Here is a 288,358-nt window from a genome sequence, read left to right on the forward strand (position 1 = left end):
ACAGTGGCAAAACTTGGGGCACAGTAACAGCACATGGGGCACAGTGCCAGCACTTGGGGCACAGTGGCAGCACAGTGGCAGCACATGGGGCACAGTGGCAGCACATGGGGCACAGTGACAGCACTTGGGGCACAGTGGCAGCACCTAGGGCACAGTGGCAGCACCTAGGGCACAGTGGCAGCACATGGGGCACAGTGGCAGCACTTGGGGCATAGTGGCAACATTCGGGCACAGTGGGAAAACTTGGGGCACAGTGGCAGCACTTGGGGCACAGTGGCAACATTTGGGGCACAGTGGCAACATTCGGGGCACAGTGGCAACATTTGGGGCACAGTGGCAAAACTTGGGGCACAGTGACAGCACATGGGGCACAGTGCCAGCACTGGGGGCACAGTGGCAACATTCGGGGGATAGTGGAAAACTTGGAGCCCAGTGGCAACATTTGGGGCACAGTGGCAAAACTTGGGGCACAGTGACAGCACATGGGGCACAGTGCCAGCACTTGGGGCACAGTGGCAGCACAGTGGCAGCACATGGGGCACAGTGGCAGCACTTGGGGCACAGTGGCAGCACATGGGGCACAGTGGCAACATTTGGGGTACAGTGGCAGCACATGGGGCACAGTGGCAGCTCATGGGGCACAGTGGCAATATTTGGGGCACAGTGGCAGCATTTGGGGCATAGTGGCAAATCTTGGGGCACAGTGGCAACATTTGGGGCATAGTGGCAAAACTTGGGGCACAGTGGGAGCGTTTGATGGGCTCAGTGGCTACAATTGATGTTTTTTTTCCCCAGAATTTTTCGGTTTGTTTGCGCCCCCCAAAAAAAAAAAATTAAGCACCAGCCACCACTGTACAGTATATATTCGGTTATTTCTGTACAGATCAGATAAGATCGTCCCACATTCCATGTGTCTGTATTTTGTCTGAGAGACGCTCCGGATCTGTCATGTGGTGTCACCGGTCGGAGATCAGGGATCTCTTGTCATCGGCGCTCGGCAGAGGAAGTCCAATCAGCTGGGGTGATAAAAGTGACGATTGATACATTTTAGTTTAAATACAAATTCCTCCGAATTTATCCAAAGGTTCCAATTTGTCACCATCTTTAACCACTTCAATACCCCCGTTCCTGCCCTGGCCAATTTTTTGCTTTGCACTTTGCACTATGACAATTGCGCGGTCGTGCTACACGGCACCCAAACACATTTTTATCATTTTTCCCCCACAAATAGAGATTTCTTTTGGTCGGTATTTGATCACCTGGAAGGGGGGGTGGGGTGAAAGTGACCGGTACTAAAGGGGTTTAAATCGTAATTTTTTGCCTTTCCCATGGTTGGATGAGATGAAACATCTTCCTACCTTTAGGAGATGGGCCCTCAGCGGGACTCCGCAGCGGGTCAGGTGATTCTTTGGTGACAGATTGGAGGATCTATAGTCTGATGCAGACGCAGCGCAGGTCGGGGGATGGTTTCCATTACATTTCTGGTCCCCAGTGTCCCGAATTCTTAATGTAAAGTCAGGAGAGATGGATTGGGGGATCGGAAGGCCACCGATGGACTCAAAGTGAGAACATCGATCACTAGCGGCCCCGCTGCGGCTGCGGCTCTACACCCAGATAATGATCCCCACTCTTCTTCTCTCTTCTCTTTAATTAAAAGTAGCTGTTGACAAGATAACTATGGGGCGCAAAGGATTCTGGGAATATCCGTACGAGCCGAGCTTTGAGCTTTGAAGGGTCAGGTTTAAAGGAAGGGCAGCGCAGCCGTAGCAGGTAGGAGAAGAGCGTGGGAAAACATGAATGGCGAAGGGGGGAGGGGAGGGGATTGAACCTGCAGAGAATATAGAGATTTATAACGGTGTCATTTGGGACATAAGAGACACGGCTCATCCATCCAGCATATCGGATGACGAGGCAATCTGGGAGCCATTCGTTCCTCTTCGGGGGCCCCAACCTTCATGGGGCCCCTCCAACATATATCACCTTAATGTGACTTCCAGGAAACATCTCCAAATCTAATCCCTGGAGTTCCCCTGAGGTCTGTGCAAACCTCCCGGCGCCCGGAGCCCGGCGCTCGTCCGCTATGTATTAATATAAGTGTGGCCCTCTACGAGTCTCAGTGCGATTCGTCCCGCATTAGAATAGTAACCAATTTAAACCAATCCAAAATAATGAAATGCGAAAACGGCTCAGTAGACCCCGCCTATTACAGCCTACCTGCAGAAAACTACAGGAGAGGGCGGAGATAAGACCAGTCACCCTGCACAAGGAGAGAGAGAGAGAGCAAAGCTGTGGGAGGGGCCCAGGAGGCTCCACCCACCACAGAAAACTACAGGAGGGGGCGGAGACAAGATCAGTCACCCTGCACAAGGAGAGAGAGCAAAGCTGTGGGAGGGGCCCAGGAGGCTCCACCCACCACAAAAAACTACAGGAGGGGGCGGAGACGAGATCAGTCACCCTGCACAAGGAGAGAGAGAGCAAAGCTGTAGGAGGGGCCCAGGAGGCTCCACCCACTACAGAAAACTACTAGAGAGGGGGTCGGAGGACAAGATCAGTCCACCTGCACAAGGAGAGAGAGCAAAGCTGTGGGAGGGGCCTAAAAGGCTCCACCCACCACAGAAAACTACAGGAGGGGGCGGAGACAAGACCAGTCCTCCTGCACAAGGAGAGAGAGCAAAGCTGTGGGAGGGGCCCAGGAGGCTCCACCCACTACAGAAAACTACAGGAGGGGCGGAGACGAGACCAGTCACTCTGCACAAGGAGAGAGAGAGAGCAAAGCTGTGGGAGGGGCCCAGAAGGCTCCACCCACTACAGAAAACTACTAGAGAGGGGGTCGGAGGACAAGATCAGTCCACCTGCACAAGGAGAGAGAGCAAAGCTGTGGGAGGGGCCTAAAAGGCTCCACCCAGCACAGAAAACTACAGGAGGGGGCGGAGACAAGATCAGTCACCCTGCACAAGGAGAGAGAGAGCAAAGCTGTGGGAGGAGCCAAGAAAGCTCCACCCACTACAGAAAACTACAGGAGGGGGCAGAGACAAGACCAGTCCCCCTGCACAAGAAGAGAGAAAGAGAGCAAAGCTGTGGGAGGGGCCAATAAGGCCCCACCCATTACAGAAAACTACAGGAGGGGGCGGAGACAAGACCAGTCACCCTGCACAAGAAGAGAGAGAGAGAGAGCAAAGCTGTGGGAGGGGCCCAGGAGGCTCCACCCACTACATAAAACTACAGGAGGGGGCGGAGACGAGACCAGTCCCCCTGCACAAGGAGAGAGAGCAGCGGTGGGCGGTCTTTATTACAGAAAGTCTCACACTGGATGATGTCACAGATCTGGTGCGATAGACGATATTCGCTGCTCCCGGAGTTCCCCTTTATGGGAAAATGTATAAAAAAAAGGTAAAAAATTCCATTTAGTGGAGAATTAGTGGTGTGTGAAGGAAGCCGAGCCTCCCCTCTCGGGGTACAAAGCCAATGTCAGAGGGGCAGAGCGGTGCGGGGGAGGGGTCAAGGTGTTGGTAATTCTGAACGGCGAGTTAGCGCAGAGCCGTTGTCACAGCGGGGGTCACCTGCAGAAAGTAGGGGGGTGCGGGGGAGGGGTAAGGTGTTGGTAATTCTGAACGGCGTGTTAGCGCAGAGCCGTGGTCACAGCGGGGGTCACCTGCAGAAAGTATGGGGGTGCGGGGGAGGGGTCAAGGCGTTGGTAATTCTGAACGGCGTGTTAGCGCAGAGCCGTGGTCACAGCGGGGGTCACCTGCAGAAAGTAGGGGGGTGCTGGGGAGGGGTCAAGGTGTTGGTAATTCTGAACGGCGAGTTAGCGGAGAGCAGTTGTCACAGCGGGGGTCACCTGCAGAAAGTAGGGGGGTGCGGGGGAGGGGTCAAGGTGTTGGTAATTCTGAACGGCGAGTTAGCGGAATAGCCGTGGTCACAGCGGGGGTCACCTGCAGAAAGTAGGGGGGTGCGGGGGAGGGGTCAAGGTGTTGGTAATTCTGAACGGCGAGTTAGCGCAGAGCCGTTGTCACAGCGGGGGTCACCTGCAGAAAGTAGCGGGGTGCGGGGGAGGGGTCAAGGTGTTGGTAATTCTGAACGGCGTGTTAGCGCAGAGCCGTGGTCACAGCGGGGGTCACCTGCAGAAAGTAGGGGGGAGGGGTCAAGGCGTTGGTAATTCTGAACGGCGAGTTAGCGCAGAGCCGTGGTCACAGCGGGGGTCACCTGCAGAAAGTAGGGGGTGCGGGGGAGGGGTCAAGGTGTTGGTAATTCTGAACGGCGTGTTAGCGCAGAGCCGTTGTCACAGCGGGGGTCACCTGCAGAAAGTAGGGGGGTGCGGGGGAGGGGTCAAGGTGTTGGTAATTCTGAACGGCGAGTTAGCGCAGAGCCGTTGTCACAGCGGGGGTCACCTGCAGAAAGTAGGGGGGTGCGGGGGAGGGGTCAAGGTGTTGGTAATTCTGAACGGCGAGTTAGCGCAGAGCCGTTGTCACAGCGGGGGTCACCTGCAGAAAGTAGGGGGGTGCGGGGGAGGGGTCAAGGTGTTGGTAATTCTGAACGGCGAGTTAGCGCAGAGCCGTTGTCACAGCGGGGGTCACCTGCAGAAAGTAGGGCACATGGAGTGTCGCCGAGTTGCGGGAAGCGGGGGATTCGCAGGACGCGCTTCAGTCAATATGACCTGAATTAGGCGCGGTATGTGGGGAGTGGGAATGAAAGAGACTTTAAACCCGATGAGATGCGGCAGAAGTCTGTTTGATGTGTCCGCCATCAATATGTATCACCGCCGCCTCAAAGAGAGGGGGAGGGGGGGACAGGGACAGCGAGGTAGAGGCCCCCCCTCCCCCCAACACAGTCCAATCAATGGCTGAACAGTCAGAGAAATTTCATTTTATTGTTTCGGATTGAAGTTTTCTTTGATCATTTATAAGGAAACAATAGAAAGAAGAAAAACAGAGAAGAAAGAATCGGGAAGTTCTTTTCCATCTTTTCCACCAATGAGTGAAGAGGAGGAAAAATGATACAAAGTTATTGCTGAATTCCAGGTCTGGAGATTGTTACATTGTTGCAGCTTTGATCATTGTAAGTATGTATGTGTGATCCCCATAGAAGATGGGAGTCACTGTATTAGGTACAGCTTCAACACTGCTACTACACTGCTACTACACCATTACTATATCGCTACTACACTAGCACTACACAGCTACTACACCACTACTACCCTGCATCAACACTGCTACTACACTACTACTAAACTGTTACTATACCTCTACTCAACCTCGCCTAATCCTTTCCCTAGCCATAACCCCAATCTTAGCCTAACCATAACCCAAAACCTTGCCTAACCCTTTCCCTAGCCCTAATTCTAGCCTAACCCTAACCCTAAGCATAACCCGAAACCTCGCCTAACCCTAACCCTAGCCATAACCCTAACCCTAGCCATAACCCTAACCCTAGCCATAACCCTAACCCTAGCCATAACCCTAACCCTAGCCTAACCCTAACCCTAGCCATAACTCAAACCTTGCCTAACCCTAACTCTAGCCATAACCTTAATATGTGCTTAACCCTAACCATAACCCAAAACCTTGCCTAACTCTAGCCTTAACCCTAACCCTAGCCTAATCTTAACCCCAACCATAACCCTAACCCTCCCATAACCCTAACACTAGCCAAACCCTAGCCATAACCTTAACCCATGCCTAACCCTAGCCTAACCCCAACCATAACCCAAAACCTCGCCTAATCCTTTCCCTAGCCATAACCCCAATCTTAGCCTAACCATAACCCAAAACCTTGTCTAACCCTTTCCCTAGCCCTAATTCTAGCCTAACCCTAACTCTAGCCTAACCCTAACCATAACCCGAAACCTCGCCTAACCCTAGCCATAACCCTAACCCTAGCCATAACCCTAACCATAACCCTAGCCATAACCCTAACCCTAGCCTAACCCTAGCCATAACCCTAACCATAACCCTAACCCTAGCCATAACCCTAACCCTAGCCATAACCCTAACCCTAGCCATAACCCTAACCCTAGCCATAACCCTAACCCTAGCCTAACCCTAGCCATAACCCTAACCCTAGCCATAACCATAACCCTAGCCTAACCCTAGCCATAACCCTAACCCTAGCCATAACCTTAACCTGCACCTAACCCTGACCCTAACCAAAACCTTGTCTAAACCTAGCCATAACCCTAACCCTAGCCTAACCTTAACCCTAGCGCAACCCTAACCATCACTGTGTCAGGAAAAGGAATTGTGTCGCACCATGTATATTATCATTGGTCAAAGCCAAATTCACAACAAAGTCTCATTCATCCGAAGTCGCTTCAAATCGCACTGTAAAGACGCAATGAAAACAGCATGATTTTGAAGTCGCACAAGTGTGACTGGTGTCTGAGTATAAATAAAAAAAAGTATCTCCAATAGAATTGTATAGGTGAAAGTGAACTAATATGGCTACAAAATGCTACATAGTAAAAGGTCGCAGTATAAATGTATCTCTTTATAGATCCACAGCCAGAGAAAGACCGTCCTCCAGTATCCTCCATTGCTGTCACCTCTTCTCAGTCCATGGAGGCTCCCAGTCTCTCTTAGCCTCTCCCGGCCTCTCCCAGCCTCTATCGGCCTCTCCTAGCATCTCCCAGCCTCTCCAGGCCTCTCCCAGCCTCTGCCAGCCTCTCCCAGCCTCTCCATGCCTCTCCCAGCCTCTCCAGGCCTCTCCCAGCCTCTTCCAGCCTCTCCATGCCTCTCCCAGCCTCTCCTGGCCTCTCCCTCTCCTGGCCTCTCCCAGCCTCTCTTAGCCTCTCCTGACCTCTCCCAGCCTCTCTAGGCCTCTCCCAGCCTCTCATGGCCTCTCCCAGCCTCTCTCTGCCTCTTCCAGCCCCTCCTAGCACCTCCCAGCCTCTGCCAGCCTCTCCCAGCCTCTCCTAGCTTCTCCTGGCCTCTCCCAGCCTCTCTTAGCCTCTCCCGGCCTCTCCCAGCCTCTCATGGCCTCTTCCAGCCTCTCCAGGCCTGTCCAGGCCTCTCCCAGCCTCTCTCGGCCTCTCCCAGCCCCTCCTAGCACCTCCCAGCCTCTCCCAGCCTCTCCAGGCCTCTCCCAGCCTCTCTCGGCCTCTCCCATCCTCTCCTAGCACCTTCCAGCCTCTCCCAGCCTCTCCAGGCCTCTCCCAGCCTCTCACAACCTTTCACAGCCTCTCCCAGCCTCTCTTAGCCTCTCACGGCCTCTCACTGCAGTGTGAAGGAATATTTGGGATTCCAGGCTGAATCCCTGTTATCAGAATGTGACCTCCAACCCACGGGGAGTCACGACCTCAGTCATGAAAATAAGGTGTGCAGACCTCAAGTTTACGGCCTCCGCCCCACACCCATGTCTGACCCCCACGGGGCGATCTTTTCTCCACAACAAAGGACACTACAGGAGCTGCCCGTGACACTAAACCTTCATTAACACGATTCATTTGGTGGCGTTCAAAGCGCGCAATTGTCCTTTCACGTAATTTGAAGTGACAGGCTGTAATGAGTTCATAAAGGCGGCTTAACATCGTCCTCCCCGAGCCCGTCCAATGCGCTTCTGTTTATTTAATGACACAATGCGCAGAGCCACAGAGCGCCGTAACCCGCAGCAACCGCTCGTCCGATTTCATTCATCTATTGAAGAGGAATCCACGTCATTACATGCTATAAAATGGTATTAATCCCGAGAAAGTGTCCCTGCCTGGTGAACCGCGAAAACGAAGGACGGGAAAACATTGAGGTGCATTGAAGAGAACCGGTCACCAACGCTTCTGAATTTCACAACAGACCTGGGATTTTATTTATTTCCAGTGACATTGGCACTGTGTCCCCCCATTCTCCTGTATCTCTGTCCAGTGACATTGCCGCTGTGCCCCTCCATTCTCCTGTATCTCTGTCCAGTGACATTGGCGCTGTGTCCCCCCCATTCTCCTGTATCTCTGTCCAGTGACATTGGCGCTGTGTCCCTCCATTCTCCTGTATCTCTGTCCAGTGACATTGCCGCTGTGCCCCTCCATTCTCCTGTATCTCTGTCCAGTGACATTGGCGCTGTGTCCCCCCCCCCCCCCATTCCCCTGTATCTCGGTCCAGTGACATTGGCGCTGTGTCCCCCCCCCCCCCATTCCCCTGTATCTCGGTCCAGTGACATTGGCACTGTGTCCCCCCCATTCCCCTGTATCTCTCTCCAGTGACATTGGCACTGTGTCCCCCCCCATTCCCCTGTATCTCTCTCCAGCGACATTGGCACTGTGTCCCCCCCCCCCATTCTCCTGTATCTCTCTCCAGTGACATTGGCGCTGTGTCACCCCATTCCCCTGTATCTCTCTCCAGTGACATTGGCACTGTGTCCCCCATTCCCCTGTATCTCTCTTCAGTGACATTGGCACTGTGTCCCCCCCATTCCCCTGTATCTCTCTCCAGTGACATTGGCACTGTGTCCCTCCCATTCTCCTGTATCTCTCTCCAGTGACATTGGCGCTGTGTCCCCCCCATTCCCCTGTATCTCTCTCCAGTGACATTGCCGCTGTGTCCCCCCATTCCCCTGTATCTCTCTCCAGTGACATTGGCACTGTGTCCCCCCTCATTCCCCTGTATCTCTCTCCAGTGACATTGGCACTGTGTCCCCCCTCATTCCCCTGTATCTCTCTCCAGTGACATTGGCGCTGTGTCCCCCCCATTCCCCTGTATCTCTCTCCAGTGACATTGGCACTGTGTCCCCCCTCATTCCCCTGTATCTCTCTCCAGTGACATTGGCGCTGTGTCCCCCCCATTCCCCTGTATCTCTCTCTAGTGACATTGGCGCTGTGTCCCCACCATTCCCCTGTATCTCTCTCCAGTGACATTGGCACTGTGTCCCCCCCATTCCCCTGTATCTCTCTCCAGTGACATTGGCACTGTGTCCCCCCATTCGCCTGTATTTCTGTTCAGTGACATTGGCGCTGTGTCCCCCAATTCCCCTTTATCTCTGTCCAGTGACATTGGCGCTGTGTCCCCCCATTCTCCTGTATTTCTGTCCAGTGACATTGGCGCTGTGTCCCCCCCATTCCCCTGTATCTCTGTCCAGTGACATTGGCGCTGTGTCCCTCCATTCTCCTGTATCTCTGTCCAGTGACATTGCCGCTGTGCCCCTCCATTCTCCTGTATCTCTGTCCAGTGACATTGGCGCTGTGTCCCCCCCCCCCCCCATTCCCCTGTATCTCGGTCCAGTGACATTGGCACTGTGTCCCCCCCATTCCCCTGTATCTCTCTCCAGTGACATTGGCACTGTGTCCCCCCCCATTCCCCTGTATCTCTCTCCAGTGACATTGGCACTGTGTCCCCCCCCCCATTCTCCTGTATCTCTCTCCAGTGACATTGGCGCTGTGTCACCCCATTCCCCTGTATCTCTCTCCAGTGACATTGGCACTGTGTCCCCCATTCCCCTGTATCTCTCTTCAGTGACATTGGCACTGTGTCCCCCCCATTCCCCTGTATCTCTCTCCAGTGACATTGGCACTGTGTCCCTCCCATTCTCCTGTATCTCTCTCCAGTGACATTGGCGCTGTGTCCCCCCCATTCCCCTGTATCTCTCTCCAGTGACATTGCCGCTGTGTCCCCCCATTCCCCTGTATCTCTCTCCAGTGACATTGGCACTGTGTCCCCCCTCATTCCCCTGTATCTCTCTCCAGTGACATTGGCACTGTGTCCCCCCTCATTCCCCTGTATCTCTCTCCAGTGACATTGGCGCTGTGTCCCCCCCATTCCCCTGTATCTCTCTCCAGTGACATTGGCACTGTGTCCCCCCTCATTCCCCTGTATCTCTCTCCAGTGACATTGGCGCTGTGTCCCCCCCATTCCCCTGTATCTCTCTCTAGTGACATTGGCGCTGTGTCCCCCCCATTCCCCTGTATCTCTCTCCAGTAACATTGGCACTGTGTCCCACCATTCCCCTGTATCTCTCTCCAGTGACATTGGCACTGTGTCCCCCCCATTCCCCTGTATCTCTCTCCAGTGACATTGGCACTGTGTCCCCCCATTCGCCTGTATCTCTGTTCAGTGACATTGGCGCTGTGTCCCCCAATTCCCCTTTATCTCTGTCCAGTGACATTGGCGCTGTGTCCCCCCATTCTCCTGTATTTCTGTCCAGTGACATTGGCGCTGTGTCCCCCCCATTCCCCTGTATGTCTGTCCAGTGACATTGGCGCTGTGTCCCCCCATTCTCCTGTATCTCTGTCCAGTGACATTGGCGCTGTGTCCCCCCATTCTCCTGTATCTCTGTCCAGTGACATTGGCGCTGTGTCCCCCCCCCCATTCCCCTTTATCTCTCTCCAGTGACATTGGCGCTGTGTCCCCCCCCCCCCATTCTCCTGTATCTCTGTCCAGTGACATTGTTGCTGTGTCCCCCCATTCTCCTGTATCTCTGTCCAGTGACATTGGCACTGCCCCCCCCCATTCCCCTGTATCTCTCTCCAGTGACATTGGCACTGTGTCCCCCCCCATTCTCCTGTATTTGTGTCCAGTGACATTGGCGCTGTGTCCCCCCATTCCCCTTTATCTCTGTCCAGTGACATTGGCTGCTAAGTCACACGCAGCACCACATTATGGGGCATTATAAAGCACTTGATTGACAGCTTTAGGAAGCATTGCTGTTCCTTATTCTTACAAATCCCATTGTTAGTACTGGGCTCTGCCACCCTGCCCTCAGTCGTTAGAAAGTGAAGGACAGATAGTGGTCACATGACATAAAAAATACTTTCTGCCATTTTTGGGACGATTCTTTTATTACGAAGGTTGAGGCAAGCTGTGTAGTTGGTGGTTTTTAATTGGCAGCCTCTGGGTTTACATTCACTTTAATGACGTATTTTACATGTTTTCACTTTGCTGCCTTTCCCCGCCAGCATAAAAGTTCAACTTATTTTTCTTTTTTTTACAGTGTGTCATAAAAGTGGAGGAAGTATTTCAATTAAACAGTTGCCCAAGGGGACATATGGCATCATTTTAGTGGCCGCCTGCCCCGCCTCTCGTATGACCCCCCCCCCCCCGTCCGGTGCTGTATGCGATCATCTGATTAGATCCTGATTATGGGGTTCTCTATAGAGTGAGGGCAATTCATAAAGGTCAAGGAAATAATTACTACATTGTACCTGACCCCCCCCCCCCCCTTCCACCCCACCCCACCCCCACTCGCTACAATTTCACACGGCAAGTGAAAATGCAAAAAAAAAAAAAGGGGAAAAAAAAAAAAAAAAAAGAGAAAAAAGAAAGGAAAGAAACACTTAAAACAGTTTGATGCTTTTAAAATAGGCTAATGCGTTTCAAGGCTTCCCTCTTCCTCAGAGCCCTAAGAGGGAAACCTTGAAACGCGTTAGCCTACGTGCGTGAAAATCACGCTTGTTTTTGCTACAAAATATGTGAACTGGGCTGCGCCAAATTATATTGTAATTATTGTCTGCCTTTGTTTTCGTAAAGTGCTGCGCAAACTGTTGGCACTAAATAAATCCTGTATAATAATAATAAAAACATTTGTATTTACTGACTTTGTAACTTTCTTACTATGTATCTCATGGATAAGATATAATAAAGATAATATTTAACCACTTGCCGACCGGCGCGCTCGTGACCCTGTCGCATGTCCGTGATCGTGCCCGCGGGACCTGCTGACTCGATGTCCGCCGGTGTCCCGCGATCGGGTCACGATATATTAACATAAAACACGCCCCCATCACATACATTTGAATTGCGCGCCCTTACGTCGCCTAAGTTACACTACGCTGCCGTAACTTACGGCGGGAATTCTTTGAGGATACAAAAAAAATATGTAAGTAACGGCGGAGTAGTGTATCTGAGATACACTACGCCGGATGGAGAGAAGCGCCGCGCTTCGTGGATCTGGCCCAACATGTGCCCGTTCTTCCTAGTGACATGTCACCGATCGTCTGTTCCCTCTCATCTGGAACAGTGATCGGTGAAGTGTCACTCGTAGCCACGCCCCCTAAAAGTTAGAATCACTCCCTAGGACACACTTAACCCATTCAGCGCCCCCTGCAGGTTAACCCCTTTACTGCCAGTGTCATTTTTACAGTAATGAGTGCATTTTTATAGCACCAATCGCTGTAAAATTTACAATAGTCACAAAATGGTGTCAAAAGTGTCCGATGTGTCCGCCATAAAGTCGCATGTCACGATAAAAATCGCTGATCGCCGCCATTCCTAGTAAAAAAAAAATATATTAATAAAAATGCCATAAAACTATTCCCTATTTTGTAGACGCCCATAACTTTTGCGCAACCCAATCAATAAACGCTTATTGCGATTTTTTTTTACCAAAAATATGTAGAAGAATACGTATCGGCCTAAACTGAGGACATTTTATATATATATATATATATATATATATATATATATATATATATATATTTTTTTTTTGGGGGGGATATTTATTATAGCAAAAAATAAAAAATATTGCTTTTCTTAAAAAATTGGCGCTTTATTTTTGTTTATAGTGCAAAAAATTAAAACCTGCAGAGGTGATTAAATACCACCAAAAAAAAGCTCTATTGTGGGAAAAAAAGGACGTAAATTTTGTTTGGGAGCCACGTCGCACGACCGCGCAGATGTCAGTTAAAATGACGCAGTGTCGAATCTCAAAAAGTGGCCTGGTCTTTTATCCAGCCAAATGGTCCGGGGCTTAAGTGGTTAATTAAGATTTATAATGGATAACTTAGTTACAATTTATCTCATAGATAAGATATCAATTCAGATAATATTTAATAAAGATATATAACTTATTAAAAAACGTTTAACATAACTTGGTTATAATGTATCTCATTGATAAGATATAATAAATATAATATTTAAAAGAGATTTTATTTATTAAAGAGTTATAACTTAGAACTTTGCTATTATGTGTGTCATGGATAAGATACTGTATAACAAAGATTTTTATAACTTATTAATAAAGATGCATAACTTATAACTTTGTTACTCTGTATCTCATGGATAGGATATAATAAAGATGATATTTATTAGCGAATTTATAACTTATTAAAGATTTATAACTTATAACTTTGCTATCATGTATCTAATGGATAAGATATAAAAAATATTTATTCATTTATTCATCTTTATTAAAATCTTATCCTTGAGTAACAAAGTTATAAATCTTTATCAATAAGTTATAAATATTTATAACTTATTGATAAAGATTTATAACTTTTTTACTATGTAACTCACGGATAAGATATAATAAAGATGAATAAATGATTAAATATTTATTAGAATTTAGCCATTAGATACATGATAGCAAAGTTAGAAGTTATAAATCTTTAATAAGTTATACATTTGCTAATAAATACCATCCTAATAAAGATGACAACACTCATAGCTAGATTCAGGTAGATGGGCACAACGTTAGGCAGGCGTAGCGTATCGCATATACACTACGCCGCCGTAAGTTAGAGAGGCAAGTGCTGTATTCACAAAGCACTTGCCTCCTAAGTTACGGCGGCGTAGCATAAATGGGCTGGCCTAAGCGCGCCTAATTCAAATGTGGAACGGGGGGCGTGTTTTATGTTAATGACTGGTGACCCAACGTGATTGACGTTTTTAACGAACGGCGCATGCGCCGTCCGTGGACATATCCCAGTGTGCATTGCTCCAAAGTACGCCGCAAGGACGTATTGGTTTCGACCTGAACATAAATTACGTCCAGCCCCATTCACGGACGACTTACGCAAACGACGTAAAATGTTCACATTTCGACGCGGGAATGACGGCCATACTTAACATTGGCTAGGCCACCTATTTGTTTGACTAACTTTACGCCGGAAAAAGCCTTACGTAAACAACGTAAAAAAATGCGCCGGGCGCACGTACATTTCTGAATCAGCGTATCTAGCTCATTTGCATTTTATACGCCGAACTCAGCGGAAGCGCCACCTAGCGGCCAGCGTAAATATGCACCCTAAGATACGACGGCGTAGGAGACTTACGCCGCTCGTATCTTAGCCTAATTTAAGCGGATCTGGTTTCCAGAATACGCTTAAATTTACGACGGCGTAGATTCAGAGTTACGACGGCGTATCTACTGATACGCCGGCGTAACTCTCACTGAATCTGGCCCTCAATCTACTCCTACATTCCTTTTTTCTTTTTCTATAAAAACTCCCCCCCCCCTTTCTTTTTATCACTTCTTTCCACATTCTCCACAACACCCAATTTAAATACTTTTCTAATTAGACAAAAACGAATTTTCTTTTTTTTATATATTTTCTTTTATATTTTATTTATTATACAACTTGATATTTATAAATGTTATTCTCCTATGACTCTTATCCTACAAATATTATCATTGTGTTTCTAGAAATAATACTAATAATTTCATGTTGCATTAAATACCTGATAACTTTCGTATTCTTATATATTTAATAATTATAAATGATGTGTTGTGTATTTATTATCCTTTATTCTTGTAAAATTCAGTAAAAAAAAATTGTACAATAAATACGACGACACAAATGAACTGATTAACAAAATTTATTTGTATTTACTGACTTTGTAACTTTCTTACTATCATGAATATGTCTAAAATATAATATTTGGAAAGCGAAATATCATTTTCAGACTTTTGTACTGGGGCCCCTTACTAGCGCTTAGATAAGACAGACGCAGTGTCCCCCCCGAGAGGGTTGTGCAGCCCCCCTGAGTGTTGGGGATTCCCTATTCACCCCCCCCCCCCCCCCCAGAGAGTAAATCCCGGGGTTTGTATCATTCACAAGAAACTGTTCTAATTCTCAGTTACAAGGCAGCAAACACTCCAGATGACTTCTTTCATTGGCGTCAATACATTTTTTGTTAGTTGGGGGGGGGAGTTGGGTCACCAGGAATATAGTAAAGCCCCCCCAGCTCCGGGTGGAGGATGGGATGACAGCGGCAGGAACCTGTATGAATGGCTGTTAGATAATAGGGCGGGTTACAAAGTTGTGCTCCCACGAGCCCCCGGTAAGAAAGGGCGTTATGATCTCATTGGCTGCGTCTAATCCCCCATGCTGGGGTATAATGGCAATGAGTGGGGATGGCTTTCCAGGCCTGAATAGATGTTTTATACCGAGTGCTTTCCCACAAAACTTATCCCATACAGATGAGAAGCCCCAAAAAAACACCACAACGCAATTAGAGCCGTGTCTGCCGGCAGCGGAGTTACTTAACCCCTTGGCCGCCCACCCGGCGCCTTTGGCAGTGAGCTGGCCTCTTGGAGGCCTTCCATGGACAGACTGAGAGCGTTATTGACGGGCCGGGGCTGGCACCGCCAGTCATTCCGGGTCATTCATAAAGTAGACCAGGCTCCGTGTTTGTGATCGTTGACTGTTTACAACTTGGCCGCCATTCTTGCGTTATCCAGAAAAAATATCGGTCATCCGCAGCGTCATAAATCGGACGCCAACGCGCGCCTTCATGTGTCTCTAAACTTGGTCACATTGGGCCAGATTCACGTACATCGGCGCATTATTCCGCCGGGCGTAGCGTATCTAAGATAGACTACACCACCGTAACTTGCTTTTTTTTTTTCGAATCCTCAAAGAATCCGCGCTGTAAGTTACGGCGGCGTAGTGTATCTTTGGCGGCGTAAGGGCGCGCATTTCAAATCGATGTGATGGGGGCATGTTTTATGTAAATACGTTGTGACCCGACGTAAACAAAGTTTTTTTTGAACGGCGCATTCGCCGTCCGTGGGGGTATCCCAGTGCGCATGCTCGAAATTAAACCGGAACAAGCCAATGCTTACGACGGTGACGTCATTCTACGCAAATCCCTATTCGCGAACGACTTACGCAAACGACGTAAAAAAATTCAAATTTCGACGCGGGAACGACGGCCATACTTAACATTGAGTACGCCACCATATAGCAGCTTTAACTATACGCCGGAAAAAGCCGAACGCAAACGACGTAAAAAAATGCGCCGGCCGGACGTACTTTCGTGGATCGCCGTAACTAGCTAATTTGCATACTCGCCGCGGAATTCGACGGAAACGCCACCTAGCGGCCGGCAGAAAAATGCACCTAAGATCCGACGGCGTACTAAGACGTACGCCTGTCGGATCGAGCCCAGATGCAGTCGTATCTTGTTTTGTAGATACAAAACAAAGATACGACGCGGGAACTTTAAAATTACGCGGCGTATAAATAGATATGCTGTAAATATCAATGGTCCCAAAAATGTGTCAAAAGTATCCGACCTGTCCGCCGCAACGTCACAATACCACAAAAAAACGCAAATCGCCGCCATTACTAGTAAAAAATATTAAAAAAAGCCATATAAATGTCATAAATCTTTCCCATAGTTTGTAGATGCTATAACTTTTGCGCAAACTAATCAATATATACGCTTTTTGCGGGGTTTTTTTTGCAAAAATATGTAGAAGAATACGTATCAGCCTAAACTGAGGGCAATTATTGTGGGATATTTATTATAGCAAAAATTAAAAGATATTGGCCCGGATTCACAAAGCACTTACGCCGACGTATCTCGAGATACGCCGCGTAAGTGTAAATATGCGTCGTCGTATCCATGCGCCGTGCCCACAAACTGAGATATGCCTAAAAATAGTCTTCATCCGACCGACGTAACTTGCCTACGCCGGCGTAGAGTGGGCGCATATTTACGCTGGACACATTTGGCGCTCCCATTGATTTTCTATTCACATATGCAAATGAGGGAGATACGCCAATTCACGAACGTACATGCGCCCGACGCAGTGGGCGTAAAGTCATACGTCCGGCGTAAAGTTATGCCCCATAAAGGAGGTGTAACTCAGCAGCATCCATGCAAAGGGCTGCACCAGGGAACACAAGCCGACGTATTTTACATAGTTTAAGTAGGACGTGAATATGAAGAGGCGTAGGTTACGTTCACGCCGTAGGCAGTGATCCGGCGTATTTTAGGGAGTAGTTCCGATGTGATTCTGAGCATGCGCACTGGGATGCGTCCACGGGACGGCGCATGTGCCATTCATTATACGTATCTGTCTGGCGCTCGGCCCATCCTTTGCATGGGGTCGCGCCTCATTTGCATGGCTCACGCCCACTTCCACATACGCTGGCTTACGCCTAGGAAATCCAGCGCTGTTTTGGCAGCACTGGCTTTGTGAATCCAGTGCTTGCCTCTCTGCGCTGCGTCGGCCTGGCGTAAACGAGATACGCTACGGCAGCATAAATGTGCGCCGCTGTTTGTGAATCCGGCCCATTTTTTTTTTTTTCAAAATTGACGCTCTTTTTTTGTTTATATCGTTTTTTTTACCAAAACTAGGTAGAAGAATACGTATCTTCCTAAACTGAGGAAAAAATGTGTTTATATATATATTTTAGAGGGATATTTATTATAGCAAAAGGTAAAAAATATCGTTTTTTTTTCTTAAATTGTCGCTCTTTTTTTTGTTTATAGCGCAAAAAAAAAAAAAGCAGAGATGATGAAATACCACCAAAAGAAAGCTCTATTTGTGGGGAAAAAAGGATGTTAATTTTGTTTGGGTTTAACGTCGCACGACCGCGCAATTGTCAGTTAAAGCGACCCAGCGCTGAATCTCAAAAAATGGCCCGGTCATTGGGCAGCCAAATCTTCCAGGGCTGAAGTGGATCTTGTGGCATGTCAGCAATTTATTCATGCAGACGTGTAAACACGCCAAAATCCAGTTGACGTTATGAAGTTGCCAGCAGCGTCTTTGGTGGAGCGCCAAAACCCTGAAGTATTTGACATCTGAAAAGTCTCAGAATTCGGGCCGATTGCTGGAATTATCAGAATTTGTTTAAACAGTAAATTCCATGCGTTATTTTTATTTATTACTCTTCTGAATGAAATGAGTGAAAACTCTCAACACTGCTGCGTGCCGGAATGGAGGTTCGCACCGACGCAACGAAGCAGGGCAGGAACCTTTTTCTACGTCGGAGAGACTCAAGTCGCACAAATTATGACAGTTCTATTTCAAAGAATGGGGTGTGACTTCTGATGCTCTAATAATCGCAGCGATTGTCGCAATCAGTGTGACCCGGGCCTCACCCTAATCAGCTCTATTTAACTCCATTTCCCCCTTCTTTCTTCAACTATTTTTTTTTTCCTGCTAGTTTTTATTTCTATTTTATTAACCATTCATATTAATATTTATTTTATTTTTTCATTTGTTTTGTTTGTGTACTTTTGTGTCATATAAAAAAAAAAGTGCAAAATTGTATAACAAAACTTTATTTCATTTGTAAATAAATTTGCAATGCTTTGTACCAGGAGGATATTTTTCTTCTGTTATTTAAACAGGACAATTATAGAATAAAATTGATACTTTTCTTCTGTAACATTATTTTTGTTAAACAAACACCGGTGGTCGAAAAAAAGAAGAAAGTGTGTTTTAATTGTGTTACTTTTTTTCCCTCAAGGATTGCAACAAATATAAATATATATAAAGCGACGCAGTGCCGAATCGCAAAAAGTGGCCCGGTCATTGACCAGCAAAATGGTCGGGGGCTGAAGTGGTTAAACAATGTTACTTTGTATCTCCCTATCCTTTATCTGAACTATGTTTAAAGTGGTTGTAAACGCTGTACTACCACTAACCTACAGGTAAGCCTATAATAAGGCTTAGGCCCCTTTCACATTTGTGCGACTTGACTCAGGGGCGGACTGACAACTCATGGGGCTCCTGGGCAATAGGAGATTATGGGCCCCCCAGGCAATATATTATGGGGCCACACAGTATACACACACACACACACACACACATACCATCAGGGCCGCCATCAGGGGGGTACAGGCAGTACACCTGTAAGGGGCCCGGAGGTCCCCAGGGCCCCGGATGGCAACCCCCCCCCCCTTTTTTTTTGGTGAAAAAAAAAATATTTTTTTTATATATTTTTATTTTATTTCTTATTAAAGGGCCAAGAGGTATATATATATATATATATATATATATATATATATATATATATATATATATATATATATATATATATATATATATATATATATATATATATATTATTATTATTAATAAAGGGCCCAGAGGTCCCCAGGCCCCCGGATGGCAATCCCCTTTATTAATATAAAAAAAAATACTTTTTTTGTATATATTTTTATTTTTTATATATATATTTTTTTTTTATTAAAGGGCTCAGAGGTCCCCAGGGCCCCATGTGGCAACCCCCCTTTTTTAAATTTTTCTGTAAATGTTTATTTTTTATATATTTTTTTAATTTATTTTTTATTAAAGGGCCCAGAGGTTTTTTTTTTCTTTTTTCGTTTTATTAAAGGGCCCAGAGGTCCCAGAAGGCACCCCCCCTTTTTTTGTAATTTTTTTTTATATATTTTTTTTCCATTATATATATATATATATATATATGTTTTATTATTATTAAAGGGCCCAGAGGTCCCCAGGGCCCCGGGTGGTAACCTCTCTTTTAAAAAAAAAAACAAAAAAAAACATTTTTTTTTAAATATATTTTTTCATTCTTTTTCTTTCTTTTTATTAAAGGGCCCAGAGTTTACCAGGGCCCCGGATGTCTACCCCCCTTTTTTTATGTATATTTTTCTTTATTTCTTCCTTTTTCTGTAAAGTACTATAGACGCGGGGCAGCAATAATCTTGGGATTTAAAAAAAAAACACAGATTTTTACACACTGTCCCTGTTTTTACTGAGGCTGGCAACCCTGATGGGGCCCCCTAGTGGCATGGGGCCCTCGGGCAGTGCCTGAATGGTCAGTCCGCCCCTGGTCGTACCCTATCATTTCCAATGAGCACCGTTCATATTTGTGCGACTTCCCTGCACTACTTTGATCCTACTTTGTGAGTTGTGGTCCATAGACCTCAAATTTACACAGGCATTCCCTGAAATCTTGTCAAAATCGTGGCAAAATCGTGCGACTTTCACGTCGCATCACTGTGAAAGGGGCCTTACCTGTAGGTACTGCGAATATTTTAGATTTTCAGAGTGCATGCAGCCATTGGCGTCTACGGCGCATGCGCGGTGAAGGTCCAGCATACAGCGCCGGACCTTCGGAGCCTGTGCCATAAATGTTGAAGATAATGGCCCGGATTCACACACATTGGCGCATATTTATGCCGGCGTAGCGCAGAGAGGCAAGCACCGAATTCACGAAGCACTTGCCTCCCAAACTGCGCTGGGTTTCCTCGGCGTAAGCCGGGGTAGGTGGAAATGGGCGTGAGACATGCTAATGAGGCGTGACCCCATGCAAATGATGGGCCGAGTGCCATACAAGTACTTAAAACGAACGTCGCATGCGCCGTCCCGTGGACGTATCCCAGTGCGTATGCTCAGAATCACGTCGGAACTACTCCCTAAGATACGTCGAATCACTGCCTACGACGTGAACGTAACCTACGCCCAGCCCTATTCACGTACTACGTAAACTACGTAAAAGACGGCTGTGTTCCCTGGTCCATACCTTAGCATGAGTTGCGCCTCCTATATGGGGAATAACTTTACGCCGCACGTACGACTTACGCAAACCGCGTATATTATTGCGCCGGGCGCAAGTACGTTCGTGAATCGACGTATCTCCCTAATTTCCATATTTAAATAGGAAATCAATGGGAGCGCCACTTGCGGCCAGCGTAACTATGCGAACACGATACGCCGGCGTAGGAAAGTTACGTTGGTCGGATGAAGCCTATTATCAGGCGTATCTCAGTTTATGGGCACGGCGCATAGATACGAAGGCGCATATTTACACTTACGCAGCGTATCTCGAGATACGTCGGCGAAAGGGCTTTGTGAATCTGGGCCAATCTCTTTGCATCTATATGGGAGATGGCGGCCTGGCCTGGAGACGCTCGTCCATTCCTTGGGGCGCCATACGTTTGAGGTGTGAGATGATGACCTCCCTCCTCCTCCTCACAGGCTGGGCTGGAAGCCTCCACCATGGTGGAGAATAGAAGGTTCCTGCCAGGACCCGGAGAATATCAGAATGAGCTTCGTTGGCCAAGTATGTGCCGGCATACAAGGAATACGGCCTATAGGGAGAGGCTTTCTGGCTATTTATGAGTGGATTTCAGTGATAGTAGCGCAGCCCCCCCTTGGTGAGATCAGCGGGATGAGTGTAGACACCTCTCTTGCTGGACATAGAAGCCAGCGATGAGCTCAGTGTCTAGTCAGAGAGAGAGAGATACAGAATATGTGACTTCTCCCATTACAAGGAGCCCCAGGAGTATTCATCATTGCTCTCCACTAACTGCCTACCTAATGAATTGAATTAGACTCGGGCAATTAAAGATGACCAGGCCCTTGAGAGTTGCAGCCTGGCGACATGTCCTCAGCTCCTGAGAGCAATCTCTCCTTTCCATACTTGTTGCTGAGGTTTTATAATGAGCCTCACTTCCTAATAACTCACCGGTGAGCTCTAGGCCTGTGCTGGAGCTGACCCTCTTTAATGACCAACAGCGATCGATCGATCGGCAGCTTCTTCAGAGGTTGATTTATTTATTTTTTTACCATGCAATGTGCCTGGAATCTGGAGGCATGCTGGCTGGATTTATGATAAATACAGCCAGCATGCCTCCAGATTCCAAGCATGCTCCTTACATTGGTGATCAGTGAGAAGAATGCTCCTTACATTGGTGATCAGTGAGAAGAATGCTCCTTACATTGGTGATCAGTGAGAAGAATGCTCCTTACATTGGTGATCAGTGAGAAGAATGCTCCTTACATTGGTGATCAGTGGGAAGAATGTCCCTTACATTGGTGATCAGTGAGAAGAATGTGCCTTACATTGGTGATCAGTGGGAAGAATGTTCCTTTACATTGGTGATCAGTGAGAAGAATGTCCCTTACATTGGTGATCAGTGAGAAGAATGTCCTTTACATTGGTGATCAGTGGGAAGAATGTCCCTTACATTGGTGATCAGTGAGAAGAATGTTCCTTACATTGATGATCAGTGAGAAGAATGTTCCTTACATTGGTGATCAGTGAGAAGAATGTCCCTTACATTGGTGATCAGTGGGAAGAATGTTCCTTACATTGGTGATCAGTGAGAAGAATGTTCCTTACATTGATGATCAGTGAGAAGAATGTCCCTTACATTGGTGATCAGTGAGAAGAATGTTCCTTACATTGATGATCAGTGAGAAGAATGTCCCTTACATTGGTGATCAGTGAGAAGAATGTCCCTTACATTGGTGATCAGTGGGAAGAATGTCCCTTACATTGGTGATCAGTGGGAAGAATGTCCCTTACATTGGTGATCAGTGGGAAGAATGTTCCTTACATTGGTGATCAGTGAGAAGAATGTTCCTTACATTGGTGATCAGTGAGAAGAATGTTCCTTACATTGGTGATCAGTGAGAAGAATGTCCCTTACATTGGTGATCAGTGGGAAGAATGTTCCTTACATTGGTGATCAGTGGGAAGAATGTTCCTTACATTGGTGATCAGTGAGAAGAATGTCCCTTACATTGGTGATCAGTGGGAAGAATGCTCCTTACATTGGTGATCAGTGGGAAGAATGTCCCTTACATTGGTGATCAGTGAGAAGAATGTCCCTTACATTGGTGATCAGTGGGAAGAATGTCCCTTACATTGGTGATCAGTGGGAAGAATGTCCCTTACATTGGTGATCAGTGAGAAGAATGTCCCTTACATTGGTGATCAGTGAGAAGAATGTCTCTTACATTGGTGATCAGTGAGAAGAATGTCTCTTACATTGGTGATCAGTGGGAAGAATAATTAATGATGGGATGTGGGGTTCCAGCACCCTGCACCCCTGGACCCCTTTACATTACACAGCACCCTGCACCCCTGGACCCCTTTACATTACACAGCCTCCCACAGTTTGTTACACAGACACCCCCCTAACAGTTTTGGACCCCCTACCTCCCCCTGTTACACTAGGGGGAGACATGACATGCGGCCCACCGGGCATATGCCCGGCATGCCCTATGGCCAGTCCAGGCCTGCTTCCCATTGATGACCAATGTAAGGAACATTCTCCCCTACTTATATAGAATAGAAATGTAACTAAAACATGGTGCTCTGTTACATATATAAGCAGGAACCTCGCTGGGACAGATGTCCAAGGTCTGGGCTTGTCCCCGGAATATTAGGCACTTGACGCCTGCGGGATGATGACAATTTATTAGCCTCAGTCCCGTCCCCTATTCCCCGCGTACATCCTGTAAAAGTCGGAGTGAAAGAAATGATTTATATTGAGGCGAAGGAACAGGTTTGGTCGGAGATAATAGACAGGAGCAGTCGGAAGTAAGAAGATAAATCACGCGGCGATAACTAAGCTCGTTAATGTGATGATGGTATTATATATAATTTAGCGCAGCCCCATATGTACTGTGATAATGAATAGTCCCGGACTTGTCAGGTGAGTGCGTCTCCGCCGCCGCCGTGATTAATGCGCGTGTCAACGACCGCGTTTCCTATTCGCCTTGTGTCAATAAGACACTGAGAGGAACATGTGGACAAGTCTGGGGCTCATCTGCTAATTATTTACCATGTGTTACCCCTCCAGTCAACATTCGAGTCCCCCCCCCCCCCAAATGAGTTCAGGTGGCTCCAAACTGTATTCATCAATATTAGGACTGTCTTCCCTACTGTGGAGGGACTCTGCTGAAGACATTTCTGGAGGAATTCTTTTCAGGATCAGTAAGATGCGACCTTTCCCTCTCTGTGCCAGGGAAGACTTCCCTCCGGATAATAGCGTCACATGGATGACTGCTAAGAGCCCTATTAGAGGCGGGAAGAGGAGGGGGGGGGGCCTTCAGAGTTAATGTCTTCCATTCGTCCCCCCAACCGAGATCTTCTGATGTTAGTTTGGGGAATGGGGGACACCTGGAGGAGATGGATGATCTCTGTCACGGGGAGAGAGAGAAGAACTGAACTGGAAGAATCAAGACGAAAATCAAGAGGCCGACGCCAATGTCATGCAGTACAAAGTATTTGGATGCCATTGTACGACAGTCTGAGTTTATGGGTGCAGAATGGTTGTGTAGTACACAACCGACCAGTGGCGATGCGTCCATAGAGGGCGCAGGAGCGCCCCCCCCTCCAGGGCTGTCTTAATGAGAGGGCACACCTGGGCACTGCAAAATTGGGGGCCCCATGGTGGCACTAAGAGTGATAGATACACAGGGGAGGCAGTCTACCTCCTACCTACTTGATGTCTGTTTACCTGCACTGTCATCGCTGTAGGGGCCCCAGAGCATTTCTGTGCCCAGGGGCCGATGATGCTATTAAGACGGCCCTGCCACCCCCCCTCTCCTGCACCCGTCAATCTCCAATAGATCCATGCATTGCATGAATCTATCTAATGTCGCCGCTGCCGCCCACTATTCAGGTATCCGGCCCCCTGTTGAGCGCCGGCCATCGGAATTACAGCAGTGGGTGTATTTTGGAAGTGCCTGATTAGAGAATGTGGGCTCTATAAGGCGTCCAAATTGTTAAACAGCGGGCTCACTGCAGTGCGTTCCCTGTTTAAACAGTGCTGTGTTAGGGAATCACTGTGCACCGGGTCTGGTTACCAGACAGCTGATTGGCTGAAGCAACAGGCGCTAGGCTGTCCAATCATAGCATCTCTTACGTAAAGAGGATAGGAGAAGACATCGAGGACTCGGAGGGAGCGTGGAGGACGGCGCTGATCCGAGAAAGGTAAGCATCAAATGCAAACTGGCTGCATTTGATGGGGCAAACTGGTGGCGTTTGATGGGGAAAACTGGGGGTATTTGATGGGGCAAACTGGCATCATTTGATGGGGGCAAACTGGTGGCATTTGATGGGGCAAACTGGTGGCATTTGATGGGGCAAACTGGGGGCATTTTATGGGGCAAACTAGCTGCATTTTATGGGGAAACTGGCGACATTTGATGGGGGCAAACTGGGGGCATTTTATGGGGCAAACTAGCAGCATTTTATGGGGAAACTGGCGACATTTGATGGGGCAAACTGGGGGCATTTGAAGGGGAAAACTGGCGGCATTTCATGGGGCAAACTGGGAGCATTTCATGGGGCAAACTGGCGGCATTTGATGGGGAAAACTGGGGGCATTTGATGGGGCAAACTGGGGGCATTTGATGGGGCAAACTGGGGGCATTTTATGGGTGAAAACTGGCGGCATTTGATGGGGAAAACTGGTGGCATTTGATGGGGAAAACTGGGGGTATTTGATGGGGCAAACTGGGGGCATTTGATGGGGGCAAACTGGGGGCATTTTATGGGGGAAAACTGGCGGCATTTGATGGGGCAAACTGGGGGCATTTTATGGGGCAAACTAGCGGCATTTTATGGGGAAACTGGCGACATTTGATGGGGCAAACTGGGGGCATTTTATGGGGCAAACTGGCGGCATTTTATGGGGAAACTGGCGACATTTGATGGGGCAAACTGGGGGCATTTGATGGGGAAAACTGGCGGCATTTCATGGGGCAAACTGGGGGCATTTCATGGGGCAAACTGGCGGCATTTCATGGGGAAAACTGGGGGCATTTAAAGGGGGAAAACTGGGGGCATTTGATGGGGAAACTGGCATCATTTGATGGGGCAAACTGGGGGCATTTGATGGGGCAAACTGGCGGCATTTTATGGTGAAACTGGGGGCATTTGATGGGGCAAACTGGTGGCATTTTATGGGGAAACTGGGGGCATTTGATGGGGCAAACTGGCGGCATTTTATGGGGAAACTGGGGTCATTTGATGGGGAAAACAAGTGGCATTTAATGGGGAAAACTGGCGGCATTTGATAGGGCAAACTGGCATCGTTTGATGGGGCAAACTGGCGGTAGTTAATGGGGCAAACTGGCGGCAATTGATGGGCACAGTGGCTGCGTTTGGTACAGTGGCTGCGTTTGGCACAGTAGCGGCAATTGATGGGCACAGTAGCTACGTTTGATGGGCACAGTGGCGACAATTGATGGGCACAGTGGCTGCTGGATTTTTTTTTTTCAGTTTGTTTGTGCCCCCCCAAGATGAAGATGAAGATCTGACAAGCATGGCTGTTCCCATCCAGGTAATTATAGGAGGCCCTGGCACACAATTTGTCTCAGCGGAGGGTACCCAACATTCTACATTTTTTTAACAGCTCTCTGAGGTCTCCCTTAAAAACACTTTGGGTTAGGATGAAGAATAGGAGGGATGGGTGAATGATAAACAGAATACCTTATGAATTTTTCAAATTGGACCAACATTTTGGGTTTAGAGCTGGATTTAGAGGTTTCCTGGCTTGCTAACGTTTTATTGGTAGGATATGAGCTCCTTTACTGCCTTACAATAGTCCAAGCCCTCTTACTTGCATATCTCTGGGTGGGCCCCTTGTCCTGGTGAGATGGGACAGATGCCCTTTTGGACCATTTGTTTGGAGGTTTCCTGGCTTGCAAGAGTATTATTGGTGGGATATGAGCTTCTTTACTTGAATATTTCTTGAATATTTCTTGAATATTTCTGGTTGGGCCCCCTTGTCCTATTGAGACAAGGGGTAAGTAAAACGGGGGCTCGAGGGGGGGGGGGCGCCATCATCAGATGTTTTTTAACCTTAATGCATAGATTGCATTAAGGTGAAAAAAATGTTGGGCCAGATCCACAGTCAGCGGTGTAATTTTAGGCAGGCGTAGCGTATCGTAGTTGCGCTACGCCGCCCCTACTTAGAGAGGCAAGTGCTGTTTCCACAAAGCACTTGCCTCTAAAGTTACGGCGGCGTAGCGTAAATCTCCCGGCGTAAGGGCGCGGAATTCAAATAATGAACAGGGGGGCGTGTTTTATGTAACGCTTGCCCGACGTCCATACTTAACATTGCGTACGCCTCATAGAGCAGGGGTAACGTTACGCCGAAAAAAGCCTTATGTAAACGACGTAAAAAAATGCGTCGGGCGGACGTACGTTTGTGGATTGGCGTATCTAGCTAATTTGCATATTCCTCGCGGAATTCAATGGAAGTGCCACCTATTGGCCAGCGGAAATATGCACCTTAGATCCGACGATGTACTAAGACGTACGTCAGTCGGATCTAGCCCAGCTTCAGGCGTATCTTGTTTTGTGGATACAAAACAAAGTTACGCCGGAGCATCCTAGAAGTTACGCGGCGTATCAATAGATACGCCGTCGTAACTTCTTTGTGGATCTGGGCCGTTTTCTTTACAACTCCTTTAACTATACAATTGAGATGCATGGTGGGGCAGATTCTGGGCACTTTGCTGCAACGTAATGCAAAGTTACCTTCCCATCCATTTCCCGTAAAGGTGAGCGCGCTGGCCGTAGACTTGGGTACCGGAACAGGAATTATTCCGCATTAAACCGAGCCTGGAAATTTCATTCTTCATCACCTGAACAGAGTTGCGGAGATTGCCTCATCAGAACACGAGACGGCAGACGGGTAGAAAAAAAGTGTAACAGGAATCCTGACCATCCTGGCCGCTCCATCCAACGCTCCATGAATTCAGCTCATTGTTCTGGAGGAACCTAAAGAGTCTTTTCCCTTCCCCTCCAAAACTCGGTGAAACCCCAGCCAGTCAGCTATAGGAAGCAGAAAAAAAAAGGTTACAAGACCCCCCAGGGGACCCGAAATATGTTCATACAACTGCACTGCCAGAGCCAGTAATCCAGGGGAACAAAGATATTTGTGTGTACTTGTGTATATTTAAATACTCTATATGTTTACATACGGCCAACGCCGGCCCGGCTTTTTTCGAAAGATGTGGCACAGGACCAACGTGTTTAAACTTCGGCGGTGATTAGTTGCATCTGATCCCGCCTCAGCAGCCGGTTGGGATTTTGGGAGCTTTTTTTTTTTTTTGCGGTTTAAAGGAACACACAATTAATATATAGAGAACGTGAAAGGCCATATTCTATACGCGAATAGAGCCCCCGTTGAGAAACGCTGCCATTTTTTTCTTTTTATTGCACACGTTATTAGGAATCGTCGCAGCTTTCATCGGTGCGGCCGGAGAAATGGCTGATATTGAAAAGGGGGGGTGGCGCTGATGTGGGCGCGTGTCAAGGATTGAAGTTTTTTTTTTTTTTTTTTTTTTCTGGGTGGTCAAAATTGAGCTCTCAAAGTGCCGTTTTTCCAGCGTTTCTTGGAAAAAGCAGCTCTTGGTGCTTTATCCAAAATACACACGCTTCCTGGACGATTTCCAGGCTAGCCTCTTAAATTCGGGGCACGCCGGCTTGGCTGCTTCGCCAGTTAATTCTGAAACACACGACATGTTTGCAGAGGAAGAATCTCTCACTTCTGGAGGCTAAAAATCTGCTGCCAGCGGCTTATAGGTGTCCTCACATGGGCTCTTTGTGTTATTTCATGCAAACCGCAATCCTGACTTTGATTAGTGTATAGAGTAGAGAACGAAACTTGGTGAAGTCAGAAAGGAAAGAGCTGCTGTATCCCTATGGGTTGGAAATTTGCAAACAGTCACGGGTTTGATCAATGGCTTTCTAGATATATGGAGGATCCTCCTAGAATAGGAAGTTCAGCTGAATTTAGTTCTTTAGCTCCTCTGTAATCATTGGAGTGGTGTGTGATTATTTTTGGCTGTCCTGGGTGACCAGGGCAGCCATCAGAAATTTTGGGGCCCCTTACACAGCTTTAGGACTGTAGGGGGCGGAAAAGAACACAGGGGAGGTGCCAACTTGTAAGGGTCCCGGTCCCTCTGGAAGTCTGGGCCCCTCAGGACTCCCGGGCCCCTTACATCTGTATGGGCTGTACCCCTCTGATGGCGGCCCTGCCTGGGTCTCATTGGCTGCAGGCTCAACTGCTCCCCCCCTCTTTCTAGTCGATTCTAGGATGTAGTGGGTTGGAAGAGGCAGACCCTGGTCCTGAATATTCATGTGGTCTCAGCCAATCCCTGCGGGAGAGGATGCCCAGTAGGTGACTGAGGAGTGCATAAATAATCTGGGGCCTGGAGAAACAGGGTTCTTGTCCAGGAGGAGAAAACCTGCTCAGTGTCTTCCCAACACTAATGGTATAAGGTGAAGAGCCGGAAACTCGTCCTTCTGAAAAAGTCACTTTATTACATCGAGTGGACTGTACAAATTGGCTTACGCGTTTCGGCAATAAGCCTAGGAAGAAAACCCCCACCTGAAGGGCTGCTGCCCTTCTGGACAAAGTAGCTGAAGCCTACAGGAGTTGATTGAGGTCCCAGCTCAGGGAGAGCTACCTCATAACAACAGATTGTCTCTACTGATTCCTAGTTTGACCTAGGCTAGTTCCTGACCAAAGCTTGCCTTTGCTCATTCCAGGTTTGACCTCTAGCTAGTTCCTGACCATGAATTGTCTCTGCTGATTCCTGTTTTGATCTTGGCTAGTTTCTGACCACAGCCTGTCTCTACTGATTGCTAGTTTGTCCTTGGTTAGTTCCTGATCATGGATTGTCTCTGCTGTTCCTTTAGTGTGACCTTGGCTTGCCTCCTGACCACGGCTTGTCTCTGCTGATTCTCAGTTTGACCTCAACTAGTTTTGACCAAGGGTTGTCTCTGACAATACCCAGTATGACCTCAACTAGTTCCTGACCAAGGCTTGTCTCTGACGATACCTGGTATGACCATGGCTAGTTCCTGACCACTGCCTCTCTCTGATGATACCTCGTAAGATGATACCTGACCACCGATTGTCTCTGCTCATTCCCGGGTTTGATCTTGGCTCATTCCTGACCACAAAATGTCTCTTCTGATTCCCGTTTGACCTTGGCTAGTTCCTGACTACAGCTTGTCTCTGCTGATTCCTGGTTTGACCTTGGCTAGTTCCTGGCCACAGCTTGTCTATGCTGATCTTCTGGTGTGACCCTGGCTTGTCTCCTGACCATGACTCTGCCTGCTACCAAGACTGTTGTCTGGCTCCTTAGCTATAGACCACTGCCTGTCAGGATCCCGCTTCCAGCTTACCCTTGTGTCGATCTGCACAAGTCCTCACAGGCAAACCTATCTCCTGAAGAAAGCTGCAATGGACTTGACTGGTGGGACCCATGTCATTCTCTTCCTTCCCACTCTCTGTGCTACACTCTAGGGGTGTCTGGGCATTGTGGGCTATCATTGTCCATTTATAAATGGAGCTTCAGAAATTCCATTCATTGACTGACATAGGAAGAGACCCTATTTCTAAATCAGTTTTGTGAGAGAATGTTTTCTAAACACCATAACAGGCATGGGAGCTACCTGCATGGAAAGGGACAAGATGACATCTGTGGAAAAATGTTATCAGATAATGAGGCTGCTGACATCAATGTTCAGTGTAAACATGATGTGCGCACTTCTAGCATAATATGGGCACTGCCAGTGTTATATGGACACTTTTGGTGGGATTTGAGCACCGCTGATGTGATGTGGGTACCTCCAATCTGATATGGTAACTTCTGCAGTCATATAGGTACCTCTGATGTGGGCACCACTTGTTTGAAATATGGGTACCTCTGGTGTCATATGGACACTTGTAGTTATATGTGCATCTATGGTGTGAAATTAATAGCTACAGTGTGATCTGGCCACCACTGGTATGAATCAAGCAACTTTAGTGTACTATGGGCCAGGGGTTCCCAGTGTGGGTGACAGAAAATAGCACCTCTTGTGTGATATGTGAATCTGTGATGTGTTATGGGCACTACTAGTATGATTTGGGCACCCCTAGCCAAGTGTGATTTTAGCTCCTCTGGTGTGATATGTGCACCCCCTAGTGTTATTTAGGCACCCCCTAATGTAGTATGGACTTTGCTGGTGTTATATGGACTCCTCTGGTATGATATAGGCACCCCTAGTGGGATATAGGCTCTTCTGGTGTGATTTGGGCACACCCTACTGTGATATGTGCACCCCTAGTGTGATATGGGCTCCTCTGGTGTGATTTGGGCACACCCTACTGTGATATGTGCACCCCTCAGTGTGATTTGAGCTTCTCTTGTGTGATATGTGCACCTCTAATTTTGTTTGGGAACCACTAATGTAATATGGCCTTCTCTGGTGTGATATGGACTCTTCTGGTGTGATATGTGCCCCCCTACTGTGATATAGGCTCCTCTGGTGTGATATGGGCACTGTCTGTGTGATATAGGCAATCCTGTTTGATATATGGGCTCCTCTGGTCTGATATGGGCACCCATAGTGTTATTTCTGCACTCCTAGTGAGATTTGGGCTCCTCTGGTGTGACATGTGCACCCCTAGTGTATTTTGGACACCCCTAATGTAATATGGGTTCCTCTGGTGTGATATGGGCACCCCTAGTGTGATTTGAGCTCCTTTGGTGTGATATTGGTTCTTCTGGTGTTATTTGGGAACACCTAATGTAGTATGGCCCCCTCTGGTGTGATATTAGTTCCTCTGGTGTGATGTGAGCTCTTCTGATGTTATATGGGTACCCCTAGTGTAATACGGGCACCTCTGGTTTGATATGGGCCATGTTGCTTTGATATAGGCACCCCTAGTGTGATATTGGCACTCTTTATGTAATATGGTCAACCCTACTGTGATATGGGCTTCTCTGGTCTCATATGGGCTCCTTTTGTGTGCTATGGGTACTGCTATGGGCACCCCTAGTAAGATTTGGGCTCCTCTGCTGTAATATGGGTGCTGCTGGTATGATTTGGGCAGCCTGTGTGTGATATTGGCTCCTCTAGTCTGATATAGGCTCCTCTGGCATGATATGGGCTCCTCTGGTCTGATATAGGCTCCTCTGGCATGGTATGGGCTCCTCTGGTCTGATATAGGCTCCTGCTCCTCTGGCATGATATTGGCTCCTCTGGTATGATATGGGCTCCTCTGTTTTGATATAGGCTCCTGAGCTCCTCTGGCATGATATGGGCTCCTCTGGTATGATATGGGCTCCTCTGGTCTAAAATAGGCTCCTAAGCTCCTCTGGCATGATATAGTCACCTCTGGTCTGATATAGGCTCCTCTGGCATGATATGGGCTCCTCTGGTCTGATATAGGCTCCTCTGGCATGATATGGGCTCCTCTGGCATGATATGGGCTCCTCTGGTCTGATATAGGCTCATGAGCTCCTCTGGCATGATATGGGCTCCTCTGGTCTGATATAGGCTCTTCTGGCATGATATGTGCTCTTCTGGTCTGATATAGGCTCCTCTGACATGACATAGGCTCCTCTGGTGTAATATGGGCATCTCTGTTGTCACGTGGGCTCATCTGCTTGTAATAGGGCCATAGCTGGTGCGGTATGAGCACCTCTGCTATGATATGGGCATACCTCCCAACTTTTTGAGATGGGAATGAGGGACACCTATCAGCAAGAATATGCAGGCATAGGACACACCCCTTGCCACGCCCCCTTAAAGGAGAATTGTACAAAAAAAAACAAGATTGGTTAAACCCACAAGTGCTTTTTTTACCACTACTATTCCTTTATATTGGCTTTTAGAATTTACAAACGCAGCATCTTAGCAATCAGATGAAAGGTTTAGCGCTGGGAAACACTTTTTGATAGATAAACAGTGCATTTTATATACAACTTTATAGATCAGACCAAAATGAGGGACAAATGAGGAGAATGAGGGACAGAGGGACATTGCTCCAAATCAGGGACAGTCCCTCGAAATCAGGGACAGTTGGGAGGTATGTATGGGCACTGAACCAACTTGGTTATTTTGTGACAAAATCAGTTGGCTGAAACCAACCCATTCCTCCATATTTTACTGGTGGTCCCCCTATATTGTAACACATGTCCTTGTCTCCCTGGGACATTCCTGTTTAGATAATTCCAGGGTTAGGCCCGAGGTTAATCCTGGTCACCGAGCGGGCCAGATTTTTTTCACTCCACTGGTTAGGCTCATCCTCTTTCTCTTCCTAATTAATAAAGACAATTTACATAACAATCCCCTTATGGAATCCGGGGGGAGGGGCCTAACTGTAACCTCAGGTGAGGCACAGAGGAGGCCCGGGGTTCAAGTATGCCTCGTCTCCACACACTGCCTCTGTGTGTGTCTGAGTCCAGGGAACATTTGTGGCCTCGCTGTGTTTATAGAATAGAAATGGAGAGACAAAGATCTGTGATTTCTTATTAACCCCTTTGGTGCCCCCAGGCCGCCCTTCGCTGAATACTAACGCAGCGCCTCCGAGGAGACTGCTGATATTTTCAGCCAACTCAATTACCTTCGGCCCCCCCGGGGAGCATCAGTTCTGATCTAGTTAAGATTTGGGACTCAGTGAGAAAGGAGGTGGAGGAGCAAAAGAAGATAAGTTTCCTCGTTTCACCGAACGTAAGATAACGAGAGTCGCCGGAGATTCCACCATTTCATTTATTTCTGTCTATTTCCTCCACTTCACTCCTGTATTCCAATACCATGCGGTGAATGCGAGCGGACATTAGAGTGTAAGCTCCTCTGGTACGGAGACTGATGTGATTGGCTCAGTGATCTCTGTACAGCACTGCAGTATTTGTCAGAGCTATATAAATGTATAATGATAATAATGTGTGAATGTGAGGGGATATTAGAGTGTAAGTTCCTCTGGTACAGATACTGGCTCAGTGATCTTTGTACAGTACTGCAGTATATTTTATATATATATATATATATATATATATATATATATATATATATATATATATAATTATAATAATAATAGTGTGTGACTATGAGGGGATATTAGAGTGTAAGCTCCTCTGGTACAGAGACTGATGTGACTGGCTCAGTGGTCTTTGTACAGCACTGCGGTATATGTCGGAGCTATATAAATGTGTACTAATAGTGTGTGACCGTGGGGGTACATTAGAGTGTAAGCTCTGGTGCAAAGACTGATGTGACTGGCTCAGTGTTCTCTGTACAGCGCTGTGATATATGTCTGAGCTATATAAATGTATAATCATAGTGGGCCAGATTCTCGTAGAATCGGCGTTGGCGTAGCGTAAGCCATTTACACTACTCCACCGCAACTTACTGGAGCAAGTTCCGTATTCTTCAAGCACTTGCTCCGTAATTTGCATAGTGCAAATGGCCCGGCGTATGGCCGCGTAATTCAAATGGGGCGGCTTGTATTCAAATTAAGCGCGCCCCGCACCGATTGAACTGCGCATGCGCCGGGCTGAAAAATAGCCCAGTGTGCATGCTCCAGCTCACGACGGAAAACGTCAATTATGCCGATGTGAGCGTCATTGACGTAAAGTCGTATTCAAGAACGACTTAGTAAAACGACGTAACCGGCGGAAAAAGACGACGCGGACCCGACACCATACTTAACATGGCATACGGCGGACTGGCGTAAGGTTACCCCTCATATAGCAGGGGTAACCTTACGCTTACGGAAACGACGTAAACGACGACGACGCGGCGCAAATTCGTTCTGGAATCGGCGTATCAGGCTCATTTGCATAGTCAAATGAGACCTGAACGTAAACGCCACCTAGCGGTCAGTATTGCATTTAGGATCCGACGGTGTAAGTGACTTACACCAGTCGGATCCTAGCCTAATTCCGGCGTATCTTGTTTTGCGAATACAAAACAATGATACGCCGGCTGTAACTCTTTTGAGAATCTGGCCCAGTGTGTGTGACTGTGGAGGTTAATTAGAGAGTAAGCTCCTCTGGTGCAGAGACCTGTGTGACTGGCTCAGTGGTCAGCGGTCTGTGAAGTGACCTTTTGTTTCTAGTAGAAAAGGCTCAATTTACAAACCTTTAAAAAAAAGGTTAAGGGTCGTTATTTTAGCCATGTGCTATAATTTTCAGATCTCATTGGGCTCAACTGAAAATAACCGTCACTTTTTTTTTAACATAAGGCTCCTCATCCAGGTGTGTTAGAACATATAGCTTTGTTAATTGATCCTGGAGTCCGATTTTTCGGGGGGGGTTGGGAGTACTGTCTTTGTTTATTCAGATGTAGTAAAATCAATCACTCAATCAACCAATCAATCAATAAATCAATCAATCAATCAGATCCACAGAGCTGTTCACTGAAGAACTTTGTTCTGAAATCAGAATTGAAGTGATGAAGAAGACGGAGGATGGGAGTTGTGTGGAGAGATGAAGGTGGAATTATCCCTGGTGGGGGGGAGGGGGGCAGGCGGCGTAAAGAAGGATGTAAATGGGGAACTGTCACAATGCACAAGGTCAAGTCTTGTGCCTGCAGGAAAAAAACGACTGCTCTCCAAATGTGACGAAACGCGTTCTATAGAGCAGAGGTCCCGCACTATAGCACAGACAGTATTTTTATTTTATCTCCCATTTTCCTTTAAATATCCGGATCTTCAGAGTTATCTCTATTTATTAATAAACATGCAACGCGTCGAGCTGTCGAGTTGCCAGCATGAGGCCAGGCGGGAATTTTCTTTTCGCGCTTTCTACGCACTCTTTTCTTCTTTTTTTTTGCGTCTGCCGGCTTTCCGAGATAAAAGCTTCGGATGGAGTTTTGAAGATAAAAGTTTGAAATCCCGGGACTTCCATTCCTTCCGCCTATCTGTGTATCTCCGTATTTATTCTGCACGGTTTATTTGCAAAAAAGAAAAATCTAAAACTGCCGTCTTGAATTTGTTTTAGGAAATTTTCGACGTGTCAGAAGTGACTTTACGGGGCGGCGCAGCGCCGTCCTCTGACGTCAGGAGCGGAATACAGAAGAATGTAGAAGGCCGACGCTGAGAATCTGGTGCTTCATTTCCACGTTGGGTCAGTTTTCTGAGAATCTGGCCGGACTACGGGCAGCTTCTGGCAGATTCACTTTTTAGCATCAATCCATGAGAATGTCCTTGTTTTGTTTTTTGTTTTTGCTACATTTTTATATTTTGTGTTTTGTTTTCTTTGCTAATCTGTTTACTTTGTATCATTTCCTGTTAACATTGTAACTTTCCATGTCAATCTTTCATAAATTAGATTAGGAGTCTCCAGACTTTTCATTTTTGAAGATCACATCATGTGTTTTACAAATAATCACAGGCCAAAAAAAAAAAAAAAGCAGTTTTGTAAATAAACAAATAAAAGTTAAAAGAACAAATATGTTTCCCCTTACATCCAGGATTGCCCAGCAGAGTCCCCTCTTATGTTCAGGATTGCCCAGCAGAGTCCCTTCTTATGTTCAGGATTGCCCAGCAGAGTCCCCTCTTATGTTCAGGATTGCCCAGCAGAGTCCCCCCTTATGTTCAGGATTGCCCAGCAGAGTCCCCCCTTATGTTCAGGATTGCCCAGCAGAGTCCCCCCTTATGTTCAGGATTGTCCAGCAGAGTCCCCCCTTATGTTCAGGATTGCCCAGCAGAGTCCCCTCTTATGTTCAGGATTGCCCAGCAGAGCCCCCCTTATGTTCAGGATTGCCCAGCAGAGTCCCCCCTTATGTTCAGGATTGCCCAGCAGAGTCCCCCCTTATGTTCAGGATTGTCCAGCAGAGTCCCCCCTTATGTTCAGGATTGCCCAGCAGAGTCTCCTCTTATGTTCAGGATTGCCCAGCAGAGTCCCCTCTTATGTTCAGGATTGCCCAGCAGAGTCCCCTCTTATGTTCAGGATTGCCCAGCAGAGTCGCCTCTTATGTTCAGGATTGCCCAGCAGAGTCCCCTCTTATGTTCAGGATTGCCCAGCAGAATCCCCTCTAAGAGGGGATTCTGCTGGCAATCCTGAACATAAGAGAAGAATCTGCTGGGCAATCCTGAACATAAGAGGGGACTCTTCTGGGCAATCCTGAACATAAGAAGGGACTCTGCTGGGCAATCCTGAACATAAGGCCCCATACACACGATAGAATCCATCCGCAGATAAATCCCAGCAAATGGGTTTCTGCGGATAGATTCTATGGTGTGTACACGCCAGCGGATCTGTTTCCGCGGAGAAATCTCCTCTGGGATGGATTACAGCAGATCGGATATTTGCTGACATGCACAACAAATCCATCTGCTGGAATCCATCCCAACGGATGGATCCGCTCATCTGTACAGACTCACCGGATCCATCCATCCAAAGGGATTCCCCGCACGCGTCGTAATGATTTGACGCATGCGTGGAATTCCTTATATGACAGCGTCGCACCGTCGCCGCGTCATAATCGCGGCGATGGCGCGACACGTCATCGCCAGAGGATTTCCGCGCGGATTTCAATGCGATGGTGTGTACACTCCATCGCATAGAAATCTGCGGAAATCTTTGAGAGGATTTATCCGCGGATACGGTCCGCTGGACCGTATCCGCGGATAAATCCTCTCGTGTGTATGGGGCCTTATGTTCAGGATTAATTTCGAGCATGCGCACTGGGATACCCCCATGGACGGCGCATGCGCAGTTAAAAAAAAACGTTGTTTACGTCGGGTCATGACGTATTAACATAAAACACGCCCCCATTACATCCATTTAAATTCCGCGCCCTTACGCCGTCAAAGATACACTACGCCGCCGTAACTTACGGCGCAAATTCTTTGTCGATTCGAAAAGAAAAAAAAGTTGCGGCTGCGTAGTGTATCTTAGATACGCTGCGCCCGGCGGAAGATTACGCGCAGGTACGTGGATCTCCCCCGGTGTTTGATGCTCAGCTTGACGTGTCATGGAGGTCCTGGTAGTTTTCAGTAAGTTATTTTACTGGTCTCCATATCTTCCCTGTTTCATCATCCCAGTACATCCCAGTACATCGGATGACCTTCACATTCCACACTTACCATCCCCTCCGCCATCCGCCTCGCCAGCCAGCCATACAATCAGCCCTGTCCTCCTCTTTGTAATACCTCACTTTGTCTTCACGCTAAATAACTTTCATTGCACAGAGAGTGAGCACAAGGGATCCGAGTGTGCAAACACATCCCAGACTGAAAGGGAGAGCCTAGGCCAAATTACCCCCCCATCTGTCACCTCCTGTTAAACTGCCCTATGACTGACCCTACACATATGTATGCTGTAGAATCTATCACCGGATCACAGCCTCAGACGCTTGTATTGTCTGTGTGCAGTGTGCGATTTCCATGGTGCTATTTTCAGGTCTGTCTTAATGCAAAGGTAGGCACCTCTGGGCACTGCCCAGGGGCCCCCAGGTGCATGGGGACCCCATGGTAATTGTGCATTACATCATACTTGCCAACTGACCTGGATTTGCTGGGCCAGGCACGCTTTTAACTAAGCTATCCCGGGGTGGCCGTGTCCTGGGCAGCATTCTGGAATCTGTACTGTGCCCTCACAAGCCCAGTATTGTTCCCTCCTGACCCCTATGTTGTACCCTTCTGCCTCCTCCCCTGTACTGTGCCCTTCTGCCTTTTCCCCTGTACTGTGCCCTTCTGCCTTTTCCCCTGTACTGTGCCCTTCTGCCTCCTCCCCTGTACTGTGCCCTTCTGCCTCCTCCCCTGTACTGTGCCCTTCTGCCTCTTCCCCTGTACTGTGCCCTTCTGCCTCTTCCCCTGTACTGTACCCTTCTGCCTCCTCCCCCTGTACTATGCCCTTCTGCCTCTTCCCCTGTACCACACCCTTCTGCCTCCTCCCCTGTACTGTACCCTTCTGCCTCCTCCCCAGTACTATGCCCGTCTGCCTCCTCCCCTGTACTGTGCCCTTCTGTCTCCTCTCCTGTACTGTGCCCTTCTGCCTCCTCCCCTGTACTGTGCCCTTCTGTCTCCTCTCCTGTACTGTGCCCTTCTGCCTCCTCCCCTGTACTGTACCCTTCTGCCTCCTCCCCTGTACTGTGCCCTTCTGCCTCCTCCCCTGTACTGTGCCCTTCTGCCTCCTCCCCTGTACTGTGCCCTTCTGCCTCTTCCCCTGTACTGTGCCCTTCTGCCTCCTCCCCTGTACTATGCCCTTCTGCCTCCTCCCCTGTACTGTGCCCTTCTACCTCTTCCCCTGTACTGTGCCCTTCTGCCTCCTCCCCTGTACTATGCCCTTCTGCCTCCTCCCCTGTACTGTACCCTTCTGCCTCCTCCCCTGTACTATGCCCTTCTGCCTCCTCCCCTGTACTGTGCCCTCCTGCCTCCTCCCCCATACACAGGAATGGCGTGCACACCATGCTCCCACCTATGTGCCATTCTGTAGACTCCGGACCTGTCCTTTAAGCCCCTCACACTTTTAAGTGCAGTTTGGCCGCATTTATCATTTGGTAGGTATGGCACAATTAGCACCACCCACAGGGACAAGGTTTTGAACTTGGTCCGCCTAACCAAAAGGCCTGACGGTCAGACCTATCTCTTCATGGTCAGCCAAAGCTGACCACCAAGTACTAGGTCAAGGGGCTCTCCCAAAGAGTGACCCCCCCCCCCCCCGTCCATGCAATGCTTGACATAGACAGCCATAGTTTGCTGTGTCCTTGCGTTGAACCTGGTGCGATCGGGCAGGCACTGGTAGATGTGGTTACATTGGTGTGGTTCCAGTTGTGCAGAGCCCAGCATTGCCCGTGTTTTGTCAATAGACTTTTCCTGATTTGGGCTCTGCTCTCGTTGCGTATTCTCGTCGGTTGGAAGGTTTAATGGTCCTTGTCACATCTGATTATACGATCCCAGTTTCCGATTTGTGGATTGCTCTGGTGACATGTTCCTTTAGTACCCCACATCCTGAGTAATCTGGCACAGACTCGTGTTACACCGCCCCGTCCTCCTCTAATAGCCTTGCGTCTCGGACTGGCGCAGAGTCGGTCGGGATGGGGGTGGGGGGGGCGGGGAGTTTCGTTCTTACATAAATGGTTACAGATGGTGGAGTTGACACAACGAAGTCCCCAGCAGATTGAATTACAGACGCGTACCTTGACGAGAACTGTGGCCTTCTCCGAAGTTCTGCAGCACTTCTCATTGTGATCTGAAGTTATTTTTATTTTCACAGATTTTCACTCCACTCCCCCACCCCTCCACCCCCCATCTTGTCCTATACTGTTACAGGGAGACAGATGGGGGGTGGGGGGGGGGGGCGCCATTGTATGTCAATGAAGGGAAATATAACTGGATCTGAAGAGGATAGAGAGGGGGCTGACCTCTGACCCCCGACTCTCAAACTGAAGAGTCAGACACTCAAGAGAACCCCACCACTCTAAAATCCGAAATTCCCTTCGGCCCTGGGTGAACGAGGGTGCCGGCCATGGGAGGGGGCTTGCCTCGGACCCCCCAACTCTCAGACTGGAGAGTCAGACACTCAAGAGAACCCCACCACTCTAAATAGGAGGGGCTTAACCTTGACCCCGACTCTCAAACTGGAGAGTCAGACGCTCAAGAGAACCCCCCCCACTGTAAAATCCAAAATTCCCTTCGGCCCTAGGTTAACAAGGGTGCCAGCCATGGGAGGGGGCTTATCTCGGGCCGCCCCCCCCCCCCCCCCCGACTCTCAAACTGGAGAGTCAGACGCTCAAGAGTACCCCACCACTCTAAAATCAGAAATTCCCTTCGGCCCTGGGTGAACGAGGGTGCCAGCCATGGAAGGGGGCTTACCTCGGACCCCCCCGACTCTCAAACTGGAGAGTCAGACACTCAAGAGAACCCCACCACTCTAAATGGGAGGGGCTTAACCTTGACCCCTGACTCTCAAACTGGAGAGTCAGACGCTCAAGAGAACCCCCCCACTGTAAAATCCAAAATTTCCTTCGGCCCTAGGTTAACAAGGGTGCCAGCCATGGGAGGGGGCTTATCTCGGACCCCCCGACTCTCAAACTGGAGAGTCAGACGCTCAAGAGAACCCCACCACTCTAAAATCCAAAATTCCCCTTGGCCCTGGGTGAACGAGGGTGCCAGCCATGGGTGGGGGCTTCCCTCAGACCCCCGACTCTCAAACTGGAGAGTCAGACGCTCAAGAGTACCCCACCACTTTAAATGGGAGGGGCTTAACCTTGACCCCTGACTCTCAAACTGGAGTGTCAGACGCTCAAGAGAACCCCACCACTCTAAAATCCGAAATTCCCTTCGACCCTTGGTGAACGAGGGTGCCAACCATGGGAGGGGGCTTACCTCGGACCCCTCCGACTCTCGAACTGGAGAGTCGGACACAAAATACAGAACGCTAGCTTTCACTGTCCAAATTACAAGCTGGGAGTCGGTCCAGCACAACCTGGGCTCAGAGTAAGTCGGATGAATGATTCTGTCCAGCAGACTGAGGACATCTAGTGGCAGAAAAAGGGTACTGCGTTGAGAAATCTCTGGATTGAAGGTAAATTTTGCAGCAATAGTTGGTTCTGGATCATTCTGGCCAACAGACTGAGGACATCTAGTGGCAGAAAAGGGGTACTGCATGGGGAGATCTCTGGATTGAAGGTGAATATTTCAGCAGTAGTTGGTTCTGGATCACTCTGGCCAACAAACTGAGGACATCTAGTGGCAGACAAAAGGTACTGCAGGGAAAATCTTTGGATTTAAGGTGATTATTGCAGCAATAGTTGGTTCTGGATCACTCTGGCCAACAGAAGTAGGATGAATGATTCTGTCCAGCAGACATCTAGTGGCAGAAAAAGGGTACTGCATGGGGAAATCTCTGGATTGAAGGTAAATATTGCAGACATAGTTGCTTCTGGATCATTCTGGCCAACAGGCTGAGGACATCTAATGGCAGAAAAAAAAAGTACTGCATGGGGAGATCTCTGGATTGAAGGAGATTATTGCAGCAGTAGTTGGTTCTGGATCATTCTGGCCAACAGACTGAGGACATCTAGTGGCAGAAAAAGGTACTGCATGGGGAGATCTCTAGATTGAAGGTGAATATTGCAGTAAGAGCTTGTTTCTTTTTTTTCTATTTGCCTTTTATTTTTGCTTGATGGAAAATCTCCCTAATGGAAACAAAAGATAACCATGTATTACATCAAAGTGGGAGAATTATGGAGAAATATGTTGGTTTTCGTAAAAAATGAAAAACATCCAGTTTCGCTCATTCTGAACTTCCCAGAAACAAACCCACAATCAAAGTCTGAATCTTATTGGCTGCTGGGGAGAAGCGATGACTGACATGACATGATGTCATACCCATGTAGCGATCCCGGGACGTAACCACAAGTCAGGTGTGATGCCGCCTGCGCCTAGTTTAGTGCTGAGCTCCGGAAAATCCCCCCCACTTCATCTCTCCTTGATGCCAGCATTGTGTGCCCATCAACCCCCCCGCCACCCTCGGTGATCACACCTCTGTGCTGCGCTCAGGTGCAGAGCTGGGTGCGTCCCACAGACGGCTTAACATCGCCGCAGGTTGGCACTGCCCCCTGCTCGTGTGTGGTGCGGTTTGGATGTGCCCGCTCGGTGCCCCCGGGCACTTGTTCAGCATGTTATTGCTGTGTCAGGAAGATGTGTCCTGGCATGCCGTGCGGTAATCTGAACCGCCGAGTTCTCTAATCCTCGCCATTTACTTCTCATCCAAGAAGAGAGTTGTTTCAGATGGCCTGGCACACCTTCCTTGGCACCGAATCCTCGCCACACCTCAGCGCCAGGAGATGCCTTAACTCTTTACTCATTCCCAATTTTCTGCCTATTGTAATTAAAGTGAATGTAAACCTGAACCGGAATTCTCGGCATGGATGACATCATGTCTCGCTCTGTGCAGTTTCCTGAAGTAAATCTTTTATTGGGAATATGTTGTGAAGTTTCTTACCTGGAGATCCTGCCGGGAAGACGCCATTCACACCTCTGCCATCCCCAACACTCAAGAAGGCCGTTATCATAGATGTGCACCACCTATTGTATTAGGGTGTGCACCCCAAACCTCAAACACACGTGCATGTGTGTGTATATATGTCACTAGGGCAGTGGATGGTGTCAGTAGGGCAGTGGATGGTGTCAGTACTGCAGAGATTGGTGTCAGTAGAGCAGTGGACGGTGTCAGTAGAGCAGTGGATGGTGTCAATATGACAGTGGACAGTGTCAGTAGGGCAGTGGACGGTGTCAGTAGGGCAGTGGACAGTGTCAGTAGGACAGTGGACGGTGTCAGTGGAGCAGTGGACGGTGTCAGTATTGCGGTGGATGGTGTCAATAGGACAGTGGAAAGTGTCAATAGAGCAGTGGATGGTGTCAGTAGGGCAGAGATTGGTGTCAGTAGAGCAGTGGACGGTGTCAATAGGACAGTGGAAAGTGTCAGTAGAGCAGTGGACGGTGTCATTAGAATAGTGTAGGGTGTCAGTAGGGCAGTGGATAGTGTCAGTGGGGCAGTGGATGGTGTCAGTAGAGCAGTAGACAGTGTCAGTAGAATAGTGTTCGGTGTCTGTAGAGAAGTGGAGGGTGTCAGTAGAGCAGTGGAGGGTGTCAGTAGAATAGTGGACGGTGTCAGTAGGGCAGTGGATGGTGTCAGTAGGGCAGTGGATGGTGTCAGTAGAATAGTGGACGGTGTCAGTAGAATAGTGGATGGTCTCAGTAGGGCAGTGGATGGTGTCAGTAGGGCAGTGGACGGTGTCAGTAGGACAGTGGACGGTGTCAGTGGAGCAGTGGACGGTGTCAGTATTGTGGTGGATGGTGTCAATAGGGCAGTGGATGGTGTCAGTAGAGCAGTAGACGGTGTCAGTAGAATAGTGTATGGTGTCAGTAGGGCAGTGGATGGTGTCAGTAGGGCAGTAGACAGTGTTAGTAAAATAGTGTATGGTGTCAGTAGGGCAGTGGAAAGTGTCAGTAGAGCAGTGGACGGTGTCATTAGAATAGTGTAGGGTGTCAGTAGGGCAGTGGATGGTGTCAGTAGAGCAGTGGATGGTGTCAGTAGAGCAGTGGACAGTGTCAGTAGAGCAGTGGACGGTGTCAGTAGGTCAGTGGACGGTGTCAGTAGGTCAGAGGACGGTGTCAGTAGGTCAGAGGACGGTGTCAGTAGGTCAGATGACGTGTCAGTAGGTCAGAGGACGGTGGCAGTAGAGCAGTGGACGGTGTCAGTAGAGCAGTGGACGGTGTCAGTAGAGCAGTGGACGGTGTCAGTAGGTCAGTGGACGGTGTCAGTAGGTCAGAGGACGGTGTCAGTAGGTCAGAGGACGGTGGCAGTAGAGCAGTGGACGGTGTCAGTAGAGCAGTGGACGGTGTCAGTAGGTCAGTGGACGGTGTCAGTAGGTCAGAGGACGGTGTCAGTAGAGCAGTGGACGGTGTCAGTAGGTCAGAGGACGGTGTCAGTAGAGCAGTGAATGGTGTCAGTAGGTCAGAGGACGGTGTCAGTAGAGCAGTGGACGGTGTCAGTAGAGCAGTGGACGGTGTCAGTAGGTCAGTGGACGGTGTCAGTAGGTCAGAGGACGGTGTCAGTAGAGCAGTGGACGGTGTCAGTAGGTCAGAGGACGGTGTCAGTAGAGCAGTGAATGGTGTCAGTAGGTCAGAGGACGGTGTCAGTAGAGCAGTGGACGGTGTCAGTAGAGCACTAGCACTGGCTCTAATCAGGTGCTTAAAGTATAAAACCCTGTCCTGAAAGGGGCCGGATGCATGAATAGGGGGTGGCGGTGTCCTGCAAAATAGCGGCTGGGGCATGGGGCAGTGGATAGAGGGGGCAGCGCTCTGGCGCCCCTAATGGACTGGTTGTCAGCTTACTATTCAAGCCCCTTCAGTTGGCTGTTTGGCTGCCAATACCTGATAGGCCTGATTCTCCACAGGCAATGACATCATAGTGACAAATCAAGGCTCTGGGAAAATGATACAAGAAATGTGAGTTGACAATAAAGGAAACAACTCGCCTCTTTTCCTTATTTTCTTTCCTCTATCTTTCTTTTATGTAGGGCTCTAGACGCACGCATGTTTATGGCTCCTGCCAGAATTGCCAGACGGCTGGTCCAGAAGCTTCGCTAAACCTTTTATATTATTCGTATTTTCCCATGTGAATAACCGCGAGCCCCAGGAGGAGACCAGACTCCCCCGAAGAATTTATTGCAGGCGAAGGATACAAAGTTTAATAATGTTTCGGGTGCGCGATCCTCAGAAAACATTTATCTTTTTTTGTATCTTGTACCCACTGTAAATTCTCCTGAGGAATCTCTAATCTCCTCTTAGAAGTAAATCCATCCTGGCAACTTATTCTGACCCTGTGGTAGAGGAATTCAAGTCATCTGGGAATCTGGGGAAAAGAGCTAGCACTCTATTGTTTCATTTCATGTACTCGTCCACCTCACGTAGTCTGACTCGCCCTGGCCATGTTGGGTCTCCCAGCCTGTAGACACACATCCCTGGCCAATGGTCATCCATAGCAATGTTAAAAAAGATCTAAATATTTATCAGGGTTTCATGGGCTTTGACATTATGAGGTGGGAAATTGGGAATAGAGTGACCTTTGACCCTGGTTGCTGCACTGGCCCCCACCCATTTATTGAGGGGGAGAGCAGTGGCGTCACTAGGGTTGGTGTCACCTGGTGCGGTAAAACATGGTGTCACCCCCCCCCCCACCCTCTGTCTAGGCTGCCCAGCACCAAGCAGGCAGCGCACAGGCACGGGGCGCACCCCAAACCAGCCCCTGTAAATGATAGTATAGGGCAGTATAGTGGCAGGTTAGGGTAGTATAGAGTGGTATAGTGGCAGGTTGGTGTAGTGGGGTGGTATAGGACAGGTTAAGGTGGTATAGGGCATGTTGGGGTGATAGAGGGTAGTTTGGGGTGGTAAAGGGCAAGTTAGGGTTGCATATTGCAGGTTGGGGTGGTATAGGGCAAGTTAGGGTGGTACAGGACAGGTTGGGGTGGTAAAGTGCAAGTTAGGGTGGCATAGGGCAAGTTGGGATGGCATGGGAAAGGTTGGGGTGGTACAGGGCAAGTTAGGGTGGCATTGGGCAGGTTTGGGTGGTATAGGGAAAGTTATGGTGGCATAGGGCAGATTGGGGTGGTACAGGGCAAGTTAGGGTGGCACAGGGCAAGTTGGGTTGGCATGGGAACATTTGGGGTGGTACAGGGCAGGCTGGGGTGGTACAGGGCAGGCTGTGGTGGCACAGGGCAGGCTGGGTGGTACAGGGCAGGCTGGGGTGGTATAGGGCAGGCTGGGGTGGTACAGGGCTGTTTGGGGGGATACAGGGCAGGCTGGGGTGGTATAGGGCTGTTTGGGGTGGTACAGGGCAGGCTGGGGTGGTACAGGGCAGGCTGGGTGATACAGGGCAGGCTGGGGTGGTACAGGGCAGGCTGGGGTGGCACAGAGCAGGCTGGGTGGTACAGGGCAGGCTTGGATTGCACAGGGCAGGCTGGGCATGTCAGTTAAAAAAAAAAAAAAAAATGGGATGGTGTCACCCCTCTAGCGGGTGTCACCCGGTGCGGACCGCACCCCCCGCACCCCCCTAGCAACGCCTCTGGGGGAGAGTTATGGACACCAACAATTCCTTCCACTACCACCGATGGGACATAATTCCTTCCAATGACACCAACAATTTTTCCCAATTACACCAACGTCAAGGAATCCCTGTGAGACGTTTGGCCCATAGATGTGCGCAAGCGCATAGAATTTGCCATGAAACAGCTAACAGCACAATAGTCCGCTATCGCATGCGCACAGGCATAATTCCTCTTGGCGCCAGATGGCCTATTTAACCACTTAAGACCTGGACCAAAATGCAGGTAAAGGACCCGGCCAGTTTTTGCGATTCGGCACTGCGTCGCTTTAACTGACAATTGCGCGGTCGTGCGACGTGGCTCCCAAACGAAATTGGCGTCCTTTTTTTCCCACAAATAGAGCTTTCTTTTGGTGGTATTTGATCACCTCTGCGGTTTTTATTTTTTGCGCTATAAACAAAAATAGAGCGACAATTTTGAAAAAAATGCAATATTTTTCCCTTTTTGGTATAATAAATATCCCCCAAAAATATATAAAAAACTTTTTTTTCCTCAGTTTAGGCCGATACGTATTCATGTACCTATTTTTAACTGAAGCAACAATACAGGAAGATAACATACATTTCTTAGGCAAACCCCTCCCTCCACCCTCCCTCCCACAGAGCTGATTGTTGTTTGATTGGCCACTGAAAAGCCTCCTGTCCTGGAGGCAACTTGAAGTTGCCTTGTAAATTGCCTGATGATTCATACTCAAGTCGTGTCCAAGTTGCCTCCCAAAGTCGTGCTAGAAGTCGTCTTGCCCCTGTGTGAATGGGCTCTTGCCTTCCTGTTCAGTTGCTATCTGCCTTTGCCTTGGTCAACATCACAGAAACTATCTCCTGCGTTCGTGTTGAAGACTTGCTTGGCTGACATCCCTTCTGGCTCCTGATCCCGCTTGCTATTCTACACGTTCTTCTCTGGCTCTCTGATATTTGACTTTGCTGACTATCCGATCCGGTTCCTGAACTCTGGTTATGTTTTGATTACACTTACTCTGTTTATCTTATTATTATTATTATTATTATTATTATTATTATTATTATTATTATTATTGAACAAGTGTGATTCAACTGTACTTCTGTCTCGGTCTGATTCATGGTTTCTGACACATCTGTGTCCCATTGGGGAGATTTCCCTTCACTTCCTGTCCCATAACCAGAACAGGAAGTGAGATGAATCCCTCCAAAAGTGAAGGAATCCTTGGTTGTCAGCAGGACTAGTGACCCCCTTGGAAGATTTCTCCTCTAGTCCTGGTGACAACCCAAAGTTTGGGATTTTCTTTCACTCTCCTGAGGTATTGGTCACCAGGACAAATAGAGAGGGGTGAATCTCCCTAACGGGGACACAGGCAGCAATAAAAACCCAACAGGGGTTCTAGTCCCTCTCCACTCTGTCCACTCTGTCCAAAACTAAAAAAGAAAAGTTTTGCCTTTCAGTTATACTTTAAATGGTGTCAGTCCAGTGGAGGGAGTGCAATCTGCTGATTGAAGGCAAACCGGCAGGTTGTCATTGTGTATCAATACTCCGATCACCCTGGGGCCCAATTACTGCCACTGACAGGCGGCAAATTCCAGAGCGAGGAGCTGTCCAGCCCCGGGGTGCGCCCTCCCGCCACAGGTGAACCTACCGGCCTACTGCCTATGTGTCATCACTGTAATTGCACATAATGCTGCGGCTGTGTCTTATATAATCAGCAGCTTCCTCCCCCCTGACAGTAAATTCGTCTCGTTACATAAACGGTGAAAGTAGCAATCATGAGTCACAGACACCGCTGATATTCCCGCGCGTCCAATGCGACTCATCCAACCTCACAAAGTCACTTTGGGTTACAGCACCAGTATGCTACTGGTCCCAGTATTCCCAGTCTAGGACCAGAGCCGTTACCCTGCACAGCGGGGCGCTCATTTTGGGGCTCACTTTGGGTTACAGCACCAGTATGCTACTGGTCCCAGTATTCCCAGTCTAGGACCAGAGCCGTTACCCTGCACAGCGGGGGGCTCATTACGAAAAAAATGGATTCCTACAAATCTATATTACTAACAAAAATGACTCCTCTGTATGTACATTTGGAGTTATGGTCGCCCTCGTCGCCGTGTATTTAAAGAATACCAAGGATGTCATCACTTCTAATTTATTGAAGAAAATTATTACTTGTGCCGTGACTCGGTGTGATGGTATTTCATGATAAAACCCTCAAGTGTCCCGAGAATATTACCAGGAATGCAGTTTATCTACGAGCAGCAGAGACTGCAGACATACTACAGGAGATGGTCAGAGACTGCAGACATACTACAGGAGATGGTCAGAGACTGCAGACATACTACAGGAGATGGTCACAGACTGCAGACATGATACAGGACATGGTCAGAGATCACTGCTTTTACAGACCCTATACAGATCAATGCTCCCACAGTTTTGTTCCCAACAACTCCCTTAAAACTTCACTGGGCTGAGTAACAACAAAGTACTGCTTTGAGAGGCCAAAGGGCCGCATGTGGCTCCCAAGCTTCAGGTTGTGTACTGAAGTTTGGCCTGTTGGACCTCTATAACCATGGACAGGACGGTAGATTATCACCCTCAACAGGGCCTACGTTGATCGTTTTTTAGGCTCTGTGAAGTGCTGTGAGTTTACTTTTGCCATAGAAGACAATATAATAAATGATGGACTCCTCTTATCGTCTACAGAGCGTATAGATCTCCTCTCCTGGAGGCGGGAGAAGGACACACAGGGGTCGTACTATGTTCACCAAGATTGATCGTCCCTTTTACTCCTCTTCTTGACCCAAACATGCAGTTCAGAGATAAATGTGACACCTACAAGAAGAGAAGAGACATTGATCAGAGAAGTGTGGGTGGATGGAGGGGGCAGAGACACAAAGCCTGGAGGTACTGATGGAGAGAGTTCATGAATCTTCCAATAGAGGACACATACAAAGCCATTGACAGGCCTTTCTCCATACAGAGGAAGTGAGAAATCTCCCTGGAACAATAGGGAGCCCCTCGGACAGCTTGGGGGGGGGGGGGGTCAAGTGGGACTCTATGGGCTGGAGAGTGGAGTTGGTGGAGGAGACAACAGAGCAGATGGACAGAGAAGGACCCCTGAGGATATCAGGTGGATGATGTGGGACTTATTCAGATCCCCCGTCATAAATTCCTGGAATTCTTCATTCTGAGCAACACAGACCACAAAACACATCCCTCTACAGAAGATGGAAGTGGCGTGTCAGACATACAGAGCGAGACGTAAGGGCCTACAGCCTTCACCATACAAGGGTACTACAACAAGGAGGTCTTCCAGTCTGAGGCCAAGCACAATGTATAATGAGGACACAGGCACCCCTAGAATTCTGTATAACGAGGACATGAACCCCCACAATTATGAGACATGAGGCCAGTCCCCCTACAATGTTGTGAAAGGAGGCATAGCACCCCCAAAATTCGGTATAATGAGAGCATGCACCCCCACAATCTTGTGAAATTAGGTCAGGCGCCACAATAATTCTGTAAAATATGCACAAGCACCCCCACAATTCTGTATAATGAGGACAGGAACCCTCAGAACACAGAGAAATTAGACAAGGCACCTTTAGAATCCGGTGAAATTAAGCCACGCACTCCCGGAATCCTAAAAAGTGAGGGTAGACACCTCCTCTCTGTGAAATGAGATAAGGCACCTTGAGATTCCTGTGGAACGAGGCCAAGCACCCCTAAAATCCTTTTAAATTAGGCCAGGGTCCCTCAGAATTCTGTGAATTGAGGCTAGGCACCCCAAGAATTCTGTAAAATTAGGACAGGGACCCCCAAAAATCTGTGACATGTGGCCAAGGACCCCAAGAATTTTGTGAAATGAGGTCAACACCCACAAAAATCTGTGAAATGAGGCAGGAGATACCAAAAAAATCTCTGAAATGCGGTCAGGGACCCGATTAAATCTTGAACTGAGGCAATGGATCCCCAGAAATGTGTCAAATGAGGCCAGTGACCCCCCAGAATTCTGTGAAATTAAGCCAGGAACACCAAGTGTTCTGTGACATGAGGTCACGCACCCCCAGAATTCTGTATAATGAGGACAGGAACCTCATAATTCTATGCAATGAGACCTGGAACCCTCAAAATCCTATGGAATGAGGCCAAGCACCCTAAAAAAATCCTGTGACATGAGGTCAGGTACCCCCAGAATTCTGTGTAATGAGGACAGGAACCCCCCAGGCCAGAACTTTATGGAATTAGGCCTGGAACCCTCAGAATCCGGTGGAATTAGGCCAAGCATCCCAAAAATCCCATGGCATGAAACCAGGTACCCCTAGAATTCTGTAAATTGAGGCCAGGGACCCCAAGAAATCTTTGAAATGAGGCCAGGAGCCCCCAGTATTCTGTGACATGAGGTCAAGCACCCTCAGAATTCTGTATAATGAGGACAGGAACCCCATAATTCTATGGAATGAGGCCTGGAACCCTCAGAAACCTATGGAATTAGTCTAGGCATCCTAAAAATCCTGTGACATGAGGTCAGGAACCCCCATAATTCTGTGAAATGAGGACAGGAACTGCCAGTACTCTGCGAAATTAGGTTACGCACCCCCATAATTCTGTATAACGAGGACAGGAACCCCCCAGAACTTTATGGAAGTAGGACTGGAACCCTCAGAATCCGGTGGAATTAGGCCAAGCATCCCAAAAATTCCATGACATGAAGCCAGGTACCCCTAGAATTCTGTAAATTGAGGCCAGGTACCCCTAGAATTCTGTAAATTGAGGCCAGGTACCCCAAGAAATCTATGAAATGAGGACAGGAAACCCCAGTATTCTGTGACATGAGGTCAAGCACCCCCATAATTCTGTATAATGAGGACAGGAACTCCCAGTGTTCTGTGAAATGAGGTTAAGGACCCACATAATTCTGTATAATGAGGAAAGGAACCCCATAAGTCTATGGAATGAGACCTGGAACCCCCAGAAACCTATGGAATTACTCCAGGCACCCTAAAAATCCTGTGACATGAGGTCAGGTACCCCCAGAATTCTGTATAACGAGGACAGGAACCCCCCGGAACTTTATGGAATTAGGCCTGGAACCCTCAGTATCCTGTGGAATTAGGCCAAGCATTCCAAAAATCCCATGACATGAAGCCAGGTAACCCTAGAATTCTGTAAATTTAGGCCAGGAACCCCAATAAATCTATGAAATGAGGACGAGAACCCCCAGTATTCTTTGAAATTAGGTCAACCACCCCCCAAAATTCTATATAAAGAGTGCATGCGCCCACCCAATCTTGTGAAATTAGGCCAGGCACACGAGAAATCTGAATCCGGGAACAAATCCGGGGACAGACGGGCTCCGGGGACTGTCCCCGGAGATCAGGGACGTCTGGTCACCCTACTCTAAGTCATTGTGATGGGAAAAATTGATGGTAAAATATCAGCTGTCGGTAAAGTTTCTTCTTTCCATTACAATACTTATTGGAAAGCTGGGAATTCCATACGGATGACGCCTTGTCTGCTGCCACACATCCCGGTTTATATGAAACCCCTCGTGGCGTGCCGGACGGTTTCGGCCGCCTCTGGATAACAAGGCATTGAGGTGTTGGGGGTTCCAGAATCCACGCAGATGCTATTGTTGGTGGAACATCAGGGTTTTGGATTAAGATTTGCATTGGGGGTCTTCCATGACCCACCAAAATAAAAGTATTGGAGTCAGCAAAAGGATAAAACCTGCCCCCCCCCCCCCCCCCAGCAGCTGGACACTTACCCTCCACTGAGATGAGTCTGGAAGAGCAGCTAGCGCAGGCGTCGGTGATGTGAAAATAACGGGGCGGGTGGGCGGCGTGTCCGAGCGCAGGGAGCTCGGCGGAAGCACCTGCCTCCCACTAATATGAAGTTATTGTTTTATATCTTATTCCCCAGATTTCTCCCCAAGTAACAACACTTTGGGTTTCATATTAGCGGGAAATTAATTTTCTTTTTTATTTGTCACTGGACGCCGATGGTGCTGGGAGCGGAGCGCACATGGGGAGCGCACACCTGTGCTGGCTGCTGACTCCATCCAGGTGTCGGGGACCGGGAAAGACACGGCACCGGCGTAACCCCTTCATAGCTGATACCCAACCACAGAGGCGCCAGAGCCGCAGAATTCTTCATCCGCTACTTCAGGGTTATAAATGTTGTTATTTGTTACTTATTGCAGCTGATATAACTTCTATATATATAGATATTGCTGTGCAAAGGTTTGGGGCAGGTGTGAAGAAATGCTAGAAATGAAGAATGTTTTCAGAAATAGAAGTGTAAATAGTTTAGTTTTATCAGATAACAAAATTTAAAGTAAAAGAACAGAAGAGAAATCCAATCAATATTTGGGGGTGACTACCAGTGGCAGCTGGTGCTCAAAATGTTTGGGGTGGCGCAAACGAAGAAATAAAAAAAACAATTGCAGCCTCACTGTGCCCATCAAATGCAGTCACTGTGCCATGCTATCAAACGCAGCCACTGTGCCATGCCATCAAACGCAGCCACTGTGCCATGCCATCAAACGCAGCCACTGTGCCATGCCATCAAACGCAGCCACTGTGCCATGCCATCAAACGCAGCCACTGTGCCATCAATTGTCACCACTATGCCATGCCATCAAACGCAGCCACTGTGCAATGCCATCAAACGCAGCCACTGTGCAATGCCATCAAACGCAGCCACTGTGCCATGCCATCAAACGCAGCCACTGTGCCATCAATTGTCACCACTATGCCATGCCATCAAACGCAGCCACTGTGCAATGCCATCAAACGCAGCCACTGTGCCATGCCATCAAACGCAGCCACTGTGCCATGCCATCAAACGCAGCCACTGTGCCATGCCATCAAACGCAGCCACTTTGCCACCAATTGTCACCACTATGCCATGCCATCAAACGCAGTCACTGTGCCATCAAACGCAGTCACTGTGCCATGCCATCAAACACAGCCACTTTGCCACCAATTGTCACCACTATGCCATGCCATCAATTGTCACCACTTTGCCATCAATTGTCACCACTGTGCCCATCAATTGTCACGACTGTGCCATCAATTGTTACCACTGTGCCCATCAATTTTAGCCACTGTGCCCTGCAATTGTCGCCACTGTGTCCCGCAATTGTCGCCACTGTGCCCATCAATTGTAGCCACTGTGCCCCGAAATTGTCGCCACTGTGCCCATCAATTGTAGCCACTGTGCCCCGCAATTGTAGCCACTGTGCCCATCAATTGTAGCCACTGTGCCCCGCAATTGTAGCCACTGTGCCCCGCAATTGTAGCCACTGTGCCCCGCAATTGTCGCCACTGTGCCCCGCAATTGTAGCCACTGTGCCCACGCAATTGTCGCCACTGTGCCCCGCAATTGTCGCCACTGCACCCAGTAAAATGCTGCCACTGTGACCTGTAAAATGCCCCCCTCCCCCCCCCGGCACTTACCTTTCTGGGGTCAGCCGTGCTTCTATCGTCCCTCGATGTTCCTCGTCCAGTCCCTCGTCGCGATCTCGATGACACTTCAGCGGAAGCACCTGCCTCCCACTAATATGAAGTTATTGTTTTATATCTTATTCCCCAGATTTCTCCCCAAGTAACAACACTTTGGTTTCATATTAGCGGGAAATTAATTTTATTTTTTTATTTGTCACTGGACGCCGATGGTGCTGGGAGCGGAGCGCACATGGGGAGCGCACACCTGTGCTGGCTGCTGACTCCATCCAGGTGCCGGGGAACCGGGAAAGACACGGCACCGTGTCTATGCTCCTCAGAGTTACCTGACCACTGTGTCTACGCTCCTCAACGTTACCTGACCACTGTGTCTACGCTCCTCAACATTACCTGACCACTGTGTCTACGCTCCTCAACGTTACCTGACCACTGTGTCTACACTCCTCAGCGTTACCTGACCACTGTGTCTACACTCCTCAGCGTTACCTGACCACTGTGTCTACTCTCCTCAACATTACCTGACCACTGTGTCTACACTCCTCAGCGTTACCTGACCACTGTGCCTATGCTCCTCAACGTTTCCTGACCACTGTGTCCACGCTCCTCAACGTTACCTGACCACTGTGTCTACGCTCCTCAGCGTTACCTGACCACTGTGTCTACGCTCCTCAACGTTACCTGACCACTGTGCCTACGCTTCTCAGCGTTACCTGACCACTGTGTCTACGCTCCTCAGCGTTACCTGACCACTGTGTCTACGCTCCTCAACGTTACCTGACCACTGCGTCTACGCTCCTCAACATTACCTGACTCCTACGTCTACGCTCCTCAACGTTACCTGACCACTGTGTCTACATTCCTCAACGTTACCTGACCACTGTGTCTACGCTCCTCAGCGTTACCTGATCCCTGTGTCCACGCTCCTCAGCGTTACCTGACCACTGTGTCTACACTCCTCAACGTTACCCAACCACTGCGTCTACGCTCCTCAACGTTACCTGACCACTGTGTCTACGCTCCTCAACGTTACCTGACCACTGTGTCTACGCTCCTCAACATTACCTGACCCCTACGTCTACGCTCCTCAAAGTTACCTGACCACTATGTCCACGCTCCTCAGCATTGCTCGAATTTGTGTAAGTGTAAGAATTTATACAAAAGGGGAATCACACCAAACATTGATTTGATTTAAATTTTTCTCCTGTTCATTTACTTTTCAATTTATTAATTGATAAAAGTAAAGACATTTTTTTTTTATTAAGCAGTCTTACTTTGCAGCATTTCGTCACACCTGCCTAAAACATTTGCCCAGTTCTGTATGCGATACAAATGATTATGTTATTCGCTGCTCTGTGAATGGCGTGCGTCTTTCTGTGGCCAGCTGGGAATGTGGATTGGAGTGTTAGCTCTTGTTCCTCGGGCACATCGGTATGTGTGTTTATAGTTCAGTAACGTCTAATGACCTCTTCGGTGTAGCCTGAGAAAAGATTTCTGTTTGCACTGAAGGAAGTCCCCTTATGTTTGTGTGACTTTTACTGACACATGGATGTCACTTTCTGCCATGTTGGTTTTTTTAAGTCTGGTTGTGTGCCAATCACATCGTCTGACCCTCCTGACCCGGCCCGCCGCCTCTCTCTATTGTGGTATCTGTATGTGTCTAATGTGGAACTCCAGACGTTTTGTTTGTATGTAGAGCTGGGGGGGGGGGGGTCAGAACCTTAGCCATGTTTTTATTGGTCCATTCATAGGGCCACATTCACAACTGAGAGGTTTTCGGTTCGAAGTTACAAAACGCTCGCCATTAAGAATTCCATTGGGCTAGATTCAGGTACAATTGCGCTTTTTTTACGGAGGCGCAGGGCAACGTTTTTGCCCTGCGCCCCCGCAAATTTACTGCGCTGCCCTCGATTCACGGCTGATTCAGTAGCTCCGTAAATTGCGTGGGCGCGCCGGCAAAGTGCCCGGCGTAAGGGCGCGAAATTTAAATGATCCCGTAGGGGGCGGGAATCATTTAAATTAGGCGCGTTCCCGCGCCGATCGTAGAGCGCATGCTCCGTCTGGAAACTTTCCCGACGTGCATTGCGGCAAATGACGTCCCAAGGACGTCATTTGCTTCAAAGTGAACGTGAATGGCGTCCAGCGCCATTCACGAATCACTTACGCAAACCAAGTAAATTTGAAATTTCGCGACGCGGGAACGACGGGTATACGTAACATTGGCTGCCCCTGCTAATAGCACGAAAAACGCTGTATGGAAACGACGTAAACTGCGTACGCAGGGCTCGCACAACGTTGTGAATCAGTGTTAGTATGCAATTTGTAACTATGGTTACACAGGCGCAATTGCTTCTTGAATCCGGGCCATTGGCCTGCGTACGCAGTTTACGTCGTTTCCGTACGGCGTTTTTCGCGTAAGGCTGCCCCTGCTATTAGCAGGGGCAGCCAATGTTACGTATACCCGTCGTTCCCGCGTCACGAAATTTCAAATTTACGTAGTTTGCGTAAGTGATTTGTGAATGGCGCTGGACGCCATTCACGTTCACTTTGAAGCAAATGACGTCCTTGCGACGTCATTTGCCGCAATGCACGTCGGGAAAGTTTCCCGACGGAGCATGCGCTCTACGATCGGCGCGGGAACGCGCCTAATTTAAACGATTCCCGCCCCCTACGGGATCATTTAAATTGAGCGCATTTTGCCGGCGCGCCCGCGCAATTTACGGAGCTTCTGCTCCGTGAATCGAGGGCAGCGCAAAAAATTTGCGGGGGCGCAGGGCAAAAACGTTGCCCTGCGCCTCCGTAAAAAAAGCGCAATTGTTACTGAATCCGGGCCTTTGTTTTTATGTAGAGCTGGAGGGGGGGGAAGGGGGGGGGTCAGAACCTTAGCCATGTTTTTATTGGTCCATTCATAGGGCCACATTCACAACTGAGAGGTTTTCGGCTCGAAGTTACAAAACGCTCACCATTAAGAATTCCATTGTTTTTAATGGTTCCTGGTGCTCAGAAATGTTGAAAAGTTTCTTTTCAGGCAGATTTGGTGTTGTTGGAACCATAACCATTTGGAGCACCTGAATAAACACGCAGAAGTGCGCATGGCATGCATTATTTAGGTGATCCCATAATTAAAGTCTAGGCAGTAAAGAAAAAAAAAAAAAACATGCAATTTTGTGCCGTCTCTCCTAAAACACACAAAAAAGCACCCAAAAAATGCCTGAATACAACATAATCCAATATGAATGTAGCGCTAGATCTCCTATAACTAATTTCCAAAGTTATGAGTGACCGAGGATAGAGTCCATAAGGATATTTTATTGCGGCAATAATATTATTAATATTTAAATATATCTTTAAATATATATATATATATATATAAATATTCTTTATATATATATATATATATATATATATATTTATATATATATATATATATATATATATATATATATATATATATATATATATATATATATATATATATATATATATATTTTAATATATGTAATATATTTGAATATATGATATACAATGCAGATGAAAGAAAACGTTATATATATATATATATATATATATATATATATATATACATTTTTTTTAATACATTGTTTTTTTTTAAATATATTAAAAATATTGTTTTTTTTTAATATATATATTTTTTATTTATTTATTTATATATATATATATATATATATATATATATATATATATATATATATATATATATATATATATATATATATATATATATATATACATTGTTTTAAATATATTAAATATATATATTTTTTTAAATATATATTTTTTTTATTTATATATATATATATATATATATATATATTTTTATATATTTTATATATTACAATTATATATATATATATATATATATATATATATATATATATATATATATATATATATATATATATATATGTATTTATATTATTATATTTATATATTATATATATATTATATATATATTATATATTATATATATATATTTATATATATATATATATATATATATATATATATATATATATATATAAAAAACAATTTTTAATACATTGTTTTTTTTTAAATATATAAAAAATATTGTTTTTTTTTTTATATATTTTTTATTTATATATATATATATATATATATATATATATATATATATATATATATATATATATATATATATATATATATATATATATAAATATATATATATATTTATATTATATATATTACAATTATATATATATATATAATTTGTTTATATATATATATATATATATTTATATTTATATTTTATATATTACAATTATATATATATATATATATATATATATATATATATATATAATTCGTTTATATATATATATATATATATATATATATATATATATATATATATATATATATATATATATATATTTAAAATATATTTATATGTATTTGTTTATTATATTTATATTATTTTAAAATATATTTTATATATATATATATATATATATATATATATATATATATATATATATATATATAAAAACGAATTAAACAAAATCAACTAAACAAATTTATTCAAATAACGGATCAAAACTAAACGAGCCAAAACCAATTTTTTCCGTTCTGCACGCGTCTATCAGCCAATCCAGCTGTACAGCCAGTCTAAGGCCGGGTACTCACGACCAAACATGTATGGTGAAAGCGGTCCGTCGGACCGTTTCCACCATACATGTCTGCCAGAGGGCTTCTGTACGATGGTTGTACACACCATCGTACAGAAGTCCGCGCGTAAACAATACGCGGGGCGTGTCCGCGGTGTCGCCGCGTCGATGACGTGGTGTCGCCGCGACAATGACGCGGCGACGTGGGCGGCCCGCCTTTAAAATGCTTCCACGCATGCGTCGAAGTCATTCGACGCATGCGAGGGACGGCGGGCGCCTGGACATGTACGGTAGGTCTGTACTGACGACCGTACATGTCCGAGCGGGCAGAATTCCAGCGGACTGTTTTAAAACAAGTCCAGGAATATTTGTCTGCTGGGAAAAGGCCCGGCGGGCAAATGTTTGCTGGAATTCGGCCCGCTCGCGCCCACACACGACCAAACATGTCTGCTGAAACTGGCCTGCGGGCCAGTTTCAGCAGACATGTTTGCTCGTGAGTATGGGGCCTAACATGTTTCGGGTACTTGGGACTGGAGTTGTTTAGGCAGCTTTCAAAAATGCAAAGCAAAGCGAGGATCCGAGTACTGTGGCGTTACTCAGTTTTAGTCCAATCAGCTGTCGGCTTTCAATAGCAATGTCCTGTTCTGGCTGTGTAGTGTGGGGGCGGGGCGTGTAAATTACAAGCCTGGCTGAACAGAACATGTGAACCAATTCTGGTATATTTATACGTTGTGCATGTTTCTGGGGTTGTCACACAGCACAGTTCTTAGATGCCAGTCCATTCTTCATTCCCTGGCGCCACCATCTCTATACGCGGCGGAGTATTCGGATTCTATGCTCTACGCGGCGGCGCGGCGCGGCGCGCTGCACTCGGTGCCACGACATAATTGTTCCCAGGCATCTATTAAACTTTCTTTCCTCCAGCATGTTGGAGCCTGGAGGCCGCAGCTGCTCTTAACTCTTTGCTGCTGGTGGGAAGTCGGGGTGCTGCCAGTAATAAGGGGACTCAGTCCAGCGCTGCACCGTAATGAGCGCCGCGCGCTCCCACCGCGGCGCTACTAATTGGATGCGGAGTGCAGGTGGAGTCCGCCTGTGATTTATGTGGAAAATTATATGAGCTCACGGTCACCACTGCACACGCTGCGCTCGCTGTTAACCCCTTCCCTTCCCCCGGAGAGGAAATGTACGATTTCCGACTCACCTGACACAATGTAACGTTTTCTGAGAATTATTACAATGTATTCTGCGTCTGAGAACATCAGATGTGATACAATTCATCAGTGCGGGGCTCATTCACACGGCGATAACACGTGAGTTACAGCGCGTTTCACCACGATGCGCAGTAAATGAGTTGCCGCCGCGTGGAGCCATTCATTTAATGTGGCTGTAAACCTCAGACATGAAATCTGAACAAAGCATATCCCTATATAGTAGCACCGCCGCCATCCTCGGTCTCTCTGCTGCCCCCGCCGCCATCCTCGGTCTCTCTGCTGCCCCCGCCGTCATCCACGGTCTCTCTGCTGCCCCCGCCACCAGCCACGGTCTCTCTGCTGCCCCCGCCGTCATCCACTGTCTCTCTGCTGCCCCCGCCGTCATCCACGGTCTCTCTGCTGCCCCCGCCGCCATCCTCGGTCTCTCTGCTGCCCCCGCCGCCATCCTCGGTCTCTCTGCTGCCCCCGCCGTCATCCACGGTCTCTCTGCTGCCCCCGCCGCCATCCACGGTCTCTCTGCTGCCCCCGCCGCCATCCTCGGTGAGGGAATCCGAAAGTGATGCCTTGCGGCTTCACTGCCCGGTTCCCTACTGCGCATGCGTGAGTAGCATGGCGCGTTGCCAGTGGCTGTCTCCTGGGACCAGTGTGCTTCCCAGAAGGCAGCGGGGGGGGAGTGGAGTGACTCCCTTATGTCCGCACCCCAAACCAGACCATTATTTTGCGCCACCCCCCCACTTCTCAACTTGCGACACTTCCCCCGCTTCTCAATTTGCGGCAACATCCCCCCCCCCCTTGGTTCTGTGCTCCAGGGGGCCCATGCCTGAAGCTGTGTAAGGTGCCCCAAAATTCCTGATGGCGGCCCCTGCGCAGGCCTATGCTCTTAACCATTGATTCCATTATGAGGAACTACAGTCTTAGCAGTGGCACTCTGAAAGCCCCGCTGAACTGATCCATCAGAAAAGAATAAAACTCGTGTCCAGTTCCGGGGTTTCCTGCGGGATGAGCGGCTCGGAATTTATCTTTAGTCTTTTCCTGAAGTTGTTTTGCAACATTTTGGGTCGAATCCAAAAGTCTAATAGACTCTGAAGGATCTCTGATGTCACCAGACGTCTTCCTTCCCGAATGTCCGTATTTATCACTCCACAGGGTCCCGGCCCGGATCTAATCAACCCCCCCCCCCCCCCCCCCCCGGAGCTGAACCCTTCTGGGAGTTGTAGTTCCCCTTCGAGTCACCTCCTCTGATGTTCCACTAATTGTGTTAATGTAAGGAGAGTTTTATCTCACTTTATCGCAGTGCAATTTAGCGCTGGCCGTTGTTTTCCGGCGTTTGAAGTCTCCATTTTTAGATGACACAAATTTTTTACCTAAATTTCATGGATTTGATGGGCAAATGTGAGTTCAGTTTTCAGTCTTATTTCTGGTGGCCTCGGACCCCCAAAAAGACTTCTGAGAAAAGGGGGCCAAAGGTTGCCCCAAAAGTTGTTGCTGTCTCATGTATGCTTCTGTTGTCCCCTGAGTATCCTTATGTCATTTACCAGCCCCTTCCCTTTCTGACCGAACATTGTGAGTTATTGGTAATGTGTGTTTTAGCTTTGGGGTGCACTCCCTATGACTTACACCCCCCCCCCCTAGATTCCCCCTCTCCCCTGCCCCCCCCACCTTACATGATACTACAGTGCCCAGGGCAGCGGGCCCTCCTGCCCACCCCTTTGTCCCAGCCCTGGTCATGACTATATATAGTCAATGATGTCACAATGTAACATTTGTACATCGTATGGATGTGTGACTTCATGCGCAGGCATGGGCGTCCGCCCCATAGGGCAAGGGGGGGCAATTGACCCCCCCTGGAAAATGGAGAAGGTGTTGAAGAGTCTCGCGGCTGTGGGCTGTCTGAGCGGTCCCGGGGCCGGATGTCACACAGGCACAGCGAGCAGAGTGAAGCCGCCTCCCCCTCCAGTGTTTATGTGTACACAGGGAACCTGCTGTGCCCATGCCGTGCTGATGGCTGATCTGAGGTACTGAATAGGATGGGGGGGGGGGGTCCGTCTGTGCTGAAGGGGGCGTTTGTGCTGAATGGGGGTCCATCTGTGCTTAATGGGGGGCTGTGCTGAAGGGGGGTCTGCCTGTGCTGAAGGGGGGGTTTGTGCTGAATGGGGGTCCATCTGTGCCTAATGGGGGGGGCTGTGCTGAAGGGGGGTCCATCTGTGCTGAATGAAGGGTCTGTGCAGAATGGGGGGTCTGTGCTGAATGGAGGGGTCTGTGCTGAAGGGGGGGTCCATCTGTGCAGAATGGGAGTCTGTGCTGAATGGAGGGGTCTGTGCAGAATGGGGGTCTGTGCTGAATGGAGGGGTCTGTGCTGAAGGGGGGGTTCATCTGTGCAGAATGGGGGGTCTGTGCTGAATGGAGGGGTCTGTGCTGAATGGAGGGGTCTGTGCTGAAGGGGGGTCCATCTGTGCTGAAGGGGGGTCTGTACATTCTCTAGGCTATATTTATATGGGCATGGAGTGAAGCTGAATTATCTCAAGCTATTTCACACTGCCAGCTGGCCGCGTTATCAGTAAAGCGTCGCTTTACCATCATTTTAGCCGCGCTATTTGGCCGATAGCACGGTGCTTTTAACCCCTGCTAGCGTTTGAAGAAAGGGTTAAATGCGTATTGCCGCTGCGGAAGCGCTGCAATTTTCAGCAAATTTCAGCGGACGCCCATGTGCGCAGGGCATCCTTCAAGTATCTTGTTCCAATAATTCGTCTATTTTTAATGTTGTACTTTAAGTTGCGTTACAAGCCCCCCCCCTTTGCGATAAATAGGTCTTGGCGCTATGTTCGGGATCTGGGAATTTCGTTCCGTGAGCGTCCCGCCATCTGAACTTTGCTCGTCTTCATTCCAGGTTTCTCGTGTTTGAGATCTTCATTCAGCTCTGGGGCTCTTTACCAAGTGATTTTTCTGGTGACCCCCGGAGCCTTTTTTTGGCCCTGACCCCAGTCCCCTCCCCCCCCCCCCCCTTCCACTGCTGCCATTTTTCTCCTGTTTGAAGTCCGCCGGCCGCCTTTCAGCGCTCTCTCTCTCCTCTGACATCATAATGAAGCAAAAACGATTTCTGTGACTGACACATCTGCAAATCGGACGGCAATTTTCTCACCTCTCCCCGAATCCCTCAGATCTTTCCCTGTGAAGTTTGTCTTACAGATGGTGATAATGACACTGCGCAGGTCAATGTGAGGAGCAGATGTTCCACCGCCGACTTCTGGCCTCATTATCCCGCTTCACCTTCCTTCATATGGAGAGGAACGGCAATCCGAATTGTGGGCGGGAACAACGCCGCATTCACTTCCACTGTTTACTTATCGGCTGTGAATGCCGAGTGATCAGCAGTGGAAAGTCCACTATATTGGTAGGAAACTGGAAGTGTGGAAAGTCCACTATATTGGTACGCTCCGGGAAACTGGAAGTGTGGAAAGTGGAAACCTGGGCTGATTTATTGATAGCAAAATCATTTAACTGTTCCTGGAGAGACGCCTCGGCCCCCCGCCACTGGAGCCAAACTGGTGACAAGATGACAATGAATGTTCTGCTTCCCGTGTCACCGAGAATCGTGGGCCTGAGTCGTGTGTATGGGACTCATCCCAACCGGCTGCCAATCCCCCTGAGATTGAAGAGGGGTCTATCCTTCCATCTTACCTTCCTTCCTTTTTTCCTTCCTTGCTCTCCCTCCCTTTCTTTCTTCATTTCCTCATTCTTCTTATCCTCGCTACCTCCCTATGTCCCCTCCACCCTCCTTCCTTCCTTCCTTCCTCCCTCCCTTCATTCCTCCCTCCCTCCCTTCCCTCCCTCCTTCCTTCCTCCCTCCCTTCCTTCCTTCCTTCCTTCCTTCCTTCCTTCCTTCCTTCCTTCCTTCCTTCCTTCCTTCCTTCCTCCCTCCCTTCCTTCCTTTCTTCCTCCCTCCCTTTCCCCTCCCTTCCTTCTTCCCTTTCTTCCTCCCTTCCTTCCCCCTCCCTCCCTTCCGTCCTCCATTCCTCCCTTCCTTCCTTCCTCCCTCCTTTCCTTCCTTTCTCCCTTTCCTCCTTCTCTTCCTCGCTACCTCCCTATGTCCCCTCCACCTTCCTTCCCTCCTTCCCTCCCTCCTTCCTTCCTTCCTTCCTCCTTTCCCTCCTTTCTCCCTTTCCTCCTTCTCTTCCTCACTACCTCCCTATGTCCCCTCCACCCTCCTTCCTTCCCTCTTTCCTTCCTTCCTTCCTTCCTCCCTCCCTTCATTCCTCCCTCCCTCCCTTCCCTCCCTCCCTCCTTCCTTCCTCCCTCCCTTCCTTCCTTCCTTCCTTCCTTCCTTCCTTCCTTCCTTCCTTCCTTCCTTCCTTCCTTCCTTCCTTCCTTCCTTCCTCCCTTCCTTCCTTCCTTCCTTCCTTCCTTCCTTCCTCCCTCCCTTCCTTCCTTTCTTCCTCCCTTCCTTCCCCCTCCCTTTCCCCTCCCTTCCTTCTTCCCTTTCTTCCTCCCTTCCTTCCCCCTCCCTCCCTTCCGTCCTCCATTCCTCCCTTCCTTCCTTCCTTCCTCCCTCCCTTCATTCCTCCCTCCCTCCCTTCCCTCCCTCCTTCCTTCCTCCCTCCCTTCCTTCCTTCCTTCCTTCCTCCCTCCCTTCCTTTCTTCCTCCCTTCCTTCCCCCTCCCTTTCCCCTCCCTTCCTTCTTCCCTTTCTTCCTCCCTTCCTTCCCCCTCCCTCCCTTCCGTCCTCCATTCCTCCCTTCCTTCCTTCCTCCCTCCTTTCCTTCCTTTCTCCCTTTCCTCCTTCTCTTCCTCACTACCTCCCTATGTCCCCTCCACCCACCTTCCTTCCTTTCCTAATTTTTCTCTTCCTCGTTACCTTCCTTAGTTCGCTCCACCCACCCACCTTCCTTCCTTCCTTTCTTTCTTCCCTACTTCCTTCCTTCCTCACTTCTTTCCTTCCTTCCTTCCCTCCCTCCTTACTTTCTTTCTTCCCTCCGTCCTTCCCTATTTTCTCCCTTTCCTCCTTATTCTCTTCCTCACTAAATCTCCTCCACCCACCTTCCTTCCTTTCCTCCTTCCTCCCCTCCTTCCTTCCTTCTCTACTTCCTACTTTATTTTCTCCCTTTTCTCCTTCTTCTCTTCCTCACTACCTCCCTTCATCCCCTCCACACACCTTCCTCCCTCATTCCTTTCTTTCTTCCCTTCTTCCTTCCTTCCTCACTTCCTTCCTGCCTTCCTCACTTGCTTCCTTCCCTCCCTCCCTCCTTCCTCACTTCCTTCCTTCCTTCCTTCTCCCTTTCCTCCATCTTCTCTTCCTCACTACCTCCCTGTGTCCCCTCCACCCACCTTCCTTCCTTCCTTCCTTCCTTCATTCCTCCCTTCCTCCTTTTCTCCCTTTCCTCCTTCTTCTCTTCCTCGCTACCTCCCTACGTCCCCTCCACCGACCTTCCTTCCTTTCCTCATTCTTCTCTTCCTCGTTACCTTCATTCGTCACTCCACCCACCTTCCTTCATTCATTCCTTCCTTCCTTTCTTTCTTCCCTCCTTCCTTCCTTCCCTCCTTCCCTCCCTCTTTACTTTCTTCCTTCCCTCCTTCCTTCCTTATTTTCTTCCCTTTCCTCCTTCTTCTCTTCCTCACTACCTCCCCTCATCCCCTCCACCCACCTTCCCTCCTTCCTACTTTATTCTCTTCCCTTTCCTCCTTCTTCTCTTCCTCACTACCTCCCTTCATCCCCTCCACCCACCTTCCCTCCTTTCTTCCTTCCTTCCTTCCCTCCCTCCTTACTTTCTTCCCTCCTTCCTTCTTTATTTTCTCCCTTTCCTCATTCTTCTCTTCCTCGCTGCCTCCTTTCGTCCCCTCCACCTTCCTTCCTTCCTTTCTTCCTTCCTCTTTTTTATACCACCATCATCCTGCAGCTTAATTTTCTATATATACTCCCCGGACACTTGGTAACACAGATAGCTAATCAGCCAATCAGATGGCAGCAACTCAATATCTTTAGGCATCTAAACGTGGTAAAGACGACTCGCTGTGTCGGTTATTTTCTGTGGAGGATCAGTATGGATGGAGATATGTTTTTTGATGGCGGTTATTGGCTGTTTCAGTTATTTTCTGTAGAGGATCAGTATGGCTAAGCACTAGTTCCAGTGCGAAACGCGTCAGCTGCCAGGTTTTGTTTTATGCTGTGACTTGTAGTGCTGTCCTTCTTTTAATAAAGGAGGATCAGTATGGAGGGGGATGTGCCTTTTAATGGCGGTTATTGGCTGTGTCGGTTATTTTTTGTGGAGGACCAGTATGGAGGGGGATGTGACTTTTGATTGCGGTTATTGGCCGTGTCGGTTATTTTCTGTAGAGGATCAGTATGGAGAGAGAAGTGTCTTTTCATGGCGGTTATTGGCTGTGTCGGTTATTTTCTGTGGGAGATCAGTATGGAGAGAGAAGGGTCTTTTCATGGCGGTTATTGGCTGTGTCGGTTATTTTCCGTGGGAGATCAGTATGGAGAGAGAAGTGTCTTTTCATGGCGGTTATTGGCTGTGTCGGTTATTTTTTTGTAGAGGATCAGTATGGAGAGAGAAGTGTCTTTTCATGGCGGCTATTGACTGTGTCGGTTATTTTCCGTGGGAGATCAGTATGGAGAGAGAAGTGTCTATTCATGGCGGTTATTGGCTGTGTCGGTGATTTTCTGTGGGAGATCAGTATGGAGAGAGAAGTGTCTTTTCATGGCGGTTATTGGCTGTGTCGGTTATTTTCTGTGGGAGATCAGTATGGAGGGAGATGTGACTTTTAATGATGGTTATTGGCTGTGTCGGTTATTTTCCGTGGGAGATCAGTATGGAGAGAGAAGTGTCTTTTCATGGCGGTTATTGGCTGTGTCGGTTATTTTTTTGTAGAGGATCAGTATGGAGAGAGAAGTGTCTTTTCATGGCGGCTATTGACTGTGTCGGTTATTTTCCGTGGGAGATCAGTATGGAGAGAGAAGTGTCTATTCATGGCGGTTATTGGCTGTGTCGGTGATTTTCTGTGGGAGATCAGTATGGAGAGAGAAGTGTCTTTTCATGGCGGTTATTGGCTGTGTCGGTTATTTTCTGTGGGAGATCAGTATGGAGGGAGATGTGACTTTTAATGATGGTTATTGGCTGTGTCGGTTATTTTCTGTGGAGGATCAGTATGGAGAGAGAAGTGTCTTTTCATGGCGGTTATTGGCTGGGTCGGTTATTTTCTGTAGAGGATCAGTATGGAGAGAGAAGTGTCTTTTCATGGCGGCTATTGACTGTGTCTGTTATTTTCTGTGGGAGATCAGTATGGGAGGGAGATGTGACTTTTAATGATGGGTATTGGCTGTGTCTGTTATTTTCCGTGGGAGATCAGTATGGGAGGGAGATGTGACTTTTAATGATGGGTATTGGCTGTGTCGGTTATTTTCTGTGGGAGATCTGTATGGAAGGAGATGTGACTTTTCATGGCGGTTATTGGCTGTGTCGGTTATTTTCTGTAGAGGATCAGTATGGAGAGAGAAGTGTCTATTCATGGCGGTTATTGGCTGTGTCGGTTATTTTCCGTGGGAGATCAGTATGGAGGGAGATGTGACTTTTAATGATGGGTATTGGCTGTGTCGGTTATTTTCTGTGGGAGATCAGTATAGAAGAAGATGTGATAAATAAACCAGAGGAGCTCACTTATTACTTCTCTCTTGGCTGTTCGCCTTCAAGGGCAGAGAGAGAGAGACTTTCATCTTCTCCTGAAAGAAAACCACAAAGTCTTCCAGGTCTGGATGTCTGCAGATGATAAAGCGTGAGATCAATAGATGAAGGAGGGGGGGGGGGAGACACGGGGGGGGGGGGGGGGGGGGAGCGCTGGTCCAGGTAGACATGGAGGAGCAGGGAAGAGGATGGGGGTGACACCGGATGGAGGGAAGACGGAGGACAAGGACCTGATGTTCTATGGAGGAGGATGAACAGGACGTTCGGGGGATCAGAAGCTGCGGTGGCGCTGATGACGGATTAATGGGGGCGCCTCAAACCAGAAGAGGAGATAATGACTAAAACACAGAAAAAAAACGTGTAAACCAGACAGGCGGCTCTACATTGTAAGGTCCATTCTTGTGCAATGTGGCACTAAATGCGTGGCAATGCGCCTGCTTTATGTGCGACGCGTTGCGGTGCTGCGTCGGCGCCATTCATCGCCAATAGTAGCCCAGTGCGTGGTACATTTGAGCCCAACACAGCGCCGTACTCTACAACGCATATACCACTGATGTTTTGCTGCACGTGAAACCGCAAGTAGTGCCCAGGGCAAAGATACAAACTGCGCCCCCCCCCCCACCCCCACCGTTCATGATGTGCAAGCAGGGCCGCCATCGGGAATTTTGGGGCCCCTTGCACAGCTTCAGGCATGGGCTCCCTGGAACTGAGAACCGGGGGGGGGGGGGGGGGTGCTGCCGCCTCGAAGCGGAGGGGGAGTGTCGCAAATTGAGAAGCTGTGGGGGGGAGTGTCGCAAATTGAGAAGCGGGGGGGAGTGTCGCAAATTGAGAAGCGAGGGGGGAGTGTCGCAAATTGAGAAGCGAGGGGGGAGTGTCGCAAATTGAGAGGCGAGGGGGAGTGTCGCAAATTGAGAGGCGAGGGGGGGAGTGTCGCAAATTGAGAAGCGAGGGGGAGTGTCACAAATTGAGAAGCGGGGGTTGAGTGTCGCAAATTGAGAAGCGAGGGGGAGTGTCGCAAATTAAGAAGCGAGGGGGAGTGTCGCAAATTGAGAAGCGAGTTGAAGTGTCGCAAATTGAGAAGCGAGGGGGAGTGTCGCAAATTGAGAAGCGAGGGGGAGTGTCGCAAATTGAGAAGCGGGGGGGGAGTGTCGCAAATTGAGAAGCGGGGGGGAGTGTCGCAAATTGAGAAGCGAGGGGGAGTGTCGCAAATTGAGAAGCTAGGGGGAGTGTCAAAAATTGGGAAGCGAGGGGGAGTGTCGCAAATTGAGGAGCGGGGGTGAGTGTCAAAAATTGGGAAGCGAGGGGGAGTGTCGCAAATTGAGGAGCGAGGGGGAGTGTCGCAAATTGAGAAGCGAGGGGGAGTGTCGCAAATTGAGAAGCGGGGGGGAGTGTGGCAAATTGAGAAGCGATGGGGAGTGTCGCAAATTGGCAAATTGAGAAGCGAGGGGGAGTGTCGCAAATTGAGAAGCGAGGGGGAGTGTCGAATATTGAGAAGCGAGGGGGAGTGTCGCAAATTGAGAAGCGAGGGGGAGTGTCGCAAATTGAGAGGCGAGGGTGAGTGTCGCAAATTGAGAAGCGAGGGGGAGTGTCGCAAATTAAGAAGCGAGGGGGAGTGTCGCAAATTGAGGAGCGAGGGGGAGTGTCGCAAATTGAGAAGCGAGGGGGAGTGTCGCAAATTGAGAAGCGAGGGGGAGTGTCGCAAATTGAGAAGCGAGGGGGAGTGTCGCAAATTGAGAAGCGAGGGGGAGTGTCGCAAATTAAGAAGCGAGGGGGAGTGTCGCAAATTAAGAAGCGAGGGGGAGTGTCGCAAATTGAGAAGCGAGGGGGAGTGTTGTAAATTGAGAAGTGAGGGGGAGTGTCGCAAATTGAGAAGCGAGGGGGAGTGTCGCAAATTGAGAAGCGAGGGGGAGTGTCGCAAATTGAGAAGCGAGGGGGAGTGTCGCAAATTGAGAAGCGGGGGGGGGAGTGTCGCAAATTGAGAAGCGGGGGGGGAGTGTCGCAAATTGAGAAGGGGGGGGGGGAGTGTCGCAAATTGAGAAGCGAGGGGGAGTGGTCGCAAATTGAGAAGCGAGGGGGAGTGTCGCAAATTGAGAAGCGAGGGGGAGTGCCGCAAATTGAGAAGCGTGGGTGAGTGTCGCAAATTGAGAAGCGAGGGGGAGTGTCGCAAATTGAGAAGCAAGGGGGAGTGTCGAGAATTGAGGAGCGGGGGGGGAGTGTCGCAAATTGAGAAGCGAGGGGGAGTGTCGCAAATTGAGAAGCGAGGGGGAGTGTCGCAAATTGAGAAGCGAGGGGGAGTGTCGCAAATTGAGAAGCGAGGGGGGAGTGTCGAGAATTGAGGAGCGGGGGGGAGTGTCGCAAATTGAGAAGCGAGGGGGAGTGTCGCAAATTGAGAAGCGAGGGGGAGTGTCGCAAATTGAGAAGCGAGGGGGAGTGTCGCAAATTGAGAGGCGAGGGGGAGTGTCGCAAGTTGCTCAGTGGGATGGGAAAAGCGTCAATGTTTTGCCCCCCCCCCCCACCAAATGGCGTGTCGCCTAATAATCCAACCAAGAGGCCCCCCAGTCTTGTCTGTTATTAGATGTCCTTCGGAGGTACAGAGGACAGGCAGACGGGGGCTGGATGGAGAGACACCGGCAGATGGACAGGTTGGGCGCCTGAGTTGGCACAGTGTGATTGCTGTAGGTTGGCAGACAATGGCACCAACAGACTGGAAGAATCAGAAACTCAGAACTGAGCGACTGGAGCACATGGGACACGACAGTTCTATGTACAGAACATACAGAGGGACCCACAACTGACGGATCGGATATACAGAAGGTGGCGTCCTAGAGGCCAAATCACTCACTGGCTTGTGTTGTGTCTTCCCTTTATATTCCCATCACCTGCTTCTGTTTCCCCGACTTAGAGGAATAAATATCTCCGCCGCTATCATTTATTTATTACATTATATATTATTTATTTCTATCATCTTTACCACTACCCCTCATCATGGGCACAGCAGGTGTACAGACCCGGGAACTCAGCACAGGGATGGTGGGAACCCCTCATAATGGGCACAGCGGGTGTACAGACCCGGCAACTCGGCACAGGGATGGTGGGAACCCCTCATAATGGGCACAGCGGGTGTACAGACCCGGCAACTCGGCACAGGGATGGTGGGAACCCCTCATAATGGGCACAGCGGGTGTACAGACCCGGGAACTCAGCACAGGGATGGTGGGAACCCCTCATAATGGGCACAGCGGGTGTACAGACCCGGGAACTCAGCACAGGGATGGGGGGAACCCCTCATAATGGGCACAGCGGGTGTACAGACCCGGGAACTCAGCACAGGGATGGTGGGAACCCCTCATAATGGGCACAGCAGGTGTACAGACCCGGGAACTCAGCACAGGGATGGTGGGAACCCCTCACAATGGGCACAGCGGGTGTACAGACCCGGGAACTCAGCACAGGGATGGGGGGAACCCCTCATAATGGGCACAGCGGGTGTACAGACCCGGGAACTCAGCACAGGGATGGGGGGAACCCCTCATAATGGGCACAGCGGGGTGTACAGACCCGGGAACTCAGCACAGGGATGGTGAGAACCCCTCATCATGGGCACAGCGGGGTGTACAGACCCGGGAACTCAGCACAGGGATGGTGGGAACTCCTCATAATGGGCACAGCGGGTGTACAGACCTGGGAACTCAGCACAGGGATGGTGGGAACTCCTCATCATGGGCACAGCGGGTGTACAGACCCGGGAACTCAGCACAGGGATGGTGGGAACTCCTCATAATGGGCACAGCGGGTGTACAGACCCGGGAACTCAGCACAGGGATGGTGGGAACTCCTCATAATGGGCACAGCGGGTGTACAGACCCGGGAACTCAGCACAGGGATGGTGGGAACCCCTCATAATGGGCACAGCGGGTGTACAGACCCGGGGACTCAGCACAGGGATGGTGGGAACTCCTCATAATGGGCACAGCAGGTGTACAGACCCGGGAACTCAGCACAGGGATGGTGGGAACCCCTCATAATGGGCACAGCGGGTGTACAGACCCGGGGACTCAGCACAGGGATGGTGGGAACTCCTCATAATGGGCACAGCAGGTTTGCTGATACAGGAACTCAGCACAGGGATGGTGGAGAACCCTCATAATGGGCACAGCAGGTGCAAAGACAATGGAACTCAGCACTTGGAATTGTGGGACCCCCCCCATAATGGGCACAGCAGGGATACAGACCTGAAACCTCAGCACAGGGATGGTGAGAACCCCTCATAATGGGCATAGTGGGTGTATAGACCTGGAAACTCAACACAGGGATGGTGGAGAACCTTTATAATGGGCACATCAGGTGCAAAGACGATGGAACTCAGCACAGGGATGGTGGGAACCCCTCATAATGGGCACAGCAGGTGTAGAGACCTAAGAGCTCAGGATGTCTTCATATGTCAGGAAATGTCAGGGTGACGTCTGTGGAATGTCCCCATCTGGGGTTGTCGGGTCAGAAATGTGATGGATTGGAGATTGATGAGGGAGGCTGATCAGGAAGCTGGAGGCCAGAGAGATCTAAAATAATGGAGGACATTGGATGGAAGAGTGACATTACAGGGGGGGGGGGGGGGGGGGGGGGGAATGAGGCTGCAGGTAACTGGAGACGGATCTGATGGCTGCAGGTAACACAGAAGATGGATGGAGCCAGACGGGGAATGACGGTGGAGAATCGGAATGACATATTGATTGATTGATTGATCGGGGTCTGTATGAGGAGGAACAGAAGACTGGATTGTATGCTGAGCAGATGGATGTGACGGGGGGGGCGGGGGTTAAAGACCAGACACTAATAGAGATAGATAGATAGATAGATAGATAGATAGATAGATAGATAGATAGATAGATAGATAGATACAGAGTCCCGGATTCACAGACACTGGCGCACATTTATGCCGCCGTAGCGTATCTCCTTTACGCTACGCCGACGCAGCGCACAGAGGCAAGCATGGAATTCACAAAACACTTCCTCCCAAAACTGCGCTGGGCTTCCAAGGCGTAAGTCGGCGTAAGTGGAAGTGGGCGTGAGCCATGCTAATGAGGCGTGACCCCATTCAAATGATGGGCCGAGCGGCAGACAGATACGAATCGCCAACTGCGCATGCGCCGTCCCGTGGGCGCATCTCAGTGCGCATGCTTACAATCACGTCGGAACAACTCCCTATGATACGTCGGATCACTGCCTACGGCGTGAACGTAACCTACGCCTAGTCATATTCACATCCTACGTAAAATACGTAAAATACGTCGGCTTGTGTTCCCTGGTGCAGCCCTTTGCATGGATGCTGCTGAGTTACACCTCCTTTATGTGGCATAACTTTATGCCGGACGTAGGGCATTACGCGCACTGCGTCGGACGGACGTACGTTCGTGAATCGGCGTATCTCCCTCATTTGCATATGTGAATAGAAAATCAATGGGAGCGCCAAATACGTCCAGCGTAAATATGCGCCCACTCTACGCCGGCGTAGGCAAGCTACGTCGGTCGGATGAAGCCTATTTTCAGGCGTATCTTAGTTTCTGAGTCCGGCGCACAGATACGACAGCGCATTTTTGCGGCGTATCTCGAGATACGTCGGCGCAAGTGCTTTGTGAATCCGGGCCATAGGCTTTTTTTTTTTAGGCAATCATTACAAGTCAGAGGGGTAGATTCAGGTACCTTTTGCGCCCTCTTACGGAGGCGCAGCGTACTGTTTTAACGCTGCGCCTCCGTAAATTTCGTGCGCTACGCTTCATTCATGAAGCAGTAGCTACGTAATTTGCGCGGGCGCTCCTTAAAAATGCCCGGCGTAAGGGCGTGTAATTTAAATGATCCCGTAGGGGTGTGGATCATTTAAATTAGACGCGTTCCCGCGCCGAACGTAGTGCGCATGCTCCGTCGGGAAACTTTCCCGACGTCGCAAGGACGTCATTTGCTTCAACGTGAACGTAAATGGCGTCCAGCGCCATTCACGATTCACTTACGCAAACGACGTAATTTTCAAACATTGCGACGCGGGAATGACGGGTATACTTAGCATTGGCTGCCCCTGCTAATAGCAGGAGCAGCCTTACGCGGAACCCGACGAACGTAAACGACGTAAACTGCGTACATAGGGCGCGCGTACGGTTGTGAATCGGCGTTAGTATGCAATTATAGGGTTAGGGTTAGGGTTAGGGAACGCCACCTAGCGGCCATCGTAGAATGCAGCCTACGATATGACTGGCATAAGAGCCTTATGCCAGGCATATCTTAGGCTGCAGTCGGCGTATCGAGCTTCCTGAATCAGGAGCAGTCGATACGCCGGCGCAATTAAGCAATTGCGTCTGCGTAACTATGGTTACGCAGACGCAATTGCTTACTGAATCTACCCCAGAGATGTCTTCCATCTTTTGCCTATTCTGGTTGGTCCGTAGCCGGTGTTGGACTCTCACGGACCACACCTGGTAAAGTTCCCCCATGGAGCTTCTTGTACAGACAGGTCGGTATAAATCACATAAAACTCCTACACAATGTCACCGGACGGAAGGGACATTAAAGTTCCCCATGATGTCACCTCCCCGGCCTACGCCGTAGATTTAGCGGATGAAGTGAGATGGAGAACTTACTGCCCAGTCTGAGAGCAGAACATTCCCTGATGAGGACATTGTGTGACATGTTCAGGTAAAATCAGATCCCGGCCGTGTCTTCCAACACCGTCACCCACATACAAAACATGTCTCATGAAGCTTCGTGATTGATACGGTTCATAAAAGAAAAGAAATGATACTCTTTTATGAGAAATACGATCAAAGTTCTACAGACTTCAGACCATCGTAGAAAGTACCCATTCCAAAGCCATGGCCATTAGTATTGAGCTGCCCCCCCCCCCCCCCATTCCCATGGCCAATAAAATACAGAGTTCCCACCACCATGTCTATGAATATGGAGTTTTCCTCCTCCGTGGCCATCAATATGGAATTTCTCCCCATGGTCGTAAATACAGAGTTGGCCTCACTTTGTGGAAAGATTTTTCTGGAAAGACTTATATGGAGTTGACCCCCGCCGTGGCCATTAATATGAAGTTGCCCCCCACCGTGGCCATTAACATGGAGTTGCCCCCCGCCGTGGCCATTAATATGAAGTTGCCCCCCACCGTGGCCATTAATATGGAGTTGCCCCCCGCCGTGGCCATTAACATGGAGTTGCCCCCCGCCGTGGCCATTAATATGGAGTTGTCCCCCACCGTGGCTATTAATATGGAGTTGTGCCCCACTGTGGCCATTAAAATGGGGTTGTCTTCCACCATGGCCATTAATATGAAGTTTCCCCCCCCCCGCCGTGGCCATTAATATGGAGTTGCCCCCCGCCGTGGCCATTAATATGGAGTTGCCCCCCACTGCAGCCATTAATATGAAGTTGCCCCCCACCGTGGCCATTAACATGGAGTTGCCCCCCGCCGTGGCCATTAACATGGAGTTGCCCCCTGCCGTGGCCATTAATATGGAGTTGCCCCCCGCCGTGGCCATTAATATGAAGTTGCCCCCCGCCGTGGCCATTAATATGGAGTTGTCCCCCACTGCAGCCATTAATATGGAGTTGTGCCCCACTGCAGCCATTAATATGAGGTTGTCCTCCACCGTGGCCATTAATATGGAGTTGCCCCCCACCGTGGCCATTAATATGGAGTTGCCCCCCACCGTGGCTATTAATATGGAGTTGCCCCCCGCCATGGCCATTAATATGAAGTTGCCCCCCCGCCGTGGCCATTAATATGGAGTTGCCCCCCTGCCGTGGCCATTAATATGGAGTTGTCCCCCACTGCAGACATTAATATGGAGTTGTCCCCCGCCGTGGCCATTAATATGAAGTTGCCCCCCAGCGTGGCCATTAATATGGAGTTGACCCCCGCCGTGGCCATTAATATGGGGTTGTCCTCCACTGTGGCCATTAATGTCGAGTTGTGCCCCACTGTGGCCACTAAAATGGGGTTGTCTTCCACCACGGCCATTAATATGAAGTTGCCCCCCGCCATGGCCATTAATATGGAGTTGCCCCCCGCCGTGGCCATTAATATGGAGTTGCCCCCCGCCGTGGCCATTAATATGGAGTTGTCCCCCACTGCAGCCATTAATATGGAGTTGTCCTCCACCGTGGCCATAAATATAAAGTTGCCCCCCGCCGTGGCCATTAATATGGAGTTGTCCCCCACCGTGGCTATTAATATGGAGTTGCCCCCCGCCGTGGCCATTAATATGGAGTTGTCCCCCACTGTGGCTATTAATATGGAGTTGCCCCCCGCCGTGGCCATTAATATGGAGTTGTCCCCCACGGTGGCTATTAATATGGAGTTGCCCCCCACCGTGGCCATTAATATGGAGTTGCCCCCCACCGTGGCCATTAATATGGAGTTGACCCCCACCGTGGCCATTAATATGGAGTTGTCCCCCGCCATGGCCATTAATATGGAGTTGTCCCCCACTGCAGCCATTAATATGGAGTTGTCCTCCACCGTGGCCATTAATATGGAGTTGTCCCCCACCGTGGCCATTAATATGAAGTTGCCCCCCGCCGTGGCCATTAATATGGAGTTGTCCCCCACCGTGGTCATTAATATGGAGTTGTCCCCCACTGCAGCCATTAATATGGAGTTGTCCTCCACCGTGGCCATTAATATGGATTTGTCCTCCACCGTGGCCATTAATATGGTGTTGCCCCCCAAACATTTGTAGTAGAATTGGGTGGAAGATTTTTTCTGCCCCAATGCCAAGGAATACTTCCAGAATGTTTCCATTGTAGATTTACCCGCAATCAGTGGCGGCTGGTGCTCAACATTTTTGTGGGGGCGCAAACAAACGAAAAAAAAAAAAACATCAATTGCAGCCTCACTGTGCCCATCAAACGCAGCCACTGTGCCCATCAATTGCCACCACTGTGCCCATCAAACGCCGCCACTGTGCCCATCAAATGCCACCACTGTGCCCATCAAACGCAGCCACTGTGCCCATCAAATGCCACCACTGTGCCCATCAAACGCAGCCACTGTGCCATGCTCACTAATGCGCCCCCAAACACCGCGCATCGCCCTTCTCCCTCTCTTCCCGCTCCTATAGCTCCAGGCGATTTTTTTCCCTGGGCGATGTAAAGCCCGGCAAACTTCCTATAAGTCTCTGTCCTCGTTTTTCTGCTGGAAATATTCATGAAACAGAATAATGCACCTTCTTCCCATGAATAAAACACACACAGTCCTTCCTGGAGGATTCTTACAGCCAATTCCTAAATAATGCAGCTATTCTGCCCCCTTGTGGGAGGAAGAGGGAAATGCTACAATTATCTGCTTTCTCTATTCTCTGCTAAGAAAAAGGATAACCTACAGGAATCTGTTTAACCAATCAGATTTTACTTTTCATCCGATGTAAGCAGTCAGGGCAGTGAATTATGGCTTTTTATTGTAAGGAACATTCTTCCCACTGATCACCAATGTAAGGGACATTCTTCCCACTGATCACCAATGTAAGGAGCCTTCTTCTCACTGATCACCAATGTAAGGGACATTCTTCCCACTGATCACCAATGTAAGGAACATTCTTCCCACTGATCACCAATGTAAGGAGCATTCTTCTCACTGATCACCAATGTAAGGGACATTCTTCCCACTGATCACCAATGTAAGGGACATTCTTCCCACTGATCACCAATGTAAGGGACATTCTTCCCACTGATCACCAATGTAAGGAACATTCTTCTCACTGATCACCAATGTAAGGAACATTCTTCTCACTGATCACCAATGTAAGGGACATTCTTCCCACTGATCACCAATGTAAGGGACATTCTTCCCACTGATCACCAATGTAAGGGACATTCTTCCCACTGATCACCAATGTAAGGGACATTCTTCTCACTGATCACCAATGTAAGGAACATTCTTCTCACTGATCACCAATGTAAGGGACATTCTTCCCACTGATCACCAATGTAAGGGACATTCTTCCCACTGATCACCAATGTAAGGGACATTCTTCCCACTGATCACCAATGTAAGGGACATTCTTCCCACTGATCACCAATGTAAGGGACATTCTTCCCACTGATCACCAATGTAAGGAGCCTTCTTCTCACTGATCACCAATGTAAGGGACATTCTTCCCACTGATCACCAATGTAAGGAACATTCTTCCCACTGATCACCAATGTAAGGAGCATTCTTCTCACTGATCACCAATGTAAGGGACATTCTTCCCACTGATCACCAATGTAAGGGACATTCTTCCCACTGATCACCAATGTAAGGGACATTCTTCCCACTGATCACCAATGTAAGGGACATTCTTCCCACTGATCACCAATGTAAGGGACATTCTTCCCACTGATCACCAATGTAAGGGACATTCTTCCCACTGATCACCAATGTAAGGGACATTCTTCCCACTGATCACCAATGTAAGGGACATTCTTCTCACTGATCACCAATGTAAGGGACATTCTTCTCACTGATCACCAATGTAAGGAACATTCTTCCCACTGATCACCAATGTAAGGGACATTCTTCTCATTGATCACCAATGTAAGGGACATTCTTCTCACTGATCACCAATGTAAGGGACATTCTTCCCACTGATCACCAATGTAAGGAACATTCTTCTCACTGATCACCAATGTAAGGAACATTCTTCTCACTGATCACCAATGTAAGGAACATTCTTCTCACTGATCACCAATGTAAGGGACATTCTTCTCACTGATCACCAATGTAAGGAACATTCTTCCCACTGATCACCAATGTAAGGGACATTCTTCTCACTGATCACCAATGTAAGGAACATTCTTCCCACTGATCACCAATGTAAGGGACATTCTTCTCACTGATCACCAATGTAAGGAACATTCTTCCCACTGATCACCAATGTAAGGGACATTCTTCTCACTGATCACCAATGTAAGGAACATTCTTCCCACTGATCACCAATGTAAGGGACATTCTTCTCACTGATCACCAATGTAAGGAACATTCTTCCCACTGATCACCAATGTAAGGGACATTCTTCTCACTGAGAAGAATGTCCCTTACATTAATGATCAGTGAGAAGAATGTCCCTTACATTGGTGATCAGTGAGAAGAATGTCCCTTACATTGGTGATCAGTGGGAAGAATGTTCCTTACATTGGTGATCAGTGGGAAGAATGTTCCTTACATTGGTGATCAGTGGGAAGAATGTCCCTTACATTGGTGATCAGTGAGAAGAATGTTCCTTACATTGGTGATCAGTGGGAAGAATGTTCCTTACATTGGTGATCAGTGGGAAGAATGTTCCTTACATTGGTGATCAGTGGGAAGAATGTCCCTTACATTGGTGATCAGTGAGAAGAATGTTCCTTACATTGGTGATCAGTGGGAAGAATGTTCCTTACATTGGTGATCAGTGGGAAGAATGTTCCTTACATTGGTGATCAGTGAGAAGAATGTTCCTTACATTGGTGATCAGTGAGAAGAGTGTCCCTTACATTGGTGATCAGTGAGAAGAATGTCCCTTACATTGGTGATCAGTGAGAAGAATGTCCCTTACATTGGTGATCAATGAGAAGAATGTCCCTTACATTGGTGATCAGTGGGAAGAATGTTCCTTACATTGGTGATCAGTGAGAAGAATGTCCCTTACATTGGTGATCAGTGAGAAGAATGTCCCTTACATTGGTGATCAATGAGAAGAATGTCCCTTACATTGGTGATCAGTGGGAAGAATGTTCCTTACATTGGTGATCAGTGAGAAGAATGTCCCTTACATTGGTGATCAGTGGGAAGAATGTCCCTTACATTGGTGATCAATGAGAAGAATGTCCCTTACATTGGTGATCAGTGGGAAGAATGTTCCTTACATTGGTGATCAGTGAGAAGAATGTTCCTTACATTGGTGATCAGTGAGAAGAGTGTCCCTTACATTGGTGATCAGTGAGAAGAGTGTCCCTTACATTGGTGATCAGTGAGAAGAATGTTCCTTACATTGGTGATCAGTGGGAAGAATGTTCCTTACATTGGTGATCAGTGGGAAGAATGTCCCTTACATTGGTGATCAGTGGGAAGAATGTCCCTTACATTGGTGATCAGTGGGAAGAATGTTCCTTACATTGGTGATCAGTGAGAAGAATGTCCCTTACATTGGTGATCAGTGAGAAGAATGTTCCTTACATTGGTGATCAGTGAGAAGAATGTTCCTTACATTGGTGATCAGTGGGAAGAATGTTCCTTACATTGGTGATCAGTGGGAAGAATGTCCCTTACATTGGTGATCAGTGGGAAGAATGTCCCTTACATTGGTGATCAGTGGGAAGAATGTTCCTTACATTGGTGATCAGTGAGAAGAATGTCCCTTACATTGGTGATCAGTGAGAAGAATGCTCCTTACATTGGTGATCAGTGAGAAGAATGATCCTTACATTGGTGATCAGTGAGAAGAGTGTCCCTTACATTGGTGATCAGTGAGAAGAATGTTCCTTACATTGGTGATCAGTGGGAAGAATGTTCCTTACACTGATGGGCTACAGCAGCAAGAGACCACACCGGGTGCCACTCCTGTCACCTAAGAACAGGAAACTGAGGCTACAATTGGCACAGGATCACCAAAATTGGAGAATAGAAGATTGGATAAACATTGCCTGGTCTGATGAGTCTGGATTTCAGCTGCGACATTCAGATGGTGGGTCAGAATTTGGTGCATGGATCCATCCTGCCTTGTATCCCCGGTTCAGTCTGATGGGGGGGGTGTAATGGTGTGGGGGAGGGGCTATTACCGGTTCAGACTGGTGGTGGGGGTGTAATGGTGGGGGGGATGGACACACTTTGGGCCCACCATGGTTTATACACCACGGCCCCCCTGAGTATTGTCGCTGACCATGTCCATCCCTTTATGACTCCAGTGCCCCCATCTTCTGATGGCTCCTCCCAGCAGGATAATGTCACCATGTCACATCTCCAATCATCTCACCACTGGACAATAAGGTCCCTGTCCTCCAATGTCCTCCACACTCACCACATCTCATCCAATAGAGACCCTTTGGGATGTGGTGGAACGGAGATTGAAGGGAAATCTCTGAGGAACGTTTCCAACACCTTGTTGTATCTCTGCCACCGAGAATGAAGGCCAAAGGGGGTCCACCCCGGGACTAGCCAGGGGGACCTAATAAAGGGACCAGTGAATCTCGTTTTCTTTAATATTCATATTATTAATATTTTTGATATTCTCCTGGGAGAGGTGAAGATATCGTCTTTCTCTGCATGTAACACATGTATCATTACAGACGTGTCACGTGTTGGGTCCGGTGATATTGATCGGTATTAGATTCCTATTCTATGGCGAAATCTCTCATTGTCTCTCCGCTGTGACATTAATACATGTATGGAGGTCACATTGAGGATTTTGTCTAAATATAGACGGGGATTGTATCCGTATTCCGTATGGACTGATGGATCCCAGTCCATGTTCTGCTCAATGTTCACCGTCAGTGTCCCATCATCTCACATAGGGAGCCCTTGGGGGGTCAGTGTCCCATCATCTCACATAGGGAGCCCTTGGGGGGTCTTTTATGTGTAATAATGATGCTCGGTGGTCAGGATACAGGACGGGGGCAGCCGATGGTCGGTGGTCAGGATACAGGACGGGGGCAGCCGATGCTCGGTGGTCAGTATATAGGACGGGGGCAGCCGATGCTCGGTGGTCAGGATACAGGACGGGGGCAGCCGATGCTCGGTGGTCAGGATACAGGACGGGGGCAGCCGATGGTCGGTGGTCAGGATACAGGACGGGGGCAGCCGATGCTCGGTGGTCAGTATACAGGACGGGGGCAGCCGATGCTCGGTGTTTAGTATACAGGACGGGGGCAGCCGATGCTCGGTGTTCAGTATACAGGACGGGGGCAGCCGATGCTCAGTGGTCCGGATACAGGATGGGGGCAGCCGATGCTCGGTGGTCAGGATACAGGACGGGGGCAGCCGATGCTCGGTGGTCAGGATACAGGACGGGGGCAGCCGATGCTCGGTGGTCAGTATACAGGACGGGGGCAGCCGATGCTCGGTGTTTAGTATACAGGACGGGGGCAGCCGATGCTCGGTGTTCAGTATACAGGACGGGGGCAGCCGATGCTCAGTGGTCCGGATACAGGATGGGGGCAGCCGATGCTCGGTGGTCAGTATACAGGACGGGGGCAGCCGATGCTCAGTGGTCCGGATACAGGATGGGGGCAGCCGATGCTCGGTGGTCAGACTCAGTATACAGGACGGGGGCAGCCGATGCTCGGTGGTCAGGATACAGGACGGGGGCAGCCGATGCTCGGTGGTCAGTATACAGGACGGGGGCAGCCGATGCTCGGTGTTTAGTATACAGGACGGGGGCAGCCGATGCTCGGTGTTCAGTATACAGGACGGGGGCAGCCGATGCTCAGTGGTCCGGATACAGGATGGGGGCAGCCGATGCTCGGTGGTCAGACTCAGTATACAGGACGGGGGCAGCCGATGCTCGGTGGTCAGGATACAGGACGGGGGCAGCCGATGCTCGGTGGTCAGGATACAGGACGGGGGCAGCCGATGCTCGGTGGTCAGGATACAGGACGGGGACAGCCGATGCTCGGTGGTCAGTATACAGGACGGGGGCAGCCGATGCTCGGTGGTCAGGATACAGGACGGGGGCAGCCGATGCTTAGTGGTCAGGATACAGGACGGGGGCAGCCGATGCTCGGTGGTCAGGATACAGGACGGGGGCAGCCGATGCTCGGTGGTCGGGATACAGGACGGGGGCAGCCGATGCTCGGTGGTCGGGATACAGGACAGGGGCAGCCGATGCTCGGTGGTCAGTATACAGGACGGGGGCAGCCGATGCTCGGTGGTCAGTATACAGGACAGGGGCAGCCGATGCTCGGTGGTCAGGACACAGGACGGGGGAAGCCGATGCTCGGTGGTCAGGATACAGGACGGGGGCAGCCGATGCTCGGTGGTCAGTATACAGGACAGGGGCAGCCGATGCTCGGTGGTCAGGATACAGGACGGGGGCAGCCGATGCTCGGTGGTCAGTATACAGGACGGGGGCAGCCGATGCTCGGTGGTCAGTATACAGGACGGGGGCAGCCGATGCTCAGTGGTCAGGATACAGGACGGGGGCAGCCGATGCTCGGTGGTCAGTATACAGGACGGGGGCAGCCGATGCTCAGTGGTCAGGATACAGGACGGGGGCAGCCGATGCTCGGTGGTCAGGATACAGGACGGGGGCAGCCGATGCTCGGTGGTCAGGATACAGGACGGGAGCAGCCGATGCTCGGTGGTCAGGATACAGGACGGGGGCAGCCGATGCTCGGTGGTCAGGATACAGGACGGGGGCAGCCGATGCTCGGTGGTCAGGATACAGGACGGGGGCAGCCGATGCTGGGTGGTTAGGATACAGGATGGGGGCAGCCGATGCTCGTGGTCAGTATACAGGACGGGGGCAGCCGATGCTCGGTGGTCAGGATACAGGACGGGGGCAGCCGATGCTCGGTGGTCAGGATACAGGACGGGGGCAGCCGATGCTCGTGGTCAGTATACAGGACGGGGGCAGCCGATGCTCGGTGGTCAGGATACAGGATGGGGGCAGCCGATGCTCGGTGGTCAGGATACAGGATGGGGGCAGCCGATGCTCGGTGGTCAGGATACAGGACGGGGGCAGCCGATGCTCGGTGGTCAGGAATCAGGATCATGGTGGCCGGGATCATTTCCTATATCACTGGATTAGTGGAGATTCGGAGGTGACTTTAGAAATCTTCAGAAACTTCTCCTCCACCTGGAACTGATTCATTAATGAGACATACGGAAACCATTCGCAGTGTGTGACCCCTCCCCCCCCCTCCATCGCTTTGAACCCGACCTGATTGAAGGGTAAAGTGGAGGAGCTCTGCTGGAAATGGCAGCAATAAGCCGTTTAAAGTAAACTGTTGGATTTTTTTTGAAGTCTGAGTAGAAATGTTTTGTAATCCTAAATGAATAACCTGTGTGGTCGCCTCCTGTTGTCGGCCCTTTCAAAGGCTACAAATAGTGTATATGTTCTGTTCTACCCATTCCTCATAATACACTTTATTACCAAAAGTATTGGGACACCGGCATTAACTTTAATGGCATCCCAGTCTTAGTCCGTAGGGTTCAATATACACCCTTTGCAGCTATAACACCTTCAACTCTTCTGGGAAGGCCGTCCACAAGGTTCAGGAGTGTTGTGTGTGTGTTCTGACAGAACCAACATATATTTTTCCAGGAATTTAAGCTCTAGTAGCTTTTCTATTGGATTAAACTACACGGGCCAGCCTCCCCCACCCCCACCTCCATCAATGAGCCTTCCCTCTCGACCTCCATCAATGAGCCTTCCCTCCCCACCTCCATCAATGAGCCTTCCATCCCCACCTCCATCAATGAGCCTCCCCTCCCCACCTCCATCAATGAGTCTTCCCTCCCCACCTCCATCAATGAGCCTTCCCTCCCCACCTCCATCAATGAGCCTTCCCTCCCCACCTCCATCAATGAGCCTTCCCTCCCCACCTCTATCAAGGAGCCTCCCCCACCTCCATCAATGAGCCTTCCCTCCCCACCTCCATCAATGAGCCTTCCCTCCCCACCTCCATCAATGAGCCTTCCCTCCTCACCTCCATCAATGAGCCTTCCCTCCCCACCTCCATCAATGAGCCTTCCCTCTCCACCTCCATCAATGAGCCTTCCCTCCCCACCTCCATCAGTGAGCCTTCCCTCCCGACCTCCATCAATGAGCCTTCCCTCCCCACCTCCATCAATGACCCTTCCCTCCCCACCTCCATCAATGAGCCTTCCCTCCCCACCTCCATCAATGAGCCTTCCCTCCCCACCTCCATCAATGGGCCTCCCCCACCCCCACCTCCATCAACAAGCCTTCCCTCTCCACTTCCATCAATGAGCCTTCCCTCCCCACCTCCATCAATGAGCCTTCCCTCCCCACCTCCATCAATGAGCCTTCCCTCCCCACCTCCATCAATGAGCCTTCCCTCCCCACCTCCATCAATGAGCCTTCCCTCCCCACCTCCATCAATGAGCCTTCCCTCCCCATCTCCATCAATGAGCCTTCCCTCCCCACCTCCATCAATGAGCCTTCCCTCCCCACCTCCATCAATGAGCCTTCCCTCCCCACCTCAATCAATGAGCCTTCCCTCCCCATCTCCATCAATGAGCCTTCCCTCCCCATCTCCACCAATGAGCCTTCCCTCCCCACCTCCATCAATGAGCCTCCCCTCCCCACCTCCATTAATGAGCCTTCCCTCCCCACCTCCATCAATGAGCCCTCCCTCCCCACCTCAATCAATGAGCCTTCCCTCCCCATCTCCACCAATGAGCCTTCCCTCCCCACCTCCATCAATGAGCCTCCCCTCCCCACCTCCATCAATGAGCCTTCCCTCCCCACCTCCATCAATGAGCCTTCCCTCCCCACCTCCATCAATGAGCCTTTCCTCCCCACCTCCATCAATGAGCCTTCTCTCCCCACCTCCATCAATGAGCCTTTCCTCCCCACCTCCATCAATGAGCCTTCTCTCCCCACCTCCATCAATGAGCCTTCCCTCCCCACCTCAATCAATGAGCCTTCCCTCCCCACCTCCATCAATGAGCCTTCCCTTCCCAAATCCATCAATGAGCCTTCTCTCCCCACCTCCATCAATGAGCCTTCCCTCCCCACCTCCATCAATGAGCCTTCCCTCCCCACCTCCATCAATGAGCCTTCCCTCCCCACCTAATTTCGAATTTCTGAAATTCCGAAAATTGGGAATTTGGAAATTTTGGAAAATTCAGAGTTCTGAAATTTGGAAAATTCTGAAATGAGAAAATTTGGAATTTTGAAAATTCTGATATTCGAAAATCTAAGTTTTCCAAATTTCCAAATTTTCAAATCTTTAAAAATTTCAGAATTTTCGGATTTCCAAAATTTTGAATTTCTTAAATTCTGAAAACTCAAAAATTCGTAAGTTTGGAAATCTGAAAATTCAGAAATTTCTGAATGAACTAATTTGTAAAAATGTGTTAAAAAAACGAATTCGGAACTAAACGAATTGCACATGTCTATCCTGGGATATCCTGGGCTGTGTCCTTTCCGTGAGATCTCACTAAACCGAAGATCATGCCCAATCTCTGGCTGTGCACGCATGAGATCTGCCACGACATCATCGGGGCCAAAACCTGGAAGAAGCGGCCGCCTCCAGACAGAGGCGTCTCTAGGCTTTCTGAGGCCTTAAGCAAAACTTAGACACGGGAACCCCACTCATGCCCATAATGGGTAAAAAAATTCAAGCAGAGGCAAATTAGGGGGCCGTGAGGCCCCTGTGAGTGTGAGGCCTTAGGCGACCGCCTAATTTGCCTAATGAAAGAGCCGCCTCTTGGCTGCTGGCAGTTATATAGAACAGACATAGGCTGCAGTGTCATGTGAGAGACTGAGGGGGCACTGTGCTCTCTTGTCTAAGCACAGCCCTGGATTCTTGGGTTCCTGGATGGTCATAAAACATCATCACTGTGATTGTATTCTGAACTGCCATAGAGGAGAACAACATTTCTGTGCCTAACCAGCTTTATTGTGGAGCCAGCATTGCTTTTATTCTTTCATGTGACATGCACGCAAGCTCAGTTATGTGTCATTGTAACCCTGACCACGCCTTCATCTGCTTTTCTCTCCAGAAGGACGGCACCATCTTCGTTCAGGCTTCATCCAGGTGCCTGCTTCACAAAAATGTCTTACACATCTCAGCTTCCTTCTGCATCCTCTCACCTTGAGTCACAATGTTGCTGTCTTGATCACTGGAGAGGAGGGGAGACTGAGGAAATGCTTCTTCCTGCCTGCAGCAGACTGATGACATCATCTCAACCTAGGCAAAGTCACTGATTTGAGGTCAAAGATGGCTTTTTAATGATAAAAGGTGGAGCTTTTCTGAAATATGATACTGTCGCTGTATATTGTGACGCGTCAATTTATTACTGTTGGCAGTAAAGTTACTAACAGATCCCTGAGATTCAGTGGTAGTCATGCGGTTTCTGTGCTCTCCACACTGCTGTTGGCTATGCTCAAGAGTACCTCCTCATTTTCTTGAGACTCAACTCTTTTTCACCCCCCCCCCTCTGCCCTCGCCCATACCCTGCACCCATACTTAACGTTCATTGGTCATGAGGCATCATCGATGGACAGTCAGTGCTCTACACAGTGCTTAGTACCCAAGGCAAAAAATCCCAAACTATGTCCCTTCCCCTCCTCAGCTGCACAGGTTGCAAGTCCTGCCCTTTACGCGAGCTCCTCCTGATAAAGTACCCAAGGAGATAGCTTCTTCTGCCTTCCCCTCAGCCCCAACCTGGCTGTACATATCAGCCTATAGATATCAGTTGCAGATTTTTATGTAAATCATGTAACATTCAGTGTTACTTTTCAACCCGGACAAGCCCTCATCTTCCAAACTGATCCCGGACAAGCCCCCACTTTCCAAACTGATCCCGGACAAGCCCCCACCTCTCAAACTGATCCTGGACAAGCCCCCCCACCTCCCAAATTGATCTCAGGAAAGCCCCCACCTCCCAAATTGATCTCAGGAAAGCCCCCACCTCCCAAATTGATCCCGGACAAGCCCCCACCTCTCAAACTGATCCCGGACAAGCCCCCACCTCCCAAACTGATCCTGGACAAGCCCCCACCTCCCAAACCGATCCCGGACAAGTCCCCATCTCCAAAACTGATCCTGGACAAGCCCCCACCTCCCAAACCGATCCCGGACAAGTCCCCATCTCCAAAACTGATCCCGGACAAGTCCCCACCTTCCAAATTGATCCCGGACAAGTCCCCATCTCCAAAACTGATCCTGTGTACATATCAGCCTATAGATATCAGTTGCAGATTTTTATGTAAATCATGTAACATTCAGTGTTACTTTTCAACCCGGACAAGCCCTCATCTTCCAAACTGATCCCGGACAAGCCCCCACTTTCCAAACTGATCCCGGACAAGCCCCCACCTCTCAAACTGATCCCGGACAAGCCCCCACCTCCCAAACTGATCCTGGACAAGCCCCCACCTCCCAAACCGATCCCGGACAAGTCCCCATCTCCAAAACTGATCCTATATACATATCAGCCTATAGATATCAGTTGCAGATTTTTATGTAAATCATGTAACATTCAGTGTTACTTTTCAACCCGGACAAGCCCTCATCTTCCAAACTGATCCCGGACAAGCCCCCACTTTCCAAATTGATCCCGGACAAGCCCCCACCTCTCAAACTGATCCTGGACAAGCCCCCCCACCTCCCAAATTGATCTCAGGAAAGCCCCCACCTCCCAAATTGATCCCGGACAAGCCCCCACCTCTCAAACTGATCCCGGACAAGCCCCCACCTCCCAAACTGATCCTGGACAAGCCCCCACCTCCCAAACCGATCCCGGACAAGTCCCCATCTCCAAAACTGATCCTGGACAAGCCCCCACCTCCCAAACCGATCCCGGACAAGTCCCCATCTCCAAAACTGATCCCGGACAAGTCCCCACCTTCCAAATTGATCCCGGACAAGCCCCCACCTCCCAAACTGATCCCGGACAAGTCCCCCACCTCCCAAATTGATCTCAGGAATGCCACCACCTCCCAAATTGATCCTGGACAAGTCCCTACCTCCCAAACTGATCCCGGACAAGTCCCCACCTCCAAAACTGATCCCGGACAAGCCCCCACCTTCCAAACTGATCCTGGACAAGCCCCCACCTCCCAATTAGATCCCAGACAAGTCCCTACCTCTCATCCCCCAATCACCTGTCTGACCAAACCACACCCATTGGGAGAAGCAGCACGTTTATTGAAAGAAAAGCATACAAAACACGGGGTAAAGGTCTGTACATTATGTGCCCCCACAAAAAAGGAAAGAAAAGGGGGCAACCAGCCTGAATCATCTGCCCCAGGCAGGGGTAAATACAGGGTTCAGAAAGAGGAAAGAAGCCTGCCCGTGTATATACAAGAGATTCCTCCCAGCCGTAAAGCGGACCTGTGCTCTCACTAATGAGGGGGACCTCTACTTATTATCTTAGAAAATAAGGTCTTACTGGGGGGGGGAATATGGGGGGCAGCCAGAGAGAAGACTATTCAATACTCTCTTTAGAAAATTTCTGCAGGAAATATCTAGGTAGCTTTAGAAGCACAGAAAAGCGTTAGCTGGTGGTGACAGGTCCACTTTAGCGGCGGGGGTGCTAAAAGGTGGAATGGAGTTATGATATAGTGTACGATGGATATGATGGGGATCTGTACATTTAGCCCAGCATCTATTAGGGGAATGAGGGGGGGGAGGGGATTCTTCTAACAGTGCAGTAGATCTCTAGCAACTAAAGGGTTAAAAAGTAATGCTTGGCCATAGCGGTGGAGGGGTTAATGGGTGCGATGCGATGGGAGGTCAGCGCTGCAATTCTCTCTAGCGGGGCGGCAGCGGCATCTCTGCTCCACCATCTGCTGCCAACCCGTCTGGAAATGTTAATGACACGATGGCAGAGAAGCCCGTCGTGGTGGAGGGAGAGGAAGGGTTAATGACGGTATGCTCTGCGGTGAGAAGGGTGTTGGCGGTTTAGATGGCCCTCATCCGGTGCCGTCAGGAGAGGGGCTGACCACCGGGGATGGCGTTTCTTCGGCTGGGGTGCTGGCGGGTGATGGTGCAGGGGTAGTCAGGCCTGGCGTCCGCTCGCTGTCCATGGATGGAGATGGGGTCTTAGACTCGGTCGGGTCCGGTGCCCTCAGGCGCTTCATCATGGTGGTCACCCGCACAGCTTTCTGTAAAGAGAAAGGCGGAAACATGAAGCAGGTCATCCAGCGCCCAAAGCAAAGATGGCAAAGGTGGAGTCCCCAGTAGAGTTCCCCCTTTACATCAGGTGCCCCCGGGAGAGTTCCCCCTTTACATCAGGTGCCCCCAGTAGAGTTCCCCCTTTACATCAGGTGCCCCCAGTAGAGATCCCCCTTTACATCAGGTGCCCCCCAGTAGAGTTCCCCCTTTACATCAGGTGCCCCCAGTAGAGTTCCCCTTTTACATCAGGTGCCCCCCAGAATAGTTCCCCCTTTACATCAGGTGCCCCCAGTAGAGTTCCCCCTTTACATCAGGTGCCCCCAGTAGAGTTCCCCTTTTACATCAGGTGCCCCCCAGTAGAGTTCCCCCCTTACATCAGGTTCCCCCAGTAGAATTCCCCCTTTACATCAGGTGCCCCCAGTAGAGTTCCCCTTTTACATCAGGTGCCCCCCAGTAGAGTTCCCCCCTTACATCAGGTTCCCCCAGTAGAATTCCCCCTTTACATCAGGTGCCTCCAGTAGAGTTCCTCCCTTACATCAGGTGCCCCAGTAGAGTTTCCCCTTTACATAAGGTGCCTCCAGTAGAGTTCCTCCCTTACATCAGGTGCCCCAGTAGAGTTCCCCATTTACACCAGGTGCCCCCAGGCCAGTAGAGTCCCCCTTTACATCAGGTGCCCCCAGTAGAGTTCCTCCCTTACATCAGGTGCCCCAGTAGAGTTCCCCATTTACACCAGGTGCCCCCAGGCCAGTAGAGTCCCCCTTTACATCAGGTGCCCCCAGTAGAGTTCCCCCCTTACATCAGGTTCCCCCAGTAGAGTTCCCCCTTTACATCAGGTGCCTCCAGTAGAGTTCCTCCCTTACATCAGGTTCCCCCAGTAGAGTTCCCCCTTTACATCAGGTGCCTCCAGTAGAGTTCCTCCCTTACATCAGGTGCCCCAGTAGAGTCCCCCTTTATATCAGGTGCCCCCAGTAGAGTTCCCCCTTTACATCAGGTGCCCCCAGTAGAGTTCCCCCTTTACATCAGGTGCCCCCATTAGAGTTCCCCCCTTACATCAGGTTCCCCCAGTAGAGTTCCCCCTTTACATCAGGTGCCTCCAGTAGAGTTCCCCCTTTACATCAGGTGCCTCCAGTAGAGCTCCCCCTTTACATCAGGTGCCCCCAGTAGAGTTCCCCCTTTACATCAGGTGCCCCCAGTAGAGCTCCCCCTTTACATCAGGTGGTCCCAGTAGAGTCCCCCTTTATATCAGGTTCCCCCAGTAGAGTTCCCCCTTTACATCAGGTGCCCCCAGTAGAGTCCCCCTTTATATCAGGTGCCCCCAGTGGAGCTCCCCCTTTACATCAGGTGCCCCCGGTAGAGTTCCCTCCGATCACCGCACTGCACTGGGGGGAGAGTAAGGAAATGCTGTTCTTCGGGGGTTATAGTAACCCAGGTCTGGGACAAGGGGTGAGCCTAAGGGACAGCTGCCCTGGACGAAGCATGTATTGTAAGGATGGGGGCGCCGCAAGTTCCTTTTATTATAAGGCTGACACGCATTGGCGGCCCGTCCATTAGGGGCGCAGGGGCGCGACCCCTAATCCATGCATCCGGCCCCTAATCTACATGCAGGGCGCCGGACGCATGGATTTCAACAGTTTTTTTTTTTTTAGAAGCACATGATTAGAGCCAGCGACTCTAATAGGCTTCAAAAAAGGGTGGGCACGGGGCGCAGAGCCTTGTGCCCTGAGCCCGCCCAGTTGTGTGACAATAGTGAATTAATAATCGCTATTGTCTTCCTGCTTCTCCTCCCAGCCAATTAGGAAGTGGGTCGACCCGATTGGCCGAGAGGAGAAGCGATCCTATTGGCTGCCGAGGACGAGGCCGCCACCATGGAGGAGGAGGAAAACGCAAGAAGGAGCAGAAGCTGCTAGATGGGGTAAGTGTGGGGCTGGGGGGGGGGGGGGACGGACAACGGAACTGTCCATGGATCTCTTGTTTGCCGAAAACCCCTCACCCCAAATATACAGCACTAGCCGAAACAGCTGACAGGAGTAGTGACAGCGGCATCACTACTTCTGTCAGCCCAGCGCTGGGAGCGGCAAGGAGGGGAGGAGAGAGTCGGGAGGAGGTGCAGGCTGTGCTCCCTCTCGCCCTCCCCCTCATAAGCTCACACATAATGAAGGGGGGGGGGCGCAATTTGTCATCTTTGCCCTTGGCACTGGATAATCTTGTCCTTGCACTGTAGTAACCCTATTCCTGTATATTGTAATAATCCTTATATACGTGCAGAGATTTCCGATAGCCCCCCCCCCCCCCCCGCATACTCATAGTTATAAATTGCGCAGACAAAAGGCGGCTTATAAAACATTAACGAGATTCCCGAGATGACACAGATCACACATAATCATATCCAGTACAAAAGTCTTCCGTTTTTCTTTTTTTAATCACTTTGCTGAATTTGAATCTCTCATCCGAACGTCTGCGGCGAGGGCTCGTGAAATATGCATCAAACCGCCGCGCTGAATCTCTTAAATATTACAAAGACGTTAAGCAGAACTTGACTTTCTTCTCATGTGAAAAACATGAACCCCGCAACGCGGGAGAATAATGGAATTAAATCCCAACAAAACCGCGACAATGTCGACACGAAAAAATGCTAATCGGGCCGCGAGATACGCCGGGTTCATACCGCGAGGTGGAACGATTGCAGCGCGCCTCCGCTAATCGCACGCGGCTGATGTTAATGTATGTGTGTATTTATCGCTAAACCGATTACTTGGCCTCACCTTTCTCGCTGTACATAAATCACGCCGGAAATAGCGCCGCGGGCTCGGGACGCGTAGGTATCTGGTTAACCGTCGGTGTCCCGGCTGTACGGCGCGCCGCGTGAGGCTGGATTAGAGATAATTCCTCATTACATTGGAGGGATTTGAGGGTCCGGATGGCGGCAGCTGCTTCTGTCGACAGCTGCGGGACTTCAACGCCGTGAGAGACTCGCCGAATGTGCGCCTTTTGCTGGAAATTTCCACTGTCTGGAGATCTCCGAAAAATAACTTTGTATCTCTTTGTTTTTTATTAAATATTAGAATCTTTTTGATTAAAGTGGACCTGTCATCAGGGATATTAAAGGGGACATTCACACCAGACGCTGGTTTATTACGCAGCAGTTGGTGTGCGGTGGGATGACAGCAGTAACAATGCTCCAATCACAGCGCATCACACTATTCACTTATTTCTTTTTTTCTTTCTTTTTTTTGTTATGAACTTTATTAAGATGTCACACAGTAACATTTCATTAAGTTCTATTGACTGCCACAAGGTGCAAGGCAACGGATTGCCTCCCACCACCGCGGGAGAGGAACGGGAAGGCAGCAATCACCTTAAAAAGCTGAGGGGATTCCCCCCCTGGGGGCCAGTGACCCCAATAATTTGGGGGATATACTCCCACTGAGGGCCGCTATCCCACTGACACCAATGATTTGGGGGCTATACTCCTCTGGAGGCCATGACCCTACTGACACCAATGATTTGGGGGATATTCTTCCCTGGGGGCCATGACCCTACTGATACCCATAATTTGGGGCTTTACTCCTTTGGAGACCATGATCCTACTGACACCAATGATTTGGGGGGATATTCTCCCCTGGGGGCCATGACCCTACTGATACCCATAATTTGGGGCTTTACTCCTTTGGAGACCATGATCCTACTGAAACCAATGATTTGGGGGGATATTCTCCCCTGGGGGCCATGACCCTACTGATACCCATGATTTGGGGACTTTATTCCCCTGAAGGCCATGATCCTACTGACACCAATGTTTTGGGGGCTATACTCCTCTGGAGGCCATGAACCTACTGACACCAATGATTTGGGGGATATTCTCCCCTGGGGACCATGACCTACTGATACCCATGATTTGGGATTCCTCTGGAGGCCATCATCCTACTGATACCCATGATTTGGGATTCCTCTGGAGGCCATGATCCTACTGACACCAAATATTTGGGGGATATTCTCCCCTGGGGACACAATCCCACTGACAACAATGATTTGGGGGCTATTCTCCCTGGTGGGTGGCCAAGGTGCCAATGACTCCAATGATTTGGGCAACTATTCTCCCATGGGGGCCACAATTTCACTAACACCAGTGATTTGGTGGTTATTCTACCCAGGACCACAATCCATCTGATACAAATGATTTGGGAGCAATTCCCCCCCCCCTGGGGGCCACTGACACCAATGATTTGGGGGCTATACTCCCACTGAGGGCCACCATCCCACTGACACCAATGCTTTGGGGGCTAGATGTCCCACTGACATCAACGATTTGGAGGCTTTACTCCTCTGGAGGCCATGATTCTACTGACACCAATGATTTGGGGGATATTCTCCCCTGGGGGCCATGACCCTAGTACTGACACTTTTGATTTGGGGGAAATTCTCCCCTGGGGGCCATGACCCTACTGACAACTATGATTTGGGGGAAATTCTCCCTCCTGGGGTTCATGACCCCACTGATACCCATGATTTGGGGGCTTTATTCGTCTGGAGGCTATGATCCTACTGACACCAATAATTTGGGGGATATTTTCCCCTGGAGGCCATGACCCTATTGATACCTATGATTTGGGGGAAATTCTCCCCCCTGGGGTTTATGACCCTACTGATTCCCATGATTTGATGGCTTTATTCCTCTGGAGGCCATGATCCTACTGACACCAATGATTTGGGGGAAATTCTCCCCTGGGGACACAATCCCACTGACAACAATGATTTGGGGGCTATTCTCCCTGGTGGGTGGCCAAGGTGCCAATGACTCCAATGATTTGGGGAACTATTCTCCAATGGGGGCCACAATTTCACTAACACCAGTGATTTGGTGGTTATTCTACCCAGGACCACAATCCATCTGATACAAATGATTTGGGAGCGATTCCCCCCCCTCGGGGCCACTGACACCAATGATTTGGGGGCTATAATCCCACTGAGGGCCACTATCCCACTGACACCAATGCTTTGGGGGCTTTACTCCTCTGGAGGCTATGATTCTACTGACACCAATGCTTTGGGGGCTTTACTCCTCTGGAGGCTATGATTCTACTGACACCAATGCTTTGGGGACTTATCTCCTCTGGAGGCTATGATTCTACTGACACCAATGATTTGGGAGATATTTTACTCTGGAGGCCATGACCCTACTGATACCCATGATTTGGGGGATATTCTACTCTGGAGGCCATGACCCTACTGATACCCATGATTTGGGGGATATTCTCCCATGGGGGTCTGATCCCTCGGTCACCAATGAGAGGACATTCTCTTGGATTCCCATACTTTTATTGTATGAGTATCAACTGTATTATTTTTCCTGTTGGGGCATGGAAGGTTTTGGAAGAATTCCCTGGGCCCCGGACTCACTAAGGCTGAGGACTCCATCTCTAGGGGTCTACATTGCGTCTTCCATTGTACATTGGTGATCTGTACCGGCTTGATCACCGAATACATTTCCCATCAAATGAATGCAATTGTTACCTTCCATTTGGCTTTAGCAAAGTTCTTCTCGATCTGCGCACACACTCCGTCCTTGATGTTTTTATCAGATGCCGCGTTCCCTGAAATCCTGAAACACAAACAATGTCATTGAGGCTTCAATGTGCACTGGAGGAGGCCATACTGTGGGTGGAGTTAATACTTAGCCAATCATCATAGATAATGCGGTGGTGTCACCAGGTCTAGGAGAACGGATTGGTTGCACTAGTGGCAATCATCATAGATCATGCGGTGGTGTCACCAGGTCTAGGAGAACGGATTGGTTGCACTAGCGCCAATCATCATAGATAATGCGGTGGTGTCACCAGGTCTAGGAGAACGGATTGGTTGCACTAGCGCCAATCATCATAAATAATGCGGTGGTGTCACCAGGTCTAGGAGAACGGATTGGTTGCACTAGCCCCGGAACGGTACATTGATGAATACATTGTGGGCTCAATTCACAAAGCTAACACACCAGGATACAAAGAATAAGGCTCCATTCACACCTAGGCATATTTACGCCCGACGCTATTGCAGCCTGAAATACGCTGGAGGGGTGATTTAACATTGTCGGCTATGGAGATGGTTCACATCTCCACGCCGAACGCCAGAACGCCGTACGCTTGAAGCTCAAAACAAGTCCCGGACCCTTTTTTTTCAGGCGGCTTCGGCGTTCGGCATAGCCGACAATGTTTAATCACCCCTCCGGCGTATTTTAGGCTAAAAAACGGCGTGTTTTGTCGCGGCAAATCGCGGGACAAAACGCTGCAATTTGTCGCGCCAAATCGCGTTACAATACGCCGCGTTCAGGTGTGAATGCAGCCTCATATCTGTCATGCACCGCTCTGTAATTTATATAATTATAACGGCAATATATAAAGTGACCACGTCAGTGAAGAAGATATCGTCAACGTACCATGCTGTAGAAATTTGGATTCATACCATGTATTGGCTAATTTAATAGATTGACAATAATAATCATAGAAGCGCAAACATTGGAGGCACACTGGCCCCCAAAGAAGAAGAGGTGGAGTGCCTCCAATACTTGCGCTTCAATTTATTTAATTAGAAAATAATCACCATCACCCCAAAACCAAACTTCCACTTACCGAATCTACTCAAGTATAATGCCGCATACACGACAGCAAAAGTCCGATGTGAGCTTTTGACCGTGTGTAGGCTCCATCGGACTTTTGCTGTTGGAATTTCCGCCAACAAAAAAATTCCTATCGGAAAATCCGATCGTCTGTAGCAATTCCGACGCCCAAAATTCCACATGCTCGGAAACGATTCGACGCCTTCTCGGAAGCATTGAACTTAATTTTCTCGGCTCGTGGTAGTGTTGTTCGTCACAGGCGTTCTTGGCGGTCGGAAGTTCAGAGAACTTGTGAGACCGTGTGTATGCAAGCCAAGCTTGAGCGGAATTCCGTCGGAAAAACCATCCAAGTTTTTTTTCGACGGAAAATCTGACCACGTGTACGGGGCATAGGCACATTTTTTTTATGCTGAAAAAGCCCCCCCCTTCGGCTTATACTCGAGTGGGGGGTCTCCTCTCTCGCTGTGTCAGTCTTAACTGTTCCGTGCCGTCCGCCCCGTCCACTGTAACAAAGCCCCGCCTCCTCCTCATCCGTGATAGACGGAACACTGATAACAATGCTGGGAAACTGAATCGGTGTTCCGTCTATCACGGACGAGGAGGAAGCAATGTGCAAAGCGTAATGAGGTGCAAATCCCTTCCCTCCTCATCAAGACTGACACAGCGGATCAAAAGGTACATGGGCACAGTGAGGCTGCAGATGGACACAGTGAGGCTGCAGGTGGGCACAGTGAGGCTGCAAGTGGGCACAGTGAGGCTGCAAATGGGCACAGTGAGGCTGCAGATGGGCACAGTGAGGCTGCAGATGGGAACAGTGAGGCTGCAGATGGGAACAGTGAGGCTGCAGATGGGAACAGTGAGGCTACAGATGTGCACAGTGAGGCTGCAGATGGGTACAGTGAGGCTGCAAATGGGCACAGTGAGGCCACAGATGGGCACAGTAAGGCCACAGATGGGCACAGTGAGGCTGCAAATGGGCACAGTGAGGCTGAAGGTGGGCATTTTTGACCCTTTTTTCCACTTACAGTAGCTGCTGCATTTCTCACCCTAGGCTTATTCTCGAGTCAATACGTTTTCCCATTTTTTTTGTGGTAAAATTAGGTGCCTCGGCTTATATTCGGGTCGGCTTATGCTCTAGTATATACGGAATGTCATTGGCTACCATAGTGCGACATTCTGCTGCTACGACGTATCACCCTTAAATTCAGACATTTATCTCAGGAACGCTTTTCAGTTATTTTCAGTCCAATAGTGTTTGAAAGTCACAGTCACCTGGATAAATGAAGGCATGGGTGGACGTGCTTTGGACTTGTGTTGATGGGCTTTTGAGCTCATTCAGAATTCATTGACATTTGACCTGCAGTGGACCTCCCTCTGACCTACCTGCTTTATGCAGCTTCTGCTCTCCTATAGACCTGTATGGGAAGCAAAACCCGTTCGAAGAAAACAAAAGCCTTCAGCACAGATCCCACTGCACAGATCCCACTGCGCAGATCCCACTGCACAGATCCCACTGCGACCTCTCCTTGTGTTAGCTGTGAATTGAGCCTCGTACCTGTTATTTCTTCTAATGGATATTTACTGCAGAATAGGATATTGGTGTAAACTAGACATGGTGACAGGTGACGGTAGGTGACGGCATTGGAGCCTTACCATTCATGGCTAATGGCATCTGCTGCTGTGACCCTCTGGTCCTGGTCCACCTCCATCAGACGGGACACCAAATCTTTGGCTGCCAGAAGAGTAAATAGATCAGAGAAGATACACCACAGATATATGGACACGGTTCTATAACTGCCCTGCCATGTTACAGATACCAGGTGGCTCAGTGGTTAGCACTTCCCCCACCAGGACTCAACTCCCATAATGTAGGATAGTAATAATAAGCAGGGCTGCTGTTAGAAATCACGTCCCCCCCCCCCCTCAAATATATCAAAACAAGATTTTCACTTAAAATATACAAAAATCAAGGGGGTAGATTCACGTACCTTTTACGGCGGCGTATCTGTTAATTTGAAATCTGTGCCCGCGTATCGTTACGCCGATTCTCAAAGGCAGATGCGCTAAAAAAAATAGGCTTCCTCCGCCGACGTAACTTGAATGCGGCGGCGTAGAATTGTGTGCAATATTACGTTGGCCGCTAGGGGGCGCTTTCCGTTGTTTTCGGCGCAGAATATGCAAATGACCTAGATACGCCGATTCACAAACGTACGTGCGCCCGGCGGTAGTTTTTTTTACGTCGTTTGCGTAAAGGCTTTTTCTGCGTAAGGTTGCTCCTGCTATTAGGAGGCGCAGCCATTGTTAAGTATGGACGTCGTTCCTGTTTCAAAATTTGAATTATTTACGTTGTTTGCGTAAGTCGCTCACAAATAGGGCTGGACGTAATTTATGTTCACGTCGAAACCAATACGTTGTTGCGCCGTACTTGGAAGCAATGCACACTGGGATATGTACACAGACGGCGCATCCGTACAAAACGTCAATCACGTCAGGTCATCATACATTTACATAAAACACGCCCCCCCTTACACATTTGAATTACGCGCGCTTACGCCGGCCGCATTTACGCTACGCCGCCGCAACTTACGGAGCAAGCGCTTTGTGAATACAGCACTTGCTCCTGTAAGTTATGGCGGCGTAGCGTAAATACGATACGCTGCGCCGCCGTATCATTGCGCGCCCCTACCTGAATCTACCCCATTCTTAGCGGACACAAAGAAAACAGAGAAGCTGTGTGAATTGGCCCTTTTTTAAATCGTTTTTTACATTTTCGAACAAAAACATTTTATAATTTAAATTTTTTTTTTTAATGTTTTGAAAAACAAAAATGTTAAAGTTTTTACAGAATATATTTTTTTTCCATTTTTTTTTTTACGTGAATTTTATTAAATTTTACAAGGGGTTAAAACAATACAGGGTTCCAATTTGTTATTTTTTTGAACGGAACAGGGAAGCCAGCAGCTGTGTCTGTGTCTCCCCCTGCAGCAGCTAAAAGTCGGTGGGAGGGAGAGAAACTGTTTTACAGTTGCTGCAGAGAGTCACATAGGGCATCCTGTAATTGCCCCTCCATCCGACCGCACTGTTTGGGCCCCCTACAGGAGGACTGGTGGTCCTCCCCTAATAATAAGTACAGTCATTCACGTACATATCAGGTTTTGCACTTACCTGCTAGAGAAATATCATCCCAATATGGAGAGTCAAACTCATAATCGCCATGCAGAATCTTCCGGAACAGGTTCTTGTCGTGACTTTCGTAATCTTCCTCCTCCATCTCATCGTAGAACGGAGGGTTCCCAGAGAGTCTGCAGAGGAAACACCACAAACAACGCCGTCATCTCACCGGAGATCCTGTACACAAGTGACTGAAGTCACTCTTTAGATGGTCAATTCTTATCCAGAGTTGGCACTGTGACCTCCACCCTCTGATTGGTTTCTTAGAGTAATAAAGATGCTTTCATTGAGGATAGCTCCATACAATAGGTCCATATGAATATGTGAAGATGGCTGTGATTTTTAGTTTAGCTCATATATTACTCTGGCTGGCTTAGGGTACTCTGGAAGTCAGTGGCGTAGCGTGGGGGGTGCGAGAAGCCTGTGGCCCAGGGCGCAACATTTTAGGGGGCGAAATCCTGGTTCTGTCCCCCCAAACTTTTTATTTCCTGTATCCCCGCGGCCTGCGCTCCAGTCGCAATTTTTATACTCCGGCTGCCCCTGTGATTGGGTGAATGGAGTCATTTGCCTGTGCGGCTTTCCTCTTCCACCTACCGCTCGGCGCTGACGTCATTTTAGAGCACCGGACACCTTCAGCTCAGCTCTGCTCCCCTATGACAAGGCTCTGTTTGGTAGAACAGCACCCCTCCAGCTTGGTCTAGGCCGGGGCATTTCTCGTAAGAACACCGACCCCACATCCTCCCACACCGCAGGTACCACGCACTATTTACTAGACGCGGCCGCGTCTCTGCCCATAACCTGGCTGCAGACATCAGGTGCTACACCTCCAGACAGGGATTCCATCCTCCCCCAGCATGGTCGCTGGTGCCCTTCCATGCTCCACCAGTGAACCTTTTGGATGTAGCTGGTTACCTCTCCATGCCTGTAGGCTTCCAGTTGTCAGTGTAGTGTGTGTATTGTAGTGGTCAGTGTAGTGTGTGTTGTAGTGCAGTGTGTATTGTAGTGGTCAGTGTAGTGTGTGTTGTAGTGTAGTGTGTATTGTAGTGGTCAGTGTAGTGTAGTGTGTGTATTGTAGTGGTCAGTGTAGTGTGTGTTGTAGTGTAGTGTGTATTGTAGTGGTCAGTGTAGTGTGTGTTGTAGTGTAGTGTGTGTATTGTAGTGGTCAGTGTAGTGTGTGTTGTAGTGAAGTGTGTATTGTAGTGGTCAGTGTAGTGTGTGTTGTAGTGTAGTGTGTGTATTGTAGTGGTCAGTGTAGTGTGTGTTATAGTGTAGTGTGTATTGTAGTGGTCAGTGTAGTGTGTGTTGTAGTGTAGTGTGTATTGTAGTGGTCAGTGTAGTGTGTGTTGTAGTGTAGTGTGTGTATTGTAGTGGTCAGTGTAGTGTGTGTTGTAGTGTAGTGTGTGGTGTAGTGGTCAGTGTAGTGTGTGTGTTGTAGTGTAGTGTGTATTGTAGTGGTCAGTGTAGTGTATGTTGTAGTGTAGTGTGTATTGTAGTGGTCAGTGTAGTGTGTGTTGTAGTGTAGTGTGTATTGTAGTGGTCAGTGTAGTGTGTGTTGTAGTGTAGTGTGTATTGTAGTGGTCAGTGTAGTGTGTGTTGTAGTGTAGTGTCTATTGTAGTGGTCAGTGTAGTGTGTGTTGTAGTGTAGTGTGTGTATTGTAGTGGTCAGTGTAGTGTGTGTTGTAGTGTAGTGTGTGTATTGTAGTGGTCAGTGTAGTGTGTGTGTTGTAGTGTAGTGTGTATTGTAGTGGTCAGTGTAGTGTATGTTGTAGTGTAGTGTGTATTCTAGTGGACAGTTTAGTGTAATGGTCAATGTAGTGGACAGGTAAGTCAATGTAATGGTCAGCATTGTAATCAGGTAAGGTAGGTCAGTGCAGTGGACAGGTAGGTAAGTGTAGTGATCAGTGTAGAGGTTAATGTAGGAATGAGGAAGGTTAGTGTCGTGGTCATTGTAGGAATTTGGCTGGTCGGTACTATTGTAGGTGGGTAAGGAAGGGACTCAGGGGGTGCTAAAAGGCCATATGTTAGGGGGCTCAAATTTCTTGTCTTGCCCCTGGGCGCTGACGACCCGCGCTGCGCCACTGCTGGAAGTTCATGGTCCAATGGAGTACATGCACTGGTATAGGTTTTTATCATTACAATCTCAGTACTTCTGAATTAGTACATGCAATGGTGGCTGGATGGTAATAAGACAGAGGAGGACTCACAGTATGTACATAATGACTCCGATGGCCCAGCAGTCAACAGGCCGACCGTATCGCTGGCGTGCGACCACCTCTGGGGCTGCAAAGAGACAAACGTGTGAAAGAGTTAGAGAAGATGAATGCCATGCCAGGGCAACACACACTGGGGTGATATAAAGAAGAGGACCTTACCCAGGTACTCAGGGGTGCCACAAGGCTCTTTGAGGAGGCTCGTCTCCACTTTAGCCAAATGAAAGTCGCTGATGACTATTTTGGAATTCTTCAAACGGTTATAATACAACAAGTTCTCCAACTGGAAGGAGAGAAGGTCAAACAAATAAAGGTATCAGAAGGTCCCAAAAATGACAACCTGTCTGAATTCATTGCTGCCCCAGCCTTTCTGGGGCCCTCTACACTATAGGGCATGGGACCCTCTCCACCCTGGGGAACTGGGCCCTTTCCACCCTTATTTCTGATGTCCTTCAACCCTAGAGTACGGGGTCTTCTCCACCATGGGTCTTGAGGCCCTTACCTCCCTGGGGCATAGAGTCCTCTCCACCCTGGGTCCTTGGGGCCAACCCAGTCTTGTCCTTCGGCCCTCTCTACACAGGAGAATGGAGCCCTCTCTACCCTGGGGGTCTGGGTCCCTCTCCACCCTGGGTCCAAATCCTTCTCCATTCTGTAACATGGGGCCCTCTCCTCCTTTGACCTTGACACCCTCTCTACTCTGGGCATCAGGACCCTCTCCAGTTATGTCCTTAGGTCCTATCCATACTAGAGCATGGGGCCCTCTTCCCCCTAGGTCCTGGGAGCCCCTCTTTACCCTTGGGACCAGGGTCCCTTTAGATCCTGCGACCCAATCCTCCCCTTCACCTTGAGGTTAATGCGCACCCTGGAGCATAAGGCTCTCTCCACCCTAGGTCCAAAGCTATAGGGCAAGGGTCCCTCTTCACCTTGGGTAACTTGGCCCTTTCCATTCTTAGTCCTGGCTGTCTTTCAACCCTAGATTATGGGGCCCTCTCCACCCTGGGTTCTCTGTACCTCACCACCCTGAGGGAATAGAGTCCTCTCCATCCTGTGTCCTTAGGACCAACCAATTCTTGTCCTTTGGCCCTCTCCACACTGGAGCATGGGGCCCTGTCCACCCTGGGAACCCTCTCTACCCTGGGGAAATGGGTCCATCTCCGCCCTCGGTCATCAGTACCTTACCACCCTGGACATACAGCCCTTTATGCCCTGGGTCCTGGGATCCTCTCCAGCCTTGTTCATTGGCCCACTCAACGCTGGAGAGGCCATCTCGACCCTATGTCTTGGGGGCCCTGTCTACACTAAGAGCCTGGGTCCTTTTCCACCCTTGGGGCCTAATCCTCTCCATTCTTCCCCTCACCTTGAGGTTCCTGTGCACAATACACAGCGAGTGAAGATAGGCCACAGCCTCCAGGACCTGCCGGATGACGTTACTTGTGTCCTTCTCTGAGTAATAACCCTGATCGAGGATCCAATCAAACACTTCCCGGCCTGAAGCTCTGGATGTGGAGTAAATAGTAAACAGATGTTATCTGGGGCACTGTAAGAAGATACAAGGATTTTCTGTATCATATACGGGATCTATGGTCTTTTAAAAGGTTTTAAGTTGTCCACGTGAATCTGATTAGCTGGGATAACCTCAGTAATGTGTTTTAATTTTTATAAACCTGTTTGTCCCTCTTTGTATTCACCGCTACCGCCGCCTCTGCCGTACCTGCTTCCTATTAGGAACAAAGCTATAGCCGCGGTAATAGATCATATGATTTCTATGGGGCCCAGAAGCACAGTGGGGGCCCCGAGCTGTCTAGTTAAACAGTGTAGGCAGGAAAAGTATTTGGCAAATACATTTTGATACAATACATGTCACGCTTCAAAATTTCACACGCTCGTGGAATGGCGACAAACTTTTACCCCTTAAAAATCTCCATAGGCGACGTTTAAAAAATTCTACAGGTTGCATGTTTTGAGTTACAGAGGAGGTCTAGGGCTAGAATTATTTATCTCGCCTTACCAATCGCGGCGATATCTCACATGTGTGGTTTGAACACCGCTTTCATATGCGGGCGCTACTCGTATGCATTTGCTTCTGCGCGCAAGCTTGGCGGGGTTGGGGCACGTTTCTGGCTCCTAACTTTTTTAGCTGGCTCTTAGATTCCAAGCAAATTTGTCAAACCCTGGGTGTGCACCCCAAAGCTCAAACATACACTACCGATCACTCACGTTGTTCATTCACGAAGGGAAGGGACCGGTAAATTCCACATTTACCGACCCCTTCCCCCACTCATCCGACTACCTCCTCTCAGCAACAGCTGGTTGAGAGAGGAGGGAAGTCGGCAGCGCTGTGGGTGGGGAGAGGGGGGAAGCCAGGGCAGTAGGGGGAATCTGTGCTGCACAGGGTGATTAGGGTGTGTGTCAGGTCAGCTGTGGCCAGGTGACAAGTGCACCCCGTTGGGGTCAGGGATGCACCACAGGGTAGTGAATCCTATGGCCGACTGCTGCAAATAGAGGGGAAGCGTGAGCCCAGGGCGCGGAGTCTAAGACCCAGCTTTGTGTTCACCAGAGCCTCTGGTGGTGAGGATGGCCTTCGCCGCAGCTGGATCCAGGTCGCGACCCCTGGGGTCCCCAAGGTCACGCTCCGCAGGGAGAGAGGGGAAGCAGCAACCAGGACAAGCGATGGTGATGGGTAAGCCGAAGTCAGGGGCAACAGGCAGACAAGGGTAATCAAGGAACAGGCCAAGGGTCAGGGAAACAGGCAAACAGGAGAAGTCAGAGACGAGCCAAGGTCGGTACACAGGAAGGTAAACGTAACACACTGCAGACAGGAACAAGCTACAAACAAGGGTGGAACAGCACAGCAGACCTGTAGTGCAACAGTTAATATAGACTTCCTGGGATGGCCTGGGTGGAGCCATACAGGGGGGAAGGTGATAAAAGACAGCCAGAAAGAGGGTCAGGCCTCTAATGAACACATGAGACAGGTAAGCTGCCAGACTTTATTGCATATCCATGACAGTGTGCCTGGGCACACCTGGCACACCCTGTGCGCGCGCCTATGAGAAATCAGGAGATAGCAATCAAATAAAACGCGCAACATTGAAAGTCACTTTTAGATGACGTCATGGGGCCTCTATGTAAATTGTTCCCTTCGGGTGCGAGGAGGTTTCTTCACCCAGAAGAGTCTGAACATGGAAAGTTGTAAACATTTCTACACATCCATTTGTGTCCTCCCCGGAGATGTGACCTGGATAAGCGCGGAGTGAATCGGCCCGTAGATTTGTGGAATGGCTTCTAGCAGTGAGTGAAGTTGGCTTTGGTATCCATTGTTGGATGATCAAAGACGGAAGACTCCGGTTGACCTCTATTCAGAGTCCTGAGTGACGTGGATCTACCTGACAATGGCCGTGTTTACTATACACTCAGGAACAATCGGAGAGCAGCGAATGGAAAGGGAAGGTGGCCTGAGGGGGTCCGGGGGCTCAGGATGAGAATCGACCTGCCGGGAGGAGAGACCTTCCCCCATCTCCCATGACATCTGAGTGTCACTCGGCTTCCTGCGTCCTCGTCACAGCTCAATGGAGAGAGGTTCTCCTTTCTAATTAGGGCTCGTCAGGTGGGCATGGAATGTTCTACTCAGTGAGGGAAATCTTGTTGTCAATTTACGTAAAGGAATTTTAACCATAAAGAGTCAACTTTCAACGACCTTTCCATTCCGCAGGAATGTCAACATGGTGGCACCTCCATAATCCGCTCTCTCCAAAAAGAGAAAAAACTAATGTGGAAGTCCATGAACTGTAATCAGTGTTTATTTTGGCAGCAAATTTCGATTTAGTTTGATGCCGCGTACACGCGACCGTTTTTAACCACTTAAGGACCGCCTCCTGCACATTTACGTCGGCAGAATGGCACAACTGGGCACCAGCACGTACCTGCACGTCCTCTTTAAGTGCCCAGCCGTGGGTCGCAGGCGCGCGACCGGTCCGAAGCCCCGTGACTACGGCCGCGGGACTCGCGGACCCGATCGCCGCTGGAGTCCCGCGATCGGTCCCCGGAGCTGAAGAACGGGGGAGAGCTGTGTGTAAACACAGCTTCCCCGTTCTTCACTGTGGCGCTGCCATCGATCGTGTGATCCCTTTTAGGCTGCATTCACACCTAATCGCGGCGTTTTGTCCCGCGAATTGCGGCAAAAAATTGCGTCGTTTTGTACCGCGATTTGCGGCGACAAAACACCGCGATTTTAACCCCCATTAACCCCCAGGTCCACATCTCCTATGCCGAACGCCGAAGCCGCCTGAAAAAAAGGGTCCGGGACTTGTTTTGAGCTTCAGGCGTTCGGCGTGGAGATGTGAACCATCTCCATAGAGGGCAATGGTATTTCTCCCCTCCAGCGTATCGAGCGTCGGGCGTAAATACCCCTAGGTGTGAATGGAGCCTTATAGGGATACATAATCGATGACGCCACACCCCCCCTACAGTTAGAAACACAAATGAGACCCCTAGTGGTCAACTCCCAAACTGCAACTGTCATTTTCACAGTAAACAATACATTTTAAATGCATTTTTTGCTGTGAAAATGACAATGGTCCCAAAAATGTGTCAAAATTGTCCGAAGTGTCCGCCATAATGTCGCAGTCACGAAAAACATCGCTGATCGCCACCATTAGTTGTAAAAAAAAATTTTTTTTATAAAAATGCAATAAAACTATCCCCTATTTTGAAAACGCTATAAATTTTGCGCAAACCAATCGATAAACGCTTATTGCAATTTTTTTTACCAAAAATAGGTAGAAGAATGCGTATTGGCCGAAACTGAGTAAAAACATTTTTTTTATATATTTTTGGGGGATATTTATTATAGCAAAAAGTTAAAAATATTGCATTTTTTTAAAAATTGTCGCTCTGTTTTTGTTTATAGCGATAAAAATAAAAAACGCAGAGGTGACCAAATACCACCATACGAAAGCTCTATTTGTGGGGAAAAAAGGACGCCAATTTTGTTTGAGAGCCACTTCGCACGACCGCGCAATTGTCAGTTAAAGCGACGCAGTGCCGAATCGCAAAAACTGTCCGGGTCCTTTACCTGCCTAAGGCTCCATTCACACCTAGGCGTATTTACGCCCGACGCTCAATACGCTGGAGGGGAGAAATACCATTGCCCTCTATGGAGATGGTTCACATCTCCACGCCGAACGCCTGAAGCTCAAAACAAGTCCCGGATCCTTTTTTTCAGACGGCTTCAATACTTATTTTACCCGCTGTATCTGAAAGCCTTTGAGGAAACCTCACAAACCTGGGGAAAGGGTACAAACTCCAAGCAAATGGAAGTCCTGGTGGGAATTAAGCCCAGGACCCCCAGTGATAACCACGAAAATACTGAGCTAGATTTAGGTAGCTCGGCGCATAGTTTTGCCGGCGTAGCGTATCGAATATATGCTACGCCGACGGCGCGCAGAGAGCCCAGAGCAGTATTCACAAAGCACTCGCCCCGTACGTTGCGGCGATGTAGCGTAATATGGTCGGTGTAAGCCCGCCTAATTTAAAGTAGGCAGGTAGTGGGCGTGCTACATTTAAATTAACCGTGACCCCATGTAAATGAAGGGCCGACCGAACGGCGCATGCTCAGAATCACGTTGCATATACTCCATAAGATACGTCGGCTCAATGCCTTATGACGTGAACGTCACCTACGCCCAGCCCCATTCACGTACGACTTATGTAAACGACGTAAAATTTGACGGCTGTTTCAACGTCTATACCTTTGCATGGGTTGCGCCACCTATAGCAGGGATAACTTTACAACGGACGTACGCTTTACGTAAACAGCGTAGATTACAGCGACAGGCGCAAGTACGTTCGTGAATAGGCATATCTAGGTCATTTACATATTCGGCGCGTAAATCAACGGAAGCGCCCCTAGCGGCCAGCGTAGATATACACCCAAGATACGACGGCGTAGGAGACTTACGTCGGTCGGATGAGGCCAGAATTCAGGCGGATCTAGTATAGAGAAAAGGGCGCATAGATACGACGGCGCATCTGTTCACTTACGCTGCGTATCTGTAGATACGCCAGCGTAAGTGTTCTGTGAATCTACCCCATTGTGCTTTTCTTTATATGCTCAGCAACCAAAAAGAGACACATTGCCACCAGAATTGTGGCTTGCTGAACTTTGCTGAGGAGGGACTTTCTTGTGACACGCTGTTACTCTTTTCTATATCAGGTCTGCGGCGCACTTCCTAGTTCTACCACTGTGTGTCGCCCCAGCGCTGTGTAACTCTCGCAGTTCCCAGAGGCAGCGAATGTTCCGAGACTGCAATGCGCCTCTGTAGTGCCAGCGCCAGGAATCGCTCTGTGCTATTAGATACCAGATAACACAGTCAAGAATGACAATTTCCTGTCCACAAGAATCTATCAAACCGCTGCAAGACTTCTGATTCCACTCACAGCTCCTTCTGCATGAGCTCTGACTGCCCAGGACATGATTGGAATTTTAGAAGTACTGCAGTGAAACACCAGAATAAGCCAGTCCGATGGTACTACTGGATGCTTTACCTAGGAAAACCCGAAATTTACTGGTTTGCTGGAAAAAACACGGCGAGAACCTGCTTCCATATTTTCAGGTTTATCGGATGACGAAACACGTAAAGAGTCGGACTCACTCAAACTGAGGGAAATGAGAAGAGACGTTGATACCCAAAGTGACCAGCAAAATTCGAGCAAAATTTTTCATTGGCCATTGTCATCATTTCTTAGCCCCCAAATCCACAACGGCCAATCAGAAATCTTTTCACGGTCTTTTGATTGGCCTACACTTTGAAAGACGTCAGAGTTCTGTTAATTTGGATACAGAGTACATCCAACATCACGTCATGACCCGGACACAAGGACATTTTAAACTTTTCTCCTGGTTTCCAAACCAACCAAACTAACCCGGCATTTGGTGGGGCAAACTGGCATCATTTGATGGCACAGTGGAGACAATTGATGGGCACAGTGGCTGCGTTTGATGGGCATAGTGGCGGCAATCGATGGACACAGTGGCTGCGTTTGATGGGCACAGTGGCTGCGTTTGATGGGCACAGTAGTGGCGTTTGATGGGCACAGTGGCTGCGTTTGATGGGCACAGTAGCTGCGTTTGATGGGCACAGTGGCTGCGTTTGATGGGCACAGTAGCTGCGTTTGATGGGCACAGTGGCGACAATTGATGGGCACAGTGGCGACAATTGATGGTCACAGTGGCTGTGTTTGATGGGCACAGTGGTGACAATTGATGGGCACAATGGCTGCGTTTGATGGGCACAGTGGTGGCAATTGATGCGCACAGTGGCTGCGTTTGATGGCCACAGTGGTGGCAATTGATGAGCACAGTGGCTGCGTTTGATGGGCACAGTGGCGGCAATTGATGAGCACAGTGGCTGTGTTTGATAGGCACAGTGGCGGCAATTGATGGGCACAGTAGCTGCGTTTGATGGGCACAGTGGCGGCAATTGATGGGCACAGTGGCGGCAATTGATGGGCACAGTAGCTGCGTTTGATAGGCACAGTGGCGGCAATTGATGGGCACAGTGGCGGCGTTTGATGGGCACAGTGGCGGCAATTGATGGGTACAGTGGCTGCGTTTGATGGGCACAGTGACGGCAATTGATGGGCACAGTGGCTGCGTTTGATGGGCACAGTGGCAGCAATTGATTGGCACAATGGCTGCGTTTGATGGGCACAGTGGCGGCAATTGATGAGCACAGTGGCTGTGTTTGATGGGCACAGTGGCGGCAATTCATGAGCACAGTGGCTGCATTTGATGGGCACAGTGGCGGCAATTGATGAGCACAGTGGCTGTGTTTGATGGGCACAGTGGCGGCAATTGATGAGCACAGTGGCTGCGTTTGATGGGCACAGTGGCGGCAATTGATGAGCACAGTGGCTGCGTTTGATGGGCACAGTGGCTGTGTTTGATGGGCACAGTGGTGGCAATTGATGGACACAGTAGCTGCGTTTGATAGGCACAGTGGCGGCAATTGATGGGCACAGTAGCTGCGTTTGATGGGCACAGTGGCTGCGTTTGATGGTCACAGTGACGGCAATTGATGGGCACAGTGGCTGTGCTTGATGGGCACAGTGGCGGCAATTTATGTTTTGTTTTTTTTTTAGTTTGTTTGCGCCCCCCCCCCAAAAAAAATTGAGCACCAGCTGCCACTGGTCTCAGTTCCATGTAAGAATTATTGCTGCAGCTCCCCATTGGACGTGTGTTGGGGTACCATTTAAAAAATGAATGGCACTGCAATGCATGCAACATGTAGGTGTAACTATCATCCCCCCCCCCCCCCCCTCCGGAAATCATTTCTATGTACAGAGTAATATTCCATAACGTGGCGGCTCATCACATCCATCCCCGGCTCCAGTCATCTATTATACACGGGCAGTCATTAGTTCCACAGCTCTCCTATACATCCCCCTCTGCTCCAGGGAGGAAATCCATAAAACATGGCCTGATGGGGGGGCACAGAAGCTTCACATCACACATTTCTGCTTCATCAAAGTTTATTACAGATTTGTTCAAGGCAGAAAATAGAACATCAGAGTCTGGGGACATCGGCTGCAACTCTGAGATGACAACACGGTTCTTCCATTGTAGAGAGAGTGGCGGCCTCCATAGTGATGGGGAATGTGGATGACGTCTCTGCGGCTTCCTCAGATTATAAAAGAGCAGCACACAGGAGGGGGCCTGTGCCCAGAGAGTGCTGTGTGAGGGGGGTACCCCTTCCACCCCGGCCGTACTGTGATTGGTCATAACTCTGTCCCTAATGAATAGCTCTGGACTTCTGGTGTATTGGGGTTGATTACCCCAAACATTGTTGTGAATCCTGCTCCTATTATGCATGCAGGGGGTTTGAAGACAGATCTAGGGACTGGGCAGTGGTCATGGCTTCTCTCGGGACTGTAGAGTGGACAGAGTATCTCTAGGGAGTAGACGTTGGTCAAGGCTTCTCTAGGGACTGGACAGTGGAAAAGATCACTCTCGGGACTGGTCAGTGGTCAGGGTGCCTCTATCGACTAGGTGGTGGCCAGGGCTCCTCTAGGGCTTGGAAGGTGGATAGGGTACCTCTAAGGACCAAGCAGAGTAGTGGGTGGCTTTAGAACAGTACAGTAGTTAATGGGGTTCTAGGGACTGGACGGTGGTCAAGGCTTCTCTAGAGACTGGACAGTGGAAAAGATGACTCCCGGGACTGGTCAGTGGTCAGGGTGCCTCTAGGGACTAGATGCTAGGTGGTGGTCAGGGCTCCTCTAGAAACTGGACAGAGTAGTTAGTGCTTCTAAATCTAGACAGAGCTTTTTTTCTCAGAAAATAGGTGCAGGAACTCAACCACGACCAGTTCAGATTTCACAAACAGTTGAAGGGTCTTAAAAGGGCATTAAATACCAGAATTGCATTACATACAGAGTGCAGCGTTCAGGGGGTTACAAAGCTGTCACTTGTAAACACAGAAACCAGACTTCTGTGTTTACAAGTGATTGTGATGAGCAGGCACCAAAGGGTCTGAGCCAAAGGTGGTGGAACTGAGTTCCCCCATGTTCCCCCTGAAAAAAAGCCCTGCTTCTAGAACAGGATGGTAGTCAGTGTGCCTCTATGGACAAGCCAGTGGTCAGAGAACCTCTATGGACTTGACAGTGGTCAAGGCTCCTCTACAGACTGGACAGTGGTCATTGCTCAAGGTGCCTCATGGGGACTGAAAGGTGGTCAAAGCTCCTGTAAGAACTGTCTGGAGTAGTTAGCGCCTCTAGAACAGGACTGTTGTTAGGGCACCTCTAGGAAACAGACAGAGTAGTGGGTGCTTTCTAGAGACCAGAAAGTGGACGAGATGCCTCTCTGGGCTGGTCAGTGGTCAATGTGCCTCTAGGGACCAGATAGTTATCAGGGCTCATCTAGGAGCCAGACAGAGTAGTTAGCATCTCTAGAACAGGATGGTTGTTAGGATGCCTCTAGGGACCAGACAGTGGTCAGGGATCCTTTAGGTAATGGACAGTGGTCAGGGCTCATCTAGGAACCAGATAGAGTAGTGAGTGCCTCTAGAGACCAGGCAGGGTGCCTCTAGGCACCAAACAGTAGAAAGGGAACCTTTAGGGATTGGTTAGTGGTGAGGGAGACTCTCTGAACGGAGTGGCAGTCAAGGCTACTCTAGAGACCGGACAGTGGACAGGGTGCTTTTAGGGACTGGACAGTGGTCAAGGCTCCTCTAGAGACAGGACAGTGGGCAGGGTGCTTCTAGGGACTGGACAATGGTCAAGGCTCCTCTAGAGACCGGACAGTGGGCAGGGTGCTTCTAGGGACTGGACAGTGGTCAAGGCTCCTCTAGAGACAGGACAGTGGACAGAGTGCTTCTAGGGACTGGACAATGGTCAAGGCTCCTCTAGAGACCGGACAGTGGACAGGGTGCTTTTAGGGACTGGACGGTGGTCAAGGCTCCTCTAGAGACAGGACAGTGGACAGAGTGCTTCTAGGGACTGGACAGTGTTCAACGCTTCTCTGGAGACTTGACAGTGGACAGGGTGCTTCTAGGGAATAAACAATGGTCAAGGCTCCTCTAGAGACCAGACAGTGGTCAGGGATCCTTTAGGGACTGGACAGTGGTCAGGACTCATCTAGGAACCAGATAGAGTAGTGAGTGCCTCTAGGTACCGGACAGGGTGCCTCTAGGCACAGAACAGTAGAAAGGGCGCCTCTAGGGATTGGTTAGTGGTGAGGGAGACTCTCTAAACTGAATGGTAGTCAAGGCTACTCTAGAGACCGGACAGTGGACAGGGTGCCTCTAGGGACTGGACAATGGTCAAGGCTCCTCTAGAGACCGGACAGTGGACTGGGTGCTTTAAGGGACTGGATGGTGGTCAGGGCTCCTCTAGAGACCGGACAGTGGACAGGGTGCCTCCAGTGACTGGACAGTGGTCAGGGGTCCTCCAGGACTCAGATCACGCATCTAAGTCCCGCCCACATATGTAAACTCCGTTCAAACCACACGTGAGGTGTCGCCGCGTGCGTTAGAGCGTGTGCAGCAATTCTAGCCCTAGATCTCCTCTGTAACTCTAAACTGGTAACCTGTAAAAAAAAAAATTAAGCGTCGTCTATGGAGATTTTTAAATACCGAAGTTTGGCGCCATTCCATGAGTGTGCGCAATTTTAAAGCGTGACATGTTAGGTATCTATTCACTCGGTGTAACATCATCTTTCACATTATACAAAAAAATTGGGCTAACTTTACTGTTTTGTTATTTTTTTATAATTCATGAAACCGTTTTTCAGGGTGGGGTAAACTGTCCAATCAGCAAGGAGAGCTGTTGGAGGAATCCCCCCCCCCCCACAGCCAGGGCAGACAGAGACAATAAAACAATGGAATACAGCCACACCCCAAACGATCTCCACAAAGGAGTCCAACAGCTTGAGACAACACACAGGGCTAGATTCAGGTACGGCGGCGCATTGTTACGGCGGCGTAGCGTATCGTATTTACGCTACGCCACTGTAAATCAGAGAGGCAAGTGCTGTATTCACAAAGCACTTGCCTCCTAAGTTACGGCGGCGTAGCGTAAATGGGGCCGGCGTAAGAGCGCCTAATTCAAATGAGTATGAGGGGGGTGTGTTTTATGTAAATGGGTGGTGACCCGACGTGATTGACGTTTTTTTATGAACGGCGCATGCGCCGTCCGTGTACATATCCTAGTGTGCATTGCTCCATAGTACGCCGCAAGGACGTATTGGTTTCGACGTGAACGTAAATTACGTCCAGCCCTATTCGCGAACGACTTACGCAAACGACGTAAAAAATTCAAAATTCGACGCGGGAACGACGTTCATACTTTACATTGCGTGCGCCTCATAGAAGCAGGAGCAACGGTACGCCGGGAAAGCCTTACGCAAACAACGTAAAAAAATTCCGCCGGGCGCACGTACGTTTGTGAACCGGCGTATCTAGGTCATTTGCATATTCTACGACGGAAGCGCCACCTAGCGCCCAGCGTAAGTATGCACCCTAAGATACGACGGTGTAAGAGACTTACGCCAGTCGGATCTTAGCCTAATTCCGGCGTATCTTGCTTTCTGAATACAGAAAGAAGATACGCCGGCGCAGCTTTGAATTTACGCGGCGTATCTATAGATACGCCGGCGTAATTCAACGCTGAATCTATAATTTAATTTATACAATATAAAAATGCAAGGTTCCAGAGCGGCTGTAAAGAGAGTCCATCTACTACAGATCAGAATGGAGTTTCTCGGGCACCCCACCCAAAGTGACTCCTGTCACAGTTGGACTTAACGTAAAAGAAAGAACAATGGGTAAGTCATTAGTGGGGTGATGATCCTTCGTAGTCCCAGGTGAGGAGAGGACACGGAAGACTCTGAAGAGTGGTGGCTCCCCCTGTGTCCGGAGTGTGAACAGCAATGGTGTTCCTATAGATTATCATACATTTTGGTGAAGAGTTGCTGTATATCATGTGTTGTGTAATGTGCGGCTCCACATTGATGGGTCAGACTGTAAATCAGAAGGGAAATACTCACAGCTCCATGAAGATGAAATATTCCTTCTTAGTCTCAAACACATCGACCAGCTGCAGGATGTTGGGGTGCTTCACCCTGCGGAGAATGAAAGGGGGCGACACTAAGTGTAGGGGGCAGCAGACATAAATTACTGGATGGAGGACAGGTATATAGGAGATACATTACCACAACAGAATATACACAGGTGTATAGGGGATAATCCTCACAGTGGGGTATATAGAGGACAATCCTCGCAGTGATATACACTATATTGCCAAAAGTATTGGGACGCCTTTACACGCACATGAACTTTAATGGCCTCCCAGTCTTAGTCCGTAGGGTTCAATATTGAGTTGGCTTTGCTTATATTTTGAATCATGTCTCAATCACTTTTCACTACGGCCTTCCCAGAAGAGTAGAAGCTGCAAAGGGCGGGGCCAACTCAATATTGAACCCTATGGACCAGGGCCGTCTTAACAGCATCATGGGCCCCTGGGCAAAGTAATGCTCTGGGGCCCCTACAATGATGACAGTGCAGGTGAACAGACATCAAGTAGGTAGGAGGCAGACTGCCTCCCCTGTGTATCTATCACTCTCAGTGCCATCATGGGGGCCCCCAATTTTGGGGCAGCGTGGGCTCAAAAAACAGCTGCTTTGGGGATAGTGCAAGGGCCCCCCATGCTGCTGGGGCCCCTGGGCAGTGCCCAGGTGTGCCCTCTTATTAAGACAGCCCTGCTACGGACTAAGACTGGGATGCCATTAAAGTTCATGTGCATGTAAAGGCAGGCGTCCCAATACTTTTGGTAATATAGTGTGTATACAGGTGTATAGGGGACGATCTCCACAGTGGAATATATACAGGTATGTAGAGGACAATCCTCACAGCGATATATATATATATATATACTGTATATAGATTACACACAGGTGTATAAGAGATAAACCTCACGGTGGTACATATGGTGGTACATACGGTGGTACATACGGTGGTACATATGGTGGTACATACGGTGGTACATATGGTGGTACGGGGGAGTACCTATCGGTGGTACATACGGTGGTACATATACGGGTGTATAGAGGGATCAACCCTCACAACTCACATTTTTAGGATGTTAATTTCATTTTTGGCCGCCTTCCGCACTTTGCGCCCATCTCTCTTCAGGAAACGTTTGCAGGTGTAGAATTTTCCCGATGATTTGTCTTTGGCTCTGAAGACTTCGCAGAATTCCTCTCTGTGGGGTAAAACATTTGTCTTATTCCATCTATAGGACAATCGCTGCCATGACCCATGTTGGTTCCTTTTTTTGCCCATTTCTATTTTCTGCCGACTCAGCTTTTTTTTTTCTCTCTTTTTATAAATCTGCAGCAAATTCTCGGCCATGTTTTATTTTATTTGTTAACTTCCTGTAGACCATGTGACTGTAGCAGAAACATACGCAGTTTTACGGCGGCAGGCCGGCTCGGCTGCGCAACATCACGTAATATTATGTGATTTCGCATTTCAGCCACTAGGGGCGCGCACGTGCCCGGCGGGCGCGATTACCGCCGGGCACCCACGATCGCTCGTTACAGAGCGAAAACCGGGAGCTGCACACGCAGGAGGTAAACACACAGCTCCCGGTTCTTTCAGGGGGAGAAATGATTGACCGTCTGTTCATACAATGTATGAACAGCGATCTGTCATTTCCCCTAGTCAGTCCCCCCCCCCCTTCAGTTAGAACACACCCAGGGAACATAATTAACCCCTTCCTCGCCCCCTAGTGTTAACCCCTTCCCTGCCAGTGACATTTACACAGTAATCAATGCTTATTTATAGCACTGATCGCTATAAAAATGCCAATGGTCCCAAAAATGTGTCAAAAGTGTCCAAGTGTCCGCCATAATGTCGCAGTACCGATAAAAATCTGATCGCTGCCATAAAAAGGCCATAAAACTACCCCCTATTTTGTAGACGCTATAACCTTTGCGCAAACCAATCAATAAACGCTTATTGCGATTTCTTTTTTTACGAAAAATGTGTAGAAAAATACATATCGGCCTAAACTGAGGAAAAAAAATGTTTTTTATATATATTTTTGGGGGATATTTATTATAGCAAAAAGTAAAAAATATTCATTTTTTTTTAAAATTGTCGCTCTATTTTTGTTTATAGCGCAAAAAATAAAAACCGCGGAGGTGATCAAATACCACCAAAAGAAAACTCTATTTGTGGGGAAAAAAGGACGTCAGTTTTGTTTGGGAGCCACGTCGCACGACCGCGCAATTGTCAGTTAAAGCGACGCAGTGCCGAATCGCAAAAAAGGGGCCAGGTCCTTTAGCTACAAAATGGTCCGGGTCCTAAGTGGTTAAAGTGGGTTCTTCTATGTGGCGGCACAGACTGGGCATTTTAGTAATTTCTGTTTCATACTCACGTCTTGATGAGCTGGCCCAAGTCATATTTGTCGCTGACTTCTGTGGGTTGATTGTAATCCTTTTTGTCACCTAACGTCACACATCCAAACGGCATTGCCCGCCTGCAGGGAGAGGGGGCAGTGTAAGTGATACAGTCCGCGGCCCGTCACCCTCCGGGCACATAATATAACGGGTTACATTGTTATCAGATCCTAATATTAATTATGAGGGATAACCGACATCTCACTATCCAACCCAAATCACACACATCATTGTCCTGGACCCAGCAAGGATGGGGAGGGGGGGGGGGGAGAGGCTGGTAGTCAGGACATGGGGGGGGGAGGCTGGTAGTCAGGACATGGGGGGGGAGGCTGGTAGTCAGGACATGGGGGGGGGGAGGCTGGTAGTCAGGACATGGGGGGGAGGCGGGTAGTCAGGACATGGGGGGGGAGGCTGGTAGTCAGGACATGGGGGGGGGGAGGCTGGTAGTCAGGACATGGGGGGGGGGGAGGCTGGTAGTCAGGACATGGGGGGGGGGGAGGCTGGTAGTCAGGACATGGGGGGGGGAGGCTGGTAGTCAGGACATGGGGGGGGGAGGCTGGTAGTCAGGACATGGGGGGGGGGGGCTGGTAGTCAGGACATGGGGGGGGGAGGCTGGTAGTCAGACATGGGGGGGGGAGGCTGGTAGTCAGGACATGGGGGGGGGGGAGGCTGGTAGTCAGGACATGGGGGGGGGGGGGGATTTACTAAAGGAACAGAGAAGAGACCGTTCACATAGCAAAATCATCTACTGGTTTAAGTGAACGTTCTTCTTTAGTAAATCATCGTCCTTACATTAGAAAAGTCACTTTAATGTCAATGTAAATTCTGTAATACACCAGCCGGGGGGGGGGGGGGGTAGTATTGTAGATTGGGGGAAATGGGGTGAGGTACGAGGTGTCTGCATTAGTTTTATATTACATGTTTAGAGTACCAACAGTTTTTGTCATAGATTTCAGGACCACTTCAAACCATAAAGTTCACACACGTGTGCTAACCTTCACCTCTCTCCTTTACACTCAATCTTCCAGCCCTTCTTCCTTCCTACTCCTCTGTCCTTCCTTACTTTCTCCCCCCCCTCTCTCCTCCCTCCCTTCCTTCCTTATTCCTCCCTTCTCTGCTCCCTTCCTTCCGTATTCCTCCCCTCTCCTTCTCTCCTTCCTTCCTTCTTTCTCTGCTATCTCTCCTTCCTTCCTTATTCCTCCCCTCTCTCCTTCCTTCCCTCCTTCCTGCCCCGTCTCCTTCCTCTCCTTCCTTCCTTCCTTCTTTCTCCACTCTCTCTCCTTGCTTCCTTATTCCTCCCCTCTCTCCATCCTTATTTCCTGCCCTCTCTCTTCCTTCCTTCCCTCTCTCCTACCTTCTTTCTTTCCTTCCTGCCCTCTCTCCTTCCCTCCTTTCTCTTCTTTCCTTCCTTCTTCCTCTGCTCTCTCTCCTTCCTTCCTGCCCTCTCTCCTTCCTTCCTTCTCCCCTCTCCTCCCTTCCTTCCTTATTTATTCCTCCCCTCTCTTTCTCTCCTTCCTTCCTTCTTCCTTTCGTTGTCTCTCCTTCCTTCCTTCCTTATTCCTCCCCTCTCTCCTTCCCTCCTTCCTGTCCTGTCTCCTTCCTCTTCTCTCCTTCCTTCTTTCCTTCCTTCTTCCTCCGCTCTCTCTCCTTCCTCCCTGCCCTCTCTCCTCCCTTCCTTCTTTCCACATTCTTTCCTTCTTGCCCTCTCTCCTTCCTTCCCTCCTTCCACCTTCCTTCCTTCCTGCCCTCTCTCCTCCCTTCCTGCCCTCTATCCTTCCACCTTCCTTCCTTCCTGACCTCTCTCCTTCCTTCCACCTTCCTTCCTTCCTGACCTCTCTCCTTCCTTCCACCTTCCTTCCTTCCTGACCTCTCTCCTTCCTTCCACCTTCCTTCCTTCCTTCCTACACTCTCTCCTTCCTTTCTTCTTTCCTTCCTTCTCTCCTTCCTTCCTTCTTTCTCCACTCTCTCCTTCCTTGTTTCCTTTCTTCCTTCCTGCCCTCTCTCCTTCCTCCCTTCCTTCCTGCCCTCTCTCCTTCCTCCCTTCCTTCCTGCCCTCTCTCCTTCCTCTATTTTCCTTCCTTCCTTCTTCCTCTGCACTCTCTCCTTTCTTCCTTCTTCCTCCACTTTCTCTCCTTCCTTCCTTCCTTCCTTCCTTCCTTCCTTCCTTTCTTCCCTCTCTCCTTCCATCCTGTCCTCACTCCTTCCTTCTTTCCATCCTTCCACCTTCCTTCCTTCTTATTCCTTCGCTCTCTCTCTCCTTCCTGCCCTCTCTCCTTCCTCTTCTCTCCTTCCTTCCTTCTTCCTCCGCACTCTCTACTTCCTTCCTTCCTGCCCCCTCTCCTTCCTTCCATCCATCCTTATTCCAAAAATAAAAAGTTTGGAACTATTAATGAGGCAGGCAATAACTCAATTTGCAGGATAATGACACGTTTATTACCATGGGCAGTGTAGACACATAGCAATTGCTAAGCACACAAGGGGTTATCAATCCCTAGGCATTCAGAACACAACATAGACGGTAAAAAGCTAATTGCACATAAAGAGGAAAACAGATAATATTGTGTCATAAAAATATAGATATATAAGAACAAGTATACAAAGTATATAGATATATAGGAGTAAATACATGTTGAATGGAAATAAAATATAAATAGAGCCATGTGTGGGAAAAAGCTCCATCACTATGAAACTCAACGCGTTTCATCGATGAATACGACTCATCAGGAGCAGATGTAAGGTAAGTTAAAACATTATATAAGTAGCAGATCAGGTAGCACTGCTCAAGAATAGTGTAAGAATACCAATGTCCACTAGGGGGCATAGGAACCCGCTCTTATATCTCTTTTTTATCACCCTCTCCTCTCTCTCTTCTCTTTCTCTCTCCCCCCTCTCTCTCAATCCCTCCCTTTCTTCCTCTCCCCCTCTCTCTCTATCTCCTCCCCATTTCTCTCTCCCCCTCTCTTCTCTCGCTCCCCCTTTCTCTCCCTCACCTCTCTCTTCTCTCTCTCCCCTCTCACTCTCCCCCCTCATGCCCCCTCCCCCTCTCTCTCCCCCTTTCTCTACCTCTCGCTTTCCCCCTTTCCTCTCTCTATCCTTCTCTTCTCTCCCTCCTTCTCTTTTCTACCTCTCTCCCTCCCTCCTTCTCTCTCTCTCCTTCTCTCTCTGCTCTCTCCTCTATATCCCTCTCTTCTCTCCATCCATCCCCCTCTCTCCCCCCTCTCCCTCTCCACTCTTTCCTTCTCTCTCTCTCTCTTTTTTCTCCCTCTCACCTCTCTTCTCTCTGTCCCTCTCGTTCCCTCTCCTCTCTCCACTCTTTCTTTCTCCCCTCTCTCTCTCCCCCCTCTCTCTCCCCCCCTCTCTCTCCCTCTCTTTCTCCCTCTCTCTCCCTATCTTTTCTCTTTCTCCCTCTCTTTCCCTCTCTCTTCTCCCCCCCCCCTCTCTTTTCTCTCTCTCCCCGCCTCTCTCTTCTCTCTCCCCCTCTCTTTTCTCTCTCTCTCTCTTCTCCCTCTCCCCCTCCCTTACCACTCTCTCTCCCTCTCCTCTCTTTCCTTCTATCCCCCTCTATTCTCTCTCTCTCTCTCTCTCTCTCTCTCTCTCCCTATCTCCCTCTCTTTTCTCTTTCTCCCTCTTCTCTCTCTCCCTCTCTTGTCTCTTTCTCCCTCTCTCTGTCTCCCTCTCTCTCTCTCCTTCTCTTTTCTCCCTCTCTCCCTCTCTTTTCTCTTTCTCCCTCCCTCTTTCTCTTCTCCCTCCCTCTCTCCCTCTCTTTCTCCCTCTCTCAGTCTCCCTCTCTCCCTCTCTTTTCTCTTTCTCCCTCCCTCTCTCTCCCTCTTTTTTCTTCCTCCCTCTCTCTGTCTCCCTCTCTATCTTCTCTCTCTCTCTCCCTTTTCTATTTCTCCCTCTCTCTCTTCTCTCCCCCCTCTCTTCTCTCTCTCTCTCTTTTCTCTTTCTCCCTCTCTCTTTTTCCCTCTCTCTCGCCTTCTCTTTTCTCTTTCGCCTTGTGGCGATTAAGTTCGCATTTGTTGCGCTATATAAGTTTCTCACTCACTCACTTTCTCCCTCTCTCTGTCTCCCTCTCTTTTCTCCCTCTCTCCCTCTCTTTTCTCTTTCTCCCTCCCTCTCTCTCTTCTCCCTCCCTCTCTCCCTCTCTTTCTCCCTCTCTCTGTCTCCCTCTCTCACTCTCTTTTCTCTTTCTCCCTCCCTCTCTCTCTCTCTCCCTCTTTTTTCTTTCTCCCTCTCTCTGTCTCCCTCTCTCTCTTCTCTCTCTCTCTCTCCCTTTTCTATTTCTCTCTCTCTCTTCTCTCTCCCCCTCTCTTCTCTCTCTCCCCCCTCTCTCTCTCTCTCTCCCTCTCTTTTCTCTTTCTCCCTCTCTCTCTCTCTTCTCCCTCCTCAGTTATTCTGTATTAGTGAAGGTAGTAGGAATCAGGCGGTGTTGGGGGAGCGCAGTGTGTGCTCTCGCTGTGCTGCGTTCCCCCAGGAGCCGGGCCCCGGTGCTCCCGCAGAGCGATGCGTAGTGACAGCACACACAGGGGCTGTGCGCTCACTGACCTGGAAATGGAGCACTTAGGGGGGAAGAGACGCTTCTACCTCCAGGATTTACACAAACTTAACTTCTGAACTGCTGACTGAACCCGCCGCCGCCGCCGCCGCTCCACCATGATGTCATTATTAAAGGGCTGCGCTCGCTGACAGCTCGGCGCTCGCTGTCATCTCTTCACTGAGATCCATTAGAGAAAGACGAATGTGTCACCATCAGCAGGACTAAATACCAGACAAAGAGCTCCCAATGTCACCCAGAAGACGCCGAGACGCTTGACAGACACGCGTAGGCTGAGCGCAGAAAAGGCGATGACGCGCAGCTGCGGTATCCCATGGCAACCAGATCTCGCCACTCATCAGTTTATAGCAGTTGGGAGTGAGTGGAATCCAGTGTTTTCATTTCCCTGACGTTTTGGGGAAATTCGGGGAGATTTCGGGAGAACTTTGCCTTTATCCCGACATGCATTGCAGTGAATGGGGAAGGAAAAATGAAAGCGGCATTAACCCCCAAAACAAACATTTATTATATTGCGACTCTTCTACAGACAATGTTGCTGCCCAAAGTTGCTCCCTGTGCTCCTTCATCCAGAGTGGGGGGGGGAGGGGGGGTGCTCTAAGATAGGAGGTGTGTTACTGGCCAGATCACCAGGTGAAAATGGAGAGGGGAAAAAAAGCCTAAATAAAGAAAACGAATGCAGCCGCCACGTCTAATGATTGGTAAGCTGCAATATATGACAGTTTGGTTTTGGGTTTAAAATTTTTGGTGGTTTTAAAGCGACAGAGACCTGTAATTCACCACTGTGCCCATCAAATGCAGCTACTATGCCATCAATTGTCACCACTGTGCCCATCAATTGTCACCACTGTGCTCATCAATTGTCACCACTGTGCCCATCAAATGCAGCCACTATGCCATCAATTGTTGCCACTGTGCCATCATTTGTCACCACTGTGCCATGCCAAACGCAGCCACTGGGCCATCAAACGCAGCCACTGTGCCATCGTTGGCATCAATGAAGGGAATTGTGCCCCATCGTTGGCATCAATAGAAGGAATTGTGTCCCATCATTGGCATCAATGGAGGGAATTGTGCCCCATCGTTGGCATCAATGGAAGGAATTGTGCCCCATCATTGGCATCAATGAAATGAATTGTACCCCATTGTTGGCATCAATGAAAGGAATTGTGCCCCATCATTGGCATCAATGAAAGGAATTGTGCCCTAACATTGGCATCAATGGAAGGAATTGTGCCCCATTGTTGGCATCAATGAAGGGAATTGTCCCCAATCGTTGGCATCAATAGAAGGAATTGTGTCCCATCATTGGCATCAATGGAAGGAATTGTGCCCCATCGTTGGAATCAATGGAGGGAATTGTGCCCCATCGTTGGAATCAATGGAGGGAATTGTGCCCCATCGTTGGCATCAATGGAAGGAATTGTGCCCCATCCTTCACATCAATGAAAATAAATTGTGTCCCATCGTTGGCATCAATGGAGGGAATTGTGACCCATCGTTGGCATCAATGGAAGGAATGGTGTCCCATCATTGGCATCAATGAAAGGAATTGTGTCCCATCGTTGGCATCAATGAATGGAATTTTGCCCCATCATTGGCATTAATGGAAGGAATTGTGCCCCATCCTTCACATCAATGACAATAAATTGTGTCCCATCGTTGGCATCAATGAAGGGAGTTGTGCCCCATCGTTGGCATCAATGGAAGGAATTGTGCCCCATCATTGGCATCAATTAAATGAATTGTGCCCCATTGTTGGCATCAATGGAAGAAATTGTGCACCATCATTGGCATCAATGAAAGGAATTGTGCCCCATCATTGGCATCAATGAAAGGAATTGTGCCCTAACATTGGCATCAATGGAAGGAATTGTGCCCCATCCTTTACATCAATTAAAATAAATTGTGTCCCATCGTTGGCATCAATGAAGGGAGTTGTGCCCCATCGTTGGCATCAATGGAAGGAATTGTGCCCCATCATTGGCATCAATGAAATGAATTGTGCCCCATTGTTGGCATCAATGGAAGGAATTGTGCACCATCATTGGCATCAATGAAAGGAATTGTGCCCCATGATTGGCATCAATTAAAGGAATTGTGCCCTAACATTGGCATCAATGGAAGGAATTGTGCCCCATTGTTGGCATCAATGGAGGGAATTGTCCCCAATCGTTGGCATCAATGGAAGGAATTGTATCCCATCATTGGCATCAATGGAGGGAATTGTGCCCCATCGTTGGCATCAATGGAGGGAATTGTGCCCCATCGTTGGCATCAATGGAAGGAATTGTGCCCCATCCTTCACATCAATGAAAATAAATTGTGCCCCATCATTGGCATCAATGAAAGGAATTGTGTCCCATCGTTGGCATCAATGAATGGAATTGTGCCCCATCATTGGCATCAATGAAAGGAATTGTGCCCTAACATTGGCATTGATGGAAGGAATTGTGCCCCATCGTTGGCATCAATGGAGGGAATTGTCCCCAATCGTTGGCATCAATAGAAAGAATTGTGTCTCATCATTGGCATCAATGGAAGGAATTGTGTCCCATCATTGGCATCAATGGAGGGAATTGTGCCCCATCGTTGGCATCAATGGAATGAATTGTGTCCCATCGTTGGCATCAATGGAAATAAATTGTGTCCCATCATTGGCATCAATGGAGGGAATTGTGACCCATCGTTGGCATCAATGGAAGGAATTGTGTCCCATCGTTGGCATCAATGGAAATAATTGTGCCCCATCATTGGCATCAATGAAAGGAATTGTGTCCCATCGTTGGCATCAATGAATGGAATTTTGCCCCATCATTGGCATTAATGAAAGGAATTGTGCCCCATCGTTGGAAGGAATTTTCATGTCTTGCCACAGATTCTCAATGTGATTTTGGTCTGGACTGTGACTGGGCCATTCTAACACATGAATAGGCTTTGATCCAAACCATCCCATTGTAGCTCTGGCTGTACTTTAGGGTCGTTGTCCTGCTGGAAGGTGAACCCCCCCCCCCCAGTCTCAAGTCTTTTGCCGACTCCAACAGGTTTTCTTCTAAGATTGTCCTGTATTTGTCTCCATCCATCTTCCCATCAACTCTGACCAGCTTCCCTGTCCCTGATAAAGAAAAGCATCCCCACCACATGATGCTGCCACCACCATGTTTCACGGTGGGGATGGTGTGTTCAGGGTGATGTGCAGTGTTAGTTTTCCCCACACAAAAGTTGAATTTTGGGGTCATGTGACCAGAGCCCCTTCTTCCACATGTTTGCTGTGTCCCCTCCCCCACATGTTTGCTGTGTCCCCTCCCCCACATGTTTGCTGTGTCCCCTCCCCCACATGTTTGCTGTGTCCCCCTCCCCCACATGGCTTCTCACAAACTGCAGACAGGACTTCTTATGTCTTTCTTCCTCCAATGTCTTTCTTCTTCTCACTCTTCCATAAAGGGAACAACAGATTACTGATCCAGCGCTGCTTCCTCCTCCACCATCTGACATTTCCATATGCAGCACCCCCCCCCCCCCCTGTTGTTTTTAGCCCTGATCCCTGTAGACTGAGCTCCGGCCGGCTCCGTTTATCTCTCTATGTGGTTCTCTGAACAGCTGTATGCTTCGCTCCGAGTGTCCCCGAGTGTTCCGCTCGCTCTGCACAAAGCAGATTTTTTTTTTTTTTTTTTGCTGTGTAATCTGCCAGCTCGCTCATCTGACATCTTGCCGGCGAATTACAACATGTAAGAACATTTGTTACAATTCACATGCTACATTTCTTCTCTTCCTTCGCGCCGCGTGATATCCCAACACAAGCCTCGGAGAGCCCACGCCGGCGGCATGACCTGGGAATATTACACGCGGCCGATACAAAGCCCTCGGATCGTGTAGAGAAGGCTCGATTCACAAAGCCGGCACACCAGGGAAAAAGTAGCTTCATTTTTTTTTTTTTTTTTTTTTTTGGAAAAGTGACAGTTATTTTCAATCAGATGCAATATGGCAGTTATTTTCAGCCCAAATGAAACTCCAATGGGATTTGAAGCTGAGCTGCGGACAAGAAGGTAAATGCATGGTTAACCCCCTTGGTGCCGGCCACATGCAAATATATATACGGCCTCTCGGCGGGTGGTCCTTGGCACCAGTGCAAATACAGCATTGAGCGCGTGCACCCTGCGCGCTCCCGGGACAGTTACAGGTGGCTAACGGAAAAGCTCCCGATCGCTACTTGCGATCTGGTGCTTTCCGGTAATGTGACCGGTCACATGATTATAAACCCCGACATACTAAAAGGCTGGGAGGCACCGGCTCCAAGGGGGTTAAAGGAAGAGGGAGTGGCCTAATCTTTGCTGCAATTTCACATTCACTTGCAGGTCTTATCCCCACCCTGTGACTGGAAGCAGCACACTGATTGGAAGCAGCACACTGAGTGACTCATGTGTCCGTCATTCCCAGCGGCGATCGGTCCATGAGGGGCGCAGGGGTGCCACCCCCCTAATCCCCATCAGCAGTCACTCCATTCGCACATAGTGTCAGCGGCACAGCGGCGGCGGAGGAGGACTGTGTCTGTGTCCCGACCCCCGAATGAATGGAAGCAAGCAAACATTCATTGATGGGCACTGGTGAGGCTGCATTTGATGGGTGTCAGTGAGGCTGCATTGATGGGTGCTGGTGAGGCTAAATTGATTGCCGCTGGTGAGGCTGAATTTGATGGGCACTAGTGAGGCTGCATTTGATGGGCGCTGGTGAGGCTGCATTTGATGGGCGCTGGTGAGGCTGCATTGATTGGCGCTGGTGAGGCTGCATTGATGGGCGCTGGTGAGGCTGCATTTGATGGGTGTCAGTGAGGCTGCATTGATGGGTGTCAGTGAGGCTGCATTGATGGGTGCTAGTGAGGCTGCATTTGATGGGCGCTGGTGAGGCTGCATTTGATGAGCGCTGGTGAGGCTGCATTTGATGGGCGCTGGTGAGGCTGCATTTGATGGGCGCTGGTGAGGCTGTATTTGATGGGTGTCAGTGAGGCTGCATTGATGGGTGTCAGTGAGGCTGCATTGATGGGTGTCAGTGAGGCTGCATTGATGGGTGCTAGTGAGGCTGCATTTGATGGGCGCTGGTGAGGCTGCATTTGATGAGCGCTGGTGAGGCTGCATTTGATGAGCGCTGGTGAGGCTGCATTTGATGGGCGCTGGTGAGGCTGCATTTGATGAGCGCTGGTGAGGCTGCATTTGATGGGCGCTGGTGAGGCTGCATTGATGGGTGTCAGTGAGGCTGCATTGATGAGCGCTGGTGAGGCTGCATTTGATGAGCGCTGGTGAGGCTGCATTTGATGAGCGCTGGTGAGGCTGCATTTGATGGGCGCTGGTGAGGCTGCATTTGATGAGCGCTGGTAAGGCTGCATTTGATGAGCGCTGGTGAGGCTGCATTTGATGGGCGCTGGTAAGGCTACATTGACAGGCACTGGTTAGGGTTGCATTTGATGGGCGCTGGTGAGGCTGCATTTGATGGGCACTTTATTAAAAAGGGGGGGTATACATGGGCAGGGCAAATGGGGTGGAGTCAGGGGTGGAGCAAGGGGAGGGGGCTAAATGAGGTTTCGCCTAGGGTGTCATAAATCCTTGCACCTGCCCTGATTGATGTCCTCAGTCACAGGGCCCATCAGATCGGCTCTATGGGACCCCCTGTGATTTCTAACAGCAGCCCTGTAGATGATGCTGGGCGTCCTCTAGCCAGGAAATGAGGCGGGGCTTCTAATGCACATGATGAGAAGCTCACAGTGTGCAGAGAAATGTGGAGCCGGTGGAGCTGTGAAAGAATGAAGAGAAAGCCGGAGTTTTGCTTTAACGTTTTTCTTTTTAAATGGTCATATGGGGTGAAATAAAGTTTTGTGAATTGGGAATAAAGTGCAGTGAAAGGGTTAAAACTGCAGTAACTCTCGGCAACCAGTAAGATTCCACCTTTCATTCGCTGGCATCATTCAGGGCAATGAAAGAGGAAATCTAATTGGCTGGCACAGGTGGCGGCACATGTCTCCATCGCATGCTGTTTTGGCCGCTGTCTCAAGGCGATCCACGTGCCACGTCCTCAATGCCGGACGCCGACGCCTATAATAATGTCGCCGCCACGCTGCTGTATGAATGGCCGCCACGCAGCGCCAGGTCCCTTCTGTCTTTGTTCCGTCCGTTTGAGCTCTCCGCACATTTCCATCGGCGGCGGCGGCGGCGGCCGTACTTCTTGATTTATTTTCTCGATCCTTTTTCGCAAAAAAATAAAATAAAAAAAGACGTCCCGCCGCGGGGAGCGCATGGCGGGATGATTTCATCAAAGCGCTCTTTTTACCTTTGGTAAAACGTGAATGCGCAGTCACGTGAATTCCACTCGGGTCATATTTTATTCATCGTCGCGGTCCTCTTATCTCCCCGCATTCTTTGTCTTGCTCATCTTTCGGTCGTCTTTGCGCTCCGGAGGGGGAAACGCGATGCTGTGATGTATATTTTTCAGCCGGCCGCATTACGTGGGTTGAGTGAAGTATTCGTCTTTTACTTATTAATGACCTACAAAATAATTGATCTGCGGCGCGCCGGCCGATAGATGGAGAAACGGCGATATTTACCGGCCATGGAAAGGGGCCCGCACGCGCGTGTGCGCGGGTCAGGTTGAACCATTAGTGGATAAGAAGGGTTTAGGCTCAGATAATGCATCTTTAATGTCTCCTGCATCGTTAGCAGGCACTTAACTGCCGAGACGGGTCGGTTAATTGTTACGCCGCGATGTCAGTGGATTGGTTAAAGACGCAAAATGATTCCGAAGTCCGCGCCGTCTTCACGATGGATGATTCCAATCCATTTCTGTCTGTAGAAAGAACGGCTTCGCTTGGTACAGAATGTTCTCCTTCATTAATTCTCCCAATACAGAATATTCTCCTTCACCAGTTCCCCCAGTACAGAATATTCTCCTTCACCAGTTCTCCCAGTACAGAATATTATCCTTCACCAGTCCTCCCAATACAGAATATTCTCCTTCACCAGTTCCCCCAGTACAGAATATTCTCCTTCACCAGTTCTCCCAGTACAGAATGTTCTCCTTCACCAGTTCTCCCAGTACAGAATGTTCTCCTTCACCAGTTCCCCCAGTACAGAATATTCTCCTTCACCAGTTCTTCTAGTTCAGAATATTCTCCTTCACCAGTCCTCCCAATACAGAATATTCTCCTTCACCAGTTCCCCCAGTACAGAATGTTCTCCTTCACCAGTTCCCCCAGTACAGAATATTCTCCTTCACCAGTTCCCCCAGTACAGAATATTCTCCTTCACCAGTTCCCCCAGTACAGAATGTTCTCCTTCATTAATTCTCCCAAAACAGAATATTCTCCTTCACCAGTTCCCCCAGTACAGAATGTTCTCCTTCACCAGTTCCCCCAGTACAGAATGTTCTCCTTCATTATTTCTCCCAATACAGAATATTCTCCCTCACCAGTTCCCCCAGTACAGAATATTCTCCTTCACCAGTTCCCCCAGTACAGAATGTTCTCCTTCACCAGTTCCCCCAGTACAGAATGTTCTACTTCATTAATTCTCCCAGTACAGAAAATTCTCATTCACCAGTTCTCCCAGTACAGAATATTCTCCTTCACCAGATCTCCCAGTACAGAATATTCTCCTTCACCAGTTCCCCCAGTACAGAATGTTCTCCTTCACCAGCTCTCCTAGTTCAGAAAATTCTCCTTCACCAGTTCTCCCAGTACAGAATATTCTCCTTCACCAGTTCTCCCAGTACAGAATATTCTCCTTCACCAGTTCTCCCAGTACAGAATATTCTCCTTCACCAGTTCCCCCAGTACAGAATATTCTCCTTCACCAGTTCTCCCAGTACATAATATTCTCCTTCACCAGTTCTCCCAATACAGAATGTTCTTCTTCATCAATTGTCCCAGTACAGAATGTTCTTCACCAGTTCCCCCAGTACAGAATATTATCCTTCACCAGTTCCCCCAGTACAGAATGTTCTTCTTCACCAGTTCCCCCAGTACAGAATATTCTCCTTCACCAGTTCCCCCAGTACAGAATATTCTCCTTCACCAGTTCTCCCAGTACAGAATATTATCCTTCATGAATTCTCCCAGTACAGAATGTTCTCCTTCACCAGTTCTCCCAGTACAGAATATTCTCCTTCACCAGTTCTCCCAGTACAGAATGTTCTCCTTCACCAGTTCTCCCAGTACAGAATGTTCTTCACCAGTTCCCCCAGTACAGAATGTTCTCCTTCACCAGTTCCCCCAGTACAGAAAATTCTCCTTCACCAGTTCCCCCAGTACAGAATGTTCTCCTTCACCAGTTCCCCCAGTACAGAAAATTCTCCTTCACCAGTTCCCCCAGTACAGAAAATTCTCCTTCACCAGTTCCCCCAGTACAGAATATTATCCTTCACCAGTTCCCCCAGTACAGAAAATTCTCCTTCACCAGTTCCCCCAGTACAGAAAATTCTCCTTCACCAGTTCCCCCAGTACAGATTATTATCCTTCACCAGTTCCCCCAGTACAGAATGTTCTCCTTCACCAGTTCCCCCAGTACAAAATATTCTTCACCAGTTCCCCCAGTACAGAATGTTCTCCTTCACCAGTTCCCCCAGTACAGAATGTTCTCCTTCATTAATTCTTCCAGTACAGAATATTATCCTTCACCAGTTCTCCCAGTACAGAATATTCTCCTTCACCAGTTCTCCCAATACAGAATGTTCTCCGAGTATACTGTCCCGAGTATTTCCGAGGCTCCCCCACATCTGGCCACATGCGGTATTGCATGCCATAGAAGTCAGTGCGGAACAAATTATCTTCCTTTCCATTGACTTCTATGGGGAAACTCGCTTTGATAAGCGAGTGCTTTGGATTACAAGCATTCTCCTGGAACCGACTATGCTCGTAATCCGAGGTTCCACTGTAGTGTTTGTTTCCTGAAAATCTGAATTTGATAAACCGCTGAGCAAATATATAAAAAAAAAAACATTGCAACTACCGCCATTTTATTCTCCAGGGTCTCTGTTTTTAAAAAAAAAAAGAGGCACAGACCCGGACCGCGCTGAGCTGCCCCCCCCCCCCCCGCTATCATGACAAACAGCAAGCATGTGGCTAGAAGCGTTTTTTTTTTTTTATAACCGGGTGGAACTATGACAACAAAACGGCCGACGAGCGCGGCGGTGGCCGCCGGTACGGAACGCGTCGGGAGCCTCTCAATAATGTCCTTTCCCAGAAACAATCAAGTAGAAAATTCATTATCATTGATCTCGTCTTTTGTCCTCGTCAGCAGAGGCTGTGAAAAGTCATGTGAAGGCGTTCGGGGGGGTTTTTTCGCCGCGCTCTTCCTTTTATTCGGCGCGGTTCTTGTGCGCCTCGCCGTGCCGCGCTCTACAAGAGCGATGCTTCCAGCTGCAGTTTAATAATCCTTCCCAACCCAACCCGGCGTTCCACTTACCAGAGAGAGCGCCATGAATTATAGATGAATTTACGGCTTTAATAATGGCGCATTGTGCGCAGATCAGAGGACTAATGAGCCCAGCAATCAAAAGTGCGGCAAGACGAGAAAAAAAAGGAAAGCAGACGCTGTGATTTCACCCGGCTTGATAAATAGACCCCAAAATTAGAAAGTCCCAATTCAGTTTAATAAACAAGCGGAACTCCGAGATACGGGAATATTCTCCATACTTCTTCTATTCTTCCTGAATAATTACCTCCAGGGCCCCTCCCACAGCTCTGCTCTCTCTCCTTGTGCAGGGTGACTGGTCTTGTCTCCGCCCCCTCCTGTAGTTTTCTGCAGGCAGCCTGTGGGGGGTGGAGCCTGCTTGTCCCCTCCCACAGCTTTGCTCTCTCTCCTTGTGCAGGGTGACCGGTCTTGTCTCCGCCCCCTCCTGTAGTTTTCTGCAGGCAGCCTGTGGTGGGTGGAGCCTACTGGGCCCCTCCCACAGCTCTGCTCTCTCTCCTTGTGCAGGGTGACCGGTCTTGTCTCCGCCCCCTCCTATAGTTTTCTGCAGGCAGCCTGTGGTGGGTGGAGCTTCTGGGCCCCTCCCACAGCTCTGCTCTCTCTCCTTGTGCAGGGTGACCGGTCTTGTCTCCGCCCCCTCCTATAGTTTTCTGCAGGCAGCCTGTGGTGGGTGGAGCTTCTGGGCCCCACCCACAGCTTCGCTTTCTCTTCTTGTGCAGGGTGACCGGTCTTGTCTCCGCCCCCTCCTGTAGTTTTCTGCAGGCAGCCTGTGGTGGGTGGAGCTTCTGGGACCCTCCCACAGCTTCGCTCTCTCTTCTTGTGCAGGGTGACTGGTCTTCCTCTTGTAGTTTTCTGTAGGCAGCCTCACCAGCACCCATCAATGCAGCCTCACCAGCACCCATCAATGCAGCCTCACCAGCACCCATCAATGCAGCCTCACCAGCACCCATCAATGCAGCCTCACCAGCACCCATCAAATGCAGCTTCACCAGCACCCATCAATGCAGCCTCACCAGCACCCATCAAATGCAGCCTCACCAGCACCCATCAATGCAGCCTCACCAGCGCCCATCAATGAAGCCTCACCAGCGCCCATCAAATGCAGCCTCACCAGCACCCATCAAATGCAGCCTCACCAGTGCCTATCAAATGCAGTCTCACCAGCACCCATCAATGCAGCCTCACCAGCACCCATCAATGCAGCCTCACCAGCACCCATCAAATGCAGTCTCACCAGCGCCCATCAAATGCAGCCTCACCAGCGCCCATCAAATGTAGCCTCACCAGCGCCCATCAAATGCAGCCTCACCAGCGCCCATCAAATGCACCCTTACCAGCGCCCATCAATGCAGCCTCACCAGCACCCATCAACTGAGACTTAGTTGCTTGCTGCAGAGAGAAGAAAGTAGGAACAGCAGTGGCCGGGCGCCCTAGGCAGCAGGGCACCCTAGTCTGCCCAGGGGTAGCACCGGCCCTGCCCTGGGCACATCACAAGGCGAGAGGTCATAGGAGGGGCTGCTCTGTGTCAGACATTTGTGAACAAAACTACCGCAGGCACCAGGATTTACATGACTGTATCGCCTCTGAGGCCAGAAAGTAGATGGTGACCCTGGGTGATGGCTGAACAAAGATGGTGCCGTCCTTCTGGAGAGGAAAGCAGGGGAAGGCGGCGTTGTCAGGGGCAATACTCTGATCTCTACGAGAGGTACCAATTACCCGGAAGGACTACACATGAAGAAACGTATCTGATGACAGGTCCACTTTAAATGCTAAGAGGAATCGGAGCCGGAGGCATTCTGCGGCTCTCATTGGTGCACGCGGGCCCCTCGTCGCCGTTCCCAGCCCGCTCCATTAGGACATCTTCGGTATTTTAGGACACGGCAGCGTTTCCATAATAAGTTTAGAAGCAAATCATAAATTTGCAAGTCTAATGGGACAATTAGCGGTTCCGCTACAGGCTGCAGGAGCGAGATACTTCGAGGGCCCCGGGCAAAAGTCATGGAAGCCACCGCATCTTATAGTCCTCGGTGACAAGTGGGGGGAGGGGGGGGTCACCTGTCTTCAGTAATACCAATCCTCCCCGAGCGCTGCGCGGCGCGTCACTAATAGAGGTCGCGGTGCGACTCGGATCCGTGTCACGCCTCTGCCCGGCAATTTCGCAATGTATAAATAATCACATTACGCGTTTTCTCCGACGTCTCAATTAGAATCGCAGCTCGAGGGGCCAATAAGGAGAAGCGAGCCGCAGATTTCCCCCAAGAGCGCCGAACAAATTACCGGGGCCTTACTGACGAAACGCGTCCACAGCAGCCGGACAGATTCCAGCAGAATCACTCAGACGGGAAACAAAGGAAAAAACGGGGCGAAAATGGGGAATATCACGACTTTTCCAAGACCTCCTATTGTGTCTGTGAAGGTTCTCATGCATCCAGGTCATCATGTATCAGAAGTCTGATAGGACATGTTGCAGAATGTCGAAAAATGTTCTGTAGCTCCTCCAACCTTCTTCTTCTCCCAGACACTTCTCCTCCAAGACACTTCTCCTCCAAGACACTTCTCCTCCAAGACACGACTTCTCCAAGACACGACTTCTCCAAGACACTTCTTCCCTAAGACACTTCTTCCCTAAGACACGACTTCTCCAAGACACGACTTCTCCAAGACACTTCTCCTCCAAGACACTTCTCCTCCAAGACACTTCTCCTCCAAGACACGACTCCTCCAAGACACGACTTCTCCAAGACACTTCTTCTCCAAGACACGACTTCTCCAAGACACGACTTCTCCAAGACACGACTTCTCCAAGACACGACTTCTCCAAGACACTTCTTCTCCAAGACACTTCTCCTCCAGGACACTTCTTCGCCAAGACACTTCTCCTCCAAGACACTTCTTCTCCAAGACACTTCTCCTCCAGGACACTTCTCCTCCAAGACACGACTTCTCCAAGACACTTCTTCTCCAAGACACTTCTTCTCCAAGACACGACTTCTCCAAGACACGACTTCTCCAAGACACGACTTCTGCAAGCCATGTATTCTCCAAGCCATGTCTTCTCCCAGCCACTTCTCCTCCAAGACACTTCTTCTCCAAGACACGACTTCTCCAAGACAGGACTTTTCCAAGACACGACTTCTCCCAGCCACTTCTTATCCAAAACACTTCTCCAAGACACTTCATCTCCAAGACACTTCTTCTCCAAGACACGACTTCTCCAAGACACGACTTCTCCAAGACACGACTTCTGCAAGCCATGTATTCTCCAAGCCATGTCTTCTCCCAGCCACTTCTCCTCCAAGACACTTCTTCTCCAAGACACGACTTCTCCAAGACACGACTTTTCCAAGACACGACTTCTCCCAGCCACTTCTTATCCAAAACACTTCTCCAAGACACTTCTTCTCCAAGACACTTCTTCTCCAAGACACTTCTTCTCCAAGACACTTCTTCTCCAAGACACTTCTTCTCCAAGACACTTCTTCTCCAAGACACTTCTTCTCCAAGACACTTCTCCTCCAAGACACTTCTTCTCCAAGACACGACTTCTCCAAGACACGACTTCTCCAAGACACGACTTCTCCAAGACACGACTTCTCCAAGACACGAGTTCTCCAAGACACGAGTTCTCCAAGACACGAGTTCTCCAAGACACGAGTTCTCCAAGACACTTCTCCTCCAAGACACTTCTTCTCCAAGACACTTCTTCTCCAAGACACGACTTCTCCAAGCCACGACTTCTCCAAGACACGACTTCTCCAAGACACGACTTCTCCAAGACACGACTTCTCCAAGACACGACTTCTCCAAGACACGACTTCTCCAAGACACGGCTTCTCCAAGACACGACTTCTCCAAGACACTTCTTCTCCAAGACACTTCTCCTCCAAGACACAACTTCTCCAAGACACAACTTCTCCAAGACACTTCTTCTCCAAGACACGACTTCTCCAAGACTACTACTAAATATACCATGATCTGGACGACTAAGAACCTTCTAAGACAACCCTGTTGTACTTGGATAATCAACATCTGCCTTGACACAATCCATGATGATTAGGTGGACGTGTTGGCACTACCTGTGTGCGTATGAATGTTGGGGGTATGTTGCAGACACTCATAACTGAAGAAGTGGCTTGGAGAAGACGTGGCTTGGAGAAGATGTGGCTTGGAGAAAGACGTGGCTTGGATAATACATGGCTTGGAGAAGTCGTGTCTTGGAGAAGAAGTGTCTTGGAGAAGTCATGGCTTGGAGAAGACATTGCTTGGAAAAGTCGTGTCTTGGAGAAGAAGTGTCTTGGAGAAGAAGTGTCTTGGAGAAGTAGTGTCTGGGAGAAGAAGTGTCTTGGAGAAGTCGTGTTTTGGAGAAGACGTGGCTTGGAGAATACATGGCTTTGAGAGGACATGGCTTGGAAAAGACATGACTTGGAGAATACATGGCTTGGAGAATACATGGCTTGGAGAAGACGTGGCTTGGAAAAGTCGTGTCTTGGAGAAGAAGCGTCTTGAAGAAGTGTTTTGGAGAAGAAGTGGCTGGGAGAAGTCATGGCTTGGAGAAGACATTGCTTGGAAAAGTCGTGTCTTGGAGAAGAAGTGTCTTGGAGAAGAAGTGTCTGGGAGAAGAAGTGTCTTGGAGAAGTCGTGTCTTGGAAAAGTCGTGGCTTGGAGAATACATGGCTTTGAGAGGACATGGCTTGGAAAAGACATGACTTGGAGAATACATGGCTTGGAGAATACATGGCTTTGAAAAGTCCTGTCTTGGAGAAGTTGTGTCTTGGAGAAGAAGTGTCTTGGAGGAGAAGTGGCTGGGAGAAGACATGGCTTGGAGAAGACATGGCTTGGAGAATACATGGCTTGCAGAAGTTGTGTTTTGGAGAAGAAGTGTCTTGGAGAAAAAGTGTCTTGGAGAAGAAGTGTTTTGCCGAAGTCGTGTCTTGGAGAAGTCATGGCTTGGAGAAGAAGTGTCTTGGAGAAGTTGTGTCTTGGAGAAGAAGTGTCTTGGAGAAGTCCAGGACCAGTTTTTGAATGGAGGGAAGGTCCAGGACCAGTTCTTGAATGGAGGGAAGGTCCAAGACCAGTTCTTGAATGGAGGGAAGGTCCAGGACCAGTTCTTGAATGGAGGGAAGGTCCGGGAACTTCTTCTGCTTGGTCTAATGGCTCTGATGTGTATGCTGGATGGTGAATGGGTACCTCTGCGGTGTCTCCTTTTAAAGGGTGTTAAACCTCACAATAAGCATACAAGGCAAGAGCTCTGGCCTACCATGACTATGCAGCCAGGACCTCTGCACTATTCCTGACATTATGGCTGCTCCGCCTCTAGTTGCTTTGAGGACTTTAGCAATGTTGGCCTTGATTTAAGCGACGTGGGCATCCAGTCATCAATAGAGGAGTATAGAAAGCAGAGTGCCTTGTCCATGGCTGAATGTTTGAAGTGCACACCGGTTCTCTTTACCGCACTTCACCTCGGTTCACTCTTTAGTAAATCAGGGCCGATGTGTATGATAATTAAATCAGCGGAAATAAGCGGAAGAAGAGATGTCGGCGTGTAGGACAGTCACTGGCAGATGTCTCTGAGGTCTGGTGATTGACAGATTGATGCCGAGTTCCGGTGCTGCAACTCAGCAATCTGCAAACACTTGTATTTACAGCAGCAGATGGATTGGCTTTTCGGGAAGAGCCGCGTCACGATGATTTCTTACAGCCCTCATAATGTATTCCAGGAACAGAGAGCCGCGGGCCGCGCGCTGCCTCCACCCGTGCCTGACTCTTCAACAGCCCCCATTACCTGTGACCTGAATTCGGCTTGTCAGTCGCAATCCCTGCGGAACTCCGCTGAGAAATTCGACAGAAACGCAGCAAAGTCACCATCTGCCCGGGACGAGTCCACAGATCCCAACTGACCCAATCCCCCCGTCCATCCTTCCCCCTCCGCCGTCCCTCCGGTGTAAAGAACCTCAGCAATGTATTATTTAACGATGGCTACCATTTACATTTAAAGTGGACCAGTCAGAAACTTTCAAAAATAGATGGTAACTCAAGTGTGTGCGCCCTCCTGATTACCACCGCTGCGCCAAAGGTAGACTATCAGAGATCTCCTAGCTGCTGTTTTAAACAAAAATAATCTAGAAATAATAAGTATGAATACTACTGTGATAACTCTTAACACCATGGCCCAGATTCAGGTAGATCCGTGCAATATTTGCGTGGGCAAAGGGCAACGATGTTTGCTCTGCGCCCACGCAAATATTTCGATTTGCCCGCGATTCACGGAGCAGTAGCTCCGTAAATTGCGCGGGCGATATGCTAAATAGCCCGGCGTAAGGGCGCCTAATGTAAATGATCCCGCCGGGGGCGGGAATCATTTAAATTAGGCGCGCTCCCGCGCCGAGCGAACAGCGCATGCTCCGTCGGGAAACTTTCCCGACGTGCATTGCGGCAAATGACGTCGCAAGGACGTCATTTGCTTCTAAGTGAACCTGAATGGCGTCCAGCGCCATTCACGGTTCACTTACGTAAACAACGTGAAATTTAAATTTCACGGGCGGGAGGCGCAGCTATACTTTAGCATTGGCTGCGCCTGCTATTAGCAGGAGCAGCCTTATGCTAAAGGCGCCGTACGGAAACTCCGTACCTTGCGTGCGCAGGGCCCGCGCAACTTTTGTGAATCGGTGGTAGTATGCAATTTGCATACTACACACCGATCACAAAGGCCGCGCCCCCTAGCGGCCAACGCAAGAATGCAGCCTGGGATGTGAAGGCATAAGGAGGCTTATGTCTGTCACATCCTAGGCTGCATTCGGTGTAACGAGGTTCCTGAATCAGGAGCAATCGTTACACCGGAGCAAGTAAGCACTTGCGCCGCGCAACCTATGGTTGCGCGGGCGCAAGTGCTTCTTGAATCTGGGCCAATAAGTATGAATACTACTGTGATAACTCTTAACACCATATATATAAATACTCAACAGCGCTCATGTGTGTGATAAACAAACACAACTAAAGTGACAAAAAATGGATAAATATCCAAAAGAAATATACTGTATGTTGGAACCCGTGAATAAATGAAAGTGAAAATTTTAAATTAAAAAAGTTCATGAGTGTTAAATAATCTTCTAATCTTCAAAGATCTTCCAACACACCAAACGTGCTCCGTGAATCCTCCACCCATCAAAATGGTCACTCACCAGAATGATTTGCCTAGCACTCTCGTGTTTCGGCAAAAAAGCATAAAAGATTTTCCAAATAAAGTGTAGGCTTCTCCAATTAAATCATAAACCTCTGTATTGCACCACAGTGATTAGATTGGCTCCATATGAAAATCAAAGAGAATTGCACAATAGTGTAATATTGCAAAAGTAGTTTAATAACACACCACATACAAATCCTCAATGAAAAAACTCACAAAAGTAGCCAAATAAATCGGCGGCTCTCCTGACGGGGGGGGGGGGGCCTGCGCTGATTGTTTATACCCCCCGCGGATGCCCACAATGGACCACCATGGAAGCCCCTAAACACATGTGGATGGCCAGGTACAGCGCAGCCGCTGTACCCTTAAATTGCCGCCACATTTGCCATCAAACGCAACTACTGTGCCCATAAATAGCCACCACTGTGCCATCAAACACAGCTACTGTACCCATCAATTGCTGCCAGTGTGCCCATCAATTGCCGCTGCTGTGCCCCATCAATTGCTGCCAGTGTGCCTCATCAATTACTGCCAGTGAGCCCCATCAATTACTGCCAGTGTGCCCCATCAATTGCCGCTACTGTGCCCCACCAAATGCTGCCAGTGTGCCCCCCCCCCCCCCCCCACGGCACTTACCTGTCTCGGCGCTGTACTCCACGCTCCGAGTCCTCACGTCTTCTCCCACCCTATTCTAGTCCTCTGCTATGATTGGATGCCTGATAGGCATCCAATCACAGAGCCTGTCGCTTCAGCCAATCAGGTGACAGGGCAACCAGACCCGGTGCACCTGATTGGCTGAGAGGCGGGTCAATGTTAGGGAAGTGAGCTTCCCTAACACAACACTGTGTAAACAGCGAGCGCCCAGCATTGCCCCCGCTGTTTACCAATAGAGCTGACGGCTCCAATCAGGTACTTCCAAAAAAAGCGCAGCTGTAATTCAGATGCCCGGTGCCCGACAAGGGGCTGGACACCAGAATAGGGGGCGGCAGCGGTGACAGTAGATAGATGCAAGAATCTAACTATTGGTGACTGACAGGTGCAGGAGAGAGGGGGCAGCGCTCCTGCGCCCTTTATGAGCGCACCGCCACTGATTGTAACATTGTAGCACTTCTTTACATGTACCGTATTTATCGGCGTATACCGCGCACTTTTTTGCCCTGAAAATCAGGGCAAAATCGTGGGTGCGCGGTATAAGCCGATACCCACTTTCCCGCGCCGAGTTTTGAATACTGCGCCGACATATACCGAGCGCAGTACACTTGGGTATAGTTGGGCAGTCTCGGCTCCTTCCGCACTCACGTCCTGGACGTACAGGACGTCAGCGCGGGTAGCCGAGCATTGCCGACAATACACGAGTGTACTGCACTCTGTATATGACGGCGCAGTGTTCAAAACTCGGCGCGGGAAACGAGCGGGGAGGACGCGAGGACGCCGCAGAAGGACGCCGGACCCGCCGAAGAGGACACCGGACCCGCCGCAGAAGGACACCCGAAGCCGCAGAAGGACACCCGAAACCGCAGGACGCCGGACCCGCCGAAGAGGACACCCGAAGCCACAGAAGGACGCCGGACCCGACGAGGCCGGCGATGGACGCCGCGCAAGACACCAAAACTGTAAGTAAAAAAATATATATTTTTCCACAGGATTGGGGGCCACTTTAGGGGTGCGCGGTATACGCGGAAGCACGTTATACCGCGATAAATACGGTAGTTTGTTTTATGTCACTCTTTGCTGTTTTTGATGTTTACATTTATTTTAGTGGAGGGCACCGCGTGTATTTATAGGACTTTTTCTCATTTATAGATGATCATTTTCTGTGTCACCTCCGTCCAGGAGGGGATCACGGGGGGGGGGTCACCCCAGTTGTCGGGTTTTTTGGGTCAGCGCGGGAAGAGCGAATTGTGAATCAGAAGTTGCGGGAATTAATATTCTGTGTCCGGGCCTCTTCACCCTCCGATATAAAACAATGTGACAGAGTGCCCTTTACACGGAGAGCACATTGCAGTTCTCCCCCGGGGGTGACAGGCTCGCTGCATTCAACACTTTAACCTCCTGAAATACATTCAGTGTAAAAAGCGAAGAGCGGCCCGGTGTCGGCAGCAGTCTAGTGATGGCTTTTTCGCCGTCCTGGTGTGACTGATCGGTGGTACAGAGAAAAACTGGCCATACACATTACAAAATGTTGGCACAAACTCAATACAATCTCTAGATTTAACCATACTATGAAATACGAGCAGGGCTGCTTTCAGAAATCATAGGGCCCCATACAGCCTGCTCAACAGGGTCACCCAGGGCTGATCCTAGGCAGGTGCGTGGGGTGCAGTGCACCCAGGCGCCACAGAGGTGGGGGCACTGAGGCACCAGAGTGCTCCTCTCCTTGTCCGTGTCCAGAGGCGGCTCTCTCCACCGGTCGCCGCCGCCACTGTGTTTCCTGCCCAAGCCAGTCCCCCCTCGCTCCTCCTGTCAGAGGAGGAGAGCGAAGCAGCGGCTGTCTCTGTGTGGAGAGAGACCAGCCGTACAGTGACGTCACTGGGGGGCGGTCCGTGCCTGACGTGTTCTTCTTGTCCATGTTAGAGGAGCATCTCTGTGTTTGAGTAGTTGCCATAGAAACAATTGTAAAGGGGAGGGGTTGGTAAGATGACCACGCCCATGTGGGGGGCGCCAGTGTTATTTCTGCACCCAGGCGTCTGTGACCATAGGCTTGGCCCTGGGGCCACCCCTCCCAGTGACTCCCCCTACACTCCCCATGTACCCCCCATTACCCTGCACCATGCATCTTCTATTACACATCACTATGCACCCCTTGCATCCACTTGACAAACAGCACCCCCTGCAGGTGATATCTGGGCAGGGCTGGTGCAAGGATTTTTGACACCCTAGGCCAGGGGGTCTCCAAACTTTCTAAGCAAAGGGCCAGTTTACTGTCCTTCACACTTTAGGGGGGGCGGACTGTAGCCATTGGGAGTAGAAAATGTCCCAGCATCAGTGGGGAAAAATAATGCCCCATCATTTGATGTAGTGTTGGCAGGGCCAGATTCCCAACAAGACCACCGAGGCCAGGCCTCGGGGTGGCAGTGAGTCTAGGGGCGGCTCCGGTTGTAACACACAGCGGGAGACTGCTGTGTCACAGTGCTCACTAATAGTAAGGTGGCAATGATGGGCACGGTGACGCGGCAAAGATGCACACGGTTTGGGGGACTTTCAGGTTTTTTTAGGCGGGGGGGGGGCGGCATTCAAGGACCCTTGGGGCGGCAAAGGGAGTAAATCCGGGCCTGAGTGTTGGCGTCATTGGGAGGAATTGTACCCATTCACGGGCATTTGTTTGGAGGAATTAAGCCCCATTGCTGGTATCAGTGGATGAAATATTGCCCCAAGGGCCAGATAAAAGCATGCAAAGAGCCACATCTGGCCCCCGGGCCGCAGTTTGGAGACCCCTGCCCTAGGCGAAACCTCATTTTTCCACCCTCATTGGCCCCACCCCTGACTCCACCCCCTTTGCACTGCCCATGTGACAGAAAGCTTCGCTCTACAGGAAACATCGGCTCTGCTTCCTCTAGTGCTGGCTTCAGTGCTGTGCTGCACCTCTAATTACACTACCGGTCGGACCGAGTTAGTTACATGCTGCAGCCTGCAGAGCATGCAAACCCGGAGGGAAACCAGTGGCCAGGCGCCCTTAGGCAGCAGTGCGCCCTAGGCGGCTTCCTAGTTTGCCTAGTGGTAGCACCGGCCATGTATCTGGGCTCTTCTCACCTCCAGGATTTAGGGTGAAACCTCAAATAGAGGGAGTGAGCCCTCTGGCCCTAATGGGCCCCTTCTGTAGCAGGTGTCATTGTGCCCAATTCACAGGATACTCACGATCCTCTAAACTTACCATTACATGAGCTATACCAACCCTCTTGTTGGGTGTGGGGGTCTCTGGGATTTGTAGTCTGGGAGGCATGGGGGGCAGAGAGAGGGGGACCTGGAAATGGGAGGATGCTCACAGGCAGTTGCCAATGGGCCTGAATCCCCCTGCGACCCAAAAGGGCCGCATGGTGCGGCGCATTTTTGGAAAAAGAGTCATGGACTTCTTTGCTGTGTGTCTCATGTGTAGAGCAGTCTATTGAAATGAATTGGCTGCCCTACAGGCAATGTGCGGGGGCCAAAATAAAAACGTGGAAAACGCCCACGCCTGGTCACACCTATAACCTAAGGCTTTCAATTCTGGCAATTTTAAAGGCTAATAGACAAGCTCCTGTTAGGAAGGCATGGGAAGCTGGCCACTGCCATGGGGGGGCGTGACCTGTGCCCAATGCAGTGTGACCTTTGCCCCATACAGCGTGACCTGTGCCCAATGCAGCATGACCTGTGCCCAATACAGCGTGACCTGTGCCCAATGCAGCATGACCTGTGCCCAATACAGCGTTGCCTGTGCCCAATGCAGCATGACCTGTGCCCAATACAGCGTTGCCTGTGCCCAATGCAGCCTGGCCTGCCTTTTTTCCCACCACTGTATGTGCCATAGAGAGGGAGAGGGTCTTTTTCCTGTGGCTTCGAGGACAACTTTGAAAATACTTTAATCGTTTAAATAGCATGCTTAGGGGGCGCCTTAAAGCGGTAATAAATCCAAGATTAAAACTGTATTATCTCAACACTCTAATGCTCGGTACACACGATCGGTTCATCCGATGAAAACGGTCCGATGGATTTTTTCATCAGATATCCGATGAAGCTGACTTTCATCAGTCTTGCCTACACACCATCGGTTAAAAATCTGATCGTGTCGGAACGCGGTGACGTAAAACACGACGACGTGCTGAGAAAAATGAAGTTCAATGCTTCCGAGCATGCGTCGACATGATTCTGAGCATGCGTTGATTTTTAACCGATGGATTTCTCCACAGACGATCATTTTTTTTCTATCGTTTTTTTAACCATCGGATAATTTTAAAACAAATTCTAAGTTTTTTCACCGATGGATAAAAAAAAACGATGGGGCCCACACACGATCGGTTCGTCTGATGAAAACAGTCCCGCGGCATTACTGCTACATCTGCAGGACGGCTTGTTCTGTTGAAAAAAATAACAGACCTACTGGATGGATCGCCAGGTGAACATAAAAAAAAAAAAAGAAAGCCTTAAAAAAGAAAACGAATACAGCCATCACATCTAATGCCGCATACACACGATCGGTTCGTCTGATGAAAACCGCGTTCTGACAAGATCGGTTTTTGAACTGATGGTGTGTAGGCAGGGGCGTCGTTAGGCCCGGGCTTGGGGGGCTGGAGCCCCGAATGGGCCCTCGAAAAGCCCTGAATCTATTTACCTGTGATTTGTATTGTTGGCCCCGAGCGCCCGGGACCTATGTGAAGTCCGAGTGCGGCTGGGGCTGAGTTCGGCCGAGTGCGGCTGGGGCCGAGTGCGGCCATGTTTGGCCGAGTGCCAAAGGTCCCGCCTTCTGGAGCTTGCAGCACCATTTCAGGAGGACCATGGGACGTGTGACGTGGTGCGTCCAATGTCATAGCCTGCAGAGTCTCCAGAAGGCGGGAATTTCAAAATGCAGCCGCCGAACAATATCCCTGCTCGGGCGGGCGGCTCTCCTCCCTCTGCTCCTCGGCTCGGCAGCTCCTCTCCTCCTCCTCGGCATGGCAGCTCCTCTCCTCGGCATGGCAGCTCCTCTCCTCGGCATGGCAGCTCCTCTCTGACAGTGACGACACCACGGCTGAGCTCAGGTAAGTCGGTGTGTGTGTATCTATGCCATTGTCAGTAGGTCAGTGTGTGTTAGGTCATGCAGGTCACTGGTCAGTGTATGTAGGTCAGATAGGTCAGTGCAGGTAGGTCAATGTAGGTAGGTCAGTGCAGGTAGGTCAATGTAGGTAGGTCAGTGCAGGTAGGTCAATGTAGGCAGGTCAGTGCAGGTAGGTCAATGTAGGTAGGTCAGTGCAGGTAGGTCAGTGCAGGTAGGTCAGTGGTCAGCATTGATGGGCACTGGTAAGTCACACAACCCCACTGCCCAGCCCCAAAAAAACGCTACTCCACATACAACACCTCTAATTCCGCCACCCCGAAAATATAAGATATAATAAATGTTTGCTTTTGTGTTTTATACAGCTTTTAAGCTGTACGTGGCATTACAGAATGATACAATTCTCACAAGCAGTGTCTGAAACAGCGTACACTGGCATATTTGGCCGTGGAATTTTTTTTTTTTCTTTTACAATCTGCATAGCTTACATACATCAGCAGCTTCCCAATCTGATTCATTTCAGGTTGATTAAAAGTCTTTATTTTATTTTTTTCAGTTTTAGCAGTGACATCAATATACTGCAGACCCGCTTTGATCAGCAGATAAAAGTCTGGAAGTAGTTCATAAAGGCTGTCCCTGTTCTTGCTGATGTAAAACTATCCTGCCCCTGGCCAGTTTCTATAAAACACTTATTAAGATTTAAAAAGACCCTAGATGATACGGCAGTATATAAAATTGCAGGACAATTTTAATGAAGTCGAACTGGCCAAAATGTATTGCAACTGAACAACGTACTAGAGAAAAAGATTGCATGCAGGAGTTTTAGACAAATAATTAATAGACCGCAAATGTCGAAGTGGTGAAAAACGGGCCAGCAGCAGGACTAGGTCCAAATTTACTAGCAACAGCAGCAAAGACTACGGCTTTTCTACAAAAATTAAGATACTGCAGAGGATACAGCCGTGTAAAAGTGGCCAGCAGCAGGACAGTTTTATAGAAGAAGGCTAGGTCCAAATTTACTGGCGACAAACAGAACTCAGTTTTATAGAAGAAGGCTAGGTCCAAATTTACTGGCGACAAACAGATCTCAGTTTTATAGAAGAAGGCTAGGTCCAAATTTACTGGCGACAAACAGATCTCAGTTTTATAGAAGAAGGCTAGGTCCAAATTTACTGGCGACAAACAGAACTCAGTTTTATAGAAGAAGGCTAGGTCCAAATTTACTGGCGACAAACAGAACTCAGTTTTATAGAAGAAGGCTAGGTCCAAATTTACTGGCGACAAACAGAACTCAGTTTTATAGAAGAAGGCTAGGTCCAAATTTACTGGCGACAAACAGAACTCAGTTTTATAGAAGAAGGCTAGGTCCAAATTTACTGGCGACAAACAGATCTCAGTTTTATAGAAGAAAGCTAGGTCCAAATTTACGGGCGACAAACAGATCTCAGTTTTATAGAAGAAAGCTAGGTCCAAATTTACGGGCGACAAACAGAACTTAGTTTTATAGAAGAAAGCTAGGTCCAAATTTACTGGCGACAAACAGATCTCAGTTTTATAGAAGAAGGCTAGGTCCAAATTTACTGGTGTAGCGCCCCCTTACTTTCAGTAAAGGCGCTACGCTAAAGTTAGTGGGAGAATGAGAGAGATAGTTTGCTCTCATTCTGAATTATTTCAAATTTGGCTGTCGCCAAATCTGTATTGTTCTGTGTGCTAGACTGTGTTCTAGGGATGAGACACCATCCCTGGGCGGCAGGTGGCGCCAGAGAGGTCCAGGCAGAGCCGCTTTTCCCTAGCAGCCAATTATAGGAGTTTTCCCTCGCAGGGCATGCTGGGGAGGAGTATTTCTGCGGCGGAAGCCATTGTTCTGGGTTCTTCGCGGGTTCCTGGTTCCGGGTGCGGCACCCACCTTTAGGGTGTGCGCACATCGCGGGCCCCACCACTATGGTCTACCTGGCCTGGGGTCGCGCACAACGCGGAGTTCCTGACTCTGGGCCCACCTGGCCTAGAGCAACTGATGCTACCAGGGGCCCCAGTGACTTACTGGGTTCCCAACTCTACTGAAGAGATCCCAAGCTGCGTGCTGTGCAGTGGGGGATCGGCTCAAGGAGAACCAAGTGGCAGGTTGTCTGAGAAGCTTGAACGAACCATCGGGGATCTGGGTGACTGAATACTGACAGATAACCTTAGTACTGTCAGTCAGTGACCCCAAAGCACAATTTACTGGGAGGATAAGCTCAACTATTCCGTTCATCCAAGTTCTAGGCCTGTGGCAGAGGCCCCACTAGAGCCGGATCTGTGGCAGAGGCCTGTTCCTCCCAGCAACCTTAAAGTGACACTTCGGCTGCCAGGCTCGTGGCAGGAGTCTGGCTGGGGGCACTTCACCCACTCTGGCTAGAGTGGCGACGAACTGTATCTATTACTACTGAGAGCAGGATTGCTCGTCTCTTATCCAAGCCTGATACTGCAAGGTTCTCCTACTTCATCAACCTTTTTCTGTCCTATCTCAAGTTGATGTTGGTTGTGTTGGGCCGAGACAATAAAGCATTCAGAAAATCTTATCCGCTGATTGGACATTTGTTTAATTCTCTACTCACTACAATCACCCTAGACAACAATTGAAGGTACGCCGATCCCAAAACAACCAGCGGCTCCTGAGGGGGTAGCGCTACACGGGCGACAAACAGAACTCAGTTTTATAGAAGAAGGCTAGGTCCAAATTTACTGGCGATAAACAGAACTCAGTTTTATAGAAGAAGGCTAGGTCCAAATTTACTGGCGACAAACAGAACTCAGTTTTATAGAAGAAGGCTAGGTCCAAATTTACTGGCGACAAACAGAACTCAGTTTTATAGAAGAAGGCTAGGTCCAAATTTACTGGCGACAAACAGAACTCAGGCTTTTCTACAAAAATATTTTTTTATCGTTTTATAAAAAAACTGCTGAGGATATATCTGGCAAGGACAGACTACCAGGTGATCACAGCAGTGCCCCCTAGTGTTTAGTATTGATAGTCCTAATATTCCCTGCTGAGGATATAGTAGTGTAAAACTGCCTAGTAGCAGGATTTTTTTTATGAGGCAAGATTGAGCAAAAGGTACTAGAGAAAAAGAGTCTAGGTAGGTGTTTTATTATAGGAATTATTAGATCGCAAATGATGAAGTAGTGTAAAACTGCCCAGCAGCAGGACAGTTTTATTGAACAAGACTAGGTCCAAATATACTAGCAACAAGCAGCAAAGACTCAGGCTTTTCTACAAAAATTAAGATACTGCAGAGGATACAGCTGTTTTAAAAGTGGCCAGCAGCAGGACAGTTTTTATGAGCAAGGCTAGGTCCAAATTTACTGGCGACAAACAGAATGAACTCAAGCTTTTCAACAAAAATTAAGAAACTACTGAGGATATAGTAGTGTAAAACTGCCCAGCAGCAGGATTTTTCCACAAAGCAAGATTGGGAAAAAGGTACTAGAGAAAAAGTGTTTTATTATAAGAATTAATAGACTGCAAATGATGAAGTAGTGTAAAACTGCCCATCAGCAGGTCAGTTTTACTGAACAAGACTAGGTCCAAATGTACTAGCAACAAGCAGCATAGACTAGGTCTCTTTCAATATAGAATACCCATAAACTAAATGAATACCCCCTAAAAAAAAAAAAAGAATTTTAAGTGCAGCATGGGTTGCTATGAACCGAACAGCAAAAGTAACTTCTGACCTCAAATAAACCACAATTTAATCAAATTAAAGTAAAAAAAAGTCCACAAAACCAAGCAAAAGGGTCGATTGGCCAAAGAGCTAGCAATCAGGAGGATTAAAGTACAGTTCCCTAACTGACCCCAATCTCTCCCTATTGCGGTTTTTAAAAAATTCTTCAACACAAAAATTCAACAGGAACGCGAATCTCGACCCTGCAGGACCTTATGGTAGAGGTCACCCCAAGCCTCACCCCGATTGATATACATTCTCATAGTTATAGCCGTGTAGTGAAATGTACATTTAGGGCCAGATTCTCGTACATCCGCGTAAAATTGTGCGGGCGTAACGTATCTGATTTCCGTTACGCCTCCGCAACTTACACGGGCAAGTGCTGTATTCTCAAAGCACTTGCTCCGTAAGTTGCGGCGGCGTAGCGTAAATCGGCCGGCGTAAGCCGGCCTGATTCAAATTTGGATCAGGGGGGCGTGTTTTATGTAAATGTACTGTGACCCGATGTGATTGACGTTTTTCCCGAACGGCGCATGCGCCGTCCGTGGAATTTCCCAGTGTGCATTGCTCCGAAGTACGCCGCAAGGACGTCATTGGTTTCGACGTGAACGTAAATGATGTCCAGCCCCATTCACGGACGACTTGCGCCAACGACGCAACTTTTTCAAATTTTGACGCGGGAACGACGGCCATACTTAACATTGTTACGCCCCACTTATGCCACCATATAGCAGGGGTAACTATACGCCGGTAAAAGCCTAACGTAAACGGCGTGACTTTACAGCGTCGGTCGGGCGTACGTTCGGGAATTCGCGTATCTACCTAATTTGCATACTCGACGCGGAATTCGACGGAAGCGCCACCTAGCGGCCAGCGTAAATATGCATTTACGATACGACGGTGTAACACAATTACGCCTGTCGGATCTAAGGGAAATCTATGCGTAACTGATTCTAAGAAGCAGGCGCATAGATACGACCGCGCAACTTAGAGATACGACGAATCTGGGCCTTAGAGCACAGGTTGTATATAACTTGCTCTGTACACACAGAACATTTGCATCCTGCAGTGTATACATGCGACTTCCGTGTGCACAGATTCAGGTGTGCATTATGTACACACAGATCACGTGTGCATGCCGTGCAGTGCGGGGGTGCTGACATTCTACAGTGAGTCACGCAGTAAACATGGCGGGCTCAGGTACATGCGGAGGATGAAATGCATTTAACTTTATAGTGGGGTTAAATCTGCGTGTTACTATGGTAACCTATCCACAGACACGGGAGCCGGCTCCTGCTATTGCTGCATCACTGTGATATCTCTAATAGTCAGACTTTGGGGTACACAGAGAACAGGGAAGCCAGGAAAGGGGGGTCAGGAAACAAAGATATATATATATATCTCAAGAGAGAGGGGTGGGACAGGACATAGAGAGAGGGGGCAGGAAATAGAGAGAGATAGAGGGGGGACAGGACATAGAGAGAGGAGGGAGAGAGTGGGGACACTAAAAAAGAGGAGAGAGAGAGGGGGGCAGGACATAGAGAGAGAAAGGAGAGAGAGAGGGGGGGACAGGAAATAAAAAGTGGAGAGAGGGGGGGGGGCAGAAAACAGAGAGAAAAGGGGAAAAACAGGGAGAGAGGTGGCAGGACATAGAGAGAGAGGGGAGAGGGGGCAGGAAATAGAGAGAGAGGCGGGGGCAAGAAATAGAGAGCTGAGAGAGAGACGGGGGGCAGGAAATAAAGGGAGAGGGGCAGGAAATAAAGAGATGAGAGAGAGGGGGGGACAGGAAATAAAGGGAGAGGAGCAGGAAATAGAGAGATGAGAGAGAGGGGGGACAGGAAATAAAGGGAGAGGAGCAGGAAATAGAGAGATGAGAGAGAAAGGGGGGACAAGAAATAAAGAGAGGGGGCAGGACATAGAGAGAGAAGGAAGAGAGAGAGGGGGGCAGGAAATAAAAAGAGGAGAGAGGGAGGGGACAGGAAATAGAGAGAGGGGGGAGGGGGCAGGACATGGAGAGAGAGGGGACAGGAAATAGAGAAAGGAAAGAGAGAGAGGGGACAGGAAATAGAGAGAGGGGACAGGAAATAGAGAGAGGGGACAGGAAATAGAGAGAGGGGACAGGAAATAGAGAGAGAGGGGGGGAGGACATAGAGAGAGAGGAGGGGTAGGAAATAGAGGAGAGAGAGGGGGAGGGGCAGGACATAGAGAGAGAAAAGAGAGAGGGGGCAGGAAATAGAGAGAGGGGCAGGACATAGAGAGAGGGGGCAGGAAATAGAGAGAGAAGAGGGAGAGAGAGAGGGGGCAGGACATAGAGAAAGGAAAAAGAGAGAAAGGGGACAGGAAATAAAGAGAGGGGGCAGCACATAGAGAAAGGAGAGAGAGGGGTCAGGAAATAGAGAGAGAAGGGGCAGGACAGGGAGAGAGGTGACAGGACATAGAGAGAGAGGGGAGAGAGTGGGGACAGGAAATAAAAAGAGGAGAGAGAGAGGGAGGCAGGAAACAGAGAGAGGGGGCAGGACATAGAGAGAGAAAGAAGAGAGAGAAAGGAGACAGAGAGGGGGGGACAGGAAATAAAAAGAGGAGAGAGAGAGGGGGGCAGAACTAAGAAGGGAAAAAAGGGGCAAAACAGAGAGAGAGGTGGCAGGACATAGAGAGAGAGGGGAGAGGGGGCAGGAAATAGAGAGCGAGGAGGGGGCAAGAAATAGACAGATGAGAGAGAGAGGGGGGACAGAAAATAAAGGGAGAGGGGCAGGAAATAGAGAGATGAGAGAGAAAGGGGGACACGAAATATAGAGAGGGGAACAGGAAATAGAGAGAGGGGGGCAGGACATAGAGAGAGAAAGAAGAGAGAGAGGGGGACAGGAAATAAAAAGAGGAGAGAGGGAGGGGACTGGAAATAGAGAGAGAGAGGAGAGAGGGGAGAGGGGGCAGGACATGGAGAGAGAGAGGGGACAGGAAATAGAGAAAGGAAAGAGAGAGAGGGGACAGGAAATAGAGAGAGGGGACAGGAAATAGAGAGAGGGGACAGGAAATAGAGAGAGAGGGGGCAGGAAAAGAGAGAGAGAGGAGGGGGCAGGAAATAGAGAGAGGAGAGAGGGGGCAGGAAATAGAGAGAGAGGGGGGGAGAGAGAGAGAAGGGGGAGAGAGAGAGAAGGGGGAGAGAGAGAGGGGGGGGAGGAAATAGGGAGAGAGGGGGAAGGACATAGAGAGAGAGAGGAGGGGCAGCAAATAGAGAGGAGAGAGAGGGGGGGACAGGAAATAAAGAGAGGGGCAGGACATAGAGAAATGAGAGAGAGGGGACAGGAAATAGAGAGAGAAGGGGCAGGACAGGGAGAGAGAGGGGAGAGAGATAGGGGGCAGGAAATAAAAGTAGAGGGGGACAGAAAATAGAGAGAGAGAGGAGGGGGGCAGGAAATAGACAGAGGGGGGGGGGTCAATACCACCTGTTTATATTGTATCTGATTAATAACACTGCATATGCTGTAATCATCCAACTATCAGATTAGACTGCAATGGGGAATCTGCCAATCAAATTGTAAGATGTGTGGACAGAAGGACGTCATTATTCTGCACTGTGGGTTTCCAGAGACAACCTGCCAGGTATTCCGTGATATGTGAGTAAAGATAATCCTTTCTGTCTCTGCGGTGAGGAAGGAAGACTTGGCTTCTGTTCCTCCTCCGTAGGATTTGCCATGAGGCCGCTCTTCACACAGTTTATTATTTCTGGGGTAAAACGGTGAGATTTCTGTGTGTTGGAGATCACAGGATGCGGATCAAACCTGGCCGGTTACAGGTCACCTCCATCAGAGGAAGGCAAAAAATATATAAAATACAAACTCCATGCTCCTAACCCAACCCAACTAATAACTCAATGACAGCCGCTACAGTAAATCCTCAACTTCATACGAAAAAATATAACAAAAGATATCTACCATGTAATGTTCAACAGTGCAATATATTCACTCATATATATATATATATATATATATATATATATATATATATATATATATATATACACACAGTGCCTTGAAAAAGTATTCATACCCCTTGAAATTTTCCACATTTTCTCATGTTACAACCAAAAACATAAATGTATTTTATTGGGATTTTATGTGATAGACCAACACAAAGTGGCACATGGGGCGGACATTTGTATGCAGCCCCCTTTACTCTGATACCCCCAACTAAAATCTGGAGGAACCAATTGCCTTCAGAAGTCACCTAATTAGTAAATAGAGTCCACCTGTGTGCGATTTATTCTCAGTATAAATACAGCTGTTCTATGAAGCCCTCAGAGGTTTGTTAGAGAACCTTAGTGAACAAACAGCATCATGAAGGTCGAGGAACACACCAGACAGGTCAGGGATAAAGTTGTGGAGAAGTATACAGCAGGGTTCGGTTATAAAAAAAAATCTCCCAAGCTTTGAAGATCTCACGGAGCTTCTGTTCAATCCATCATCGGAAAATGGAAAGAGTATGGCACAACTGCAAACCTACCAAGACATGGCCGTCCACCTAAACTGACCGGGCCGGGCAAGGAAAGCATTCATCAGAGAAGCAGCCAGGAGGCCCATGGTAACTCTGGAGGAGCTGCACAGGAGCTGCACAGCTCAGGGGGGGAGAATCTGTCCACAGGACAACTATTAGTGGTCTCTCCACAGATCTGCCCTTTATGGAAGAGTGACAAGAAGAAAGACATTGGAGAAAGAAAGGCATAAGAAGTCCTGTTTGCAGTTTGTGAGAAGCCATGTGAGGGAGGGAACACAGCAAACATGTGGAAAAAAGGTGCTCTGGTCACATGACACCAAAATTCAACTTTTTGGTCCAAAAGCAAAGCTCTATGTGTGTGGGGAAAACTAACACTGCACATCACCCTGAACACACCATCCCCACTGTGAAACATGGTGGTGGCAGCATCATGTGGTGAGGATGCTTTTCTTCAGCAGGGACAGGGAAGCTGGTCAGAGTTGATGGGAAGATGGATGGAGACAAATACAGGACAATCTTAGAAGATTACTTCTGTTACTTTTTCGGGAAAAGGCGGACCGAACCTTTAATTATAAGAAGAGAGATCAGACCTTCTATTCCTGAGCGATATTCTCCATCAACTGATTTAATTATACGTTCTCCGGCGCTGGGCTCGCCGCTCTCGTCAGCCCCATAAATCTCGGTATGGAGGACAGCAACACAACTTTCCACTCCCGGTATCATCGCGACCCTCGCTCCGTTCCCCCACAACGCGCAACGTGAATTCTTGCGGCATTTCTCACGTAATGAAGAATTGTATCGGAGTGATGACCTCGAATCCTTCCGGCTCGCAATCACAATGCAATATTCTTCCTAAAGGGAATCAATCTGCGGAGCGCGCATTTCATTCTGTATGAGTAACTCGCCGGCGTTCGCTCTTCAATCCGCGAGATAGAAAAGGATTGAATCATCGGCTGTTTGTCTCATCAACTGCATAGGAGGAGGGAGAACTTCCAGACAAAGATCATCAGTCAATATTTTTTATAATAATATCATATAATATGAAGCTATGTCCACCCAGGGCCACCATCAGGACTTTTGGGGCCCCTTACACAGCTTCAGGCATGGGCCCCTGTGAATTGAGAAGCGGAGGGGAGGGGCGCCTCGAATTGAAAAGCAGGGTTTGGGTGCTGATGAACAAAAAAAAAAGAAAAGGGGATTGCCATCCGGGCCCCTTACAGGTATACTGACGGGAAAAAAAAGGAGGGGTTGTCATCCGGGCCCCTTACAGGTATACTGACGGAAAAAAAACAAGGTGGTTGCCATCCGGGCACCTGTGGACTTCCGGGCCCCTTACAGGTATACTGACTGAAAAAAACCAAGGGGGTTGCCATCTGGGACCCCTACAGGTATACCGATGGAAAAAAAATAAAAAAGGGGGTTGCCATCCGGGCACCTGGGGACCTCCGGGCCCCTTACAGGTATACTGATGGAAAAAAAAAGGGGGTTGCCATCCAGGCACCTGGGGACCTCCGGGCCCCTTACAGGTATACTGACGGAAAAAAAAAACAAGGGGGTTGCCATCTGGGCCCCTTACAGGTATACGGATGAAAAAAAAAAAAAGATAGAAAAAAGGGGGTTGCCATCCAGGCACCTGGGGACCTCCGGGCCACATACAGGTATACTGATGGAAAAAAAAAAGGGGGTTGCCATCCGGGCACCTGGGGACCTCCGGGCCCCTTACAGGTATACTGACGAAAAAACATAAATAAAAAAAAAGGGGTTGCCATCCGGGCCCCTGGGGACCTCCGGGCCCCTTAAAGGTGTACTGCCTGTACCCCCCTGATGGCGGCCCTGTGTCCACCCCCACGCCATACCCCCCGTCCCTTACCCCTCCTGACTACATTACCGCAATGTACTTCTTGCACTGCTTCCCCAGTCTCTATGGTCTATTGACCCATACTTACCGAGTTCCGCCGCTTGATCGTTCTTATAGGCGGCGGGGGGGGACATTCCACCCCCCCTCCCGCAGCCATCCGGTGCTTCTCTGGGCTCTCCTGTGCTTTCGGAGGCCCAGAGAACGAATCAGCCACCGTCAGATGGGGAGGATAGAGATTTCCGGTGACCAGATGGTCACCAGTCATCTCTATGACCGTCGGAGGCCCGGGCGCGACGTTTTATGAAGTCACGCCCGGGTACCCGGAAGTAAACAATTCGCGGCTGAAAGCATGAGATCAGTGAATTTTTATTTAATGATCTCATGCTTTCCAGCCTAGACGCGAGATATGAGGTCTTATTGACCCCGCCTCTCTCCATAAAGAGGACCTGTCACACACTGATTCCTATTACAAGGGATTTTAACATTCCTTGTAATAGGAATAAAAGTGATCAAAAAAAAAATATGTAAAAAAAAGTGTAAAAAAAAAAATTAAGCAAAAAAAAAAAAAAAAACGCCCCTGTCCCAAGTAGCTCACGCTCAGAAGCGAATGCGCACGTAAGTCACCCGCCCACATATGTAAACGCCATATGTGAGGTATCGCCGCGTGCGTTAGAGCGAGAGCAATAATTCTAGCAGTAGACCTCCTCTGTAACTCTAAACTGGTAACCTGTAAAAAAAATGAAAGCGTCGCCTATGGAGATTTTTAAGTGCAGTTTGATGCCATTCCATGAGTGTGCGCAATTTTAAAGCGTGACAAGTTAGGTATCTATTTACTCCTGCGTAACTTCATCTTTCACATTATACAAAAAATTGGGCTAACTTTACTGCTTTGTTATTTTTTAATTCATGAAACCGTTTTTTTTGTTCCCCCAAAAAAAAGGCTTTGAAAAATGATTGCGCAAATGCTGTGCGAGATAAAAAGTTGCAATGACCGCCACTTTATTCTCTGGGGTGTCTGCTAAAAAAATGTATATAATTTTTGTGGGTTCTGGGTAATTTTCTACCAAAAAAAAATATGATTTTTACATGAAGGAGAGAAGAGCCAGAATAGGCGCGGTATGGAAGTGGTTAAAAAAAAAGCGTCAGTTATCCCAAGGAATGACCACTGCCAATAATTGGGATGAACAAAGACCCAAGAAATATATATATATATATATATATATATATATATATATATACATACATATATATATATATATAGATATAGATATATATATATATATATATATATATATATATAGATATATAAAATGTAAATACAGTTTAACCAAAGTTACTACTTAATTAAATAATTATTAACATTTTATAAAAATTAAATTGCTATAAATTAACAAGTAATGAAATTAATAAAATAATGGGGTTTAATCAAAGTTAATTATTATGAATTATTATTATTACATTGTTATAAAGTATTAAGCATTAAAAAAAGTTTAAATGAAATTTTTATGAACTAAATAAAAATATTAAAGCTTAAAAATGTAGTTTAACCAAAGTAACTACGTCATTAAATGATTAAAATAATTATTTTATATATAAAATAAGCCCCAGTGACATATGATTGCTGCACCTCTGCTAATAAGTACAATATTTTTCTGGTGTAATTTCTGCAGTAATTTAAGATCTTTCTTTACAGCAGCAGCCTCCAATCCCCCCCCCCCCCCCGCACTTTTTCCACAGTACTACTTCTCCTCCCCAGAACCCCCTTCATAGCCCATAGTGGAGAGGAATTGCCTGGATGACCCTCATAGTACATACATGCCTACTGTAAAGGTTGTTTTGCTGAGCAGTATCGTTGAGAGAGTTTGAAGCTGACAAAATTGGAATTCAGATCACTCTGATGTTAGGCAGGGCTTTTTTTCAGCAGGAACACAGAGGGAATGCAGTCCCGTCACCTCCAGCACTGAATGTATGCAATGGCAAGGGGTGCTCAGAGGTGAGTAGGGGCAGAACCAAGGGTCGGTGCTCGGAGGTGGGTGGGGGGGGGGGGGGAACCAAGGGTCAGTGCTCAGAGGTGGGTAGGGGCAGAACCAAGGGTCGGTGCTCTAGGTGGGTAGGGGCAGAACCAAGGGTCGTGCTCGGAGGTGGGTAGGGGCAGAACCAAGGGTTAGTGCTCGGGGGTCGGTAGGGGCAGAACCAAGGGGCAGTGCTCGGAGGGGCGTAGGGGCAGAACCAAGGGTCAGTGCTCGAAGGTGGGTAGGGGCAGAACCAAGGGTCGGTGCTCCGAGATGGGTAGGGGCAGAACCAAGGGTTGGTGCTCGGAGGTGGGTAGGGGCAGAACCAAGGGTCAGTGCTTGGAGGTGGGTAGGAGCAGAACCAAGGTCGGTGCTCGGAGGTGGGTAGGAGCAGAACCAAGCGTCGGTGCTCGGAGGTGGGTAGGGGCAGAACCAAGGGTCGCACTTCCCCCGAGATGGGTAGGGGCAGAACCAAGGGTTGGTGCTCGGAGGTGGGTAGGGGCAGAACCAAGGGTCGGTGCTTGGAGGTGGGTAGGAGCAGAACCAAGGTCGGTGCTCGGAGGTGGGTAGGGGCAGAACCTAGGGTCATTGCTTGAGGTGGGTAGGGGCAGAACCAAGGGTCGGTGCTCAGAGGTGGGTAGGGGCAGAACCAAGGGTCCATGCTCGGAGGTGGGTAGGGGCAGAACCAAGGGTCAGTGCTCGGAGGTGGGTAGGGGCAGAACCAAGGGTCAGTGCTCGGAGGTGGGTAGGGGCAGAACCAAGGGTCAGTGCTCGGAGGTGGGTAGGGGCAGAACCAAGGGTCAGTGCTCGGAGGTGGGTAGGGGCAGAACCAAGGGTCCATACTCGGAGGTGGGTAGGGGCAGAACCAAGGGTCGGTGCTTGGAGGTGGGTAGGAGCAGAACCAAGGTCGGTGCTCAGAGGTGGGTAGGGGGCAGAGACACAAAGAGACTTAGAAGGTGGAAGGGTATTTCTGCACCTATTCTCTGATAAATAAAATCACAGCTTATAAGTCTCTTGATTGGCCTCCTTCATTTAAAAGCCATCTTTGAGCTCCAGGCTAGGCTTAGATGATGTCATCATTCTGCTGCAGGCAGGAGGTAGCATTTCCTCAGTCCCCTCTCCCACAGTGATCACAATGCAACAATGTAAATTTGTAGAAAGTCGCAAGGTGAGAGGTTGCAGCCATGTGTCAGACAGGGATTACATGACTGGGTCATCTCTGAGCAATTCAGTCATGGAGGTAGATGGTGACCCTGGATGATGCCGGATCGAAAATCACTACATCATTCTGGAAAGAAAAGCAGATAAGTGCAAGGAAGCACCAAGTGGGTCCTACCCCGACTACTTCAGGGTCTCATTGTGGCCCCTAGGTAGTCAAAAATGTCCCACTGATCACAAGTGATGATTATTACACTCAATGATTGGATTTGGCAGTCAAGCAATGGACACCTTTACTTCTCTGATTATTCGTTTTTTTCGTGCTGTGTCAGCGAACAACTCAGGTTGAAACTTCACCTTACTAAATATTTTATAGAGCACCAGCAGATCTGGTGGATAACACATTCAACACTGAGGAGGCCTCTCTGTACGGTGCTCTGCCTGCCCTGACCATCTGCTGTGGCTACTCAACAGCCCCGACATCGTCCCGTTCTGTGGATGATTCTCTCTGTGATATTCTGTCTTTTCTCTGACTCTTAAATAACATACATCTGCTTGTTCCAGGGAGACAAAGACTTTTGGCTGGCCTTTAATTAGCTTTCTTGATGTCCATTTAACCCAGCCTGGCATGTGATGATACAACAATGATCATGAATGTACCATCAGTGACCATGAATGTACCACCAGTGACCATGAATGTACCACCACTGACCATGAACATCCCACCAGTGACCATGCATGTACCACCAGTGACCATGCATGTACCACCAGTGACCATGCATGTACCACCAGTGACCATGAATGTACCACCACTGACCATGAACATCCCATCAGTGACCATGAATGTACCACCACTGACCATGAACATCCCATCAGTGACCATGAATGTACCACCACTGACCATGAACATTCAACAAGTGATCACGTGTGTTCCAACAGTTACCATGAATGTATCACCAGTGACCATGAACATCCCATCAGTGACCATGAATGTACCACCAGTGACCATGCATGTACCACCAGTGACCATGAATGTACCACCACTGACCATAAACATCCCATCAGTGACCATGAATGTACCACCAGTGACCATGAATGTACCACCACTGACCATAAACATCCCATCAGTGACCATGAATGTACCACCAGTGACCATGCATGTACCACCAGTGACCATGAATGTACCACCACTGACCAAGAACAGTCAACAAGTGATCACGTGTGTTCCAACAGTTACCATGAATGTATCACCAGTGACCATGAACGTTCAACAAGTGACCATGAATGTTCCACCAGTAATCATGAATGTTCCAAAAGTGACCATGAGTGTTCCAAGAATAACCATGAACATTTTGCCCTGGTTCACACTGGGTACGATTTGGAACGATTTGAGATGCGATTTGACATGTCAAATCGCATCTCAAATCGGCGGCAATTGTCGGCAATGGCACTGTCCTAATCAGTGCGACGCTGCATCTGCGATTTCAAAAAGTAGTTTCGTGTACTACTTTTTGCGATTTCGGGCCGCGATTTACATTAAATTGCGTCCGAAATCGCGGCAAAATCGCAGCCGCAAAATCGGGGTAAAATCGCGCATTTTACCGCGATTTTGAATTCGCAGCAGTGTGAACCTAGGCTCCACCAAAGACCATGAGCTTTCCAACAGTAACCATGAACATTTTACCACTGACCAGGAACATTCTACCAGTGACAGTGACCACAAGTGTTTTAACAGCGACCATGAACGTTCTCCCGGTGACCATGAATGTACCACCAGTGACCATAATTGTTCCTCCGTTGACCACCAGTGATCATGAATGTTCCAAAAGTGACCATGAGTGTTCCACCACTGACCATGAACATCCCATCAGTGACCATGAATGTACCACCAGTGACCATGAACATTCAATAAGTGATCACGTATGTTCCAACAGTTACCATGAATGTTCCACCAGTGAGAAAATTCATGAATGGTCATTGGTGGAACATTAATTGTCACAGGTGAACCGCTCATGGTCACTGGTGAAACATTAATGGTCTCAAATGGAATGTTCATGGTAACTGGTGGAAAGTTAATGGTCATTCTTGGAACACTCATGGTCACTTTTGGAGCATTTATGATCACTGGTGGTGAGTGGTCACTAGTGGAATGTTCATGGGTATGGTGACCATCAGTGATTATGAACATTCCAAAGGTGACTTTGAGTGTTCCAATCATAACCATGAACTTTCTCCAGGGACCATGAGTGTTTCCCCTGTCCATGCCACACATTATATTACTTGGAGAAGATTCTCTGTATTTGCCATTTTGACTGTAAGTTCATCACTGTTTGATGAATAGATTATCCCCTCCATCATCTTGGATACCGAGCAACATCTTACAGAATTCGTAGGACTGCATAGATCAGCCCATTATGAACCTTTTTACTCCAGAGGAACCCCTAAAATGGAAAGTACTAAAACCAATTGATCAGGGTCGATGGGAAGAATGTCCCTTACATTGGTGTTCAATGGAAAAAATGCTCCTTACATTGGTGATCAGTGAGAAGAATGTCCCTTACATTGGTGATCAGTGAGAAGAATGTTCCTTACATTGGTGATCAGTGAGAAGAATGTTCCTTACATTGGTGATCAGTGGGAAGAATGCTCCTTACATTGGTGATCAGTGGGAAGAATGTCCCTTACATTGGTGATCAGTGAGAAGAATGTTCCTTACATTGGTGATCAGTGAGAAGAATGTCCCTTACATTGGTGATCAGTGGGAAGAATGTCCCTTACATTGGTGATCAGTGGGAAGAATGTCCCTTACATTGGTGATCAGTGGGAAGAATGTCCCTTACATTGGTGATCAGTGGGAAGAATGTTCCTTACATTGGTGATCAGTGAGAAGAATGTTCCTTACATTGGTGATCAGTGGGAAGAATGTTCCTTACATTGGTGATCAGTGAGAAGAATGTTCCTTACATTGGTGATCAGTGAGAAGAATGTTCCTTACATTGGTGATCAGTGGGAAGAATGTTCCTTACATTGGTGATCAGTGAGAAGAATGCTCCTTACATTGGTGATCAGTGGGAAGAATGTTCCTTACATTGGTGATCAGTGAGAAGAATGTTCCTTACATTGGTGATCAGTGAGAAGAATGTCCCTTACATTGGTGATCAGTGAGAAGAATGTCCCTTACATTGGTGATCAGTGAGAAGAATGTTCCTTACATTGGTGATCAGTGGGAAGAATGTTCCTTACATTGGTGATCAGTGAGAAGAATGTTCCTTACATTGGTGATCAGTGAGAAGAATGTTCCTTACATTGGTGATCAGTGGGAAGAATGTTCCTTACATTGGTGATCAGTGAGAAGAATGTTCCTTACATTGGTGATCAGTGGGAAGAATGTTCCTTACATTGGTGATCAGTGAGAAGAATGTTCCTTACATTGGTGATCAGTGAGAAGAATGTCCCTTACATTGGTGATCAGTGAGAAGAATGTTCCTTACATTGGTGATCAGTGGGAAGAATGTCCCTTACATTGGTGATCAGTGGGAAGAATGTTCCTTACATTGGTGATCAGTGAGAAGAATGTTCCTTACATTGGTGATCAGTGGGAAGAATGTCCCTTACATTGGTGATCAGTGGGAAGAATGTTCCTTACATTGGTGATCAGTGAGAAGAATGTCCCTTACATTGGTGATCAGTGGGAAGAATGTCCCTTACATTGGTGATCAGTGGGAAGAATGTTCCTTACATTGGTGATCAGTGAGAAGAATGTCCCTTACATTGGTGATCAGTGGGAAGAATGTCCCTTACATTGGTGATCAGTGGGAAGAATGTCCCTTACATTGGTGATCAGTGAGAAGAATGTCCCTTACATTGGTGATCAGTGGGAAGAATGTCCCTTACATTGGTGATCAGTGGGAAGAATGTCCCTTACATTGGTGGTAAGGAACCCCTAGCTACATCTGGAGGAATCCTAAGATTCCATTGAACCCTGATTGAGATTGGTTAGTATTATAGACTGTATAAGCCACTTCCAAAATAAAATCTGTAAAATAACGATATTTGCAGGTCAGAAAGCCTAATAAATGATCTCAATCACTAAATCTGCTCCCTCTTTTACAGCAAAAAAAAAACAACTTTCACCACTGACATCACATCACTGCTTCCCCCACATGTATCGAAATGTTCTCACTTTCTCTGAAGGAGTCCCAGCCTTCCAATTCTTCACTAAACTAATAACGGGTTACAGGTCCAACTTTTCCTATCACAGCATTGAGCATCAGCCCAACCCCCACCCCCACGCAGATCCATCCTGTACACTGCTGTGTGTGCTATTTGTAGGTTGTGTTATATGATATTATGTTGCACTGTGTTATGTTGTTTTGTTATGTTTTTGTTATTCTTTCCTTCTCTCTTTTTTTTTCTCTCTCTCTCTCTCTAGCATTCTTTCTCTCTCTCTCTATATCTCTCTCTTGTGCTTTCTTTCTTTCTCTCGCTTTCTTTCTCTCTCTTTTTCTCTCTCGCGCTTTCTTTCTTTCTTTCTTTCTTTCTTTCTTTCTTTCTTTCTTTCTCTCTTTTTCTCTCTCTCGCGCTTTCTTTCTCTTTCTCGCTTTTTTCTTTCTCTCTCTCTCTTTATCTCTCTTGTGCTTTCTTTCTTTCTTTCTCCCTCGCTTTATTTATTTTTCGCTTTCTTTCTTTCTTTCTCTCGCTTTCTTTCTCTCTCTTTCTCACTCTCTCTCGCTTTCTTTCTCTCTCTCTCTCTCGCTTTCTTTCTCTCTCTCTTTATCTCTCTCTCGCGCTTTCTTTCTCTCTCTCTTTATCTCTCTCTCGCGCTTTCTTTCTCTCTCCCGCTTTCTTTCTTTCTCCCTTGCTTTATTTATTTTTCGCTTTCTTTCTTTCTTTATTTCTCTCTCGCTTTCTTTCTCTCTCTCTTTATCTCTCTCTCACACTTTCTTTCTTTCTTTCTTTCTCCCTCACATTATTTATTTTTCGCTTTCTTTCTTTCTCTCTCGCTTTCTTTCTCTCTCGCTTTCTTTCTCTCTCTCTCTCTCGCTTTCTTTCTCTCTCTCTTTCTCTCTCTCGCATTCTCTCTCTCGCTTTCTTTCTCTCTCTCTGTATCTCTCTCTCTCGTGCTTTTTTTCTTTCTTTCTCCCTCGCTTTATTTATTTTTCTCTTTTTTTCTTTCTTTCTCTCGCTTTCTTTCTTTCTCCTCTCTACCCTTTTTATCCTGTCTCCTCTTTTCTCTAAGCTTTATTTGCAGGACCAAATACATTTTAGCATTAGAAAGCAACTGAGATTGCATAGATTTTGTTGTGTGTGTGTGGGGGGGGGGGGGGGTGGGTTGGTGTGAGTCCCTCTTTATATCCATCTGCCTCTTTCCACTGCTCTTCTCTCTCTTTCTGCTCTCCTCTCCAATGGCTGCGCTGCTCTCAATCCATCCGCTCTAGCCAATCAGCGGCCAGGCTGAGCGGCGAAGAGGATCTCGGGACAGCACAGGACTTTTGACGGGTCAGGTAAGTAAAACGGGGGCTGGGGGGGCGGCAAAATCAGATGTTTTTTCACCTTAATGCATAGATTGCATTAAGGTGACATTTTTTTTTTTCATTTACAACTCCTTTTAGCCCTGTACACACGATCGGTTCGTCTGATGAAAACGGACCGATCGTGTGTGGGCCCCATCGTTTTTTTTATCCATCGGTGAAAACAAAATAGAACCTGTTTTACATTTTTCTTATGGTTAAAGAACCGATAGAAAAAAAAACGATTGTGTGTGGAGAAATCCATCAGTCGAAAATCCACACATGCTCAGAATTAAGTCGATGCATGCTCGGAAGCATTGAACTTCATTTTCTCAGCACGTCTTAGTGTTTTACGGCACCGCGTTGGACACGATCGGATTTTAAACCGATGGTGCGTAGGCAAGACTGATGAAAGTCATCGAATTAGATTCCATCAGATATCCGATCGTGTGTACAGGGCTTTACTCTCCCTACTTCTCTCACTTTCTCTACCCGTCCCCCTCTCTCTCTCTCTCTCTCTCTCTCGCTCTCTCTCTCTCTCCCCCCTCTCTCTCTCTCCCTCTCTCCCTCTCTCTTTTTCTTTCTCTCCTTGTTTTTTCTTCTTTCTCTCTCTCCTTTCCATGTAATGCTCTCCCTCGCTCTTCTTCTTCTTCTTTTATGTCTCTCTCTCTTATCAAATAGAGAGAATAATTACCCCAACATGGTAATTTAAAGGCAGACTAGTGAGTAATTAAAGGGTATAACAATAGATATAAAATATAACAACTCCAAAGACATGCTGGTAGGTTAATTGGCTTCTGTCTAAACTGGCCCTAGTATATGAATGTAAGTTAGGGACCTTAGATTGTAAGCTCCTTGAGGGTAGGGACTGATGTGAATGTACAATGTATACGTAAAGCGCTGTGTAAATTGACGGCGCTATATAAGTACCTTAAATAATAATAATAACAACATTTTATTAGTTTGCAGATCTAAAAAGTATAGCCCAATGAGAGCAGATACACATCACATGATAAAAACATAACGTGATGATATATACTATAAGTGAATCATCAGATGAGCCGGAGCACCGAGCCGGCCAAGATGAGATAAAGGCCATATTGCTACAAGGTGTTCACAGCTGGACCCAACGCGTTTTGGAGATATTTATTAATGTATTCCTTCTTCAGGGGAAGAGAAAAGGGTGCAAGACATAAACAGTCATCATGCGTAAAAACAACATATGTATGATAATAGCATGTTCCAGCAGAATATAGTGTCACGCCTCAAGTAGGTGTAGCTAAATTGCAGAAGCTCCCTAAACATACAGAGACTGTAAACAGTGAGTGGAGAATAAATCACACATAAAAGGGGGACAATTGTATCAAAGAATCAGTGCACCTGGCGCGGTGTCTTCCTTCTCTCTCTCTCCTTTTTATCTCTCTCTCCTTTCCCTGTATGTCTCTCCACTCTTCATTCTCTCTCTCTCCTTACCCTGTATCTCTCTCCCTCGCTCTTCTTCCTTCTCTCTCTCTTTTTCTCTCTCTCCTTTCCCTGTATCTCTCTTCCTCGCTCTTCTTCTTCCTTCTCTCTCTCTCCTTTCCCTGTATGTCTCTCCACTCTTCATTCTCTCTCTCTCCTTACCCTGTATCTCTCTCCCTCGCTCTTCTTCCTTCTCTCTCTCTTTTTCTCTCTCTCCTTTCCCTGTATCTCTCTTCCTCGCTCTTCTTCTTCCTTCTCTCTCTCTCTCCTTTCCCTGTATGTCTCTCCACTCTTCATTCTCTCTCTCTCCTTACCCTGTATCTCTCTCCCTCGCTCTTCTTCCTTCTCTCTCTCTTTTTCTCTCTCTCCTTTCCCTGTATCTCTCTTCCTCGCTCTTCTTCTTCCTTCTCTCTCTCTCTCCTTTCCCTGTATGTCTCTCCACTCTTCATTCTCTCTCTCTCTCTCCTTACCCTGTATCTCTCTCCACTCTTCATTCTCTCTGTCTCCTTTCCCTGTATCTCTCTCCCTCGCTCTTCTTCCTTCTCTCTCCTCTTTTTATCTCTCTCCTTTCCGTGTATCTCTCTCCCTCGCTCTTCTTCTTCCTTCTCTCTCTCTCTCTTCTTTGTCTCTCTCTCTCTCTCTCTCTCCCTTCCCTGTATCTCTCTCCCTCTCTCTTCTTCTTCCTTTCCTCTCTCTCCTTTCCTTTCATCTCTCTCCCTGGCTCTTCTTCTTCCTTCTGTCTCTCTCCTCTTTGTCTCTCTCTCTCTCTCTCCTTTCCATGCATCTCTCTCCCTTGCTCTCCTTCCTTCCCTCTCCTCTTTTTTTCTCTCCCCTTTCCATGTATCTCTCTCCCTCACTCTTCTTCTTCTTTCTCTCTCTCCTCTTTTTATCTCTCTATTTTCCTTGTATCTCTCTCCCTTGTTATTCTTCCTTTTCTCTCTCTCCCCTTTTTTATTTCTCTCCTTTCCTTGTATCTCTCTCCCTCGCTCTTCTTCTTCTTCTTCTTCTTCCTTTTCTCTCTCCCCTTTTTTATCTCTCTCCTTCACTCTTTGTCTTATTTCTCTCTCTCTCTCTCTCTCTCTCTCTCTCTCTCTCTCTCTCTCTATCTCTTTCCCTCTCTCTCTCTTTCTCTCTCTCTCTCTCCTCTTTTTCTCTCTCTCCTTTCCATGTATCTCTCTCCCTCGCTCTTCTTCCTTTTCTCTCTCTCCTCTTTTTCTCTCTCTCCTCTTTTTCTCTCTCTCATTTCCCTGTATCTCTCTCCCTCTCTCCTTTCCATATATCTCTCTCCCTCGCTCTTCTTCCTTTTCCTTCTCTCTCTCCCCTCTTTATCTCTCTCCTTTCCATGTATCTCTCTCCCTCGCTCTTCTTCCTTTTCCTTCTCTCTCTCCCCTCTTTATCTCTCTCCTTTCCATGTATCTCTCTCCCTCGCTCTTCTTCCTCTTCCTTCTCTCTCTCTCTCCCCTCCTTATCTCTCTCTTCTTTCCATGTATCTCTCTCCCTCGCTCTTCTTCCTCTTCCTTCTCTCTCTCTCTCCCCTCCTTATCTCTCTCTTCTTTCCATGTATCTCTCTCTCTCGCTCTTCTTCTCTCTCTCTTCTTTGTCTCTCTCTTCTTTCCATGTATCTCTTTCCCTCGCTCTTCTTTCTCTCTCTCTTCTTTCCATACATCTCTCTCCCTCGCTCTTCTTCTCTCTCTCTTCTTTCCATATATCTCTTTCCCTCGCTCTTCTTCCTCTCTCCCCTCTTCATTTATTTCCCTCATGTCTTTACATTTTGTAGCTTGCAATATTTCACTTCTGTCATTTTCTTAATTTTTTACTTTGTCAGCACAAAGAGTCAGCACAGACCTTCCCCCTCCCCTCCCCCTTCACAAATACACAGACCCTTCACGTTTCTTGCTGCTCACCCCCTATCTTTTCTGTGCACATGGAGTATGTCATTAAAACCTAAATATAATCCGTCTCCTCAGCACAGCTGGAAGCTCTCCCCACTCACCCCCCTCCCTGGGGACCCCTCCACTCTCCCCCCCCCCCCCTCCACTTTTCATTCCCCTGTCCCCACACTCTGCGCTCATTCATCACCGCGTCACAGCGCAACGCATGTCATACTGTACAACCCGCTCCATTCCTGCACAAATTTCCCCCAAGACTTAAAATTCATGTCAACAAATAATGGAATAGAGCGGAGACAAGTCACACTGGGCTGCAGATTAGCGTACGTCACCGCACACAGCTGCATGTAATTGTTGTAGAGAGTTCTGTGTGCAATCTGGAGTCCCAGGCTGGGAAGTCAGCAGAACGTGCGCATCTCACGCTGGCACCGGGGGGGGGGGGGGAGATATTTGCAAAAGACTTAAAGATTTTGTTGACTTTTTTTTTAGAAGAAGTTTAAATATAAGTACAGTGAAAGATAGGGGGGGGTTCTGCTGTGCCTGTTTGAGGCTTCGTTCACACCTGTGCAGATGCGATCGCCGTGCGTCACAGTGCATAACTATTTTTGTGTTTTTTAATTGCTCCAAAACACTCAGGGCTAGATTCAGGTACAGTTAGGCCGGCGCATCAGTAGACACGCCGTTGTAACTCTGGGCCAGATTCACATAGAATTACGCCGGCGTATCAGTAGATACTCCGACGTAAGTCCGAATCTAAGGCCGTTGTATGTTTAAGTGTATTCTCAAACTGAGATACACGTAAACATGCCTAAGATACGACGGCCAGCGCCGTTGTATCTTAGGCTGCAATATCTACGCTGACCGCTAGGTGGCGCTTCCATTGCGGTCGGCGTAGAATATGCAAATGACTAGTTACGCCGATTCACTAACGTATGCTTGCCCGTTGTAGTGAATTTACGTTGTTTCCGTAAGAGATACGCAGCGTAAAGATAAACATGCCCTCTAGGTGGCGTATCCAATGTTAAGTATGGCCGTCATTCCCGCGTCGCAATTTGAAAATTTTACATCGTTTGCGTAAGTCGTCTGTGAATGGCGCTGGACGCCATTTACGTTAACGTCGAAACCAATGACGTACTTGCGACGTAATTTCGTGCAATGCACGCCGGGAAATTGCGAGACGGAGCATGCGCAGTACGATCGGCGCGGGAACGTGCCTAATTTAAATGATCCACGCCCCCTACCTGGATCATTTAAATTAGGCGGGCTTGCGCCAGTGGACTTTACGCTACGCCGCCGCAAGTTTACAGGCAAGTGCTTTGTGAATCAAGCACTTGCCCGTAAAACTTGCGGCGGTGTAACGTAAAGGAGATACGTTACGCCGCCGCATTTCTACGAGAATTTGGCCCTCTGAGTCTACGCCGTCGTAAATTTAAGCGTATTCTGGAAACCAGATACGCTTAAATTAGGCTAAGATACGAGCGGCGTAAGTCTCCTACGCCCTCGTATCTTAGGGTGCATATTTACGCTGGCCGCCAGGTGGCGTTTCCGTTGAGTTCGGCGTAGAATAAGCAAATGAATAGATATGCCGATTCACGAACGTACGTGCGCCCATCGCAATTAGTTACGCCTTTTCACATTAGAGATGCGCCGGCGTAAAGATAAAGCTGCTCCCTAGGTGGCACAGCCCATGCAAGGTATGGACGTCAGAACAGGACTATCTTTTTACGTCGTTTGCGTAAGTCGTACGCGAATCGGGCTTGACGTAACTTACGTTCACGTCGAAACGGCGTACTTTGGAGCAATGCACACTGGGATATGTCCACGGACGGCGCATGCGCCGTTCGTAAAAAACGTCAATTACGTCGAGTCACTAGACATTTACATAAAACACGCCCCCCTCATTCTCATTTGAATTGCGCGCGCTTACGCCGGCCCATTTACGATACGCCGCCGTAACTTAGGAGGCAAGTGCTTTGTGAATACAGCACTTGCCTCTCTAAATTGCGGCGGCGTAGCGTAAATAACATACGCTACGCCCGCACAAACTTACGTCCCCCTACCTGAATCTAGCCCTCAGTACTTTGCTGGCCAGTTGTGGTGCACCGAACTGAAAATTCAGGATTGTACCTGGCTGAAACCGAAACTGAAATGAACAGTTTTTGTCACAAAAAAAAAAAATTGTCAGTAACACAAATTGCTAATTAGCCAATCACATGGAAGCAACTCAATGGCCCAAATTCACCAAGCACCTACGCCGACGTATATCAAGTTACGCCGACGTAAGTGCAAATGTGCGCCGTCGTATCTGTGCGCCAGACCCACAAACAGACATGCGCCTAAAACCAGGCTACACCCCGCCGACGTAGCTTGCACACGCCGGCGTAGGGTGGGCGCACATTTAGGCTGGGCGCATGGTGCCGCTCCCATTGATTAGCCATTCAAACATGCAAATGAGGGAAATACGGCGATTCACGAACCTGCGTGTGCCCGGCGCATGCTACGCGAGATGCGCGTAAGTTGTACGTCCGGCGTAAAGTTATTCCCCATAAAGGAAGTGCAACCCGGCAACAGACATGCACAGGTCTGCACCCTAGGTCCAGGGGGACTACAGCCGGCCGGTACCGGGTCCCCAAATTCCGGGAAATCAGGCAGAAAAAGGTGACTTGAGTATAAGCCAAGGGAGGCATTTTTAGGACAAAAAAATGTGCTGAAAAACTTGGTATATACGGTAATCACTTCAGAAAACCAAATGTCATCATGACAAGTCTAGTTCAAGCCGTCTAGCTATACGACCAGCACAGGGAATAGTTTCAGCACCACGGTCAGCTCCGCCTGGGCACACCATAGGAATCAAGCTTTGTGCATCAGACCGACAACATCATCCCAGCCTAGCCAAAGTCACTAGCTGCAGCTCAAGGATGGTTTCTCTATAAAGGCTTCAAGTACAGCCCAACTAGACCCTCATAGGTTGGCAGACCCATATAGACGAAATAAAGTAAAGTACAGTTCTATAATGCCTGATTATTTCTTTAGTATGAATGGATCAGCCAACCTGCGAGGGTCTAGTTGGGCTGTCAGATGCTCTGGATGGGTAGGTGGCCAACGCGGATGTTGGTGGACGTTTCAGGGCTGTGTGAGGGACAGCACTAAATTCCCCTAGGGAGTTTATGGAACTTTGTCCATACGCAACCAAGGGGTATGTGGTGCAATCCCTCACATGTCCCCCAACATCTACATTGGCCACCTACCCATCCAGAGCATCTGACAGCCAGACTAGACACTCACAGGTTGGCTGACCCATTTATACTTAAGAAATTCGTTTTGGGCACCTTAGTCTTTGCAGTGTTAAGCAAGCTGTGGAGTAAATTACAGTCCTATAATGCCTGATTTACCTGCGAGGGTCTAGTTGGGCTGTCAGATGCTCCTCACAGGTAGGTGGCCAAAGCAGATGTTGGTGGACGTGTTTCAGGACTGTGTGAGGGAGAGCACAACCTTTCCACTTCTTCCATACACACCCAAGGGATATTTGGTGTCATCCCTCACATAGTCCTTAAATATGTCCACCAACATCTACATTGACCACCTACCCATCTGAAGCATCTGACAGCCCAGCTAGACACTCACAGGTTGGCTGACCCATTCAGACTTAATAAATACATTTTGGGCACTTTATTTTTGCAGTGTTCATCAAGCTGTGGGGTAAAGTACAGTCCTATAATGCCTGATCATTTGGGTCTGGTTGGGTCTGTCACAATGTCCACCAACATCTACATTGGCCACCTACCCATCAGGAGCATCTGGCAGCCAGACTAGAAACTCACAGGTTGGCTGACCCATTGATACCAAATAATTTAGCGGGGAGGGTTGTCCAGGAATGATGATATCAGGGTTCCTCCAAAGTGGAGAAACTAACATCGCACAGATTGGTCCAACCCACCCTCACCAGGCAGGTTCCTGATTGGTCAGTACTGAGTGGAATCTAGTACCAAAACGTGTTCCGCTACTAGGCTTCGCTGCGGCACTCAGCACAGATTCTGGGGACAGCGGGAGCGGTATGCACTCTTGTCAGTTGCAGGCAGAGAGGGCAAGCGGGATGGGGAACCGCAGCACCTGCTACATGCGCTCCTCTTCTAGACACAGAGGAGGGAGGGGAGCACTCTGGAGCTTCGGCTCCCCCACCTCTGCGGTTCCCGGGTGCGGAGCACCCCGCGCACCCACCTAGGATCGGCCCTGACTAGTGGAGTCTGGTACCGGAACGTGTTCCGGTACTATGCTCTGCTGAGGCACTCAGCATGGATTCCGGGGACAGCCGGAGCGGTATGCGCTCTTGTCAGTTGCCGAAGGACAGAGCAAGAGGGATGGGGAACCGCAGCACCCGCTACATGCGCTCCGCTTCTGGACACAGAGGAGGGAGGAGGAGCACCCGCCTAGGATCGGCCCTGACTAGTGGAGTCTAGTACTGGAACGTGTTCCGGTACTATGCTCTGCTGAGGCACTCAGCATGGTTTCCCGGGGACAGCCGGAGCGGTATGCGCTCTTGTCAGTTGCCGAAGGACAGAGCAAGAGGGATGGGGAACCGCAGCACCCGCTACATGCGCTCCGCTTCTGGACACAGAGGAGGGAGGGGAGCACTCTGGAGCTTCGGCGCCCCCACCTCTGCGGCGCCCGGGTGCGGAGCACCCCGCGCACCCGCCTAGGATCGGTCCTGACTGAGAGACCTTATCTAGACATGCGTCTGGAGCAGCTCTGTTCAGAAGACACAACATGCCACCTACTTTATATTCTCTTATCTACCATTTCCCAGTTAGCTTCCTTCTTTGTTCCTTATTCTGCACAAGTCACCTTAATTCCCATGAAAAATCCAAGCGAAGGGGGACCCAGGGTGACATTTTGCAGGTCAGAAGATGAAAGCTAAAATCTGCTGGCTGTGAGGAGACAATGCAATATTTATTTTGCCGCAGGTTTTATAAATGATAAAAAAAATACTCAGCCCCAAGGAAAGCAGGCTGTCCTCTGACACCCGGGGTGATTTATTACAGGAGTAATGTTCACTCTCGGTGAAAAATCCGTCTTTGTATCAGAAATCAGATCACTGAACAGGGGGGAGCCCACTCTGTATAGTAATCAGATCTAACAACTCGGACGCAATCAAAGCTGCCCAGAAAAATAACGACGGCACCTCTTCAGTGAGACATGAGTGAGACGGCAGCACCTTCGCCTCTATTAACATAACTCTCCTACATAAGTAGCAATTCATAGAGGGGATGGAAGGCACTCTTCACTGCCGCAATACTTCCTTCTATTCAAACACGCAAAAAATCCATACATCTTTATTTTTCAGTATAGTTAACATCATGCCTGACAATAATAATAATTAGTAGCAGTACTACTATTTACAGTGCCTTGAAAAAGTATTCATACCCCTTGAAATTTTCCACCTTTTTGTCATGTTACAACCAAATAAGTAAATGTATTTTATTGAAATTTTATGTGCTAGGCCAGGGGTTTCCAAACTGCGGCCCGAGGGCCAGATGTGGCCCTTTGCTAGCCTGAGGGACATTGCTACAAATCGGGGACAGTCCCTCGAAGTCAGGGACAGTTGGGAGCTATGCATCAGTGTCACCTATCAGTGCCCACAGTATCACTTATTAGTGCCCATCACTGCAGCTTCATCAGTGCCTCCTGATCAGTGCCACCTTATTATTGCCCATCAGTGCTGCCTATCAGTGCCACCCATCAATGTCACCTATCAGTGCCACTTATTAGTGTCTATCACTGCAGCCTCATCAGTGCCCAACAGTGCCACCTTATTAGTGCCCATCAGTGCCACCTCATCAGTGCCCATCAATGCCGCCTCATCGGCGCACATCAGTGAAAGTGAAAAATTACCCAAAATGTTATAACAAAATACAGTGACGGTCGCTCTTACGGGGCGTAGCCCCCCTAATCCATGCGCCAAGCACCTATTCTACATGCAGGGCGCTGGACGCATTGATTTTAATCCTGAGGCTCTAATTGGCTTTTAAAAGGGTGGGCTCGGGGCACAGAGCTCACCCAATTGTATAACATTAGCAAATTAATGTTTCTCCTCCCGGCCAATCAGGAAGACCTGATTGGCCGGTAGTCCTATGACCCGATTAGCCACGAGTCCAAAGTCCTCATTAGCTGGGAGGAGAAGCGACCGCTAGGACTCAGGAGGAGATGCAGGGGGGAAGCCGCCACCTGGATGGGGTAAGTGCGAGGCTGGCAGGGGGCCTAGCGGGCGACGAGCAGGGGTGGACTGACAACTCATGGGGCCCCCGGGCAATAGAAGATTTTGGGGCTCCCGGGCTTACAGATGGCCACCGTGCCAGGAGGCAGTGCAGAGGCGGGGCAGCTAAAATCTCTGGATTTTCACATTAAAAGGATGTCGGTTAGGGACATATCAGGGACAGATGTAAAAAAAACATCGATTTTTACATACTATCCCTGGTTTTACTGAGCCTGGCAACCCTGATGGGGCCCCCTAGTGGCATGGGGCCCTCGGGCAGTGCCTGAGTGACTCAATGGTCAGTCCGCCATTGGCGACGAGTGAGCGAAGTGGCGATCAAGCTATCAATCGAGCGGCGGCGGGGGTGGGGGTCAAGCGGCAATGGATCGAGCACCTGGAGATAGGGGGTGGTTGGCTGGGTGGGGGGGATGGCTGGCTGGGTATGGCCCCCCAAAAATATGAAAAAGTTAATTTTTTCAAATTTTCAGTATCTTTTTATTTCTTGAGCAAAAAAATAAAAAAACGCACAGGTGATTAAATACCACCAAAAGAAAGCTATATTTGTGTGAAAAAAAAAAGATAAAAATTCCATATGGGTACAGTGATGTATGACCGCGCAATTGTCATTCAAAGTGCGACAGCGCTGAAAATTGGCCTGGGCAGGAAGAGGGGTGAAAGTACCCGGTATTGAAGTGGTTAATACGGAGTCACATTCCTTTGATTTTTTTTACATCTTTCCCCGGATTTCACCTTTAAAATAACTTTCTTATATTTTTCCCCTTCAGACTGAGCTCAGCCATCCAGCCGCACAGAAATATATATTTTTTTTTTTTGTAATTTTCTCTTTTTTTTTTCTCTCTCTCTCTCCTTTTAAATATCAATTTCAGTTTGAAAGACGTTGAGTCGTCACGGATTACAGTCAGTAAGATTATCACTTTACATAACCGTGCAACGCATTTCTTCTTCCACATCATCCTCAGCTGTGTTTTCACAAACTGCTCCGTAAAAAAAAAAAGCTCTTCCCTCTCCCGTCTTAAAAATATTTTAGACATTAAATGGACAGAATATCCCATTGAACGGGGGGGGGGGGGGAGCGTGTCTGATCCCTCAGCATAAAAATAAAAGTCCAAAAAACACTAGTCAAAAAAAAAAAATGTGCGTCACGCTTCTTTACATCGACGGAGCCGAAAAAGAGCGATAAATCCTCCTCGAAAAGCGTTTGACGGGCCAAATAGCTGCAAATGATGAACTCACACTGTCAGCGAGGATCTTAATGTGTAATAAATGTGAAGCGCGATGCTCATTCTGTCTCTTATGTATTAATAACACATAATATAATATGATATAATATAATAAAATAAAATATAATAAAATATAACAAAATGTAATGTAATATAATATAATATAATAAAATATAATATAATAAAATTAAATATAATATAATATAATAAAATATAATATAATATAATAAAATATAATATAATATAATAAAATAAAATGTAATGTAATATAATATAATACAATAAAATAAAATATAATATAATCAAATAAAATATAATATAATAAAATAAAATGTAATGTAATATAAAATAATAAAATAAAATATAATATAATAAAATATAATATAATAAAATATAATATAATAAAATATAATAAAATATAATATACCGTATTTATCGGCGTATACCGTGCACTTTTTTGCCCTGAAAATCAGGGCAAAATCGTGGGTGCCCGATATACGCCGATACCCGCTTTCCCGCGCCGAGTTTGAATACTGTGCCGGCATATACCGAGCGCAGTACACTCGTGTATAGTCGGGCAGTCTCGGCTCCTCTCGCGCTGAAGTCCTTTCCGTGCTGCCCCCCTGCAAAGTGCTGCCCTAGGCCTGGGCCTTGTTGGCCTAGGCCAGGATACAGCGTTGGAGACGGGTGGGGGCCATCTTGCACTCACTCGTATCCATATCTAACAGGACACAGGACCCGGCTCTGGTAAGCGGCGGACGGTGCGGGAGAGCGGGGCGGGAGGGGGGCCCCTTTCCCTTCACTGATAACGATGAAGCGAATCCGCCGCAGAGACCACCATTATCGTAAACAGGACCGCCCACTGAAAAGATGGACACCTCGGTTGTGGCAGCAGCTTCTGCCGTTGCCGAGATATCCATCTTTAAAGTGCCGACGTATATATATATACAGTGAGCGGTCGTGAAGTGGTTAAACCCCCCCAAAAAAAAAGGACCAGCTGGGTATATTTAGGCCTATGGGGGAGCCATCATCAGCGTTACTCCAGCATTTGTCAGTACAGAAAACGCAAGCAGAACGGGTGACAAGGTGTGTATAATACGACGTGACAAGTCACCGGGGAGGGTGCCATCCATTAATGTCCCACTTCTACTACAACCTGCATCCATCATGACACGTTCTGGGACACACAGCAGTTCTTATTCAATAAATAAAATAATAAATAAAAAAAAAGACAGCTAGCTCAAATATTAAATTCCCCAAATTGCCCAAACTGCTGGACCTTCACCTTCTACCGATCTGATAGTGGCATGATGGGATCTACGGTTATTCGGTCTCATAAAGATTAATAGCCAGATTCAGAAAGACTGGCTTAACTTTGAGGCGGCGTAGCGTATCGCATATACGCTACGCCGCCGTAAGTCAGAAATCAACGGAAGCGCCACCTAGCGGCCAGCGTAAATATGCACCCTAAGATACGACGGTGTAGGAGACTTACGCCGCTCGTATCTTAGCTTAATTTAAGCGTATCTGGTTTCCAGAATACGCTTAAATTTACGACGGCGTAGATTCAGAGTTACGACGGCGTATCTACTGATACGCCGGCGTAAACGTCTCTGAATCTAGCTATAAATCTGGAGCATGTTACAATAGACAGCAGGTCAAGTCTTCCCTACTAGTTTCGCCAAGACATTGGCTTCATCAGGGGAGTGGGATGTGACCAATTTATATATATATAGCTCTACAATGGAAAAAAAAACATTAATTTAGAAATCACAATATCAGTGTACAGTATCCAACATAAAGTGCGTTATTAGATGGTTTGGTGACATGGCACCATAATCCGATCAACAATTCCCCAAAACCCTTCCCCCCATCACATCATGTGATGGAAAACACCAGGGCAGGGGGCCCCTGGGCTTAATAGAGAGGCAGGGGGTGGTGGGTTGTTACCGCCGACCGATCATAGTTGTTGAGGGGGGGGGGGGCTTGATCTGTCGTCTGACCTATCAAAGTTGTTGAGCGGGGGGAGAGGTAGTGAGGTAGTGCGCCGGCCGATCATACTTGTTAAGCGGGACGATCCGCCGGCCGACTTCAAAGTTGTTGAGCGGGGGGGGCTGCCGAGAATTACATCCGATCCGTCGAAGTTGTTGAGTGGGGGGTGTGCAGAAATTGCCGCGAACGGGGGATTGCAGCGTTTACCGCTAAATTGCGGGAGGGGGTCACCACGATTGCAGCGAAATAGCGGGAGGGGGTCACCCCACGATTGAAGCGAAATAGCGGGAGGGGGTTTCGCCGTGATTGTCGCGTATGGGGATTGCCGCGAAATTTGGGAGGGGGTTGCCGCGATTGGGCCCGGGGGCCCTCTATTGGGCTGGGCCCATGGGCTTGAGCCCAGTCAAGCACAATGGTAAGTCCGGCCCTGGCAAACACTCAACCTACCCTGTAACCTCCACGAGGCAGGGTCAAGGCAAACTCTTGTGATGGGGGAAGGGTTTGGGGAATTGTTGATCGGATTATGGTGCCATGTCGCCCAACCATCCAATAATGCACTTTATGTTGGATACTGTACACTGATATTGTGATTTCCAAATTAATGTTCTTTTTTCATTGTAGAGCTATATATATATATATATCGGTCACGTCCCACTCCCCTGATGAAGCCAATGTCTCGGTGAAACTGGTAGGGAAAACTTTGAAACTAGTAGGGAAGACTTGACCTCCTGTCTATTGTAACATGCTCCAGTTTTAGGGCCAGATTCACAAAGGAGCTCCCGGCGGATCGCTTCTCTCAATTCCAGTACGTCCAGAGCAAAATCAGGCTCTCCGCCCTGGGCAAATAGCTTTTGCTTTTGCCAGTTGAACACCTCCTTCAATGGCAACCAGCTCCTTATAACACTTCTTCGCTATCACCCCACATTGAAATTCCATGCATCAGGCACCCTACCTTGAGATTAGGGGCCGAGCGCATGAATAAGGGGTCGGCGGCCTCTTGCCTACTGACTATGGGCCATGGCTTTTAAGCGAACACTACTCTTTGGGAGGTGTGTGCCTGGGGAACCCTTTGGAGTAGTCTTGCTCCACTTGGGGAGCCTTCGTCCAGAGCTCCTGGCAGATTGCTTCTCTCAATTCCAGTACGTCCTGAGCAGAACCAGGCTCTCCATCTTGGACAAATAACTTTTGCATTCACCACTGGAACACCTCCTTCAATGGCGACCAGCTTCTGTAACACATCTTCGCTATCACCCAACATTGGGTTCCCCTTTGGTGGTTTGGACTGCTCGCAGGGAGGAAGCAGATCCCACCGCTGCCACCAAATGTGACGGAACTGTCCAGCACCCAGCTTGGGTGCTTCCGTCAAGATATATCTTCCTCCAGTCTGGAACCAGGAACTAGGTATTATAGCTGAATATTGAACCCAAGATACTAGGCGACAATAGCTTGGATGCAAACTGGAACTCACTTTATTGAAAATTCACACAGAATATATAGCACAGAAGATCAGTTAGAACATGGGTAGGCCTGTGGCACTCCAGCTATTGCAGAACTACAATTGTAACTGCCAAGCTGCCAACCCCATCATGCCTCTGGGAGTAATTGTAACTGCCAGCCTTGCAATGCCTCATGGGAAATGTAGTTCCACAACAGCTGGAGCACCAAAGGTTCCCCTGAGTTAGAACCTGATCACATGACCCTAACAATGCAAACTGTACAGGAATATAATAACATAGCTAAGGAACAGTCAAAATAAACATACACATTAAGCTAATTAAACAACTAGCCACCTAGGTGACTCAGTGCCCACCCAGACCGTAATATGCGCCATCGTATCTATGCGCCGGGCCCACAAACTAAGATACGCCTAAAAACAGGCTTCATCCGACCGACGTAACTTGCCTACGCCGTCGTAGAGTGGGCGCATATTTACGCTGGACCCATTTGGCGCTCCCATTCATTTTGTATTCAAATATGCAAATGAGGGAGATACGGCGATTCACGAACGTACGTGCGCCCGACGCAGTGCGCGTAAAGTCATACGTCCGTCGTAAAGTTATGCCACATAAAGGAGGTGTAACTCAGCAGCATCCATGCAAAGGGCTGCACCAGGGAACACAAGCCGGCGTATTTTACGTGGGACGTGAATATGACTAGGCGTAGGTTACGTTCACGCCGTAGGCAGTGATCCGATGTATCTTAGGGAGTAGTTCCGACGTGATTCTGAGCATGCGCACTGGGATGTGTCCACGGGACGGCGCATGCGCTGTTCGTTATACGTATCTATCTGGCGCTCGGTCCATCATTTGCATGGGGTCACGCCTCATTTCCACGGCTCACGCCCACTTCCACCTACGCCGCCTTACGCCTAGGAAACCCAGCGCAGTTTTGGGAGCAAGTCCCTTGTGAATTCCATACTTGCCTCTCTGCGCTGCGTCGGCGTAGCGTACTGGAGATACGTTACGGCGGCATAAATGTGCGCCGCTGTCTGTGAATCCGGGCCAAACTTTCCACAATGGTTCTATAACAAGGTAAAGTGGTCAACATATTAATCAGATCTCCGAAAGAAGATCAGACCTACTGACACAATAGGTGACTCAATTAACAATGGGGATGCACACTTAGGAGGCACACAATGGCAGAGACATACTTAACAATGAACGCTTAATACCTTAATAAACAGACTATAGTAAGTGAGCCCAGTATCAGGTTGCTTTGAGCTGATGCTATTAACATCTGCTTTTATGCCGCGTACACACGATCGGATTTTCCGCTGGAAAAACCTTGGATGTTTCCGAATTCCGCTCAAGCTTGGCAATGCATGCACGGTCACACAAAAGTTCTCTGAACTTTCGACCATAAAGAACGCGGTGACGTACGAGCCGAGAAAATTAAGCTCAATGCTTCCAAGTATGCGTCGAATTCGAGTAGTGTTGCCCCATCAACCGCCACCAGTTTGCCCCATCAAATTCTGCCAGTTTGCCCCATCAAACGCCGCCAGTTTGCCACATCAATAGCCGCCTGTTTGCCCCGTCAAATTCTGCCAGTTTGCCCCATCAATAGCCGCCAGTTTGCCACATCAATAGCCGCCTGTTTGCCCCGTCAAATTCTGCCAGTTTGCCCCATCAAATGCTGCCAGTTTGCCCCATCAATAGCCGCCTGTTTTCCCCATCAAACTCCACCAGTTTGCCCCATCAAATTCTGCCAGTTTGCCCCATCAATAGCCACCAGTTTGCCCCATCAAATGCTGCCAGTTTGCCCCATCAATAGCCGCCAGTTTGCCCCATCAAACGCTGCCAGGTTGCCCCATCAAACCCTGCCAGTTTGCCCCATCAAACGCCGCCAGTTTGCCCCATCAAATGCTACCAGTTTGCCCCATCAAACGCTGCCAGTTTGCCCCATCAAACACCGCCAGTTTGCCCCATCAATAGCCGCCAGTTTGCCCCGAACCAATTGCCTTCAGAAGTCACCTAATTAGTAAACAGAGTCCACCTGTGTGTCATTTCATCTCAGTATAAATACAGCTGTTCTGTGAAGCCCTCAGAGGTTTGTTGGAGAACCTTAGTGAACAAACAGCATCATGAAGGCCAAGGAACACACCAGACAGGTCAGGGATAAAGTTGTGGAGAAGTATAAAGCAGGGTTAGGTTATAAAATAATCTCCCAAGCTTTGAAGATCTCACGGAGCTTCTGTTCAATCCATCATCGGAAAATGGAAAGAGTATGGCACAACTGCAAACCTACCAAGACATGGCCGTCCACCTAAACTGACCGGGCCGGGCAAGGAGAGCATTCATCAGAGAATCAGCCAAGAGGCCCATGGTAACTTTGGAGGAGCTGCACAGCTCAGGGGGGAGAATCTGTCCACAGGACAACTATTAGTGGTCTCTCCACAAATCTGCCCTTTATGGAAGAGTGACAAGAAGAAAGACATTGGAGAAAGAAAGACATAAGAAGTCCTGTCTGTGAGATGTGGGGGAGGGGACACAGCAAACATGTGGAAGAAGGTGCTCTGGTCACATGACACCAAAATTCAACTTTTTGGCCGCTGCAAATCCCCCTGAACACACCATCCCCACCGTGAAACATGGTGGTGGCAGCATCATGTGGTGGGGATGCTTTTGTTCAGCAGGGACAGGGAAGCTGGTCAGAGGTGATGGGAAGATGGATGGAGACAAATACAGGACAATCTTAGAAGAAAACCTGTTAGAGTCTACAAAAGACTTGAGACCGGGGGGCGGAGGTTCACCTTCCAGCAGGACAACGACCCTAAAGTACAGCCAGAGCTACAATGGAAGGGTTTAGATCAAATCCTAATTATGTGTTAGAATGGCCCAGTCACAGTCCAGACCTAAATCACATCGAGAATCTGTGGCAAGACTTGAGAATTGCTGATCAGACAATTTTTTATTAAAACAAATTACCGTAAGTATTTTAAACAAAACGGGTCATTCACACTGTGGGCCTATAGTGACGCCACTGGGCCCAGCAGGGTCGGACGGACCATTCCGGCAACTGCCATTGCCCTACGGAGATCCACCATCTACAAAGCATTTTTGGAAAAAATATATGAAAATTGAATTTGGAAAAAAATAATAATAAATAAATAATAATAATAGTAAAAATAATAAAAGTGCTTTACTGGACCAAGAGAACCCGTGTGAATTTTTTATACTTTTTTTAATTTTGTAAAAAAAAAAATTATATTTGTTATATTATAATTATAATTTTTTACATGTTATTTTTCATAATGTTATTCTTTTACTTTGTTTTTACAATGTAACTTTTTATTATGTTTTTTTCACAATGCTTTGGGAAGGGGGCAGTGGATGGTGTCAGTAAGGAAATTGAGTCCGTAGAGCAGTTTTATTATTTTTATTTATTTATTATTATTATTATTTTTTTCCCCAAAATGTTTTGTGGATCTCCGTAGGGCCATGGCAGTTGCCGGAATGGTCCGTCCCAGGGGCGGACGGACCATTCGGGAACTTGGGCACTGCCCAAGGGCCCCATGCCACTAGGGGGCCCCACCAGGGTTGCCATCCTCAGTAAAACCAGGGACAGTATGTAAAAATCGAATAATCTCCTATTCCCCGGGGGGCCCCATAATCTCCTATTCCCCCGAGGGGCCCCATAATCTCCTATTGCCCAGGGGCCCCATAATCTCCTATTGCCCGGGGTCGCCATAAGTTGTCAGTCCGCCCCTGGTCCGGCCGACCCTGCTGGGCCCAGTGGCGTCACTATAGGGGGGGCAGGGGGTGTGGTCCGCACCCGGGTGACACCCGCTAGAGGGGTGACACCAGGGCTCTTTCCGCTGAAACTTAATGGAAGATAGTTCCGCCAACCCTGTGCTTTCCGCTCACTACTGTCACTTCTAAACACAGAAGCCGCCTTGGCCTATATTAACCACTTCCCGCCCGGTCAATGGACAATTGACGTCCGGGAAGTGGTTGTGAAATCCTGACGTCCTGCAGGATTTCATGCCGGCGCGCGCGTCCGTGGGGGCGCGCAGCGCGGCGATCGGTGATGCGAGGTGTCAGTCTGACACCCTGCATCTCCGATCTCGGTAAAGAGCCTCCAGCGGAGGCTCTTTACCACGTGATCAGCCGTGTCCAATCACGGCTGATTACGATGTAAACAGGAAGAGACGTTGATCGGCTCTTCCTCACTCGCGTCTGACAGACGCGAGTAGAGGAGGGCCGATCGGCGGCTCTCCTGACAGGGGGGGTTTGCACTGATTGTTTATCAGCGCAGCCCCCCCTCGGATGCCCACACTGGACCACCAGGGAAGGGCATAAAAAAAGGGCAGTAAAAAAAAAAATAGATGCCAATCAGTGCCCACAAATGGGCACTGACTGGCCACATGGATCCCTCAGTGTCCATCAGTGCCACCCCTCAGTGTCCATCAGTGCCACCCCACAGTGTCCATCAGTGCCACCCCTCAGTGCCCATCCATGCCCAGTGCCCACCTATCAGTGCCCATCTGTGCCACCCACAAGTACCCATCAGTGCCACCCATAAGTGCCGCCCATGAGTGCCCATCTGTGCCACCTATGAGTGCCCAGTGCCGCCTATGAGTGCCCATCAGTGCCGCCTATGAGTGCCCATCAGTGCCACCTATGAGTGCCCATCAGTGCCGCCTATGAGTGCCCATCAGTGCCACCTATGAGTGCCCATCAGTGCCGCCTATGAGTTCTTATCAGTGCCGCATACCAGCACTGCCTATCAGTCCCCATCAGTCCCGTCTATCAGTGTCCAACAGTTGCGCCTCACCGGTGCCCATCAGTGCCGCCTCACCGGTGCCCATCAGTGCCGCCTTACCGGTGCCCATCAGTGCCACCTCACCGGTGCCCATCAGTGCCACCTTACCGGTGCCCGTAATCGAAGTAGCAAACTTACTTATTTACCAAAATAATTAACAGAAAAAAATAAAAACATAATTTTTTTCAACATTTTCGGCCTTTTTTTAGTTGTTGCGCAAAAAATAAAAATCGCAGAGGCAATCAAATACCACCAAAAGAAAGCTCTATTTGTGGGAACAAAATGATAAAAAAATAGTTTGGGTACAGTGTAGCACGACCGCGCAATTGTCATTCAAAGTGCGACAGCGCTGAAAGCTGAAAATTGGCGTGGGCAGGAAGGTGCGTAAGTGCCCCCCGGTATGGAAGTGGTTAAGGTAGGGGCCCGGAGCTGCAGCTACATTACTCTGGCCCTGGGCAGGGTCACGAGGTGAAAATAAAAGGAAACAAATGCGGCCACCACTCTTGCTTCTTAGATGTGGTGGCCGCATTAGTTTTCCTTTACCAGTTTTTTATTGGGTATACGATTTTCCCATAGGATATTTTAATGCTTCGGGTTTAGAAACGCGTTGGCTTTACACATGAATATAAAAGCAGAGGAACGATCGAGGACTTCATCTGCGTAGAACGTTGTATCGATCGTGCAGAAATCATATCGCTGGCACGCCGCGCACATTCTGCAAACTGACACCGAACAAAAGCAACCAGCGGGGTTAACGGCACGCTGCGCAATTTCAGGGTCTCCAACCTCGATCGGCAACGATCACAGAAGAGTCTCACGGCTACACTTCAATAGCGCAAAAAAAAACAAATCTCATGACACGGAGAGCAATTTCCTTACACGCGGAAGAAACTGTTCGCAGACGGATCGGCTTGACGTCACGCGGAGCAATCATCTTCGTAGCGGGGCATTCGTAGGTTGTACGAGAGCAAATTCATAGCGAGCGGAGAAGTAGCGCGCCAATCGTTGGTGGCACCAAAGGGAATTTGTGCTGCTCTATGGCGGAGCAGTGTGAACGATCTGGTGTCACTCAGCCGGGGGGGGGAGGGGGGGTCATTTATCGCCACTAAAGTCGCCTCTCATACACCTGACAATTTTTGTCGCTTTCCCATTTGCAAGCGTATCCTGGTTTTCAAGCCTGGGATCGTTTTAGAAAAAGAAACTCGTTGAGGTGCTTTCGATCAATTCTCAGCCCGTTTATTGATCGTTCAGTTGCTGGAATCTAGGGAACGATTGGAGCTAATTGAGAACCACAAAATTGCTACAAAATTGCTACAAAATTGCTACAAAATTGCCAGCGTTTTCCAATGAGGAAATAAAAGACTTCGACCCTTAAGCTTGATGGCCACTTCAGAGCTCACGTAAAAAAAGAGTACAAGGATCGCAGTTGTCTTGTAGACCCCTAGCAACCAGGATTTACCTGGTGTCAGTTAGGTGCAGCTCTCCTAACTTCCCTTGGGTTGCTGTGGGTGGTGGTGGGCCACAGAGGGGTCTACTGCACTTTCTTCTTCCTCTGGATCTCCTGGTGATGGGTCAAGAGAGGAACTAGGTGGCAGATCAGAGGGGCAACAATGCAGCACCAGTGCCCACTAAAGGCAACCAGGTTTTTCCTGGTGTCAGTTAGATGCAGTTAGCAACCCAAAGGAGGTTAGGAGGATATGGGTGGTGGTGGGTCACAGAGGGGTCTGCACTTTCTTCCTCTGGATCTCCTGGTGAGGGGTTGAGAGAGGAACTAGCTGGCAGATCAGAGGGGCAACAATGCAGCACCAGTGCCCACTAAAGGCAACCAGGTTTTTCCTGGTGTCAGTTAGATGCAGTTATCCTCCTAACCTCCTGTGGGTTGCTATGGGTGGTGGGTCACAGAGGGGTCTACTGCACCTTCTTCTTCCTCTGGATCTCCTGGTGAGGGGTCGAGAGAGGAACGAGCTGGCAGATCAGAGGGGCAACAATGCAGCACCCGTGCCCACTAAAGGCAACCAGGTTTTTCCTGGTGTCAGTTAGATGCAGTTATCCTCCTAACCTCCTGTGGGTTGCTATGGGTGGTGGGTCACAGAGGGGTCTACTGCACCTTCTTCTTCCTCTGGATCTCCTGGTGAGGGGTCGAGAGAGGAACGAGCTGGCAGATCAGAGGGGCAACAATGCAGCACCCGTGCCCACTAAAGGCAACCAGGTTTTTCCTGGTGTCAGTTAGGTGCAGCTCTCCTTCTAACTTCCCTTGGGTTGCTGTGGGTGGTGGTGGGTCACAGAGGGGTCTGAACCTTGCTCTCCCTCTGGAACTCGTGGTTCCTTGGGGGTAGTTATTCTCCTCCTAACCTCCTTTGGGTGGCTATGGATTGTGGGTCACAGAGGGGTCCTTAAACTTGTCTTCCCTCTGGATCTCATGGTGGCTTGGGGCAGTTATCCTCCTATAACCTCCATTGGGTTGCTATGGGTGGTGGGTCACAGAAGTGCCTGAACCTTGTCCTCCCTCTGGATCTCCTGGTGGCTTGGGGGCAGTTATTCTCCTCCTAGCCTCCTTTGGGTTGCTATGATTGGTGGGTCACAGAGGTACCTGGACCTTGTCCTCCCTCTGGATCTCCTGGTGGCTTGGGGGCAGTTATTCTCCTCTTAGCCTCCTTTGGGTTGCTATGATTAGTGGGTCACAGAGGTACCCGGAACTTGTTCTTTCTCTGGATCTCCTGGTGGCTTGGGGGCAGTTACTCTCCTCCTAACCTCTTTTGGGTTTCTATGGTTGGTGGGTCACAGAGGTGCCTGAACCTTGTGCCCCCTCTGGATCTCCTGGTGGGCAGTTATCCTCCTAACCTCCTTTGGGTGGCTATGGATTGTGGGTCACAGAGGGGTCCTGAAACTTGTCTTCCCTCTGGATCTCCTGGTGGCTTGGGGGCAGTTATTCTCCTCCTAACCTCCTTTGGGTTTCTATGGTTGGTGGGTCACAGAGGTGCCTGGACCTTGATCTTTCTCTGGATCTCCTGGTGGCTTGGGGGCAATTATCCCCCTAACCTCCTTTGGGTGGCTATGATTGGTGGGTCACAGAGGTACCTGGACCTTGTTCTTTCTCTGGATCTCCTGGTGGCTTGGGGGCAGTTATCCTCCTAACCTCCTTTGGGTTGCTATGATTGGTGGGTCACAGAGGTACCCGGACCTTGTTCTTTCTCTGGATCTCCTGGTGGCTTGGGGGCAGTTATCCTCCTAACCTCCTTTGGGTTGCTATGATTGGTGGGTCACAGAGGTACCTGGACCTTGTTCTTTCTCTGGATCTCCTGGTGGCTTGGGGGCAGTTATTCTCCTCCTAACCTCTTTTGGGTTTCTATGATTGGTGGGTCACAGAGGTGCCTGAACCTTGTGCCCCCTCTGGATCTCCTGGTGGCTTGGGGGCAATTATCCTCCTAACCTCTTTTGGGTGAATATGGATTGTGGGTCATAGAGGGGTCCCGAAATGTGTTCTTCCTCTGGATCTCCTGGAGGGGGTCAAGAGAAGAGCTGGGGCAGATCCGAGGGGCAACAATGGAGCACCAGAGCCCCCTGAAGTAGATACATTGTTATATTGTTATATTGTTACAAAGTCAGGCTTGGAAAAAGACACAATACCATCGGCAACAACAGAAAACAGCCCTCAGCATCCTCAGTTGATCCAGAAGAAGGGTCACAATCGGTCCAATCTGATCCATCAGGGACGCAATTCCATCCCGACCCCCAAAGACAATCAGCCCCCCCCCCCCATCCCCACCCCCTTCTACAATTAATGTATATTGCTTCTTCTTCCCCTCCCCCCAGAACCGATCCCTTTGCTGCAAAAAAATCTGTACCAAAATGTTATCTCCCATCACCATGGACATGGATTGGGGGGGGGGGGGGGGGGGTTAACCCTTCACATCCCGATGGTGACTTCTCCTAGATGGCATCGGGCAGGAGACGGTTAACGGATCGGGTTATGTAAGCGGTTTGGGCAGAGGACGAGATGTAACCCTGGTGATGCCAGGCTGTGAAAAAGTAAATGCCCCCCTCCTGCGGTGACAGCACCCCCCCCCCCCTCCCCCATGCCCAGGAGGCTGGCAGCACCTAGAGTGTCAGCTCTGCCGACAAGATCCCACCCTTACCTTAGTGTCGTGGGGTCGGTGCCGGGAAGAATGGCTGGGTGGTGTCGTGCGATCGCTGAGCGCTTGTCCTTCCCCCCCGGATCGGCCGATGTCTCCGCTCACACCGCGATCAGGACCGATCCGCGCGCTCCATGTGTTCCGCACTTAAAGCCCCAGATTGTGAAAGTTGCAGCTCGGAACTGACTGCGGGGCCCTCCCACCTAGAGAAGGAGGGGGCAGGGCGGGGGGGGCACTGACATCAGCAGACAACTTTCATTGTATAACTAGCAATGTCTTCCTAAAATCCCCCCATCTCCACTGCGAGCAGCTTCCATCCGAGGCTTCTATTATATTGGGGGGGGGGGGGGGCAATTGCCGACAATTCAAATTCCATCCAATATAAAATGTATGGAGGGTTCCCGACAATTCCCCGGATTTGTATGTTTGTATGAAAGACAATAAAAAAAACAATAAGTGTTACAATGTATCAGAGAGAGGAAACCAAATATCCATCAATTCCAGCGGAGACATATAATGCGGCATGGGGGGGGGGGGGGGGGGGGGGGGCTCTGGATCCATCTGTCTCATATACTCCACCTAAATTCTTCTATAAAATACATAGCAGGTGTATGTAGGGAGGTTGCTGTGCTCCACCCCAGATTTTAGTTGTGCCCCCCCCCCAGGTCTCTAAGCCCCATCCTATGACCCATGAGCCTAATTAAAGGGGGACTCCATAGGTGTGCGCACAGGGTGTGCCAGGTGTGCCTGGGCACACCCTAATCACCCTGGGCAGATTCCCCCTGCTTTTTGGCTGCAGAGAAATGGAATCTCTGTCCTCAGTTCTCTTTTCTGTCTCAAAAGTGAAACATCAGGGGTCTGTTTAGACCCCTGGGGCCAGATTCTCGTAGTTTCCGGCGTAGCGTAAGCTATTTACACTATGCCGCCGCAACTTAGTGGAGCAAGTGCCGTATTCTCAAAGCACTTGCTCCGTAAATTTGCGGCGGCGTGGTGTAAATGGCCCGGCGTATCCCCGCGTAATTCAAAGGGGGCGGCTTGTATTTAAATTAAGCGCGCCCCCGTGCCGAACGAACTGAGCATACACCGGCCTTAAACGTAGCCCAGTGCGCATACAAAAAAAGAAGAAATAAAGAAAAATATATATTAAAAAAAGGGGGGAGTAGCCACATCCAGGCCCTGGGGACCTCTGGGCCCTTTAATAAAAAGAAAAAAATAAATAAAAAATATCTATAAAAAATATATATTTCTTTTTTTTTAAAAAGGGGGGTTGCCATCTGGGGCCCTGGGGACCTCTTGGCCCTTTAATATTTTTTTTCCTTTTTTTTAATAAAAATAAATTACAAAAAAACGGGGGGTTGCCACCCGGGACTTCTGGGCCCTTTAATAAAAAGTAAATTAAAAAATAAATAAATAAACATTTATAAAAAAATAAATAAAAAGGGGAGGTTGCCATCCAGGGCCCTGGGGACCTCTGGGCCCTTTAATAATAATAATAATAATAATATATATATATATATATATATATATATATATATATATATATATATATATATATATATATATATATATATATATATATATATATATATATATATATATATACACATATATATATATATATATATATAAATAAAAAAATAAACATTTATAAAAAATAAATAAAAAAATGGGGGTTTGCCACATGGGGCCCTGGGAACCTCTGAGCCCTTTAATAAAAAAAAATATATGCCATTCAGGCCCCTGGGGACCTCCAGGCCACTTACAGGTGTACTGCCTGTACCCCCCTGATGGCGGCCCTGCCTGTATTTGGCAAGACCTGAAAATTGCTGATCACAGACGCTCTCCATCCAATCTGACAGAACTTGAGATATTTTACAAAGAAGAAGAATGGAGGAGAAATGTCCCTCTCTAGATGTGCAAAGCTGATAGAGACACCCCCAAAAAGACTTGTAGAGAAAGGGGGTTCTACAAAGTATTGACTCCGGGGGGCGCCATACAAATTGAAAACCATTTATCATTTTCCTTCCACTTCACAATTATGTGTCACTTTGTGTTGGTCTATCACATAAAATCCCAATAAAGTACATTTACGTTTTTGTAACATGACAACATGTGGGAAATTTCAAGGGGTATGAATACTTTTTCAAGGCACTGTACATCTAATTTAATCGGCACAATTCGGGGTTGATTGGGGGGGATTTTATATCTGCTTTCAGTTCTGCGTCGTCCTGCGTTTTTTCTGCATTTCTTGGATCCGTTCTTCCCACGCCGCGGCTGGGTTCATGTTTTTCACGCTGCAGCTTTTGATGCGCTGACCGGAATTTTCCCATTCAAATCGAAGTAAGCAGGTTCCTTTCGTATCGAATGTACAACACGTCCAAAAAATGTGTAGAAAGCAGATGGATGTGTTGAGAGTGAGTCATAACTTCAGACAGAGATGTGATAGAAGAGAAGTACAGGATTCTCCGACACGAGCGCGGCGATCGGCGAGGGAGAAGGGGACTGCGGGAGAACATACGCTGAGCTAAGGTCTCTCTATACTTTATGATGAGATGAAAGAATCGTTGTGTTTCCATTGATATAAAGCTGAATATTGTGGATGTGGTCTGAGTCTTGGGGCTGCTCATCTCAGGCCATGCGCGGCTCACGTTCACTAGAATTGAATATGATACATGCGGTCATCGCCAGCCTATACCGTGCCTATAAAGCCGCGATTTCCCCCTTATTAGACAATTTCCAGGCCGCAACCCTCCTTACTGTCAGGTCACCTGTGGCCAGGTGACAAATGCACCCCGTTGGAGACAGGGGTGCACCGCAAGGTAGTGAACCCAGTAGCAGACTGCTGCGGATGGACAGGAAACGTGAGCCCAAGATTCCCCAGGGCGCGGATTCTAAGGTCCAGCAGGTGTTCACAGGGCTGTCTTAATGAGAGGGCACACCTGGGCACTGCCCAGGGGCCTCAGCTGTATGGGGGGGCCCCTGCACTTTGCCCAAAGCAGCTGGTCCTTGAGCCCACCCTTCCCCGAAATTGGGGGCCCCATGATAGCACTGAGAGTGATAGATACACAGCATACACAGGGGACGCATTCTGCCGCCTACCTACTTGATGTTTGTTTACCTGCACTGTCATCATTGTAGGGGCCCCAGAGCATTACTTTGCCCGGGGGCCCAAGATGCTATTAAGACAGCCCTGGGTGTTCACCAGAGCCTCTAGTGGTGAGGATGGCCTTCGCTGCAACTGAACCCAGGTCGCGGCCCCTGGAGTCCCCCAGGTCACGCTCCGTAGGGAGAGAGGGGAAGCAGCCACTGAGGACACAAGGGATAGTGATGGGTAAGCCAAGGTTGGGGCAACAGGCAGACAAGGGTACCCAAGGGACAGGCCAAAGGTCAGGGTCACAGGCAAACAGGAGTAGTCAGAAACGGGCCAAAGTCGGTACACAGAAAGGTTAACGTAGCACACGGCAGACAGAAACACAAGCTGACAAACAAAGTTGACCTGCAGTGCACTAGTTGATATAGACTTCAAGGGATGGCCTGGGGTGGAGCCATACAGGGAGGAGAGGTGATAAAAGGCAGCCAGAAAGAGAGTCAGGCCTCTAATGGACACATGGAGGAGAAGGTAAACTGCCAGACATTATTGTATGTCCATGACACTTACATAGCCAGGTACTTTTGAGGATAGGTCAAAGGAACGCCCCGATATCCAGTAAGAAGCAAAATGTCGGTGAATAAGTGGTTGTTTTATTGAAAGTACCAAAACATAATAAAGTCAACGTGTTTCAGGGGAACAGAGACTCCCCCTTCTTCAGGGCTGAACTGTTGCTGTTTGTTGCATCGGTTGGGCCGGATTTATCCTCCAACCCGCCCCCATCATCACCCTCTCATAGACCCTCAACCGAGCAAGTCAGTCCAGGGCAGTCTCCAACCTTATAGAGCTTCCTCACATAGCCAGGCAAGCACCGGGTTTTGGACTAAACAGGGGCGTAGTCGATAATGGGGAGGAGATCTGTACTGAGGGAGAGCTGTACTGGAGGAGAGCTGTACTGGAAGAGAGCTGTACTAGAATAGAGTTGTACTGGAGGAGAGCTGTACTGGGGGAGAGCTGTACTGGAGGAGAGCTGTACTGGAAGAGAGCTGTACTAGAATAGAGTTGTACTGGAGGAGAGCTGTACTGAGGGAGAGCTGTACTGGAGGAGAGCAGTACTGGGGGAGAGTTGTACGGGAGGAGAGCTGTACTGGGGGAGAGCTGTACTGGGAGAGAGCTTTACTGGGGGAGAGCTGTACTGGAGGAGAGCTGTACTGGGGGAGAGCTGTACTGAGGGAGAGCTGTACTGACGGAGATCTGTACTGAGGGAGAGCTGTACTGGAGGAGAGCTGTACTGAGGGAGAGCTGTACTGAGGGAGAGCTGTACTGAGGGAGAGCTGTACTGGGGGAGATCTGTACTGGGGGAGAGCTGTACTGGAGGAGAGCTGTACTGGAGGAGAGCTGTACTGGAGGAGAGCTGTACTGGAGGAGAGCTGTACTGAGGGAGAGCTATACTGATGGAGAGCTGTACTGGGGGAGAGCTGTACTGGAGGAGAGCTGTACTGAGGGAGATCTGTACTGAGGGAGACCTGTACTGGAGGAGAGCTGTACTGGGGGAGATCTGTACTGAGGGAGAGCTGTACTGGGGGAGATCTGTACTGGGGGAGAGCTGTACTGGAGGAGAGCTGTACTGGAGGAGAGCTGTACTGGAGGAGAGCTGTACTGAGGGAGAGCTATACTGATGGAGAGCTGTACTGGGGGAGAGCTGTACTGGAGGAGAGCTGTACTGAGGGAGATCTGTACTGAGGGAGACCTGTACTGGAGGAGAGCTGTACTGGGGGAGATCTGTACTGAGGGAGAGCTGTACTGGGGGAGATCTGTACTGAGGGAGAGCTGTACTAGAATAGAGTTGTACTGGGGGAGAGCTGTACTGACAGAGATCTGTACTGAGGAAGAGCTGTACTGGGGGAGAGCTGTACTGGAGGAGAGCTGTACTGGAGGAGAGCTGTACTGGGGGAGAGCTGTACTGGGGGAGAGCTGTACTGGGGGAGAGCTGTACTTGGGAAAAACTGTACTGAGGGACAGCCGTACTGGAAAAGAGCAGTACTGGTGGAGAACTGTACTAGAATAGAGTTGAACTGGGGGAGAGCTGTTCTGGGGGAGAGCTGTACTGGGGAAGATCTTCACTGAGGGAGAGCTGTACTGTCAGTGTCAGAGATCTGTACTGGGGGAGATCTGCACTGATGGAGAGCTGTACTGGGGGAGATCTGCACTGATGGAGAGCTATACTGATGGAGATCTGTACTGATGGAGAGCTGTACTGATGGAGAGCTGTACTGATGGAGAGCTGTACTGGGGGAGATCTGCACTGATGGAGAGCTGTACTGGGGGAGATCTGAACTGATGGAGAGCTGTACTGAGGGTGGGCTGTACTGTGGGAGATCTGTACTGGGGGGGGGGGGGATATGTACAGGAAGAGATCTGTACTGGGGGGAGAGATGTACTGGGAGAGATCTGCACTGGGGCAGATATGCACTAGGTGAGAGCTGCACTTGAGGAAAGCTGTACTGGGGGGAGAGCTATACTGAGGGAGAACTGTGCTGAAGGAGAGCTGTACTGGGGGGGGGGGGGGGGGAGATGTACTGGGAAAGATCTGTATCGGGGGGATCTGTACTGGGGGAGAGCTGTACTGGAAGGAGGTCTGTACTGGGGGGAGATTTGTACTGAAGGAGAGCTGTACTGGAAGGAGATCTGTACTGGAGGGAGATTTGTACTGGGGGAGAGCTGTACTGGAAGAAGGTCTGTACTGGGGGGAGATTTGTACTGGGGGAGAGCTGTACTGGAAGGAGATCTGTACTGGGGGGAGATTTGTACTGGGGGAGAGCTGTACTGGAAGGAGATCTGTACTGGGGGGTTATGTATCAGGGGAATCTGTACTGGGGGGAGATTTGTACTGAAGGAGAACTGTACTGGGGGAGATCTGTATCAGGGGAATCTGTACTGGGGAGAGCTGTATTTGAAAGAGGAATGTACTGGGGGGAGAGCTGTACTGGAAGGAGAGCTTTACTGGGGGGAGAGCTGTACTGGGGGGAATCTGTACTGGGGAAGAGCTGTACTGGGGGGAGATTTGTACTGGGGGAGAACAGTGCTAGGGGGGGGGGGGGGTTGATGGAAAAGAATGAATTTGTTTATAAACGCTGAATATTTTTCCTAATTATTGTAAATGATTAACACTTTCCAATGAGTCACTATATTAAAGAAATATTGGCATGAATTTCTTATTAACTGAATTTTCTGCTTAAATCCGTTGAACACATTCCAGGAGCAGCAAAACAAAACATGTTAAAACTCTTCCAGTTTATGAAATCAGCCACAGCCACAGCGTAGAGCCTGTCCCCTGCCAGCATGTTGTAGAAAAGGGCCCTTGCTCTGTGTGTAGAAGCAGTGGTCACTCTGCAGAGGTCTAACACACCCATTACTGAGTCAGAGTTCTCCAATTAGAAAAGCTCAGTCTCCCTATTGATTGGAGAACTCTAGTTGTCTTTCTGCAGAGGTCCCATGCTTTTCCTGAGCTACACAGACCCAAAGGGCCCATTTACATGCTGCAGTGCAACCCCTGACCCCCCCCCCACAGGCCCACTTATAAGACAAGTCAGTTCAACAGGGGAGTCAGGCTTACTGCCTTATCCCTGAAATCGATCCCCACTGTGGCTCCCCCTGCTTCTTGTTCTCTACCTCCTGACAGCTTTCAGCTGCTGCGAGGGAAGCCACAGGGGGATCAGTTCAAGTATCTGTATTTGCGCCACCTTCTCCTCCTCTCCCTCCTGTCAGCTTTCAGCTGCTGCAGGGGAAACCACAGGTGGGGTCAGTTCCAATATAAGCATCTGCTCTGGCTTCTCTTCCTCTCCCTCCTGTCAGGTTTCAGCTGCTGCAGGGGAAGCCACAGGGGGATTGGTTCCAGTTTCTGCACCGGCTTTTCTTCCTCCTGTCAGCTTTCAGCTGCTGCAGGTGAAGCCACAGTGGGATCGGTTCCAGTATCTGCATCTGTGCCAGCTTCTCCTCCTCTCCCTCCTGTCAGTTTTCAGCTGCTGTAGGGGAAGCCACAGGGGGATCGGTTCCAGTTTCTGCACCGGCTTCTCTTCCTCCTGTCAGCTTTTAGATGCTGCGGGGGAAACCACAGGGGGATCAGTTCCAGTATCTGCATCAACACCGGATTCTCCTCCTCTCCCTCCTGTCAGCTTTCAGCTGCTGCAGGGGAAGCCACAGTGGGATCGGTTTCAGTATCCGCACCCCCCACCACCACCACCACAGGGCTGCTGATTAAGCAGTACAGCCAGCCCACCTGTATGGGGCTCAAGCTCTATCAGTTCGACAGGGGGGTCAGCTCTACTGTCTTATCCCTGAATCCGATCCCCCTGTGGCTCCTCCGGCTTCTCCTCCTCTCCCTCCCGCTGCAGTGCAAGCCACAGGGAGATCAGTTCCAGTATACATCCCCCTCGGCTCCTGTTTTATTATATTTTAGTCTGGGAATGACCAGGGGGCCTCTGTACAGAGTGCTTCCTGTTCATTTATCTGCAGTACAGCTGAGGCTGCAGAGAGAAGGGTTGGGGAATCTGTGTCCTCAGTCCTCTTCTCTGTCTCAGAAGTGAGACATCAGGGGTCTGTTTAGAGGGGTTAAAACAGACAGCGAGGCGGCGATATGATGTCTGTCAATGGGGATCCACCAGCAAATCACTCTCTGGAGGGCGACACATAAATAAAACGAGCCCTATTCACGAACGTACGTGCGCCTATTCACGAACGTACGTGCGCCCGTCGCAGTACAGATACGCCGTTTACGTAAGGCATTTTCAGGCGTAAAGTTATTCCATCAAATAGCTGGACTAGTAATGTTAAGTATGGCCGTCGTTCCGCGTCGAAATTTGAAAATTTTACGTCGTTTGCGTAAGTCGTCCGTGAATAGGGCTGGACGTAATTTACGTCCACGTCGAAACCAATACGTCCTTGCGGCGTACTTTGCCGTAATGCACACTGGGATATGTACAGGGACGGCGCATGCGCCGTTCGTAAAAAACGTCAATCACGTCAGGTCCCCCCCCCATTAACATAAAACACGCCCCCTCAGCCTAATTTGAATTAGGCGCACTTACGCCCGCCGCATTTACGCTACGCCGCCGTAAGTTAGGAGGCAAGTACTTTGTGAATACTGTGTGTGTGTATACTGTGTGTGTGTGTGTGTATGCAGTACTGTGTGGCCCCTTAATCCCCTATTGCCCGGGGACCCCATAATCTCCTATTGCCTGGGGGCCCCATAATCTTCTATTGCCTGGGGGCCCCATAATCTCCTATTGCCTGGGGGCCCCATAATCTTCTATTGCCTGGGGGCCCCATAATCTCCTATTGCCTGGGGGCCCCATAATCTCCAATTGCCTGGGGGCCCCATAATCTCCTATTGCCCGGGGGCCCCATAATCCCCTATTGTCCGGGGGCCCCATAATCCCCTATTGCCCGGGGGCCCCATAATCTCCTATTGCCCGGAACCCCATAATCTATTGCCCGGGGGCCCCATAATCTATTGCCTGGGGGCCCCATAATCTCCTATTGCCCGGGGGCCCCATAATCCCCTATTGCCTGGGGGCCCCATAATCTCCTATTGCCCGGGACCCCATAATCTATTGCCCGGGGGCCCCATAATCTATTGCCTGGGGGCCCCATAATCTCCTATTGCCTGAGGGCCCCATGAGTTGTCAGTCCGCCCCTAGAAGTCGCATGGTGTGCGATGGCTCTTTTTCCAGCCTCCTCTGATGCTCTGGGGGTTGTGTTCGGGGGGGGGGGGGGATTCCTGTTATGAGCCGGGACAGCGATGTCCTGCAACATGACAAGTCCTTGGGGGGCAGATAAGGTTCTAGCGGCGCTATTTATGTGGATCGTGATAGGCTACGCAGCAGAGGGGGGGGGGGCCTCCGACCATCTGTGCTCGCACTCTGCTCCCCGCGTGTCCCCAGATTGTCAGGAAGACGCGGGAGACGCAACGGAGCGCCGTGCAAATTGCTGCTCATTAGAGGAACAGACGGCTCCATGTTCCACTGCGCTCCCGAGATAATTACACAACCTGCGTTGAAGCGGCGTCATCAGCGCCAGCGCGCCATGCTGCGGACGTACATGGGGGGTCATTCTACAGGGGGGGATCTGCAGCAACCAATTAGCAGTCATCGCTCAACTGGAATAGCCGTATTGTGATGGCGTCTTGGATTCGCAGAAATCGCAACTTTGCTCGCCGTTTGCGCTTTGATTTTAATTCGCTCGTTAAAATATTCCTCCCGTTACCGCAATCCCACGGGAGCGTTTTCCAAATCTGTCGTTTTTTTTATTACCGAGGCTCTGTTCACGCTTCGCAATTTGGAAATGCAGGCGACATGATTGTCGCGTGCAGGGATCGCGCGGCAAGCTGCGCCTTTAAAAAAAATCGCGTGAAGCTTCTGCTCCTTTTTCGGAGGGCGACAAGCGAGCGTAGGGCTTCCCGTATGTGAATTGCACAAAAATCTCGCCGCCGTAAATTCCTGCTATGCGATAATTTGCACCAAACTGGTGCAGGACCCTTTTTTTTTTCATCCGCGCTGCGTTTTGCAACCGCGGTACCCTGCAGTTTGCGCGTTGCCACACATTTGGTCGCCCCTGAGCTGCCGAAAACGCGGGAACGCGCCGATCTGCTCTCCTTTGTGTATTTGTTATGAGAGGGGGGATAAAATGGGGGGGAAGATGATTTTTGGAAGCTGGATTAAATCTACCCTAAGAGGGACTGGTCCCAGCGATCCGCACTTGGACCCGGGGCAAATGTCCCACTTGCCCCCCCATCCTGATCCTCTCTTTTTTGGGTATTTGTTATAAGAGGAAAGGCTAGGGTAGAGAATAAGATTAAATGGGGGGAAGATGGTTTTTGGGAGCTGGATTAAATCTACCCTAAACTGGAATCGACCTGCCGATCTGTACTTGGACCCGGGGCAAATGCCCCCCCCCATCCTGATCCTATCTTCTTTGGGAATTTGTTATATAAGGAAACACTCAGGTAGAGAATAAAATAAAATGGAGGGAAGATGATTTTTGGAAGCTGGATTGAACCTATCCTAAGCGGGAATGGGCCCAGCGATCTGCGCTTGGACCCGGGGGGCAAATGCCCCTCTTTTCTCCCCATACCGATCTTCTCTTCTTTTGGTATTTGTTATAAGAGGAAACAGGTAGAGAGTAAGATTAAAGCGGCAGGAGGAGGATTTTTCGAAGCTGGATTAAACCTACCCTGAACGAGAATGGGCCCGACGATGTGTACTAGGACCCGGGGCAAATTCCTCTCTTGCCCCCCCGATCCTTTCTCCCTTGGGTATTTGTTATATGAGGCAACGTTCAGGTAGAGATCAGGATAAAAAGGGAGAAGATGATTCTTCGAAGCTGGAATAAATCTACCCTAAGCGGGAATAGGCTCAGCTATCAGTACTTGGACCCGGGGGCAAATGCCCCTCTTTTCTCCCCATCCCGATCTTCTCTTCTTTTGGTATTTGTTATAAGAGGAAACAGGTAGAGAGTAAGATTAAAGCGGCAGGAGGATGATTTTTGAAGCTGGATTAAACCTACCCTAAGTGGGAATGGGCCCAACGATCTGTACTTGGATCTGGGGAAAATGCCCCCTCATCCTTTCTCCTCTGGGTATTTGTTATATGAGGAAACACCCAGGTAGAGAATAAGACAAAATGGGGAGGGGATGATTTTTCGAAGCTGGATTATATCTACCCTAAGCGGGAATGGGCCCAGCTATCTGTACTTGGACCCGGGGCAAATGACCCCCTTGCCCCCCCCCCCCCATCATGATCCTCTCTCTTTTGGGTATTTGTTATATAAGGAAACACTCAGGTAGAGAATAAGATAAAAAGGGGGGAAAGATGATTTTTGGAAGCTGGATTGAATCTACCCCAAGTGGGAATGGGCCCAGCGATCTGCACTTGGACTCGGGGCAAATGTCCCACTTGCCCCCCCCCCCCCCATCATGATCCTCTCTTTTGGGTATTTGTTAGAAGAGAAAATGGGATGGGGGGTGGGTGGGTGTAAATCTTTCGAAACCAGAGCAGCTGTGCATGGCGGTCCGAAGTCGCCGGCGACCATCGCCAGAGGAGCGAGGACGCGGCGCTTCACCTGGTCACCGGTTGCTATAGGTTACAGCCCCCCCCCCCCCCCCCCGACGGCTGTTGTCCTTTTGAACCCTGGCCGCGGGATCTGTCGCCGATCCATCCGGTGAGCGACAACCCGGATCTTCGGCGAGCTTTCCAAAAAAACGATCGGCTTCTACAGAGGGATTTTCGGCACAGGGGCGATGTGTGCGCTATATCCGCACTGTAGATAGACACTTACTGCCATCCTCTGCCGTCTCTATGGAGACACTCGCATCAAGTACTGTGACACAATGGATGCTGCCGTCGCCATGGCAACCCAGCACAACAACCAGGGCCACCTCGCTGCCTCTGTCAAGGTCCCCTCATCAATGGGAAGAATAGGAGATCGCGAATACCGTGCGAGAGACGCTTCTGCTGCGTGACGATGGCGAGTCCCCGTTATATATATATATATAATGACGGGGCCTAGGCACATCGTTGGTGCGCCTAAAATTTGACGCCAAGTTTGGAAAGCGACAACGCTTTGCGTTTTTTTTACCACCCCCCCCCCCCCCCCTCGTGGTTTTATTACTCCGCCTACTATGTAATATTGGAACCTCCATCAGATTACACCAGTGGTCCCCAAACTGCGGCCCGGGGGCCGGGTGCGGCCCTTTGCTTGCCTTTATCCAGCCCTTGGGGCACTATATATATATATATTTTTTTTATAGGGGTCCGGAGGCCCCCAGGGCCCCCTGATGGCAACCCCCCCCCTTTTTTTTTTTTTTTTTATAAAAATTTATTTTATTTTTTTAATATATTTTTATTTTACTTTTTACTAAAGGGCCCAGAGGTATACTGTATATATATATATATATATATATATATATATATATATATATATATATATATATATATATATATATATATATATATATATTCTTTATTATTATTATTATTATTATTATTATTATTATTATTATTATTAAAGGGCCCAGAGGTCACCAGGGCCCCGGATGGCAAACCCCCTTTTTTTTAATATTAAAAGCTTTACATTTTTTTAATATATTATTTTATTTCTTTTTTTTCTTTTTATATATATATATATACATTTTTATTAAAGGGCTCAGAGGTCCCTAGGGCCCCATGTGGATACCCCCCCCCCCTTTTTTTAACTTTTTTATATATATTTTTTTTATTAAAGGGCCCAGAGGTTTATTTTTTAATTTTTTATTTGTATTAAAGGGCCCAGAGGTCCCGGATGGCAAACCCCTTTTTTTGGAATTTCTTTTTTTCATTTTTTTTTCATTTTTTTTATATATATATTTATTTTATGTTATTATTAAAGGGCCCAGAGGTCCCCAGGTCACCAGATGGCAAACCCCCTTTAAAAAAAATATATATATATATATTTTTTTATATATATTTTTTTTATTTCTTTTTTTTTTTAAAGGGCCCAGAGTTTCCCAGGGCCACCGGAGACTTGTAGCTAGATTCAGGATGGCGAGCGCATACTTGCGGCGGCGTAGCTTATGGCATTTAGGCTACGCCGCCGTAAGTTAGTGAGGCAAGTACATGATTCACAATGTGCTTGCCTGCTAAGTTACAGCGGCGTAGCCTAAAGCGGACGGGCGTAAGGGCGCCTAATTCAAAATAGGCTGAGGGGGCGTGTTTTATGATAATTAGGCTTGACCCGACGTGATTGACGTTTTTTTGGAACTGCGCATGTGCCGTGCGCCTACATTTCCCAGTGTGCATTGCGGGCCTATTGATTTTGACGTGGACGTAAACAACGTAAATCCCTATTCACGGACGACTTACGCAAACAACGTAAAATTTTCGAATTTCGACGCGAGAACGGCGGCCATAATTAACATTACTATTCCATCTATTTGATGGAATAACTTTAGGCCGCTAATGCGTTACGTAAACGGCCTATCTGTACTGCGTCGGCCGGGCGTACGTTCGTGAATAGGCGTATCTACTGATTTACATATTCTACGCCGACCGCAATGGAAGCGCCACCTAGCGGTCAGTCTAAAAATTACACTTTAGGATACGAGGGCGTAAGACACTTACGCCGCTCGTATCTGAGCCTAATTTAAGCGTATCTGGTTACCAGAATACGCTTAAATTAGCGCAGACACAAATTCTGACTTAGGCTGGCGTATCTACTGATACGCCAGCCTAAGTCTCTCTGAATCTGGCTATTGGGCTTTATTTAGGACAATAGTGGAAGTATTTTTATCCTTCAGCATCAACGTATTGTAGGAGTCCAGAAACTGCGGACCAGTTTCAGCAGACATGTTTGGTCGTGAGTACGGGGCCTTACGCTTCAACTTCAAGCTCACTCTCAGGAGACCGTTCACATTCTCCTCTGCTATAGGCCCCCTGGGCCCAAATCGCAGGTGCTTCCAGCATTAACTGAGTTCTTATCCACTTACGCCCTTAACAGCAATCATCTTTTGCTGCTCGGGGATTTCAATCTGTGGGCCAACTCCTCACAGGATCCCATCGCGGAGGCCTGCATCAACCACCTGGAAGGGATAGGACTTCAGCAACTCATATGCGGACCCACGCATGCTTCAGGTCACACACTCGACCTAATTTTCAGACAAAATCTGAAAATAAACATTGTGGGCAATGAACCTTTGCCATGGACAGACCACCATGCAATAAGCTTCACAATTCCCAGAATTCCACTAGCTATGAAGGTTCCCAAGCCGGTTACAACACGCTGGGCTAGATCTCAGAAAAGGCTCCACTCGGAACTTTTCAGATCCACCCTGGTAAACCGAATTGAGGGTATTCCGCCTCAGCTAGCAGCCTCAGATACACTGGATGCCATAAATACAGCTCTGCTACAGTCAGCCCACATAGCAGCACCAAAGCGCAAAGTCCGCGGCCGGGCAAAAAAGTCCAGCTGGTTCAATAACCAGCTGTCACTACTGATGCAAAAGCGCAGAAGGGCGGAAGCCGCCTGGATAAGAAGTCCTTCAGATGACCGCCTCAACTTCTACAAAGCAGTTACAACACGATATCACAAGGAAATTTTTAAAGCCAAAAAACTTTACTTTTCCATGGTGATTAACAGCGCAATGAATCGCCCACGCGAACTCTTCAGGATGGTCACCCAGACCATGAATCCGGGATGTCTTGAAGTCCCCACTTCAGACTCCCAAGAGTTCTGCAATGAACTATCGGATTTCTTCATCAACAAAATTGAAAAAATTCGGGTAAGTATTCGGCAAAACAATACTCCACTCAGTCCCCTCTTCAATCAAAACACCGACGGAACGCCTCTACAATCAACTAAGTTCACTTTGGAACCCATCTCCATCGATACCACCAAAAAATTCATTGGTGCGCTGCGGAACAGCACTGCACCCAACGACATCATTCCCACCAAGCTACTGAAGGAATGTGCCGACATCCTGGCGCCTCCAATCACTCAGCTTATAAATCAGTCATTCAAGGAAGGCATAGTGCCTTCCCTGCTGAAAGAGGGCACAATCCTGCCGATCTTGAAAAAACCTAATTTGGATCCTATGGACCCAACTCACCGCCGTCCCATCACAGGTCTAAATGTTCTGTCCAAGATAATGGAGAAAGTGGTGGTAAATCAGCTGCAACAGCATCTGGATACCCACAACCTACTTGATCCATTTCAGTCCGGGTTCCGCCCCGGACACGGGACAGAAACGGCCTTACTGAAAATATGGGACGATGCGCTCGAGGCCGCAGACGAAGGAGAATCGTGTCTCCTGGTTCTGCTGGACCTAAGCGCAGCCTTTGACACAGTAGACCATAGATTGCTACTGAGACGACTCACAGAAGTCGCCGGAGTCACAGAAGACGCTTTACCATGGTTCTCCTCTTTTCTCGGAAACCGATCACAAACAGTGAAACTGGGATCTTTCACGTCAGAAAAACGCACGGTGCCTTGCGGGGTCCCCCAAGGATCCCCCCTATCACCGGTGCTGTTTAACATCTATCTTCGTCCTCTCTTTGATATTATCAGTAGCCAAGAACTACTTTATCACTCTTATGCAGACGATACGCAATTGTATTTTCGCATCTGCCAAAAAAAGGATCATCATCTCAGATTAGAGAAATGTCTCTCTTCAATAGAAAACTGGATGACTAAGAGTTATCTCAAACTCAATAGCGCTAAAACAGAACTGTTCATCTTCGATGCCAGTCGGAAGAAACTACCAGCAACTAACTGGACACCATCGCCCATTCTGGGACAAATCATCGCCCCTAGCTCCAAAGTCAAAAGTCTAGGAGTCACGTTTGACACCTTCATGACAATGGACGCACAAATAGGGTCAGTAGTCAGCGGGGCCCACCATTTGATGCGCCTACTACGCAGACTCATTCCTTTTATCCCCAAAGAAGACGTAGCAGTCGTGGTGGGAACAATCGTGAATTCCAGACTGGACTATGCAAATGCCCTTTACCTCGGGCTCCCCAAGTACCAAATCTCCCGTCTGCAAGTCGTACAGAATACGGCCGCAAGACTTGTGACTGGGAAAAAATCTTGGGAATCAATCTCACCTTCACTGAGATCCCTTCACTGGCTGCCAGTGAAAGACAGAATTGCATTCAAAGCACTCTGCCTGACACATAAGTGCATCCATGGAAGGCTCCTAGATATCTATGCGACAAGATCAAACCGCACAATTGCAACCGCATTCTGCGTTCCACCGACCAAAAATTGGTCATGGTTCCAAAAACCAAATACAAATCTAAAGGAGAAAGAAGGTTTGCTTTCCAGGGCCCCAGGCTTTGGAATGCTTTACCAACCAGCATTCGGTTGGAGCAAAACCACCTGTCGTTCAGAAGGCAGATCAAGACCCTGCTTTTCTGATGGCATGAGACACAAACAACCAGCGCCCAGAGGCGATTCAGTTCGCATGTGCCGCGCTATATAAATTTTTCATTCATTCATTCATTCATTCATTCACAGCTGGCACTCCTGTTTGTCAGGTGACCGGGCCCCTTCTTGAACTGATGGGGTCTGGGCAGCAAGTTTCTCCTCCTCTCCTTCCTGTCAGCTTTCAGCTGCTGCAGGGGGAGCCACAGGGGGGATCGGTTTCAACGATAAGACAATACACCTGGCCCTTCTGCTTGTCAGGTGCCCAGCTTCCCCTGTTGAACTGATGGGGCCTGGGCAGCCATTTTCTCCTCCTCTCCCTCTTGTAAGCTTTCAGCTGCTGCAGGGGGAGCCACAGGGGAGATCGGTTTCAACGATAAGACAATACACCTGGCCCTTCTGCTTGTCAGGTGCCCAGCCTCCCCTGTTGAACTGATGGGGCCTGAGCAGCCAGTTTCTCCTCCTCTCCCTCCTGCAAGCTTTCAGCTTCTGCGGGAGGAGCCACAGGGGGATTGGTTCCAATACTCCGCACATCAGGCTCTACTGCCAGGGACGTGACACCTGGACACGTGGTCACCCTAGGCTCAATCTGACCTGCTGCAGCTTCTGATGCACATGGCGAGAAGCCCACAGTGTGCGGTGAAATCAGTCCAGGAGAGGAGCCGCTACAACTGTCCAAGACTGAAAAGGAAAAGCCCGGAGTTCCCCTTTAAATCCTCATTGAGCGGATCATTATCTCTCTCGCTCTCGGTACTTTTGGCTCAGAATAGCTCGGCGGATCTTTCCGCGAGAAGGGGGTTAATTTATTTTAGTAGAGCGCAGTCTATCCCTTAGGTCTGTGGTGTATAAAGCTCGCCTTCCACTCTCTCTCTCTCTCCCCCCCCACTTCTCTCTCTTATTCTCCTTCTCCCAGAGGTCCATGTATGAAATTCCTCACCTCACTCTTTTTATCCGGCTTCAAACAGCCCGAGAGCTGCGCAGTTCAAAGAATGTGAACCCCAGAGAATCTGCATGCGCTGCACCGCGCAGCCAACACAGAGCGGTAATGAGTGCAGCCCCGCCGTACCCGGTGAGCGCCAAAAACCCCCCCCAACCCACCCCACCCCACCCCACAGCAGGAAGGACAAGGTGTCAGGGTACGCCGTCGCTTAAAAAAAAAACGTGCGGCACTTCTCAGCGGTGGCGGGGCACCGTGGCGCCTTGCTGGCCCCGTTCATTATCGGCGCGCAGGTAGAGCTGCCGGAAACCTTCATTATCACGCTATAGAGCGAATCTCATCCTCATTATGCAGTACAGTGTCTTCATTATGACTGGGCTGTTGATATATGGATATCCACCATCGTTATACAACACACTACACCGGATTCACCCCCCCCCGCGTGCGCGCCGCCAAAGTCTGACAGAGCTAATGACCCCAGCCTCCTTCCTGACAAGATTCTCACCGGCACCACTAATGAGCAAAACTCAACATTCCGTTGCAATTAATTCTGCCTCTGGAGTAACGGCCAGAAACGGGACAGGTCCCCAGGGTGGGGTGAGGGGGGGGGGGTGACGGGACAAATTAACCGGTGCCGTGCCGGTGAGAGCAAAAAATGAGACAGAGATAAGAGGTCTCCAGGTGGGGGGGGGGATAATGGTACGGGATCAATTCCAGCGCTAGAAAACTCGGCTGGTTATATGTCATCTTATTAAACCAAATCCTGAGATTCCTGAACGCAGCCGAGCGTTGGGTATACCGCCGGTGAGAGACCTAGCCGGGACAGAGGCTTTTGGAGGGGACTGAGTGCTAGCCTCCTACCTACCGATTATGGGCCCTGGCAAAGCACTCAAGCGGAGTGTGGGACGTTTCGTTACACCGCCACTTTAGGCTTTACCGCAAGAGAGCCGACCCTCAACCCCCGAGAGAGGCCCAGTCACTCCTTAGGAAGGGGATGTGAGATAGATGCCAGGTGCAGTAGCAGCTTCGTGAATACAGGGGATGAGTTTAGAGATGGGGCGGCTTGCAGACCATGGCAAGATCTAGGGGGGTACTGGCGGTGGGTTGCACCCCCTCAGATTTCAATTGCCCTCACCAAAGCCCCCACCATCACCTCCCCTGTTGATCTCCCATCCTTTGTCTTGCTGACCCCCTCTTTTCTGCCCTGCTGCTCCATGTCCTCTGCCCTGCTGACCCCCTATATACTGCCCTGGTGACCCCCTCTACACTACCCTGCTGCCACCCTGAACAGTGCCCTGCTGACCCCTATATACTGCCCTGCTGCTCCCTGTCCTCTGCCCTGATGACCCCATGTACACTGCTCTGCTCCCCCTGTCCTCTGCCCTGCTGACCCTCTCTATACTGCCCTGCTGCCTTCTGCCCTGCTGACCCTCTCTATACTGCCCTGCTGCCTTTTGCCCTGCTGACTCCTATATACTACCATGCTGCCTCCTGTCCTCTGCCCTGCTGACCCCCTATATACTGCCCTGATGCCTTCTGTCCTCTGCCCTGCTGACCCCCTATATACTGCCCTGATGCCTTTTGTTCTCTGCCCTGCTAAAAACCCTTTACACTGCCATGCTTCTCCCTGCCCTCTGCCCTGTTGACACCATGTACACTATCCTGCAGCCCCTGTCCTCTGCCCTGCTGACACCCTGTATACTGCCTTGCTGACACCCTGTACACTGCCCTGTTGCCCCTTGTCCTCTGCCCTGCAGACACCCTGTACACTACCCTACTGACCCTCATCCCCTGCCCTGCTGACACCCTGTATACTGCCCTGTTGCCCCTTATCCTCTGCCCTGCTGACACCCTGTACACTGCCCTACTGACCCTCATCCTCTGCCCTGCTGACACCCTGTACACTACCCTACTGACCCTCATCCTCTGCCCTGCTGACACCCTGTGTACTGCCCTGCTGACACCCTGTATACTGCCCTGCTGCCCCTTGTCCTTTGCCCTGTTGACACCCTGTACACTGCCCTACTGGCCCTCATCTTCTGTCCTGCTGACACCCTGTATACTACCCTGCTGCCCCTTATCCTCTGCCCTTCTGACATCATGTATACTGCCCTGCTGCCCTTTATCCTCTGCCCTTCTGGCATCATGTATACTGCCCTGCTGCCCCCTGTCACTGCCCTGCTGCCCCTTTCCTCTGGAGAGACTGGGACATTTCTGTTCTCAGTCCCTTTCTCTGTTTCAAATGTGAGTCTGTTTAGACTCTTGATATTTCACCAAGTGCCCCAATGGGGCTCCTAAAAAATAATAGTAAAATAATATTAATGTAAAAAATAAGAAGAAAAATTGAAATTGTAAAAAAAATTAAATAAAAATAATAACAATTTTAAATTACTGACACTATTATCTGCCCTACTGACACTGTCCACTGCTCTATTGACTGACACTGTCCACTTTTAAGGTAGTGTAAGTTTATATTTTACAGTGAGCACTGCGCTTCGAGCCCACCCCGTTGTGTGACAACACTGGGGTAGATTCAGGTAGTGCCGCGCACTTTTTACGGAGGCGCTGTGTTACGTTTTTATGCTAGGCCTCCGTAAATTACTTGCGCTACGCTTGATTCAGGAAGCAGTAGCTCCGTAATTTTCTTAGCATACTTAGCATTGGCTGCCCCTGCTAATAGCAGGAGCAGCCTTACGCAGAACCCGACGAACGCAAACGACGTAAAATGCGTACGCAGGGCTCGCGTAGGGTTGTGAATCGGCGTTAGTATGCAATTTGCATACTATACACTGACCACTACGGGAACGCCACCTAGCGGCCAGCGTAAGAATGCAGCCGACGATACGACGGCATAAGAGCCTTATGCCAGTCATATCTTTGGCTGCAGTCGGCGTATCAAGCTCTCTGAATCAGGAGCAGTCGATACGCCGGCGCAACTAAGCAATTGCGCTGCGTAACTATGGTTACGCAGACGCAATTGCTTACTGAATCTACCCCACTGATTCTTCCTCCCAGCCAATCAGGAAGCGGATCCTCAGACCCGTTTCCCAGTAGGCCGAAAGGAGAAGCTACCCTATTGGCCGAGTACGGAGGAGGGAGGAGACGCACAGCGAGGACACCGCCGTATTCCCGAGAAGGAAACACAGGGGAAGCCGGCCCGCCCCTCGCCCAGAGGGAAGCGCTGCCCGGGGTAAGTGTTGCAGGTGCCCTACCGCCCCCGACTGCGGGGTGGGTGGGTATTGGTGCAGGTGACCCACCCTGGGAGGGTTGACTGACTGTGTACTGTTTGCCGCCCCCCGAAATAAATTATACCCCACTGGCCACCACTGATTCAAGACAAAAGATGCCATGAAAAGAAGACAGATTCTTCATGGAGGTGGACGGACTGACGGAAGTCCTGCTCAGAACGTCTTCCCAATACTAATGAATAATGGAGGTATAAGGTGAAGAGCAGGCATCGTGTCCTTGGCAATAAGCCTTAATCATCATATAGCCTATGATTAATGCTTTTTGCCGCAACACGTAAGCCACTGTACTTTGTACACTACACTTGATGTAATAAAGTGACCTTTTCAGAAGGATGAGTTGGCGGCTCTTCACCTTATACCTCAACATTTCTAAATGTTCCTTGAAACATAGCAAGCCTTCACCTTTTGAATTCAGGTCATCTTTGTGGAATGGCTAAATGATTTCCGTACAACTTTGCATACGTAGGTATGGGTGAAGGGCCAGTGGAAAAGTGTGGGGAGGGGGGTTGTCCCTTATTTAGTGCTGGAAACCCTAGATAGATAGATAGATAGATAGATAGATAGATAGATAGATAGATAGATAGATAGATAGATAGATAGATAGATAGATAGATAGATAGTAGGGTTGTCCCGATACCGATACCAGTAACGGTATCGGGACCGATACCGAGTATTTGCGGGAGTACTTGTACTCCCGCAAATGTCCCCGATGCCTAAATAGAATACTTAGCCCCCCCCCCAGCCGCCGCTGCCGCTTAGTTAATATGGGCGGGGAACATTACAGCTTTCATTTGAATAGCTGTAGTGTTTCCCCCTGCGCCGCGTATAGACACTCCCCCTTGCTCGGAAATTGTCCAATCCCAAGCAAGGGGGAGTGTCTATACGCGGCGCGGCACACTACAGCTATTCAAATGAAAGCTGTAATGTTCCCCGCCCGTATTAACTAAGCGGCGGCGACGCCAGCAGCGTTGCGGCGGCATCTAGGTATGGGAGACATGGCTGCATATATGGGGGATATGGGGGACATGGCTGCATCTATGGAGGGGACATGGCTGCATATATGGGGGACATGGCTGCATATATGGGGGGGACATGGCTGCATATATGGGGGACATGGCTGCATCTATGGGGGGGACATGGCTGCATATATGGGGGATATGGGGGGGACATGGCTGCATATATGGGGGGGACATGGCTGCATATATGGGGGGGACATGGCTGCATATATGGGGGACATGGCTGCAGATATGGGGGACATGGCTGCAGATATGGGGGATATGGGGGACATGGCTGCATATATGGGGGGACATGGCTGCATATGTGGGGGGACATGGCTGCATATGTGGGGGACATGTCTGCATATGTGGGGGGAAATGGCTGCATATGTGGGGGGACATGGCTGCATATGTGTGGGGACATGGCTGCATTTGTGGGGGGACATGGCTGCATTTGTGGGGGACATGACTGCATTTGGGGACACATTTAAAAAAAAGTATCGGTATCGGCGAGTACTTGAAAAAAAGTATTGGTACTTGTACTCGGTCCTAAAAAAGTGGTATCGGGACAACCCTAATAGATAGATAGATAGATAGGTAGATAGATAGATAGATAGATAGATAGATAGATAGATAGATAGATAGATAGATAGATAGATAGATAGATAGATAGATAGATAGATAGATAGATAGATAGATAGATAGATAGATGGATAGAACAGGGATAAATGAGGGAAATAGATTGATTGAAGAGATATATAGAAGGAAGAAAATTAAAAAGAGGAGATATACTGTAGCTGGACGAGACACATAGATATCATTTGGTTTTGTTGTCCACCCGGGCACTAAGCAATGCATTATGGAAGATCCAGGAAAGCATGCACATGTTCCTTATACCTGGAATATCCCAATATTTTATCAGGGATGCATCAAAGATCCAAAGAGTGGATAGGAGAGGAGAAGGTAAGTATAGTACCTCTGGCGGCTGGGTTCAACATTGTGGGGGGGGGGGGGTTGTTTCTTTCCAATGCGTTTTCATTGTGGGTTTCCATAAGTAGGGTGAAGGTGTGCTATGGTGTGAGGGGTACTTTTTATATGAGACATTTGGGTAACAGGTGAAAATGTAATACTAAGCCTTGGTTCCCAGAGCTGTGTCTCGTTATTCTGGGGGAAATCCAATGGGTCCTGTCTGCTGGATTGTGGAGTGTCGGATAAGCTGTCTTGGGTTGGTGGAATGGAATATCGTAAACGGTGTTAACCCCTGACCGTTACAGAGACATTTGGGTAACAGGTGAAAATGTAATACTAAGCCTTGGTTTCCAGGCCTGGGACAAGGGGTGGGCAGGAAGGGCAGCTGTCCTGGGCACTGTGATATCATGTGAGGTTGGGGGCAAGCAAAGTGATTGGGGGGGTTTGTGTTGGGAGCAGGAATTTGGGGGGGGCGGCAGAGGGTAAAAAGTGTTCTAGGAGGAGACATTTGGGGGGGAGTGCTAAAAGTGGTGATTTAGGGGGGTTTGTGTTGGAAGGAGGGGATGGGGGAAGAAGATTTGTGCTCGGAGGGGGTGTTTGGAGGGGGGGTCTGTGTAAGAAGAGGTGATATGGTAGAGGGGGGGATTGTGCTAGGAAGGGACATTTTTTCTGGGGGGGATTTGTGCTAGTAGGGATGATTGGGGGAATTTGTGCTAGGAGAGGGAAATTGGTGTGGGGGGAGGCAGGTTGTATTAGGAGGGGAAATTTGAGAGGTAGATATATATATAAATATATTTAAGACCATTGTGGGGCAATTCCATATTAATGGCTATGTTAAGGAGCAACTCCATAATAATGGCCATGTTGAGGGGCAACTCCATATTAATTGGCATTGGAGATGGGGGGCAACTCTATGTAATGATCATGGAGGGGGGGTGGCAATTCCATATTAATGGCCATATTGAGGGGCAAATTCATATTATTGGCCATGTTGAGGGGAAAGTCCACACTGATTGGCCATGGGGAGGGATTCCATATAATAACCATGAAGGGGGTGGCAACTCCATATTAATGGCAAGTGTGGGGCAACTCCATATTAATGGCCATGCTAAGGGACAACTCCATATTAATGGTCATGAGGGGGGGTGGGGGTGTCAGGTCCATATGAATTGCCTTGTTGAGGGGCTACTCCATATTAATGGCCATGGGGGACAAGGGGGATAGCTGCATATTAAAGGCCATATTGAAGGGAAACTTCATAATAATGTTGAGAGATAACGCCATGTTAATAGCCATGTTGAAGGGTAATTACATATTAATGACCAGTTTGAGAGATAACTCCAAATTATTGTCAATATTGAAGGGCAACTCCATAATAATGGCTATGTTGAGAGATAACACCATGTTAATGGCCGGGTGGGGGGGAATCAGAGGGGGCAGCTCCATAATAATGGCCATGTTGAAGGGCAACTCCATAAAAATGGATGTTGAGAGATAACACCATGCTAATGGCTATATTGAAGGGAAACTACATATTAAGTGCCATGTTGAGGGGGAACTCTATATTAATGGCCATGGAATGGGGTGGCAGCTCCATATTAATAGCCATGTTGAGAGGTAACTCCATAATAATGGCCATGTTGAGGGGCAACTCCATATTAATGACCAGGTTGAAGGCCAGCTTCATATTAATGGCCATGTTGAAGGCCAACTTCATTTTAATGGCCATGTTGAAGGCCAACTTCATATTAATGGCCAAGTTGAAGGCCAACTTTATAATAATGGCCAAGTTGAGAGATAACTCCATATTATTGGCCATGTTGAAGGGCAATTACATATTAAGTGACATGTTGAGGAGGAACTCCATATTAATGGCCATGGAGGGGGTGGCAGCTCTATATAAATAGCCATATTGAAGGCCAACTCCATATTAATGGCCAATTTGAGAGGTAAGTCCATATTAATGGCCAAGTTGAAGGCCAATTTCATATTAATGGCCATGTTGAAGACCAACTCCATATTAATGGCCAAGTTGAAGGCCAACTTTATATTAATGGCCAAGTTGAGAGATACCTCCATATTATTGGCCATATTGAAGGCCAGCTCCATATTAATGGCCAAGTTGAAGGCCAACTTCATATTAATGGCCATGTTGAAGACCAACTCCATATTAATGACCAAGTTGAAGGCCAACGTTATAATAATGGCCAAGTTGAGAGATAACTCCATATTATTGGCCATGTTGAAGGCTAGCTCCATATAAATGGCCAGGTTGAAGGCCAACTTCATATTAATGGCTAAGTTGAAGGCCAAATTCATATTAATGGCCAAGTTGAAGGCCAACTTCATATTAATGGCCAAGTTGAAGGCCAACTTCATATTAATGGCCACGTTGAAGGCCAACTTCATATTAATGGCCAAGTTAAGCGATAACTCCATAATTATGGCCATGTTGAGGGGCACCTTCATATTAATGGCCATGGTTTTGGAATGGGGGGTTTAACAAGCTCCTATAGGTGTGATAGTCAGGTGTCTACATGCTTACATACAATGTATTACACGTCTTCCTGGCTCTGTTCCTTGTAGCGCATTTCTGGTCAGCCCTGCCATTATTGCATCCCTTCCATTTACAGTACTAACTTGTAAAATAGGACAAATCAATGAGAACGCGAGCGTCGGAGAGTGCGCAGTGCGCTCCCCACCCCCGGCCCGCCGAACCTCCCGGCGCACACAGCGGAATGTAAACACAGCGCCACGCTCTTCCTCTGACATCTCTCGGAGGACCCGCGCCGTCCCTGGGAGCGTGTAGGAAAATCATTTTGTGTGATCTGAATAATTTAATAGCTTAGCAAATGTTTTCACTAATTGAGATTTGTGAGTTCATTAAACCTGCGGGAGGCGACGTGACGGACGGGGCGGCTACGTGGGGGCCCCCGGCGTGGCAGAAGCCTCCTGCAGAGGTCCCTGGTTTTGCACGGACGTCCGGCGGATGGCCGGATCCGGCCGACTGCGCCGTACAATTTCCCCCCCTTTTCGCCGCATGTCCCTGTTCCTTTCACTTATCGTCAGCCAGTCATATTTCTGAAGCTTTTTAAGTAAATATTTATGAAGTTCGGAGGATTTAAATGCAGTATTTATTTTCCAGTTTTATAAACAAGTTCTGTGCAGCGCGTTCCGAGGTCCTCCGGGACCGCTTTACATGAAGCGGCAGATTGGGGAATTGCGGGATCTGGGGTGGCTGGCTGTTTTTAGGATGAGTTAGAAGGCGGAGACGCGGGATAAGCTGTCCGGGGGATAATAACGTGGTCTTAGAAAATGCAGGACAAAGTTTTATTTAAAAGAATTGGATCTAAACCCAATCACTACAATCCGATATAATCCGATATAATCCGAAATCATATTCTTTCCCTCCCCCGTCATCGACACGCTCATAGAATGTTTAAATAAGGCCTTTCCGCTTTCATTACATCCCTTATTTAACCACTTAAGACCCGGACCAAAATGCAGCTAAAGGACCTTGCCCCTTTTTGCGATTCGGCACTGCGTCGTTTTCACTGACAATTGCGCGGCCGTGCGACGTGGCTCCCAAACAAAATTGGCGTCCTTTTTTTCCCACAAATAGAGCTTTCTTTTGGTGGTATTTGCGTTTTTTATTTTTTGCGCTATAAACAAAAATAGAGCGACAATTTTGAAAAAAATTTAATATTTTTTACATTTTCCTATTATAAATATCCCCCAAAAATATTAAAAAAAAAATGTTTTTCCTCAGTTTAGGCCGATACGTATTCTTCTACCTATTTTTGGCAAAAAAAATCGCAATAAGCGTTTATCGGTTGGTTTGCGCAAAATTTATAGCGTTTACAAAATAGGGGATAGTTTTATTGCATTTTTATAAAAAACATTTTTTACTACTAATGGCGGCGATCAGCGATTTTTTTCTTGACTGCGACATTATGGGGGACACTTCGGACAATTTTGACACATTTTTGGGACCGTTGTCATTTTCACAGCAAAAAAAAAATGCATTTAAAATGCATTGTTTATTGTGAAAATGACAGTTGCAGTTTGGGAGTTAACCACAAGGGTTATAATATATTATATTATATTGTATTTTATTACAATATAATATTATACAAATAATACAATATAATACAAAATAATATAATATAAACAATACAATTTAATCTAATGTAATATCATATAATATATTATAATATAATACAAACAATATAATATATTATATTATATAATATTATATTATTTTACATGATAATATATTATATAATATTATATTATTTTATATGATATTATAATATATTATATTATATTGTATTATATTACATTATAATATAATACAATATAATATATTATATGATAATAGCATATAATATACTATAATATAAACAATACAATATAATATAAACAATGTAATATAATATGATTTTATATAATATATTATAATATAATACAAACAATACAATATATTATATTATATTATCTTATAATATATTATATTGTATTGCTTGCATTGCATTGCATTATATTATATTTTATTGTATTATATTATATAATATATTATTTTGTATTGTTTATATAATATTATAATATATTATATTATATTGTTTGTATTATATTATATTACATTGTTTATATTATATTATATGATATTATACTTTAATATATTATATTATATTATATTACAATATAATATTATACAAATAATACAATATAATACAAAATATTATAATATAATATAAGCAATACAATATAATATATTATATTATATTATATTATTGTATATGATATTACAATATATTATATTTTATTTTATTATATTACAATATGATAATATAATATATTATATTGTTTGAATTATATTATATTGTTTGTATTATATTATATTATATTGTTTATATTATATGATATTATACTTTAATATATTATATTATGTTATATTACAATATAATATTATACAAATAATACAATATAATACAATATAATATAATATAAGCAATACAATATAATAAAATATAATATATTATATTATTTTATATGATATTACAATATATTATATTTTATTTTATTATATTACAATACGATAATATATTATATTGTTTGTATTATATAGATTAGATTGTATTGTATTTTATATATATATATATAGCACAGTCTTGCCTAAATTCTTCTTAAACACCCCTCCTAGCCCTCTTTTACCCCCTCCCCCATAATTATATTGTATTATATTAAAATATATAATATTTCATTTATATATAGAGAGAGAGGGGGATATGCAGTATATAGATAATAGAGTCCTACCTAAGTTTTTCCTAAACACCCCTCCTAGCCCTCTTCCCCCCCCCCCTCCCCTCCCCCATCCCCGGCGGCCCCCTGCGTGTGCGAGAGACCCCTCTGATCCCGGGACCGCAGGGCAGATCACAAATAAAATTTACATTATGATATTGTGCAGATTATATGGAGGGGGGGAGGGGAGGAGCGCTCATGCCACGGAGATTATTATCAGTGTAAAGACAATATAAACAGGAGATTAATGTCAACATGATTGCATTGCGATCCTCGGCGGCGGTTGATGCGTTTTTCTCCATGTTCTTTCATTCCTGTTAATGAATTATATTTGTTTAAAGTGCTTTTGGCCGTTGCCATGACAACCCATCCACAGCGGACCGGCCCGCGGAGAAATGCAGAAGCATCATTAACCCGTCGGTGACCGAGGGGGGGGGCCGCGCATGATCGGCGCTCGCCGCTCCGGAGATGAGCAATCGCCATAAGTGGGAAGACTCAGGGAGGAGGATATTTATCGCAGGGAAGACACCTCAGGGATAATGTGTGGTTGTAGGTTCCTTATGTACAGGTTAAAGCCCTGCTGCCCAACCTGCAGCCCAGGGGCCGCTTGTGGCCCTTTGGCACTTTTTGTTTGTCCCCCGGGGGCCCCTTCAGACACTAATCTGTGTTTCCCTATTGCTCTGATATAGAAGTTATTTCTAGCAGTCTTCTAAAGCATGTCCCCAGTCTCCAACATCTCCTGTAGTATGTCTGCAGTCTCTGACCAACTCCTGTATTATGTCTTCAGTCTCTGACCATCTCCTGTAGTGTGTCTTCGGTCTCTAAACCATCTCCTGTATTATGTCTTCAGTCTCTGATCATCTCCTGTAGTATGTCTGCAGTCTCTGACCATCTCCTGTATCATGTCTGCAGTCTCTGACCATCTCCTGTATCATGTCTGCAGTCTCTGACCATCTCCTGTAATATGTCTGCAGTCTTTGACCATCTCCTGTAGTGTGTCTTCAGTCTCTGACCATCTCATGTACTATGTCTGCAGTCTCTGATCATCTCCTGTAGTATGTCTGCAGTCTCTGACCATCTCCTGTAGCATGTCTGCAGTCTCTGACCATCTCCTGTAGCATGTCTGCAGTCTCTGACCATCTCCTGTAATATGTCTTCAGTCTTTGACCATCTCCTGTAGTATGTCTGCAGTCTCTGACCATCTCATGTACTATGTCTGCAGTCTCTGATCATCTCCTGTAGTATGTCTGCAGTCTCTGATCATCTCCTGTAGTATGTCTGCAGTCTCTGACCATCTCCTGTAGCATGTCTGCAGTCTCTGACCATCTCCTGTAGCATGTCTGCAGTCTCTGACCATCTCCTGTACTATGTCTGCAGTCTCTGATCATCTCCTGTAGCATGTCTGCAGTCTCTAACCATCATCTGTATCATGTCTGCAGTCTCTGACCATCTCCTGTATCATGTCTGCAGTCTCTGACCATCTCCTGTATCATGTCTGCAGTCTCTGACCATCTCCTGTACTATGTCTGCAGTCTCTGACTATCTCCTGTAGTATGTTTACAGCACTGCAGTGATATGTTAACATCGTCAAATCCGGGAGTACAAACGGTAAACCAACCGCCCCCCCGCCGTCTCAGCGCGGCTCATCCGAAGGAGAGTCAGCACTAAATGAATAACATAAATCACTCCGGGCCGCGGTCCCAGTGTTTTCCTCTTTTTAATTGGATGCGAAGGAGCCGAGGCGGCCCAGGTGCGAGCCGGACTCGCTGCCATGTTTCTCCGTCACCCCGACGCGCACATCGCCAACCATCTAGAAATCTACGGAGAGAGGACATTTCTGCTTCTTTGTAGCGTCCTAAAAAAATAATAATAATGTGGATCCAGGGCAGGACTTAGGGTGGGGGCCCCCCGGGCTTAATAGAGAAGCAGGGGGGGTGGGTTGTTACCGCCGACCGATCATAGTTGTTGAGGGGGGGGGGGGCTTGATCCGCCGTCCGACCTATCAAAGTTATTGAGCGGAAGGGGGGGGCAATGCGCTGACCTATCATACTTGTTAAGCGGGTGGGGGGATCCGCCAACCGACCGCCTTCAGTAATTTTGGGGCCCCTTACACAGCTGCAGTGAAGGGGCCCCCTGGAGCATCGAAGTTGTTGAGAAGGGGGGGGGGCTGCCGAGAATTACATCCGATCCGCTGAAGTTGTTGAGCGGGGGGGTGCGGAAATTGCCGCGAATGGGGGATTGCTGCGATTACCGCTAAATTGCGGGAGGGGGTCACCACGATTGCAGCGAAATAGCGGGACGGGGTTTCACCGTGAATGTCGCAAACGGGGAATTGCCGCGAAATTGCGGGAGGGGATTGCCGCGAAATTTGCGGGAGGTGATTGCCGCAAAATTTGGGAGGGGGTTGCCGCGATTAGGCCCGGGGGCCCTCTATTGGGCGGGGCCCATGGGCTTGAGTCCAGTCAAGCCCAATGGTAAGTCCGGCCCTGTGTGTATGTATAAAGCCGAAAACCCCCATCTCAGTATCGCAGAACCGCCGCGATTCCAAATCGCGGCGAAATGGGTGACGCGCATTTGCACGTGCCATTATTCTTAATGACACCCCCCCCCCCCGAACGCGGTGCGATTCTGCCGCGATCTTCGCATGTCAGAATCGTGCGGTGATTGTGGCAAAAAAAAAAAACGCATTGAAAAAAATCGGGCTGGGCTTGCCACCCCCCAAAAAAAGGAGCAGCAGCTTCTTTTGGGGGGTGACAGACGCACATAGGGGCAGCCTCGTTGAAGCGAACGGAATGCCCTATGCGCGTTCGTGAGGGATTGCGTGAAGATCGCACAACGTAAAAAAATCAAGAGCGGCAGCGCCTGTTTCCGGCCACACAATATGCAAATGAAGCCTCGGCCCTTATTTCGCACGGCCGCGACTTGCCAATGCGACTTGAGAGTTCAAATTCCCATGACAAGCCGCGCCCCATTGATTGGACACTGAAAAAAACAGCATCGGTTGATTCTTTGCTCACTCCTGCTGTCAGCGTGCTCCTTTTTTTCGTGCGATTTCCCCATAGCACAGCCCCTCCTTCTCCCAGTCTGTGTACTTCTGTACAGAGGATTATAACCCATGTACCTAGTGCAATGTAACATTTGCTACATTTACAGTAGCTACAATGTTATCAATAAAAATGTGGGAGGAACCCAGCAGGCTCCACCTACTACAGGCTGAGGAGGGGGGCAGAGACAAGCCCAGTCACCCTGCAGTAGAAAAGAGAGCGGAGCTGTGGGAGGGGGACAAGCAAGCTCCGCCTACTACAGGAAGGGGCGGAGACAAGACCAGTCAACCTGCACAAGGAGAGAGAGAGCAGAGCTGTGGGAGGGGACAAGCAGGCTCCACCCACTACAGGCTGAGGAGGGGGCGGAGACAAGACCAGTCCCCCTGCACAAGGAGAGAGAGCAGAGCTGTGGGAGGGGCCTAGCAGGCTCCACCTACTACAGGCTGAGGAGGGGGGCAGAGAAAAGCACAGTCACCCTGCAGTAGAAAAGAGAGCGGAGCTGTGGGAGGGGACAAGCAAGCTCCGCCTACTACAGGAAGGGGTGGAGACAAGACCAGTCCCCCTGCACAAGGAGAGAGAGAGCAGAGCTGTGGGAGGGGCCTAGCAGGCTCCACCCACTACAGGCTGAGGAGGGGGGCAGAGAAAAGCCCAGTCACCCTGCAGTAGAAAAGAGAGCGGAGCTGTGGGAGTAGGGTGACCACATTTCCAAACTGCCATTCAGGGACACCCCCCCCCCCCCCCCCCCAAAAAAATATGTTTTTTTACATATTTTTTTGCCAGTTTTGGGAGCAGGGGCGTATCATGAAATCAGCGGGCCCGTGACAGGGGACTGGGTGACAGGGGACTGGGTGACAGAGGGCTGGGTGACAGAGGGACAGAGGACTGGGTGACAGAGGACTGGGTGACAGAGGACTGGGTGACAGAGGACTGGGTGACGGGTGACAGGGTGACGGGTGACAGGGTGACGGGTGACAGGGTGACAGGGTGACAGGGGACAGGGGGACAGGGTGACAGGGGACAGGGTGACAGGGGACAGGGTGACAGAGGGCTGGGTGACAGAGGGCTGGGTGACAGAGGGCTGAGTGACAGAGGGCTGAGTGACAGGGGAGTGGGTGACAGAGGGCTGGGTGACAGAGGGCTGGGTGACAGAGGGCTGGGTGACAGGGGGCTGGGTGACAGGGGGCTGGGTGACAGAGGACTGGGTGACAGGGGGCTGGGTGACAGGGGGCTGGGTGACAGGGGGCTGGGTGACAGGGGGCTGGGTGACGGGACTGGGTGACAGAGGGCTGGGTGACAGAGGGCTGGGTGACAGGGGGACTGGGTGACAGAGGGACTGGGTGACAGAGGGACTGGGTGACAGAGGGACTGGGTGACAGAGTGACAGAGGGCTGGGTGACAGAGGGCTGGGTGACAGGGGGACTGGGTGACAGAGGGACTGGGTGACAGAGGGACTGGGTGACAGAGTGACTGGGTGACGGAGAGCTGGGTGACAGAGGAGCTGGGTGACGGAGAGCTGGGTGACAGAGTGACTGGGTGACAGAGTGACTGGGTGACAGAGTGACTGGGTGACAGAGGAGCTGGGTGACAGAGGAGCTGGGTGACAGAGGAGCTGGGTGACGGAGAGCTGGGTGACGGAGAGCTGGGTGACGGAGGGACAGGGTGACAGGGTGACAGAGGGACTGGGTGACAGAGTGACTGGGTGACAGAATGACTGGGTGACAGAGGGACTGGGTGACAGAGGGACTGGGTGACGGAGAGCTGGGTGACGGAGAGCTGGGTGACGGAGAGCTGGGTGACGGAGAGCTGGGTGACGGAGAGCTGGGTGACAGAGGGACAGGGTGACAGAGGGACTGGGTGACAGAGTGACTGGGTGACAGAGTGACTGGGTGACAGAGGAGCTGGGTGACGGAGAGCTGGGTGATGGAGAGCTGGGTGACGGAGAGCTGGGTGACGGAGAGCTGGGTGACGGAGAGCTGGGTGACAGAGGGACAGGGTGACAGAGGGACTGGGTGACAGAGTGACTGGGTGACAGAGGGACTGGGTGACAGAGGGACTGGGTGACAGAGGGACTGGGTGACAGAGGAGCTGGGTGACGGAGAGCTGGGTGACAGAGGGACAGGGTGACAGAGTGACTGGGTGACAGAGTGACTGGGTGACAGAGGGACTGGGTGACAGAGGGACTGGGTGACAGAGGGACTGGGTGACAGAGGGACTGGGTGACAGAGGAGCTGGGTGACGGAGAGCTGGGTGACGGAGAGCTGGGTGACAGAGGGACAGGGTGACAGAGGGACAGGGTGACAGAGGGACAGAGTGACAGAGGGCTGGGTGACAGAGGGACTGGGTGACAGAGGGACTGGGTGACAGAGGGACTGGGTGACAGAGGGACTGGGTGACAGAGGGACTGGGTGACAGAGGAGCTGGGTGACGGAGAGCTGGGTGACGGAGAGCTGGGTGACGGAGAGCTGGGTGACGGAGAGCTGGGTGACAGAGGGACAGGGTGACAGAGGGACAGGGTGACAGAGGGACAGAGTGACAGAGGGACAGAGTGACAGAGGGACTGGGTGACAGAGGGACTGGGTGACAGAGGGACTGGGTGACAGAGGAGCTGGGTGACGGAGAGCTGGGTGACGGAGAGCTGGGTGACGGAGAGCTGGGTGACGGAGAGCTGGGTGACGGAGAGCTGGGTGACAGAGGGACAGGGTGACAGAGGGACAGGGTGACAGAGGGACAGAGTGACAGAGGGACAGAGTGACAGAGGGACTGGGTGACAGAGGGACTGGGTGACAGAGGGACTGGGTGACAGAGGAGCTGGGTGACGGAGAGCTGGGTGACGGAGAGCTGGGTGACGGAGAGCTGGGTGACAGAGTGACTGGGTGACAGAGTGACTGGGTGACAGAGTGACTGGGTGACAGAGTGACTGGGTAGAGAGAGATTATACAGTCCAGATTACAATTTGCAGGGGCAGCAAAGGTGACAGAGAAAGGGGGGTGCACCATGCAACCCCCCCCCCTCTCTCACTGTCACCTCTGCTGCCCCTGCAAATTGTAATCTGGACTGTATAATATCTCCCCCTATTGCATGGTCAACCCCCCCCCCCCCTCCCCTGCACCTACCTTTTCTGCCCCTGCTCCAAGGATGGCCGGCGCCGCGGCGCAGCGGAAGTCGGGACTCGCGGGAGGTCGGGACTCAGGACGGGCGGCGGATCGAGTCCAGCTGAGCAACCGAGGCCTGGAGGGGAGGAGGAGGAGGTCTTGGTCTGTGCCGCTAACGGTGAGTGACTCACTGCCTGTTACGCTGCTGCTCTCTCTGCAGCAAGAACCGCGGCTGGCCGTTGGAGGAGGAGGAGATGGGGGTGGAGTCGGAGCCGCAGAGAGAGCGGGACACTGCGGTGACGTCACTGGTTGCTACACGCCAAGCGGGGCTTCCCTAGCAACCAGTGATTTAGAATCATTTAATTACAGCTGCAGCAGCGGCAGTGAGTGTGGCAGGCAGTTGATTCCGGGACTCTCCATTGTCCCGGTTTGAAGGCTCCCGGGACACGGGACAAAAGTGTATATTACGGGACGATCCCGGGCAAACCGGGACACGTGGTCACCCTATGTGGGAGGGGACAAGCAAGCTCCGCCTACTACAGAGAACTACAGGAGGGGGTGGAGACAAGACCAGTCACCCTGCACAAGGAGAGAGAGCAGAGCTGTGGGAGGGGCCTAGCAGGTTCCACCCACTACAGGCTGAGGAGGGGGCAGAGACAAGCCCAGTCACACTGCAGTAGAAAAGAGAGCGGAGCTGTGGGAGGGGACAAGCAAGCTCCGCCTACTACAGGAAGGGGCGGAGACAAGACCAGTCACCCTGCACAAGGAGAGAGAGAGAGCAGAGCTGTGGGAGGGGCCTAGCAGGCTCCACCCACTACAGGCTGAGGAGGGGGGCAGAGAAAAGCCCAGTTACCCTGCAGTAGAAAAGAGAGCGGAGCTGTGGGAGGGGATAAAGCAAGCTCCGTCCTACTACAGAAAACTACAGGAGGGGTGGAGACAAGAACAGTGAGAGCAGAGCTGTGGGCGGAGCCCAGAAGGCTCCACCCACTACATAAAACTAAAGGAGGGGGCGGAGACAAGACCAGTCCCCCTGCACAAGGAGAGAGAGAGAGCAGAGCTGTGGGAGGGGACAAGCAGGCTCCACCCACTACAGGCTGCCTGCAGAGAACTACAGGAGGGGGCGGAGGCAAGAGCAGTCCTCCTGCACAAGGAGAGAGAGCAGCAGTGGGCGGTCTTTATTACAGGAAGTCTCACACTGGATTGGTGCACAGATCTGGGAGAAATACACAAAGGACACTATGATTGGCCGATAGCACGGCCCCTCCCTCTCCCAGTCTGTACAGAGGATTATAAACCATTCAATTGTTGCAATGTAACAAGATACATTTGTAGCTACAATGTTACCAATAAAATTGAACAAGTATAAATGAGCTCTTTGGGTTGTAGGATATTATGGGATGTGTCAGTAAAACGCTTTTTTTGGGGGGGGTAGAAAATTCTGAGTTTGCCCCACCTTCACGTTACAGTTTTTGCGCCCCCAACCCCTCCATATATTTCCATTGTCCCCCTGCTGCCCCCGCAGGCTGCATCTCGCGCACAATCTGTACCCTCCGCGGCGCTCATCACTTTATGTTTCTGCTTTTCATCTCGGCCCATTCAGGTCCGGCTTTGTTCTAGCTGGTACAGAGACCAACCCCCCCCCGCCCCCCCACACACACACCTATCTCCCCCTCCATTAACCCCACAACCACCGCAGGATCTTCACACCGCCGCCAAGACTCATCAGTTGCCGCAGCTTGCTGGCATGGGAGGGGTTAAATGCTACAGCACACGGAGAGAGCGCGGTACATTTATTTTCCGCGTGGCCTTCACATTGTCATTGTTGCTTCAGCTGGAGAAATATCATCCGCCGCATTGTGAGGATCGGTGAATTGTGTGTGTGGCCTTCACTCCGCTGACTGTGTTTTCTCTCTTACGTACAGTAAGTGGCACGTTGTGTTCCAGGGTCAGAGTGGGCGCGACCTGCGTCTTCGCTCTCTGGAAAAATCCACCACCGTACCTGTAACCGTTCATAAAGACGACTCCTCCTGCATCCCCTCTCTCTGAAAAAAAACACCACCGTACCTTTAACCGCCCATAAAGACAACTGGACCCCCATCCCCACTCTCCGAAAAAAACACCACCGTACCTTAAACAGTTCATAAAGACAACTGGACCCCCATCCCCACTCTCCGAAAAAAACACCACCGTACCTTAAACAGTTCATAAAGACAACTGGACCCGCATCCCCACTCTCCGAAAAACCACCACTGTACCTTTCACAGTCCATAAAGACAACTGGACCGCCATCCCCACTCTCCGAAAATCCACCACCGTACCTGTAACCGCCCATAAAGACAACTGGACCCCCATCCCCACTCTCCGAAAATCCACAACTGTATCTTTAATCTTTCATAAAGACAACTGGACCTGCACCCCAGTTCTCCGAAAAACCAACACTGTACCTTTAACTGTCCATAAAGACAACTTGTCCTGCATGCCCACTCTCCGAAAATCCACCACTGTACCTTTAACCGCCCATAAAGACAACTGGACCCCCATCACCACTCTCCGAAAATCCACCACCGTACCTTTAACCACCCATAAAGACAACTGGACCTCCATCCCCACTCTCCGAAAATCCACCACTGTACCTTTAACCGCCCATAAAGACAACTGGACCCCCATCCCCACTCTCCGAAAATCCACCACTGTACCTTTAACCGCCCATAAAGACAACTGGACCCGCATCCCCACTCTCCGAAAATCCACCACCGTACCTTTAACCGTTCATAAAGACAACTCCTCCTGCATCCCCTCTCTCCGAAAAACCACCACCATACCTTCAACTGTCCATAAAGACAACTGGACCCCCATCTCCACTCTCCGAAAATCCACCACCGTACCTTTAACCGCCCATAAAGACAACTGGACCCCCATCCCCACTCTCCGAAAATCCACCACCGTACCTTTAACCGTTCATAAAGACAACTCCTCCTGCATCCCCTCTCTCCGAAAAACCACCACCATACCTTCAAATGTCCATAAAGACAACTGGACCCCCAACCCCACTCTCCGAAAAACCACCACCATACCTTTAACCGTCCATAAACACAGCTTGTCCTGCTTCCCTGCTCTCCAAAAAAACACCACCGTACCTTCAACTGTCCATAAAGACAACTGGACTCGCCCTCCAAAAAAACACCCCCATACCTTTAACTATTCTAAAGACAGCTGGACCCGCATCCCCACCCCCAAAAAAAAACACCACGTTCCTTTAACTGTCCATAAAGACAACTTGTCCTGCTTCCCCACCCTCAGAAAAACCACCACTGTACCTATAAATGTCCATAAAGACAACTGGACCTGCATCCCCACCCTTCAAAAAAAACACTGCTGTTCCTTTAACCATCCATAAAGACAGCTGAGCTGGACCCACATCCCCACTCTCCGAAAAAACACCACCATACCCAACGCTGTATCTTGGCCTAGGCCAATAAGGCCCAGGCCTAGCGCAGCACTTTGCAGGGGGGGGCAGCACGAAAAGAGTCCCCGCCGGCTTGCGCTACACTTTTAGTGCAGCGCGAGTCTTATGAGGAGGACTGGGCTACAAGACAAATCGGTCTGGTGCCCCCATAGAGTAAGGGATGGTTTTAGCCCCTGTTTTTTTTTTTTTTTTGGACATCCGTTAATTTCCCTTAATTTCCTGCCCCATAGCCAAACAGGAAGTAAGAGGAAATCTCTGCAGATGAAGAGAATCTGCAAGGCCCTCAGAACTAGTGTCCCCACTAAAAAGTTTCAAGGCGGGTCTTAAGCAGGAAGGGGTGTGACCTTGACAGGAAGGGGTGGATCATATTTAAATTAGGGGTTTGCACAAGTTTAGTCAGGCCTAGGGCAGCACAAAACTTAAATACCGTACCTTTAACCGTCCATAAAGACAACTTGTCCTGCTTCCCTGCTCTCAGAAAAAACACCACCGTACCTATAAATGTCCATAAAGACACCTGGATCGGCACACCAGCTCTCCGAAAATCCACTACTGTACCTTCAACTGTCCATAAAGACAACTGGACCCACATCCCCACTCTCCAAAAAAACACGACCATACCTTTGACCGTCCATAAGGCAAAAAAAAAAGGGGCGGAGACAAGACCAGTCCCCCTGCACAAGGAGAGAGGGCAGCAGTGGGCGGTCTTTATTACAGGAAGTCTCACACGGGATTGCTGCACAGATCTGGGAGAAATACACAAAGATCTCCGAGATTCAAGAAGACACATGACCGTGGGGCGTCCGCAGAACTTTTTTCAGGGGGGGCATAATTTTAAGGTCACACAATGTCATGAAGGGGAGGGGCTTAGCTGTGACTCGCAGGTATTTTTTTTTAAAGGGGAAACGGCAGACTTTATTCTAGGCATGTGCTATGTACAGGGTGCAGATTCCAGGCGTGTGCTATGTACAGGGTGCAGATTCCAGGTGTGTGCTATGTACAGGGTGCAGATTATAGGCGTGTGCTATGTACAGGGTGCAGAATCCAGGCGTGTGCTATGTACAGGGTGCAGATTCCAGGCGTGTGCTATGTACAGGGTGCAGATTCCAGGCGTGTGCTATGTACAGGGTGCAGAATCTAGGCGTGTGCTATGTACAGGGTGCAGAATAGAGGCGTGTGCTATGTACAGGGTGCAGATTATAGGCGTGTGCTATGTACAGGGTGCAGAATCCAGGCGTGTGCTATGTACAGGGTGCAGATTCCAGGCGTGTGCTATGTACAGGGTGCAGATTTCAGGCGTGTACATCCCATGCACACGCCTATGGTGGACATCTTGCTAATCCCCGATTCCAGGGGGGGGCGCTTGCTCCCCCTTGCCCCTACCTGCAGACGCCCATGCACATCAAATCCCGGTCAATGTTATCTGCATGGAGTTTGCATGTCCTTCCTGTAGGATAATCAGCCTTAGTAGGAGACCTTAGATTGTAAGCTCCTTTGGGTCAGGGGCTGATGTGAAAAGTGCTGTGTACATTGTTGGCGCTCTTCTCTATAAATATCCTTAAGAAATAAATCATTTTTGCCGGCGGATTCCGTGTCAGCAATTTCAGTAAAATTGAGAATTTCCGCGTGGAACAAAGTTTCTCTGACGGGCACATTGATCATTTCGCGGCTCCATCAATCTCCCCCGAAAATCGCTTCTCTCCTCTCCAGGCTCAGTGGATAAAACATTCCCCATCCCCCGAGGTCAGGAGACATTTACACATCAGCGCTTTTTGTGCGGGAACTTGAAAAAGCGTGTTACTGCCTGCCGCGTTTAATAATGCGCCAATCTGCAGCGCAATGACTGGACTTCATAGAACGAGGGGGGGAGGGGCGATAAGATCCTTATCAGGCCAATATGTGAGCGAGCGCGCGTTATATCGATCATCGACCAATCATTACCGTCACCAGGGAGGAAACAAATGTGTTACAATGTTTCTTTTTCTTTGTTTGTTTATAAAAACCTGATTGTTCGATCTTATATTGCAGCCTTTAGTAAATGGCGGACCGCGGTCCGGACGTGGGCCGGATGACGCTCCAGAATGGACCATCAGCCTGGCAGTCTGCAGCGCTAGATCCCCACTGCACTACCGTCTATGGTGGTCACCAGCACTCTGGGCACTCTGATGTATGGGGACACCTGCTCTCTGATGGGGATATTCTGATGGGGACACTCTGGTGGGGACAATGCCCTCTGATGGGAACACCTGTTCTTTGATGGTGACACTCTGCTGGGAACACCTGCCCTCTGATAGGGACATTCTTATGGGGACACCTGCTCTATGGGGACACTCTGATGGGGACACCTGCTCTCTGATGGGGACACTCTCATGAGGACACCTGCTCTATGGGGGCACACTGATGGGGACACCTGCTCTCTGATGGGGACACCTGTTCCTTGATGGGGACACTCTATAGGGAACACCTGCCCTCTGATGGGGACATTCTGATGGGGACACTCTGATGAGGACACCTGCTCTATGGGGGCACTCTGATGAGGACACCTGCTCTATGGGGGCACTCTGATGAGGACACTCTGATGAGGACACCTGCTCTATGGGGGCACTCTGATGAGGACACCTGCTCTATGGGGGCACTCTGATGAGGACACTCTGATGAGGACACCTGCTCTCTGATGGGGACACTCTGATGGGGACACCTGCTCTATGGGGGCACTCTGATGAGGACACCTGCTCTATGGGGGCACTCTGATGAGGACACTCTGATGAGGACACCTGCTCTATGGGGGCACTCTGATGAGGACACTCTGATGAGGACACCTGCTCTCTGATGGGGACACTCTGATGGGGACACCTGCTCTATGGGGGCACTCTGATGAGGACACCTGCTCTATGGGGGCACTCTGATGAGGACACTCTGATGAGGACACCTGCTCTATGGGGGCACTCTGATGAGGACACCTACTCTCTGATGAGGACACCTGCTCTCTGATGGGGGCACTCTGATGAGGACACCTGCTCTCTGATGGGGACACTCTGATGGGGACACTCTGATGAGGACACCTGCTCTCTGATGAGGACACTCTGATTAGGATACCTGCTCTATGGGGACACTCTGATGAGGACACCTGCTCTGTGGGGACACTCTGACAAGGACACCTACTCTATGGGGACACTCTGATGAGGACACCTACTCTGTGGGGACACTCTGATGAGGACACCTGCTCTCTGATGGGGACACTCTGATGAGGACACCTGCTCTATGGGGACACTCTGATGAGGACACCTGCTCTATGGGGGCACTCTGATGAGGACACCTGCTCTATGGGGACACTCTGATGAGGACACCTGCTCTCTGATGAGGACACTCTGATGAGGACACCTGCTCTATGGGGGCACTCTGATGAGGACACCTACTCTCTGATGAGGACACCTACTCTCTGATGAGGACACCTGCTCTCTGATGAGGACACTCTGATGAGGACACTCTGATGAGGACACCTGCTGTCTGATGAGGACACTCTGATTAGGACACCTTCTCTCTGATGAGGACACTCTGATGGGGACACCTGCTCTCTGATGGGGACACTCTGATGAGGACACCTACTCTTTTATGGGGACACAAAAAGGTGCCGCTGCCCCCATCTATAACTGGCCATCTCAGTAAGCAGCATTGGAAGGCTACATAGGTATATAAAGGGGCCAAGGATAAATCCAAGAGAAAAAAACAAGCTTACTTGCCGACCATCTCGCAGACCAAATGAACCCGTCTAACCCCAATGCTGCTTCCTGCGATGGGCAGTGGCACCTTTGTTGTCATTTATACTGGTCAGGCTTCGCACTGCCACCTTTGCAGCCATTGAGCTACATGCTGGGTGCTCAGTGTGCTCCTGTACCTTTAAGAAGGGGTGGGGCTTCCTTTCAGTCCACCTGCCCTCACCTATCCATCAGAACACATGTGCCTCCATTGTGGAGACACTTAAAAGTTTGCATTAGGACCACGGATACCAGTGCGCCGTGGCGAGGTCTGTGGCTTACGCATGCGTTTGCAAATGTGCGCGGACTAAACCCCGTGTCTCACTCATACTGTTAGACGGGTTCATTTGGTTGTCTGTGAGCTGGTTGGAAGGTAAGCTTGTTTTTTTTTTCCCTTGGATTTATCTTTGGCCCTGTTTATATCTCTGATGGGGACACCCAGGGGCGGTGCTACCACTAGGCAAACTAGGCAGCCGCCTAGGGGCACACTGCTGCCTAGGGCGCCCAGCCACTGGTGTTCCTACTCTCTCCTCTCTGTAGCAAGTAGCTAAGTCTCAGCATCAGAAGCTAGCCGCGGCTTCGATTGTACATAGTGTCAGAGGTGGAGGAGGACTGTGTCTGTGCCCTGACTCCCAAATTAATGGAAGCAATCACACATTCATTGATGGGCGCTGGTGAGGCTGCATTTGATGGGCGCTGGTGAGGCTGCATTTGATGGGCGCTGGTGAGGCTACATTTAATGGGCGCCGGTGAGGCTGCATTTGATGGGCGCTGGTGAGGCTGCATTTGATGGGCGCTGGTGAGGCTGCATTTGATGGGCGCTGGTGAGGCTACATTTAATGGGCGCCGGTGAGGCTGCATTTGATGGGCGCTGGTGAGGCTGCATTGATGGGCGCTGGTGAGGCTGCATTTGATGGGCGCTGGTGAGGCTACATTTAATGGGCGCCGGTGAGGCTGCATTTGATGGGCGCTGGTGAGGCTGCATTTGATGGGCGCTGGTGAGGCTGCATTTGATGGGCGCTGGTGAGGCTGCATTTGATGGGCGCTGGTGAGGCTGCATTTGATGGGCGCTGGTGAGGCTGCATTTGATGGGCGCCGGTGAGGCTGCATTTGATGGGCGCCGGTGAGGCTGCATTTGATGGGCGCCGGTGAGGCTGCGTTTGATGGGCGCCGGTGAGGCTGCGTTTGATGGGCGCCGGTGAGGCTGCGTTTGATGGGCGCCGGTGAGGCTGCGTTTGATGGGCGCCGGTGAGGCTGCGTTTGATGGGCGCCGGTGAGGCTGCATTTGATGGGCGCTTCATTAAAAAGGTGGGGTATACATGGGCTGGGCAAAGTGGGTGGAGCCAAGGGGGGCGGCAAAATTAAGTTTCCCCTAGGATGTCAAAAAATCCTTGCACCAGCCCTGGAGACGCCTGCTCTATGGGACTCTCTGATGGGGCCACCTGATGGGAACTGAGGAAATGCTTCATCCTGCCTGCAGCAGAATGATGACATCATCTCAGCCTAGGCAAAGATACAGTGTTGCAGTCTGATCACTGGGGGGGGGGGTGGGGGAGACTGAGGAAATGTCTCCTTCTGCCTGCAGCAGACTGACGACATCCTCTCAGCCTAGGTCATCAACTGGAGCCAGTGCCAGGGCAAGGTCATCTAGCGCCCAGGGCAAAGGTGCCAAGCCAAGATTCTCCCCAAACAAAAATCCCCTCCGCTTCCCAGTACAAATCCCCCCCCCCCCCCAGCAAAAATCATCCCCCTCTCCAAATCCGCCCTCGTAGCAGAAATCCTCTATCCCTAAAACCTCCCCTCTGTGCACAAATCCCCCCCCCCCCCCCCCCCCCCCCAACTTCCCCTCCTGGCACAAATCCTCCACCCCAAATTCCCCCATTCCTAAGAGAAATCCACCCTTCCAGTACAAATCTCCCCCTCCAACTCACTCCTAGCACAGCCCCTCAAATCCCCACCGTGCCCAGGGTAGCCGTCCCTCTTGCCCACCCCTTGTCCCGGCCCTGACTGAAGCTTAAGTCCAAAAAAAAATAAAAAAATCACCAGGATTACAGCTTTTAAAAATTCCCTGTTATTCAATATTATACATTCTAACATTCATCAGTCTGCTGCAGGCAGGAAAAACCTTTTCCTCAGTCTCCCCCCCCCCCCCCCCCCCCGATCAGGCTGCAGCCCTGTTTTTAGCCGCGGCTTGGCACGCCGCTGTCTCTCACACATACGCCGTGGCGCAGCCTTCGGATAGCTCCCCCCCCCTGGAGAGTGGGTGACGAGTCAGCAGAGCTTCGTGTTCCTCTCCAGGCTTCTGATAAACATGTTTGGATCTCTGACTCTCCTCATACAGCAGCTGGCGGAGTCTGGAAGGATGGAAGAGAGTGGGAGGTGCAGGAAGAGAGCGCCATCGGCGGCGGAGAAGGGGTTAAAATAAAATCGAGAGGACCTGTCATTGTGCCAACGGCTTGCTAGAGGGACATAATCGCCTGCTTTACCTTTCCATTCGATCAACGGATTCGATCGTCTTCGTGAGAAGCGCTCGTGAATCTCGAAACCCGTCGTTCAATCATCGCCAAAATATTTTGCTGATCTATAAAGCAGCATTCGCAACTTTAGCGTTTTTCGTGAAAGCACGTAAAATCGCACGTTTATAAATAGCTGGTCTTCATTCATTGGTAATGGCCCCCAAAATGCGGCAAAAGGGTGGCACATTTGTCGTGGAAAAGAAAAAAAACGCATCAAATGTGGCAAAAAACGCCCAACGATCGAGGCTCAAAAAGGAACATGGACTCACTTGCTGCATTTGCCGCCCATTGAAAATGAATATCATGCCCTAAACACGCAAAAAATACGCAACACGATTTTTTCACGCATACGCAAAATTGGAGTGTAGAGCCTGCCCGGCCGCACCCCTTGTAGTCTCATCTCCCCCGCGCACACACGCCGCCCTGTGTACTCATCGAATTGCGTTTCTGCTGATTGGCGCGGTCCCTGCACAGGCAGCACCCCGGCGTAATCTCTGATCTGATTCAGCAGAACGAATTCTCAGTCTCTCTGCTTACACAGCAGCTTGTGGCGAGCGCAGGGCCAGAGGAAGAGAATTTGTCATCTCTGACAACCGCCGCGTGCGAAACTCCGCTCTCCCTGCGCACAATCCGCCACTCCGGTATTACAGGGAGAGCGCGGAGGTCTGCATTAACCCTTCACGTGTCGCAGCGTTCGGGCATCCCGCAGTCTCTATTCCCAGTTCTGTCCGTATTTTGTTTCGACGATAAGTCTGTCGGTAGAGTGCAGAATGTCCCTTACATTGGTGATCAGTGGGAAGAATGTCCCTTACATTGGTGATCAGTGGGAAGAATGTCCCTTACATTGGTGATCAGTGGGAAGAATGTCCCTTACATTGGTGATCAGTGGGAAGAATGTTCCTTACATTGGTGATCAGTGGGAAGAATGTTCCTTACATTGGTGATCAGTGAGAAGAATGTTCCTTACATTGGTGATCAGTGGGAAGAATGTTCCTTACATTGGTGATCAGTGGGAAGAATGTCCCTTACATTGGTGATCAGTGAGAAGAATGTTCCTTACATTGGTGATCAGTGGGAAGAATGTCCCTTACATTGGTGATCAGTGAGAAGAATGTCCCTTACATTGGTGATCAGTGAGAAGAATGTCCCTTACATTGGTGATCAGTGGGAAGAATGTTCCTTACATTGGTGATCAGTGAGAAGAATGTTCCTTACATTGGTGATCAGTGAGAAGAGTGTCCCTTACATTGGTGATCAGTGGGAAGAATGTCCCTTACATTGGTGATCAGTGGGAAGAATGTCCCTTACATTGGTGATCAGTGGGAAGAATGTCCCTTACATTGGTGATCAGTGGGAAGAATGTCCCTTACATTGGTGATCAGTGGGAAGAATGTTCCTTACATTGGTGATCAGTGGGAAGAATGTTCCTTACATTGGTGATCAGTGGGAAGAATGTCCCTTACATTGGTGATCAGTGAGAAGAATGTCCCTTACATTGGTGATCAGTGAGAAGAATGTCCCTTACATTGGTGATCAGTGGGAAGAATGTTCCTTACATTGGTGATCAGTGAGAAGAATGTTCCTTACATTGGTGATCAGTGAGAAGAGTGTCCCTTACATTGGTGATCAGTGGGAAGAATGTCCCTTACATTGGTGATCAGTGGGAAGAATGTCCCTTACATTGGTGATCAGTGGGAAGAATGTCCCTTACATTGGTGATCAGTGGGAAGAATGTTCCTTACATTGGTGATCAGTGGGAAGAATGCTCCTTACATTGGTGATCAGTGGGAAGAATGTTCCTTACATTGGTGATCAGTGGGAAGAATGTCCCTTACATTGGTGATCAGTGAGAAGAATGTCCCTTACATTGGTGATCAGTGAGAAGAATGTCCCTTACATTGGTGATCAGTGGGAAGAATGTTCCTTACATTGGTGATCAGTGGGAAGAATGTTCCTTACATTGGTGATCAGTGAGAAGAATGTCCCTTACATTGGTGATCAGTGGGAAGAATGTTCCTTACATTGGTGATCAGTGGGAAGAATGTTCCTTACATTGGTGATCAGTGAGAAGAATGTCCCTTACATTGGTGATCAGTGAGAAGAATGTCCCTTACATTGGTGATCAGTGGGAAGAATGTTCCTTACATTGGTGATCAGTGGGAAGAATGTTCCTTACATTGGTGATCAGTGAGAAGAATGTCCCTTACATTGGTGATCAGTGAGAAGAATGTTCCTTACATTGGTGATCAGTGGGAAGAATGTCCCTTACATTGGTGATCAGTGGGAAGAATGTTCCTTACATTGGTGATCAGTGGGGGAAGAATGTCCCTTACATTGGTGATCAGTGGGAAGAATGGTCCTTACATTGGTGATCAGTGAGAAGAATGCTCCTTACATTGGTGATCAGTGAGAAGAATGTCCCTTACATTGGTGATCAGTGGGAAGAATGTCTCTTACATTGGTGATCAGTGGGAAGAATGTCCCTTACATTGGTGATCAGTGGGAAGAAGGTTCCTTACATTGGTGATCAGTGGGAAGAATGTCCCTTACATTGGTGATCAGTGGGAAGAATGTCCCTTACATTGGTGATCAGTGAGAAGAATGTTCCTTACATTGGTGATCAGTGAGAAGAATGTTCCTTACATTGGTGATCAGTGGGAAGAATGTCCCTTACATTGGTGATCAGTGGGAAGAATGTTCCTTACATTGGTGATCAGTGGGGGAAGAATGTCCCTTACATTGGTGATCAGTGGGAAGAATGGTCCTTACATTGGTGATCAGTGGGAAGAAGGTTCCTTACATTGGTGATCAGTGAGAAGAAGGTTCCTTACATTGGTGATCAGTGAGAAGAAGGTTCCTTACATTGGTGATCAGTGGGAAGAATGTCCCTTACATTGGTGATCAGTGAGAAGAATGTCCCTTACATTGGTGATCAGTGGGAAGAATGTCCCTTACATTGGTGATCAGTGAGAAGAATGTCCCTTACATTGGTGATCAGTGGGAAGAATGTCCCTTACATTGGTGATCAGTGGGAAGAATGTCCCTTACATTGGTGATCAGTGGGAAGAATGTCCCTTACATTGGTGATCAGTGGGAAGAATGTCCCTTACATTGATGATCAGTGGACGGCGGTGTCTCTGGCGCTCTCACTCCTGGACGGCGGTGTCTCTGGCGCTCTCACTCCTGGATGGCGGTGTCTCTGGCGCTCTCACTCCTGGACGGCGGTGTCTCTGGCGCTCTCACTCCTGGACGGCGGTGTCTCTGGCGCTCTCACTCCTGGACGGCGGTGTCTCTGGCGCTCTCACTCCTGGACGGCGGTGTCTCTGGCGCTCTCACTCCTGGACGGCGGTGTCTCTGGCGCTCTCACTCCTGGACGGCAGTGTCTCTGGCGCTCTCACTCCTGGGCAGCGGTGTCTCTCTTGCTCTGTGCACAAAGTATTGTATATTAATCCTCCTCTTTTAACACATGTAACATCCCGCTAATCCCTTTCTCTGCAGACAGGAGGCTCCGCTAATCTCTCTTCTCCTCGCTCACCGCTTTGTGCTAATCCTAATTTTCTGCATAGAACCGCCGCCTGTAACCCAAACCGACCACCACTGTCCCTGCGCAGGAGAAGGACCGCACAAGTACCTTCCCTCCCTGTACTGGATCCGCATGACAGCCAGGCAACGAGCATTTTCAGAAAGAGATCCTTGGAACTGATTGGAGTCGAAGAGCAAGGGCCTCTGGGACAAATATCTGGCTTTGAGAATCTGTCACCTGTTTATTCCCAAGCTCCTTCTGGAAATGCTAGGTCCTGGGCTGTCACGCCGATCCTCTGGCTTTGCCACTGTGCAAATGACCCTCCTGGGATTGGAACCCTTTTCCTCTATGCTCCTCACCCAAAAAAATCTGAGCGCTAATCTGCATGCTTATTCCATAAGCATAAATGCCCCCCCCTCCCAGTACAAATCTGCCCCCCTACTGGAATCCCCCCCCCCCCAAAAAAAATCGCCCTCCTAGCACAAATCCTCTATCCCTTCAAATGTCCCCTCTGAGCACAAATCCCCCCCCCCATCACAAATGACCCTTCCCCATCCTAGCACAACCCCCCCCCCTCCTCCAATATCCCCTCCTAGCACACATACCATAGCACACATGGACAGGCAGCTAGGAACTGATATGTCGCCTCTTCACGACCATGTCAATTGCACCTTCACACCACAACATGGGGGTGCTCTGTGCGTTCCAGCACGCTATGGTTTGAAAATCGCACAGGGACCTATTATTATTATTATTATTTTTTATTTTTTTTATTATTTTTTTGTGTGCATTGAGGTGTATATTGATTTAAAACAGACAATGCAGCATTTGGCCACTAGATGGCACCAAGAATCATAAGAAATTCCATTGATAATTAGTGCCATCTAGTGGAAAAATGCGGTATGTTCTGGTTTGAAACGATGAAAAACATTCATCCAGCCCATGAAATGGCCTAATAACATTTGTTTGACCGTCTTCTCTAGCAGTCTCTGACCATCTCCTGTAGTATGTCTGCAGTCTCTGACCATCTCCTGTAGTATGTCTGCAGTCCTTGACCATCTCCTGTATTTTGTCTGCAGTTTCTGACCATCTCCTGTAGTTTGTCTGCAGTCTCTGACCATCTCCTGTAGTTTGTCCGCAGTCTCTGACCATCTCCTGTAGTATGTCTGCAGTCTCTGACCATCTCCTGTAGTATGTCTGCAGTCTCTCTATACTTACTGACTTTTTTGTGGGGCCCTCGGATGCATTCAGGGGCCATGGTTGAGGCCTCCTACACCTCATAGGTTAATATACAGAGTGGTCTACATGGTTATCAGGTCACGTTTCATCTGTCATCATTATCGGAAGATCACCGCTGATTGGTTGCTCTGGGTTTTGGCGCACACTGCTCTCTGCAGTATCACGTAATCCAATTATTGAGGTCCATGTATTAATTTTACATAACAATTACTATTATTATAAGTGAATAGATGAACCCAGTATTGATAGACTCCTCCTATAACGGGGGGCTACATTGTATATCTGCTGCAGTTTAGCAGAAAATGTTTGGATTTTGCACTCTGACCTCCACATCTCCGGCGTGTTGTTAAATAACAAATGAGGGGAATTGTAGAACCTTGTGGGAGCCGAACCTGCTCTGCTTTCATCTATGAGACCTGCACTGTGTCAATAATTAATCATACAATAAATATATAAGTGATTATTAATACATGTCCTAAACACATATAGGGAGGGGGCCACGTTCACCTCCCCCCCCCCCCCTCACTTAGGGGCCACACGTTACCAACCTGAGGTGAACCAAATGAATCTGGAGAGATAAACTCTGTGCCGGGCCGGGATCCGTATCAGCGCACAGGCCAGGGGGGGGGGGGGGGGGTGCTGACAACAAAAAAAACAAGTGTAATCTCTTCTCTCCTGAAGCGAGATAATAAGCAGGGGGGGGCCTGGGGACCATCGGGCCCCTTACGGGTGTAATGCAAAAAAATTATCAAAATTTACAAAAAAAAAAAGGGAGGGGGGCCCTGGGAACCATTACAGGTGTAATGCAAAAAAATTAATTTAAATGAAAAAATAAATAAACGGGAGGGGGGCCAGCAAGGCCTGTAAGGGGCCCTGGGGACCATCGGGCCCCTTACAGGTGCAATGCAAAAATAAATAGAAATATAAAAAAACATTACAATTATTAAAAAATAAACTGGAGGGGGCCAGCCGGGCCCCTGGGGAGTGGGCCCCTTACAGGTGTAATGCCTGTACCCCACTGATGGCGGCCCTGATGCTGAGGGTCTGGTACTCCACAAAAATAAAGGACCCATGCTGATATCTATAGCCATATACAGTAGGTGGTGTGCAAGTGGTTGCACGGATGTTGCTGGAGTGGCTGAAGCTGGATGAGTGTATGGAGACTGAGGACACGTAAGAGTGGGCGAAGAATGGAGGGCATACTGTAGGAGTGGTTGGAGACCAGGGAAAAACCTAAGCAGTATGTGTCAGGGCTGGGTTCAGCCCTTCCTTCTCTGAGCTGGCCACTCAGCTGTCGGCTAATTGCCAGCTCCTATCTCTCCACAGTGACTCACCTATTGATGATCCTGCTCGTCAGTCCTGCCTACTTAAGCCGTCCAGCTCAGTTGATCTCTGCCTTCGCCTTGGTCAACATCAGAGACTTTCTCATGTGGTCCTGTTGAAGACTTGCTTGGCTGACGTTCCTTCTGACTCCTGATATTCTAAAGGTGTGGAGAATGGGGACTTGTGGTAGAGTAGTTGGAGAATAGAGACGTGTGATTGGAGACTGTGGACATGCTGTATGAGGTTGGAGAATAGAGACATGCGGTAGAGTAGTAGGAGGTTAGGCACATTGGGTAGGAGTGATTGGAGACTGGGGACATGCTGTAGGTGTGGTTGGTGACCGGGGTCGTTCTTTAGGTATGGTTGGAAACTAGGGACTTGCTGTAGGTTGGTTGGTGACTGGGGGTCGTTCTTTAGGTGTAGTTGGAGACTAGGGACATGCTGTAGGTGTGGTTGATAACCGGGGTCGTTCTTTAGGTGTGATTGGAGACTAGGGACATGCTGTAAGCGTGGTTGATGACGGGATCATTCTTTAGGTGTAGTTGGAGACTGGGGACATGCTGTAGGTGTGGTTGGAGACTAGGGACATGCTGTAGGTGTGGTTGGAGACTGGGGACATGCTGTAGGTGTGGTTGGGGACATTCTGTAGGTGTGGTTGATAACTGGGGTTGTTCTTTAGGTATGGTTGGAGACTGGGGACATGCTTTAGGTGTGGTTGTTGACTGGGGACATGCTGTAGGTGTGGTTGTTGACTGGGGACATGCTGTAGGTGTGGTTGGAGACTGGGGACATGCTGTAGGTGTGGTTGGAGACTAGGGACATGCTGTAGGTGTGGTTGATAACCGGGGTCGTTCTTTAGGTGTGATTGGAGACTAGGGACATGCTGTAAGCGTGGTTGATGACGGGATCATTCTTTAGGTGTAGTTGGAGACTAGGGACATGCTGTAGGTGTGGTTGGAGACTGGGGACATGCTGTAGGTGTGGTTGGAGTCTGGGGACATGCTGTGTAGGTGTGGTTGGGGACATGCTGTAGGTATGGTTGATAACCGGGGTTGTTCTTTAGGTATGGTTGGAGTCTGGGGACATGCTGTAGGTGTGGTTGGGGACATTCTGTAGGTGTGGTTGATAACTGGGGTTGTTCTTTAGGTATGGTTAGAGACTGGGGACATGCTTTAGGTGTGGTTGTTGACTGGGGACATGCTGTAGGTGTGGTTGGAGACTGGGGACATGCTGTAGGTGTGGTTGGAGACTGGGGACATGCTGTAGGTGTGGTTGGAGACTGGGGACATGCTGTAGGTGTGGTTGGAGACTGGGGACATGCTGTAGGTGTGGTTGGAGACTGGGGACATGCTTTAGGTGTGGTTGGAGACTGGGGACATGCTGTAGGTGTGGTTGGAGACTGGGGACATGCTGTAGGTGTGGTTGGAGACTGGGGATATGCTGTAGGTGTGGTTGGAGACTGGGGACATGCTGTAGGTGTGGTTGGAGACTGGGGACATGCTGTAGGTGTGGTTGGTGACCAGGGTCGTTCTTCAGTATGGTTGGAGACTCTGGACACGCTGTAGGAAATATTTACAGACTGGAGACCTGTTGCTTGAGATTACTACAGATGCAGTCCTTTTACAGATCTGTGCACCTGCTACTGACTGCTGGGGTCCAAGGACCACACTGCAAGGGCTATATGTGGCCCTTGGGCAGCAGATCGGGCACCAGAGTACTGAGGTCACCCGGCCTCTCCCCCTGCAGGCAGATCATGGATTCCTTTGTGTCTTCTCACAGCAGAGTAAGTGACAGAGACAGATCGGGTCTGTGGGAGAACGGCTCCGTCCCTCTGAATAAAGTCACAGTGACACAGTGTATCTGTGTGTGCCAGACATCTGTCTGCCCGCATCCCGGCTCTGCTGCCCCCCGGGGGCACTTGGCTGGATGTCCATTTTCTTTAGAGTCTCAGATGTCTTTGGTGAGCGGACACAGAAGAGACGCGAGCCTCGCTGCACCGGCCTCGCTAATCCTCCATCTTTATCATTGCTATTGTCAGGGAATTCTGCGGATCGCTAATTGGTCACCATACAGAAAGTGCGCGAGGAGGAGGAAGCCGAACCCGAATATGGAGTGAGCACCTCAGACTGCTGGCGTGTCCGAATACCCCAATTGCAAAATTCCCCGTAATTTCAGAAATTCAAATTAAATTTTACATCGAACTTCAGTCGAATTCTAACTGTACACATATTGGTGGAATCAAAGACTGTGGGCCAGATGCTCAAACGAATTACGCCGGCGTATCTATGGATACGCCGTGTAATTTCAAAGTTCCCACATCGTATCTTTGTTTTGTATCCACAAAACAAGATACGGCGGAATCTAGGCTCGATCCGACAGGCGTACGTCTTAGTACGCCGTCAGATCGTAGGTGCATATTTACGCCGGCCGCTAGGTGGCGTTTCCGTCGAATTCCGCGTCATGTATGCAAATTAGCTAGATACGGCGATCCACGAAGGAACGTACGTCCGGCGCATTTTTTTACGTCGTTTGCGTTCGGCTTTTTCCGGCGTATAGTTACCCCTGCTATATGAGGCGTATCCTATGTTAAGTATGGCCGTCGTTCCCGCATCAAATTTTGAAAATGTTACGTCGTTTGCGTAAGTCATTCGCGAATAGGGCTTTGGGTAGAATGACGTCACCGTCGTAAGCATTGGCTTGTTCCGGTTTAATTTCGAGCATGCGCACTGGGATACCCCCACGGACGGCGCATGCACCGTTAAAAAAAAACGTAATTTACGTTGGGTCAAGACATATTTACATAAAACATGCCCCCATCACATACATTTGAATTCTATGAATCAGGCGCCGAGTTGCGACGGCCTGCATTCAAATTTACGACGGCGTATCTGGAGATACGCCGTCGTAACTTCTTTCTGAATCCGGGCCAGAGAGCAGAGCTGTGGGAGGGGCCCAGCAGGCTCCACCCGCTACAGGCTGCCTGCAGAAAACGTCAGGAGGGGGCGGAGACAAGACCAGTCTCCCTGCACAAGGAGAGAGGGCAGCGGTGATTGGTCTTTATTACAGGAAGTCTCACACGGAATTACTGTACAGATCTGGGAGAAATACACAAAGATCACCGAGAATACACACGATGACGAATGGATTTAGATGATATTTACTTATCCTAAAAATAATAGAAAGTCTTTAAAGGATTTTTTTTTCTCCCTAATAATTTAAATTGCTTTATAGAAAAATATAAACCTAATACGAAGATGATACATTCTTACATTGTTACTATACATAATTCTGATACATTGTATTGTTTTCATGTGATCCACATATGTGACTGTGGCAGGTTGGGGTGGCGGAGCGGGGATGCACGCGCATGCGCATGGGCAATACGGAGACCGCGCGTTCCTGTGTCAGACGCGGGGCAGGTGCAGAGGCAGCTGTTCCTCCATCTGCCTCCTCGTCAGGAGGTGAGATGGGGAATATTAACCGCCTCTGTGCCGGGCTGCATTCCTCCTAGGAAGCAATATCCAATATTTGATGAGAGAGAATTCATCTCCTTCACTCCTAAGGCGATATGGAGATGATCTGAAGAGCGCCGCGCTCAAATAACCGTCTTATCTCTCGTATATGTAAAAGCTTATCCACCTTTCCAAGAAGACGGGAGGGCCACAGGCTCGCCTGGGAGGAACTCCGGCTTCTTCATCCAACAGCTTGTGACATTTAATCAATATATTACCGGAGATTCCGGAGTAGAAAATATAAAATATATATATATATGGAGAGAGGGAGAGATACAGCTGGGTATATCTGTAAGGTTTATAACACTCGCAGAGATTCTGGAGAGCTGAAGGTCCAATATCCCCCAATTGTTACCCACTTGCCCCCTAATTATTCCCCAAATGTCGTCCTTCCCTTGTTTCACTATTGTTACCTCATTGTCGCCTATTATTCCCCCAATTGTGCCCATATTAATACCCCATTGTTCCCCCAGTATTTCCTCATTGTTCCTAAACTGTTCCCTGTTGTTACCCCATTGCCCCCTAACTGTTGCTCAATTGCCCCCCTGTTCCTTCCCCATTGTTCCTCAGTTGCCCACTTATTGTTACCCCATTGTCCCATATTGTTCCCAAATTGCTCACCAATTGTCCCCCCCCCCCCCAGTGTGTTCTCAGATTGTGGCCACATTGTTGCCCAATTGTCTCCCACTGACCCTAACTGGCCCCAAATTTCTCCCCATTGTACCCTAATTGTCCCCCATTATTTCCCCATTGTTCCCCCCAATCTGCCCCAATTGTCACCCCGCTGTTCCCCAGTTGCCACCGCTACTATTACCACATTGTCCCCTATTATTCTCCAAAATGCTCCCCAATTGTGCCTTCTGCAGGGATGGACTGGCCATTGGGACTACAGGGAGTTTTCCAGTGGGCCGATGCGCCCCCCCCCCCCCCGCTTAATAAGTACGATCGGTCGGCGCACTGCCCCCCCCCCCCCTGCTCAACAACTTTGATAGGTCGGTCGGCGGTAACAACCCACCCCCCGCTTCTCTATAAACCCAGGGGCCCCCACCACCCTAAGTCCTGCCCTGCCCCCACCCCATTTAAAAGTTCCTGTCCAGCATAAAAACTGCCCCCCTCCCCACTATACCCTCAAATTAAATAGAGCCCTTACCCCTCCCCCATCACAACTCACGCTGGAGCCGAGCAGGATGAAGTTCACAGCATTATAATAACATCTTATTTTGTTTCTGAGCTCAGACCTGATTGGCTATTTATATGCGAAGAGAGACATTGGAGGAACTCAATTCAAAGATTCAGGGTTTTTCGGGGTGTTGGCGATTTCTGAAATGATAATGTTGTGTGATGAGAGAATACACAGGGAACGAATAGCGAGTCTTCAGCAGGCAACAGCGGGATGAGACGCGTCAATTCATGGACCAGATGGGCCGGTTCAGACGTGGTGCCAATTACTGGAAGATCGCGATCATGTCCTGAGCCACGGCAAGTGAAGGGTTAACAATCAAAATTGTGTGGAGCGTGATGGTACAAGATCGTGAATTCCATTCCCTTTATAAAGCCCCTACCTCTCACCCGTTACGTTATTGAGCCCTTGCTTCTTACTTATCAATTGAGGGTTCCTTTCCTCAAATACCCTTTATAGGGCCCAAACCCCCCACCCATCCTTTAATAAAGCCCTTACCCATCAACCATAACTTTATAGAGCCCTTGCTTCTTACTTATCTATTGAGGGGCCCAAACCCCCCACCCATCCTTTTATAAAGCCCTTACCCATCAACCATAACTTTATAGAGCCCTTAGCTCTCACCCATCCCTTTATATTGCCCTTACCCATCCATTTATAGTGTCTATACCCCTTACCCATCCCTTTTTATATAGCCCTTACCCCTATCCATCCCTTTATAGAGCCCTTACTCATATCCCACCTATTGAGGGAACCCTTCACTTCCCCTATCCCTTTATAGAGCCCTTACCCCAACCATTGGTGAAGGGCCCCTGCCCTTCACCAATCCTTTGATAAAAACTCTTACCCCTCACCCATCATTTTTATAGAGCCCTTAACCCTCAACCAGTTCTTTTATAGAGCCTTTACACCTCACCTATAACTTTCTAGAGCCCTTACTTCTCACTGATCTACTGTGTGTGTGTGTGTGTGTGTGTGTGTGTGTGTGTGTGTGTGTGTATATATAGGGTTTTTACCCCTTCTGCTGCCCTTTTATAGAGTCTTTATCCTTCATCAATCCCTTTTTATAGGGCCCTTAACCCTCAACCAGTTCTTTATAGAGCCTTTACACCTCACCTATAACTTTCTATAGCCCTTACCCCTCACTGATCTACTGTGTGTGTGTGTGTGTGTGTGTGTGTGTGTGTATATAGGGTTTTTACCCCTTCTGCTGCCCTTTTATAGAGTCCTTATCCTTCATCAATCCCTTTTATAGGGCCCTTAACCCTCAAACATCCCTTTTTTATAGGTCCCTTACCCATTCCTATAGAAGACCCTTACCTCTCACCATCTGTTTATAGGTCCCTTACACCTCACCATCCCTTTAGCGGACCCTTAACCCATCACTTTATAGAGTCTTTACCACTCCTCATCTCTTTATTGGGCTCTTACTTCTCACTCATCCCTTTTTATAGGGCCCTTAACCCTCACTATCCTTTTATAGGGCCCTTATCTCTCTCTCACTATCCCTTTATAGGGCCCTTAACCCTCAAACATCCCTTTATAGGGCCGTTGCCTATTCCTATAGGGGGTCCTTACCTCTCACCATCTGTTTATAGGTCCCTTACATCTCACCATCCCTTTAGAGGACCCTTAACCTTCGCCCATCCCTTTAGAGGGCCCTTACCCCTCATCATCTCTTTATATGACCCTTATCCCTCACCCATCCCTTTCTAGGGCCCTTATCCCTCACCCATCCCTTTCTAGGGCCCTTATCCCTCACCCATCCCTTTCTAGGGCCCTTATCCCTCACCCATCCCTTTCTAGGGCCCTTATCCCTCACCCATCCCTTTCTAGGGCCCTTACCATTCATCATCTTTTTATTGGGCCCTTACCATTCATCATCTTTTTATTGGGCCCTTACCTCTCACTCATCCCTTTATAGAGCCCTTACCATACACTGTGTCTTTATTGGGCCCTTACCCCTCGCTCATTCCTTTTTTATTGAGCCATTAACCCTCACTATCCTTTTATAGGGCCCTTATCGCTTACCATCCCTTTTATAGGACCCTTACCCCTCATCATCCCTTTATAGGACCCTTACCCCTCATCATCCCTTTATAGGACCCTTATCCCTCACCCATCCTTATTATAGGGTCCTTACCCCTCATCATCCCTTTATAGGACCCTTACCCCTCATCATCCCTTTATAGGACCCTTACCCCTCACCCATCCTTATTATAGGGTCCTTACCCCCTCATCATCCCTTTATAGGACCCTTACCCCTCATCGTCCCTTTATAGGACCCTTATCCCCCACCCATCCTTATTATAGGGTCCTTACCCCTCATCATCCCTTTATAGGACCCTTACCCCTCATCGTCCCTTTATAGGACCCTTATCCCTCACCCATCCTTATTATAGGGTCCTTACCCCTCATCATCCCTTTATAGGACCCTTACCCCTCATCGTCCCTTTATAGGACACTTATCCCTCACCCATCCTTATTATAGGGTCCTTACCCCCTCATCATCCCTTTTTTATAGAGCACTTACCACTCTTCATGTCTTTATAGAGCCATTGCTCCGTATCAGCCCTTACCCTTCACCCATCCCTTTAGAGGACCCTTACCCCTCACTATCCCTTTATAAGGCCCTTACCCCCTCATACATCCCTCCAAAAAACCCTGATCCCTAAAATATTTATTTATGAAGCTCTTATCCCTCATCCAGCTCTAGTTATTGGACTCCCACCCCCTCCCTTGCACAGTAGAAGATAATCTGGGGGAGGGAGGGGCAGAACTAGGAGCCAATCAGGACTTTATTGCCTTGCACTCTGATTAGTGAAGGGGAGAGCAGAGTGGCGACCTGATCAGTATGTGGCATTTCCTTCACTATCCAACTACAGACTAGGGGGGACAGGTTGGTGGTCAAACTGTAGTGCTCAACCCCAATGTAGAAAAGCAAGGTCAATGACCTGGCTGTCCTGTCTGACAGGGGTGTCTGAATCCCAGGAGTGGCTGAGCACAATCACCCATTTCTTGCCCGGTAAACGGTTCCCTTCCACGTATTCGGAGGGTGCGTTCAGCTGTCTGCCTGAAGTTCAGCTTTAAGGTTACAGCTCATCCTGTCTTGAACATGTTTGGTGCAGGATGTGGGCATTCTGTGCCCGTGGGAGGCTGGCTGCCTGCCTGCAGCAGATCCTGCCATCCTGTTCTACACTGCCAAGGGCCCCTGGCAGCAAATCGCAGCAACATAGCGCTAATTGGCATCTGTGCGGCTAATAGGAATCTGTTAACTCTTCCATTCCTGGGACCGGGGCCCCTCGGGATAGGAAAGGGCATCAAGCAAATTGTGCGGCTTGAAGTCTCAGCTCTTCTGTCTGTGGTCTCAACGTGCGGAAAACGGATCTGCCAGGGGGGAGTATACAGGACACATCAGACCCAACACAGGGGACCCGAATCTAAAGAGTACCTGTCCTGCCCAGAGAGTATACATGGCGTATCAGATCCAACACAGGGGACAAGAATCTAAAGAGTACCTGTATTTCTCATGGAGTATACAGAACATATCAGATTCAACACAGGGGGTGAGATTCTAAAGAGTACCTGTATTTCTCATGGAGTATACAGGACATACCAGACCCAACACAAGGGATACGGATCTAAAGAGTACCTGTCCTGCTCAGGCAGTATACGTGGCATATCAAAACAAACACAGGGGGTGAGATTCTAAAGAGTACCTGTACTGCTCAGAGAGTATACAGAACACATCAGACCCAACACAGGGGACACGAATCTAAAGAGTACCTGTATTTCTCATGGAGTATACAGGACATATCAGACCCAGCAGAGGGGATGAGGATCTAAAGAGTACCTGTCCTGCTCAGGGAGTTTACAGGACATATCAGACCCAACACAGGGGATGAGAATCTAAAGAGTACTTGTACTGCCCAGAGAGTATACATGGCATATCAGACCCAACACAAGGGATGAGGATCTAAAGAGTACCTGTCCTGCCCAGGAAGTATACAGAACATACCAGACCCAACACAAGGGATGAGGATCTAAAGAGTACCTGTCCTGCCCAGGCAGTATACAGAACATATCAGACCAAACACAAGAGATGAGGATCTAAAGAGTACTTGTACTGCTCATGGAGTATACAGGACAAATCGGACCCAACACAGGGGATGAGGATCTAAAGAGTACCTGTACTGCCCAGAGAGTATACAGGGCATATCAGACCCAATACAGGGGGATGCAAATCTAAAGAGTACCTGTACTGCTCAGGGAGTATACAGGGCACATCAGACGCAACAGAAGGGACAAGAATCGAAAGAGTACCTGTATTTCTCATGGAGTATACAGGACATATCGGACCCAGCAGAGGGGATGAGGACCTAAAGAGTACCTGTCCTGCTCAGGGAGTTTACAGGACATATCAGACCCAACACAGGGGATGAGAATCTAAAGAGTACTTGTACTGCCCAGAGAGTATACATGGCATATCAGATCCTACACAGGGGATGAGGATCTAAAGAGTACCTGTCTTGCCCAGGGAGTATACAGGACATATCGGACCAAACACAGGAGATGAGGAGCTAAAGAGTACCTGTACTGCTCAGGGAGTAAACAGGACGCATCAGACCCAATACAGGGGAGGCAAATCTAAAGAGTACCTGTACTGCTCAGGGAGTAAACAGGACGCATCAGACCCAATACAGGGGAGGCAAATCTAAAGAGTACCTGTACTGCTCAGGGAGTATGCAGGACGCATCAGACCCAGAACAAGGAACCCGAACCTAAAGAGTACCTGTCAGGGAGTATACAAGACATATCGGACCCAATACAGAGGGTGAGACTCTAAAGAGTACCTGTACTACCATATTAAAAGTAACACATTATAAAGAAAACTGCCTTGTATACAGCTGGCATTATCCTTCGAGCAGAACCATTTTTTTTTTCGGTCACACCCGGCCCCCTACTTCATTCATGTGGCCCTCATCTAGTCTAAAGGCCTTGAATTCTCGCATCTTTTTCATACCCCATTAGGAAGAAAATGTATATTTGGTGACCTAAATGTCTACAAGGTGCAACAATGTAACAGAGAGAATCTATTTTAAACCTATTAAAATTATTTTGTTTTAAACAAATTTGGATCATTGGTATGGTGATACTTAAAGGGCCCCCCGTGATATTCATGTAGGTGTGGTCTTTTATAGGACTATTGGAGCCAGGGCAGGACTTAAGGTGGTGGGGGCCCCTGGGCTTGAGTCCCTTTCGGACCCTGCCTTCTATACAATACGAAAAATGGGCGTGGTTCATGCAACATAGTGGGCGTGGCTCAAATGGGCAATCGCTCAGGGCGGGTGCTACCTATTTACGTCACGTGTATGAAGAAGGACACGAGGGGGAGGCGGGGGCCCCGAGTACATTGCGGGGGCCCTAAGCAGCTTGCGAAGCAAGCGTATAGGGCGTATCGGCCCTGGGAACGGCACACACAGAGCGTGCCGTGACTCAGTGGACAGGAAGCGCATGCACTGGAGAAATAATCAAAGAAAAAAGTAAGGAGACTTTAATAGGCAGGGGCCCCCTATTTCACGGGGCCCATGGGCTTGAGCCCAGTCAAGCCCAACGGTAAGTCCGGCCATGATTGGAGCCCTTTCTTGGGTTACCCTATCCAAATCTGGTGCTGCGTCTCGCTTGAAGTTGGCATTCTTCCGGTGTAGTATATCAAACCCAACATCAAACACTTCCAGAAGGCGTTCTGCGGAGAGTTGCTGCATAATGTGGGACTTACTGCTTTTTGTACAGTCTGTACAGCGCAGTGATGATGTCACACCTACATTTACAATGTAATACCTGGCTTATATTTATATATATATATATATATATATATATAATTAGGCCCGTATCTTGAGATACGCCGCGTAAGTGTAAATGTGCGCCGTCGTATCTGTGCGCCGTGCCCACACAACTAGATACGCCTGAAAATAGGCTTCCTACGACCGACGTAAGTTTCCTACGCCGTCGTATCGTGGGCGCATATTTACGCTGGCCGCAAGGAGCGCTCCCATTGATTTACGATTCGAATATGCAAATGAGTGATATACGCCGATTCACGAACGTACTTGCGCCCGGCGCATTAATATACGCGGTTTACGTAAGTCGTACATCCGGCGCAATGTTATGCCTCATAAAGCAGGTGTAAGTCAGTAGCATCAATGCAAATGGCTGCACCAGGGAACACAGCCGTCGTATTTCATGCCGTTTACGTAGGAAGTGAATAGGGCTGGGCGTAGGTTACGTTCACGTCGTAGGCAGTGATTCGACGTATCTTAGGCGTTCGTTCCAACGTGATTCTGAGCATGCGCACTGGGATACGTCCATGAGCCGCCACATGCGCCGTTCGTTATTCGTGTCTTGATGGCGCTCGGCCCATCATTTACATGGGGTCACGCCTCATTAGCATGGCTCATGCCCACTGCCACTTACGACGAGTTGCGACGAGGGAACCCAGCGTACATTTGGGAGCAAGTGCTTTGTGAATACTGTGCTCGCCGCTCTGCGCTACGTCAGCGTAGCGTATATTCGATACGCTACGCCGGCATAACTATGCGCCGTTTTATGTGAATCCGGGCCATAATGTATATATAAAATGTATTTATTTTTTTGCCTGGAGTTCACATTTAACAATTAGGAAGCCTAACGAACCTTCGGCATGATTTCCGGCATGTGTACTCTCTGGAACAGGATGAATGTGAGCGTCACAGCTCTGCAGAACTCCGCCAACTCTTCCAAGAGTCCAACGAAACTGCGCAGTAATTAGCGAACGCGGCCTCTGCCAAAGGTGCATCTGTCAGCTAATAATGGCTGAACAGAACCGCGGCTTTAATTATTTATTCCGTCTTGTGATGAGTGCGTAGATTTGAGCTCCCGGAAAAGAATATTTATGACTTCTGCCTTCTCTTCTCTCCGCAACGCAATTTACTTGCCGCAAGGACGGCGGTAATAAGTGTTCCTGCCGCGGCAAAAGCTAATTTCTGGGAAACGTCTTTTATTTAGTCTCATCTTGGGACCAGAAATCGGCGAGCGGTGAAAGTCGGGGCGCGGTCCCAATAACACAAAAAAGACCATGGCGTCCCATCGCCAGTCCTGGCCGAACGCACGCTCGCAGATGGCGCCGGTCCGGACACGAATAAGGGATTGGCCAGATACCGCTAAGAAGTTTTGGCCACGTTGTGTAAGTCTGAATTTTATTCGTATTGACGTGAAAACATAACGGGGTGGATGATACAGATATCATCGTTGTCCCAGTAGCCAACAGGGACGAGCCAATGTCAAACGGCGGGCGCCAAGTCAGGTGATATCACTGGGCGCCAACATCGTCCTGCTACCATAATCGTCTGCTCTCCAAGGACAGCTTCTGACCTTGGCCGTTATTACCAAAATCTATCACATTGAGGGTGACCCGGAATAAAGAGAGCCGGGAGCTCCAACATATGCCATCTTCCGGTGTCTCAACTGGAAGTAATGCCATTAAAGGTTCCGTTCACTAACTGGGCATGGGCACAGTGAGGCATGGGCACAGTGAGGCATGGGCACAGTGAGGCATGGGCACAGTGAGGCATGCACATGAACAGAGGCATGGGCACAGTGAGGCATGCACATGGGCACAGTGAGGCATGGGCACAGTGAGGCATGGGCACAGTGAGACATGGACACAGTTAGGCATTGGCACAGTGAGACATGCACATGGACACAGTGAGGCATGGACAGAGGCATGGGCACAGTGAGGCATGCACATGGGCACAGTGAGGCATGGGCACAGTGAGGCATGGGCACAGTGAGGCATGCACATGGGCACAGTGAGGCATGGGCACAGTGAGGCATGCACATGGACAGTGAGGCATGGGCACAGTTAGGTATGCACATGGGCACAGTGAGGCATGGGCAAAGTGAGGTATGGGCATAGTGAGGCATGCACATGGACACAGTGAGGCATGCACATGGGCACAGTGAGGCATGGGCACAGTGAGGCATGCACATGGACAGAGTGAGGCATGGGCACAGTTAGGTATGCACATGGGCACAGTGAGGCATGGGCACAGTGAGGCATGGGCACAGTCAGGCATGCACATGGACACAGTGAGGCATGGGCACAGTGAGGCATGCACATGGGCACAGTGAGGCATGTACATGGACACATTGGGGCATGGGCACAGTGAGGCATGGGCACAGTGAGGCATGCACATGGACACCCTAGGCTTATACTCGGCTTATATTTGGGTCGGCTTATACTCGAGTATATACGTTATATAGAAATGACTACGTATGCATAGCGACTAGGTTACAAGGTGTTCATTTAAAATCAGTAGTGCCCATGCAAGGGCAGCTGCTCAATGGTAGGCTGACACGTTTCGAGGGGGTTCTCTCTTCATCAGAGCTTTGGAGGATGAGAGCACATGTCTGCATAGTGTTGTAAATTTATAGATAGAAAAGTTGTATCACATAATGGATGATGAATTCTCCTTCGCTTGAAAGGTGTCCACATCCCGGCGCTCTAAATACAATAAAAAACTAATTATTTATATATATATATATACACACACACGCACATACATAAGTGTATAAATGCAGTTGTAGATAAAGACACAACATATAAAGAGTGTCAAAGTTGCAAAGTTGGGCTCGGTCAATTGGATGAGTTCTACCCGCTCCTCAGGGGCTGGGCTTTAAAGCTCATATTTTTTCCCTGCCCCCGTCAACCTGCATTACACGGTCTGCAAGAGGTTAACAAAAAAAAAAATACAAACAATTGTAAAACGTAAACGCGGTTTCTCTGCTAAGTACATTTGGCGAGCGGCGTCCCATAAGCTCCTTCGCCGCGCAGCTGCCGCCGCCGTGCGTTTTTGTGTTTATTGCTAAACGTTTCCCAATTTAGTAAATGACAACGGCGGTTGCGTATTTTTATCCTGGACTAGTTCCCGGGGTACCGGAGGGAGCCGGCGTTGTAAAAATTTAGCCCGCGGCCCTCGCCGCGTCCCAACAGGCCGCGGTTTTGTTGTCACGCCAAGTAGAAAATCTGACATTGCGTTTTCCGCCAGTCAGATCTTCACTCTCCGCTCCCCAGAGGAAACGCTCGCCGTCTTTTTTTTTTTTTTTACCAACAAACTAAAAGGATTTCAGCAAGATAAAAAAAAAGACGAAAAGTTCTCAGGTAGCGGGAGAGCGAAGAGGGGGGACGTGTGGAGGTGACCCGTGTAATATGCGCAGTTTATTTTGTCGGCCCGGGAACGATGAGCGTATTCCGTCGAGGCTCTCGTGGGGAAAAATGACCGACCTGCGCTGCGAAGGTCGTTAGCGCGGAATACGCTCATCGTTCCCGGGCCGACGCAATAAACGGCGCATGTTGCACGGGTCACCTCCACGCGTCCCCCCGAATCAAACATGAAATGATTGCGAGTGTCGGGGGGCCTCCGTCTGCCTGAAGAATCCACAGGAGACGCCGCCAAAAAAAAATCGCAGAATTCTACAGACGGAACAAAGATGAAAGTCACCGGGCAGCGGGAGGCCGAGGAACGCGCAGAGGACAATGTACGACACGCGGCTCCCACCGAGCGCGAAGGCGATCTCCGACGTCCTCCCAGGAACCCCGTCCTGACTCCTCACAGGGGGGGCACCGGCGGGACGATTTATAGGAGATGAAGGTTTTATCTTCTCTGTGATCCGAGTGCCAGAAACTCTTCTCATAGAATTTCATCCTTTGTATCTTCTGTCATCCTTTGTTACATCTCAGTGCTGCTGATCTCCCGCAGCCTCTTTGCATTCACTTCCTGTCTACGATCGATAGATCGATGATAGATAATATATTGATAGATAGATAGATAGATAATATATTGATACATAGATAGATAATATATTGATTGATAGAATATTGATAGATAGATAATATATAGATGATAAATAATATATTGATAGATGATATATAGATAGATAATAGATAGATGATAGATAATATATTTATAGATAGATTATTGATAGATAGATAGATAATATATTGATACATAGATAGATAATATATTGATACATAGATAGATAGATAGATATATAGATAGATAATATAGTATATTGATAGATAGATGATAGGTAATATATTGATCGATGGATAATACATAGAGAATATATTAATAGATAGTATCTATTAATAAAATTATATCTATTAATATATTCTCTATGTATTATCCATCGATCAATATATTATCTATCATCTATGGGCCAGATCCACGAAGACTTACAACTGGCGTATCAGTAGATACGCCGTCGTAAGTCCCAATCCGCGCCGTCGCAACTTTAAGCGTATTCTCAAGCTGAGATACGCTTAAATGCTGCTAAGATACGACCGGCGTAAGTCTCCTACGCCGTCGTATCTTAACTGCATATTTTACGCTGGCCGCTAGGGGCGTGTACGCTGATTTACGACTAGAAATATGTAAATCGGCTAGATATGCCTATTCACGAACGTACGCTTGCCCGTCGCAGTAAAGATACGCCGTTTACGTAAGGCGTTTTCAGTCGTAAAGATAAACCACCAAAAAAGATGGCGCAGCCAATGTTAAGTGTGGACGTCGGAACCGCGTCAAATTTTTCAAATTTTACGTCGTTTGCATAAGTCGTCCGTGAATGGGGCTGGCCGTAATTTACGTTCACGTCGAAACCAATGAGTCTTTGCGGCGTTCGATCAAAACGTCATTTACATGGGGTCACAGTTAATGTACATAAAACACGCCCACATCTTTGTCATTTGAATGCCGCGCCCTTACGCCGATGCATTTACGCTACGTCGCCGTAACTTTAGACGCAAGTGCTTTGTGAATACAGCACTTGCCTCTCAAAGTAGCGGCGGCGTAGCGGAACTACGATACGCCTGCCTAAAAATATGCCGCGTTACGTGGATCTGGCCCTATATTGATAGATGATAGATAATATATTGATTGATAGATTATTGATAGATAATATATTGATTGATAGATAAATAATATATTGATAGATGATATACAGATAGAAAATAGATGATATATTGATAGATGATAGATAATATATTTATAGATAGATTATTGATAGATAGATAGATAGATAGATAGATAATATATTGATAGATAGAATAGTGATAGATAATATATAGATGATATATAGATAGGTAATATATTGATAGCTAGATAATAGTAATGTAAAAGGGTCCAGAGGTGCGGGGGCTGTGCAATGTAAAGGGGTCCAGAGGTGCGGGGGGGCTGTGTAATGTAAAGGGGTCCAGAGGTGCGGGGGCTGTGCAATGTAAAGGGGTCCAGAGGTGCGGGGGGGCTGTGTAATGTAAAGGGGTCCAGAGGTGCGGGGGCTGTGTAATGTAAAAGGGTCCAGAGGTGCGGGGGCTGTGCAATGTAAAGGGGTCCAGAGGTGCGGGGGGGGCTGTGTAATGTAAAGGGGTCCAGAGGTGCAGGGTGCTGTGTAATGTAAAGGGGCCCAGAGGTGCGGGGGGGCTGTGTAATGTAAAGGGGTCCAGAGGTGCGGGGGCTGTGTAATGTAAAGGGGTCCAGAGGTGCGGGGGCTGTGTAATGTAAAGGGGTCCAGAGGTGCGGGGGCTGTGTAATGTAAAGGGGTCCAGAGGTGCGGGGGCTGTGTAATGTTATCTTGATTAGCAGTGAAATCCCACCCCTAAGTGGTAAATGGTTGCTGACCCCGGCCATAGACACACCCCTAAACCTTGTGGACGGCCTTCCCTGAAGAGTTGAAGCTGTTATAGCTGCAAAGGGCGGAGCCAACTCAATATTGAACCCTACGGACTAAGACTGGGACGCTGTATAGATGGAGAATATCACACAAATGGATCATGGATTGGGAAATGATTTTTGTCCGGATAGATTTGTTTCTTCCAGAAATAAGTATTTTCCCCAGGGTGGGGGAGGGGAGGAAGGGGGAGGGGATCTCTTCTGCTGCTCCTGGATTAGAAACATTTTGTATAAATCCTGTAACATGCACTTGACACAAATATTCAGATTAATCCTCCGCTGTATAATATTATACAGAATCAAAATCGCCCCCCTGACCCCCCCCCCCCCTTCTATGTAGTGTAGACGGCACTGAGCGCCCAGTCCTCCGCAGTACAGCACCCTTCCCCCCCGCCACTTAGTACTCCCAGGACCAATAGCCCCTTAGTGCCCCCACCACGGCCCCCCAACCACCCTTAGTACTCCCAGGACCAATAGCCCCTTAGTGCCCCCACCACGGCCCCCCAACCTCCCTTTGTACTCCCTGGACCCGTGACCCCTTAGTACCCCCACCACGGCCCCCGCCACTTAGTACTCCCAGGACCAATGACCCCTTAGTGCCCCCACCACGGCCCCCCAACCTCCCTTATTCCTCCACGGACCAGTGACCCCTTAGTACCCCCACCTCGGCCCCCGCCACTTAGTACTCCCAGGACCAAAGACCCCCTTAGTACCCCCACCTTGGCCCCCGCCACTTAGTACTCCCAGGACCAATGACCCCTTAGTACCCTCACCACGCCCCCCCCCCCCTTTAGTACACCCAGACAGGACCAATGACCCCTTAGTACCCCCACCACGCCCCCCCCCCCTTAGTACTCCCCGGACCCATGTGCCACCTTAATACTTTCCAGCACAGCGCCCTCTCCCCACCCCCACCTAAGTACTCCCCGGTCCTATGTTCTTCCTTTACAACTCCCCAGTACAGACCCCCTTAACACTCCCCCCCCCCCCAGTACACTACAATAATCCCCCCCAGCACTCCTCAGGACAGCCCACCTTAGACCTCCCAAATCAATGCCCCCTTTAGTACTCTCCAGCATAGCCCCCCATAAGCTACCCCTAGCACTGTGCCCCCCCCCCTTGGTACTCCTCAGGCCATTGCCCCCTTGGTATCCCCTGGAACAACCCCCTTAATACTCCCCTACATAGCTACTATAGTACTTCCAGATTCAGTGCCCCCCCCCCCCCGTTAGAACTCCCTGGCACAGACCCCTTTAATACTTCCTGGCATAGTGCCCCCCTCTTTAGAGTGCCCCTCTTAGTGCTCCTCAGCACAGCCCCGTCCTTATTACTTTCCAGATCATGCCCCCTCCTTAATACCCCCTCCACCTTACAACTGCCCCCTTAGTACTCCCAGGACACGTTCCACCTTAATACTCCCGAGTACAGCCCCCCCCCCCCCACCACCCCTTAGTACTACCCTGCACACTATATACCCCCCCCCCCCCCCTTAGTACTCTCTGGCATAGCAAAGTGGCCGGTGTGGGGATTTAAATCTCCAAATTCCACCAAAGATTGAAATATCAGCCCAATAATGTCCATAGAGCGCCATCTGCTGGAGGCTCTGCATCACTGCAGCTGCCGTATAATGTCATTAGAGCGCCATCTGCTGGAGGCTCTGTATCACTGCAGCTGCCGTATAATGTCCATAGAGCGCCATCTACTGGAGGCTCTGCATCACTGCAGCTGCCGTATAATGTCCATAGAGCGCCATCTGCTGGAAGCTCTGTATCACTGCAGCTGGCGTATAATGTCCATAGAGCGCCATCTGCTGGAAGCTCTGTATCACTGCAGCTGCCGTATAATGTCCATAGAGCGCCATCTGCTGGAGGCTCTGCATCACTGCAGCTGCCCAATAATGTCTGTAGAGCGCCATCTGCTGGAAGCTCTGTATCACTGCAGCTGCCGTATAATGTCCCTAGAGCGCCATCTGCTGGAGGCTCTGTATCACTGCAGCTGCCGTATAATGTCCCTAGAGCGCCATCTGCTGGAAGCTCTGTATCACTGCAGCTGCCGTATAATGTCCATAGAGCGCCATCTGCTGGAAGCTCTGTATCACTGCAGCTGGCGTATAATGTCCATAGAGCGCCATCTGCTGGAGGCTCTGTATCACTGCAGCTGCCGTATAATGTCCATAGAGCGCCATCTGCTGGAGGCTCTGCATCACTGCAGCTGCTGTATAATGTCCATAGAGCGCCATCTGCTGGAGGCTCTGCATCACTGCAGCTGCTGTATAATGTCCATAGAGCGCCATCTGCTGGAAGCTCTGTATCACTGCAGCTGCCGTATAATGTCTGTAGTGGAAACTAAAATAATTTGTTCCTCATTGACTTCTATGGCATGCAATACCGCATGTGGCCAGAGGTGGTGGTGGGGTGGCGGAGAGCCTCGGAAAGAATCGGGGACAGCTCGGCTGATCTCGAAAACTGAGTATTTCCGAGTATTCCCGAACCCTTCCGAGTGTCACCAGCGCCCCCCGCACCTCTGGCCAAATGCGGTACTGCACACCCCATTAGCTTGAATTCTGCGCGTTTTGCACGACAACACTCGCAAAACAGAGTCAGGATTTAAAAAAAAAAGTTGTTTGTCTTTCAAAATGCTCGTTAACCGCGTTGCTTGTAAACCGAGGTGCCACCGTACATGTGTGTGTGTGTGTGTGTGTGTGTGTGTGTGTGTGTGTGTGTGTGTGTATATATATATATATATATATATATATATATATATATATATATATATATATATATATATATAATTTACACAAACACAATTTTTGGGGGTTCTAGCAAAAAAAAACTACATATTTTTTACTTAAAAGTGCCAGAAAAGGCCTGGAGCTGTGGCCATAGACATTGGGCTGGATTCAGATACATTGGCGTATCTGTCCGCCCGGCGTAACGTATCTGAGATACGTTACGCCGCTCTAACTTTGGGCGCGAGTTCTTAATTTAGAAAGAACTTGCGCTCTTAGTTACGGCGGCGTAAGGCCGCGTAATTCAAATGGGGACGTTGGCGGCGTGTATTATTTAAATCTAACTTGACCCCGCGTTTTTGACGTATTATTTGAACGGCGCATGCGCCGTCCGTAAAATCTCCCAGTGTGCATTGCCCTAAATGACGTCGCAAGGACGTCATTGGTTTCGACGTGAACGTAAATGACGTCCAGCCCTATTCGCGAACGACTTACGCAAACGACGTAAAATTTCAAAACTCGGCGCGGGAACGACGGCCATACTTAACATTAGCTACCCCTCATATAGCAGGGGTAACTATACGCCGGAAAAAGCCAAACGCAAACAAAAAGCGCCGGGCGGTCGTTCGTTTCTGAATCGGCGTAAATCCTCATTTGCATATTCCTCGCGTAAAAATACGAAAGCGCCACCTAGCGGCCAGCCTGGAATTGCAGCCTAAGATCCGACGGAGTAAGACACTTACACCTGTCGGATCTTAGGGATATCTATGCGTAACCTGATTCTATGAATCGGGCTCATAGATACGACCAGCGGAACTCAGAGATACGACGGCGTATCAGGAGATAAGCCGTCGTATCTCTTCCTGAATCCGGCCCATTGTATGGACTGCTGCAGTGCATGTTCAGCAGGTGGCGCTCTATGGACAGATTAGTTCTACTGCAGTAATGCAGAGCTTCCAGCAGATGGCAGTCATAGGGCTATTCTCTATAGAGCGCCATCTGCTGTTCTTCCTTTTATTTCTTAGTTCTGTAGGTTCTACTTTTTTTCTTTTATTTCAGATGATTTTTCAGGAGATCCGCTTCCCTTTACAAGTCGGCAATCTGAATATAAAACACTTTTAAATGTAACGTGTTGGGCAGTAAATTGAGGGGGAAGGAAGGCCGAGTGTCATTGTTGACCTAATATGTGTTTTTAAAAGGAAAAAAAAAAAAAAAAGGGGGGGAAGAGGGACGGGGAGAGAACTTTGAACACCACGTGCATGAAGCCTGCAATGATCAATGCAGACTCAGTGCAGACAATGATCAAGGTACACTCACCGGCCATTTAATTAGCTACAGCCAATCGCGCGTCAGCAGCTCAATGCATATTGGCATCTAGACGTGGTGAGGACGACTTGCTGAAGTTCAAACCGAGCATCAGAATGGGGGGAAGAAAGGGGCATTTAAGTGACTTTGAATGTGGTTGTTGGTGGCAGACGGGCCGGTCTGAGTATTTCTGGGATTTTCACACACATCCATCTCACTGGATTACAGAGAATGTATGGGGGGGGGGGGAGAGAAAATATCCAGTGAGTGGCAGTTGTGAGGAGGAAAATGCCTTGTTGATGTCAGAGGAGGATGGGGCAGACTGGTTGTAGATGATGGAAAGACAACAGGAACTCAAATAACCCAGAATGACATCTCTGAACGCACAACACATCCAACCTTGAAGCAGATGGGCTACAGCAGCAGAAGACCACACCGGGGGCCACTCCTGTCAGCTAGGAACAAGAAACTGAGGCTACGATTGGCATGCAGGGGTCAGCAGTGTGTAATGTATAGCATAGTATATACAGTTCAGGGGACAGGAGTATGTATTGAATAACCGTGTGTGCAGTTTAGGGGACAGGAGTATAGAATATATAACAGTGTATACAATGCAGGGGTCAGGAGAATATAATATCCAACAATACATACAATGCAGGGGGTCAGGTGTATATATTAGGGTTGGGGGGGGGGAACGATTTTAAAATCGGAATCGAGTTGCAAGGGCAAATCGATTCAGATTTTGACCGAATCTATTTATTTATTTTCCATAGGACCGGCGCTCAGCAGACTAGGCCGAAGCCGCGGCCTCGCCTAAAAAATCCTGCACGCAGCTCTCCACGATCCTGGGAAAAGGCCACGAGGCCGGACGCCACGGACTAGGCCGAAGCCGCGGCCTCTTCCCAGGATGGCGGCGAGCAGGATTTTTTAGGCGAGGCCTAGTCCACGGTCTTTTCCCAAGATCGCGGTGGACTAGGCCGAAGCCACGGCCTCGCTTAAAAAATCCTGCCAGCGCGGTGTCCATCAGAAAAAAAAAAAAAACTTGATTCGAAACGTGAGATTTTTTTTCTTTTGCCCAAAATCGCCCAGCCCCAGTATATATCATATAACAGTGTACACAATGCAGGGGTCAGGAGTGTATATGATGCAGAGGTCAGGGGTGTATAACACTATATATAATGCAGGGGTCAGGTGTATATATTATATAACAGTATACAATGCAGGGGTCAGGAGTGTATAACACATAGCAGTATATACAATGCAGGGGTCAGGAGTATATACGATGCAGGGGTCAGGAAAATCATCCATGAAATATAAAAGATTATAAAAACGGACAAAAAGATACAGAAAACTATTTTTTTATTTACAATCCCTTTCTACAAAAAAATTCAGCAATATTACAAAAATATTGGTCTGGTAAGTGGATCCGATATATACAGACAATACACTTCAAGTATTTCCACATCTTCCCTCGTGGCGCTGAGTACTGGGGGGGGGGGGGGGGGGAGGGGGGGCGTCACAACACACAAAGAACGGGGTGGGGGGGGGTCATATATAGGGAGCAAACCGCAGGTACAGCACCCAGGAGTGACAACGGACACCTCCACTGTGCACAACCACACATCCTACAATCTACGGAGGGTCTACCTCGACTACCCAGCCAATCAGGTCGGCCCGTGCACTACATAGTTGTTGAAGGTTTCCCCTAAAAAGCTTTTTAGATTTATGAACAACCCAGGCTGTTCACAGCATAGTAGTAAATCTGCTTAAAAAAAAAAAGCTGGCCGTTTTTTTTTTTTTGTGGAGGGAGACGAGGGGTTGTGCGCCGCCTCCGATCGTTCAGTTGTGTCATTCGATCTCCTGCTGTTCAGGTCCATTTACAACCATAGGCTACTCACATCATAGCAGCAAATTTAGCTTTTAGAAAACCTGAGCATTTTCCTGGGTAAAGTCAAACAATCCCAGGTAACATTTCCCATTTATCAGACTTGTGTTTAGCCGTAAATATAATATATTATTTATTTTTTAAATCTATATATTTAAACTCTCGATAAAAGCTTTTCAATGGGTCGGTGTAGGTTTCGGAGCACAGCGCCCCCTGGCAGGCTTTTAGAAAATTTCTGGAAAAACGCAAAGTGTTGCCAGATGTAAAAAAAATATTTTATGCTTCAAATATGTGAAAGACTTAAAGGTGGACTCCACCCAGAACTACTTATCTCTCACAGCTGGTGAGCTCTTTCCACCAGCATTACCAGGTCCACCCGACCCATGCCAAATGATGGCGTCACCCCCCCCCCCCCCCCCCCCCCAATGGATTCTCCAGAATGTAGAAAATTAATTGGGGGCGGAGACAAACTGAAGAGGAGAATTCTCGCCATTGTGAGAGGGGCGGAGACCAACTGTGTCTCTGCCCCTCCCACAATGGCAAGATTTCCTGCAGTAGTTTGTGTCTCTGCCCCTCCCACAATGGTGAGATTTCCCTGCAGTAGTTTGTGTCTCTGCCCCTCCCACAATGGTGAGATTTCCCTGCAGTAGTTTGTGTCTCTGCCCCTCCCACAATGGTGGGAAGGGAGAATTCTTCTCTGCAAACTACTTTAGGAAAGTCTAACCATTGTGGGAGGGGCAGAGACAAACTACTGCAGGGAAGTCCCGCCTTGTGTGGGAGGGTCAGAGACACAAACTACTGCAGGGAAGTCCCGCCTTGTGTGGGAGGGTCAGAGACACAAATTACTGCAGGGAAGTCCCGCCTTGTGTGGGAGGGTCAGAGACACAAATTACTGCAGGGAAGTCCCGCCTTGTGTGGGAGGGGCAGAGACAAGCTACTGCAGAGAAATCTCGCCATTGTGGGAGGGGCAGAGACACAAACTACTGGAGGAAATCTTCCCATTGTGGGAGGGGCAGAGTCAAACTACTACAGGGAAGTCCCGCCTTGTGTGGGAGGGGCAGAGACACAAATTCTTGCAGGGAAGTCCCGCCTTGTGTGGGAGGGGCAGAGACACAAACTACTGCAGGAAAACTTGAGGTCACTGGGAAAAAAGACATGTGGGGGGGGGGGGGGGAATTTTACCCAACAGGAGACAGAAGGAGGAACTCAAATATTTCCCTATTGGACAATAAAAACACATTTTCAGGCACATGCCGCTCTGTGCTGCTCCACCAATAAAAATAAATACAGTCTTAAAATTGTCCTTTTTATTGGTCGCTGATATGAACGGCTCGGGTCCTCCTACAACCTGCAGCTCATCTTCTGTACTTGTGCAACTCGTATAACAAACGCGCATGCTCCGTTTTGTTTTGGTCCTATTGGTTGTGTCTTCACACTGTGCAAATGGAACATTCTGGGGGGGGGGGGTCCAGGGACTCCAGATCTAGGGGGCCGACAACCTTTCAGTTCCAGTTTTTTTGAGGGTCTCCTCAGAGCTGAAGAAGGACGTTCCCTATCGGCCCTCAGAGTATGCCATCGGATTCCTCTTCTTCCTGGGACGACTCTTCCTCCAGCTCATCCTCCGATGCGGGGGGTGCCGGCAGGAAAGGGAGGTCCCTGTCCAGGTTGATGTAGGTCACATTCAGATTGATGTAGTGATCTCCCATAAGGGAGTTGGAAATGGTCTCCATCTCGTTGACCAGTTGGGTGAAGGTCGGTCTCTCATCTGGGTGTGGGCTCCAGCACTGCAACATGAGGGTGTATCTGCGGGGACACAGAGGAGGATAGACGATCAGAGACACAGAGGAGGACAGAGGATCAGAGACACAAAGAAGGAGGACAGAGGATCAAACCGAGACACCGAGGAGGACAGAGCATCAAACAGAGACACCGAGGAGGACAGAGCATCAAACCGAGACACAGAGGAGGACAGAGCATCAAACCGAGACACAGAGGAGGACAGAGCATCAAACCGAGACACAGAGGAGGACAGAGCATCAAACCGAGACACAGAGGAGGACAGAGCATCAAACCGAGACACAGAGGAGGACAGAGCATCAAACCGAGACACAGAGGAGGACAGAGCATCAAACCGAGACACAGAGGAGGACAGAGCATCAAACCGAGACACAGAGGCGGACAGAGCATCAAACCGAGACACCGAGGAGGACAGAGGATCAAACCGAGACACCGAGGAGGACAGAGGATCAAACCGAGACACCGAGGAGGACAGAGGATCAAACCGAGACACCGAGGAGGACAGAGGATCAAACCGAGACACCGAGGAGGACAGAGGATCAAACCGAGACACCGAGGAGGACAGAGGATCAAACCGAGACACCGAGGAGGACAGAGGATCAAACCGAGACACCGAGGAGGACAGAGGACCAAACCGAGACACCGAGGAGGACAGAGGACCAAACCGAGACACCGAGGAGGACAGAGGATCAAAACGAGACACCGAGGAGGACAGAGGATCAAAACGAGACACCGAGGAGGACAGAGGATCAAACCGAGGAAGACAGAGGATCAAACCGAGACACCGAGGAGGACAGAGGATCAAACCGAGACACCGAGGAGGACAGAGGATCAAACCGAGACACCGAGGAGGACAGAGGACCAAACCGAGACACCGAGGAGGACAGAGGACCAAACCGAGACACCGAGGAGGACAGAGGATCAAAACGAGACACCGAGGAGGACAGAGGATCAAAACGAGACACCGAGGAGGACAGAGGATCAAACCGAGGAAGACAGAGGATCAAACCGAGACACCGAGGAGGACAGAGGATCAAACCGAGACACCGAGGAGGACAGAGGATCAAACCGAGACACCGAGGAGGACAGAGGACCAAACCGAGACACAGAGGAGGACAGAGGATCAAACCGAGACACAGAGGAGGACAAAGGATCAAAACGAGACACAGAGGATCAAACCGAGACACAGCCAGGCCTTCAGAAAAAAACTCAAAACCCATCTATTCTGAAGGCAAAATATAGTAGGAAATGGATACCAAGCACCCAGAGGCGATTCGGTTCGCATGTGTTGCGCTATACAAGTATCTCACTCACAGCGGAGCATAGGGGATCAAATTGAGACACAGAGGGGGACAGAGGATCAATCGGGGACACAGAGGTAGATTAGGCCTTCGCCTGGAGGAGCTGAAGAAGAGTCCTGTTCAGATATTTGCCCATCTGAGCTTAAGAGAGGTCTGAATGCAGAGACTACTTAAACATTGGCACCCATCGGGGTCTACAGAGTTCTACAAGGTCAGAAGATACTACCGATTTTTCCGAGTATCCTGCACCCCTAACCCTCTCTCTGTAGACAACAGACAATTTTTTTTGCAACAGATTGGAAGCCTTGATGTCTGATTGGACATCAGATGGAGGCCAGAGGGTATGTGGGTGCAGGGTAGAGCCCATTAAAACCCAGCCGTCCACCCCCAGGATGCCACAGTGAAAGAGGACAAATATCTGGCCAATTGGGTCAAGCGTGGCCATGGGCAGAGATGTGGCAAAGTAGAGGTACTCACAGTGGGTCCGGGCAATACTCTGGCTGTTGAAGGCGTCTCCCCTTGTACAGGTATCGGGTGATGTCATAGGGGTCTACGTCTGGATATGGGGGGGCTCCCCGAGTCATCAGCTCCCACAGCAGCACCCCGAATGACCACTGCGGGGAAAAAAAATATATAATTATTATTCCACATAAAGAGATGGATATGCTTCATACTGATGTCACATAAATCCCCGATTTCTGACTCCTTTTCTCACCACATCACTCTTGGTGGTGAATTTCTGCGTCTGTAAACTCTCCAGCGCCATCCACTTCACCGGCAGCCGCGTGTTTTTATGACGACGCACACTGTAGTATTCCTTGTCAAAGACATCGCGGGCCAGGCCGAAATCTGCCACTTTCACCCGGTACGCGTCGTCCAGCCTGAAAAAAACGACCGCGAAATTCAGCCATGTTCTTATCAAGTGACGCCTATCCATCAAATGCAGACAGGTTCTCTTCCTGCTGTCTGGAAACTGACATAATGACTTACTAACTCTCTCTTTGGCCCCACATCCAATCACTGTCCAGATCTTCACCATGTGACATTTCAAGAATTTGCCACTTCTTGACCAATGAAAAACCCAAGACACCAATTCACTCCCTGGTTATCGCTTGCATTAACTATTGCAACTCACTTCCCATTGGCCTTCCTCTACACAGACTACCCCCCTTCTACCTTACCAACCGCTCAGTGTCTTCCACCCTTCTCTGCCAATCCTTCCATTGGCCTTCGCTCAGTGGCCTCCATCCTGCTCTGGCAATCCCTCCACTCAGTGTTCTCCACCCCTCTCTGCCAACACCTCCATTGGTCTCCATTCCATGTCCTCTACCTTGCTCTGCCAATCCCTCCACTGTCCCTTACTCAGTGTCCTCCACCCCTCTCTGCCAGTCCCTCCATTGGTCTCCATTCCATGTCCTCTACCTTGCTCTGCCAATCCCTCCACTGTCCCTTACTCAGTGTCCTCCACCCCTCTCTGCCAATCCCTCCATTGGTCTCCATTCCATGTCCTCTACCAATCCCTCTACCCCTCTCTACCAACCCCTCCATTGGCCTCCATTCCATGTCCTCTACCAATCCCTCCACTGTCCCTTACTCAGTGTCCTCCACCCTCTCTGCCAACCCCTCCATTGGTCTCCATTCCATGTCCTCTACCTTGCTCTGCCAATCCCTCCACTGTCCCTTACTCAGTATCCTCCACCCCTCTCTGCCAATCCCTCCACTGGCCTCCACTCAGTGTTCTCCACCCCTCTCTGCCAACCTCCCAAATTGTTCTCCATTCCATGTCCTCTACCTTGCTCTGCCAATCCCTCCACTCCTCTCTGCCAACCCCTCCATTGGTCTCCATTCCATGTCCTCTACCTTGCTCTGCCAATCCCTCCACTGTCCCTTACTCAGTGTCCTCCACCCCTCTCTGCCAATCCCTCTATTGGTCTCCACTCCGTGTTCTTCATCCCTCTCTGTCAATCATTCCATTGGCCCTTGCTCAGTGTCCTCCACCCCCAACAATAAAAAATCCTATTTATTATTAACAATACAAATAATATATAAATCCTGTGTAATAAGATAAATATTATCATTTATCTTATTACACAGGATTTATATTTTATTTGTATTATTAATATATTAATCCCATTCATTAATATATTAATAATAATAGTATAAAACCTAAATAATAAACCAGGTTTTCTGCTGTAATTTACAAATATTAGAACAGTTTTCTTAGCCGGCCTTTCAAGGACTATATTGGTGAAACTCTTCATCACCAGCTGCAGCATTTTTCCTCCCTGGCGGTGACTAGACGATAATCGCCATTTCTAGCCGGTAATGAGACGGGTCGGCCAGGAGCCTCTTGATCAACTCACATGCAGTTCCGTGCCGCCAGATCTCGGTGTACAAACTTCTCCTGGGCCAAATATTCCATTCCCCGGGAAACCTGCAGACCGAACCCGACCAGATCCTTCACCGTGGGGTTCTGTGTGTACAGAGGGGCAGGTTGTTATTATTATAGATTGGAGAAGAAAATGGTGGCTGTTGCAATTTATTATTATGTCACTCGATATTTCTGCAGCCATTTATCAAACGCAGATTTAAAAAAAATAAAAAAAAAATAAATAAATTATATATATATATATATATATATATATATATATATATATATATATATATATATATATACACACACACACACACACATTATTTTTATATATATATATATATATATATATATATATATATATATATACACATATACACACACACACAAAATAATACTTTTATATTTATATAATTTATTTTATATTTTTATATAAAAAGATGATGTTGGTGTCAAGTAAATAGATACCAAATATGTCAAGATTTAAAATAGTACATGCCTGGGAAATAGTGATAAACTTTAATTCCCTAAAATTCTCCATAGGTGACTTTTTTCAAATTCTTCACAGGTTATCAGTTTAGATTTTATGATGGCCCTAGAATTATTGCTCTCACTCACACTTTGTGGTGATCAGTCATATGAGTGGTGCAATCACTGTGTACATAGGCATGCCAGACCTAGGCGCATGTTTACATTTGCATGCATGCGTGGGGGAGGGGGGGGGTGCTTTTAATTTTGTTTAAGCATTATTTATTTATTTACATTTTATTTTTTTACACTTCTTACATTTACCTTCAGGCTCCATTTCCACCTGAGTGTGATGGAATCACGCAATTCTGCCCATGACTCCAGAAATCGCGGCAAAACATGGGATGCGTTTCCGACATCATTATTTCTTAATGGCACCCCAAATGCGGTGACATTTTGCCGTGATTGTCGAGCGGCAAAACGTGCTAAAATCGCACAAATTTTGTAGATTTGCTTCTTTGGCGCGTTTCTGCAGCAGAGGGAGGCCCATTCAAATAAATGGTGCTGCTCTAAAAACGCGCCACAAAAAAACCCAGGAAAAAAAAAACAAGTTCAGCAGGTGTCGCTGCAGTATACTTGAGTGTGAATGGAACCTAATTGCCATCAAAAAAAAGGATAACAAGCCCCCTTGTGATGGCGTTGGGCAAGGTGGCAGGTCCTCTTTATGGAGACATCAGGAGTCTATTAGACCCTTGATGTCTCCCTTGCCCTCCAAAGCAGCTAATCAAGCACAGATCATGCTTTCTTAGCTGCTTTCCTGGATGTAACAGCCGGGAAATGACGGCTCTGAAACCGGAAGTGCCGAAATCCTTGTTGCTTCCAGGTTCATGCATCGCAGAGATCGTGGAACGGAAGTTCCTCCATCTCCTTTGTGGGAAGCAGTCCTGGTGAGCTTACTTTCGTCCTGGAGGAACAGGAGAGTCCAGAAACCCCACCACAGGTGGTGGCCAGGCAGGACCATTCAAAGCGCTGTAAAAGTATTGAATCTGGGTGAATTTTTGACACCCTAGGCTCCACCCCTTGGCTCCACCCCTTTGCCCTGCCCATGTACACCCCACCTTTTTAATGAAGCGCCCATCGAATGCAGCCTCACCGGCGCCCATCAAATGCAGCCTCACCGGCGCCCATCAAATGCAGCCTCACCGGCGCCCATCAAATGCAGCCTCACCGGCGCCCATCAAATGCAGCCTCACCGGCGCCCATCAAATGCAGCCTCACCGGCGCCCATCAAATGCAGCCATACCGGCGCCCATCAAATGCAGCCTCACCGGCGCCCATCAAATGCAGCCTCACCGGCGCCCATCAAATGCAGCCTCACCGGCGCCCATCAAATGCAGCCTCACCGGCGCCCATCAAATGCAGCCTCACCGGCGCCCATCAAATGCAGCCTCACCGGCGCCCATCAAATGCAGCCTCACCACCGCCCATCAATGCTGCAGAGAAAAGAGAGTAGGAACACCAGTGGTCGGGCGCCCTTGGCAGCAGTGCGCCCTAAGCGGCTGCCTAGTGGTAGCACCGGCCCTGGGTAGATCCCATCTACAAATACAATGGGGAGGATGGACACTGCATGCCGGGACGCCAGTATGCAATTTCTAACTTTGGCAGTCTGTAGATCAGTGGTTGCTAACTCATAGATGTAGTGGCCCCTGACGGCTCCAAAGGGCCACACATAATTTTCATTAAATGACAGAAAACTGTCAAGAGACTTCAGACATATGAGAGGAGATGTTCAGAGACTACAGACCTGCAACAGGTGTGGTTGGATGAGGAGATATGGGAGACTGGGCACATGCTTTGTGAGACCCCTAGAGATTCCCCTTTACTAATGAATGTTTCCAATACTAACAGCTAGGGTCTCTAAAGGGCCACATGTGACCCTCAGCCCACAGGTTGGGCCACCAGGGCTGTAGATGCAATCATAGGCGTGTGCACAGGGTGTGCTGGATGTGCCTGGGCACACCCTATTCACCCCATGCCTCACTGGCGGAGCTTCAGGGGGTCGCATTGGTCTCAACAGCAACCCCACCCATATATAGATACATGAGCTTTAGGATACACACCAGTGGCGGTCCGTCTATAGAGGGCGCTGGAGCGCCGCCCCCTCTGGCTCCGCAGCGCCACTGAAATAACATACATCCATGCATTGCATGAATGTATGTTATTGTTGCCAGCTGCCGCTGGTCTATTCTGGTGGCCGGACCAGAACTTGAGCGCCGACCACCTGAATAACGGCAGCTGGTTGGCTGTGCGGAAGTGTCAGCAGCTCTGATAGGCTTTCCGAGTACAGCCCTCGTCTCCCGGATGCTTATCCTCGGAACGTACGGGGGGTGCGTTCCTTGGATAAGACCGACGGCCGTCTCAGCCAATCAGGTTCACCGATTCTGGTTATCGGTAACCTGATTGGCTGAAGCGTCACCAAGGCGGGAGAAGACATCGAGAGACGTGGAAGGAGAAAGGTAAGTGCATTTTACAGGGCACAGCGGCGACAAAGGGCACAGTGGCGACAAAGGGCACAGTGGCGACAAAGGGCACAGTGGCGACAAAGGGCACAGTGGCAACAATGGGCACAGTGGCGACAATTGGCACAGTGGCGACAATTGATGGCACAGTGGCTGCGTTTGATGGCACAGTGGCTGCGTTTGATGGCATGGCACAGTGGTGATAATTGATGGCACAGTGGCTGTGTTTGAGGGCATGTCACAGTGGCTGCGTTTGATGGCATGGCACAGTGGTGCGAATTGATGGCACAGTGGCTGCGTTTGATGGCATGTCACAGTGGCTGCGTTTGATGAAATGGCACAGTGGTGCGAATTGATGGCACAGTGGCTGTGTTTGATGGCATGTCACAGTGGTGACAGTTGATGGCATGGCACAGTGGTGACAATTGATGGCACAGTGGTGACAATTGATGGCACAGTGGCTGCATTTGATGGGCACAGTGAGGCTGCAATTATTTTTTTTTTTCGTTTTGCGCCCCCCCAAAAATTTTGAGCACCAGCCGCCACTGATACACACCCTAATGCAATAGGCTGCACACACCTATGGATGCCAGCATGGGCAGGGGGAGGCTTTTGTTGGTGAGAACTTCTACAGATTTTCCCGCTACATAGAACAAAAAAAAAGAAGATTCCTAACAGGACTTCTGTTTTACAGATGAGATTTTTTTGGCAGAACATTCTCTTTATCTCTGGAGATTAATGAGGCCTGCAACGAACGTTCTCTTGGCATGTCATGGTGTGCAGACTCTCCATCCAGAAACTCCACATAACCCATTAACTCCCGCTACTAAGAAAAGCCAGAGAGGATCACGGCGGGGTCTCCCGGGACAAGCTGCGCCGCAATGCCAACTTCCCAGAGACTTCCAAAGCCCACAGATTTCATTATAGGCACTTCTCTTCGTGTCCCAAACAGTCATTGACTCAATTGTTGCCACTGTCATCATAATATTCAGTGAATGTAATGATGCAGAAAGCTGTCAGAGACTGCAGATATACTACAGGAGATGATCAGAGACTGCAGACATACTACAGGAGATGGTCAGAGACTGCAGATATACTACAGGAGATGGTCAGAGACTTCAGACATGATATAGGAGATGTTCAGAGACTGCAGACATACTACAGGAGATGGTCAGAGACTGTAGACAGGATACAGGAGATGGTCAGAGACTGCAGAGATACTACAGGAGATGGTCAGAGACTGCAGAGATACTACAGGAGATGGTCAGAGACTGCAGAGATACTACAGGAGATGGTCAGAGACTGCAGACATACTACAGGAGATGGTCAGAGACTGCAGACATACTACAGGAGATGGTCAGAGACTGCAGACATGATACAGGAGATGGTCAGAGACTGCAGACATACTACAGGAGATGGTCAGAGACTACAGGAGATGGTCAGAGACTTCAGACATACTACTGGAGATGGTCAGAGACTACAGACTACAGGAGATGGTCAGAGACTTCAGACATACTACAGGAGATGGTCAGAGACTACAGACTACAGGAGATGGTCAGAGACTGCAGACATACTACTGGAGATGGTCAGATACAGGAGATAGTCAGAGAATGCAAAGATGGTCAGAGACAGCAAACATACTATAGTACTACAGGAGATGGTCAGAGACTATAGGCATACTACAGGAGATGGTCAGAGACTGCAGACATACTACAGGATATGGACAGAGACTACAGGCATACTACAGGAGATGGTCAGAGACTGCAGACATACTACAGGAGATGGTCAGAGACTGCAGAGATAGTACAGGAGGCGATCAGAGACTGCAGACATAATACAGGAGAGGGTCAGAGACTGCAGACATACTACAGGAGAGGGTCAGAGACTGCAGACATAATACAGGAGACGATCAGAGACTGCAGAGATGGTACAGGAGATGGTCAGAGACTGCAGACATACTACAGGAGATGGTCAGAGACTGCAGACATGCTACAGGAGATGGTCAGAGAGGGCAGACAGTCAGAGAATGCAAACATGCAACATGGTCAGAGACAACAGACATACTATAGTACTACAGGAGATGGTCAGAGACTGCAGACATACTACAGGAGATGGTCAGAGAATGCAAACATGTAACATGGTCAGAGACAGCAGACATACTATAGTACTACAGGAGATGGTCAGAGACTAAAGATTTGTTACATGAGACTGTTAGAGATCACCCATATTACAGTTCATGTTTGCACATTTGTGGAATTGTTAGACTGTGTGGCTCCACAGGAAGTGGAAAAGAGCCGTAGGTTGGGCACTAGGGGGTCTACAAGGACCAAAGCTGGTGTCTGTTTGTGGAATGGAGGAAATTTCTCCATGGACTTTATCCTTAAGCAGGCATAGTAGTTCTGGCAGAGCGGGTCCCACAGGTACACAACCCTTTCTAGATCCTTCCCGTGAAATCTTATAAATGGAAGAAGACACGGCGGACTTACTCTGTCCTCGCTGCGGATGAAGTGTCTCAGGTCTCCATGTGACATGTATGGCAGGACCACCAAGGGAAGACCCTCCCGCGGTAAGAAGATCCCAATGAGGGACAAGACATGCGGGTGATGGAAGCTCTTCATCAGGATCCCTTCTCTAAGGAACTCCTCCACCTCCTCCACATCCGTTATCCCTAAGAAGACGAGACACAATGACATCATCAGACAATTCAATCGACACATCCAATAAACGATACAAATCCTTGGATCAGCCCCTTCCTTCTATAGTTGAGGTTCATTGGCTTCTCTGGATCCACCATTGAGTCACTTTATCTATTTCTTCCTCCTGGCAAGTTCAGAGGTACGTCTATCCTACCACAAAACCCTCTCTCTCCATTGGCTGGCCCTCCGGGTGTAACTTCGGGGAGACCAAAGCCAACTAAAATATCTAATAAAAGTCATTAAAGATAAGTGTCTCCGCCCAAATCTGTCCCAGCTGCAGGACTCCCACTGTCCGATGGGGCCCCTGAGGACCCCAGAACATGACAACCATGCAGAACCCTTGTATATGATATGCTCACTGTTGAGAGACTTGACAGCGCAGTGCATCTCCTGGCCATCCTCTTCACAGTACGTCCCGTGGTACACACTGCCAAAATGTCCTACAAAAGAAAAAAGTATAAAGCGAAATCAGAAGATCAGAAGTACAAATACCAAAATCCCCGACCCCCCTACATTCTCTTTTATATAAACAGATTATCCCAGCTCAGCTCTCATCCTGGCATTTGTAAGTTTTCATTTGGTGGTTAGGTAGCAGTTTAGACATCAATACCTGAGGACCGGTGTTCCCATTCTGCATCGTCACCCTCCAACAAGTCTGATAAAATGTCCCCAATAGTTTTATTTTTCATAAAAGTTTGAAGAAATATTTTTGGAATCACTACGTGCTAAATTCTGAACCACCACCAAGAGTTGCTTGGTCTGGACTCCTGCTGTGCCCATTATGAGGGGTTCCCACCATCCCTGTGCTGAGTTCCCGGGTCTGCACACCCGCTGTGCTCATTATGAGAGGTTCCCACCATCCCGGTGCTGAGTTCCCGGGTCTGTACACCTGCTGTGCCCATTATGAGAGGTTCCCACCATCCCTGTGCTGAGTTCCCGGGTCTGTACACCCGCTGTGCCCATTATGAGAGGTTCCCACCATCCCTGTGCTGAGTTCCCGGGTCTGTACACCCGCTGTGCCCATTATGAGAGGTTCCCACCATCCCGGTGCTGAGTTCCCGGGTCTGTACATCTGCTGTGCCCATTATGAGAGGTTCCCACCATCCCTGTGCTGAGTTGCCGGGTCTGTACACCCGCTGTGCCCATTATGAGAGGTTCCCACCATCCCTGTGCTGAGTTCCCGGGTCTGTACATCTGCTGTGCCCATTATGAGAGGTTCCCACCATCCCTGTGCTGAGTTGCCGGGTCTGTACACCCGCTGTGCCCATTATGAGAGGTTCCCACCATCCCTGTGCCGAGTTCCCGGGTCTGTACATCTGCTGTGCCCATTATGAGGGGTTCCCACCATCCCTGTGCGGAGTTCCAAGGTCTCTACATCTGCTATGTCTATTATGAGAGGTTCCCACCATCCCTGTGCCGAGTTCCGGGGTCTGTACACCTGCGGTGCCCATTATGAGGGGTTCCCACCATCCCTGTGCCGAGTTCCTGGGTCTGTACACCTGCCTGGGCCCATTATGAGGGGCACCCACCATCCTTGTGCTGAGTTCTGGGGTCTGTACACCTGCTGTGCCAATGAAGAGTTCTCACCATTCCTGTGCCGAGTTCCCGGGTCTCTACACCTGCTGTGCCCATTATGAGGGGTTCCCACCATACCTGTGCTGAGTTCCCGGGTCTGTACACCTGCTGTGCCCATTATGAGGGGTTCCCACCATCCCTGTGCCGAGTTCCCGGGTCTATACTACTGCTGTGCCCATTATGAGGGGTTCCCACCATCCCTGTGCAGAGTTCCCGGGTCTGTACACCTGCTGTGCCCATTATGAGGGGTTCCCACCATCCTTGTGCCGAGTTCCCGGGTCTATACTACTGCTGTGCCCATTATGAGGTGTTCCCACCATCCTTGTGCTGAGTTCCCGGGTCTGTACACCTGCTGTGCCAATGAGGAGTTCTTACCATCCCTGTGCTGAGTTCCCTGGTCTGTACACCTGCTGTGCCCATTATGAGGGGTTCCCACCATCCCTGTGCTGAGTTTCCAGGTTTCCACCCCTGCTGTACCCATTATGTGGGGCTCCCACCAACCCTGTGGTGAGTTCCATGGTCTGTACACCCGCTGTGCCCATTATGAGGGGTTCCCACCATCCTTGTGCTGAGTTCCCGGGTCTGTACACCTGCTGTGCCAATGAGGAGTTCTTACCATCCCTGTGCTGAGTTCCCTGGTCTGTACACCTGCTGTGCCAATGAGGAGTTCTTACCATCCCTGTGCTGAGTTCCCTGGTCTGTACACCTGCTGTGCCCATTATGAGGGGCTCCCATCATCCCGGTGCCGAGTTTCCAGGTTTCCACCCCTGCTGTAACCATAATGAGGGCCTTTCACCACCTTTGCACGGAGTTCCTTGGTTTTAACACCTGCTTTGCCCATTATGGGGGGTTCCCACCATCCCTGTGCTGAGCTTCTGCATCTGCCCACCTGCTGTGCCCATTATGAGGAGTTCTCATCTCTGCTGGCTTTTCATGTATTTGTACATTATGGACAATGCAGCAGAAGCTGGAACACAAAGGATGGTGAAGCACCCCAAACTCTCATCATTGGGGAGCATTCAACACAGGTAGAAGCCAGAGGCTGACTCGCAAAGCTTCACCCATAGGCGTGCGCACAGGGTGTGCCCGGGCACACTCTAATCACCCTGTAGAGCACAGTTTCCACCTACCGCCCTGGCTCCCCTTCCCTCTGCAGCACCTCCGGCTTCTCTCCTCTCCTGTTGCTGTGGAGATGTTTTAGGATAAGGGGGGGAAGGGGCCGATAAATATGTATTTACTGGCCCCTTCCCTTTCTGAATGAACACGGTGAGTGATCGGTAGAGTGTGTTTGAGCTTTGGGGTGCACACCCTAATCCAATAGGCTGCGCAGACCTATGGCTTCACCTATCGTCAAACATTACTCTTGGGCGGCCCAACCCTTTAAGGACTACCCCACTGAAGTCTCATTCTGTGAAGTCTTCTATTCTTGACTGCCCGATGGATGTTCACCAAAAATTTGATTTCACACAATAAAAAGGCGCTCACCTTTCCCAATGATGCGATCGCGGTGGAGGATCAGATGGCCCTCCGGGATCAGAACGTCCTTCACCTCGTCTAGCAGCTCCGGCCTCAGGTTGTCCAGGACGTTGGTGATGAGAAGCGGCATGGAGCTGGTCCCAATACTATTTCCAGAGTAAATGGCCCCGTGGAAATGCCCGCCACCAGAGCTGCTGCTGGGGATGTCTACACGAGCAGAGGACAGGGAAGGTCAGGAGAAGAACTGATAGGATGAAAACAATGGATGCTCTGAGGACAGCAAAGAGCAGCGAGGAGATACAGATCACGGGAACTGCCCCGCCCACAAGGAACCCTCAGCATCATCATCATCTAAAACCACAATACTTCGGTCCCAAAATGTCTATTATACATTTACAATTGATGCTCCCAAATAATTCCATTCACACACCAGGAAAAATTGGCACTGATAGGCGGCACTGTGGGCACTGATAGGCGGCACTGTGGGCACTGATAGGCACAGATAAGGCGGCAATGATGGGAACAGATAAGGCAGTACTGATGGGGGACAGATAGGTGGCACTGATGGGCACCGATAGGTGTTACTAATGGGCGGCACTGATGGGCACAGATAAGGTGGCACTGCTAGGTGACACTGATGGGCAGCATTGTTTATTAGACACAATTATTTGTGACATTGATAGGTGGCACTGTGGGCACTGATAGGCGGCACTGTGGGCACTGATAGGCGGCACTGTGGCCACTGATAGGCGACACTGTGGCCACTGATAGGCGACACTGTGGGGCACTGATAGGCGACACTAACAAGTGGCCCAGAGAAGCTGTCTGCAGCTCTCCCTTATTGGGACCAATGTCCCTCTGTCTTCCGCCAGCGATCAGCTTTTTTTTTTCCTCCTCACGCCATCAGCGTGAGGAGAAAAAAATTGCAGATTACCGGCTCTGTTTACATCACATGCAGAGGCGGCTCTTTAATTAGGCAAATTAGGCGGTCGCCTAAGGCCTCGCACTCACAGGGGCCTCGCGGCGGCCTAACTTACCCAATGCATTACTCCAGTTTTTTTTAAGGGAGTTTAACGCTGCTGTGCTCAGGCAGCGTTAGGAGCCCTGCATCCCTAACAACCAGTGAATATCGGTGACACCAGCTCTTGTGATGTCAATGGGCCAGCAGGCCCTCAGTCAATGACGTCACAAGGGGGCGGGTTCACCGGGTGGCACCCGCCCCTCAGTTATTAAAGAGCAGGATCTGGGGGCCAACTTGTTAAAGGGGGCTTCCAGATTCCGATAAGCCCCCTGCCCGCAGACCCCCAAAACCACCGGCCAGGGTTGTGGGGAAAAGGCTCTTGTCCTTTAATTATTTTTCCCATCATGGGCGTGAGTGGGGCCCCATGTCAAGTTTTGCCTAAGGCCTCACAAAGCCTAGAGCCGCCTCTGATCACATGATCAGCTGTCATTGGCTGACAGCTGATCACGTGGTATGGGGTCGAGACCGACCCCTTACTCCGATCTGTGATCAGCCGAGTCTCATAGACTCACTGATCACAGGGCGGGCCGTGCGCGCCCTGCAGGGGGCGCGCAGGCCGCTCGAGCATGGGTCCGCGCTGTAGCCGTCATTCGGCTATAGCGCGGATGCCAAGAGGTCAATAGAGATGTGTTTTGTTTAATTTGGGATTCATTCGTTTAGTTATTAATTTTGTTTCATCATATTTGTTATATTAGAATGATTTGTTTTGGGATTTTTTTTTGTATATTCGTTATTTACAAATTAAATTTTGAAAATTCGAATTTCGACATTCCAAATACAAATTTCAAGATTCGAAGATGGCTATATTCGTAAAAAAAAATAATTCTATTGTAATCTATTCATTTTTTTCTATTCTATTATTGTCCATTTAAAGGGGTTGTAAACCTTTGTTTTTTTTACCTTAATTGCATCCTATGCACCTTGCGGCCCCCCAGCCATCCCCATTTTACTCACCTGAGCCCCGAATCTCTGTGGGCGCGATCCCGCGTCGCTCTCTCCGCGGCTCTTCATTGGATAGGATTGATAGCAGCGCAGTCATTGGCTCACGCTGCTGTCAATCAAGTCCAATGACGCGGCCGCCAGGGGGCGGGGCCGAGCCATACACTCGGCAGCTATGGCTAGCGCGCCCACAAGGTAACTTCCTCGTGAGAGAGCTTACCAGAGGGGGGTTAGCTCTTGCTGGGAGGAGCCGCAAGAGCCGCCGTGGGACCCCAGAAGAGGACGATCGGGGCCACTCTGTGCACAGTGGAGGCAAGTATGACATGTTTGTTATTTTTCAAAAATAAAAAAGGAACCTTTACAACCCCTTTAACCTACAGGTAAGCCTAGATTAAGGCTTACCTGTAGGTGCAAGAAATATCTCCTAAACCTCCGCGGTTTACTATAATCACGGGTGCCACTGTCGACGGCACATGCGCCGTACACAGCGGCACAGGCGCACTGTAGTGTGCCGTTCCTCACTGAGGCCGTGCCGTCACTGCCGGCTCCAGCACACATGCGTGGGAGTGACGTCATCGCGGCTCTGGCCAATCAGAGCGCCGGAGCCGCAGAAGTATACCCCAGGCAAGATGTCGGCTGCCCGGGAGTTGGAAGAGTATGGCTGCGGGGGCTTCGATCAGAGGCAAGTATTACATAATGAGCTAGTATGTCATGCATACTAGCTCATTATGCCTTTGTCTTGCAGGTGGTGTTTTTTTTTTCCTGGGTTTACGTCCTCTTTAAGGGTAATTTACACAGTTAGAATTTATTTTGGATTCATTGAAATTCCTATTAGGATTTGGAAATTCAGATAGATCCAAATCTCTGATTACTGAAAATGTTGTCCGAATTTCGATTGGTAATAAAAAACGAACTGCACATGTCTAGTATATAATAATAAAACGCAAAGAGGTAAAGTTTCCAGCTATGAGAATATAGCAAGTGTTTTCCTCTTACAAGACTCTCTGTAGTCGATGTGCATGGAGTGGATGGGATTGCCCGTCGGGGAGGAAAGGGTTTCTCTGTTATTATTCACCAATAATTCCATGTTCTCTGCAACTGTGAAAAGAAAAAAACAAGACGCGTGAGGAACGTTCGATCACAATCCTCCGATCGCCGAGTGTGTGTGTGTGTGCGCCAATCTACACAATCCCATCTACTTACTTTTCTTCTGTCCAAATTTCTGCTGCTTCCAGATCAGGAAGCCCAATACAACGCAGATCAATAAGGCGGCCACCGTTCCCAGGACTATTCCCAGCACCGGATCCAGGAGATTAACGACTACGACCTTACCCAGCTCAGTGCAGACACCTTCCACGCACACCTGAGGACAGAAAGGGAAGAGCGGCGTTGTCACAAACCTCTGTGGACAGAGGCACTCATTATAGAAAGAGAAGTCAGGTTGTAGGCAGGTGCAGTTAGCTACTTTGCCACTAGGTGGCTCTGCACCAGAATAAAGTCTGGTTACAGCCAGCAGTGTCATCAGGTGCTAGGCCCCTTTCAGGTAGAGTCCTCTGACAGTGATGTCATGAGTCAGCGTCCGCTGTCCAGGTATAAGCCAGGCTGAGAGAAGCTCTAGTTGCACTTGGGGGCATGGGAGCTAAACACACCACATCTATGCGGATGTACACAGCACGTGTAGGCCCTGGACAGGGTAGGAGTAAGGTTGCCACATCATCCCTTTAATCCAGGACACATTAATTACACAAGTTCTGAGGCTGATTTAATGTAAATAAGGCACCAAGTGAGCTTAATTAACGCCTTAATCAGCCACAGAACCTGTGTAATTAATGTGTGTCCTGGATTAAAAGGATGATGTGGCAACTCTAGGCAGGAGGCCAGGTGAAGTGAACCTGCACCCAGGAAGAGCCTTATGGAGGTGGGGGGGTAGGGCGGATTGCAAAAGGCCTTTTAGGCCAGGCCAAAAGTTCCTGGTGTGAGGCTACTTTCTTGTAGGGTCCCGGGAGAGGTCCCTAAGGAGGAGGTGACTACAGAGGGCCCAGACCTGTGAATACTAATGACCCCGGGTGGAAGAGAGAATGCTTAAAAGGGAGATCGCTAACAATTGAAGAAAGAAGTAATCCGGGTGGCTACACTCCAATGAAAATATCTTTATTAATAAATTCAATTGAATATAATTTGCTGGGGAATCGGAAGCCAGTGGAGGCATTGGCAGCGAAGGGTGGCAAATTCTGTTGGTAAGGTCTGGCAGCTGCATTCATGACAGACTGAAGAGAGCATGGCCTAGGGAAGCGATGGCGAACCTCGGCACCCCAGATGTTTTGGAACTACATTTCCCATGATGCTCAACTACACTGCAGAGTGCATGAACATCATGGGAAATGTAGTTCCAAAGCATCTGGGGTGCCAAGGTTCGCCATCACTGGCCTATGGTGGGGCAGGCCTATGAGAAGGGAGTGAATTAGTTCATGTTTTTATAGCTCTGATGAAGGGGAGCCAAACAACCCCTGAAATGCATTGAATTTCAGCCCTGGATTTCAAAAATACTTCTGAAAAATTGGTGTAGTGCTCTTGTTTTGTCCATCTCCTGGATCGTTATCTTCACATTTTACCTTTGGGACATCATCTACGTGGGCTTTGTATTCTCTAGCCATGCTTGGCTTCTTTGGGCGTTTTTGTTCCCTCCCACGACCCAAAACATATCAGTAGAAATATTGGCTTCCACACAAAATAAGCCAGGTGTGTCTCTGACCATGGCGGAGACATGGAGGCTCCTTCAGAGACTTCATATGTCCTCCTCTGCATTGCTGAGGATATTCTGATGGCTATACTAATGAAATATCTTTTACATTCATTTTATCACAGTTTCATAAAGCGTACCTCTACCACCAAGCCCTCTGATGGGATCACCATATCTTTGGGTACCCTACAGGTGATCTCGTTTTCCAACACTTTTGGGTAACACTCTCGTCCGCCGACGGTCATGGAGATGTTCAAACAGTTGCTCACCCATCTGAGGTTTTCATGCTAAGAGAAACGAAATACGAACAGAATCAAGACCACCAATCATTACTACAACCCAGGCACCTATCACATGGGTGATCATCACATTAAAGCGGAGGTCCGCCAATTTTTTTTTTTCTTAAAAAGCTACAAATACTGCAGTTGCGGACTTTTAAAATATGGACACTTACCTGTCCAGGGCGGCCGCGATGTCGGCACCCGAAACTGATCTGTTCCTTGGCTCTCGGGTGCTGCTGCCGCTGTCTTCGGTAGAGGAATCAGGAAGTAAGGCCTTGCAGCTTCACTTCCTGGTTCCCTACTGTGCATGCCCGAGTCTCTCTGCGCGATCTGAATGGTCCCCGCTGTCTTCTGGGACTTGTGGGTTTCCCAGTAGACAGCAGGGGGACGGAGGAGGGGACAGATATGGCATAGATATCCGTGGATACTGCGGCTATCTATGCCCGGAAGTGGGATCAAATACCTGCATTACACATGTATCTGCTCCCTCCTCCCCCCTGAAAGGAGGAACCTGAAAAGCGGAAGTTCCATTTTTGGGTGGAACTCCGCTTTAAGACCCCTTTCGTGCCGAAGGCGCTTTTCAGGCATTTTAGCTCTAAAAACAGCGCCTGTAGAGCGCCTCTCAAGCCTCCCCAGTGTGAAAGCCTGATTACGTGGGGAGGGGGGTGCTTTAAAAAAAGATATATTCTTATTATAATTTTTTTTACACAAATAAAAATTTGATCGCTTTTATTGCTATTGCAAGGAATGTAAACATCCCCTTCCATAACAATACAGCAAGACAGGTTCTCTTCATAGAGAGATCTGGGGTGTCTCCCCTACCAGGGCTGTCTTAATGAGAGGGCACACCTGGGCACTGCCCAGGAGCCCCAGCTGCTTGGGGGGCCCCTGCACTTTCCCCAAAGCAGCTGGTACTTGAGCCCACACTGCCCTGAAATTGGGGGCCCCATGATGGCACTGAGAGTGATAGATGCTAAGGGGAGGCAGTCGGCTCTTCTAGCTACTTAATGTCTTTTTACCTGCACTGTCATCATTGTAGGGGCCCCAGAGCATTACTTTGCCCAGGGGCCCATGATGTTATTAAGACGGCCCTGTCCCCTACCCCTAAAAGCAAAAGATTAAAAAAAATAAAAAATAATAATCTCTCTCTGGTCCTCCATGGCATAGAGTTGAGTGGTGGCCATGTAGCCAGCTGACGGCAGATGGTTCCTGGGCTCAGCGATCGGCCCGGGAAGCAGCGGGCATGGCGGGGGGGGGGCACCTCTCCTGCCACTTATAAAAGTGATCTTGCTGCTGGAATAACTTTTATCAGGAAGCCGGGCCGCCTAAAGGAAAGAAAAAAAATAAGATCCCGGGGTTGTGGCACCTAGCTGCAGCCATAACCCCAAAACCATGACGTGTATTTAGTTAGGCGATCGGCAAGCGGTTAAAGAGAACAAATGATCACCAAAACCCACCGGGGGGCTTTTTCATGGTTATTTTATTTTTTCTTAGCATCTCATCGTTCTTACATGGGTACTTATCTCCGTATCGCCTTTCTTCAGCTTAAAGCGAAAGTCCTCGTTCTCAAAAGGGTGGACGATGTAGTCTTTGAAGTATTCAAACTTTTTGGAATGGTTGTAGGAGAACCCGTCCATTTGTACACCAAGGGTCCCGTAACTTTCCTTCTTGTATGGCAGAGATGGGGTGCCGCAGAGGGTGCGGTTTGGAGAAAAGGACCCTTGACACGTCTGCAGACAGAATACATCGGGTTATATACATCAGGTCTACAGAATGTTCCTCAGAAATTGGAATATATGAAAAATACAAAATTATCCATCTAAAGGCCCCAGCCTGTGGGCCAAGTCAAGATTTCTCAACCCTGGGAGTACCATTTGGGTTACCCTGGGGAGCCGCAACAATTTGTCCTGGAACAACGTCATGGTATGGGAGGACTGGCCAATGACACCCTAGGGCAGGACACATAGGGTCAGGGGCGGGTCAGGGGCGTCCGCAGAACTTTTTTCAGGGGGAGCATCATTTCAAACGCACCCATGCTCCGCCCCCTTTTGACAATGTCGTGAAGGGGAGGGGCTTAGCCGCAACTCGCAAGTCTTTTTAAAAGGGGAAATGGCAGACGTTATTCTCTTGCTTCCCCCCCCCCCCCATGCAGACACCCATGCATAGGGGTTGATTTACTAAAACTAGAGAGTGCAAAATCTGGTGAACAAACTGATTGGCTACCATGCAGAGCTGCACCAGATTTTGCACTCTCCAGTTTTGTTAAATCAACCCCATCGCGTAATTTTTTTGCTATGGTATTACATACCTCCCAACTTTTTGAGATGGGAATGAGGGACACCTATCAGCAAAAGTATGCAGGCATAGGACACACCCCTTGCCACACCCCCTTAAAGGAGAAATGTAAAAAAAAAAGCTTGGTTAACCACTTAACCCCCGGAGCCTTCTGGGCCCCTCCCACAGCTCTGCTCTCTCACCTTGTGCAGGGTGACTGGTCCCGTCTCCTCCTCCTCCTGTAGTTGCCTTCAGACAGCTTGAAGTGGGTGGAGCCTGTGGGCCCCTCCCACAGCTTTGCTCTCTCCTTGTGCTGGGTGACACTGGTCTTGTCTCCGCCCCCTCCTGTAGTCTCTGCCTGCAGTGGGTGGAGCCTACCAAGCCCCTCCCATCGTCCAGCTCTCCCCTTGTGCGGGGCGACTAGTCTTGTCTCCTCCCCCTCCTGTAGTTGCCTTCAGATAGCTTGCAGTGGGTGGAGCCTGCTGGGCCCCTCCCACATCTCTGCACGCTCTCTCCTTGTGCTGGGTAACTGGTCTCGTCTCCGCCCCCTCCTGTAGTTTTGCTGCTGGAAGCCTGTAGTAGGTGGAGCCTGCTGGGCCCCTCCCATAGCTCTGCTCTTTCATTGTGAAATGGGGCTGGTCTTGTCTCTGCCCCCTCCCATAGTTGCCTGCAGTGGGTGGGGCCTGCTGGGCCCCTCACACAGCTCTGCTCTCTCTCTCCTTGTGCAGGATGACTGGTCTCGTCTCCGCCCCCTCCTGTAGTCTCTGCCTGCAGTGGGTGGAGCCTGCTGGGCCCCTCGCATAGCTCTGCTCTTCCCTTGTGCAAGGGGGCTGGTCTTGTCTCTGCCCCCTCCCATAGTTGCCTGCAGTGGGTGGGGCCTGCTGGGCCGTCACACAGCTCTGCTCTCTCCTTGTGCAGGATGACTGGTCTCGTCTCTGCCCCCTCCTGTAGTCTCTGCCTGCAGTGGGTGGAGCCTGTTGGGCCCCTCCCATAGCTCTGCTCTTCCCTTTTGCAAGGGGGTTGGTCTTGTCTCTACCCCCTCCCGTAGTTGCCTGCAGTGGGTGGGGCCTGCTGGGCCGTCACACAGCTCTGCTCTCTCTCTCCTTGTGCAGGATGACTGGTCTAGTCTCCGCCCCCTCCTGTAGTCTCTGCCTGCAGTGGGTGGAGCCTGCTGGGCCCCTCCCATAGCTCTGCTCTTCCCTTGTGCAAGGGGGCTGGTCTTGTTTCTGCCCCCTCCCGTAGTTGCCTGCAGTGGGTGGAGCCTGCTGAGCCCCTCACACAGCTCTGCTCTCTCTCTCCCCTTGTGCAGGATGACTGGTCTCGTCTCCGCCCCCTCCTGTAGTCTCTGCCTGCAGTGGGTGGAGCCTGCTGGGCCCCTCCCATAGCTCTGCTCTTCCCTTGTGCAAGGGGGCTGGTCTTGTTTCTGCCCCCTCCCGTAGTTGCCTGCAGTGGGTGGAGCCTGCTGAGCCCCTCACACAGCTCTGCTCTCTCTCTCCCCTTGTGCAGGATGACTGGTCTCGTCTCCGCCCCCTCCTGTAGTCTCTGCCTGCAGTGGGTGGAGCCTGCTGGGCCCCTCCCATAGCTCTGCTCTTCCCTTGTGCAAGGGGGCTGGTCTTGTCTCTGCCCCCTCCCGTAGTTGCCTGCAGTGGGTGGAGCCTGCTGAGCCCTTCACACAGCTCTGCTCTCTCTCTCCTTGTGCAGGATGACTGGTCTCGTCTCCGCCCCCTCCTGTAGTCTCTGCCTGCAGTGGGTGGAGCCTGCTGAGCCCCTCACACAGCTCTGCTCTCTCTCTCTCCTTGTGCAGGATGACTGGTCTCGTCTCCGCCCCTTCCTGACGTTTTCTGCAGGCAGCCTCCATTGGTGCTCAGCCTGTGGCCCTCCAGCGACTGCAGAACTACAAGTCCCATCAGGCATTGTACGGCTGACAGTTAAAAGCATGACTCCCAAAGGCACAATGGGACTTCTAGTTCTGCAACAGCTGGAGGGCCACAGGTTGAGCACCCACGCGTGTAGCGGGTGGATCCTGCTGGCCCCTCCCACAGCTCTGCTCAGGTTATATACAGCCCAGCGATGACATCACTGCTACTTTTATAAGGCGATATCTGGGTTCGTATAGGAAGTGGTGCACACAAGGTGGATTTTATCTAAGTGAAAGTTTTGCGCCCGGAGTTCAGCGTTAATCGTTTTATCGGGATGGGTTTTCTATGGACGCAGGTTTCACTTCAAGGAACAATCCATTTGTGGTCCGGCACAGATTTCAAACCAAACAATGTACAGGTTGTCGCCGGGCACTGACCTTCTTCATGCCTTTGTAGGAGATGGTGACTTTGGAGATGGAATCCAGGTTGGCCCCATGAATGGTGATGGACGTCCCCCTGGAACGGAGATCGGATGACGGTTAATAAGCAGCTCATGTATAAAACTGTCAGAAATTTTCCTGCAAATCAGCCGAGCCGGTCTGGGAGAAAAAAACCTTCCTTCATTTTTAGTTCTAAAGTTTCAAACCGCTTGTGAATTCTGCCAGTTTCCATGGTAACCGGGTATCGAGAGAAATCCCTTAATGCAGAGACTTTCTTCCCGCTGCCAGTATATAGAAGACTTATCCTTCCGATACATAGGCAGGTACAGCGCATCCGGAAAGTATTCACAGCGCTTCACTTTTTACACATTTTGTTATGTTACGGCCGCATTCCAAAATTAATTCAATTCATTATTTTCCTCAAAATTCTACAAACAATCCCCCATAGTGACAACGTGAGAGAAGTTTGTTTGAAATCTTTGCGACTTTATTAAAAATAAAAAATAAATCCATGTACACAAGTACCACAGGCTCCTCCCACGTACACAAGTACCACAGGCTCCTCCCACGTACACAAGTACCACAGGCTCCTCCCATGTACACAAGTACCACAGGCTCCTCCCATGCACACAAGTACCACAGGCTCCTCCCACGTACACAAGTACCACAGGCCCCTCCCATATACACAGGCTCCTCCCATGTACACAAGTACCACAGGCTCCTCCCATATACACAGGCTCCTCCCATGTACACAAGTACCACAGGCTCCTCCCATATACACAGGCTCCTCCCATGTACACAAGTACCACAGGCTCCTCCCATGTACACAAGTACCACAGGCTCCTCCCATGTACACAGGCTCCTCCCATGTACACAAGTACCACAGGCTCCTCCCATGTACACAAGTACAACAGGCTCCTCCCATGTACACAGGCTCCTCCCATGTACACAGGCTCCTCCCATGTACACAAGTACCACAGGCTCCTCCCATGTACACAAGTACCACAGGCTCCTCCCATATATACAGGCTCCTCCCATGAACACAAGTACCACAGGCTCCTCCCATGTACACAAGTACCACAGGCTCCTCCCATGTACACAAGTACCACAGGCTCCTCCCATGTACACAGGCTCCTCCCATGTACACAAGTACCACAGGCTCCTCCCATGCGCACAAGTACCACAGGCTCCTCCCATGCGCACAAGTATCACAGGCTCCTCCCACGCGCACAAGTATCACAGGTTCCTCCCATGTACACAGGCTCCTCCCATGTACACAGGCTCCTCCCATGTACACAAGTACCACATGCTCCTCCCATGCACACAAGTACCACAGGCTCCTCCCATGCGCACAAGTACCACAGGCTCCTCCCATGCGCACAAGTATCACAGGCTCCTCCCACGCGCACAAGTATCACAGGCTCCTCCCATGTACACAGGCTCCTCCCATGTACACAAGTATCACAGGCTCCTCCCAATGTGCACAAGTACCACAGGCTCCTCCCAATGTGCACAAGTACCACAGGCTCCTCCCAATGTGCACAAGTACCACAGGCTCCTCCCATGTACCACAGTCTTTCTGAGTATGATGCTACAAGCTCGGCACTTCTATTTTCGGGCAGTTTCTCCCATTCTTCTTTGCAGGACCTCTCAAGCTCCATCAGGTTGGATGGGGAGTGTCGGTGCACAGCCATTTTCAGATCTCTCCAGAGATGTTCAATCGGGTTCAAGTCTGGAGGAGTCTGTGATACCCATGTACATGGGAGGAGCCTGTGATACCTAGGTACATGAGAGGAGCCTGCGATACCTAGGTACATGGGAGGAGCCTGCGATACCCAGGTACATGGGAGGAGCCTGTGATACCTAGGTACATGAGAGGAGCCTGCGATACCTAGGTACATGGGAGGAGCCTGCGATACCCAGGTACATGGGAGGAGCCTGCGATACCCATGTACATGGGAGGAGCCTGCGATACCCATGTACATGGGAGGAGCCTGCGATACCCATGTACATGGGAGGAGCCTGCGATACCCATGTACATGGGAGGAGCCTGCGATACCTAGGTACATGAGAGGAGCCTGTGATACTTATGTACATGGGAGGAGCCTGCGATACTTATGTACATGGGAGGAGCCTGCGATACCTAGGTACATGGGAGGAGCCTGCGATACCCAGGTACATGGGAGGAGCCTGCGATACCTAGGTACATGGGAGGAGCCTGCGATACCCAGGTACATGGGAGGAGCCTGCGATACCCATGTACATGGGAGGAGCCTGCGATACCCATGTACATGGGAGGAGCCTGCGATACCCATGTACACGGGAGGAGCCTGCGATACCCATGTACATGGGAGGAGCCTGCGATACCCATGTACATGGGAGGAGCCTGCGATACCCATGTACACGGGAGGAGCCTGCGATACCCATGTACATGGGAGGAGCCAGCGATACCCATGTACACGGGAGGAGCCTGCGATACCCATGTACACGGGAGGAGCCTGCGATACCCATGTACATGGGAGGAGCCAGCGATACCCATGTACACGGGAGGAGCCAGCGATACCCATGTACATGGGAGGAGCCTGCGATACCCATGTACATGGGAGGAGCCAGCGATACCCATGTACATGGGAGGAGCCTGCGATACCCATGTACATGGGAGGAGCCTGTGATACCTGGGATTAATTTAGTTTTTTTATTGTTAATAAAACTTGCAAAGATTTCAAACAAACTTCTCTCACGTTGTCATTACGGGGGACCGTTTGTAGAATTTTAATGAAAATAATGAATTTAATCCATTTTGGAATAAGGCTTTAACCTGACAAAATGTGGAAAAAGTGAAGCGCTGTGAATACTTTCCGAATGCTCTGTACATAGAGAGGAGATATAACAGAGACAAGGGAGACCCTCCGCCCACTTCTGTCATACGGAGACTTCCTGATTCCTCCCATACACGGACAGCATGGAGCGGAGTTGGGTAACATCGTATCACTCAGGGGAAGTGGAAACATAAGATCACAGCAAGTTCAGCTTTATGCAATGACAACGTGACGCAGCAAGGATACGACGTCATGCGATCACATGATCATGTGACATAATCCTGTATATTAAACCCCCTCGCCTCCCTATTATGTAGAATACAAATTATACAGGATACAATCATTTGATAAAGTAGAAATGACGACAAAACTTTCCAGCAGGAACGCGGGGGAACCCAGCTCTGAATGTATGTAATGGAAGGGGTGCTGGCGGTGTACTGGAGGGTCTATTAATGCTGGCTGCTGGAGGGTCTATTAATGCTGGCTGCTGGGGGGATCTATTGTTGCTGGGGGGGGGCTTTTATGCTACTGGGAGTCAATCGTTGCTGGGAGACCTCAACTGTTGAGGGAGGGGTCTATTGCTTCTAGCTGTTCAGAGTCTATTGTTGCTGGGGGAGCTCCATTGTTGCTGGCTACAGGGGATCTATTTTACCAACTATCATATACAAATGACTTAGCACCACAAATTGATACTTGGTTCTGTATCCATTATTGAAAGGTGGGTAGGGGGTGGAACTAAGAAATGGTGCTCGGAGGTTGGTAGGGGGTAGAACCAAGGAATGGTGCTTAGAGGTTGGTAGGGGATGGAACCAAGGAATGGTGCTTAGAGGTAGATAGGGATGGAACCAAGGAATGGTGCTCAGAGGTAGATAGGAGGTGGAACCACTGAATGGTGCTCAGAGATGGGTAGGGGGTGGAACCAAGGAATGGTGCTTAGAGGTTGGTAGGGGGTGGAACCAAGGAATGGTGCTTAGAGATGGGTAGGGGATGGAACCAAGGAATGGTGCTTAGAGGTAGATAGGAGGTGGAACTAAGAAATGGTGCTTGGAGGTTGGTAGGGGGTAGAACCAAAGAATGGTGCTCAGAGGTAGAACCAAGGAATGGTGCTTAGAGGTTGGTAGGGGGTGGAACAAAAAAATAGTGCTCGGAGGTAGATAGGGGGTGGAACCAAGGAATGGTGCTTAGAGGTGGGTAGGAGGTGGAACCAAGGAATGGTGCTTAGAGGTCGATAGGGGTGGAACCAAGAAATGGTGCTCAGAGGTAGATAGGGGTGGAACCAAGGAATGGTGCTCAGAGGTGGGTAGGGAGTGGAACCAACGAACGGTGATCGGAGGTTGGTAGGGAGTGGAACCCAAGCATGGTGCTCAGAGGTTGGTAGGAGGTGGAACCACTGAATGGTGCTCAGAGATGGGTAGGGGGTGGAACCAAGGAATGGTGCTTAGAGGTGGGTAGGGGGTGGAACCAAGGAATGGTGCTTAGAGGTGGGTAGGAGGTGGAACCAAGGAATGGTGCTCAGAGGTAGATAGGAGGTGGAACCACTGAATGGTGCTCAGAGATGGGTAGGGGGTGGAACCAAGGAATGGTGCTTAGAGGTTGGTAGGGGGTGGAACCAAGGAATGGTGCTCAGAGGTTGGTAGGGGGTGGAACCAAGAAACGGTGCTTGGAGGTTGGTAGGGAGTGGAACCAAAGAATGGTGCTCATAGGTAGGTAGGGTGTGGAACCAAGGAATGGTGCTTAGAGGTGGGTAGGGGGCGGAACCAAGGAATGGTGCTCGGAGGTGGGTAGGGGGTGGACACAACAGGTGACTCGGAAGTAGGGAGTTCCTGCACCTATTCTCTGAGAAAAAATGCCCTGGGTACAACAAACAAATGATGGAGAGGGATACTGGAATGGGATTGTGGGAACTTACCCTACTAAGCTGCAGTTAGGCTGGATACTATAGATCACCGGGTTAGGTTTGTACATGAATGGTTCTACGTAAGAGAGCTGAGCTTCGTCCAACCAAAGAGTGATATCGACTGGTCCAACGGAGGTGGCAGGAGGGGACTGACAGCACAAGTCACCGGCGGGACAAGACCTGAAAGAGTAACGCCGGATTCTAAAAAACACATTTTACACCATTGAAGGCCAACCATCCATGCTCCTCGAAAAGGTCCTCACTCAACCATCCATCCTCATGAATCCCACCATCAGCAGGATGAACCCAACATCACACTACTCACTCATTGTCCATGTTGCAAAGCGTGTCCCCAATATACACGCGCTGAGACTTTCCCGCCATCAGGTCCTTTCCCTTTAGTGTCAACAGGGATCCGCCAGCTAGAGGTCCAAAGGATGGAGAGACCGAGGTCAAGATCGGCTCCTGCAGAAACACAAGATATGAGAGATGTACTTGTGCCTTATTCTGTGTGGTAGATCATTGTAGACTCTTCCTTCCAGGGCTGGCCTTAGTGTAGGGTTGCCTCCTGTCCGGGATTCACCCAGACAGTCCGGCTTTTTAATCAAAACCTTGGTGGGAGATGATGGAAGTCAGCAGTGCTGGGGGGGGGGGGGGGGGGGGTAACGTGTATATACACACACTGACAGCGATTTCTTACCACAAAGGTGAATCCGCTGGCCGTAGCACTTCCATCTATGTAATAATTCACATCTTTTAGATCTTCTTTGATGGTGACGACGACATCCGCAGGTGACGCAGAATCTGGAAGGCCGTCTTTCTGCAATGTGCATACCAGCCTGCCAATAGAAGAAAACATGTTATATCCTAGCACAGGCCATTCAGTCTCCACCATCCACCCTTACAAGAGCCCCCCCCCCCCCCCCATGGACTTTTAGGCAGCAAAAATTATTTTAAAAAAATACAACAAGGTTAAAAAACAAACATACTTAAATTGCCTGTCGGGCCAGCAAAAGCGATTATTAAAAAAAAAAAAAAAAAAAATACATAAATGTGAGATATACTGTATAACAACAAATATCTCTGTACAAGGTTAAAAAACAAACATACTTAAATTGCCTGTCAGGCCAGCAAAAATGAGCGCCCCCCCCCTGCTAAACCATACCAGGCCTCATGCCCACAACATATGGGGGGTGCTTTTAGGGTACCCCTAAGCACCTTGACCCCATATTGATGAAGACAAGGGCCTCTTCCCTACAACCCTGGGCGATGGATGTAGGGGGGCTGCAAGTGGGGGGGCTTATAGGAATCTGGGGTTCCCCCCAGATCCCGGTCACTCCTATGTAAATGAGTATAGGGTACATAGTACCCCTTTCCATTCACCAAAAAAAGTGAGTAAAAACACTAGTCATCGGTTGTTAGGGATGCGGTGACACAAATGATGGGGCACAATTCCTCCCACTGACACAAATGATGGGGCACAATTCCTCCCACTGACACAAATGATGGGGCACAATTTCTCCCAGTGACACCAGCGACGGGGCACTATTCCTCCCACTGACATCAATAGCAATGATGTCAGTGGGACACTTAAAAAATTGACTTGGCCCTGGTTCACACACCGATATGATTTCTGATGCGTGCCAGAACGCATGGTATCGCATGACAAAGTGAAATAACATGAGTTTCTATGGAGGCCATTCACATTTATGCAGTGCGATACCAATGCGATAAAAAAAAAAAAAAAAGAGTTCTGTGCAGTGCGATTTGTAGCTACATAGGCTTGAATGGAAATTGCAAGCAGATCGCTTATCTGTCCTAAGCGAACACAATTCTAGTATGTTTTTGGCAAGTGCTTTGTTCCTTATCAAGAGAATGGGGGGGGGGGGGGAGAAGAGGAGAGGGGGGAAGAAGAAAGTAGAGAGGAAGAAGAAAGTAGAGAGGAAGAAGAAAAGTAGAGAGGAAGAAGAAAGTAGAGAGGAAGAAGAAAGTAGAGAGGAAGAAGAAAGTAGAGAGGAAGAAGAAAGTAGAGAGGAAGAAGAAAGTAGAGAGGAAGAAGAAAGTAGAGAGGATGATGATGATGATGATGATGATGATGATGATGAGGAGGAGAGAAGAGGGAGGGAGGGGAAGAGGGAGAGGGGAGAGAGAGGGAGAGGGGAGAGAGAGAGAGAGAGAGAGAGAGAAAAAGAGAGAGAGAGAGAGAGAGGGGAGAAAGAGAGAGAGAGAGAGAGAGAGAGCAGAGAGAGCGAGAGAGCGAGCAGAGAGAGCGAGAGAGAGCGAGAGAGAGCGAGAGCGAGAGCGAGAGAGAGAAAAGAGGAGAGAGAGGAAGAAGAAAGTAGAGAAGAAGAAAGTAGAGAGGAAGAAGAAAGTAGAGAGGATGATGATGATGATGATGATGATGATGATGATGATGATGAGAGAAGAGGGAGGGAGGGGAAGAGGGAGAGGGGAGAGAGAGAGCAGAGAGAGGGGGGGAGAGAGAGAGCAGAGAGAGAGCAGAGAGAGGGGGGAGAGAGAGAGCAGAGAGAGGGCGGAGAGAGAGAGAGCAGAGAGAGGGGGGAGAGAGAGAGAGCAGAGAGAGGGGGGGAGAGAGAGAGAGCAGAGAGAGGGGGGAGAGAGAGAGAGAGCAGAGAGAGGGGGGAGAGAGAGAGAGAGAGCAGAGAGAGGGGGGAGAGAGAGAGAGAGAGCGCGGAGAGAGGGGGAGAGAGAGAGAGAGAGAGCGAGAGCGAGAGCGGGGAGAGAGAGAGAGAGAGAGAGAGAGAGAGAGAGAGAGAGAGAGAGAGAGAGAGAGAGAGGGGGAGAGAGAGAGAGAGAGAGAGAGAGAGAGAGAGGAGAGAGGGGGAGAGAGAGAGAGAGAGAGAGAGAGAGGGAGAGAGAGAGAGAGCAGAAAGAGAGAGAGAGAGAGAGCAGAAAGAGAGAGAGAGAGAGAGAGAGAGCGGAGAGAGCGTGCAGAGAGAGGCGGAGAAAGGGGGGGGGAGAAAGCGGAGAGAGGGGGGGAGAGAAAGCGGAGAGAGGGGGGGAGAGAAAGCGGAGAGAGGGGGGGAGAGAAAGCGGAGAGAGGGGGGGAGAGAGAGTGGAGAGAGAAAGCGGAGAGAGGGGGGAAGAGAGAGTGGAGAGAGAAAGCGGAGAGAGGGGGAGAGAGAGGGGGAGAGAGAGAGAGAAAGCGGAGAGAGGGGGAGAGAGAGAAAGCGGAGAGGGAGAGAGCGGAGAGAGAGAGAGAGAGAGAGAGAGAGAGAGAGCGCAAACGCAAGAGAAAGAGAAGAGAGCAAGAGAAAGAGGAGAGGATAAAGAATAAAGGAGAGAATAGAGAGAAAGAAGAGAGAATAGAGACAGACATTGGGACATTGTTTACTCCCACCGATGCTGGGACATTTTCTACTCCAGCTGGCCACAGCCCGGCCCCCCTAAAGTCTGAAGG

At 49.1% G+C, this 288,358-nt stretch overlaps 2 protein-coding genes across 3 annotated transcripts in view; both read right to left on the minus strand.

The window, feature by feature from the left end:
• Positions 1 to 87,836: 87,836 nt before the first annotated feature.
• CAMKV (CaM kinase like vesicle associated) lies at positions 87,837 to 184,825 on the minus strand. Its single transcript, XM_040358779.1, has 11 exons — positions 184,640 to 184,825; positions 115,749 to 115,850; positions 114,438 to 114,569; positions 113,356 to 113,430; positions 102,172 to 102,310; positions 100,977 to 101,097; positions 100,809 to 100,884; positions 98,599 to 98,735; positions 97,087 to 97,165; positions 94,338 to 94,425; positions 87,837 to 88,816 (listed from the first exon to the last, which is right to left on the minus strand). Exons 2-11 carry the CDS (start codon positions 115,841 to 115,843, stop codon positions 88,625 to 88,627), a joined length of 1,134 nt encoding a protein of 377 aa, XP_040214713.1. The 5' UTR covers positions 115,844 to 115,850; positions 184,640 to 184,825; the 3' UTR covers positions 87,837 to 88,624.
• A 72,882-nt stretch (positions 184,826 to 257,707) lies between these two features.
• MST1R (macrophage stimulating 1 receptor) overlaps positions 257,708 to 288,358 on the minus strand; it is a 72,224-nt gene continuing 41,573 nt past the window's right edge. For both annotated transcript variants that reach the window (XM_040358780.1, XM_040358782.1), the window contains exons 8-22: positions 285,638 to 285,776; positions 285,263 to 285,402; positions 284,950 to 285,117; positions 280,219 to 280,297; positions 277,160 to 277,378; positions 275,508 to 275,654; positions 273,831 to 273,990; positions 273,624 to 273,725; positions 270,677 to 270,874; positions 267,976 to 268,056; positions 267,407 to 267,588; positions 261,923 to 262,032; positions 260,275 to 260,440; positions 260,037 to 260,173; positions 257,708 to 258,264 (exon numbers count right to left, since the gene is read on the minus strand). In XM_040358780.1, the coding sequence (XP_040214714.1) occupies positions 258,024 to 258,264; positions 260,037 to 260,173; positions 260,275 to 260,440; positions 261,923 to 262,032; positions 267,407 to 267,588; positions 267,976 to 268,056; positions 270,677 to 270,874; positions 273,624 to 273,725; positions 273,831 to 273,990; positions 275,508 to 275,654; positions 277,160 to 277,378; positions 280,219 to 280,297; positions 284,950 to 285,117; positions 285,263 to 285,402; positions 285,638 to 285,776 (2,269 nt within the window). In that variant the 3' untranslated portion in view covers positions 257,708 to 258,023. The remainder of the gene's footprint in view (positions 258,265 to 260,036; positions 260,174 to 260,274; positions 260,441 to 261,922; positions 262,033 to 267,406; positions 267,589 to 267,975; positions 268,057 to 270,676; positions 270,875 to 273,623; positions 273,726 to 273,830; positions 273,991 to 275,507; positions 275,655 to 277,159; positions 277,379 to 280,218; positions 280,298 to 284,949; positions 285,118 to 285,262; positions 285,403 to 285,637; positions 285,777 to 288,358) is intronic.

The sequence above is a fragment of the Rana temporaria genome, chromosome 7 (assembly GCF_905171775.1).
Source record: "Rana temporaria chromosome 7, aRanTem1.1, whole genome shotgun sequence".
Taxonomy (NCBI): domain Eukaryota; kingdom Metazoa; phylum Chordata; class Amphibia; order Anura; family Ranidae; genus Rana; species Rana temporaria.

What these genes read in the sequence shown, in the direction of transcription:
- CAMKV (XM_040358779.1), bottom strand. Translation starts at nt 115,843, where the DNA reads ATGCCGTTTGGATGTGTGACGTTAGGTGACAAAAAGGATTACAATCAA. An exon ending in GGAGTCATTATGTACATACT is followed by an intron (nt 98,736 to 100,808) that starts GTGAGTCCTCCT and finishes TTTCCTCTGCAG; the next exon opens with ACTCTCTGGGAACCCTCCGT. An exon ending in TTGCTAAAGCCAAATGGAAG is followed by an intron (nt 88,817 to 94,337) that starts GTAACAATTGCA and finishes TTCTCTTTACAG; the next exon opens with AAAGCTGTGCGGGTGACCAC.